At 39.0% G+C, this 288,358-nt stretch overlaps 13 protein-coding genes, 1 long non-coding RNA gene and 1 other non-coding gene across 21 annotated transcripts; 7 read left to right on the top strand and 8 right to left on the bottom strand.

The window, feature by feature from the left end:
- Positions 1-70,750: 70,750 nt before the first annotated feature.
- Positions 70,751-74,952, top strand: ccdc28a (coiled-coil domain containing 28A). The gene is made up of 6 exons (XM_087792055.1): positions 70,751-70,918; positions 71,017-71,196; positions 71,342-71,517; positions 73,314-73,468; positions 73,573-73,595; positions 73,859-74,952. Exons 2-6 carry the CDS (start codon positions 71,033-71,035, stop codon positions 73,911-73,913), a joined length of 573 nt encoding a protein of 190 aa, XP_087648181.1. The 5' UTR covers positions 70,751-70,918; positions 71,017-71,032; the 3' UTR covers positions 73,914-74,952.
- A 515-nt stretch (positions 74,953-75,467) lies between these two features.
- Positions 75,468-93,818, top strand: ect2l (epithelial cell transforming 2 like). Its single transcript, XM_087792054.1, has 22 exons — positions 75,468-75,557; positions 77,027-77,139; positions 77,532-77,694; positions 77,766-78,009; positions 78,255-78,438; positions 78,509-78,638; positions 78,766-78,931; positions 79,484-79,612; positions 80,131-80,223; positions 80,306-80,512; positions 80,580-80,683; positions 80,750-80,884; positions 80,957-81,043; positions 81,372-81,481; positions 81,542-81,689; positions 81,749-81,822; positions 81,884-82,040; positions 82,109-82,174; positions 82,233-82,321; positions 82,936-83,108; positions 83,179-83,303; positions 93,713-93,818. Exons 1-21 carry the CDS (start codon positions 75,501-75,503, stop codon positions 83,301-83,303), a joined length of 2,754 nt encoding a protein of 917 aa, XP_087648180.1. The 5' UTR covers positions 75,468-75,500; the 3' UTR covers positions 93,713-93,818.
- Positions 83,371-137,574, bottom strand: filip1l (filamin A interacting protein 1-like). The gene is made up of 6 exons (XM_087792053.1): positions 137,526-137,574; positions 120,762-121,074; positions 119,414-119,587; positions 119,154-119,332; positions 87,501-90,291; positions 83,371-84,048 (listed from the first exon to the last, which is right to left on the bottom strand). The coding sequence occupies exons 2-6, from the start codon at positions 121,062-121,064 to the stop codon at positions 83,833-83,835; spliced, it is 3,663 nt and encodes a 1,220-aa protein (XP_087648179.1). The 5' UTR covers positions 121,065-121,074; positions 137,526-137,574; the 3' UTR covers positions 83,371-83,832.
- Positions 137,575-169,742: 32,168 nt separating this feature from the next.
- LOC148080371 (uncharacterized) lies at positions 169,743-186,776 on the top strand. Its single transcript, XM_087792052.1, has 4 exons — positions 169,743-169,833; positions 181,416-181,556; positions 183,761-184,034; positions 184,129-186,776. The coding sequence occupies exons 3-4, from the start codon at positions 183,764-183,766 to the stop codon at positions 186,078-186,080; spliced, it is 2,223 nt and encodes a 740-aa protein (XP_087648178.1). The 5' UTR covers positions 169,743-169,833; positions 181,416-181,556; positions 183,761-183,763; the 3' UTR covers positions 186,081-186,776.
- Positions 186,777-187,097: 321 nt separating this feature from the next.
- LOC148080370 (protein jagunal homolog 1-B-like) lies at positions 187,098-189,992 on the top strand. Its single transcript, XM_087792662.1, has 4 exons — positions 187,098-187,150; positions 188,087-188,184; positions 188,384-188,456; positions 189,397-189,992. Exons 2-4 carry the CDS (start codon positions 188,096-188,098, stop codon positions 189,784-189,786), a joined length of 552 nt encoding a protein of 183 aa, XP_087648788.1. The 5' UTR covers positions 187,098-187,150; positions 188,087-188,095; the 3' UTR covers positions 189,787-189,992.
- A 617-nt stretch (positions 189,993-190,609) lies between these two features.
- On the bottom strand, positions 190,610-194,879 carry nfkbiz (nuclear factor of kappa light polypeptide gene enhancer in B-cells inhibitor, zeta). Of its 5 annotated transcripts, none has more exons than XM_087792048.1 (13): positions 194,710-194,879; positions 194,264-194,379; positions 194,092-194,199; positions 193,965-194,000; positions 193,484-193,568; positions 193,130-193,389; positions 192,961-193,066; positions 192,748-192,894; positions 192,617-192,680; positions 192,388-192,557; positions 192,189-192,296; positions 190,946-191,113; positions 190,610-190,883 (listed from the first exon to the last, which is right to left on the bottom strand). In XM_087792048.1, the coding sequence occupies exons 6-13, from the start codon at positions 193,363-193,365 to the stop codon at positions 190,845-190,847; spliced, it is 1,038 nt and encodes a 345-aa protein (XP_087648174.1). In that variant the 5' UTR covers positions 193,366-193,389; positions 193,484-193,568; positions 193,965-194,000; positions 194,092-194,199; positions 194,264-194,379; positions 194,710-194,879; the 3' UTR covers positions 190,610-190,844. The 5 variants fall into 5 exon arrangements, with proteins under 5 accessions (XP_087648174.1, XP_087648173.1, XP_087648172.1 ...); XM_087792047.1 differs by having other exon boundaries at positions 193,484-193,510; XM_087792046.1 differs by lacking the exon at positions 193,484-193,568 and having other exon boundaries at positions 194,710-194,877.
- A 526-nt stretch (positions 194,880-195,405) lies between these two features.
- LOC148080368 (glycerol kinase) lies at positions 195,406-204,111 on the bottom strand. Of its 2 annotated transcripts, XM_087792044.1 has the most exons (21): positions 203,980-204,111; positions 203,535-203,608; positions 203,249-203,355; positions 202,256-202,333; positions 201,269-201,348; positions 200,976-201,113; positions 200,466-200,575; positions 200,335-200,401; positions 200,172-200,189; positions 198,372-198,407; positions 198,228-198,295; positions 198,106-198,148; positions 197,965-198,045; positions 197,799-197,877; positions 197,515-197,611; positions 197,362-197,446; positions 197,180-197,300; positions 196,547-196,690; positions 196,397-196,483; positions 196,249-196,335; positions 195,406-196,183 (listed from the first exon to the last, which is right to left on the bottom strand). In XM_087792044.1, the coding sequence occupies exons 1-21, from the start codon at positions 204,070-204,072 to the stop codon at positions 196,173-196,175; spliced, it is 1,704 nt and encodes a 567-aa protein (XP_087648170.1). In that variant the 5' UTR covers positions 204,073-204,111; the 3' UTR covers positions 195,406-196,172. The 2 variants fall into 2 exon arrangements, with proteins under 2 accessions (XP_087648170.1, XP_087648171.1); XM_087792045.1 differs by lacking the exon at positions 200,172-200,189.
- A 328-nt stretch (positions 204,112-204,439) lies between these two features.
- Positions 204,440-207,735, top strand: wbp4 (WW domain binding protein 4). The gene is made up of 10 exons (XM_087792661.1): positions 204,440-204,542; positions 204,645-204,717; positions 205,268-205,330; positions 205,428-205,548; positions 206,157-206,360; positions 206,429-206,487; positions 206,562-206,637; positions 206,703-206,863; positions 206,985-207,181; positions 207,251-207,735. Coding segments are annotated over exons 1-10 (1,152 nt in total). The 5' UTR covers positions 204,440-204,540; the 3' UTR covers positions 207,447-207,735.
- A 572-nt stretch (positions 207,736-208,307) lies between these two features.
- On the top strand, positions 208,308-210,585 carry LOC148080366 (uncharacterized). 2 transcript variants are annotated; one of them, XM_087792042.1, is made up of 3 exons: positions 208,308-208,369; positions 208,676-208,841; positions 208,936-210,585. In XM_087792042.1, exons 2-3 carry the CDS (start codon positions 208,676-208,678, stop codon positions 209,952-209,954), a joined length of 1,185 nt encoding a protein of 394 aa, XP_087648168.1. In that variant the 5' UTR covers positions 208,308-208,369; the 3' UTR covers positions 209,955-210,585. The 2 variants fall into 2 exon arrangements, with proteins under 2 accessions (XP_087648168.1, XP_087648169.1); XM_087792043.1 differs by lacking the exon at positions 208,308-208,369 and having other exon boundaries at positions 208,414-208,841.
- mtrf1 (mitochondrial translational release factor 1) lies at positions 210,485-214,168 on the bottom strand. Its single transcript, XM_087792041.1, has 9 exons — positions 213,696-214,168; positions 212,757-212,854; positions 212,597-212,678; positions 212,301-212,408; positions 212,024-212,196; positions 211,684-211,801; positions 211,492-211,628; positions 210,939-211,037; positions 210,485-210,881 (listed from the first exon to the last, which is right to left on the bottom strand). Exons 1-9 carry the CDS (start codon positions 214,066-214,068, stop codon positions 210,741-210,743), a joined length of 1,329 nt encoding a protein of 442 aa, XP_087648167.1. The 5' UTR covers positions 214,069-214,168; the 3' UTR covers positions 210,485-210,740.
- Positions 214,169-231,073: 16,905 nt separating this feature from the next.
- LOC148080364 (TSC22 domain family protein 1-like) lies at positions 231,074-250,683 on the bottom strand. The gene is made up of 3 exons (XM_087792040.1): positions 248,068-250,683; positions 233,500-233,551; positions 231,074-232,580 (listed from the first exon to the last, which is right to left on the bottom strand). The coding sequence occupies exons 1-3, from the start codon at positions 250,002-250,004 to the stop codon at positions 232,320-232,322; spliced, it is 2,250 nt and encodes a 749-aa protein (XP_087648166.1). The 5' UTR covers positions 250,005-250,683; the 3' UTR covers positions 231,074-232,319.
- A 2,041-nt stretch (positions 250,684-252,724) lies between these two features.
- trnam-cau (transfer RNA methionine (anticodon CAU)) lies at positions 252,725-252,797 on the bottom strand. The gene has a single exon. It is a non-coding gene; the product is annotated as a tRNA-Met (tRNA).
- Positions 252,798-258,900: 6,103 nt separating this feature from the next.
- LOC148080362 (uncharacterized) lies at positions 258,901-259,917 on the top strand. Its single transcript, XR_015711349.1, has 3 exons — positions 258,901-259,059; positions 259,247-259,366; positions 259,558-259,917. It is a non-coding gene; the product is annotated as an uncharacterized LOC148080362 (long non-coding RNA).
- Positions 259,814-268,419, bottom strand: slain1b (SLAIN family member 1b). The gene is made up of 9 exons (XM_087792039.1): positions 268,096-268,419; positions 266,766-266,899; positions 264,868-265,005; positions 264,678-264,794; positions 263,099-263,248; positions 261,796-262,149; positions 261,086-261,235; positions 260,721-261,009; positions 259,814-260,647 (listed from the first exon to the last, which is right to left on the bottom strand). The coding sequence occupies exons 1-9, from the start codon at positions 268,392-268,394 to the stop codon at positions 260,572-260,574; spliced, it is 1,707 nt and encodes a 568-aa protein (XP_087648165.1). The 5' UTR covers positions 268,395-268,419; the 3' UTR covers positions 259,814-260,571.
- A 1,359-nt stretch (positions 268,420-269,778) lies between these two features.
- On the bottom strand, positions 269,779-274,929 carry mrps9 (mitochondrial ribosomal protein S9). Its single transcript, XM_087792660.1, has 11 exons — positions 274,838-274,929; positions 274,367-274,549; positions 272,503-272,565; positions 272,296-272,326; positions 272,140-272,219; positions 271,205-271,290; positions 270,976-271,051; positions 270,745-270,913; positions 270,561-270,669; positions 270,187-270,356; positions 269,779-270,085 (listed from the first exon to the last, which is right to left on the bottom strand). The coding sequence occupies exons 1-11, from the start codon at positions 274,913-274,915 to the stop codon at positions 269,994-269,996; spliced, it is 1,137 nt and encodes a 378-aa protein (XP_087648786.1). The 5' UTR covers positions 274,916-274,929; the 3' UTR covers positions 269,779-269,993.
- Between the last annotated feature and the right edge of the window lie 13,429 nt (positions 274,930-288,358).

Here is a 288,358-nt window from a genome sequence, read left to right as displayed (position 1 = left end):
CACTTGTGATAATTCATCAAGCTATTTTTCCTATGTATTGCTGAATATATGTTAAATATATAGTACAAACTACAAAGAAAGACACAAGTTCATTTAGTTCTCTTCATGAAAAAGCCTGTTTTCATACACACATGAATGTACAATTTATCAATTGGGCCTGAAACTGAAATTAACCAAAACCAAAACCCAGAAATAACAAATTTTTGGTACCATTCCATTTATTGATTTACTGTGTGGATGCCTGACTAAAATCAAGGCATTTCAATTTAGATGTTGCCAAATCAGTTTTTTTCGTCCATTTTCGGTGATAAAATATTTTTTGTACTGAAAATTTGGTGCATCCCTTGTATCAATGCATAATGAATATGAAGAATTGAATTATACCTTTTCATACCATTCCTTATAGCCAAGCTGCTAAACACAATTAAATCACATTGAAATCTATTAAAAAAAAGGAACTACATTTTGTGGTAAAAGTGTATTTTTTATTCAGACAATATTTTTCTAGTAGCTGGTGTGAATCAGGGTGGAATAATACTCACATTATTTTTCACCAACAAAACTGAGGCCTACTGTCATCAATCCTAATGGAGGTTTGCCGGTTTGATAACAGCATGTTAACCAATCAGGATCTACCGTCTTTATTAAGACCTGGTCAGGACTTCATGAACCCCAAACTATGTATATTGGGGCACAGTGGGGGAAAAATTACCAAAAAAAAACTGTCATCTCAGCAGAGTGGTTAGAGGGGGAGATTTAAATGAACAACAGTGACAGTATACGGTAGGCAATCCTATCGTGATATTTTGAAGATATAACATCTTTATGAAAACCATAAAACACTTATTGAAATCTACATTATCTATTGGAATTTCTTGTGATTTAATTCAATTCAAATTTCCAATTAATGGAGTTCAATGGAAATTTAGTTAAATTGAGAATACTACAGAGGCCTGACAATCATAACTTGTGTGTACTTCTCGTTGGGATTTTATTATTATTTAATTTTTTTCATTTTATTTGTTCTTTTTTTTCTTACCTCATCTTATGGCTCAGCAATAAATACATTTTTCACTTTGAATCTATATTTTCCTTTTCAATGGTTCTTATTAGAATCTTGAAAATATTGTATTATAAAACTTTCATTCACAGCATTGGCGCTTCAAGTCAGCCTCTCCAGTTGCACTCATCCTCTTCTTTTCATCCTTTAGCAGATTTTTCATACATGGTTTAAATTAAGTTTTAAAGTTAATCCTTATGTAGGATTCATTGTTAGGAGAGAATTTCAGTAAAGCAGGTGACCAAGGACAAGATACTGTACATGTCTCGCACATTTGCAAACCTCCACATGGCAACCCAGACCTTTATCATCAGACCAAACAGAATGTTTTGTTTCATTTTCTCTGACACACTTGAATAGAGAAAGAACATGAGTTTATTTTTTGATTGAATGGGGTCCACTTACATTAATGTTTGACAAAGAATGCCATCATCATATCAAAATAAATTACATCAAATGTTAATGTTTCAATCTATTCCTTGAAGTTATTTTCTTTCCCTGCAGTTGATCAAACATCAAATTGAAATGAAACTTTTATTAACGTTATAAAGATTGCACAAACCACATTACGGGGGATAAAGTCATTTAAAAGGAGAGTTTTTATGTCGGAGGATAGACACTTCACTTTGTGTTTCCTTTGCTGTTTACGAGTGTTTGGTCAACCTTGCCAAAGAGTGCTGGAAGTTTTAATGTCGCTCATTCAATTAAAGTTGGAGGGAGATGTGGACCTGGGGGGGCAATAAGTCACGCATTGGTATTATCCTGCCCTGCTAATTACAGAAGCAATGAACTTTAATTAATATCTGAACGTGGCATCTGTGTCACTGTGTGTGCGTCTTCTATACACACTTGTGGCGGCTGCTTCTTTATCTCGAGCCGTAGCTCTCTTTGACACACGTATGAGCCACATGATGACATTTCGTCGAGGGCCTTGGTTCACGTTAGCAATGCTGACATTTTGAACCGCGCGTGGCTAGCAGTGCAGTTAGCATTAGCATAATCGTCCGAGTTATCAGATGGGTCGAACAGTGGCGACAAATGCCGTGGAAGAAAAGCATATTTAAATTTTCATTTGAATTTTAAAGACAACTCAGAAATAGATGTTTAGTCCAGTTAATACATGTATCATCCTGTCATTTTAATGTACTGTAAATCTATTTCTGTTTAATGTGTTACTTTGCTGCCTCTTGGCCAGGACTCTTTTAAAATTCAACGGGATTTTTTCCTGGCTAAAGGAAAACGATATAAATAAAAAATCGGTATTTTAAGGAGGTTTTTCCTTGTTGCATTTCACTGCCTTCAACAATACTGTCTAATTTATATTGATGGATGGCCAAAGTCAGTCTTTAGTTCATGAAGTGAACGAGTATCTCTCAAAAAGATAAATCTTTAGTAAGTCAGTGCAGCATGTGTCGCATAAACAAACTCGCGGGGGCAGCAGCTTCAACAGGGAGTGCCAAAAGCCCTCCTCCCAAGCAACATCTGCCAGCTCGGACTGAGGGTTCCCAAGGCGCTCCGATGCCAGTGAAGAGATATAATCTCTCCACCTGGTCCTGGGTGGACCCCTTGGTCTCCTCCCAGCTGGAAGCTCCTGGAACACCTCAAAAGGGAGGCACCCAGGGGGCATCCTCAAAAGATGCCCGAACCAACTCATTTGACTCCTGAAGCAGAGTCTCTCCAGAGTGACAGAACTTCTCACCCTATCTCTAAGCGAGACACCCGCCACCCGTCGAAGGAAACTCGATGGGTGGCGAGATCCGAGATCTTGTTCTCCCCTTCATGATCCAAAGCTCATGACCATAGGTGAGGGTGGGTACAAAGATTGATAAGTAAATAGAGAGCTTTGCGTTTTGGCTCAGATCTCTTTTACAGACAACAATGGGGTAGAGCAAATGCAATACCGCCCCTGCTGCACCAATTCGCCGACCAATCTCCAATCTCCAATTCCCGAACACCCTCATGCGAGAACAAGACCCCAAGATACTTAAACTTCTCCACTTGAGGCAAGGCTTTAATCCCAACTAGGAGAGAACAATCCATCTTTCTCCTGCTGAGCACCATGGCCTCAGATTTAGAGGTGCTGATCCTCATATCAGCCACTTCACATTCAGATGCAAACCGATCCAGCGAGAGCTGAAGGTCGCAATTGATGAAGCCATTAGAACCAAATCATCCACAAAAAGCAGCAATCAGATCTTCAGGCCACCAAACTGCAAACCTTCCCCGCCGGAGCTGCGCCTCGAAATCCTGTCCAGAAAACCAGAAACAGAATTGGAGACAAAGCACATCCCTGACGGAGACCAACTCTCACCGGGAATACATCTGATCTGCATCCAAGGATCCACACACAACTCCCGCTGCGTGAATACAGTGATTGGAGGGCCCTCAGTAGAGAGCCTCTCACGCCATACTCCCAAAGCACCTCCCACAACTTTTAAATCGTCAGGTACTGACCCAGACGCCCACACAATGTTGAAAAGACGAGTCAGCCAAGACAATGCGTTTCAACACTTGAGAGATCAATGAAGCCCCCCAATGGCCTGCAGCTCTGTCTCCACTAGAGAGGGTGGGACATCCTGGTTGAGGAGTTCCTCAAAGTACTCTTTCCAACGGCCAACAACATCCCCAGTTGAAGTCAGCAACATTCCTTCCTTACTGTAAACAGCTTGGACACTCTGCTGCTTCCCCCTTCATAGTTGCTTAACTGTTTTCCAGAAGCGCTTTGGTACCGAACGAAAGTCTTCCTCCAAACTCTTCCCACACCCGCTGTTTAGCCTTTGCAACAGCAAAAGCAGCAGCCCCCCGAGCCAGGCGGTACTTTGCAACTGCTTCCGGAGTCCGGCAAGACACTAGGTCTTGATAAGACTCCTTCTTCAGTCGGATGGCTTCCTTGACATCTGGTGTCCACCAAGATGTCCTTGGGTTACCACCCCTTGAGGCACCGATGACCTTCAGACCACAGCTTGCAACTGAACTTCAGCCATGGTGGATGATCACTCATGTTCCATGTCCCCAACCTCCACATGGATGTGGGCAAAAGCTTCTCAGATGTGTGAGCTGAAATTACCTCTGACACCGCACTAAACGTTTACCTGGTCGGTCCAGAGGTTTTTTCCTGCCATCGGAGCCAGCTCACAACCAGATGGTGATCAGTTGACTGTTCTGCCCCTCTCTTAACCCGGGTGTCCAGAACATGCCACCTCAAGTCAGATGATACGATTAAAAATCGTCATTGACCTGTGGCTTAGGGAGCTCTGGTACCAAGTACACTTATGAGCTTCGCTATGTTCGAACATGGTGTCTGTGATGGACAAGCCATGACAAGCACAGAAGTCCAAAAACAAACAAGCGTCTGGGTTAAGATCAGGCAAACCGTTCTTCCCAATCACGCCTTTCCAAGACTCTCCATCATTGCCCATGTGTGCGTTGAAGTCTCCCAGAAGGATAATGGCTTCCAGAGGTTGGGCCCCCGTACAGGACCCGCTCCAAGGCCAGATACTCAAATCTGGGTTCCAGAGCCCAAGCTAAGCGTGGAGGTGAGCCCCACCAGATCCAACTGGTAACTCTCAATTTCCCGCCCCAAAGAGGTGACGTTTCACGTCCCCAGTACCGCTCCCTGTTTCCACTACCACCCAGTTGGCAGCGCACCCGACTCCTGAGATGTTTCCCACAGGTGGTGAGCCCATGGGATGCAGATGGAATGGATGGAATGTCCGTACAGTTCCAAATAGCTCCCTGAATCATTGGGATACACAAACTCCCCCACCACAGTACGGTGACGGTCCTTGGAGGAGAACATTGTACATATAATATCAAAATGGCTTTTTATATTAAATAAAAAAGACTTTGACACATGATAAACGTAGAACAATATAATGAGGCTGCATCGCTCAAAATTTTACATGTCGCTATTTTTTCTATTTTCTTCAATTAATTTAAATGAATTGACTGGAAACATGTAGATTTGCACGAATATACCATGATGTGTTTGTCACATCATAAGCTCAACATGAAGGACTTCGAATTCTGTTACTTTGCAAGCAAACCTACAAGTCATAACTTCAACTCTGACTTCAAGCTCGACTTAACTTGTCATCTCATGAATCAGAAGCAGATGAAAGATAAAGGACTGTGCAATTAGTCCAAAAACCTGTGTGTGAGTGCCTCCACTTCCTGGGCTTTGCCTTGAGCTAACACTGTCCTTCACTTCTCTTTGCCCACAGCTTTGTACTAGCGCTGCCTGCTGCGTGGCAGACACGGCGACTCTCACTCGTTAAGTCAAAAGTCTTGATGAAAATGGGAATCTGTGACATCCATTATGACTGCGATTCTTAAGTTTTTGCAGCGGGATCGTTTGGAAGATGAGTCTTCCATCTCCTCGAGAAAAAGAAATTCAAAATATCTTCTCTCAAATCTGCCTGGTGTATATTTCAATAATGATAATGATGAAATAATAATAGTTAAAAGGGATCTGTTTTCCTTATCCAATATCAGTCATTCTGGATTCTATCCCTCGCTCTACCCTTTGCTTTCATCATTTCCTGTGGTGAGGCTCCCTGTAAGCCTTTTTTCCAGCCTCACATCCTTCCATCTTCTCCCCCCACTTTATGATCGTTTCATGATCTCCAGTGTTTGAAGTCTAAAGAGTCACGGCAGGCCATCTCTGATCACATACTTAGAGAGCCACGTTGACCTCAGTCAGAAAGAGGGTTGAATGTATACTTCATATAGAAATCTTGACCTCATCCTCCATCAGCGTGACACAAACGAAGGAACAGATTCTCCTCGTATGGAGATCTTTCATGTGGGTCTTTGTGCCTCTCGTCTACAGATGTCACCAGTTGTTCTTGCCAGCCATGCGCACGCACAAACACACACTCACCTTGCCACAGGCTCTGTCCCGATTTAAGCTGACAATGTCTGAATGGAGTTAGTTCGATCAATGTGTGTCTCAGAGTGTGTGGGGAGTAAAGGAAGCTGTGTGTGTTCTCTGCTTCCCCTGAGTGATTTCAGCGATGGTATGATCACGATAACAAACACTCATCAGAAGTGTTCTTCAACTTCAGACAACAACACACAGACACACACACACACCCATCCTCTCTAGGATACAGCTGCGCTTCGATCCCACACCTGCCCCCCCCAACCTTCTATTCAGGAAGTAGAAGTCATTTCACCGTACGTTTGACCCAGGAAAAAAATGTTCACCAGAGATGACTGTCCTGAGAGAACGATTCATTCATTCTTTTTTTGTAATCCTCAAAGGAAATCCCTCTAATAAAGTCCAAAACAGACTTCAATATCCTGTATGTGTATTCAACAACACATTAATCAAGATAATCAATATTTTATTTCAATTAGTCAAAGGTCAACTAATGTAAAAACTCTACTGACATGATCCAAATGTTGTATTATTCCTCTTCAAGAGGCAGTAAGTCCCTCATCATGATGATGGTTTAAAGTTATTACTTTATAAAGTTATCACCTAAGGTCTAAAAACCCAGCGAATGAGAGGTTATGAGAGTGGAGTCCATTATGACATAATAATGGCTTCACTCCTCCTGCAGCCAGCTGTAATCATTCCATGCTCTGTTTACACAACAAGTCCCTTGGAAATGGAGATTTCCGGGATGATGACACAAGGTGACAAACCTTGATGCTTGACCAATTACAGCAGAGTGTGTGTGTTTTTTATAAAAAAGATTGAATCTCCGGAAAAACAAAGTGTTTCCAGTGGGCAGGGCTAAGCATATTTTACAATGAGAGTTTAGTACAAACAGACACATACTGATGAGTACAATAGAGGTCCAAGATCAATTTAAGAAACACTTAAATCAACTCATTGGTTGCTCTTTCAGTTACAGCCAGTGAGCTACTGACTCCATGTGTTTCATGTGACTCCTTTGCCTGTCTTTTACTGACTTTTTCTTACCTTCTGGCTGACTTAAATAGGTACAGTTCTAATTGTTTGACAACTTTTAGTGAAAAACATTGCAACACCCTTCTTCAAACATCATCTGCACTAAAAAGTAGTAACTCTATGGACTGTACAACTACATCTATTGAAGCACAAGAAAAAAAAGGGACAAAGAGGATTAAGTCAAGTAAGTCATGGAAATAAAAGTCTATTTATTATTCAGCTATTTAAATCTAGTTATATTATTCCCTCCAAATTTTCCGATTGACTTATTTGGTTTTGTTTTTAACTTGTATATAGAAATTACTATTCATTTTAAATGACCAAAAGATGTTACACATGGTTATCAATCTTTAACATTGAGCAGGTTTTAGTATTTTTCATTAATCAAGTTTTTAGTAAAGTTTGTTATAAGATCCTCACCTTTATTTGAACCGTTCGAATCTCACAGTGACAGTGTTGAGAGTGAAAGGTAGTGAGCCCGAGTGCTGACCAGCTTTAGGTGGGCTTAGAGATCAACCTCATGCTTCCTGTGTTGACATTTTAAGGCCCTTCAAAACTCCATGAACACTACGTGACTTTGTCCACTGAAGATCTGGCTGGATGGACCTGATGTGGTTGTAGTTAAACATCAGGAAGCTTCCATCTGTCAGCATCCATTCTGCACATCTCCTGTGAGGATGTGACCTGGCCAACGTGTCTCCAGTCGCTCTTAAGCATCATCCCAACAATGCAGACGTGGACTAGATCTTTCACTATTGAACAATGCAAAGGAGGAGTCTAAGAAGGTTGTGTGGTCATTCAGTCAAAGCAAAGTTTCCTTCTTGTTAAACAGAAAAAAAATCACATATCTGATGATGATGTGAAGTGAACTCCTCTGGCAGCCAAATGGCAGTTTCCTGTCATCAGGCATTGACGCACGGGTAAGAGGAAAAAGCTGAGGTCGGTCAAGTGTGGTCACTCTTGCTTGGTATTTAAACAGACAAATGTCACTTTTCTCATTACTTGGTACATTTTCAATGTATGTAAATTATTTACAGGTACTCCTCCAGTCATTTACTTTGTGGTTGTATTTATATAGATGTCGGGTAAATGTTTGTAATATAAATGACCAGGAACAAAAGAGGAATTAGGCTTTAAGAAAATGTAAAGATTGTGTTATTACATTTAATAAACATTATATAACTTCACTTAACGTCATAACTTAAGAATTAAATTCTACATCTGTATTGTTTTTAATGGTAATATTTTCTGATACTGGTACTAAAAAGAAGAATAAAAGCAAGTTTTCTTTTGACATCTCAGTTCACATGATCACACTGCACTAAACAGAGCAGCCTCTCCTCCTGTCACCTCATCTTTTGTTGATCTGATGTTGAAGAAAACAGCTGGTCCTTTCTCCTTCCCTGACCTCTGACGCCATGCGTTTGTGTGTCCTCTCCGTGCGTATGTCGCCGCCTGAAGACATCCGTTCCCGCACCACAGGCCACGCACACAGGCTGGCACGCAAACGCTACTTTGATAACTGAATCATACTAATACTAGATGTAAAAAATGATTCTTCCCGAGTAGAAAGAGAGAGACAGTGATTTGATCAGAGGCCTAATGTTTGTGTTCAGCACTAAAAAGAAGGCAATGGAGCGGAAAAACACTTAGCTTTTCTTCTGCTGGTCTGATCAACGGGGAGCTGAGGAAACACCTGGACGGACTCCAGAGAAACACACACACACACAAGCACACACACACATTCAGAATCCACCAGTCGCTAATGTGTAATGAAGAAGAAAAGTCACATCTGCAGCTGGCTGAGATTTTCTTGGAAAGAAAGAGATAAAGAGACAGGATGAGGATAAAGATGTACAGATACCATAGGCCGCATGGAATCACATGGCTTGTGTCAAGAATATGAAGAGAACATATTGATAAAATAATCAGGTCAATGGAGTGAAAAAAAACACCACATTAGTTCTCCAGTCTGACCTGGGTCCCTGACAGAATACATTATTTAGAATCATTCAATGTCAAAAGATCAAATGTGTGAATAATTAGCGTTGTTTTATTAATGTTGATGATCTCCATGAATATTGCACTTTTTAGTAAGAAGAACAGAGTCGAAAATGCTCCCATGATTTCAAAAAAACTCCAAACAAAATTAAAAAGGAATGACATCCATTCTTTCAAAAACACAATGCACAATGGTCCAATATTGACTGGAAGTACTTAGGAAACAGACTGAACAAATACACAAAACATAATGTAAGATTATAAAAAAAAACATTTTGGGAGCTCTGGAAATAAAAGACAAGATTACAGAGAAGAGATTACAAAAGTGCGCTGTGAGGAGATGGTGGGTGAGCGGCTGGAAGAGAAAGCGGGGATAATAAAGAAAGACATCTGTAGCGGTGTAAGGACATGGATTTACTGTCTTAATACAGTTACATCTCTCCCAAGGGGACCTCGGGATTAGATATGGTCATTTCATCTGACAGAGAACATGAGGGGGGGGGGGGGGGGGCCTCGTCTGAGGATTAAGAAAAGACTGAAAGAGGGAAGGAGAAAATAGACGATAAGAAATAGGGATTGAGGGAAGCGGGAAATCATTTTGGCTTCTGCTTTTATGCAATTGAACTAAATCTCTATAATCAGAAGCAGTTTAGGCTCCAGAAGCTTCTCTAGTCCCAGGCAACTGTTCATGAAGGAGAAACCATAAAGAAAACCAGTCCGAGGTGACCTGAAGGGATACGGCAGGTAACAGCTGCCCGAAAGCAAAAGTATTGGGCATCACCAGTGGGAAATAAAGTTGTGAACAGCTAGCCTCCTCTGTTAGAGGAAAGTTTTGTGAGGTTGGAGAGAAGTGTCAAATGAAAAGTATTTCAAAATAAAAACTTTATCAATGGCTGGGTTTTATATTCAGTTGTTTTTGACTAATCAAAAGTTATATTTGATACATTTTGTTTTCCTGGAAAGGTTTCTGTGACAACATGGCCACAGAAATTGTCCGGGAGACGTTTTCCTTTCTGTGACGTCTCATTTTTTAAAAAGCTTTTCTATTGCGTATTTAAATACGCTCCTGAAAATCGTACCCAAATGTGGAGCAACACAACATACAGTACATGTATGAGGCTTCAGTCCAGCCGGGGTCACTACCGCACCAGCTGTCCCCACACAGGGGACCTGGATCAACACACACACACGGACACACACAGACACACACACACACCCTAGCTCTCTTACCTGCAGTCATGATTACTGTAGTGCATCTCTGTAAACACCACAAAAGACATTTCAAATACCGTTCTGGACGAGTAGCTGGTTACGTGACGTGTGTGCGATGAGTTTGACGACGTGAATAAAGGGAAGTTGTCCTTGGCTGATGCTGAGAGTGTGAGGTGAAGACAAGAGGAGGGCAGCAAAGGTGATAACGTGGGTAAAGACATAAAGGAGAGTGGAGAGAGTGAGACGGTGGAGGAAGAGAGAAGAGGCCAAGGCTCAGTACTCTCAGGCATATGGCTGTCTCCTTCTTGATTACACTTGAGCAGGCTGGAAGATTACCAACTCTGTGTGTGTCTGTGTGTGTCTGTGTGTGCCGATCCTTCTGCATATGCTCGCCAGTGGGCCAAAAGGCTCACATCCAAGCTCGCTGAAGATTACTAGATACCACTTAAGTTCTGTGTGTGTGTGTGTGTTACAGACACTTGTTTAAGATTAAACAAGGCAAGGCAAGGCAGTGTGTATGGCAGTGTGTACTTGTGTTTGTGTTAAGAAGTGACTGACTATGGATCTAGTCGCGCTGATGATTAAGTGTGAATGTATTCGTCAAGAGCTCTCACTTCTTTAGCTGATCTTTACTGGATTACTGGCATATTGAGCGCCCTGGGTGTGTGTGCATGTCTGCGTGTGTGCGCTTGTGTGTGTGAGGCTGTCTTAGTGCTAAGATTACTCCAAGTCAAGTAGATTCTGCTTCCATGGCACATAGGAAATGAGAATAGATCAGATAGCGTCTGATTTCCTTAATCTCACCCATGTGTTAACACCAAAGTTGTTAAAGATTTGCAACTTTCACTAAAGCCATTCATTCATTGTGTCTTGTTTACTCCTTCCTCATATCCATAGTATATTTCTGTAATAAACGTATAATACCTTTTGTCATTTTTTTTTCAGATCTGAGATTATATTTGGCCTTTTTTTTTTTTTTTGAATGGTCAGTCTTTTTGTGTACATGTGTCCGGATGTGAATGTGTGTATGCATGCTTGTGTGTATGCATGTTGTGTGTCCTCATCTGGCTGTAGTGTTCTTGGAAGGAAACGGCTCCATATGCCACAAGAAGTCTGCCTGTGACCTCACACCAGGGCGGCGCTACAAGAGGGCGAGAGACGAAGCCTGGCATTGGAAGATGGAGAGATAAATAGTGTGATGAGCGGAAAAAGCGAGTGGTGAAAAAAAAGAGAGGGGGGGAGGCAGGATGCCAAGATGGCACATTGTGTTTTGCTGCCAATCCATCTCCTGTCTTTTCTTCAAACCTGTTTTTTTCAAGACGTGTTAAAGAGACAAAGAGTTATGACTACGGTAGAACCTGCTATCAACAATCACCCCACACTAATAAACACACTTTTTACAATTAAAATGTCTTCATTTTACCCTCACAAGGGTTCTTCTCACTTGTTAATGACGCAATATATCATAAAATCTCTACTTAAAAATATGTGAAATATTTCAAAAATATTTAATACAAATTATTATTTTTGACTTTTACTTACAATATTTAAAATATAATTTAAAATGTTTTAAATATCAAAACATATAAAATGAAATTAAGAGATCTAATACCGCTTAATCAAACAACTTTGAGTCATAATGTATTGGTTTTGCTTCAACTTATATATATACGTATATATATATATATATATTATAGTATTATTACAAAATGTTCGTTTTTTATCAAAATTACTTTTAACAAACACTATTAATTAACCATAGTGTTTTTCAATAAGTAGTGCGGCAACACATCATCAGGTGGGTCAAACTAAAAAGACTTTTCACCTTTAATAGTTGACATGCTTGTTACATTACGCAATGATGTGTTGACAAGGTTTCCTGATACACTATTGTGGTTTTCATAGCTCAGTAGGTGTTTTTTTTTTAAAGGTGTTTTATGAAATCTAAGCAATCCATCAAAATTGACATGACTCTTGACACTCTGTGTCAACATCTCTTCTTAATGTGACACCAGGTCAGTGTAATAAATGTCAAATAATGTACATGGACTGTTATCCTCAATTATCTGCTGCAGTAACATGAACTATACTGATTTCTTTGATGAACCTAAATCTCAGAGCATTTAGAATCACATGATGTCAATATATGTTGACCAGAACAGAAGAACATTTCCAGGCCTTTGAAAGCCTGATAATACATATTAATTTGTATCATTAATCAAATCTGAACCTTGATGCTATGGCTTCTATAGCCTCCTGATGTCTACGTTTTAATATTGAGGCCTTGAGAGACACTGGAGCAATTTATTGAGACGGATGTTAATAGGTCAAGGTTTGTTTGTGAACACTGCTTACAGTCATTAAATCTGACATCTGAGGAAACTGAAGTTGTGGATTGCCCGAGGCCACATTGAAAGAATAAAGGAAATAATAATATGGTGTGCGTCTATGCTATTAGTGCATTCTCCTGAAGGAAATGTCTTTAAACACACGTATATTACCATGGATGGCCATCTGTATGTTCTGTCTGAGGAAAGCAGAGCCACGGGCTCTATTAATATATAATATGATAAGGATGTCGCCTTAAATACAAGATCCTCTTTGTATTTCTATTTAATGATTATTTATTAGGCCATTGTTGGTTCCTAACAACATGTGACTTATTATGAGTTTATAAAACCTAGTAGACAAAGTGCAAAATTCAACTTCATAATGTTTTTTAATAAGCTTTGAAAACATCGCTCATTTTTGTTGTTAATCTTTTGTGTTTAAAATAAATCAGCTTCTAGTGATTTAGGTAAGTGCCACTCTTTATTTTAAGAGGAAAGAATACGGAAAACTTGCTACAATCCACATGGTTAGTTACAGTTGCTTTGTGTTCTACAAGAGTATCTCGTACTTGACCCGTCTCTTTGTCAGTTTGTTGAGTGGCTGTTTTGCCACAGTGACAAAATGAGCCTTTTTCTAATTACACAAGCATCCACATCTTCTTCAATTAAAATTGAAAATTCACTAGAGCTCATATAAAAAAGAGCCAATGTTAAAATTCAGCTCTGTCGTCATCTTCTAACGATAATCCATAGTCTTTTCGCAGATTGGATGGATTCAGGAATTGCATCACAATGCTCAAAGGATTTACAAGTGAGATGTGTGTATGTTGTCATTTAGGGCTGAAAATACCTTGTACACTTTTCGTTGACTGTGGTCAGATGTCATGTGATTGGCAGTCACAATAAACACTGTCCCTTAGCTTCACATATCCTTTCCTTTGAATCTGTTAACACACAGTCAATACCAGATATTTCACTCTATTTATTTTAATTCATACACATATGCCCCATTTTTATCTGGTGTTTTAATTTTTCTTTAAATCCTTCTCAGTTTTAAATGTGATGATTTGGAGACAGAGGACTTAGTCACAGACCAGGATTCAGTGAATAAAATAAAGTGTTTAATTAAGTGATCAAGTCTATTGGTGTGGGTCGAGGTTCAGGTGATGGGGGCTGTGCAGCAGTGCGGGTGGTGGAGGACAGGGCCGGAGCGCTGACGCAGGTAGACTAGCTCGAAGAACTAGCCGTGGTTGTATGACGGTCAGGCACAGACTGGATTGCTGGCAGGTGGGTGTGATGAGGAGGGCCAGACTCCCGGGTTCTGAGGAGGAGTCGTGATAGAATGTTTCATTTCTCCGATTTGTTTCATTTCTACATAGCTTTTCTCTTAAATGAGCTTTTCCCAATTTGATCTGTTCTACTTTCTTTTTGCTGAACGTGCATGATTTTCTTTTGACCATCCCTCTGCATTTGTTTGGCTTCAAAATTCTTGCTGCAAAGCATTATGGGCATGGTTTTAGGGAACACTCTTAAAAGTGGGGAATGGAATGGAGGTCAAAATGCACCTTCCTCATGTTGATATTGAACAAGATTTTTTTTTTTTTAAGATTTAAAAACCCATTAATAATGAAAACAAACACTGTCACTTTAAAAAGTGACTTGTAAGTTATGACATGAATTTCTGAATGTTAATATTTTAATTGGCATTTTTATCTCTCTATCCCAAAGTAACCTAAAGCTCCCCATGAGCCATGAAAATAACCGACCTGGCTATGTGATAGTCGACTTTTCTCATGCTAAATTATACAAGATCGAAGCAAAACTATCTTGAAATACAGCATACTTATTGTGGGAATGTCGGTGGAAGTGCTTTTAGTAATGGACCACCAGTGACTGGATGTGAGGATGAAGGGATTGTGGTAAACGGAGGGAACTCTTGGCAGGACACGGTTATAATCCTGCTCCTGTGTGAATGATTAGCATATATGCAAAGCACTTCAATTCTATAAACTAACACTGAGTGGACGAGATAACTAATACAGCATGTGCTCCTCCCTCCACCTCTGTCTTTATCGCTCTAACTGTCTGCCAGTGCTTGTTTGCCCTTTTTCTTGTCTTGTTTTTTCCAAAACCAAATGGTCATTTCCCCTTACACTCCTTCTCATTAGCCTGTGCATCCATGGCAAAGTCAAGAATCATGGATTTAGACAAAATAGTATTAGTAGTAGTCCTGTTTCATGTAGTATTTATTTTAAATTGACATGCACTAAACAAGTGAGCGCACACCTCGACATGTCTACCAAACTTATCCATTTAGCCACACTCAAGGTTGTGGTAGGACTCAAGCCAAGTACCAACATGATCATAACAAAACACTTCTAGTTGCTGACTGTTGTTGCAACACATGCTTTAACACCACCACCACTCTCTCACACACATGTCACACACACACACTCAGCTAGTGTGAAAAGGTGTACATAAAACACTGGCTACGTACGCTCAACACATCGGACCTCTTCAGGTTTCATTCAAATGCAAAACACTGACACCAACACACACACACACATAATTCCAGCGCTCATCTCTGCCTACACACTCAAGTCATTAGCACGTACTTGTGACTCGTGATTGTGTTTTTCACCCTGTGATGAACAAGAGAGAGGGTGCCCGAGGACAGAGAGTAAATATATGATTTAAACAAATTATCTGATATTCAGTGTTGAATGTCTACGACCATAGAAATGCATTTTGAGCTCCGGTCATCTAAGAAATCATCTGTGTAGTGACCCTCTGATGTAATGTAGCCCTAATTCTGGTTCCAACATGTTACTTGTGTGGAAATTGGAAAACAATTTATCGTTCTAAAGGAGGACACACAAACTATGAGCTTCATAAATATATTTAAAACTGTTTTTTAATATCAATACATTATGATTTCCAAGGTGGCGGATATTCACATTAAACTTTAGTCTCTCTGATTAAGTCAAAGTCAGATAAATTAATAACACGTTTGTGTCTTTGTTATGACTATAATGACCATCAGCACTGTCCGTGTTCATATTTCATTCTGTCTCTGCTGCTGAATTTTGATATGTGGCTCTCCATGGACGGGGCTCAGTGTCAAACTTGGTATAAATGATGACACTTTGTCTTCAATGCTGCAGTTAGCATCTGCTTTGTTAAATATTGTTGCAGGAGCCGTCCCAGTGCTGCTGGCCTTCCAGACTGACACATCTCCCCATCTTTAATTCAACTGCTACCCATCCAAAGGGTCCTCCAGACGGGCCGTGCCTTCAGGCAAGCTCCAGGCTTCGACTCCCGACAACTCCTTTTGAGCGAAGTCCTGCACTCCACCTCTGCCCCTGGACGCACACCAAGATGTGTGTTAGCAATTTATAAAAGCAGACAACAGGCCAGCTCACAGATCCAAGGCAAAAGTGTTAACAACTGGAAATTGACAACAGTCATTAAAGGCCACAAAAATGAAGTTGTGGACATCCATGATTGGCAATGTTACTTTCCCTGTCAATATTATGATAAGGTTAACAGAGAAAAAAAAACCCTGCTATTCCCTACATTTAACCGTAGAGTTAAGAATTCTGTTGAATTCCCCGAATCTCTCAAGGACTCTTCCTCGCATGCGATGGTGACAGAGACATCCGAGCCGTCTCAGCATGCAGTGTCTTCGAGCGCAGTGTTGAGAAATACTTCCAGGTTGTAACAAGGTCAGCAAGGCAACCACAGGAAGTGTTAAGCTAACAGCTGCGTCCATCTATTTTGCTGACACGTTCACAAGAAGCCCATGAACACATCGACACGCGCACACACACACGTACACACACACACTTGTGTCTGGGGACAGTAAGGAGCCTCCTGGACAATCGCATGCGTCCTGTTTCCACTATATGGCACAAAAACACAGGCGCGAGGGAGTAGAGGAAGGAAGACACAAACAGGCAAGTGAGAAAAAGAAACGAGAGAAAAAATGTCTCCCAAAAAAATAATTAGTGGAGAGAAAGTGACAAAACTGTGAGATACTGTCCAACACCGGTGATAAAAGATTGTCTGTGACTGTGTTCTTGCCTTCACCTGTATGTGTGTCGTCTTGAGGATAGGCGCAGCGACGCGACAGCCATTGTGTTCAAGTGAGCATATGGTTAGTGACACGTCTCTTTCTAGTGCCATACCGTCTGTCTATACGGCGCAATGGCAGCCAAGACAGCAGTCCTTTTTACTGCGACTGAAGGTCTGATTGAAGGAAAACATGGACCAGCATTAGTGGAAGTTTATTCCCCGGCTCACGGTTTTGGACTCCACGGACGAAGATGGTTTTAAAAAGTGGATGGGCTTTAAAGGAAAAAAAAGTTTGTGTCTCCAACTTACTATTTATACTTGCCGGTACAATGTGATCCTCTGGGATGGTCCCTGGGGGGGTCTGGGGTACAATACCTTCCAAGTAAATTGAAAAGTCGGGAAAAAAATTGGACAAGAGTTTCCTTCTTATTGTTTTAATTGAAAATGTGTATGGAGTTGCTATTCTTTCAGAACTCTGAGGTAAACCTGTGGGGATTGAGGGAACAAGTTTACCGTCTTCCAATACTTTTGCAACCTGGTTTTGTTCATGAAGACAGAAACTTTATTGCTTTGATGCCAAAATTGTCTCAATGTTTTACCAATTACCTCTACAAAACTGGTAAAGCAATCAAATTTATTTGTAGAAAAAGCAGTGCCGATTGTAGACATTTCTTTTTAAATTAACACACAAAATCCCTAAATCTTTAGATAGAAAGAAACTTTAATGAAATCTCTTTAAGCTGCATTAAAGACCCAAATTGTTTGTTTTCTGATTTAGTCACCCAGGCCAATACAATTATCCTTAAAGTCAACAATTGATGCAAAAAATGTACGTACCTTTTAATGGAACTGAATGCTAGTGCACTCAACAATCATCTGTTAATGGGTTAACTATATGGGAGTTATCTTTTGTGTAACTTGAACAACGTCCTTTGGTTGAACCAGTAACTACATTGTGTCACTTCGATTGTCAAGTCATTTCTTCACCTGTTTATATTTCAGCACTAAGAACCTGAGCAAACTCATGACCAATAACAAGAGTTCAGAATCAACTTTGACAGTGGTGGTCATATTCTTTCTCATATTAAATATGTATACACAAATAAAGAACCATTGAAATATCTAATAAAAGATAGAACACTTCCCCTGTTCCATTACTGATTAAAGTAGTACAGTAGCTATTTTGTTAACTTCCGGCTGTGTATGCATTTGACAATTTAGAATAAAAAAAATAAAAAAATAAATACTATTAGGAATACAATAAGTTGTGGTCGTTCCTTTTTTTCAATCTCTCTCTCTCTCTCTGTTATATACTTTCTCTGTGTTTATCACAAGCGTTGTGTACACAAACAAAGTGATGATAGAGAGAAAGGACGGTAAAGGAGACAAGCACACGTCCCAGAGGATGATTCAAGTGAGTAAATAGGTTAATCCTCTGGAAAGAAAGAAAAGAGAGGGATGAGGATAGAAGAAAAGGAGACTATGTTTGATTGCTGTTGTTCTTAACAGCTCACTCTCTTGAAGCGACAAAGACGAGGTGCAAACACTTGCTCAGCCCGGGCCTCGTGGGACACTTCTCTCTCCGACTGACGCTAAGAGTTTCCACAGATCATGAGCAAACAGCAGGAAAAAGGAAGAACAGGAGATCAAGATAGACAGAGGAAGAGGTGAAGAGAGCTCTCAGGATGAAGTGTCTTGGAGATGCTCAGGAAGGATGATTGTTTACAGATGGTCACCAGGGAGACGCTTGAGAGAATATTTAATACCTTAGACTTGTAGTGTCAACTAGCTATGAAAATATAGCGAGTCAACCTAAACGTTAGAGAATGTACCTTCACTATTTGAGAGTTAAAGTTTCGGATTGTGTGGGCTTCTGGATGAGCAGGGAATTATGAGATAATTATTACAACACGGACAACCCATGCAGGATTAACAAATGCTGATTGTTGACTTATTGATAGATTTGCACAAAATAACTTCAAAACACATTTTAATAACCAGTACTTAACTTAAAAAATACCAAGTAACTGCAAAAAGGTTAATTTAAAAGGTAAAGAAAAGAAAAAAGATCAGCTGAAGAAAGCAGATTTTAGCTCCCTAGTGATAATTCAGCACAAATCAAAGCATTTCAGCGAGAATATATTATTGACAACCACAACAGATGCATTACTTGAACAAAAATTAACTACAAGTTATGTCAAGTTGTTCACGCAAAAAAATCCACTTGCTTCCTGAATATTCGATCAGTCTGGTAGGAGTTAACTGGCTTGAATTGACACTATCCTGCAGTTATTATTTCTTCTTGTTTATTTTTTACTTATCAGGAAATTTCAATAAAAGTTCACTATAATTAATTGTGAAATACATTTTAGAGTTCTCTGGATTTGGCACTGAGTGAAAAACATTGGGACAACCAAATTACAATTATAGTATGTTTATTGACTAATCAAAATGTGTTCCTTCAGAAGTGTTATTTCTGAAATCCATGTTGAATGAAATTTTACCGCTCATACAGGGCATCCACATGTCTTTTGCCGGTCGATACAAGGATAAATGTCCATCACATTTACTGAGGACAAAGCTTAAAACAACATCTAACTTCTGAGGTCAAGTGGAAGTCAGCATCTTTGTCTATAAAAGTGAACCCCATGAAAGCACAAGGTAACAGTTCTTGTTTTAGTGACTACCCCAGCTTTCTATCAAGACCCCTTCACAGTTGGAGGTCCGGCCACCTCTTGACCTCATCCTGCGAGGGAAGGAGACGGATGAGGTATGTTTCTCTTTCTCCTGCTGTGAATCATTCTTCATTCATCAGTGGGGGAAAAAGCCACTGTAAGGGATACCCCCTCTACCATTACCTGTCTCATCCTCTGTCTTTGTAAAACTCAAATATCACCCACCTGGTGAGGAGCAACTGTCCCCACACCTGACAACCTCCCCTGGCTTTGTGGCTACGTTGACTCCTGCTGTGTCCTTTTTGACCACTCGCTCAATCACTCCTTCTCTGGCTTCAAATCCTCTTCCATCCATCACATCTTCAACTTATCTCCCACCTGCTTCTTCTCTTTTGTCTGCATCCTTCCATCAATCAGTGGTTGAAGTGGTGGTGCATTGACAAGGGCATGGCATCATTGGTACGCCGCCCTTAGCCTCACTTCAACCAACCGAAGTATAAACCTCCTGAGGCTGGACTGAATATGATTTTGATGTTGGTGCCTTTACTCTAGCTGAGTCAACTGAAAGGTCTCTTAACCATTGGGTTATCTCTGGGTGAAGGTGACTCGGAAACCCGAAAGCAAATGTGTTTGAGGTATCCCTTGTGTTACCTCTGGGTCAAGGTGAACAACCTCCTTGGCTTCCATAAATTAATATGCAGTGTTGGAGGTGATCAATGGGTCACCCAGATATAACACAAGTGTTAAGGAGGCCCTGGTCTTTTGACTCCCAGTGTGGCACTGTCTTCTTTTCACTAAATACAATAAACCTACACTTTGATCCCCTTACATTCCATACTGTTTCCACTGATGATCACGTCTGTCAGGTGTGGGCAGTGGCTGAGTTTAGTAAAATAAGGATGAATGTCATTCATATTAAAAGAATTGTATCTAAATTTGTGATGCTTTTTCCTTGTACATGTAATTGATCCAAATTCATCCAACACACACAAAAGCTTTTTGTCATTTAATTAAATAAAATAAAAACCAAATCACAATGTCCTGGGTAAAGCAGGTGAATTAATCCCTTTACTGTTGCTTTTATGACTAGATTATTACCTAAAATCTGAAATTAAAATGCAATCAAATAACTTATTTAAACTAAAGGTCTGATGAGGAAGATACATGAAGGGTTTGAAGTGTCCGTACGTTTAATACAATCAAGAAAAAACAAAAACAAAGGAGTATGAAGACAAAGAGAGGACCGTCTGACATTATGCATCTACATATTAATCCAAATTCAATTTGTGAAACGACATATTGGCAGGTTAACATGTAACCAACAAGTTTTGCGTTGGACTCTCTAGCACTTTGTCAGGCATTTATTAGATCTTGTGATATCTTTTGAAGTTATTTCTACTTGACAGTCAGAAAAGATGCAGACATTATAAGATAGTGTGTTTATTCTGCTCCTTTTCAATCTTGGTTATGATAGCAGTTGTTAGGTCTGAGTTAACATGCTGTAAAGTGAATTAAAATAAATAAGCTACCGTTCTTTTTCATTCATAGTAACAAATCTCAAAATAACAAAGATAAACAAAAGCATATTGCTCTCCCTAGTATCACTGGCTGCTGAACGATTACGCTTCGCGGCATATTCCTCTTATTGAGACGCCAAGCTGCTGCGACCACCATTCACCCAATTTTTTCCCATTTTTAATCGGCTTTTATCGCAGGTATTTGGAACATAAACGTGATGTGATGAGTGCAGTTGTTTTTAGAAGGTTACGATGACAGTGTTAACCAAGAGTGGCTAATGTCGTGAAACGTTTCCTCTTATTAGAAAATTGATCGAGTGAATCTACAAACATCTGTTTTTGCATCTAAGTGTATGTGTGTTATTGTGTGTGCATTATACGTATAAATGCAGGAAATAGTCGACATAATCAGCTCATTTCTCTTAAATTGGGGCACCTTGAGTAAGCTCTGAAAGATGTTTCGCTTTTATTCAAGAGGTTGGCATAGTTCCGACAGATAATAATACACAATGACATCCAGAAATAAAATAACCCGAGGTTTTCCCACCCGTACAAGATGTCTATTCAGAATGAATAGGGTTTTCATCAGTGTAACAATGTTGTAGTGTACTTAAGGTGCATTTCAATTAGCTTGACACGTCTCATAGCTTTTCAATGACAAGATCATTTAAATTCAGAGAGACGTAAGCCAGCGTTAACCTGCCTTGAGAAAGCGCTCTATAGCATTATAAGGCGATGTATGGAACGTCAGCCTCCTTTCACAACTGTTGTGAGGGTTTCTAAGCTTTTCCAATCTCATTTCAACCTGGATCATCATTGCTGTAATATACATTTAAAGCACTTATATACAAACAAAATTTTTGGTGAGATTTGAAAAGCTTTGCTGAGATTATCTTTGCAATAAGAAAACTGAGGGCATTTAAGTAAACAATGCACATTACGACTATTAACTAGAAAAGCATTGAAACAGTGCACACCCATGCCCAGTCCCTATTTAACCTGACCTTATAAAAAGATAAAAGCGACATTTAATACAATTATTTTTTTTTACATTACATTGCCTTTTTTTTACCTTTTGTTTATTAAACTGACACCTTAAATAGTCTTATTATTTAGATATTAATCAGATATGTAACACCCTCTTTACTTTTTGATGTCCTAACTTAAGTTTAACTCTTACTGTCAGGAATGGTCTGCTGATTTTTTTTTCATGTCCATTAATCAGTATCAACTTGTTGAAAGTGCAAAGAGACGCCAGAGAAGAAACTCAGTAATTACCACCCTCTTCCTCTCAAGAGCCCTTCCTCACTCTCGCCACCCCTCCTTCAAGCCCTCGGTCCACCCTTGCTCTCGCCCTGCTCCTTAGCTCTCATCATCAGGCCCACCCCTCACCTCCCTAATCTCTGTCTCCATCTTTCTGTGTCTACCTCTGTCACCTTGTAGTTTCTCTTCCGACACTCTCACCTTCACATGCATGCTGGGCGGTGGCGAAGGAAACACACAAACACTTGGATAGGTTCGATTTGTAAGGATGCACCCGGACGCATACACACTTGTCAAAATTGGGTAATGTAGAACGATTAAGGCCAAGAGGGGGGGCGGCAGGGAAGACATGACCTCATGACTCAAGTAACCACTCAGCAAGGCGTGTACGTATGCAGTACTCCAACCTTTCCACAAGAGTTTGATTGCTTCCTGAAGGAGATGTTTGGATGTAATGGTGGTGTGTATGTGTGTGTGCGTGTGTGTGTGCATGTGTGCGTGCGTTTGTATAGCCAGGGTTGATAAAGAAAAGTAGAAAGGAGTAGAGAGAGACGTCTCCCTCCTCTGAGCGGACGACAGTACTTAGCTGGAATCCTTGATGGAAGCGATCAGCCAATTTAGCCTTTTTCCTGAAGAGACCACTTGAAGAAAAATGCAGCAATTGATTATAAATTGAATTTTCTGTATTTCTTTTTATTTTTTTACTTTCTTGCAATGTATCAGCATTGCTTGTCCCTGAATGTGGGTTTTTGTAGACCATGAGTTACATTAAAAAAGACAACATGAATGAAAGCTTGGACAAGGTTTTATAACCAAGATTCTTGTACACTCAATATGACAAACTGGAGAGAACAATTTTCTTTGAAAAATACTTTTGTTAGAGAATGCTCACCAAAGTTATGCAATCATTAATACATCTCTTAGCAGAGGTTTAAGTAGGAGTAGGACCTGTGGCTAAGCAAGAATGCACCACAACTTCACACCCTGGACCCTTGAGCAAGTTCTTGTCAAGATAGAAGAGATGAAATCAGAAGATACAAATATATGACAAGCAAGAATAGAGAGTTTGGAAGGAGAGGCAAGGTGAGGAGAAGGGATGAGGATGGCAAGAGAGATAGGAAGAGATGAGAGCAGTGATATGATGATGGACGCCTCAAGGACGTGTGTACTTCGATAACAGATAGCATCGGAGAAGATGGTATCAGGTCTCCTATCTCTCGGCACCACACACTATTAATGGACAGCAAATAGAGCAAAAACTACGTGTGCAGTGCACAAGTGTGCGTCCATCCTTCTTGACTCCAGATCATTCACTTATTTACAAAGTTTTCAAAAAGATTTTTGAACTTGCAGCTTTATCACAAGAAGACTGGAACCAGTGAAAAGAAAAGTGATGTGGGGTTTAAAATCATCTCTCAACGCTAGCCAAGAGGTTCGAGTGTCATTGTTCAGTGACTCACACCGTCTGGCTGTGGGTCACAAAGGGAGATCCAGGCTTATTTTCAATGAAACACACAAGCAATCAGCCAATCATGTGGACAGATGGGTCATCAGACCTCTAATTGTGTGATTGTATAAAATCAGAGGAAACACTGACAAGGTTTTTGTCACATTACTTGACTTTCACTCGAATGTGCATGTGTCTCCCTCAGACTACAAGTCACTTTTTAGTGTTCGAGAGAACAAGCATAAATAGGAAGAAATAAAGCAGGACATAAAGGAGTTGGTAGTAAATATGTTGGCGTGTTCCCTGACTTGTGTGTGTGCTTGTAATTGTGTCTTTAGAAACTTGGCCAAAACACATTAGCGCACATCTGTGCTCTCCAGACCCTCCACACAACCTTCTCATCCAAATTCCAAAGAGCTCTCTGTCCATCCATCATCCATCGTTTTTGTCGATTCAACATTCAGAATGTCAGTAACAGGAATTTTTTATATGAAAGGCGATTAGAGGTCTGGCAGAGCTTTGCCGTCTCTCTCTTAAACAACTCTGTGATTTTCACCTGTTAGCATCATTTCCCTGTAAGAATCAACTGTTCCTGTGTTGTGAATGACAATGTTTGTTTCACTGTGGATGTAAATATAATCCTTGAACCGTCATAGCCATTATTAGGTCCAACATACAATATATTAACTATTCATATTTTAACTTAATTTCCAATCATTTAATTAATAAATCATGCGCTTGACACTTAACAAAGTTGTGACTTCTTCTAAACAATTATTCATACAGAACACATTTACAACCCCATAATGCTACATGTTCTGGATATTCCAAAGACACTGTTTCTTTAGGTGACATCACAAACAGCAGATATCACTCAAATACAGATTTTTTATCCAATTTAAATTGCTGTTGGTAGTTTGGTCGCATTCATAAAGCTTACCCTCACACTTGATATGCGAAAAATATCTGATATCATGAAATCAAGCAGGTCGACATAAAAAATGCACCTGTTTTTCTGCCAACCTTTTTACCTATAATAAACCTCTGGTTTTGAACTGTAGGAGGAAATCGGTGTGCTAGAAATCAACCCACAATACACAGGAAAACATACAAACTCCACCCAGAAAGTTGACTCCTTCCCCACCTGAAAGCGAACCTTCAGTACCATCTTGCTGTGAGGCGTTCGTGCTAAACACTGTGGCACCGTATAGACACATTCAACACAGTGTAATTCATTACTTAACATATTGTAAAACCAGTCAACCACCTCAGTAACTCCTGTTTGCTTTGTGGCATCAGATAGCTCACTTTATAATCAAGTCAATGATCAGTACCTCATTGCATCTACACGCTTAGCAGCACGAGGAACGGTCGAATTTTCAACAAATATGTATATTGTTTGGTCGATGTCACAGTAAATCTGTGAATGAAAAGGCAGACTTAGTTAGTAGACAGATGCCGTTCTATTTCACGATTCCCTGATTGCATATCTTTCAATAGTGTAACAGCCTCACAAATGGTTTGGTGTTACAAACCACTGTCAACTTTGGCTTTTTCATTGCTGAAAGGAAAGTTTGTTCCACTGAAGTTGTTGAGAATCTACAAGTTTTAACAAAAGAATTGAGGAACACTAATCATGGTGGTTCTTTGCCAGCATTTCCCTCATTGTTTTTTTTTTTATTTCAAATGTTTAATTTATGTGCTGTTAAGTCTAATTCTACATGTTTCTGTCTGTCATTCCTCCTCGTGTCGTCTCATAATTAAAGTGCACTGATATATAATTACTGTGCATATTTACCTCAAGTCCCATTCCTGTGAATGGATGGCCTCTCCCCCTCTTTTGTGTGGCAACATTATCAAATGTTATTATTTGCATCCGTTCAGCTTCTCAGCCATCCACTCATTAAGTCCCTGGCTTCGAGAAAATTAACATTCTCATATGCAAATAGAGAAAAATAGACGCTGAAGCACGGCCAGTCCGAAGCCTGTGTTTGTGCTTGTTTAGGAAAGTATTTGATGCACACAATTTCTGTTTGTTTCATGGTTTCAAGGAAACTCAAACTTCATTGGAATATCCAATTGTTGCTTTTAAATATCTTGCAGCTCAGGGATAAACAGAAAGGTTATGACCACCACGTCATCAGATCCCCAGTTCTCTCCAGCACCCCCATGGACTCTCCTACACTCTCCTCTTTTCTCTCATTATATCCTCCCTCACTCCTCTCCTTATCCATCTGTCTACCCCCCCATCCTTCCTCCCAGCCGGTCAAAGTGGCAGGCCGTCAACAATGAGTCTGGTTCCGCTCGAGGTTTCTGTCTTCTAAAAGGAAGTTTTTCCTCGCCATTGCTCACTGTACAGTTCACTGTACAGTGTTTTGTTTCTTGCTCTTTGTTGAATTGCTGGGATCTATTTTTCCTTAACACTAAAGACACTTTAAATAAAATTGAATTGAATTGAATTGACCTTGACGTGGACCTAAACAGACATATGCTCATTTTTTACGGAGGAATAAAAAAAGATAATAATAAAAAATCTTAATAAATGTCAGCCATCGCTGTAGAAAAAACTAATTATTTTTTTTTGTTTCCACCAGTTATTCAATTAAAGGAAGATGTCCAATTTTAAAGAGATGAATACGGAATTATTAACGATATTTCTTTACAAATGTCTTGATTGTGCTTTGAAAGAAAGCTTGTGTTTGGAGGTCATTTTCATTAAACTCTTTTCTCAAACCTGCAGAGGAATGACATGGTTTATTCTGGAGAAAATAAAAGAGAAGGCCTGATAAAAGAAAAAATGTTTTTTTTTATCTTTATTTATTTATGTTGAAACTATTTCTTTTCATAAAGATGACACACGAGTGAACAGCTTTGATAAAATAAGAGAAGCATGACCTCTTCATGTGAATTATTTGATCATGTATTGAGATTTAAATATTTAATTGTCAACCTTTTATGACAAATCTGTAACTTCATTAAAGTTTTCATTGAATTTCAAGCTGGGAAGAAAGCAACAGCTATAATTTCATTAAGCAACTGTAGCCTGGTATCCTAGCATTCTAGATATAGAGGTTTTTTTAGCAGACTTTTAACTGAAAGGACCTACATTTTAGGTTGAGCATTTTATTCCTGAAAAGGTTACCTTAAACTATGTGTCTTGTTTATCACTCGGTAAAACCTTCATGGTGCCGTTTTGCACTATCGTACTATGTGGTAGTGGTGGAATCAACCTATTTAATTTCGAAAGGCTTCTAACTCTGGGACAGCTATATTCAGTAGTGTTTGTGTATTTGCTTAATTTGCAAGTATCACTTTTAAGAAATATACACATTCTAATGTTAACTGTAAACAGAACTTTTAAGTCTCTTGTTACTCCTTCTACTATGAACTGATCGTTTGAGTGGAGGAGATTTTCTAACAAGGAAAATAATGCAAATGCTAAATCACTGTGCTGTTACATTGATATGTTAATATAAATGTGCCAACAAGAAAGACTTGACTGTTGTCCTTCAGATGCAAGTCAATGATGTTAACCGGAATCTAAATCGTTCCGTCCTTGTTCTATTCATCTCAAAAGTAATATTGTGCTTTCTTATTCCAGGCTTACAATTCCACATATTCTATTATCTACAATTCTATTGCAACTTGATGAAAGACCTTTTGACCAAGTTTAGTGTTAAATACTTGATTTCAAACCCAGAGTCTCAGCACTATGGCCTTACAGAGACTCACAAAGCCAATAGAAATAAAGTTTTAATATAAGTACCAAAAAAAATATAACTTTTGAGCTAGAAATGGGAGGGTTAAAAATGACCAGGCCTAATGAACAGCGACTGGTAGATAAAGACAATGAAGAACTAAAAACAGATATATCAAGTTAGCAAAGAAATGATTAAGTTTAGTCTGCTTGGGGAAAACAGACAGCATGCATCTTTATATGTAGCATGGACAAGAGGGCTGACCTCTATCTTTGTGGTGGACTGGTTAGATCTTACAATGGGAAGGAGGATAGAAAGGATCATGGTGGATTTAAAATGAGGATTTTTATGTGTAAGCGAGAACTAAGGGGTAACAGTTTAGTAAAATACCGTTTTAATGGAGAAAAGAAATACAGATCCCAGCAACTCAAGAATGAGTGAATCACGGTGTGGCAGTGCCTTTAGAAGGCAGAAACCTCGAGCAGAACCAGACTTACTGTTGACAGCCTCCTGCTGGACCGGCTGGAAGGGTGGATGGGGATAGTGTTTGGAGGAATGGATGGAAAAAGAGTGAGGGAGGATACACTGAGAGAAAAGAGGAGACTATACAGTAGAAGAGCCCATGGAGGCGCTGGAGAGAACTCTGGATTCGTCAACATGGTGGAGATCCTGGATCCAGCAGCATGTCTGGAGTTGGAGCTCCTTTATAGAAGAAAAGTGCACTTTTAGTTTTTAGCTGCAGGACCGTTTCAGGGCTCAATTTGCACAGCCTGAAGAGGGATCTTGCTGGATGTGATGGATCTGGGCCTACTTTACTCTGGTGCACAAGGCCTGTTCCTCAACTAAATCTCTCAATTGTGCCCTTTAGTCCAGCCAAATGTAGCCATTGGTAGGATTTTATCATAACAGTCACATCAGCTATCTGTTATTGGTACATCCAATGGAGTTATTCCTCCTCCCATTATGGTTCCTCTTGTTCGTCCTCTGTCAGTTTCCAATGTCAGACATTCACTAAGCGATTCATCACTTAATGTCATCTCCCTGAAGTACCCATTGAACTTAGATGCTTCATCTTAGACAGTGTCTCTATGCTAACTTCCATCGGTCTCCTTCTTTGCCCGTCGTGTATAGTCTCTGGATACTGGTCTTGGGGTAGCTGTGGCTGGTAGTCTGGATAAGTGAGTCAATGTCTCACTCACTCTTGATGTACAGCCTGATGTCATCCATGAAGAGATGTTGATCCCATTTCTGGGCTGGTATCAGTATCCAGTCTTGTTGAATATTATAGCGGGTTCAGCCCTAAGTAGAATAGTTATGGGGGGCAGAGTGTCTGATTGATATATGCCATATTTGATGAAGACTTGTGCAATTGGCTCGAAGTTGGCCTCAAGGGTGGTGTTCCTGCTTTCCTCATTGAGTTTGCATTGAGACCCTTAAAGTGTTTTTGACCTTGTTCAGTTTCAGACATTCCCAGGCATTCCAGGCATTGCACAGTTTGGCTGGTGTTGTTCTGTAGTCTTAACTGTGACCAGCCGCTATTTTTTCTACCCTAGTTATTTTACTGATGTCCATTTAGTCACTGCCATCTCCTGTGCCCATGTATCATAGCTATGTCATCATATCATAACAATGCCTGACATGAGTTTCCATGTTGTGCAAAGGCAGGAGATTGGCTGATAGTGGTTTGGAATGTTCCTTTCTTGAGATCATTTTGGATCAGATAATTGGGACGACCCCTCGTCATCCTGGATGGGTCCCTACTCTTAACTATATTGTTTTTAATTTTGTAATTTATTAAACATTATTACATAATTTAGCTAAACATTTACAGCTCCAATGAAATCTCTTAGCAATCCTATTAAAAGAGCAGCCATTCCAACAAAGAAATGCCCTATAGGGTTGTTTTTTTTACTTGTATATGGCACTGTCATTCACAGCCAGACATACACATTGCTTCCCTATTTTTTATTTACATATATCTACAGAAGAAAAGCCGAGGTCAAAGCACAACAAAGGTGCTGAATAATGGCAGGTATTCACATTTAATCATGGTGGGCTGCAATGGCAAGGAAATTGCATATTTCATGCATATATTGTGATGATGTGGAGACGGAGGACTCAGTAGCAGACCAGACTAGAGTGAATAATAAAGTGATTTTAATAAATTGGTAAAGTGTCTTGAGGTAAGTCGGGGTTTGAGTGATGCTGCCGTGCAGCAGTGCAGGTGGTGGAGGACAGGGCCGGAGTGCAGGCAGAGGTGGACCGGGGTAGAGTGCAGGGGCCAGCTGGAGTGCGAGTCGTGCTGGCGGGTGGATTGTCCTGAGGTAGAAGAAGTTGAGGTATTAGCGTCTTGACAGCAGACAACATTTGAACTGATTTCTCAAATAACTATGCCTACAACAAACCATTACTGTTTGACAGTCAGGCGCTTACTGGATCGCAGAGCAGGTTCTTAAGCTCCTCCGGTGATTGCCGACAGGTGGTGGCGATGAGGAGGTCCAGACTCCCGGGATGGGATGAGGAGTCGTGACAGTGATAGACGTGCATCATTTTATATATCCAATTGTGCGGGATCGCTGGACGTCGTCTGTCATTCTCCATCTCTGCCTATGAAATGTATTCCATCTAAGAGAAAAAAAAGTAAAAAATGATTCCGACTTTGTGGTGTCAGATGTCCGTCACTCGAAGGATTTTTCATTCACAAGATTTCTGATCGGATCGTCCTTAATATATACTTGCAGTCTGGAACTGCTTTGTTTTTCGGGATATTCAATCACGTTTACCATAACCACATCCACTGTGCTGTGATTGGTCAAGCATCAAGGTTTGTCACCACGCGTCTTCAACTATAAGGTACTCGTTTTATAAACAGAGCAGGCCTTTATGAACCTCTCTTTCGCTGAGATTTCGGACAGGGAAGAACTTTCTAATGTAATAAGTTCAAATTATGGTCATGAAGAGAGATGTATTGCATCTTGGAGAGGTGCTGTAAGTCTCTGAGATTTAATAAGAAAAAGAGAAGTAAACAGAGAATAAAAGGGGAAAGTAGGCTAAGATTATCAAGGTAGAGAATAACAAAGTTTTGTGGAAAGGATTTGAATAAACCGAAAGGCTAGTTATAATAACTCTTCAAATCAGGGCACAGTCACAGAGTAAATGAATAGTAATTGATTGGTACAAGAACAAGAAATAATACACAGTGTGGCTCCTTCACCACCCACTAATCTCTGGAAGAGGAGATGAGCAGCCTTACGTAGGTGTCTGTTTTTTGTGTCTTAAGTATCAGTCTCCAGTCTGTTAGCTGAGTGAATAGAAGGTGTTTGACAGGCGGATATTAGGCCGTCATGAATAAAAGAGACTGGGATGGCTAGAAAAAAAAAAAACAGTCATTAATTTTCTCCTGTGGAGGGACAAAGACACACACGTGTTCACACTGGCACGCTTGTTGCCCAAGGCACTCACTGTTAAACACACTGACGGAGGCCAGAGGTGACCAGGGCGTCGTTTTCTGCAAAGGGATAATAGCTAGGATGGAAAATATGTAAATGAAATTCTGTGATTGTGTGTCTTGTATTGTCTTCTATTCTAAACACTCTTTTTACTCTATTGGTAATCCAACCAAAATGTGTCTCTTGCAAATGTTGTGTAGTATATTTCTTAAAGTCACGTATTTGATATTCCATTATGCATATGTCCAGATTCTAAGAACGGCCTACCTTATCTTCTTTGTTATTGGACTTTTGTTATTATCAAAGATTGTCCATAATGAACACAACACATGTTCAAGAATAAAGGCGTCCATATGTTTACCAGGAGGCAATAGGCTGCAGTTCACTGATCGACTTTGTAGAGTGTGTCAGGATGCTGGTCTGACCTCTACAGACCTGAATACTTTGAGAAGGTAGGGAATGTCTGATAAAGTCTTTTGACAGAAGGAGCTTCATATCCTGCCTCAGGTAGAGTTTCAATTATGTCTCAGGTAAGGCGAAGGCATGAAAAGCCCATGATTTGTGCCTCAGGTTTTTTTTGGTTCAGATGGTTGATTGGAGCTGTGGTCATAAGGTGGTCACTGCCTGTCGCAGTGGTATTCCCAGGATCTGTTGGTGGACCCCAGTGTGAAAAGATGACATCAAGCAGAAGAAAGAAGCTTATGAGGCCTTTTTGGCTTCTGGGACTCATGGGGCATGGGGATCCTGGCAGTCGTGGGCCTTGCAAGGGCAGAAACCCTGATGTCGGATGAGTTTAGTGCGGCCATGAAGAATGACTGTATGGCTTGGAAAATAATCTGAACTGTCATCCGACAGTCATAGAGAAGAGCAATGCACTGTTAAGACTACGTGGAGATTTTTAATTGTTGGGAGGAATATATTTTTATCCTCAAGTCCACCAACATACCCCCTAAAGATCTCTATGGCTCAGGTTGCTGAGGTAGTTAAAAAACCTACCCTACCCCAACCTACTTGGTCAAAATCCTTGATTCTTTGTGGAACCGACAGGGGCAGAATAAAGTATACCAGTGCACAGTGTCAGTGCTGAAAAATTACAAATAATAAATGGCTTTTGTAATTTCAAAGGAGTACACGAAACCTCGGATTATTGAAAAGTCCATGTTGTAAGACATTATTTTACTGGTTGAGGCAATGTGACAGTACTATTATGTAATGCACCATGTGTATTGTACAAGTACCGTGAACTTGTATCTTTTCTCTACAATATCAGTCGGTTGACACTGACAAGTAAAAAGTAATTTAAAGCCGCTAATCACCAAACTCAGTATTCAGTAGTTTATTTGCACAGATATAAGATTTATTAATTTCTTTCAACATCATCACTATCTGAATAATACATGATGGATTGTTGGTTTTGTTTCTTATTTACTTAATCATAGCATTTAAATGAATTAAAATATCATAGATAAATGTATAGGCATGGGTAACGAATCCTGACATTTTTGTATTGTGACAGAACTGGTACTGAGATTGAAGGTACATATATTAAAATGCAGTAATTCTCTATTTTGCACATCATAGACACATACATAGTACCACAAACCGATGTTAGTGTGATTCTAGGGGTGCCTCTTTTATGTTGAATCTAATTTAATGCATTTCGAGGGATCAAGTCATTCTATATTGTGCTTCTTTCGTTGGTCTCATTATTGTTACTCATTTATATGCCTTCAGGCTTCACATGCCACCAATGGCAGCTGGATTCTCAATGATGCATGCGGGGAACAGCAACCGAGATAAAGGTCCTTATTTACGGAGTTTTTGTAAGATGGGCAAGCCTGTTGGCTTATAAATTATGGACTTTTAAGCTAACATGTAATACATTTTGTGCCATTAGCACTGTTATGTTGTGCATTAAAAGATAAATTGATAGAGAAACATTTTGTTTCATTTATATTAAATTTAATTCAAGAATTTTTTCAGATAGAGTTTTCAAACAAGGCCTTATTATCACGGAACACCGACTCTCTTGTTGATAGATACATAAACATATTTTAAGTCAACAAGTAAGGTACCACATTTGTACAGTAAAGGAAACAAGCACCAGCCCTATTTGGAAATAAGGGTCTATTCAAGGCGACCGTTCTAAGACTGCAGAGGAAGCCCAGCTTCCCCTAAAATGTTAGCGATAATAAACGGTCAAATAGGTAATCTTATGTGTACATTTAACTAACCAGGTATGGGTTAGAACACTTCTATCACAGGTAACTGACAAGACTTCTTTCATATCTGATGCTGAGGCTCTATTCATCATTGGGAGTGCCTTGGCTGACCCGGATGCTTGGCTTCCGCAAGATGATTGGATGATCTGAGGCGGAATTGCTTTTGATTTGACAGCGAAATGAGAAAATCAGCAATTTTGTAAAAGTATCAACATCCACTGGAGCGGTTTTTCATGTTTTTAATAGCAACTTTGTGTTGATTCAAAATGACTATCGACAAATCAAGCATCTATTCCTGTAGTTTTTGGAGGCTGTAGCTGTTTGTGTTAAGTCACAGCAGGAAATGCTGAGCCTCTCCCTGTCACTAAGCACTCACAAGCAGTCAAACTTCACACTAACCTCATGCAGCAGCTTCAACTAATATGTTGTTTACTGAAACCATTTGACAGTCTTCCTTTCGTAGAGAAACTTGAGTTAAAAAGCAAGGGAGATCAACTCCTCAGATTTATTTGGTACAAAAGTTGGGGAAAGGTAACAGTCATGTTCCCTCGGATATTTAAGGAGCCAGGCTCTACTGGCCATTGAGAGGACATTCAAGTCCCTAGAAAAGAAGCCTAGTCAGTACAACTGTCACACAGATAGGAAAAGGAAACTATGCATTTTATGATTTCTCTTTGTTTCATTGCAGCCATTTGCTAAAATCATTTATGTTCATTGTTTTTCCTCATTAATGTACACTCAACACCCCATCTTGACTGAAAAAAAAATGTAGAAATTTTTGCAAATTTATTAAAAAGGGAAAACTGAAACATCACATGGTCATAAGTAAGTAAGTAAGTAATTTGTATTTACATAGCACTTTTCTAGAACAGGGACACAAAGCGCTTAAACAATCAAAACAATATTCAATAAAATATATACTTTAAAAGTCAAGGTAATACTGAGAACAACACAGGAGTTCCAGAAAATCAAGGAAAAGCCTGAACAAATAAAAACGTCTTCAGATGTTTCTTGAAGGAGTCAGTAGATCCATCAAACACAGAGAGAGAGGAAGATCGTTCCAAAGCTTAGGAGCAACAGCCTTGAAGATTTCTCTCCTCTGGTCCTGAACCGTGTGCGAGGAACCATCAGTAGATTCTGATCCACAGACCTCAGAGCCCGAGCTGGGGTGTAAGTCTGGACCAGATCACTGATGTAAGGAGGAGCCTGACCATGAATAGCTCTGAAAGTAAGAACCAGAATTTTAAAATAGATACTGAAAGAAACTGGCAGCCAGTGAAGAGTTTTAAGGATCGGAGAAATGTGAGTTCTTCTAGTGGAGCAGGTCAGACATACTCTGACATGCATTGTGAGCTGTAAGGTCTTATATAGACAGGTATGTGTCTTTCCTATTCAAGTCCAATCAGTTTATTAAACACAGCTGGACTCAATGAAAGAGTAGAACTATCTCAAGGGGTCTGACTACTTTCCATACCCACTGTGTATTGACATCTGTATAAGTGGTATAATTGGTCCATAAAACAGGTATAAGTAACCCTCTGCATGACATTGTATACTTTTTAACCGTAAAGAAAACCAAATAAAGAACAGCTCGCAAAAATAAATTGATTGATTGATTGATCAATCAGCTAATTATATTAAAAATTAAAAACCCAGGAAAACAAGTAAAGCCAAGAAGGTTCAGATGTCTCTTGGTTGGGCTAGAAACTATTTTGTGATAACCACCCCCCCAAAAAGAGAGGAGTCTGTTGGAAATTATTTGGAAGGAGTGTAATGATTAAGAGTTTATTGATTAGTTTACCAAAGTGTTACCAAATTATATTTACTGGTGTTATTGTGATGATGTGATATTTAAAATCCTATTCTTATTACATTTCTGCTACTTCCTGGACAACGGAGATAAAAGAGGTCACTTCTGCAGATGGAGCAAATTAACCTACTTATGGTTTTATTGTTTTAATGTGGAAAAAGAAGAGAGTTTCATGTTTTTAATTCTGATTTGCACATCACTCTGGAGTCACTTGTCCTCAAGGTGCCATTTTGAAAAAAAGATCTCCTTCTTGAGAATTAATAAAAAATATGGAGAGCTCTGGTAGTTAATTTGTGCAAATCAAACCTTTTTTTGGCTGATACTCCATCCCGCAGTGAGTCATAATGCAGGTGCTCTGACTAGCTTTGGCAGCTTACAAACGAACATATAGCCCATCATCCAACTCTGATGCATTTCGGGAAGTGCATTTCCCCCAAATGGAAACAGGTGCTTTAACAAACAGATGATTATGGCAGACAGCCTTTTATTTCATCCTAACATCAAAAGTAAAACTCTACAGATCTGTTGGAATTTATACAAACCTTTAGGGGGAATGCCCATTTACAGATGCTCGTGGTCTCCAGGAGAAACTGGCAGCGATAAATGATATTGTTTATTGTTTTCTGTGTCTGTATCAGTGCAAGCGTGGGACATTATCTTCCACTGAGAGTGAAAACAATCATGTGATTGAAGGAACACTTCAATGTATTAGTCAAGCCTTAATTTACATCGGTATAAAGAATTCCCATGTTACTCATCACAATTTTTCTTTTTTAAATGACCAGCATTGCTTAGATACTGTTCATTAGTTTGAGGGATATATAGACAGATAGAAGGTTAAATGATATATATCAGATAATATATAATATATGATAATATATCAGAATCTGAAACTTTTATTGCCAGTACGATTCAGACTATATACTGTATATAATAAGTGTTTGAAATGTAATGCGATTGCAGATTCTTGATCGAGTGATAACCTGTTTTAACTTGGCCTGAAGCAAATCTGATTTTCACATTAAGTCATTTTAGTGGGGTGCCCTCTAAATCAGTGGCCTCTTCAGCCCACACTCGGACTGCGTATCTGGCCATCGGTGAATAACAACCACTTTGCGGGGGGACTGTGGGGTACTTAAGGCTATCTGCAGCGCATTCAAGATATGTGGAATTGAAGGGAGATATGACATGAGTGGATGGAGGGGTGGGAGAAAGGAAAGGAGATGCAGAGACACAGGAAAGAGGTTAAGAATGAGGAAATCAAGTGGGGAAAGTAAAGGGACATCTTGGAAGAAGCTTTTTAGATTAATTTAGAAGTAAACATGACCACACAAGGACATACATGTGTGTCTGTGAGTGTGTGTGTGGAGAGAGAGACGGTGACTTTGAGGGCAGTCCTTGGCACATGGATGGCCCTCTATTATCTTCCTGTCTTCGCTCAGTCAACCAACCCAGCCTCCAGCAAATCTCCACGTTAAAGAGCTGTACGGCGGATACACAGACACACACATGAATCCTCCTGTGTTTCTGTGGGGCACAACAGTTTGGCATGGATCTAGTTGGCTAACAGCTTGCAAGAGTAAGGTGACATTTGTCTGTATGCAGAGTTGGAGTGTGTGTGTCTAGACCTCTGAAGCTAACGCCTGGTATTTAGCAGCTGCACAAAAATACAAATTCACAATGGTATCAGAAAATCGGTTTTGCTCAAATATGTATGGATAACTTATAGAACTGGACGATACAATGAAAGCGCTTTTAATTAAATAATCACTTTTCTTCAATATAAGACAAAGACACTCAAAAGAGACTACGTTATGTTGCATTATTCCATGTTTTACCAGACCTCCAGACTAATACTTTGAGAACAAATCTGGAGACGGATTTCCGATTAACTGGCTTATCCTGTAAGGGTATAAGTATAAATGTAAATTATATAAAACGAGTGGACATAAGTACGACTGATGATTGAACTACATTAATTCTCACAAATCAACTGCGTAATGGCCATTATGTTGGCAACTTAAGGGATAATATTTTATTTTCACTGTATTTGATCCACAAATTGAATGTCCTCTTTTCTTCTCTCTTAGAATTAGAACAATGCATTGATTAGATTAGATTGACTTTATTAATCCTCTGGGTATCGACTGATACGGAAACTGTTGTGAAACTTGTCTGGTTTGATCTTAGAGAGTAGGTGACTTCATGACAGATATTCTTAAATATCAGGATACTAGGATTGTGTAGAAGTCTATATTCGCTGTTGCGGGGTAATGTTCGAATGATTCATTCAGCCATATCCAAATCATAGCACATCTAAAACATGTTTGCACATTAATCTGTGATGTTATTATCTTCGATAAAGAGATTTCAATTGCATATCCCAGCTTCTCAGGGTAAGAGGTGGGGGACCCCAAGAAGAGTTTAACAGCAGAGGTCACACAGAGGCAAACACAATTCACCCACACACACTCCGACACAATCAATAATAATGATGTGTGCTTGTGTGCGGCTGTATTGACTTGTCAATGGTACACCTTCAAGACACACCTGATAAGAGGGTAGATAGTCTCACCTTGAGATGCTCACTGTATCCAAACACAAAACGCCACGTTAGCAGCCTGCGAGTTGACCTGAAGCTTTTACAAGGGCTTTTAACTTGGATGTGACAAAAAGGCTATTTCTTTGTATTGGCTGATCTGAATAGATTCATTAGATTACAAAGGGAAGTCAACCTCTGGCTCCTATCCAGCTCCTCATCGTTGATAAAAGACGAGCTGGTTGACTTGTACACTGCATCTACTTCAGGTACCTGAGTGCTTCACTTTTGCACATAGTAGGAATGACATGCTAGTTGATAGATATGACCTAGACCTGATAAAGTGTCTGATGGTTGATAATATTGCACGTTTTGGTTTGTTGTTGGTTTATTTTCCACCGACCTTTGAATTAAGGAAGTCGTTTAATACCTGACTCCGTGTATAAGTCATATGCAGTCGTTTGGGTAGTTGTTTCACAGGAACTGAAACCATGAATTAAAAATATTGTCATTCAAAAGTGAATATATAATATAGAGCAATAACTGCCCTAGTATTTTTTGAACCATATAGATTCTATATGGTTAAAAAACTACTACTAGGGTAGCTATATATATATTATGGGTTTAATCCTAGCTCTGGATGAGACTGTGGCGTTGTGTCCTTGAAACATGATGGCTGAGCTGGCTTCTGCGTCGCAGCCTACTCCCATCATTGTGTGATTGTGTGTGTGATTGGACGATCGCGTCATTTGGTGTGAAGACCTTTGGGTGCTAAATAAGCATAGATAAGCGCTATATAAGTAAGAGCCATTTACCATTTACCATTAATAAAAAGCTGGTCCAATTATTCTGAGCCATTCTTTTCAACTATTCGTTGCATAGAGGAAATATTTGCAAGCATTAAAATGGCAGATTAATACCAAATTTAAATTTATTTTTTATATACAAGTGCTAACACACATACTGTGTGTGTGTGTGTGTGTGTGTGTGTGTGTGTGTGTGTGTGTGTGTGTGTGTGTGTGTGTGTGTGTGTGTGTGTGTGTGTGTGTGTGTGTGTGTCTGCCTCTGTGTGTTTCCAATGTAATCATCAGCGATGATGTGAGCAGTTAGTGTCTGGCTCAAAGCCCAGTTGGCTCCCTCTGGAGGAAAGACTCTTACGTCTTAAGACCCAGAGAAGGAGCAACACTCGGCAAATGTTTGCTTTCTCCAAGAGTGTGTTGAGAGGAACATTTTTTTCTTTCTCAGTCATTTCTTACGTGCTCAATAAGAAACTTTTGTATGACATTGTTTTGTCCTCTCAGGCTGACAGGTGTGTGACACAAAAAAAATTCCACACTTTGACTTTTCAACTGCTCACCTTGAAATTAATGAAAATACTTTGAGGATACACAGAGAAACCTCCTATACTCGGACCAAATAGAAAAATATAAATAGTGACAGCGAAAGAATGTTATGAACATGTATGTTCATGGGAGGGTAAAATAAAAATAAAAACGTACTGATATTGAGACAAAATCCATAATGACAGTTCTCAGTTTGTTTTAGAGACACACACACACACACACACACACACACACACACACACACACACACACACACACACACACACACACACACACACACACACACACACACACACACACACACACACACACACACACACACGCACAACAAGGCATTTTTTGGATTCCTGGTAAAATATAAAAAAATTAAATTGTGATCGCAGCCATTTTAACAATGCTCACACAGGACTGTCTCCCCCACTTTATAACTGTTATAAATCACATGACACCCTTCGATTATAAATTCTTGATCACTAAAAGCAGTTCTCTTAATGAAAAGGTGATTGGCAACAATATATCAGGGGTTTTATGCATAATTTGTCGCTGCAATCAATTAAAATAAATCTTAACGTTTTTTGTTTTATGGAATTTTCTCTTTCTTTTTGATTTGAAATTACTTATTTTTTAACACATTTCTAATAACTTTTACTTTGAACTCTTTATTCTATGAGTTGTTAATGGAACAAGAATGAACAGTGCAGGTATACTCCTTTAATAGATTTTCTGCTCACTGTTGTTTTCATTTAAAGTAATTTCATAATAATAATAAAACATTCTGTCTTTAAAAACACTGTGAGAGAAAAAATGTCTACACTCTTTGATCACAGGTACTACACACACATACACCAATGTGCATTATAACCCTCAACAGATCCACATCCCTGCTAAAGGAGAGGACAGAAGTGACCTTGGTCCAGCCTGGGGGGCTTCGGCAGATGGGAAGAGGGGCTGAGGGTTCTGGCACTATAGTCTGCAACACTTTCACACACACACTTTTTTGGACTAGTGCTCAAGCTGGTGAGGTGACATTGTGTGCAAGTCTGCAAACATCCCTTTAAAACGACTTAATTGGAAAGAAAACATTTAGTGTAGGAAGTGATTATGTTGTAAAATGATAACAAAATAGACAATAAGAAACCAGACGCTGTGACTCAACTCGTGTTTGTGCAGCACATGTCATCTCCTTCTTTATTTCCTCAACAGATGAACATCAGAGAGGAAATAAAAGCTGCCATTCGAAATCGAGGCGCTGACAGAAGAATTCATTAAATGCCATTTGGTCGCTCTAATTTGCAGTATTTATGTGGGACGATTTCTTCAGTGCCCTGGAAGGGGGAGGGGAGGCGGCGCTGGGTGTGCGGCTACATATGTCCCTCCAGATTGGGACGGTGCACTGAAAAAACAGCAGCTAACGAGACGAGGAGAGAGGCAGGTTTGGGGGAGGAGTGAGAAGGAAACATTTGTGAGGCTATGACTCTTTGGAAGGGAAGTACTGGCTGCCCACCTGTCTGCCAGCTGCACCACACACATATACACACGCAATAACACACATTACACAATGTGCTATACGTGCAAAACATCAACATGCAGGTGCATAAAATAAAACAGAAAGAAGTTTTTTAAAACAGCTTTGATACGGTTTTATGTGTAAAACTGTAGTGTTTTTTTCCATTTAAAGGTTGTAATACTTCATTTCATTTAATGTCATTTTGTTCACTTTTTTGACAATTATCAGCAGCTCTCTTTGTCATGGTGTGTCTGCACATGGCACTAAAAGTAAGTTTCTTCCTGCTGAATACTTTGTCACATCATCACTTGACATTTTACATCCATTTTACATCCACTTCATTGTTGAGTTTTCAATCTAAGTTATCAGATGTTTTTCTTTTTTTTTCATTTTTTTTTTCAAAGGTCGCATCATCCAAAGAAAGTAAAAGTGCTGAACCACAATGATTTGTTTTCATAAATGTTCTGTTGAAATGGTTATTTATCTCCACTTGTGGAGAAACAGAGTTGATTATAAAGGGGATGCACATTAATCATTAGCTACATTATGTGCAAACCTGTGATAAAAGTATGGGATAGTTTGCACAACTTTGTTGTTTTCGTTATCTTTTTGTCTTTTTGTTGTTGTTGAAAAAGCATAGTAAAATATTCAAATGTTTAAATAAACCTTTTTCCAAGATAAAAGTGAATCAAATTTCCCTTTACTTTCCTTCGTAGAATGGTGACTCAAACTTTTTTTTTTCTTTCTATAATATCTGAGCATATATGTGATCGCAGCGTTTTGACAAATTAATAGCAATAGATAAACAACAATAAATCAGAATTCAAGTGAAATTAAAACTTAATTTCGATAACTATTTTTATTAAGTTAAATGTGAGTTTTGCTTTATTATTATTGGGTTTTTTTTAATGACATGACAGTTTACCAAATTTATAATAGAATTGATCGATACGAGAGTATTAGTTGAAGGAACTAATGGCATGATCTACATTCTTCTGCCCTTGACCCTAATGTATGTTTTTGAAGTGACTAACAAAGGTTAATCTAGTCCTTCATGTTCATTTGCATTTGCAAGCAGCCGGCCTTGATCACCATGGGTTGCTTCGTCCTCAAGAAGCATATTCATTATGCATGAGAAACATTAAAAGACCTGATGGGAATAATCTTGTTCAATGTTTAGCAAAACTCCCGTCATTGTCCAGAGAAGTGATTTCGTTTATCTTCATATTAAAAGGTCTGATAGAAGCGACAGCCTTCAGAGTTAGACTAGGGTTTGTGTCCGTCAGTCGATTGTTAAAGAGCAGGGAAGTAGCATCAATTATGGAACAATTTATCAAATTAGCAATAAAGGGACAACACAGCTACTCACATATATATGGACACACATGGAAACAGGGACATGAATTAGGCAGCCCTGGATCTGTGCAGAGATGTATTCCAGATGAATAGGTAGTAATGAGCGTGTAGTGGAAGTGATTTCCTTCCATCCTCACCTCCTCCTCCTCTTTTTCTCAGGGCTCAGGTGTACAACACATGGCGACATTCCCACTTTCCCTCCCTCGCCCTCTTCATCATCTTTCGTCTCACCCCGTGACAACTTTTTTGAGTTTTTAAGACGGGAATAACAGCCAGAATTGCCGCAGCTAGAATAGCATTGATCGTACAAAAACCTAAAGACTAAGCATTCATTTAAACGTGCAACGATTCCCGCCCATGTCACAAGGATCCATATGCTGCTGCCGTTCAGTGTCACACAGACACACAGTAAGACACACATATTGGCGCATGTGTCCAGGGCAGGTCCTGGGGGACGGAGGCACTTGAAGGAGTGACTGCCTAATGAGGGAGAAAATCTGTTTTAGTGTGGGACAGGAGGCGCAGGAGCGGTGAAAGCAGACTGTATTTACATTACACATGCACTAATTAAAGACACCATTGACATCAACAAGACAACTTAGCAAGACTCTACTTACTTCAACAGGGTCTCGGAGTAGAGGGCCAAAATAACCCAGATCCTGTCTCTCAATTTAGTACACTTGTGCATGTAAGTGGGTCAGTGTTTCTAAGTTTAGGTTCAGTGCCTTGCTTTAGTTGATGTGCTCTATGGGTGGTCAAGGTCTGACTCAGTCTATAAACATAAACATTATCCAAGCACTAACCTTCATCTAATATTTGTAACAATAAATTGTTTAGTTTTATTCTGTACACATGTTTTTTCACACACCTTCTATACAGTAACACACAAAGGGGTTTCTAGATATAGACGTTGTTGTCATTACAAGTACAGTTCCATTCTGTAGTTTCCATCTAGGGAATAAGTCATAGATAATGGATGAATAAAATGCCAATCATCCAAAATTCAAAATCATAATCATTCAACTTTCAGTTGTTAACTTTTCTTGACACTTGACACTTAAGTTACACCTGGGTCACAGTGTTTTTTACTTATGTCCCATATTGGTGTGTTGTTACCAGTGAAAAGACAAATTTCTCCCATGGTTTACCTAACTGGGTTCAAAGGGATGAAAGGGATCCCAGTTGCTTAAAACGAGAGGCATGCCCAGAGAAACCTTCTATACTTCAACAAATTGTTTGCATCCACCCATCAGTGTGACGCTTCATGTCTCCTTCCATTGATGAGAGAACTAATTCTTGAAAATTATTTTAAAACAAAGGTCAAACAAAACCTAGCAAAAAATGGGGAGAGATCTTGCATGATGAAAATAAGGGGGGAGGGCTACACCCTCCCTTTCAAATTATCTTTGACCTGAATCACTTTTGCTATATGGACTAGGACTTATTATACTTTGATGGAATTTTTCCACATTTCTTGGTAAATGAAATAACATAAGCAACAACCAATTCTGGCAACTATTTCATGTCCTCTTCAGAATCTAAGATACAGTGAAAATGATTGGTGCCTAACAAGCACAACAACATGACTATGACATACAAGAAAATTGTAAATGTCTTCATTAGGTAGTAATATATGTTTAAATGTAATAATTGTAGAATCATAATCCTTCTAGTTTAAATCTTACTTTAGTTGGTTCTATTATGCTTGTTGTAAGCAATAATTCAAGAAGACAGTTAAATAACAGTTTCTTTTAAATATGACTGATGATGTGGTGGCAACAAAACACAACACACAGAACAACACAACCAGGTGTAGATATCAGGAGGGATTAAGCGGGAGTGTGTTCTCCGATAAAGTATCAGTGTTTGAGTTTAGGATCTGTGTCAGTTTCACTGTGTGATCAGCCTGCTTCTCTCCAAAGGGTGAGGATTGAGATTCATCAGCTGGTCCTGGTTTCTTATGATGTGATAAAGTGTTTGCTGTCAAAGAAACTAATACCATTTTTGAGGATGTTATTTTCCGCACATGGAATAAAGACGCATACATTTGCAGGGAATGGATGATAGAAGTGTGCGTTTAGGAGTGATAATGCAAGAGATGGACCTGTGTTTGGGTTTGGGATCACAGTGGAGACCAATGTGTGAACAGCACTCTATAAAACACACAGATTATCAAGTCAGCACACACTCAGACAGACATAGTTACTGAACTGAATAAAACGGGTGCCACACACACACACACACACACACACACACACACACACACACACACACACACACACACACACACACACTCACACACACACACACACACACACACCTACACACACCTACACACTCACACACACAAGAATTCACACAGCGACACAAAGACATACGCTGGTCATTTAAAATAAATGGATTATCATCCTCACGATTTTAAACAAAATAATAATTAAATAAAAATAAAAAAAAGATTGCTTATACATATGTGTATATATATATATCTCAGCTGCACTCGAACACAAGTGTAGAGAGCAGCCATAGATCTAAATAGCATCCTCATCTGGCTGTACTAGGTAACTACATCTAACAGTCCTATATAGTGTTTTTCAGGGCTCACCAAGAAAAGGTGATACAATACTTCATGTACAACTGCAGTGTTTGGAAATGTATTCGGAATTACTTAACATAGAATCTACAACATATGCAGTCAGTTCTTCACACGTCATTAAAAATGTCACACTGATAAAAATAGAACTGAGAATGTAATTATGAACAAAATCATAAAATCCCTTATGTTATAAATGATGTCAATATTCACCCTGATTGCTCCTGATGGTGAACTTGGCGCAAGCGTGCATGCCTACTCACATCAGTATGTGTGAATGGTTGAATTCCCCCTCGTGGGACTAATAAGGGATTCTAAAAAAAAAAAATAAAAAAAAATATATATATATACATAGAGTCAAGAGATCTATGATCTCATAAAACCTCAGTATTCATTTGTGTCTTCTATGTAATTTTCTTTCTTTTTTTTTTACAAAAAATTACAGTAAGATAACAAATTAATTTTTATAGGTGGAAAATTATAAATTTAAAGAACTGAATGAATAACAAAACATGAATAACAGGTTAACATTAATACAGAAATGTACTCAAGCATGTACCAGTTTTAATTGTTGCTAATTGTTTGTGTTTTTATTGATCATAACTTGCTTATTGTGTGCAGGATCATGTTTGTCATGGTGTGTAGATGTGTGATGGTTGCATATCTTGTGTGTTTACAGATACCTGTGTGAGTGTCTTCATGTCTACATGTGTACTTGTGTATGAGTATTCGTGTGTGTTTAAGGAGGTGTGTTTTTCCAGATATTTTTTGGGGAAAAAAAAGTTGTTTGAAAAGTTGGTACCGATTATCTTGATGTCACATGACCATCAGAAGAAACCGCGTGATGCTTAATGAGGGTAATTTTTTGGTACTTTTTTTTTTATTGTTTATTCGAATCTTGTACTTTACATTGTTTCAGCATTTATCTATAAACTGTACAGTCATAGAGTTTTCAACTGTAATCATACAATTATCATAAAAACTAAACAATTTGGAACTGAAATCAAACAATTATTACTTCAATAAAAAAGATGATTTATGAGATTTAAAAGAAGCAGAGATTTAGAATTTCATATTTTACACAATTCAGTTGACATCCCAGAACTACACAGTTACACAAAATTGTATGTCTGTCATCGCCAACAGTCAAGTTGTGTGCTTATACTTCTTTTTTTTTATGGGCCGTGAGTTTTAAATAAGTGAAAATGTTTTATATTTGGCTTCTGTAAGATAAATTTCATGTTTTTGTAACACTGTCAATTGTCAACAGAAAGCAAATGGAAAGTGGACCAGACCAGCACTTCACTGACTCCTCGTGTTTAACCGAGAGTGTAAAATCTAGTTTGTGGTCGACAAGGCCATAAATCGTCTCAGGCTTTATCTAGTCCAGCCATGAAGTATCAGTACAGTATCATGTATGTCTAAATTTGCCCAGAATGACAGCAGAACTGTTATAAAAACCAATGAAGTCGTACCTTTCTCTTGATAATATTCGCAGAACACTCGAACATCCATGAATGTGTTTGCGTTTTCATACAAAGTAATCTCACGTTACCACATGTTCCAATGGTCAATTCCACCTCCACTCTGGGAATCTCCAATCTCATCGAATGACTTCATACTCCTGGCTGAGTGTGTGTGAGTGTGTGTAAGTATGTGTCCACCAGATTCACAGGTGATGAAATGTGTTTGGCGGAGGACCTTTGTGGATGCAAATAGTCATAATAACAGCAGTGGAATAATTGGACCAGAGCACTCACCTGTCGTGACCCTCACCCTGCGATTTTATTGTTCAGTACAAACACACACACTAATGGATTTGCATATTTGTCAGGTTGAAAACAAAGAAGTTGTAGCTGCCGAGAGACAAACGTAAATGCTTATATAGCTTCTTAAAGGCACTGCAGTGGTTGATTGTGTGGCAGGAGGATGAGCTGGTGACGAAACAATCTCTCATAAACACTGTGTCTGTGTCCATATGCATGTATGCTCGTGGGCATGTGTGTGATGTTTGAAGGAAATTGCCTATAAAAAAAGAGGTGAATTATGTATTAGTGGATTGGCATTATTCTGTTCAGGTGTTATAACTACACAGGTGTTGAGGTATGTCACAATAAGACCCAAAAATGTGACTTTTTTAAATGTATTTATCGTGTAAATTTTTTTTTCCACTGACGGCAGCTGCAGCCTGTCCCAGCTACTCTGGGTAAGAGGCGGGTAACACTCTGGAGTAGTAGTAGTAGTAGATAAGTAGACATGATCAGTGATGTCTTCATGATTCATCTTTAAGATGGATCAAATGCAAGGTACAGGAGACAAGATCACATCATCAGCCTGTGTGGAAGCAGTAGAAGGCAGAAAGACGACACACTTAGGGAATGAAATCCTCCAAATTTGAGGCCATGATGAGCCTAATCGTGGAACAGTGAGAGAAGGAAGGTCAGCCAGTAGATGATAAATGGAAGACATTTACTGGTTGAACAATGACACACGATCAACACACACACACACACACACACACACACACACACACACACACACACACACACACACACACACACACCCTCAGAAAAACAAAAATACATCTGAGCGAGTGTCTTTGCTGGAATAATTGTACAAGCGAGCACATCTGGTGCACTTTGAGATCCAGTTCTGGCTCGACGCAGCGATAGTAATGAGACGTGTGTGAGTGTGTTCGTTCATGATGTTTGTATGTGTCCACTTTAAATGCCAGCGTGGTGCAACACAGAATCTCAGTTCTGTCGTGGTCACTAACAGTAGATGAAGGCGGGGAAAGAACACAAATGATCAAGAGTAGTTAACAATAATTTGACTTCTCTTACCAACATTAAACCTCTGTCAAGCTCTTGACCTCTGATATTTCATTTTCATCAATAACTATTCAGACAAGCATTTGTAAATGTTATTACATTTTTGAGCTAGAAACATTCATGACAAAAAATATTGGTGAATAAGAAATGCAGAAGGAGGAGATATTTCTATTAAAATATAGATTACAAACAGATATCATCCTCATCATCACCATCTTTATCAATTTTATTTATATCATGTTATAATTAAATTGTTTCCTTTTCTATCCTTACATATTTTATATGATAATTTGGCATTTTGTCAAGTCATTAGACAGTAATCTTTTTTTCAACAAATACATAAAAAAAACGTAATAATTTAAATTTGTTACATGTTAATGTTATCTTTTTGATTAAAAAAATGAAACTATGTTAAATGATTATTACAAATATTCTTGTGGTTAATTTTATTTATTATTTCAATGTATGATATATATTTGGGAAATTCTGCACATGTTGATGATAGAAATAAGCCAAATATATATGACTATCACAAATTTAACAAATTGTTATTATGTTGTTTAAACACATTAATGTGTTTGAATAACATAGTAGGTCTTAATTTAATGGAGCAAGGGTCATCCAACATTATTAAAGAATCTGTGGCATGAAAGAGTAGTAGATGTATAGCAGCATACAGTATAACAATCAAACACCCATACTTTTCCATGGGAGTCAGGATATAATTATATTGTTAAATTAAGTATTGCCATTCTTAATCAAACTAGTGAGGCCGATGATTCTACTTGAAAATAATACAGATACAAATTAATACATTTGCATGCATTATTTTAAAATATGATTGAATAATCAACAGAAATTAGAAAAAACACGATGAACACAAACATACTCATACATATTTTTGCAGCTCTGAATAAATATCTCAATTATATATTGAAAGTTGATTTGACTAAAACTAAAGTTCTGTATAATCTTAATTGATCCATAAAAGTAGCTTTTTATATATGTTATTTTATTCAGTTTTTTGTTTATAGACACCTGCATAAATAATACCCAAAAAAAGAGATTAAAAATACGTAAAAACATAAATTATAAAACATCAATATTTTTTCAGGTTATTATTAAAGTGGGATAGTTTAAATTCCTTTTATTAGAATATATCCATCTAGAGATATCTTGGGTGTGCATTTATTTTTGATGGTTTATGATGCCATTCAGTAATTATATTCATCTGTTGGATCATCCTTTGTTCTCTTCCATATTTAAATATAGAAACACACACCGACAAACACACATCACACGCACACCATCAACTTTTGCAGATACTAAAAGTAAAAACATTTTTTATTTGTGCATCTTCTTGCCTCAACATCTCTTCATTAAAAGCAAAGAGATGCTGTATGGCTGCTCAAATAAAAAAAAAAGTAGTTGTCATAGCAACCAGGACACTCAAGCGGCCTCTTACACTAAAGGGAAGGTCACCATGAACACATCAGAGTCTAAATGGCAGAAACAACTTTAGTTGTCGGTCTGTCTATGCACGGTTCAACTATAAAGTCGTAACCAAGGGTGTCACAGTTGGGAGGCTCCATCACCTACTGAGGGCTTCACTGAGGATCATGTTGGAGCAAACTAAATTACAAACAATTAGTAACTTTAGGATTGTTTTCATTCACGCTTCTTCTTTTGCTGTGATGCTGGCATATCTAGCTGTGTACGAGTGTGTATCGCCACCACTGGCCTGGAGAGGCCTGAAGGCATCTGCAAGTGCAGTGATTATGCAGCCACTTGTGTAGGTGTTCTTGCAAGAAATCTTGTCAGGCAGATACCTGCTGTCTAATTAGGCAGACACACACTTGCTAAAGGGGAGAGGAAAGTGTGTCTGTGAGCGTGCGTGTGTGTGCGTGTTTGCTAATAATGACCTGAGGCTCAACCTGCTGTTGAGAGCAGTAACTTGTGACTTAATGCCTTTGTTCACTCTGTAACATCTGGCTCTGACCGACGGCTGTGTGTCGGAAAGTCACTCAAGTGGACTACACTGCCATCAAAGCAAGTGTGTGTGTGTGTGTTTAGCCATGCGAGCGCAGCAAGGACTAAGGCGCGAGGAGTTGATCATCATCGTGGAAAGCTCTGAGGGAAAAAGGCCTGGAAGCCCCTTCTGTCAGCTGGGCTCCCTAACACTTCCCCTCGACTGCCTTCAGACACGTTCACATACACACTCTTAAAAACACACACACACAGTCCCACCGGAGCACCAGATTAAGGTCTGAGTGAGTGTGAGCAGAACAATACCCCAGTGTGTGTTTGTGGAGCCGTGGCTAATTGTGTTCATTTGCTGCTCAAGTTGAGACACTGGAGGGGTGTGTGTGTTTCCTTGTGTGTGTGTGTGTGTGTGTGGCAGAACGAGAGGGGAAACAAGGATTACAACAAGACGGAGCGACAGAACAGAACGAGGACAGATGAGAGACTGCACAAGTGTTTATGCGAGGAGCGATGTGAGGCCATGCAGGTAATCGTCGTTACGACAGACGATCCTGTGGTCTGTGTGTTTGTGTGTGTGTGTAACATGATATGTGTGAGGTGAGGTGAGAATTTAAGAGACCATTAATTTGTCTCCCTGCATCTGCCCAGCCTTGCTCACATTACACAGTAAGATGCACTCGCTTAGGTTCTTGAAAACACACACACAGGTTTAGAAACACATGCTCGCCAGTGTTTTCGCATGAGTTGAATGAACGCTTACGTCCCACTTAGACACATTTGCCTTGAAGTGAACAACACACACTTATTTCACGAAGGCCAAAATTAGATGTATTCTAAACCCTGCCTTAAATGCACGTACTCAACCTATTTTTCATAGATTCAAAACAAATATTGTGTTAAAAGAGTACAGCTTACGAAGAAGATCAGCACCATGGACAGATCCTTCAGAACTAATACAGCTTGTTTGGCTCAAAGTTATGTGACCAAGATCTTCAAGGTAAAACAAACAGTTCTGTAATGTCCTCAAATATGAAAGTCCACGAGAGCTTTCAGCAGCTACTTATATTAAATCAACTGTAGGTAAATTATTTATTTCAGTGGAGGTTTTTGAATGTGCCGTTAAAACAGACATTTTTTTTTAAGTATACTACTTTAAAAACTCTTTCTTAACTTTTCTTTTGAGTAAAATAGCAAATCACATTTTTCTCACACATTCCCCCTTTTTTCAAATACAGCACTTTAATTAATTTAGTATATATACACATGTCTTAAATGCACAATTCTTCAAATCAGCAAGTTACTGTATATGTTTAATATTTTGATTTGTAATCTTTTTTTTCCTCTTAATTTTTTGGGATTTTGGTTCATTAATAGCATTTCATCTGCACCAAATATTTCCTTTTCAGTGCAGTTTTATTTAACTTGTCTGTTTTTGACTTAACCGCATTTTTGTCACCAATCATTTTTTTTTTTCTTTTTTTACCATTACATTTTATTTATTTAAACAGTTATGTTTACGTATGTATACACATGACTCAAGTGTAGAACACCTGAATTTGCAGTCATGCTTCTAAAAATCCCCTTTGAAACAATATTGTAAAAAAAATAAAAATAAAACAACACTAAATACAATTGGTTGAAAAGTCATCATCTTGGGCTCTGGTTACTATAACTCAACAGTCCTGATATGTAAAGTGAAATAAAGAGATACAATTAACATTTGAAGCTCAATATGTTACTGCTTTATAATTAAAATGCATGACATTTATTTATTTATATTTGGCTCAAAATTGTCTGCCCTTGACCTTAAACCCATGCTTAAATCTAGTTAGTTTTTCAGGAACCAATCAGCTTTTTTTGTGTTAAAACCCCAAACAATAGCAGGCGAATGTTGGTACTACTCGTCCCTGCAAGAGTGAAATGTGCAACAGTGGCAAATCAATAGCAAATATTGTCATAGAAGGTCATTCCTGGACCTTTCGGCTTTGTCAATACACACACCCTGCTTTGAATTACAGCCACATAACAAAAGACACAATAAGATTTTAACAAACACTGACAACATTTCTCATGATAAAATGACACACAACATTTGCAAACTTGCACACACTTGCACTTTGTGTGGATGTGCCTCCCTCACGTGTGAACTCGGCAGGCTACTGAGGAGTATTAAACCTCTCTGCTTGGCCTCGCTGTGGTTTCCATGACGCTAAGTGTCCCTCTCTCCTCCCTGCCCGGGGTGAGCGGAGGAGAAAATAAACAACTAAAGAGACAAACAGCGAGAGCCACTTAGAGCCACTTAAAGCCAAGGCTCCTTCCCACAGCGAAGCACTTCCCCAGGGCTACCGGTGTCTGCTCGCCACTGTGGGAGACGAAGACAGTCGGACAAGAAGCAGGACCCTGCATGTCATGTACAGGAAAAAAGAAAAGAGCATGTTTTATTTCACAGTCCTCAATGCAGGTTAAACTCAGAATGGCCCACAGTGAGGAGACTTTAATCACAGCCACAAGACAGATTCCTTATCCCGCCTCCATGTCTTACAATAAAAACATAAACTCAAGAAGTCAAACAATTCAAAGTCATACTCCAGATTGTGGAGGTTATGGTTACATTAGTAGATTCCTAGATATGATTAATTTTAATTCTAATTGCAATTTGTTCACTCATTTACTATTTTTTTTTTATTTTGTGGATAAGAAGATCTATTTTAACCTAGCTGTTACTGCAATTCCTGCTGTTGTTATTATCTTTATTGAGAAGATTGAGAACTACATGTATAGTAGCACAAACATTCTGAAAACGTTAATTTGGAAGCAGTCGTGTAATGTTGAAAAACAAAAACCATCTTGGGCCAAATAGGTCACAATAATTTCAAAGAATAATAAATGGAGCTGGAAAGTAAAGTCATTCTATGATGATGTGGGTTCTCATCTTTCCACTCTCATCCGCTTATCCAAGGTCATGTTGTGGAGACAGTAACCAAGGACCAAGGTGCTTTTATGAGAAACACAAAAAAACAAACTCAAATTGGAAGTATTAGCCAATCCGTGGAGAATACTGCAGCGTATCTCCACAATCTTGTGTTGAATGTTTTAGTACTAACTACCAGAATGAACAAAGTATACATTCACTAAAATGTCCTTTAAAAGAAGAATGAGTCCTATTATGATATTTTTTAGGCTCGATCTATCTTAACTTATCTCTGTGTTCATCCTCCTTCATCACATATTTCCATAAAACTAATTTCCTTCCAGATTAACTTTAATATCTAAATTCCTTATCTCATTTCAAAGCTCATTTCAACAGATGTGTTGTTCAAGCCTTGTGATGTAGTATCACACAGCTGATGAGGTATTACGATACACGATTTGGTACTCTCCCCATTATAATATTTGACTCGGATCTGCTAACTAACTGAAACCTGGCATCATTTTCAAACTGAGAGTGCCGTCTAGTGGCCTTTGAAAATCAAGACACTGCATCATAATACAGCATCAAATAAATGATGCTGTATTATGAGGCCTCATGACCCATTACTAGCATGCATCTACTTGAATTTAACTTAACCAAATATTTGCTGGTCAGTTTGGCCCTTGAGTTTAACACATTTTTTTTTATGAAGTGAATACTACGCTTCTCTAGCATTGCAAATAACATAAACCCTTTTGGAGTTTATAAAATAATCACTCTGATTCATGAAAAACTAAAATAGGTCAGGGTAAAAGTAAGTGTTAGAAAGACAGGGGTACTTCATTTTGAGTTCTTAATTTCATTCAAACACTTGTGTTTTCAGATGAATACTCTTGTTTCTAATAAATACACCAATCACTCACAGGTAATTAATTACCTGTCTTAGAATTTAACAACAGACTTTCTGTGAATGTTGATCTCGGCCAGATTAAGAATCAAATAGAAATATATTTACTGAGTAAGATTAAGTACAGTGGACGACACACTACTCAATTCAAGTCAGTATGGTTTTGTGTGTGTATATATATATATATATATATATGTTGTTTTTTAACCCTTAATTTATACAAAAAATGGACATATTTTTGGATACTTTAGCTTCTCTCTGCCACCCCTTCCTCCTTCCATCCCCCTGACTGTGAACCCAAAAGGTCACCCCTCCCAGGAGAGCTCTGTTTTCCTAAAATGCTCTCTTCTTTCCGACATCCACCTACTTGGAAATAAAATGGGAAAATAAATAAGAGACAAAGTAGTTCGGCTCTGCTTGGCTCGAAGGTTGTACGCTTACTAAAAACCTTCATGTCAGTTTAAATAGACAAGAGAAAGAGATTTTATTTGTCACACAGTCTTTCAAAATTTGAGCAGAATTCAATCTCAAGTTTCTTCTCTTATCCTGGATATCTTCTATCATGGAGGTCAAGTTTAAGTGACCTCACTCGCTACAATAGCTTTCAAGCTCTCATCCTGACTGGCTTACAAAGAAGATGGAAATGTTAAGAGATGAACCATGAAACTAACCACTCAATCTTCTCTCATTGAGAAAATTGATTAGCTACTTGATTCACATTTAAGATGAACGATGACTTGAATTCAAGATTGATCATTTATTAGCTGATGGGTTTGGTGTTTGAAAAGACCACATCCTGCTTCTTGTGTTTTTCCTGGTTTGTGGGTAGTTTTGGACAGAAGCCTAATTTCCTGAAGGAGATCTCCAGAGGGATTAATAATGTCAAGCTTATCGAATATAATTATTGTTGTTGCTTTAGTTATTATTATTATTATTATCAAAAGCGCCTTAAATGAAATGTATTATTATTATTATTATTATCGTTGTCAGTGTTTTTATTGTCCTTGTAATAGTACTATGGTTGTGTTTGTTGTTATATCATTACAACTATTGTTGTATTATTTTGATTACTATTGTTGTTGTTGTATTATTTGTATTGTTGTTGTTATTGTTATTAATTACTGGTACTCTGGTCATAGTTTATCATCATCGAACAACATTTAGGTGAGCTGGACTCAAGAAGAATATAACATTTAATAATAGCCCATATCATGAAGTAACGTAAAAGTCTGACTCGACCCAGAAACCGTCCCGAAACCTCTTCTGAAGAAGATCAAGGTGACTTCATTTAATGTAAAACATATAAAGTCAAAGGTGTTCCAAGAAAGATTAATCGGTGACACAATGTCCAGGGCGCAGCACACAGGTGAGAGTTGTTCAACTCATTCATGGTAGTTTTGTCGATATTTACAGGAACAAATCGCCCACATTATGAACTACAATGACCCGTCACAAATCTTAACTATGTTGCTCATGTTGCTTTTGTTGTGTAGTGGGTGTTCTCCCTGGTAATGGAAAGTGGCACTGGCAACAAAATACTAGTTAAAGACAATATAAATACCTATCTTTAAACAAACAGATTATATGTGTATGTGGCAAGACGCTGTGTTGTGCAGACAAGCAATGGTGTACTATGTGAAGATGGAGGTCACCCCTGGAGAACCCACCATACTGACACTGTTCAGAATCCAACATTAACTGTGGTCTTACTCTCAGAACATTAAGCTCCAGGAGACAACACCACCACTGACATCGATCCCCTGCAGCTCGTGATTTTATAAGGCAGGTTACGATCACTGATGAATTAAACTACCATGGGATGAATGGAAGGATGAAAGAATGGTGAGAGTTTTCAGTTCATTAGTGAAAGTTTTTGAGATGAACAATAGCTGAACAGAAATTTAAAGATGGTCAAAAGTAAGTGCAAAATCTGCAAATAGTGCTTTTGGTGAAGTTTCAAAAGAATGACATAATGGAAGGATGGATGAGGAGTTGGTTGTCCATCCAGATGGAAGGATAAAGTAACAACTTAATGGACGTTAATGCATGTATTTTAAATGATTGTGTATTTAAACAGAAATATCTGCCTGAACCACTCACTGGGAAGTCTTTACCATCTTTCCCTCTGTGTTCTGGTAGATGTGTTTATGCATGCTGATGGTGACTCGGACCCCCACTGTGGCTCCCCTCTTCAAGCCTCCACTCCTGGGCTCAGGGCAGCAGGATGGGGTCAAAGATCCATGGAGTCCTGCCCAGGGTCATTAGTATCCATTACCAGGGAGAACACACTCTACACGACTGAAGTCGACACTCTGATGTCGTGAAAGAAACTGTACACAACATTAGATATTCAAATCAACACATACGACCAATAATGCTCAAGGACCCTAGACAAGAGTAACGACTCACACAGAGTCAGAGAATCAGACCTCAAGCTGCTCGTGTCAGAGATCTTTACTTCAACGGCTATTCTCAGAGGGAGTGACCTTCTGGGAGACGGTGGGGTGTGTGTTAGACAATGTCTGTGTGAGAATGTGTAAGAGAGATGATTTGAGTGTGAGACTCTGGTGGACTGTGTGTGAGAGACTTCAACCAACACATACTTCACCTAAGTTGTGTCTACTAAAGCAGGTGCATGGATTCTTTACAAATAAGGTAATGGTTTGTTTGTTTGAGCAAAAATAAATAGAGTTCATTCCTCAGTTAGTACCTTCACTTCAATGGATATAATTGAATGTTCCTGGACAACATGTAAAGAGTATTTGCACCCTCAGTTATCATTATCAGTTATCCTGTCTTTTTAGCATTTGTCAAGTTTAACTAGATTGTAATACAAAGAGATGGATGGATGGATGGATGGAAGGAAGGAAGGAAGGAAGGAAGGAAGGAAGGAAGGAAGGAAGGAAGGAAGGAAGGAAGGAAGGAAGGAAGGAAGGAAGGAAGGAAGGAAGGAAGGAAGGAAGGAAGGAAGGAAGGAAGGACGGAAGGATGGATGGATGGATGGATGGAAGGAAGGAAGGAAGGAAGGAAGGAAGGAAGGAAGGAAGGAAGGAAGGAAGGAAGGAAGGAAGGAAGGAAGGAAGGAAGGAAGGAAGGAAGGAAGGAAGGAAGGAAGGAAGGAAGGAAGGAAGGAAGGAAGGAAGGAAGGAAGGAAGGAAGGAAGGAAGGAAGGAAGGATGGATGGATGGATGGATGGATGGATGGATTGATGGAAGGAAGGAAGGAAGGAAGGAAGGAAGGAAGGAAGGAAGGAAGGAAGGAAGGAAGGAAGGAAGGAAGGAAGGAAGGAAGGAAGGATGGATGGATGGATGGATGGATGGATGGATGGATGGATGGATGGATGGATGGATGGATGGATGGATGGATGGATGGATGGATGGATGGATGGATGGATGGATGGATGGATGGATGGATGGATGGATGGATGGATGGATGGATGGATGGATGGATGGATGGATGGATGGATGGATGGATGGATGGATGGATGGATGGATGGATGGATGGATGGATGGAAATACAAAGCCTCAGTTAGTACCTTCACTTCAATGGATATAATTGAATGTTCCTGGACAACATGTAAAGAGTATTTGCACCCTCAGTTATCATCATCAGTTATCCTGTCTTTTTAGCATTTGTCAAGTTTAACTAGATTGTAATACAAAGAGATGGATGGATGGATGGATGGAAGGAAGGAAGGAAGGAAGGAAGGAAGGAAGGAAGGAAGGAAGGAAGGAAGGAAGGAAGGAAGGAAGGAAGGAAGGAAGGAAGGATGGATGGATGGATGGATGGATGGATGGATGGATGGATGGATGGATGGAAGGAAGGAAGGAAGGAAGGAAGGAAGGAAGGAAGGAAGGAAGGAAGGAAGGAAGGAAGGAAGGAAGGAAGGAAGGAAGGAAGGAAGGAAGGAAGGAAGGAAGGAAGGAAGGAAGGAAGGAAGGAAGGAAGGAAGGAAGGAAGGAAGGAAGGAAGGATGGATGGATGGATGGATGGATGGATGGATGGATGGATGGATGGATGGATGGATGGATGGATGGATGGATGGATGGATGGATGGATGGATGGATGGATGGATGGATGGATGGATGGAAATACAAAGCCTCAGTTAGTACCTTCACTTCAATGGATATAATTGAATGTTCCTGGACAACATGTAAAGAGTATTTGCACCCTCAGTTATCATCATCAGTTATCCTGTCTTTTTAGCATTTGTCAAGTTTAACTAGATTGTAATACAAAGAGATTTGTAATACAAAGAGATGGATGGATGAATGTATGGAAGGAAGGAAGGAAGGACGGACGGAAGGTAGGAAGGAAGGAAGGACGGAAGGATGGATGGATGGATGGATGGAAGGAAGGAAGGAAGGAAGGAAGGAAGGAAGGAAGGAAGGAAGGAAGGAAGGAAGGAAGGAAGGAAGGAAGGAAGGAAGGAAGGAAGGAAGGAAGGAAGGAAGGAAGGAAGGAAGGAAGGAAGGAAGGAAGGAAGGAAGGAAGGAAGGAAGGAAGGAAGGAAGGAAGGATGGGTTGATACAACTACTAGATAAACAAACCAAACCATACTTGTAGTGTTAGTGAAGAAGCAAAGCGAGTAGACAACATTTTAAACGTGTCTGTTAGTGCCGACACATGAGTCTTGGCACATCAGTTCCTTAACAAGCTGTACCATTAACAGCCTATTATCTGGAGTGTGGCAGCTTGCCCATATCAGCAAGATGTGTGTGTGCGCTCAGGTGGGTGTGTGTGGGATTCAGAGCATGGCAGCTGTCATACCTGCGAGCGTCTTTAGGATCCAAGTGCGGCAGCGTTATGGGTGAGATGAAGGAGAAGCTCCTCCTTCATATCTCCTTCACATGTATGAGGACAAGAGGCAGCTACAGGTTCTGTCACCTTCTCGGAGGGCTGAGGAGACATGCTGCCAGAGGCCATACACACAAACCTTCAGATGATACCAGCTCCGCTGCACAGAGACGCAAGTTAGAGCTGTCTAAACCCATCACACAATTGCTACAAAAAAGAGGTTGTTTAGGTCTTTTTTTGCCACACTAGTGATATATGATCAACCGATATTTCTGCAGTTAAGTCAGTACAAAACTAACATGAGCAGAAACCAAAGTTAATGAACCACGATTCAATTGAAACCTTCTTAAATTCAGATGAAACTCCAAAACACTGTAAAATGAAAACATAAAATAAACATTTATTGTGCCATTATCTATATTTTCTGTTATTTAAATTCAGATTTTCTAGTCATTTTCTTAACCGAGAGATTTTTCAATTACCTCATTTAAGGTAATAAAAATTGTGACAAAAAACAGAAATATTCTTGTGTCAGAAACATAATGAAGCACTCATAAAAGTTTTTCTTTTTTTAATCTTTTGCTTCTTGTTATATTTTCGATTGTACATCATGCTCATGATAATGAAGGTGAGGATTGATAAGATTTGAGTATTTCTCTCATCGGGCAAACAGTTATTGCAGAGTGACCATGTTTTTCATTTCAATGACTGTTCACACAGGGAACTTCAAACTATATTGAACTTATTTCAGAACAAAACGCTAGTAAAAATATAAACATGAGTTTCAAATGAATTAATCTGTCTCAAATTATTTTCCTTCCACCTCACTCTCACTGTGAGCAGAAGAAGTTCTTCTGCACTGTTGCTTCTCCATCCCTCCTTCCAAGCAGAAAACCTGCACAGACCCCCCCACCGCACAGACAGACCGTCCTTCCACCTACAGCCACACACACCTTCCCCCCACCACATCCAGTCTCACCAGCACAACCACCAGTGCAGGCCTTAGGGCTCAGCCATCTGCTGCCCACCCAGACACTCTCCACCACGCTGTCCAACCCACCTTCTCAACATATGCAGCCCTTGCCCTGGGTGAGGTGACTGGGGCACGGGCCTCGGTCGGGGCCAAGAATGAGGGGCGAGGGGGCACATATGCAGACCCAGACGGTTCGTGTCAGTCCTTTCAAGGGGCTGGTTGGAGATCATTTCCTCATTATTTCTGCCTTTTTTCTTTGCTCACCATCACGGTGTGGCCCCCATGAAGGTCTAGTGGGGCCTGAAGCGAGCGCTTAAGAAGAGGGTCGGGAACAGAAGCCCGGTGGAGAAGAGAGGGGGGAGATGATGGCTCTGCTGGCAGTGTCACCTCCGACTCTGCGTGGCTTCTCTTTCCCTCCCTGCTTCTTCCCTTTCCTGGTTTCTGCCTGGGGGCAAACGGGAGCACAAAGTGCGACAAAAACGAGTGTTGCACTTTCATCTCCCCGTCACCACCTCCATCCATCCACCTTCTGTCTTTTTATGCATAAGATGAGTGTGTGCCGCAACCGAGGTGTGACAGCTTTGGCAGACATTTTTGTTTTATTGCTCACATTAATTACATTCCAAACTCCTCCATATTTCATGAGACTTCTTTTTGAATCAGCGAGCGACGCACCACTTCACTATTCTCTTTAGTCTTTCTGAACCTCTTTACACATTCCAGGAAAGCCACAAACATGTCAATATTGCGTGAGTACAGAACTCAGCTGGGGATTTATGCCAGAAATACCTTGGGAAGTTTAGAAAAAGTGCTTATAGTCGCTGTTGTCCAACTAAGTGGAAGTGGAAATCTGCGTCTATACTACACTGCTGAGTGGTTTTATCATAGCAGCACCATGCTATTTGAAAGATGCTCCACTCTTCACACAATTAACTTTTTAAATCTTTTTTTAACTTGAACTGGATCTTCTGCTGTGGAAGGCAGAAGATTCTTCATGAAGGTCAGTTTAATGAAAGAACATTTACATCTTTATGTTACTGATCGGCTGATGAGGTTCAATGAAGCAGCTGATGGGATTGTAATGATACAATATCAATGGTTTTGGATAAAACCTAAGATCATTCTTGAAATGAGAGCATCAGCTACAGAATTAGAAATATTTAAACAAATTGGGCATCTTCCCCAGATTTGTTAAGAAGCTATTAAGTGTAACAATCTTCTTTGGAGCGCTCCAAAGAAGATTTTCAGAGTTGCTCTTAGCTTAACCCTTATGTTACCTCAGCGTGGCCCGAAAAAAAATGTGTTTCAGATATCCCTTGTGCTGTCTCTGGTTGGTTTTCTGACCTTGAGGTAACATAAGGGTTAAGACAATCGTCTACTAAGAAGGAAATAACATAGAGTTTAACCACTTTTAACAGCCTTCTTAGCGACCAAATGCTTATGGATCAAGCCGCATCAAGGAAATTTAGTTCCTCCACTTTTCCAAATAATAGAAAAGTGCTCAATGAGGAATTACACATTTAAGTTTTCCACACAAAAATCTGTATACATGTGTTCATAGTACTACTAAGAAACTGAAGCAACTTCTTGGATTAGAGGTGAAACATCTCCCTACACCTCTACAAAGTCCAGTTGGACTACTATGACTAAACTGTTACAATAAACTGTCTTTTATACTAATTAATCCATAGCAACAACATTCAACTCTTCCTTTTGCATTTACGCACGGGAATAAATCAACATATATGCATGTGAGACTGGAAGAAACACACCTCAACTTTTGCTGCACTGATCGTCATACTCGAATGACACATTCAAGGGCGTACTGAGGTTATAACAAAATGAGAAAACTAACTATGACTTAACAATTTTCAATCGAATAATACAAGAAATATTTAAAACCTAGGGGCTTCATAACACATGAAAAACCTTAAACAATACTTTGGCATTTCACAGATATCAAGGAATCAGACTCTTGACAGCCTTCTTATCCTCTTAGAAAATCAAATCTGATCATAACGACAATTATCTTCCTCAGTAGCTGTTTCAGGAAACCAAATAAATCCATCCCTGGTTCATTGAGTTGCTCTAAAATATCAACCTGTTCTATCATAGTTATAACAGTTCAAACCCTAGAGCTAAAGAAAAATGGATTCTTGATGCAAACATGAAGAGTTTATTCTTATGGGATCAATGAAGTATCTATCTATCAATTAAATTAAATTAAATTCCTGTCACTAAATCTGCAACATTGAAGTTAGAAGTGTTGCGAGCAGCATGAATCCTAATATAGTGTTATAAAAGAGGGATTTCTGCAAAGAAACTGAAGAAGTTCATTTAATTATAGGTCAAAGGGCCGTTGAAGAAGGACAGTGGAGGAATCATTGGTATTCAGCAGAAATGGAATAAAACAGTTTCAGACGGTTCAGAAACATTAAAATGAAAACAGCATTTCAAAGAGTGAAGTAGACGGGACCATCTTGGCTTTTGTATGTGCACGGTTGTGTTGAATCAGTAATTAAATAAATCATGGTGACCTTTCCTGTAACCTTTCCTCTCTGCCCAGTCCCCGGTCTGACCTTACGAGACCCGCTCACATTAAACACTCGATTTTTCCTTCATCTCTCTTGCCCCTCCGTTTATCTCTCTTATCCTGCCACTTTTTTCCAATCATCTTTCACTTGAATGTGAATCTTGAGCACTTTTTTGGAACAAAGCTCTAATGAAATCAAAGTCCTGCCGCACAGTTAGAAAAGATTAAGGGATTTGATCCAATTCCAGAGGATATTCAAGAAGGCTTTCAATTCACTTACTGGTGCAGCTAAGATGAGTGTATTATCTTTAATATTCCTTTCTTTTTTTCCCACTGGTAGTACAAATAACAGATAACCTTTCATAGAAGGAGAGGAAACATATTTATAAAATAATAACCTAAAGACCGAGACAAAATGTTTTACTTTACAGTTTTTTTCTTTACTGTACAGTTGCTGCCAAATAGAAATTTGAAGTAGACAGTTCCTCTATCTGTATCATTTCCTCAGAACAGTATATATTGTATATTTGTTGTGTCATTTATACTTTGCAAATCTATGTACGAACATTAGTCCTAAACTATCTCAGTCCTTTGGTGTACAATGAATGTACAGTCGGTGTGTTTGTCGCAGTGTGATAGTGTGATCTTTAAGATCTGACGTTCAAAGAGCACGACTCACCACGCCTCGCCACTGAACTCCCCGAGAGGTCATTGAGACACCTCAGTGTACTAAAGTGTGTTTATGTGTGCGCGCACTCATGTGTGTGTGTGTGTGTGTTTACTCCCTGATCTCCTGCTCTAATACCCGGAGGACCTTTTGGTTCCTTAACTGCAGGCGGTCCTGGGTGACACACCCCACACACACACAGCCACACACTCACACACAGATCTTCAGAGGATATCAAAGATTAGACATCAATCACTTTGGCCTCTTGAAGTCTTCAAGAACCAGCTCCTCATTTCAAAGGTCAGAGACCTCCACAGAGTCCCGGCAAATCAATATGCATGTGTTGCAGAGGAAAGAGAATCAAAATGTATTTCAGCAGCTAAAATAAAACAACATTTATTTCATAAACTGTGTATTGTTTATTTCCTCTACAACATCATCATTATGACGTATCAATTACAACATTTATTTTATGACTTTTGGTGATCAAATCTGAATTTAATAATCATCACAAGTAATTCAGAAGTAAATACATGTTGTCTACTGTCTACACTGGAAGCTGTGGCCTTATTTAAGTGTGTTTCATGTTTGTGTAGCATGTTAGCTTCTAAGCTTCCGCTACAAACAAGCTTAAAATGTACGTAAACTTTACGTAACATTTCTTGTTGAGGTGTTACAACAAGATGGACATTACAGACGAGCAGTGTGAAGGCATTTGGATTTTGTTTCGGACGACGATTACTGAGCACCAGTAACTATATTAAAATGGACTTGCATTTTTTTGCCTATAATTAAAAAAAGTACAGATTACAGAACATTACCCCAACCCTTAGTTGACACGAGGGTGAATAGAAAATGAGTAAATTTCAATGTTGGGTGATGTTTGAGTTATATGAAGTACTAATGATTTTATAGCTAAGAAATTGTACATAAAGGCATTTCTGTTTTCCGTGTGCTTTTTAAGGTGGCCATTGTTTTTGAGATCAGAAAATGGCACTCAAGGCAACCCTGCTCTTCTACTGGGACGCTCTTGAATCCGTGAGCATTCACAATCCTGATGAGTAAATAACAGTTATCTGCGTTCAACCATGTTCACATTTTTTAAATGCACAGCACTTATCCTAGACTGAGCCTTGAAAGTGAGCTAATCTTCTGAAAGAAATCTTCACTCCTTCTGATCCACCTCCTCATTAGAAGCTAAACATTCCATCATATTTCAAATACTCCGAAGCACAAGGAACTTGTATGTTCAGAAGAGTTGTTGGAAGCAATCCCCCAATATAATACATTTGTATTATTTTTTTTATAGTCTTGGAAGAGTGTTCAACAATTAAGTGGGTTCAACTTCTAATCAAATGCATCGCAGTAACCGTGGGAGTTAGAAAATCGCATCATAATGAACTGTTCACACAATCTTTATAAAGTGGTTCACAGCAGTCTTTCATCATAGACTAGGTTAGGGTCTATCATTCCGATTTAGTTTGGATGTTGGTTGACCGACACATTTAGAACATTATAACCAATTTTGAGCAGTATCACATGACATGCAGAAGTAGAGATTCTTTTATCGTTTTTTTTTTTTTTATTTTTTTTTTTAGAATCCCTTATTAGTCCCGCAAGGGTAAATTCGGTAGTTTCAGACCTTTCTGAAATTACAACAGAGAATCAGGAGCTTAGGGGGACGATTCCACTGTTGACTTCATAAAAGAATCCCATCAGTTACTAGGACAAGACCATGAGTGCTGAGAAGAGAGTAGATCCATGAAGCAGAAATAAGCCTGGATGTATGTTGACACTATAAGTTTTCTATGACATGACGGCATTCATTGAAGGGCGCCGTTGAAAGTCAATTTACACTGCTGCCATGACAACGTGTGGACCCATAAATCAAAGACAGTGAGGCTTAATCCTGTAGTCTAGAATCGTCAATACTTCAACGATGTTGACAAAATAATTGTGATCCTTGCAATATAGATACCAGGACATGTTTGCCAACTTTACCACATGCAGTTGATTCAAAAGTCCACTTAAAGATGATCGGAACAGTGGATCCAGCCATTTGTTGAATCCAGATTTAAGAGGAATGTGTGAATTTTAAAATCGTAAAACAGAAGATCAAAGTTGCAAATATGCTCAAAACATTAACAATCAAGGTTTTGGAAGGAGGTTTGTAGCTCGACACACACATTGGTGGTTTAGCGGAGCTCTTTCTCACCAGGATTCCTTTTTTGTGGTTCATCCATCCAGCATAAGACAACATGGTGTCTAGATCTTTGGTCAAGAATATTTTCTCTAGGGTCCAAGATCTAACCCTGAAAAGAGTCGGTGCTCAAGATCTCAACAATGCTTGGGTTTTTGTTCTGGTGTTGTCAGTCAGAAACGTGTATTTTGTTGTACAGCACCGCACATTATTTACTCCATATAGAAACTTTGGAGATGTCGATCTAATACTGTTTATTTCTCCTAAACTTTTCATCAATTGCGTGGAGCTGAACTTCTCTTGGCCGGGAAAGACAAGAGATGGAGATAGCGGCAAGGCTTATCTCTCAATGCTTGGTGTTTGGATGGCTATGATGTCAGACCAGTTCTCATAAAGCTTCTGGGCTGGCTGCACAGATAAGCTCAGGGATCTGGAGGAGGTAGAGACATATGCAGGTAGCAAACAAGACACAATTGAAATTGGAGCAAGAGAAAGGGCCGCTCGCGTCTGTTTGTTCAAGTGTGTGTTTGTGCGGCACGTCCTGTGATGTTCTTCACACTGGGCCTACTTTAGCTCACCGCACTCCCCGAGCAGTGACCGGAGCGGCTTGCGCACGTCCAAGCACTTGGAAACTGGGACGAGGCGAGGAGAGGAGAAAGAGAGGATGGATGGGAAAGAAAGAGAGTGAGGCGACGTGGGAGGAAAAGGATGGAGAGCAAAGAAAGGCGGACGGGAGAAGAGCGCAGGCAGCAGCACATGGAACCACACAAAACGGAAAGAACTGACGAACGAATGGAACCAAACGAAAGGAGGAGAAGAGTTGGATTGAAGGATAAGAGGGAAGGCAAGGCCACCTCTCCTTCTCTCTCTCTCTTCCTCTTGTTCCTCCTCTTCCCCCCGTGAGAATGTTGTGTGTGTTTTCTTCCTCTTCAGATCTGTGGCGCTTTCATTCGCACACAAAGACAGGACGTAGACGTACCTGGCACAGGGGGGCGTGAAGGAGCTGGCAGCTCCGTTCGCACGGGAGAGAGTGAGGAACAGATAAAGAGACACTGGCTCACCTGTTTGGCAGACGAGGGCGCCGGAGAGTACGTCGGATTGAGACGTCCTAATCAACAGCAGCATCCTCTCACTCTATTGTCTCCTACAGACTAAAGGTACACTTGAATTGGTTCAATTCCCAAGTTTGCGTCATTAAAACTCATGCTGTAGAGTTTACAACTCTTGTTTTTCCTTTCCTAATTCATGACTTTATTCCAAGAGCTCCTACGTGATGGAAAAGAAAGTCAGCTTTTCACATCTACTGCATAGTTTTACCAAGTTCCGAGTCACTTTAATTTTCTGAAAATAAAGTTTAATATTAGATAATCCCTGATGGATTAAACTAGGGGTAATGTGCAAGAAAAACACATTAAAAAAAAAGTATTTAATATAATTAAGAGACGACCATAAATACATTTAATATAGAAAATGAGGCTCCATTTTCAAAATAAGGTATCGAACAATTTGCCATTTTCTGTAAATGAATTTAACTGTAATTTTACAAATCTAAATCCAGTATATCTGCCATTATACTGGAAGGTTCAAAGTTCATTTAAGTTCAGTTTGACGCCAGTTATTTAGTCATTGATATCTTGTATATCAGTCTAAATTATTCATTTACATTGGAATTTAACTTGTGATGACACATCAATTTAAAACTAGTTGAATGACTCGTATACCATAACTTGAGGTGTTTTGTTTGATTTTTATTATCACTGTAAAAGTTCTTGGGGATGGTATGAACATGCTACATATCACACTGGTTGTGGTGGGGGGAGCAAATTATGGTACAAAAACAAAGCTAAAGTTATCTTATTTACAAAGCCTTCATAACGAATATAATAGTCGCTCGACTTCAAATCGCAAAGAATCGCTTTAAAATCCAAACGCATAAACTTACGTTCAATATAGGATAAATGAAGAATACAGATTGTAGTAAATAACATTTAAAATATAAACATCAAATCATAAAATCATTTTTGTATCTTTAATCTCATTTTAACCTCTGTGTTATCTCTGGGTGAAGGTGACCCGGAGGCCCGGAGACTACCATTATCCAGAGACAACACAAGGGTTAAATAAAATAATACATTGAAGGGGAAAAAGGGGTATGTGAAAATCATGTGTCTTGTCATGTTTAAACTATAACATGAAAAAATATATTTAACTGCACAATGTTGTGTATAGTCTGCAACTTGTGTAATAAAAAAGGTAACATACATTTTATCATAAAAGCACAATTGTTGTGTCATTAATTCATGAATTAATGAATGCAGAATCTAGTGATCATAAAAGTATGTGGAAGTTGTGCAAGAGTTCCAACAGTAGATAATGAGAGTGGATCATGTCTGTATTTGGTCAGTCATGGATGAGCACAAGCTCTCTCCAATTATCCTTTTAATCGTATTGATCAGAACTTGGCCTCATACCAGCACCAAAATAATATGAACAATGAGATAAGGGTCAGAGCTAATGGTCACGACTGTATAGGAAGATGGCCCCCGCCACAATCGACTACCACACTTAAAGACGCCCTGTGTATTGTTTCGCACCAGATGGAGTTTAAAAAGCAACAATTTCGTTGGGTAACAATTATTGCTTTCAGAGCATGTGCAGATAATTTCCAATTTTGTTTAACAGCCGTATTTTTGCTTTGAAATTGGATGGAAACTCAAATTGCCACCCTACAGCTGCGCGAGTTTCGACTGTGGAGCGAGAGTGTGTGCATGCTAAAGAAATTGGAGGGGGTCTGCAATGCGACACAAACAAACAAACAATAAAAAGGGAAAGTAGACGAACCCGTGAACACACATGGAAATTGGTGATGTTGCAATTAACTTGTTTAAAAGAAAACAAATAACAGTAATTTCAGCACAACAGCATCCATAACAATTCACCCCTGGAGGGGGATCAGCTATTTTAACACACACACAGACACCAAGACTCTCACACATGCAGTGACATAGTGTGTGTTCTCCCCTATGCTGAAACACACACACACACATCTCCATTAAGTGTACTTGAGAGCATCAGAAAGGGTCAGCTCAGTTATTACACTACTTTGTTCTGCCTCAGTGAGGAGGACGCCACACACACACTCTCACACACTCTCGCACACACTAACGCACATCCGTAAAAAATAAACACGGACACACACAAAGAATATTATCTGTCAACAGCAAAGGTGCAAATTTAAAAGGGTTAGCCAGATAATGGATTGGAAGAGATAAATAAAAAATGGATGAAATGAAGTGGCCGCTGTGTCTTTGCATGCGAGCAGAAGTTTGCAGCTGTCTCTTTATATCCTCTCTGTCCATCTCCAGTCTGGATGCACAACAATGGCATGAAACATCTGCGGCTACCAGGTAATTATGACCGAGCCAAAACAGTGGGCAGTGCAGCGGCAATGAGCCGTGGCACCCCGCAATTAGACCCACATCTCCATCTCCCCTCCGCCTGTCTGTCTCTTCCCCAGTGACCGGCGTATTATCTCGCTGAAGAGACCCCAGCGGAGCCGAGTGGAGAGGGAAATAGACAGATGAGTGGTCTCGGGGGGGCACGAGTGCTGAGAGACGAGCGCAGTCACGCCACCATAACTGCACATCTGAGCAAGTCGAATTTTACATTCCGTACTGTTGACAGAATGTGTCTCGCAGACTTCATTTACCCACGATGAGTTAAACTGTGTCCATCATTTCATGGTAGCTTTATGAAATATGGTGGATCGTACACCTTCGTCTCATCACTCTTCCTGTCAAGGAAGCTTTTCAAAACTCAACAAAAAATATTCATTAGATCATATGTCATTGGAAAATAGGAATTGAAAACAGAATACTTTTTGGGGGTTAAAAAATGTTAGGAAAAACACAAGAAACAATACAGTGCTTAAACTGATTAAAACATTATTTTTTAAATATGTATGCATTGTTAACGTTTACTAGTTTTTTTTCAACGTGCCACTTTAAGATAAAAGAAGCAAAAGCAGAACAAAAGCCACTTCTAGCTAACAAACACACATGGTGTTAATTTTCCTGAGAAAAAAAGATGTTTCCTGAAAAAACCAGCCGTCAACATTAATTAAAAAAAATTACAACAGTGAATTGCAGAACTGTCACTCACCTTGCAAAACCCCAAATGCACGCTGCAGACAATTTATCCACAAAAGTATACCGACACAACATTACTCACACAACGTGCATTAAAATGGACACACAAAGTTATTTTATTGTTCAACATTTTATAAAATGGGTTTTGGACATGCATTGACTCTTGAAACATCCACACTGTTTATAAAGTACTGATTTGACACTGGTATATGATAACACATACTGTATATGATAGCGTTACACGAAAAATAGACTTCACCAGCAGATCAGAAACAGGAGTGTGAACGTAAATCAGTCACTTACTATCTATCTACTGACACTGTTTAAGAGTAGAATCATTTCTGTTGAATATGGAGGTTTGTCAATATTTAAGCTTATGCACGTCTGAACTGTTTTCCAAACTTTTCCATGCAAGTACCTTCCCTCTTCATCACTTCTATAATGTTTGTTTATACTCACACATACGCACTTGTCCTTTTGTGTCTATGTCAGTTGTGTTGCTCTGTATGCTCGCACAATTCAGTGTGTATTCATGATGCACACTTTTTTTTTCTCTTCCTGGTCCAGGAGTCCCCGTCAGGACCCCTAGGCGTCCCTGTGCCTGCTTGCCAAAAACGTCTGCATCTCCAGGAGCCCCCTGAGGCAAGGGGACATCCAAATGTCACTTGGACCCTCTACAGAGTGGCGAGAGGAGGACAGGGGGAGGCTAATGGGAGGTGAGGGCACAGGGAGGAGAGAGGCGGAGGCGGCAAAGCGGGAGTGACAGGAGAGTTTGAGGAAACCAGTGATCGGAAGTGAGCACCAGTCACAAGTAAAAACATCAAAAACGAGTAAACTATCCTTCCATCAATGCCCAGGAGATCTGCCAATTATAAATTAGGTTTTTTTTTATAAAGTCATACATTTTGGCCTGTTTGTTTAGTGTTACATTTTAACACGTGACTCTCGCAAAATAAAAATGTGGAGTTTGTTTTTTTGCTGCTGTAGATTATGTTTTTTATTTTAACATTGTCTGGGTAGGGGGAGCAGGCTTATTTAATCACACAACACACATTTCCAGTTAAAATTCTTAGTTGTTTTTGTTTGGTTAGATTCCTTGTTACACTTTTAATGCTATAATCTTGTTGTAATTTTTTCGTTTTTTAAGTATTTAATTCATTTTATTACAGGCAATTCATTTCTGAGGTTCACAAGTTTAAATGAATGGTTTATTTGAATTTATTTGAATGAATAAAGACCTGTGTTTGAGCGCCATGTTAACCTCATGAGTGCGTGTTGTGCGTTCCAATAACACATAAAGCACCGTTTCTTAATTAATATGAATCTGCTAATCCTTTATTAACCCAATTTCCCTTCATATCAGCAGACTCCCATTGTCTGGACCAATACAAGTCCTCTGAGCTGAATAAAAACATTCAATGAAGCACTTTTCCACAACATGATAGTCACTTGAACATGGGCTGCTAAAAAAACACACAAAAAAAAACATCATTAGCCTGAACCTATTGGAACAACGACCAAACTGTGAAGGAAGATGGACTAATTATTTTTATGCACATGAAGCAGCATTTCTACTATATTTTAGCGATCAAATTTCCTGCAGCACTAAGCATAGTGTAGTGAATCACATATGTCAACACAAAATGGGGAAAAAATAATAACAATTTCAACGATATAGTATAGTGTAAATGAGTTTAGGGAAAGCTAGACTAAAATAACTGAATACAAATATTGTTATATTTTTTTAAACTTTAATAAACATAAAGTTAGAATATATAATAAAGCTTTTTCATGAATTCTGTGAATCTGTTTAGCTTTATAAACAGATAATTACATAAGATGTTTATTTACTGACATCTAGTGGTCATTATAAGAAGATGCACTAGTCCAACGGATGATTTTTCACCGTTGCACGAGTCTCTGAACTCAACGTTGACCCTTTTTTTTGGAGGGTGATACCATGGTAAACCAGAAGAGAGAGGAACACAAGGTAACATAGAAAAGTGGAGCATTTTTGGAGGTGCACTGCCAAGAAAGTGATCTGAGACCAGTGATCAACAAGCAGAAGACAGATAGATTTGGTATTTTGGCTAACTTGATAGACAGGGAAAACCGTTTTTGGATTCCATTTTGTTTCCTTATTCATTCTTGTATTGCTTCTTTGAACGCCACTGTTTTCATGATAACAAATGTTCCAGGGTGGGACAAATTAAAGTTGTGTGCTGGTTTTCATTCCTTTTTATGCTTTATCTTTCTATTCTTCTAATATTTTTTATTTAGAACATATGTATTATAGGAAATCGATTGGCAACAGAAATCATAAGTGGTTAAGTTAAATAGTAAAATTGTGACATGTTTGAATCCAAATTTAAAAGTAATTAAGCGTTTTAAAAATAACTATAATAATTGTTATAATAAAATATATATATTTTTGTAATCGTTGTTTTTGTAGTGGTTCCATAAACAGTAAAGTTGTGAGATAAGTCATATATTTTCATACTAAATTCTAGTGTGTAGTTTTCGTGTAAAGTCGTGTGTTTTCTAAATACCGTAGTTTCTAATTTATAAACTGAACTAGTCAATCATGTTTTACAATTATATTGCACCTTAAACAAAACGTTTATTTCTCTGTCTTACGACACCACACAGTGTAAACACGCCATGGTTGTGAACACTTCCTGCTTTTCAGAATAATGGCAGGTTTTTTAAACAACCTTGGGAACATGTAAAAATTAACGTGTCTGTGTATTGTTTTGAAACGTCCGAATGATTGCTGCAAAGCACAACCGGAAATGTATAAGTGACAGCGACAGGAACACAGTGTTGGGAGGCTAGCTGTCCAGCTAGCAGGCTAACTAGCTGTCAGTTATGAGTCAGTCTTCTACAGTCTGTGTTGTCGTCTCGTGATTCTCTTCCGGTTTGAAATAACAACGTTCATCTCGAACAGCTGCGACTGTGAGTGTGACGCAACAACTCTTGACATTGAAGCAGGTGTGGTGACGTCTTACAGTGTTTTTACCCTCTGTTCTGCGTCATTTATCGGCCCGCCACAGAGTGGACCATGACAGTATGGAGGAGCGAAAGTTGAAGAGAAAGAGTCCCAGGACTCCCACCGCCGCCCCGGAGGCTCCCCCGAGCGGCTCAACCCGGAAAGTGAGCTCGAACGCGGGAGGAAGACAAGTCGGCTACAGCCATTCTATGGGCACTCACAGCCAGAAGAGTAAAAACAAACGGTAAATATATAGTTCAAAGAAAGTAGAGGACTCACTTACACATACGAGAGGTTTTAAAAAAATAAAAAGTTCTTGCTTTAATACATATACTTCCACTCTGAACTTAGAAATGTCAACCCAGCAAAAGACTGTGTGTGTTGTTCAGGGGGCTGCGAGAGAAATCCAGGGCCCAGCAGGGGGCCTCTGGTCGCAACAGTCAGAACCAGGGGGCTCCCATCATCCAGCACTCCTTCCTCACTGATGTTTCTGATGTCCAGGACATGGAGAAAGGTCTCCTGAGCCTTCTGGATGACTTCCATTCAGGAAAACTCCAAGCATTTGGTAGGTGACACACTACTGTTGAATAAAGACGAAATCACAACCCTATTTTACACCTCTCTTAGTTCATCAACATGCTTTACCTTCATGTGTTACACCCTTGTGTTTTTATTTTTACAAGTTGAGATGTTTCAAAAATGGCATAGAACCTACCTAAATAAAGCTATTGTGATATTGTGTGAGGTCAGTAAGTAATAGTTATTTTTAAAGTGCCTTTCCAGACCAGGGTAGCATTTTGGTTTTTATTTTTCCCTAGGATAATAACTTACTTTGGACAATAATATTGCAAACACCACAAAGAATTGTTTTACCTTATAGTCTAAAGAATATTTTTTTTCCATTACAGGTTAAAAACAGGTTGTTTTAATAAATATTTAAATTGTAGGTAATAGTTTTTTCTACGCAATTGAACACTCTGTCAACCTGATGAAGTCAATTATGGTGTATTTAGACAAAATGTAATCATGTCTTGTCTCATTTAAGTCAACTTAAGTGCAAAATGTCCGAGGTTGTCTGCCGAAAAGTTTTTATACAAATACTTTTTTTCTCACAAGTGGAAAAACGTCATGTAATCACCAACCCCAAAAAACAAGAATTTTATGTAATTAAAATTCATATTTACAGCCTATTTATACAAATGAGTTTGGTTCTTAAAAACAAATGGCACATGATGTTTTTTTCCAACATTTTTCTTTATTTTCCTGTTGATCAGTTTTGTCGCTATTCTAGGCCTCATCATATTTCATCCCACTTGAACTTCGCTTCTTGACCACCTTCAAAACTGAAGTTCAGCAACAGACATGGGACATTTTATTTACAGTTTAAGGCAGGGGGGGGGCAGGACGTAGATCGTGATTTACAGGCTGATCCTGTTGAGAGTAGATACTGTGACATAATAAAAATATGATATAAGAAAATGGAGACAAGAGGCTTCTCTGAATGTCAATCAAATAGTAATGGGCCGATTGTTTGACCTACAGCCCTAAGGAGAGATCTTAGACTGACATTCCTAAAGTCAACCATTCGGCACAATAACCATTTGATTGACATGCAGAGCAGCCAATCTGAACGCACTGTTAATAAAGTATTCGTAAAATAAACCCGTATGTACAATATAAACATTTATACCCAAGCTTTTCTGAACTTTTTCTTAACAATAGTCTGATCATGTAAACAAAACTTAGAAAGTATTAAAACGGTTAATACAGTTTATATTTCGTGTCATGCTCAGATTCCAATTTTTGAATATTTCTGTGCACCATTTTCTGGGTTTTGAGTTTCTTTAGTATGAAATCCCCAAACTTCTTTGTACATGAGGCCCTGAACGTATCTGCAGGCTCATGGACAATTTTGAAATTTACTCACAGGGGAAAAGTATACAAATGTGGTGAAATGTGCTATTTTCTTGACTGAAATAACGACTCTACTTGTTTATACAAGTCAGCCTTTTTCTATAAAGATTTTAAAAACCACACATCCTTCTATCATTGCTTATAATCAGTCCATTCAATGCAGGTCATCTGAATAAAGTATTTACTTATGTTGAGAAAATTTGATGAAGGTAGATCTTTTGAACTTTTTAAAAGTAGCAAGTGAGCAGACATTTTTTTTTCCCCATTTTATTATATATATTTTCATAAAGAATTCTGCACAATCTATTTGACTTTGTTTTATTCTATATCTGTTTTGTATTTTCTATATAATTCTACTTTTAATCTTCAATTGCTTTTCCTTTTATCGTGAAGAAATACTTACGTACCTCTTATTTTCTGATTAAAAAAAACAAACTTTTCTCTCAGGGAACGAGTGCTCCATCGGGCAGATGGAACATGTTCGTGAGATGCAGGAGAAACTTGCACGACTGCACTTTGATTTATACGGCCAGGTAGACGAGATGCCAGAGGACCAAAGGAAAACGGCCTGCGACACGAACATGGATAAGCTACTTCTCAATGTGAGTTTCCACTTGACTCTCTGAGCACTCGGTAGTAGAGTTTAATATGTGTATTATGCATTCATGTGCTGCTCATTTAAGTAACAACATTTTTGATTTTACAGCTGGAGGAGCTCAGTTCTTCTATGTATCCTTTTGTATATCACGATTGCATTTTTACATTTTTCAGAGGCCTGTGTCAAGTGTGTCTAATGTTTTACATGTTATACGAGCACAAATCTGGACTGCAAAAATGTAAGTATAGCTAAATGAAAATATATTAAGATACTAGAAGATATAGAAATACCTAATAAACTATGTTGTTGTGTTGTTGTATTAATGCCACTATTCCCTCTTGAATAGAATTGACTCCATTATGTGTGTTTAACCTCCTTAACATTGAACTATCAGTCAGAAACTGAATCTAGCGGACACCCAGGAGATCCCCAGAACAGCCAGCATGTGATTTTTTTTTCCCTCATCACTCTTTTGCTTTCATCTTCATATCAGAATTCAACAACTCTCATCTAGACAGTGTTTGACCGTCAGTTCATCTGTTTTTCTCCTGTTGATATCGAATGTATGCCAATGAACCAAGATGGTATGTTACAACTGAAAACTACGTATGGGTGTGACTGTCATATCTCTTTCTTTTTTTTTCTTTTTTTTGCTCTGACCTGCTAAATTCTGATCAAAATGAATTGGCATCAGCAGGAATAAAGAAAAAACATTAAAAAACTTGTCAGTTAACATTTCAAACTCAAACATGAGGATATAAATTCATAAAACGGAATCTGTCAGAGAGAAATCTACAATTTTATTTTGATTTATATTTTTAATCAACAGTAAAATACAACTTAACATTACAATAAAAGAAATAGTTTTTTGTATTGATAAAATTGTAAGAAGAATTAAGATTATCAATATCAGAGGCTGTTACTCTTGCTGTGTTAAAAATGTTGCCATGGTAATTGAGGTGGAAATCAGTACTGCTGCTAATTCAAATGAACCTTTTATTCTGTTAGACTTAGTTACCAAATATAAACATGTGGTTAATTACAGCAACATAAACATTTGATTCTGAAGTAACGTAAGTGAAAGACCATTGTAGCAATTTCCACGTTGCACTTTGATCCACAATGCCAACAATCAACAGAAGTTGTTCATATAACTCTGTATTTGTTCTTTTATCGTGCAAGATTCGACACAGACTCACTTGAGTGAATCCTATAATGCCAAACATCTCAGTCGAGGTGAAGCTGTGATTTAAAGCATTTGCACATTATCACTCAGCCAGCTTGTATCTGCTGTGTTGAGCTCCAGGTGGACGAAGATGTCTCACTCCTGCCTTATTTCCTCATTTCTTCCTCTGTAGCTCTAATCAATCATAGTTGTATTGATCTGCCATGAGCAGGATGCTGCACTGATTGTAAACATGTTTTAAAACAAGTGATCATGTTTTAAACTGTTTGTGATGACTTTATTAATAAATGTATTCGACTATCTGTCTTTGTGTTTTTTGGACTTTTTCAATCTTTTAGAGAAGTCAGTGTTTTGATGACATTTGATGACATGTGCTTGTTTTTGTAGAGTTTTTTAAAACCTTTAATTGACTTGAATGCATAACTTGAAACGTTACTTACTGTAATATTTGATTTTCTACATTTGTTTGTTTTCATCCTTTCATAGCTGAATAAACATTACATTTTTGATATATTAACATTGTTCAAAGTAGAATCAAGTCAATTCTCACTTGACCTTCACCTGAAGGTCAAAGCAATTAAAGGTACGTCAAAGGATCTGTGTTAGGAGTGTTAACTGCTCTTTAACTTGAAATATTAATGTGCAGGACTGAAGTCGGCTGTGAAGGAATGTCTGGTCACTTTGTTGACACGTTACTACGGCAACAAGGCGGAGAGCAGTGTTGCAGCTGAAGTGTCACGATAGAGAAAAATCCATTGAAGGAACGGTAACATTGAAGTCCATGGATCAGTCTCTTCCTCACTCTGTGAAGCGTTGGCAGCTCAATGGAACCGACTATGCAGGACGTTCCATGGACACACGCTTCAGTAGTTGGACACCCCTCAACAACAAACGGAACAATCAGCAGGTCAGTAAAGTATCGTGTGTCTGTACTGAAATGAAATTTTAATTAATGATTTGCATCAGGGGTCTCCAAAGTGTTCCTCAAAGGGCCGCAGTGAGTGCAGTGCTGTGTCTCAAATCGCATACTACTCCTAGTATGCTAGAAGTTAGTATGCATCAGTTTAGTGTACGTACTTACTAGTACGCAAATTCTCCACAGATAGTATGTCTCAAATCAAACACTGCTGCTACACACTAACCGGAGATCACATGACAGCTTCTTCTTCTACTTCTATTTAACAATGTTTCAACCAGCTGTTTGAACGCTATCGCCGACACCTGCTGGCAGCACGTATTGCAACTTTGGAAAAATAAATAAAGAAAAAATATGAGAATCTAAATAATCGCGAGATATTTAAGCTGGTATCAGCAGCGAAGACGTGTTTATCCTCCTACTGCTGCGGAAAATGCTCCTGTAAGTATATGAATATATATGCATTTATATATGACGTAACTTCCGTTTAAAACGTCACTAAGATGGCGGCTGTTTAGTATGGTTAGTGTCCATCGAACCATGCTCAGTTTTGTGGGCGTGTTAGTACGCCAATTTAGTGTGCATGGCGCACTAAATTTCGCATACTAAGAATTTAGACGCACTAACGCACTAAAAATACTAACTTTTAGTACGCTAGTATGCGATTTGAGACACAGCACAGGTTTTTATTCCAACCCATCAAGAGGACGCCTTTTAATCCCATCAGGATTTTAGGAGTGTAATCAGTTGATTGTCAGTCTGGTGTTGCTTGTTTCAGCTGAAACCTCATTGGTTAAACTGTACATGCTTGATCGGTTGGAACAAAAACCTACACCACCCCGGCCCTTTAAAGACTGGTCTGGTGACTCCTGAATTACATGAATCCAGTTTAACTTTATGTATATTAGGTAATAATTAATAGTTAAGTTATATACTGTGTGTAAGTTATTGATCTATACTGTAGACGAGGTGAACCGTGTCATCTCCTCAGTGCCTGTGTTTTCTTCTCAATTATTTTTTTAACCCTTGTGTTATGTCTGGGTCAAGGTCACCCAGAGGTCCCCTAAACAAATGTTTCTTAGGTAACCATTGTGTTGTCTCTGGTTTCCCTGAACCCAGAGACAACACAAGGTTTTTTTTTTAGGTTTTTTTAAGTTTATTTTTGCTGCAGGTCAGAAACCTATATTCTAATGTCACATTGTTGAGAAAAGACAGGCAAACATGAACATAATGACTTGATTGTTTGAATTTTGTTAGAAATGTATACAAATAAATATTTAATGAACTGGTCAAGCATTATGAGTATATGACGTCAATATTAAGTAACATCATTACTTGTTTGACCACAGTTTAGAATAAACGTGCAATTGTGTATGTGGTGAAGTGAACGATTGTATATCAGTCGCAGACACACTGACGAATGACGATGTTTGCTGGGTTGTGTTTCTGCCGTCCTGCAGTTGTTTGATGAGAGGATTAATCTGGTGATGCGCTGGTTTGACCTGTGGACGGACAGACAGAGGAAACATCTGCTGCACTCTCTGCTCGGCTGCTGCAACAAGAATCAGCTCAAGTAAAGCTCTGCTTGTACTACTGTCTCTTGTTTCTGGTCAGAATATATATTCAAAGGTTTAGATATACTTTTTAAACAATAACCTGGTTAATTTCCTTTAACCTGCTTTTGCCAAATTGAATTCTTTCACAAAGCAAGTGGTGAAGAAATATTAATTATGCCTTTGATTGTTAACTATGATCTTTTTTAGATTCCTAAGTGTACATGTCTTTACGTAAAGAATAGATACTGTTTGTAAGTTCATGAAATGATGATCACAATCTCAGAAACAGGATTGAAAATGCAGATGTTTAGTTTGGTTTCCATGTCTCTGTTCTGACTCAATAATAATATTTATATGCAGGTAAAGCCTTAAAACACACTTTAGAAACGTCTTATTTTTTCTGGTTTAGGTTCTGTCGCGATATGCTGATAGAAACAGTCCCTGTGACTCATCTGGACTTCACCTCAGTCCTTCCACGCTTCCTGTCCCTGTATGTGATGTCATTCTTGTCCCCTCTTGACCTCAGTGCTGCTGCCCAGGTGAGCTGGCACTGGAGAGTTCTAGCTGAGCAGGTGAGTCAGGATCGACAACCTCTTCATCCACACGGCCGTCTTGACTGTTCCAATCCCTCCTCAAAACACAGGACTGTCTCTGGGCCCCGCGCTCTATCAAGCTGGGCTGGTTCCTAACATACTCCCCTGCTGAAAAAGAGTTTGGAGCCTGGAAGAAGCACTATGTCCACTGCTGTTCCACCCTGGAGTCTGTCTCTCCTCGAGGGGTTAAGCATGAGGAGGTGCAACACCCTCATCAGACGGAGGAAGAGGAGCAAAGAAGAGTGGAGAGGCTGCACAGGCAGATGATTCGAGAGAATCTTCAAGAAAATAAAAGTACAGTTTTTTTCAAATGGCTGCAGAATGATTGAAGCCAGATTAAAAATGTTAATTGAAAGATCATTTCATCTAATTTTTAGAGCATTTAATATCAAATTTGAAGCAATATTCTCAGGAATTGATCTCTTGACCAACTTCCATCTCAATTTACTCTTTAACGTGTTAGAACCAGGAGAACATCAGATTTCAGAGAGGATCATGCAGAGGAATCTGTTTCACACTGAGTGACTTGTCATATGCAGGAACTTCTCTGAGAACCAGAAAAGCGTGGGGCAGCTCAGTCATGGCAGTGGAAGCAGCTGGATTCTTCGTTCACTCCAGCTCGATGTCCACACTCTCCCCGTCAACGTCAAGAACCTCCATGCCAGCGCACTTCAACCAGGATGTAAAGGACTCTGTGACGTCAGAGCAGACCAGTCCCAGCAGGTCTGACTGCAGTGCAGTTTTAATTTGTTCCACGAGGAGTAGCTCTAACATCAGGTCAATGTCCACACAGAGTACAGAAGGTCAGCGAGTCACTCTCCTCTTTCATCTCAAGACCTGCACCTGAACCGTTAACCCCGAGTGTCATCTGTGCTCGTCCTCCTGTGTTGCTGCTTCTCTCCGACATGATCCCTGCTTATGAGGTGATGAAAGAACATTGAACGATCTTCTGCTGCTTCTGGTTTTGATGGAGTCTACTGACTGCTTCTTGGCCTTTTCAGCTCGAACAAATGTCCAATAAAAAGAAACAAACGATATTTCTCCCCACAGATGGTGTTGAGCGGAGTGAGGTCAGGAGTGGTGGTGGTTCTGTACGACCACAGAGGGAGTCTTCCTGCTCTGTTAGGCCAGGTGAAGAGAGCCGTTTCTGGACAGAGAGCGCAGAGACTTGGTCTTTTAGCTCATGGAGGAACCAAGGAAGTGCAACTCTTACACAGTCAGTCACTTTTTTCTTGCTGCTGTTTGACAAGACGTTTAGAGATCATATTAACATAAGCAGAGTTTCATCAGGGGTTAAAGAGAAGTTGGCTATACCATTGTCATATGAAGATAACTGTTGTTCACCAGGTTCAGTTTGCAACTGATGGATTTTAAATATTGGTTAATTATAAATGCCAAATGAATTAAAAGTCTCTCACAGTCGTTCGTCATCGTTCAGTTTTTATATCGGAGAACCTTTTGAGAAACACGTGTGGCACATCCCTCCTTTATTTATTCTTTATTCTTTTTTTTAATTTAAAATGAGACCACCTCTTTATGTGATTATCATATCTGCAATGACATCTTATCTTATTCACACAAGAATATTAATTCTATAAATGGTTAAAAGGGGAAATCGTCCTCATCCACACTTTTCTCTCTATCATCCCAATTTTCCCATCTCTTTTTGGATTTTTAAATGTTGTAGAAACAAATCACCACTAGAGGGCAGTAAATCTTTAAAAACGACCATCAGGGTGTTCCAAGAGTATGTGTTTTCTTCCTTCAGATATTGTTCTTTCTGAGAAGTCCGTACTGACACAGAGCCAAAGAGAATTCTGGTTACAATTATGTGGATTGTTGGCGCCACCTGAGGACTGCGGTGGGATTGACATCTTTTGCCCACTGGCAGCAACAGGTATGTTATTTGTCCACCTTTGACATTATTTTTCTATCTTTTTTCTTTTAAATATTAAGTCCAAAACTTTTATATGAATATTTAATTATGTTTCTACACAAGCCTAGTGCAACAAAATCCTTCAGTATGGCAAAATAAAGGGATATTTATAGATACAATTTAATTATTTAAGTTATATCAATATGATAAACTATTAAATGATTTAAAAACTATATAATTATATAAAATATTTAAAAATCTTTTTGCATAATCTAACTTTTCCAAGAAAAATCAGTTTAAGTAATTTCATTTTATAGCATGAATTTGATAAGTCATGTCATGACTGTCATTTGGATTCTAGAGAAAATGAAAAACTTGAACACCTAGTTTCGGAGATTTTCTAGGGAAGCATGAATTCATATAACCTTTCTGTGAGTTATTTAAAACGTGGGTAAGTGTCCTGTAAATACCTTTGATAAATGTATTTTACTAAACAGAGTCAGAAAGATCAGCTCATGTGAATGTCTCCACTTGTGCAGCTTCAGGACTGGCTCTGATGCAGAATCTCTCGACTCTGACAAGTCTGAAGGTTTGTGCTGCGATGGGACTGGGCACAGGAAGTTTTCAGAACAGTGAGTCATGACTGCGACCAGAAGAGTGCGACATCATGATACACGATAAACACTGAGTTCTGTCTCCTCGCTCTTCTTTAAGTTTTGGGCGAGTGGTCCGATGGAAGTGTGTGTGTGGGGCTCTCACACCAGCAGCCTGGAGGGCCAGCTGTGGAGTATGTGTGTGAGGAGGCTCTGCAAGGCTGGTGCAGCCAGGCCCAGTGGATGGAAGACGCTCTGCAGGAGATGAGGAGGATCCTGGACGACAGATTACAGCGTGTCAGTCATCAGGCCAGAGGGCGGGCTCTGGGTTAGTCCCGTCCCTGTTGACCCATCTCTGTAGCTCATGTTCTTAGAGTCCATTCTTTATTTTTCAGGTCAGTTCCTGTGGAGGGAGATGAGTCTGGAGGGTCTGAGTGTGTCCAAAGATTTGAGTCTGGCCCTAACCGAGGGACTCTCAGCTCTCAGGGGACAAACAATGGTCAGAAACACAACACACATTCTCTGTCCAACACCAGATGGACGGCTCATCCGTGTTTGTCTGCAGGAAAATCCTCTGCAGTTCCTGGTCAACTTCCTGAGCAGATGGACTGAAGAAAAATGTGAAGAAAGCAAGAATGAAGAAGCTTCTTCACAGTCGCTGCTCGACAGTGTTACATGTTTAAAGCCAGAAAATGCTCTGGTGCAGTTTTATACATATGGAAGTGTTTGATCAAAAGAAGATGCTTAAAAACTCTAAAAGCTCTCTCTACAGCCCAGCTTAGACTGGAGAGGTGTTGTCTGCAGAGAGCTGCACCACAGCGAGTGTGTGTACGTCAGCAGACTCAACTGCATCGTGAAGGTGCAGCATTTTACTTGAACACAAGCAGCTCCCTTTGTTTCTGTGTCCTTTTTATTTTTAATGTCCAAAGAATGAGGCATTGGCCAACGTTATACTAAAAAAAATTAAACATATACAACTCTTGATGAGAATACCTAAGAAGACCACAAGCCTCACTAAAAAACATCCATCATCTTTAGAATTATCTTATGTTGAGTTGTGAGAATCTAGGGCCTGACAATGACTGTACATATCTGTGGTTCTGCTGCTTTATTCCCAGCAATGAATGATGACTTCTTTCCAAAGCAGTTTTTCATTCAAAACAAAAAGTTTCTCTTCTGCGTTCCAGGAGTACCGGGATCCTGTGAGAGCAGCTCTCGACTCTAACAGACCCATCCTGAGCTCCACTGACATCCTCGTCATCTTCAGCCCGGTCGCACAACTGCTGGAGCTCCACAGGTAGACACAAACACAAATCCTCAACTCAGGGTGTTGGTGCTGAACTGCTGGTGGTGTCAGGACATTTGTGCAGGAGCTGGAGCGGCGGCTGCTCCAGTGGGGAGCAGGCCAGTGTGTGGGAGATGTGTTTGTGAAGCTCTGCTCCCGACTGAAGGTCTACACCAACTACCTGAACAACTACACAACTGCACTCGGCACCATCGACAAGGTGATTACAATTAACAAGTCGGACAATATAACTGTGTATTCATAATGTGTGTTTGTCAGTGCCTAGAGTTGAAGCCTTTTTTCAGAGCGTTCCTCAAGAGAACCAACCGAACTCTTGCTACACACATGATGAGGTGACAATGATGAAGTCTGAATATGTTGAAGCATGTTCTCATGACATGTGTGTGTTTGTAGCCTGCAGGAGCTGCTGCTGTGTCCTGTGTGGAGAATACATGAATATGTGACTCTACTAGAGTCAATGAACTCACACACACATCACACTCACCCAGACCAGACACAAATCCACTCTGCACTCAACACACTTACAAAATACAGTGAATTCATTGACAAGGTATGACACATTTAACACAATATTTTCTTGTTAAACCTGCTGAAGGTTTCATGATTCTCATCTGTTAGTTGAAGCGGAACTCAGAACGTGTCACCCTAATGGAAGCCACCCAGCAGCTCATCCAAGGATGTCCTGTGAGTCTCATTGTTCTGCAGCAACATCGCAGATGCTCATTCACCTCCTCCTGCTCAGAACCTGAAGGAGGGAAGCAGACAGCTCCTCGTGAGTCAGGATGCTGCGTTGTTCCACAGTCCAGACGAAAACCTCCCTGAGTCACTCAGGTAGAACTCATGTTCCCCGGCAGCTAATTTGAAAATTCCACTTTTTCATTGAAGCAAAACACTAACTCAATGTCAAAAAACGTATCCTCCCATCTACAGCTTCTATATGAAGTGCTGATATAGAATATAATGATGTCTAGGGTCATGATGTAATCATTAGTAAGTGAGATAGTTATTAGTTAAAGTTGTGTCAAATACTAGATTCAAGCTAGATTTAATCTGCTGGTGATAGAGTTTCAACACCAGTGAAGCTTTAGTTAAAGGAGAGGACTGTTATACTAATAAGACTTTTCAAAACATATATTATATAAAAAATATATACTATTCTGTGTGTGGGTAAAATTGTAATTCCTTCACATCTTAATAGGGGAGAAAAAAGAAAAAGCTTACTATATGCAGATGAACAGCCAGTCCTCAGTATAATCTTGAACAGTCAAGTCTACTATTCTAGAAGATCATAGTTAATATACTAACCACTGGATAATAAAAAAAAAGGAAAATATTCATGTGATTCTCTTAAACTGTATATGATTTCTAAGGCATTTGTTAATGATTCAGCGTTTTTTCACTGGTGTAGATTGAAGTTAACATGGTTTGCATCTGTAACATCTCAGGGAGTACGAGCAGATGTCCGATGTCGGCCTCTTTCTCTTCAACGATGCCCTTCTGTTGACACGACGACAAGATCAACACACTCCCTTCACTCTGTCCCACCAGAGCGAACACACTTTCCTGGCATCTGTGGCGCTCAGCTGCCTGACCGTCAGGAGAATTGCTTTCTCCCGCTGTGAGTCCTGACACACACATCTACACACATGTTCAGTACAACCACTTATACCCACTTCACTGCTACTTAGACGTGAGTCACGCCTTCGTCCTGGAAGGTCCTCGTCGCTCCTGGGTCTGTGCCACGGAGAGGGCAGACCAGAGAGACCACTTCCTCACCGTGCTGGAGTCGGCTATAAAGGTCGTCCCATCATAAGTATGAATGACTCTAGGTTCAAGTCCAGTGATATGTTCATGTTGATGAAGGTAGAAAACTTTATTGAGCAGAAATTAATCATTTAAGTGGAAAGAAGTTAGATACAACAACACGTCAAAAATACACTTTTATGTACAATATTACCACAAAATTCATTCTCTTTTAGTCACAAGAAATCATTATATTCATGGAGTTTTGAATCAAAATGTACTTTACATTGAACACTGACTGTTACAACACCTCAATATTTTCTAAACTAATTTAGAGTGATAAATAATTGGATTTTGGATATGAGGACTTTTCACTTTTCATTTTTAATATTTAATGATTGCCCTTTGAGTCTGTCTAATAACCTGAAGTAACACCATGTGATTTGTAGTCAGTGAGGAAAGACACATAATCATTAAAGCAGCAAGCTAGAATGAAAAGATAAAAAATAAAGGATCAAATCATCAAATGTACAAAAAAGCCTTCCCTGACTTGAGCACCCACAGAAAACTCACATTATTAACAATTCTAAATTCTCGTATCACAGTCTGCGGTTGACCAGGTTTGGGTTGTTGTTGTTGTTGCTGTTAGCATCAGGAGTGTGTGCGGTCGAGACCTTCGCTACCAGATTATTCACACTCTTCGGATGAAGTCCAGTGTTTGCTGTTAAACCGTTTGTCGTCCACTTCTGGCCGCTGAAGCCCTTGGGTTTGGGGATTCTTGTGGGTCCCGAGCGTCGGAATGATTCTACAGGTATCTGTGTAAAACAGGTGACAGGTGTCAGATCAGATGAGTGAGCAATGAAGAGAACTACAAAACCTTCTATTTAACTCGGTGAAATACTGATACGATCCACGGGATGGCGCCATTAGTTCGATTTCTTAGTAAGTAAGTAAGTAATTTTTATTTGTATAGCGCTTTTCTTACGCTAAATATTTAATCGCTTTTAAATTCAAAATAAGGCTCTCTGCCATTGTTTGTATATTTGCAAAACTTTCGTTCCCCTACTCCACTCTAGCTTTATCTGACGCACCCAGAGATGTTCCACTGGCAGAGTGATCCTGTAAATAATGCATTAGAATCAATTGACCGAGCCTCGAACAGATCCAGAGAGGCACAGAATAAGATTTGTGGTATATTTAAAGACAGATTTATGAACAGAAAAGATAGTATGGCCTGCATCATCACCTGCTGCACACTAGACAAGTCGGGTTATTTTTATTGTCAGTTATGTTTATTTTCAGACGACACCATCCCTAAGATTAAACCCGAACCAGCGACTTTCATTTCACCACCAGCCACTGAAATGAAGTTGTTATATTGCTAAATTACAATTGAGAATAAAGAGCTGGTCATCTTTTCAAACGCAGTAAAGGTTAAATGCCTTGCTCAAAGACTGAGTCACTACGCTCAACGATCCTAGAATCAAAGCACTGACATTTTTGTGGCAACTTCCTCTTCTTTTTTCACGACGAGAGTTTGCGAATGGACGTGCACGGGACGTCTTGTCAGAACCTTCGACACCTCGCCAGTGAGCGCGTCAGAGAGGCTGGACTGCAGAGTCAGCGCTGCTCGCTGCGGTCTGAGTCGCCAACAGCTGTCGCCATGGAAACCAAACAGCAGGACTGTTATGAAGCCTCTGTTGGAGACGGCGCGTCTGCTCCCAGACCAGAACTTGTGCTCTTGTGCTCAGAGCAGTGACGAAGAGGATGTTGGTGTGATTCCAGGGAAAACTGCGCCCTTGAGCAACACGCTCCTCTCACACTGATCCTAATGTGTAAAACGGTCTCTAGTGGCAGCACCTCATCACTGACTCAAGTCAATGCAGGTTAGATTCTCGACTTTGACTTTGACAGTTGAAGTACCCATGAGCAACACTTCTCTGGCTGAGTTTCAACAGAAGATCTGATTATTTTTTTGTAAAGGCACCTTTGGGTTATAATTCCACAGTCGGCCTCACCTTAGTTTTTATTAGAAAGAAATATTAGTATTTGTTTACTTGAATCATAAAAATCACAGGTTTAATCCCACAATGCACCTGTGCAGCATTAGAACTCCCCTGGAACACTTCTCAGTAGGCAGTAATGCTTCTTTTCACTAAGAACAAAGACAACTCCTCGTCTGTGTTCTAATGTGCATTTAGAGATTGGCATTCATTCAGCTGTCAGCTTCTCACTTTTGCGTCTAAACCTGGACCTCGTGATTCTGGCACTAGCATGAGTCGCCGAAAGAACTGAGCCACTATCAGATGGAAGTGAGTCTGAAGTTAAATGAGGTCACGGTCAGCTGCTGGAAGCTTTTCCCAGTTTGATGAGTATGATATTGTTCTGTCAACTCGCCTTCCTTCATCCGTGCTGGACTCTGCTTCCTCCAGCTGTCCCTCAGCCTCCTTCATTTACTGCCTTAGTTTAACGGCTTGTTGTCTCAACACTTGTGAGTCTGGATCTCTTCCTTATAGGTAATTTTCTTCAGAGCTCAGTCTGCACTGTGAAGATGTTTACTTTGAGCTTTATTAAGGAATTCACCTTTCACTTCAGTCACACAGTACAGCTCTACAACTTAAAGAGTTAGTTTGATTAAAATTCATAATTCACCTCTTTTCTACTCACCCTCATGTCGACTAAGGGTTTTGGATTATTTCTAAAGTAATCTGTTCATTTTTAGTGTTATAGATGAAAATAGGAAGTCCATTTTAACTGGCAACTGGCACTCAGTTGTCTTCATCTTCTTCCAAAATGAAATACTTAAAAACATCCAAATACCTCCGTGGTGTTAATCTGTAACGTCCATCTTGTATTGAGGCCTCGACATTAGAAATTGTGGAGGTATTTGAATGTTTATAAGTGTGTCTTTTTGGGCGAAGATAAAGAAGGCAACAATTGTGTGTCAGCTGCTACATTATAATAGACATACATTTTCCCCTATAACTCAAAAAAGAAACTCATTACTCTTAAAATAATGCCAACCCGTAGTCAACATGAGGGTGAGTAGAAAATGAGTAAATTTGAATTTTGGGTCTATCAATTTAATAATGTATGATCATGTGAATCTTATCTAGCTTTTGACATTATGCTAAATCCTTCAATATAATATTGCTTCTATTTTATCTTAAAATTAAATTGTTTTATTCAAGTAACTTTAATTTGCTTTTGCTGATGTTGTACAACTTCCTCAGAAAATGACTGAGGTAATTGAGAATCAAGGAAGGATATTTTTTTAAATAACACCACAAGGTGCATAAAATATGAATAACATAAGAATAAATACATTTATATTATCAAAAACACTTGTATTGGCTGTCAAGAGAAAAGAAAGAAGGTCTGGTCAAAGATCAACCTTTTTTTTTCTCCTTAGAAAACTCTCATAATATTGTTTATTTTAATGTTTGTGGTCTTCAAAAATAGTGTCCTGTTTACAGTGGGGTATGTAGAAAACATTTTATAACCAAACATGAACATGACTTGTTTAAATAAAGACCACTGTTATGAATAATCTATAGCAATCTAGAGAAAAGGCATCTCTGGCAGATACCGGTGGAGGATTTTGCACATGGTGAATATAAACGGTTCATTAAACATGATTCTAAACCTCATTACTGAAATTACTACGAAGAGCTTTGACTCAGAGGTTTTTCCTCCCTTTGGTGATGAATAAAACGAGCAAAAATCAGTTTGTATGATTTAATAGAGCCCGAAAATAGTTCACAGACTTGAAAACCCATCTCAACATATTGTTACACACATTTAAATATCAATGGGTTAATTGTACTTGCATGCATGATAAAGTTGAACTGAACCATTGTAGCTTTGTTTAGAGTCGTACATTTCCAAAACATGCTGGATTAAAAGAATCCATAACATCAGCAAGCAGGGGCGACACGCTCCCATTTAATGTTGACACTGTAGTCAGGTGCATGAAGATGAAGTATAAAAAGGTTTATAATACAACAGTGCGAGGGAAGGCAGAGTGGAGAGCGTTCCCACTTAGTCCAACAGTCAGTGCACATAAGTTAAAAACTCCTTTTAAGTCCAATTCAAAACACAATTTATCATGCAGTCGTACACACCAAAGAAAAATAAACACAAAAACACAGTTGTCAAGTAAAACAGACATTCAGGATAAACAAGGGTCTATATGTGGATGGGGGGTCTCACAGGTGGTAATGGGATGATGTGCGGGGTTACGGGGTCAGTCATAAGAATTACTTACTGTAATCTGTGACGGTCTTTGGATTTGGCCGGAGGTGGGCTTAATCATGATGCTACTAGTGAGTTTGCTGCTGCTTTTGATGGTAGCTGTGTTACAATTTGTCACAGTCCTCTGCTCCTGAAGTCCAGGACTTAAAGTTTGTGTTGGTGTGGTGATGCTCTGGATGTAGGGACTCCCTAAATGAATGTGGATCTTGTTGTCTTCTGTTGTGATGACATTGGGCCCGCTGCTATTGGACCTCTGGACCTGCCAGCTGTTCTGTCTCTCTGGGCTAACGCGAAAGACGGCCTGTCCTCCAACAACCTCCGGTGGCTCCGTTGACAGGGATCGTTCAGGGGTGCCTGTTGTGACCGAGACAATTTGAATTGGGGACATTGCTCTGTCCGGTGTTAGGGAACCACAGGAATCGGGGGTCATTGCCCTAGAGTATGTCGCCATGGTGACAGGAGACAGGGCTCTGTCCGGTGAGCACAGTTCATCGGAGATTGGTGAACCTTTTCCTTTTGAAAGAGGGGAAATGGATTTCATATTTGGGGAAAGGGAAGCATTCTGGATGATAGTGATTCTTTGTTTGGGGGGACCCCCACTTGTGGGTATCACCGCAGTGCTGGTAAATGACTGGGCATTTTCTGTAGGGGAACTGGTGATCTCCAGTGTTGCTGTGTTGTGGCCATGATCAGGAGTTACTTTAATGTGCAGAGGTTGTCCGGGACTGTGGGTCAGCACAACATCTCCAGACTGGTTGCCATTTTGGAGTGTTGGCACTTTACCATTGACCAGATGGGCGCAATCTTTATTCTTCAGTAGCGGGACTCGTGCTCTCCGGATGTTGTTCAGGTTGTTGTTGATGAGGGCCGGGCTACAGCTGTTGAGCTTGTTGCTGTAGTTGGAATTGTCCTCGGGTTCACTTTCGTCGTACAGCTTTCCATTAACGACAGCACGCTCCAGGGGAACCAGTGCCTTCTGAGGCAACAGGTAAATGGGCTCGGTTTGGACTTCTTTGGTTGATACATGCAAGTCAGAAAACCGCCTTCCATTCATGCCTGGACGTAAGCTTTTGCTGAATCGTCGGTATCTTTCTAGCTCTCGTGTGAGTGTGTCCATTTCCCTTGCAAGCTCTTTGTTTCGGACTTCCTGCTGTGTCAATTTCCGCTGGAGAGTAGAGTGGTCAGTTTTCATACGACAGATTGATTCTTCTGTTCCCATATAATCATGGATTTTCTCCTTCAGAGCCGCCACTTCCCTGGATAAATGACTGGACTTTGCTTCTTCCTCCTTAAGACGTTTAAAGAGAATATGCTCTTGGTTGCTTTCTTTCTTTTCCGCCAGCTGATACCTGGACAACTCTCTCTTTGAGGATTCCAGCTCTTCCGTCAGCGCCTCAGCCTTCTCTTGTTCTTTGGTAAACTTTTTCTCCAGTGATTCCAGATCCTCACTCTTCAACATGTCTCCCTCCACAACCATCATGTCCTTCAACTTCTGTCTCAGGCGCTCCACCTCTTGAGTCAAGTCCTTCACTTTGTTATCCTCCTGCTGGAAGCGGTTTGTGATGGATGTCTTGACGTTGTCCTCTTTGACTTTGTTCCTCAGATACTCTCTCTCAATGGTCTCCAGCGACTGCAACCGTTTCCTCATCATGTTAATTTTGGATTCCAAATCATTGCTCTTTTCTTCCTCAGATTGCAGTTTAGCCTTCAGTTCATCCCTTTCCTTTGTGGCAAAGCACATTTTCTCCTCCAGATCTGCTTTGGACTTCAGTGCCATTTTACTTTCCTCTATGAGCTTCTCTGTTACCGACGTGACCTTGTCCTGCTCAGCTTGAAGCTTCCCTGTACTGTTCTGGACCTTATGTTCCATTTGCTTCAGCTTTTCTGCCATTACCTTTCTTTCATCCACCAGCATGACTGTCAGGGTCTTTAGCTTGCTTAGCTCCTCTTTCAGGGTCCCTTCTGTTCTTGCTAGCTGACTCTCAGCAGACTCCAGCTCTTTCACCCGCATTTTCAAGACCTCCAGCTCACCAGTCAAAACCTTTGACACTGACTTCTCCTTCTCCAGGTTACTTTTAAGTGAAACGCATTCTTGTTTGCTCTTGCTGAATGCGTCTTCTAACTTCTCCAAGTCCATGATTCTGTGGTTGAGTTTCTCAACTTCTGACTTTAATGTAAGACTTTGGTTGGCCTCGTTCTCCAGTTTTCTGTTCAGGTCCCGGCAGTGGTCCTCCATCCGGATCAACTCCTCATCTTTTCCCTCCATTTCTAGGATTCTTTTCCTCAACTCTTCCAGCTCGGACATGAGTCCAGAGTTTCCACACTCCCCACGGCTCATTTTGTCCCGGAGCTCTTGCAGTTCATCCTCTGCTCTACGCAGAGTCTTGTTGGTCTCCCCGAGTTCATCAAGTTGCCGACTGAGTGCCGATAATTTCTGACGCAGCTGCCTGTTCTGGGAATCCTCGTGAGTCAGTTTGGCGGTCATAGCCTCTTGTTCTTGTTGGTACTGGACGACTTGATCTCGGAGCTCAGCCTCCAAGTGAATCACCTTTTGCTCCTCGTCCTGCAAACGGGCATTAGCTGAGATCAGGTCCACCTGGGCCTGAGAGGCACTCGCTGTTAGCTCGTCAACCTTTGCTGACTGTTGATTTAATTGATCGGTGAGACGCTGCTGTTCGTCCACCACCATCAATGCAAAAGACTTAAGTTTGGTCAGCTCCTCCTTTAGATCAGAAACTTTTTTGTTGTTTTCTTCGTCCTTGACTTCCCCATAGGCCTTTTCTTGGTCAATGAGCACCTTCAACCTAAAAGACACAGACACAGCACATGTCAGTCTAGAAAATGAAAAAAAAAACTACTACTTTGTTAAAAAAGCCAAACTGGAACCTAATGGTGTACTTGCTAGCCTAGCTTAATGATAGCAATGCTAGAAATTTTCAAGGTTTTTTCATGCATTCAAATTATGTCTCAAGTGGACGATTTTTCATTATGGTAAAGATGAATCCATCTTCTCTATGGAAAATCCCACATCATAAAATAATATTATTTCTAGGGATGTATGCCTGACGTGAGAAAGCAGTTTTTCAGTTTATATACCGGACGATTTTCTTTATGTGAAGTGGAATTGGCACTGGTTTTGTAGACTAACCTTACTAGCAAAAGTTATTAAAGGTTGACATTAACAAGAATGATTCAGATTTCTTTCGTACATGCCCTACTTGACATTAATTTCATGGAGAATTTCATACTTAATCAAAACATGGCGGTTTCCAACCAAGTAATAGCAGTAGCCTAAGTTACTGTCAGGCTTTTTTTGGTTCCCTAGTTGCCAATTCCATATGAAACTTGAGTTACTGCTGTGAATGCTGTTAACAATCCTAGAAGTTTCCAGCATGTTCCGAGCTACGAGCATATAGCCCTCTGGGAAATTAAGAAAAAGAACTGACATGCACTGCTGGAATGCTACTCATGACCTGTGAATGTGTTTAACAGATTGAACCTCTGAGAAAGAAGGCCCCAAGTAAACTTAATCTGGGACGAAGAGTTTAATGTTATAGTCATCTCCATTTGATAATAAAATGTCTGTCAAAAAAACTCTGTGAGTGCTGTAAAGAAGCTATCCTCTGAGTTTTTGGCAAACGTTTTTGACAAAAACAGGGTCAGTAAATCTGCCACATGAGCACCATGGTCCAGGATGATTCCAACTCCAGCCATTCTTTGAAGACAGCGCTGCTGCCGGCGCTTCCAGATGGCCCACTGGCATGGAACAGTGCTTTAATTAAAGGGGTTCCTTCGCTACCAGCTCTGCCCGCCCTTGCCCTCACCAAAACCACCAGCAGCACCTCCCTGATTCCCTTTTTCCTTCTTTTACATGCTAAAGGAATTCCCCAACTCACAGAGGCAATTAGAGCCCCTCCTTCCCTCACTCACTTACTCACTCAGTGTGCATGAGTGTGTGTGCATGTGTGTGTGTGGAGCACTTCAGTAGCTGCTCAGTGGTGGAGGCAGAAGGACACATGTTCAGTAAGTGCATCCAGGTGTGTGTGCTCTGAGCGCAGCACCTTCAGTAACAACAGTGAAGGATGATGTATAATTATCTGTCCATCATTGCTTCAGACGCATGTGGTCTACATGTACATCTACATGTCAGGCCCCTCTACTCGCATCTTTAGCTATGGATTTGATTTTTCCACAAAAGTGTCTCAGTGCCTCAAGGATAGTTATGCAACAGTTGACCACTTTCACACCCTCACGTCACGTTATTGGCTCATTGGAACGTCTCAGTGCTCTTTTTGTTGAATCACTGTTTGCTCATAACACTTAAATCCAGAGTTTATATAATGTTCACAGTTTCGATGTGACCTTCACTTGAAATGTTGGCTGTGGAAAACTAAACACAATAACCTTTCTATCTTGGATATACAATAGATTCAATTCAACTATAGTCTGGCGTGACATATGTCATACAATGTTTTGTTTTTCAATTCAGCAGAAAGTCAAACGAGAACCAGCAGATTCTCATTTCACACATTCCATGTTCAAAAAAAAAAGAGAGTTTGGATAAATGTCATAAGTTTTGTTTAGGTAGTTCGGCACAAGCCATCTGAACAGCTAAATTATTTTTCTTCGGAACACTTTAGTTCCTTTAACTCAATTTAGGATGCATCAACCTTGGTTCACCACAAGGAACATCCTTTTTATTTATTATTATGTTACTATGGCAATAATCACATCATCATCCAAACATGAAAACTTATCTGGACAGCATCATCAAAAATCTCTTTAGACTTAAACAGCCTGAGTTCCCGTACAACAATCTCACCAAGTGAATCAAAATACTTGATTTCTTATCCACAAACCGTCAGAACCTCTCTTGAGACGATGCTCAGATTTTTCTACTTCACATGTTGAATTAAACAAAGGTCTGGTAGGAAATTGTTTTTATTCATGAATCAGCAGACTGGGACAAGCGGTTTACAATATTAAATACACTATAATAGTGTAAAAGACAAGCTCATCCAGCCTGTATCACCGATCAAAGAGCGTTTCTCTGCCTCCCTGCTCGTGCGGAGACACGACTCACCACCCATGCTGGTGTTCACACGGGTCTCCCCTGCTGAAGCTGGAAACTGTGGCTCACCCTCCGCCTGCGACCACGTTACACGTCCCATATGTGACCACCGCTGTGCCAGTTCCTCACCGCAAGTGTTTAGGTCATCTTGTAAAGAAGATGTATGTCCCGCGCCAGTGCACCTCCGGAACTACACGATGTGTGATGCAGTCTACAGAGGCTGATTGATGCAGTCGGCTGGTAATATTTTAAGTCCACGCTGGTGAAGCGATATGCCCCTGAGAGCAATCAGCATCTGTTAAATACGTCGCTGGGGTATTTATTAACTTCCTGCTCGTGGGTCGGCGGGTAAAAGTGGACCAGGACATTACAAGTACTGTGAAAGTAGACTCCATTTCTTCAAAAAGACAACAAATATAAACCTCTAAAGTTGTTTGTTTTGGAAAAATTAAAGAAAAGACTTTTGAAAAAACATCTCTGCCATGTGACTGAATGACCTTTCATACCTTAACTGGGCGTAAACCACTCAACAAACAAGTGAAAGAATAAAAGTGAAATTAAACTTGTTTTAGAAAATTATTTAAATAAAAGCCTCTCCTAATAAAATTGACAAGGAATCATCTCAACCGAGGATGGACATCGTTTGATTCCATGACATACACCAAATAATGGATCAAGTGAAACATTTTTTTATCATGATTGTCCACGTTTGTTGAACTTGTCAATAAAACCTTTAACTATATACAAGAAAACATACTTGACTATGACATGCGAAAGGAAAAACAATAAAACAATAATTGTATTTTTTTTTTAAAAGAACATATAGTTAAAGTAAAAGTCTATGTATTTAATTCTAAAACTGTCACTGAATAAACATACAAAAGCAGGATTATTTTGAATGCATACACGATTTATCTGTGATTAAAGCTGGCTTCAGAAACCACAATATTAAAGCTTACAAAAGTAAAAGTATTCAAAGTTTTAGAAGTAGAGAGAAGACCAGAAACTAAAGAAACACACCATAATCTTATCTGTTTGTTTGTTTAACATCCATCAATCCACATCATCAACATCAGGCAGTCAAGTTATCCAGTGAAACTTGAGAAGTTGGAGTTTATTTCACACACATTAATACAGTTTTCTCTTCCCATTAGAACTCATCACATGTTCCCGAACTCCTTCTTAACAGAAGCTTCTACTCCTCAACCAAAGTGCTTCAGTACGGAAATACAACATGGACCTGAAGAACATTCCTTCTTCCTCTAAATCAAGAGTGATATTTCGGGATCCTACCTGATCCACAAAGTTCATCCACTTCTCCAACGTGATACGTCTCCGTACAGAGCCTCCACTCTTCTGGTGTCTGAGCTGTTCTGTGGACATTCCTGCTCTCAGACCAAACAATAAGGGATGTGCTCCTGCCTATGGACCATTACATCATCAGCATGTCCTTATAAGGAGCTTTGCATCGCACACGCTCACACGAGGGGGTGTGTTTGCCTGTTGAAGAGTGTGTGTGTGTGTGTGTGTGTGTGTGTGAAGTGCTGGATGAACTTTCAACAGCGAGAGGATGTGGCTGAGTAGGGAAAGGATTTTTTTTGGAGTAATGTGTGAAAAATGTGGCGGCTCTGTCAGCGCTCGGCAGGCACAAGTCTGGGTGAAGAGAGACGAGGAGGTCCAGTTACAGAACCTCCTCCTGGTCCTGTCAACTTAAATCATTACTGCAGGTGAACAGGCAGGAGTGTGTGAGAGGGAAAGATTTGTTCTACCCACAACTGTACATTTAACTCTTCGCGGCTCAGTGTTGGGCTGGGGAATGTTCGGAATGTTGACATCATTTAAGGGCTTGATATGTGACTCTGACCTCGTACTTCTACCTTCTTGGCTGAGAGAAGCCCAGCACTTGGACCCTCTCTTCACCCCTTTACTTCCTTCCTAGGGGGGTCAATGGAGACCGACAAGTACATGATATATTCCATTCAAATGAAGATAACTTGGACATGATATTATTTTAAACAGTTTAAAAAGGGGTAGATTATCAAGGTCTCTCTAGAAGAAGCTTGCATGCAGGAACGAAGCATTTGAAAGTGGGGACACCCATAGTCCTTGTTCTGTTGACGACTGAGGATTTGAAAAATAACAGTATCATTTAATATGAACCATAATTAAAGAAGTATTTTTTATAGTTTGTATTTCTATGATTCCAGATTATAGAGTTGCATACATTCAACATTTAAATTAAATTAAAAAAAGGTTTATAGGGCATAAAAATGTACATAGATATGCAATAATAATGAGATAAATGCTCTTTTTTCTAACATAGCTTGTAATATAGCAGTAAAAAGTAGTATTTTTACGCTTCCGTCTCCAAGATCTTACCATCAATGCCATGTTAACATGCAGCATCGATTTCCTTATTCGACAGCCAGATGGTACACCTTTGATTGAAAAGCTGCATCATGGATGTGTATGATGTGGAAAATAATCTAAATAGGTCTAATTTTCCTAGATGCATTATCATTTTTGCGCTTCCTGCTAGAGCGCCTCCAGAAAAACCAATAGATTAGCAGCATGGATGGGTTCAAAGCATGCAAAAAAGTAGCAGCTTGTACTTCGTAAGATTTACCATAACTCAAGTAGACTTGGGGGGTTGATGGTGTTGCTTTTTCTTACTCTGTGTTGTGATTTGTCTGTCTGTGAAAGCTGTACATGAATAAATAAACTACATTAATAAATGGACTAAATGTGATGTTTTTTAATGTGTCAACAAGGATGATCTCAGAACATTCAACCCTGGACTGAGTTGGACAAAAACATGTGTATGACCTTTTGCGTTTTAAGAATGTAATCACATAATGATCATCTGAATGTAGCAGTTTTATTTCCCTCAGGTCAATACTGGGCTTTAATATCAAATTATCACCTACTTAAAATGCAGGAGTTGTCGGTCTGGTTAAATCCAACCCTGCTGTTGAATATCAGCAGCCAGCAAAGAGAGCAGGAGCTCAGAGGCTGTGGATGAAGCTACGGACAAACATCAAGTTTCCAGGCAGCGACTTAAACATGTTAACAGGGCCACGTATTTGAGGCTCATTGTTTCACTGTCATGACCAATTGTTTCTGTCTCACTGCTGCTCGTGAGGAGGATCTCAGTCCTTCTATTGTCTCAAGACTGTTGTGCCTCTGTGGAGGAGCTGCATGGAGGTCAAGAGGTCACCTGAACTGTTTTCACAGTTTACAACCTCGGGTCAAGGAAATGTTTGCTATCATCTTCAATATACATCAATAATTAATAGCAGGACTGGAAGCATGGACAAGGTTGAATTATATTATATTTGATAATAACACTTGTCATCAATACATTGAACTTTTGTGATAACTTTGTTTTCTTTGAAGACTTTCAAAATAAGACTGTATTATCATCTGCGTTTTGAAATATACCACAGTAGAGGGATTTGAAGGCACGTTTAGACCTGTGAGGCAAAAATAGGTTTGATCTTAACTTGTGTAATGAGGTCCCAGTTTGTTTGTGATCTTTTCCCAGGAGTCTTTTTTCAGTAGGAATGAAAAATAGTCCTTATTTTTTCATTTAGTAAGGAACCTTGTGATGGACTGATCAGGTTTAATGATACAGTGTCATCATTTTGAAAGACCACTTAATGTCACTCTCTTCTTCATACATTTGGCTCACAACATGAAATTACTTAAACTGAGAGCGCCACCTACTGATCTCTGTAAATCATCCAACTTTGGCAATAAAACCAGAACCTTGTATTGCCAGTGTTGTTAACATGATATTGGAAAAAGGCACCATAGTAGTTGCATAATGGTAATTTTTTTTGTGCTTTGTTAATAGCTCGGATAGCTCACATTGTAATGCGCACTATCTTTTTAACTGACCCGTGGTTTTGCCTATTCGGTCCCCTGCTCTTCAATTTTCCTCTTTTTTTTTAATTTATTTGTTATTTGCAGTGTCTATTTGTGATGAGTGTGTAGAAAACATATCTGATTTTCTTTTGCAGGTGACAGGTTGTTAATAGTTTTCCATTCATTTTTAAATAATTTAGTTTATTCTGTATGATGTATATTATAGTATAATTAAAAAGTATTTTTATTTAGGAGCATAATAAACATGTGATATTCATCTTTAGATTTCAAAGTGTTGATTTCCACATGTAAATACTTTTCTCTAACATAAGTCTATTTTGGACAGATTCTTTCAGTGTATATGCGGGGAAATGTACTGGAAAACAGCCCCACCTAGAATATTTTTCAGCAGCCAACACTGCTACATTGTCCTACCTATCCTGATTCAAGCATCTACGTTTGCCCCAGAGATAGCTTGTTGGTGAGTTTGTCACCATTTAAAATCTATACTTAGCACTGTTCCTCCAGGAAAGTCGCTCAATGTAACAGATTCTCTTTGCAGCCAACTCAAAATAGTTTCTCATTACTACTCCTGAGATATTTGCCTTTGTTACAGCCAGTGCTGCACATTACTTGACCTACAGAATCATTTTTTTGAAGGAATCTTTATTTAGAGTCCTATAGTGAGTTCTGGGGGTGACACCAACCTCCGCCATCCACAACTATAGCAACACGTCCTCACACCATAGCTAGCTCCTTCAGCAGGGGAAGCAAAAATCACGTGAGTGTTACTCGTGTTACCCCTGCCTCAATATTCAATCAAATCTGATTATATCAGTTTGATTATATCACATTAATAACTAATAACTAACCTATGCTACGTTGAAGCAGTTGATTTGGGTGCTATTTCTCATTTGTCTCATTGACATCATATAATCATTAATAAAAAATATGACCTCACTTGTTCATCAAAAACATTTGCTATAAGTCAAGTAGAAACTGTGCATATAATGTAATCGACTAGGACATGTAGTGGCTAAAATAGTTATTTTCCTACAATCTCATAGCTATTCATGTCAGAACAAATTATGGTTATTATAAAAAAAACACGAAAAATGTCTATATATCAGCTCTTAAATTATACTCTCATCATTATATTCGTCCTGTAGTTGTACCAAAGAAATTGAAAGAAACTGCTCTCAATATTTTGTAGCATAGATACTTAATTCTCTGTATTAGCCTATAAGAAAAAAACACATTCGGCAAAAGTGTTGAGACACGTTACGTCTGATTCAAGCAGTGTGAGCACACAATAAGAACGATCCCTGCCCCCTAAATAAAATGTGTCACAGCTTCACAATGGCTGACCTCAGTGCTACTAAATGTTATGAGCTCTGGCAGCCGGGCCAAGACAAACAGAGTTTTCTGGTTTGTGTAAAACTCAGTTCATCAGATTTTTATTTGGAAGTATTTCACTGAGTTGACCGACGCTGTGCAAATCAACTGCTGTCACTGAAGAGAACAATAAAACAGGCGCCAAGCTAGTTAAATAACTACCCTGACTCAACACAGCATCAATGAAGATATTCCGTGAAATTACAACTTTTAAGGTCAGGATGGATGAAAAACTATGTTTCATGTTCTGACCTCAGTGGTCTGTCTTTTCAAAGAGCTGTTTAGGAAAGTAATTTAGTCCTTTTGTGATTATGTGTGTTTATGATGTCATTCTACAAAACAATATAACATCATGTTGGTATTCCATTGTTTTCATCGTCTCTCTACTGATCTGAAGACACTTCCCGTCTCTAAAGATTTCCATGTGTCTCATGATACTGGCTCGGCGTTTACGTGATCTTGCGTTTGCTGCACATATTTTTGTTTGTTTGGATACAATATTTGATTGAATGTATTTACAACAGACATGTCCACACATAATTGCATGAACAGAATTAACAAACACTTGAGTCGATGTTAAGAAAAAATAAACCAAATACAATTATCTCTAAATATGAATCATACAACTGCCTTCAAACTGGCACAAAACACAGTCTTTCAATTCAGTTCCCATATTCAGAAGATGCCAGAAATCGATCACTTCTATTACATGTAGCAGTCTGGAGTAATAGAGTGAGTAACCCAAGAGGACATTATTCCTTCAAACTAGTACAAAATAGTCTTGCCTGCACAAGAACTGACGTTGAAAGTAGAGTGTTTGCTGCCTGACAGTTTTTGACGAACGCTAAAGAACACAGCGTCAGAGGGTGAGCAGGTCAATGCTCGAACATGATCTTAGGACTTGAAGGTTTTATACGTCAGGCTCATTCTTGTCCATCCTGAACATTGAGCCATCAATCACTGAGTGTTTTCAAACAGCGAGTCTTTAAAGTGGCTTGGAGCTACTCAGCGTTGTGGCTTCAGGAGTCAGAGACCCCTCGAGTACAGTCGGGTTCAGCAGGATTGATTTCATGCTATTTATACAGAAGAATTTCACAATCCGCAGATTCAGTGTCACCGGGTGCAGCCAGTGCTAACTGGGTTTCAGTTCTCGAGGATGATGTATTTTAGTTCTCCCTCTCTCTCAGTTCTCCTGCTCCTGGAACAAACAGTTTACTCATCTAAATGTAGCTTCTATTTGGAGGAACTGGACATATTGGGGGTTTCAAGCTGCCTGGACTTGAACCAGATGTTTGGCAGGATCCACCAAAGCAGGTCACACAGACATGTTTGCTGTGACAAAACCACAAAAAGTGTGAGGTGAAGATGTATTGTTTACTCTCTGTGGAATAACAATATGCAGAGGAATGTGAAGGTTCTGGCGCCGGTTTTGATGAGCAACGTGTGCGGTTCTACTTGGTTAAGTCCAGAGGAACAGTTGTGCCTTTTCAGTTTCTTGGCAATCCTTTGAATACAACACCAGGTCAGTGGATTAAAGTCCACTGTGATGGTGACGTCTGCGATAAGACACTTTAGAATAGATGAATGTTTGCACAGTTCGAGCATCCAAACTATTTTAACACTGACTTACGCAAGTGACATCTTTTGACCATAGTAGAGAGTCTTGACCTGAATCAGGAGTCAGACGTTAATGTTCTCCAGGTAAATATGCATCAACACTAGCTAGCATGCTATCACGCTGCCTCTGCAGAAATGTATTGTGTTTTATAATCAGTAAAACATTTTTTTATTCTAATCACTTACTGAAACTCATCAGTCCCTCAGATCAGGACGGAAATATCTCTCCAGCCAATATTATATCACCGCATCTAACCTTCTAGAAACTTCAAAGTTCACCGTTGAACATCTCTGGGAACACAAAGCTAGATATCAATACATTGTTTGTTTGTTTTGTTGTACCTCTTTAGACATTTTTGTTTTTTGTGCTGCTACTGACATGTCTTGTCAGTCATTAAACATCAACATTTATTCACATACACTTCTCATTATTAACCAAAAATTGGGCCAAGAACCTCCATGTAAGGATAACTAGTGGCAAATATAAATACATTTAAGGACAAAAATATATAAACTTCATCCTTTTACCTTATCTGAATACCTTCTAAGAAGCTATGCGGATAAGAAATCACAACCAATGAGGGAATATAAGATTCTGGATCACAACAAATGTGAAGGTCAAATTATAACCAGCATAAATAAAGATACAACAAAAACAACGGAAGAGATTTAGTCAGTTCAAGGCTGTAAAACAAACTGTGATGTCCAGTCCAGATGGTCATCGAGGAGGTCATACGCATCTCTCTAACGAATGACTGCAGATGTGTGAATTGTGCTGCTCAGACCACAAACATGAGCTCTGCAGTCGTACATTCTGTACTGTGTGATACACAAGTCCCAGCGGCTGATTACCTGACATCTACGATGACATCATCCACGTCTAATCAAAGCCAAATGTGCTCTTCCCTCCTCCTCCGCTTTGAGTCTATCTCCGGAATTCTTTTAACCCGCCAATGAAATTCCCTTGAAGTTTTCTTTAATCCTTGTTAACCCTACCGTGTGTCTCTCCTGTGATCTCATTGGATCAGCACTGTGATTACACGGCTCAGAAGTTGTTGTGGACGTTGGCCGGCCTTTTGTGGCTTATATCAGTTTTCCTGGTCAGGCTGCCGTGTGGCCAAAATGTAATCAGGCAGTTTTCCTTCGACTCTCTCTGAATTGTAGATCTCTTAAACTTTATGTTCGCCATAGAACCACGGGCAGAACCTTCGTGTTGACTTCACCAACCACCAAAGGGAGGCGTCTCTCCCAAAATTGTTCATTTATGTGTTGTTTTTTTCTCAATTACTCACGCTATGTATTCTTGATAAATGCAGTTTCCAATCCTCCATTCATCCCTTTCTCACATCTAGTGTAACGTATAATAGTGAGTGTGTGTTTGTGTACTGTGTGGCAGGTGTATGTGTCTCTGCATGGACGTGGACATCTGATGACCATTAGTTCCTGAGCATGCAGGATTTCCACTGCAGACAATTAGAGAGAAGACCCTGCAAGCGTTTGTTTGCACAGACACTGTGAACTCTCAGACTGTAGTTGTTCTCTCCAGGCGTTGATCCAGCTACAGTGTCCCAACAAAACCTGGGTCGTGTGTTAGATGGAATGTTAATACAGCCAGAGTAACTTCACCTGCGAAATGGAGTTTCAATTATTGCACCTTTTGCAAAATGATTTATTTCTGAGGCAAAAGCTAATTTTTGCATATGTTAGCCATCAATTATCCCTTGTGTTGTCTCTGGATCAAGATGAACGACTTCCCTGGCTTCCAGAAAGTCAGATACAGTGGTGGAGGTTTTTAATCTGGACCCAAAAGCAACATAAAGGATAAAACAATTACATTTGTTTTGGGGTTTTAGTGTCACCTTGACCCTGAGATAACACAAAGGTTAATAAAAAATGTAGATTTCCCAAATGTATTTTGAAACATGACAAAAAGAATGGAGCTTGACATTAATTTATTTGTCGTTCTCATCTCTCTCTGGCCTATCGACAACATTTTGTTAGAGACTGGAAACGCTTTTACTAAAAGTTTGTTGGCTAAAACCTAGGGTAGTTTTAGAAGATGACATTGGGGTTGCCACGTTGGTGAAATTCCCATTAAGCCACAGGCGAATCCAGGGACCGACTTAAACCTCCCTGATCGTCTCTGACTTCACAGGACAGAAGATCCCATGAATCTCCAGGTGAGCGGATCTGTCTGCTGCCACTAAAAGATGTTGACTTGTAGATAAAGATCACAGTGTGACGTTAGCTCATGTTCTGTTTACAGCTACTGGCAAATAACAGTTCTCCGAGTGGTGGACTAATCTTTTAATATACACCTTCTACTGATCTCTTAATATACGTGCTCCAACAGCCACATCCAGCCATGCCTTTTATCTACAAACAATATTTAAACTGAGCAGTACTTCACAGGTTCAGGAGGAGGACCGTGAAAAAGAAAATCGTTTTACCATTGCCAAGAACAAATGTCGTTGGGATTTTCACGAAATGTTAATAATTCAATAGATAAGGTTATCATGAGGTCAAACAGGTATGACTATAAACAAAACAGATAATGTAGAAAAGTTTCCAAAATCGAAATTACCATTATATTTAGATTATTTTATTGCCCTGGTCGGACTTGTTAATTTATTTTAGGATTTTACTATTTATTCCTCCTTTGGTTCTTGAGTGTTTTTTAAAACTACAGAGCTTTTAGAGTATAGTTTATATAATTAAAATATATATAAATAATATAATACACAACAATAAAAAAGTATTTTCACCATACTAATGGTATATATATGAGTTTAATGTTGAGGAACAATATGTGTAACATACTGCTTTGTTGCTATCGATGACATTTGCTAAAAAAATATAGAAAGACAGGTATAAAATAAATGAGATAACAGTACTCTAGTAAAATGTTACAATTGTTTTCTACTAAGTTGCTTTCTGTTACACAGCAAGTCAGAGAAAATACAAAAGCCAGCGAACTTATAAAGCACAGAGCTGTGAAAGACACACTTCCAAATGTAAAATTGACTTTTTCAAACCAGGTTAAACCCAGAATTAGATTGAAGTATTCATTTATGATGCTTAGTCTCGCTCCCCCTCGGAAATCTCTGTCAGATGTATCTGTAAACGCTGTTCTCCATCTGTAAACACAGGAAATCTGCTCATCAGACTTTGAAAACCTCACAGAAGATGTCAGGGTTGAGTCAAATTAACACTGTGCTGCAATGAAGTATTGTACCAGTTTCGTAAGAAAAACATGTGTCAGTAGTTACTCATTATTCACTTGAAAAGTTAAAACTTATTATTTTAGAATACAACATTGAGGAAATCAATATGTAAAACATATGTTAGGGAATAAAGCTAAATAGTAATTAAAAAAGCTAATAATAAAAGCTGGTTTTAAAGCTAAAAACATTTTTCCTAATATCAGGAGATCTTACCCTTACAAACTAGCAACTGTATAGAAGTTCCAAATGATTTTAACAAGAAGAGGTAGAAAGGTAGAAAGGTAGAAAACTGCAGAAATCCTTGAACATGCATTCAAAACCACCAACATGGTATATATATACAGTATATATATATATTTTTTTATTATTATTATTATTATCATCATCATCTTCCCACTTCTGTGGTAGTTTCCCTTGCCTCGGTCCTTATGTGCCATATACCACTGACTAATGACCTGTCCGGACTTTCCTCTATGTATTTCTCTCCGTTTTTACAGAAAGTACAAGAATAGTTCTTTCCAGACCTTCAGAAATTCTGAAAACCTACTTTTCTGACTGGGCCAGTGGCAATGCATGCTACGTATCTTCTTTAGCTGTACATTGTTAGCTAATATCGCGGTAGACTCGCTTACACTTTGCCACTAAAACTTTAATTCAGTTTCCTATTCATGGTCACCATTAATTGTCAGCATAAATTGGGTGAAGAGCGAGAAGTTAAACCATGTTGTCATCATTGGACCGTCTCCAGCTATGACCTGGTGAAAGATGTTTGATTAACTGCTGAGAGTGAGGAAGACGAAGGCGTATCGCACAACAAGGTTGATGATAGAATCAGAATCTTGACTTTAGATAAACCATCTAATTCATACTTACTTACTTACTTACTTAAAAGAGAAGGTGGTTGTTACTTTAAGAAGAGAACTCGGAGCATCAGGAGGGGACGCTGTCACAAATTAGTCCTGGAGGGCATTATTAACAATTGTGTAAACTGTAGCCATTAGTGCAGCTATTATGCATCACTATTTCCTCTATTATACTAACGTGAACCACACTGTCCTGTTATTGCCTCTGTAAAGGCCTCGTGGTGAAAATATGAGATGGGAGTTCCTAACTTTATTGCTTGGCAAAGTTCGTGTTTTTAGTGACCACAAATGTTCCCGTTCCACGACTCTTGTCCTCTCCGCTCTCCTGCTTTTCACACTCACGCCACAGTTTCAATGATAGTGATCGAGGACGCTGGAATTCACTGAGATCCCGTGTGTGGCAAAATGTGAGAATGACATCACTTCCTTTCCCACAGGGATTCGATTAGACAAGACTATGACATGGAAGAGGAATGTCAGTGATTTTCCTTTTGGAGCGTACAAAATACATTTTCATCAATAAACCTGCGATGATCTCATGAGCTGGATTTTGTTTGTCTTCTTCACATCTGTATTCACATCTCTTGAGTTTTATTGCTGGCATGTTGTCCTACTGTCACATGTGTCGTATTATTTAGTCACTGTGTAATATGTAATAACTGCTACCGAGATGATCGGTCGGCATCATTAAATCTGAACATTCTCCATTTCAAGTCACATAAATAGCGGAATAATTAGATTTGAAGACTTTGTAGTCAGAAGTGAAAGAAGAATCAAGCGTTTCAATATACTTATATAAAGATCCCAGTTTACAGCTTACAAGTTTTATTCAATAACTTGTACCTGTTAATCAATTTGTTCTACCGTTGCCAATAAAATGAAGCTTAAATCTAGCAGATTAAAAAGGTTCTCACGATCAGGTGTCAGACGTGTCGGGATATTTGTGAAGGATGGCACCTGGTCTTGCCACATGGCAGTTGTTGTATCAAACAATGTATTACATCACCACTATGACTGGGAGCGTCTCTGAACCTTCAGGGCCGTCGGATTAATCAGCACCAAGAATGTCTGCGTTCCTCACATGTCGCTGTGATCAACGACCTGGTAATGCTTAACTAGTGGAGGCCGAGCCGAGAGGTTGACGTTCTTCATCTCTAGCTACTGTCAACAATCGGTTAAGCAGAAGAAAAATGTGACAGGAGCATGTGGAGGACACCCCGATGTCTCCAGTCTTTGGTTAGCAGAAAACAGCCATCATCAGAATGAATTTGGCATGATGTCATCGTCTGGATAGACACGACTGGTCTCACCCCACTGAGTGAACACAACAGATGGTTCACATCTGGAGGGGTTCCAGAGGCACACATGAACAAGGGTCGGATTCATCTGACACCTGGGGACGTCTGATTTTACTTTGTTTCAGCTGAATTAACAGCAGCGAGTCTTGTATCTGATTTATGAGACAATGAAAAAGAAAGCCTTCATAAGCACATTGTTTCTGGAGTCATTAAGCATATACGTTTTTTCTCCAACTGATCCAAGACATTTATGTAAAGAAAGATTCATGCACGTAACTTACTGCCATATTTATTTATTTTTCCCATTCCATGTCTATGTAAAGCTCTTATATCACAAGGCTTTAATGTTCCCTCAAGTTCAGATTTATTGACAATAATTCTCATGATATTTGAATAAGTATTTGCACTATTTAATGGTAAATGCGTTCGTTTTTTTTTTACTTCACAGGCACCTTGGGGAGATCTTACTTTAATAACAAAAGGATTTTCTTTATGTGGTGTCATTATCTCATAGACTTTCCAGGACAAATCTTTTTTGCAACCTACCGCGTCTAGTTCAATTGTGAAGTAACCAGTGACAAGCAATGCATTTCTAACGTGGTCCCTGTGTGTAGCTTAAGATACCTGATTGCAGAGTGCATCAATACTACATAAAAAATGCATACTTACACAACACCTTGTGTTGAATTGGCTATTTAACAAGTTAAAAAAAACTATTTGATGCAAGTATTGGAAAAGAAAGTGGAGAGGGACATTCAGAAAGTGTCCCTAAGTTTAGAAGATCAGGAATCAAGACCTGAACACGAAGAACCAAATACTTCAACAGGACAGTAGGCATAATTTAGATAACCTCAGTGAAGACGAGGTAGACATTTGCAAGATAAGAGGTGATGGCAACAGTAAAGAATGTAATGGACATTTCTGAGCCAAAAGCTATAAAAACTAAAATATCACTTGCAATTTTGTTCACTTTCCAAGAGGAACTGATGCAATAAAAGGTGCTCAGAGCAGTTTGGCAGCAAGGGATGTCCAGATGGAAGACAGGACCAGGATCACTCATGATCAGAAGTTAAACATGGATCAGGATGAAAGAAACAAATGGCAAAGAAAGAGTTGTGAGTTCTGTTGCAGTTGAAACATGGAATTAACTGAAATTGGAAAAATGATCAACAACTTTGAAATGAGTATTTGTACTCTCCCACACATCCTTCTATCTCTGAGGAGTTACCTCATCATTGAGGAGAGAGGAGCGGACATGACCTGGTTATTTAACTTATGACGTTATCTCTTCAATCCCAGATACAACAGCAGCTGTTGACTATATTTACAGTACAGTAGACTGAAATAATGTCAAAATTAAAACATGATTTATATATATATAAATATATATATATACATATGTATAGATAATTCTTTATTTCTTAGACCTGCTACACGATATAAGTAGGTTAGAACTGAATAATATGTAATCAAGATTTAACAGCAAACCATTTGATTCAAATATAATTAATCTGTCAGCAATAATAATCATTTAGTTAATGGCATAGTAACTTCCTCTGAAGAAATGTAACGACATGACAACATAAGAGGTTAAATGAATGGACTTAACAATGTGATACTGTTGTCTTAATCCAAAATTTTACTTTGAAAGGCTCAATCCCAGCAGTTGTTAATAGGGGACCAGCACAGACAGTTGGGCTCTGTGGGGCCACACATTAAGACAAAACACTAGATCAGATAATCAAGACAATTTTCTTCAGTCAAGTTAACACGTATTTATGTTTATGCCATGCAAACTCTCTACTAAAACGTTTGATCTTTAAACCCTCTTCATGAAAAGCAACAGTGCTAACCACGGCACTGCTTTCTAAATACACATTTGCTCTAAACAAAGGCTATATGTGTTTCAAGTTGGACCTTTAATTAGTGTTTTTGTCTTCCCTTTATAGACTATGAAACACTTGAAAATGTCTAATCCAAATCTGGCTGCTCTACAGTCTCTCCTAAAACCACGTCAAGGAGGAATTGTAGTTAAATCTGACTTTTATGCATTTTTCAGTGAAAGAAATCCTCTGTAATACACAGCTTCCCGAACCGTGAGCTCATGACTTGATGTAAGAAATGTGTTTTGGAATGAGCTCACACTATACTTACATCAAATTTGAGAGATCCAGGCGGCATTTATTCTCTCTTGCTTTTGCTCTCAGGCCAAACCACAAGTCTCACAGTCACTTCTTGACATGCTAAACTTCACATAAACATTCTGGGCTTTTGAATCATGTGAACTCATGGCATGTGTATAAAGAAAAATAATTTAGGATCAAACCTCTATTGCCACAGTGCACGTTCTGATGATGGTAAAAGAGACTCACTTGACTCTCTCACCATTATTATGTTGTTATACAATACTTTATCATTAAAGGTGCTGATTTGATGTGGCGGACACATATCAGTGATTCTGATCTCTTGTTTCGTGAACATCCTAATGTTCCACTTGAGAATTTATTTGACGCCACAGTGGGGCTGGGAGGCTTGTTTTTCAAAACCTTACTGTGAAATGAATTGTGTCATGTGATGCAGGTCATGGAAGGTCAGTATGTATTCAACAGTGTTTTGTAATATATTTTGTGCAATTTTAAACATTGCGTTAATCCATGGTTATAATCACAAAAAACTACAAGATGAACTTTTTTTTTTCCAATCAGAATTCTTTTTATTTCCATTATCAGTGAAGGGTTACACTAGTTGGGAATTTGCTTTGGTAGAGTTATGCAACATTAAAACACAAATGAAAATACAGTTATTATTTTTTACTGTTAATAATTATTATAAATAGAGCTAAACAATGGTTTGGATTACTCAGCAGTCTTGAAATAACTCAAAAAAGATTTTCAGAGAAAACATGTAAATCTAACACCAGGAACTGTGTACAATTCGCCTTACTCTATTTTTTTTCTTAAATTTGATATGGTTTTCTTATCTGCAGAGGAAATATCAGCAACATTCTTGCTAATGTTTACAGACACTGACTCCCCTAATAGATGACCTACCATCTTGATTCTCACATTCTTGTCTACAAAACTTTTTCTGTAATAGAAACAGAAAGTTCCTCATATTGTTCTCATAAGTTCTTGACATTGGACTTCATGACAACCAAAACATTCGCCTCTAGAGGTATAGAACCGCCGCTCTCTGACACTTCCTCTTACGTCTACTTCAGAGCCACCAGAGGCTCTTGAAAGTTAACCAACCATTTAAAGGATTTTTCCACTCATTCGTCATCCTCCCCTGACCCACTCTGGAGGGTTCAGCTGGCTCAATGTAAGGGCCCAAAGCGTTTGTCAGGTTTTATCAATCTTTTATTGCAGTGTTGATGAACATCTGGGACTTCAGAGAGGTTTAAGAAAGTCCAGTGTACACTCCTTCAAACTGTTGATAAATGACTGACAGATGAGGCCAAATTCATTTATTTCACAATAATCCATGTACAGCCCATCATGCTTTTGCAGATCATTGTCTGCACAGGTGACCTATTTTTTTTTGATGATATTTGCTTCGAATGACAGTAGATGTATAATACTTTCAGGTTGGATCAAATTATTATCATATATCTAAAGATTCTTGTAATTCTTTCCTTTAATCCTCACTGAATAGAGAGGTGCAACTCTAAACTCAGTGGCGACCGTCAGGGCCAGCAAAGGATTCTCTGCGTCCTTGACATACTAGTAGTGGTAATAGTGAATGTATGTTGTATGTTGTCATATTATATCCACTTAGCCAGCACTCTTTCCGTTGTCAAATATATATGTTTCAGAATAGATGGATGGATCAGTATTGAGTAGGGTAACTAGCGGGCCTTACGAAAACTGAGATTTACATGTCCTGTGATTGGAGAAGCACATTGTCAGCAGCACAAATATTTCAAAATATCCTAATTTGTTGGGAGGAGGAAACGTAGAGATTTGGTTGTACATTTAGAAAAAAGTTACTCCTGGACCCTGCAAATTTTATTTTATTTTATTTTATTTTATTTTATTTTATTTTATTTTATTTTATTTTATTTTATTTTATTTTATTTTATTTTATTTTATTTTATTTTATTCATATTACTTTTTTGGGACAAACTTTTTCAAGCTCACATGTACTCCTGGTTGACTTAATAAATTATTTATTTTGACTGATTTACCCGTGATCTTAGTTTCCTACTCTAAATAGTGAATGTGATCTTATCAATTGATTTGCTCTGGAAATAACCTGTTGTACTTGTGATTCACTATTCTCCAGCCGTGGTGTCATACTGATGCTATTATGAGGTTTATTAATTTAGGTTGGACTGAGTATGACATCACTGCTGGCCTGGGGCTGAAATTCACGTCCCGCCACTGTCTATATTGACTGTCTACTCTAATGCCTTAGAGAGAGGCTTTTAAGTTGCCTTCTAAAAATGAACAAATAACATTTGATGTACTGTAAATGAAGTTGGTGAGTCACACAGCTCTTAAAATATATAACTTTTAAGATGTTACTTCCCCTGAGCTCACTCAGAATCTGCACTATCTCAGTCTATTGGAAACTTTATTTTCATCCCAGCAGGAAGTAAGTGTCACATCTAAAGTCTAAATATCAGAGTTTCTCCCTGGAAGTATTTTCAATAATCTCTGTAATCGGCATAAAGGAAATTGAAACCTCCGTTAAATCATGGTTCCTGTCAAAGTCCACGATGCACTGGTACTGTGGGGCCAGTCTCACGGACAGAGTTCTTTCAAGTTTCAGATTTGAGGTTTTCAATATCACAGCAACTCCAGTCAAGCCATGTCATGCTCAAGATTTAGGATGTTCATAAATTCCCTTGCATTGATCTCTTAGTCACCTGCACACATATGATTTACAGCAAGAGAAATGTAACACCTTCACTTGTGAAGAACAAACGCTTCTGTGGATGCAGAGATCTGCAGCGACAAGGAAACAGATCCACAAAAAAACTCATGATGAAAAATAAATTATTTTCTATTCAATTGTTATAGAATTGCTGATTAATTTATTAAAACCGATTCAATGTAGTAAGTGACACAAAGCTGTTTAGAAATTTCTATTTTCAATGTGCTTTAATTTTTTTCATACTTGAAAACATTTTTATAAATGTTTGGTTTAATACTGTTAAATATAATGTTATGTTAAGTTAAATTTTAAGGAAAGTACTTGATATGCGGCAATTTCTCTGTTTATATACTGTGAACTCTGATATAAAGAAATGATCAAAACAACTAAGTCTACATTTTCACTTTGTAAAAGAACCATAGCAGAGCATTACATGATCTGGAGCTTGTAATCCATGCGTTTGTTTCTTCTCGTCTGGACTATTGTAACAGTTTGTTTTCATGTCTTAACAAGAAGGAGCTGTCTCGCCTGCAGTTGATTCTGAACTCTGCAGCGAGAATTCTGACCCGCTCTAGTAGAAGAACTCACATTTCTCCGATCCTTAAAACTCTTCACTGGCTTCCAGTTTCTTTCAGGATCAACTTTAAAATTCTGGTTCTTACTTTCAGATCTATTCATGGTCAGGCTCCTCCTTACATCACTGATCTGATCCAGCCTTACACCCCAGCTCGGGCTCTTAGGTCTGTGGATCAGAATCTACTTGTCGTTCCACGCACACGGTTCAGGACCAGAGGAGAGAAATCTTTTCAGGCTGTTGCTCCTAAGCTTTGGAACGATCTTCCTCTCTCTTTGCGCTTGATGGAGTCTACTGACTCCTTTAAGAAACATCTTAAGACGTTTCTATTTGTTCAGGCTTTTCCTTGATTTTCTGGAACCCCTGTTGTGTTTTCAGTTTTATCTTGACCTTTAAAATATATACTTTATTGAATATTGTTTTGATTGTTTAAGCGCTTTGTGACCCTGGTCTGGAAAAGCGCTATATAAATAAAAATTACTTACTTAATTACTTACTTACTTACATTATCATTCATTTAGAACTAAAAACGAACTTGTGCTTTGGTTTAAGAAACACAATATGAGCCTGCTCATTAACTGTTTCTGGCTACTTAACTTAAGAAGAGAAAGTGATGCTTCAGACATGGTTTCCTGTCTTTCACTAGTTAACTTGTTCACAGAAACCCAGGCGGACAGGAGGGTATGTAGAGCAGCATAGTCAGGAAGGCTGATCAAGCCAATGGAACTGTGGGTGCATATATAACCTCTGGTAAGAATTGAAGACAAAATTTGAGCAACAATAATGTTGTACATGTGTCCTATTCCGTTTTCCAAGAGGCTACAAGAATCATGAAACCTGCATCCATCAATAACAAGATAATCTGGTTTCATATGTGTCACAATGACCTTCTCCTGCACCAACAACAACATTTGAAAAATGTTCGAAAACATTGTGAAAAAACACACTGCTGTGATTAATGACTTTTATCAAGGCGATGACTAATGAAACACCATTTTTAATTCACAAACAACAAAGCGGGGCTGCTGCCACGTCAAGATAGTGCTTTCACCACAATGGCACATGAGTTGGCAGATCCAGGCTCTATGCTGCGAGTTGCACTCACACACTCATTGTTCACAGTCCTGGACTTAATGGACCAGTTTGTGTTCACTTCCTTCTGACTGCACGAGACGCACGCAGGCCGTAACACAAGAAGGCGTCTACTGGGGCCGATGTGAGCAGGCGGTAAATTCTAACTTCAATGTCAGAGGACTTACAGGTCTTTGAACAGCCGCCATCCTTCATGGACCTCAGTGTTGCCGGCGCCTGCTCACGGCTCAATGCAAACACAGAAATGTCACGTAACTCTTTTTAAGCTGCGAGTTTTCCCCTTTGACCCGAATCTCTCCTCCCTAACTCTTATTCCCTTTCACTAACAGAGGATTAGTTCATACATAACTCTGACAGATTCACAGTCTGCATTGTAATTCTCTTCTCACCATGACAGATGTTTGAATTAACAGATTACGTGTCGTGTCACCCTGAAATCACTTCGGCTGTTCTTCATGTCGGTGCAAAACTAACATCGTCTGATTCTTATTGGGGCCAACTCAGTATCGCGGGGAGCATGATGTCACCCTCGCCTCCGCAAGGCAGTTTTTGTTGAAACAAAACCTCACAGTCACCGTGACCGTCTTCACCTTGTGTGGCCTCGAATACGTGAGCTTGGAAGTATTTGCAGTCGCACTTAAGCCCTTGATAGGAGTTGTTTTTTTAAACATTCTCTTGTAAATAAAGATAAAAAGGATGAGATCGTTCATACTTAAAATACAGTTAAAGTTCCCTGAGACCTCACAATTAATGATTCATCTAATGAAAAATGTAGCAGTGTAAAGGTTGTAAAAATACAATGACTACTTGATATCAACCCTTAACCTTTCAAAAAAACAATCATTGTTTACTCTTTTTTTTCTCAACTTTCATTTCTCAAGTAACTATTGACCAATTAGGCTTGTGTGCTATGGTGCTATGTGACGTGGGACTCAGAGGGGTGACTGTGGTATCAATAAAGTTTTGAGACTTTATTGACAGCGACAAATTACAATCTTTATTAAACAATTGTTAAAAGATACAACAAGTAAAATGATTGTATTCATTACACAACAAATTATAAATTAAATATACTGTATAGTACGGTTTCATAGTATTTCTCCACAAGGCGTGTTACTACAGCTACTCACAGTGTGGCTTTGTACTTGTGCTGTTAGATATTTGAGTGCGTTGTACTATTGATCTTGAATCAGTTCAAGGACAGAAAGTAAAACCAGATTTACACTCAAAAGGCTTGTACGGCGCACTGTTGAAAATACGGCTAATGAAGCTCTGTGATATATATGTCATGTTGGCTATAATTTAGTAACTATTTGAAGTAAGTATATCAGAATAACTTGTTTGATAACTACTAGAAGGGCCTTGCTTTAATGGGATTCAGGGTAGGTTGTATAGCGCAACTGCATGTAAACGGTTACACAATGATTTAAAGCATCGGCTAAATTATACTGGAAAAGAGACCTAAGACATTAAAAGGGCTCCAAATGTGTCAAAAATGTCATTGATGGCTGATTTGATTCCTGATATTAATGCGGTTATTATTTAAACATTAACCATACTTTTACTTTAACTACTCTTTTACTCATGAAGGAATACACTTCTCATTAGGAAGATGGGGGAACTGGATAGGTCAACAGGGTGCCCTTACACTGACAAAAACATCAACTTGGAAAGATTAATAAAAGTCCTCATTTACCTTTTTATGTTTTTGGACTGTCATGGAGTGAATCTAGTACATCTGAAGATTGCAGGTTAAGATAGTGATGTAAGGCCCAATTTATATTTGTAATGGCCTAAACCAACACCTGTCTGGTCCTCCTTCCATTAGAAACTGTCGAGATTACAATAAAAATAAAACCTACACTAGATCTCTTCACTTTTTCCTCATGATTGAAGGTCAAATATATTGTCATATTTCCTTAATTTCCAGTGCAGATGGCAAGGGTTTTACCAGTTACATTTGTTACGTGAACAGCTCTAGGAATAGCTGTGTGAATGCTATTTCAGGCATAGTTGTTCCTGCTTTATTAGAACACATGAAAAAAGGTTGGAAAAGGAGAGCAGAGATTGTGCGTCTGTGCGGTTTTGTGCATTCTGTCAGAGAGAGGTAATCACATTACTCCATGCAATGACTACGCTCGGCCTTAATTACCTCCATGTTTACAGATGCAGAGAAGCTTCAGGGTCTCAGATCGACTTATACAGTGAAAAGGAGGCTCGGAAGAAGAAGCTTGTTTGTACATGTTGGTCAGAATACTGGCTTCTGTCCCTGGACACCTCTGGGATGTAAACCGTCACATCTGCATCTTCGTTTGCCAACACTTTTTACTATCTGTGAACTCATTTCAACCAGTAGAGAGAGACTTAATGAGCCTTGAATCAGGAAGTCAACCAGGCACAACAACAAAACAACATTAGCCACTTGACAACCAGCTTTCTCAGCAGACACTAAGTGCCTCCTTTGCTCGAGGAGATTCTAAACAACATCCGATTGTTCCAACGATAGGAAGCTGTGAGGAGCACAATACACGTGGGTAGGTTGTTGGAGAATTTTGCAAAATATAGCTTTTGTCTTTTATGTGCTGGTGAAGACGGTTAGAACACATGGACCTAGATCAGCCTGAAAATATAACAACACCACAATGAACCATCTGGTTATCCATAACTCTGCAATAATGCGCTGTCAATCAAACACTCCACCCTTCCTTACTGTCCAATAACAATCCTAATGAAACACAGGCAATCCAACCATTGCATAAAGGATGGTGAGTCTGTTGTTAAGCATAGTAAAATAAATACAAATATAATTATACTGACATCAAATACTAACCACTTTGGCAAAAGAACAAACAACTAAGCTCGACATAAGAGAGGATTGTATATACTGTACATATTGAGGGAATAACTGACACAAAAAGCATATTCAAGAATACAAATAATATGACATTTTGTATATGTGTGAGTGTTTGTGGTTTTGTGTGTGTGTGTGTGTGCAATTTGCACAAAAATGTATGAATGAATATTACACTTATAGACCACAAACATGGTGCAGATTCTGGAATGATGAAGCATCTGGTGCTGTGGGGATGGTATGGACGAGGGCCCCAAATTAAATTTTGTTTCGGGCCCCATAATGGTTTTGCCAGCTCTGATTGACATGAATATATACAGATATGTCACTCCATTTGGATGTAAGGCGACATCAACTCTAGGAACTGCTAGGTCAAAATAAGATTGACTCTTCACTTCTTTATACCATTGGATTATTTTAATATACCAACAAAAGTAACAAATCCATTCAAGAGTCAACCACGTAACCTATTTTTTGCTAGTGTTTACAAAGTGTTAAAACTAATTAATGTCTTTTTAAGGTTGTTGCCTTGAGTCACTGTGACACGAGTTTGTGCTGCTCAACACAAGTCACACAACAAATATTTTCTCATCATCAACCTCCCAAATAACTTCCATAAAAGGAAGCTGTGCTCAGAGACAAAAAACCTTTACCACCCCGTATCAGCTCCAGGAGTTTATGGCACAAAACCTGCGGGAGAATGTGAAGTATGCAGCTGATGTACAGGTGTGCAAGTCAAGAAAGACGTCACAGTCTTTCTGGAAAACCTTACAGGTCCGTGTCAGCCAAGGTTGATGAATGAGGCGGAACTGTGTGTCTCTGTAGCACCTTCACAAGCGTTGATATCATTTAACAAGGTGTAGGTGAGGAAAGGTCCTGCCCAGGCGTGCAGCAGAATCTGTGTTCGAACACAAGCAGCTGTTTCCTGACTTCCTAAAATGTTTTCTCTCAGCTCAAAGTTCACAACCAGGTGAGACAAGCCATCGTTAACACCAGATACTGCACAATGTGGACATAAAAAGGTGAACAAATGCACACAGTGCTCTGTTGAAAAGAGCTGGGCAGGTCTCGATAATAAGCATCTCAGTGATGGTGAGGGCATCGCTGTGGAATGTTCTAGATCTGATCCACATGAGTGATGTCACCATGGCTGCAATTAAGTCAACCAGATGGCATGAAGATATACAACATGCCCTGCAAACCATTAGAGCAGGAGAATATGTCTTGTGTTTGCAGCGACTGAGGTTCACTAAAATACTTATTGTTGCTTCATCGTCTCCTCCCTCTGCTCATTATTAAACTGTTCTCATCAACATTTTCATTCAAGCATATGAAGAAGCCCACACATCGTGCGACTCAACTAATAAAAAATTAATTAGATTTTTTTTCCACACAATTTGTGACATGGATGGATGTGTTAATAATTCCATGTGTTGCAGCTAAATGAAATTTAAGCTCCGTTTATTTCTGCTAATCTCTATGAAAGGTTGAATTTTTTACTCATTAAACTCATTAATACTAGTGTGTGGTGTGTTGAGCCACTTGGAAAAACTCCATTTAGCTGGCAGTTATTAATTTATTTTCATTTGGAAACAATTCTATAAATAACAGACTTTAGCTAATAAAGGTTTCTTGATGCAGTTTAAGCATTTCTAGCTCATTCACTTTATTAGGATCTGTGAGCAACAAAACAACAGCAACCCTCTGACAGAGCCTGCTGCACTCAATGGGACAACCTTATCTATTTGAAAAGAATACATACGTATTTTAAATATCTGAAGGACATCTGAGCCCACCTATCAGACATAAATCTGCTTGATAACATTATAATCACCTGAAGCTACAGTTTTAGAAAACTATCTTGTGAATTATGGTTAAATTTTAGTTTGATTAGTTATGAAAAGACGCGTAAAATAAAATTCAACTTTTGTGTAATCTCCAGCTCCAAGAAATTACTTGACCACTTGGATCCGCTGGACGAGCCAATGTGAGGGACCAGGTGTTCAAAGTGCGATGATGTATTTTGGACTGCACAGCAGATAAGCAACAAGAAGACACAGGGGTCTGTAATACCAACTCCTATGTCACCTGCAGATAACATAAAGCAGGCCTAGCATGCGTGATGATCTCCACCTCTGTCATCTCAAGTCATGTTCACTGCAACATCTGGTCATTGTTAGGACACCACTTTTGTTCTCACACTCCTGCTGATCTTGATGAGTTGGCCGTCTGTGAGGTCATCTTTCGTGGACAATAAAGGACCAAAGAAGACGGAGTGGACCATCTCTACCCTCGGGTCCATTATTTACTTCTTAGTTCCTACATTGTGAAGGTCAGTGGCAGCCAGGGCTTCCTGCTATTATGAAAGTGATTTCATTCTGCGAGAACAAAAATGTACTCCTATTCCAAGATCTACGGCTCATTACAGAAGAATGAAATCATAGTGTTGAGCAAGAGAAAGAAATCATTGCACTTTGTAAAATGCAGAAAACAAGATTAAAGAGCTAAGTGGAGCCTCATGTGACACTTTCAAGCACACAATCTATCTTTCAAATGCATCCTCTGATAATAATGGTCATTACGATTCTTAGGATCACAGAGTTTTGTCCAAATTAACAACACAGAAAAAGGCTTTTTTAAAGACCCTTAGAAACATTCCATCCTGCCAGAGTATTTCTATAACACTTGCAACTCCATATCTTCGGAATTAGTGGGCCATTTCATGGATGAGATACAGTATATCCTGCATATGTCATAGCTGAACCGAACAAGGACTGTTCCTAAAGATTATGTCAGAGATAACGAGTACCAGCTTGAGAAAAGACAGTAAATAATCTCAACCCTAACTTAAATTTAAATTTGTGTCTAACCTTCTAAGTCCTTGATGTATTTACCTATCATAACCTTTGAGATATAATAACACATAATAACACATAGTGTATACTTTTAGGAGGATTTCAAAAACATATTCAGGTGTATTCAGATCTATGTCCGTCCCTAAAGATGTCAGAGTCTGAATGAACAACAACTTCATTCATTATTTACACACTTCCAAAATCCATTGAGGTAAACTAAATGATAGTTTTTGTTTTTTTCTTACTCATTTGAAAAGAGTGACCATTGCATCCAGCATGGTCACTCTCCCATGGACGTCTGGCTTGTAGTATACACACCATGCTGATCATGCGGCGTGCACCACATTCATTGTAAAGTGAAATATAACTACTACCAGGAACTGTTGTTAAGTACAAAAAATATTGTTGCTAATGTAGCATAACCCCCAAATGTCTTTTCACTCATGTACTTACACTATCATATTACCATCATGTAATGTCTCATGTGAGGATTGCGGACGAACCATTATAACTCCTTAGAAACATAAACAGAAGTGTTCAGCCACCGAAGACAGATGACCTTGGCAGATGTGAGCCCGCACATATTATGCTAACTTTTCTGTACACTACCTAACTTCGTGATTGATTCTACTTATAGCCTCGTTTTCATTTTCCTCCTGGTCACAAAAGTCTCCTAACTCTCTTCTGGTAATTAGCTTGACCCGGGACAGCAGTGTGTTTTGCATGGCAGCCTGTCCTGCCTGTCATTCCCTGTGATGAAATACAGACAATCTTATAACAACTTCTCTCCCAACTCAAATAGTCTGTTTAGGATTAGGACGGATGATGTGACTTCTTCCAGAAAAGTTCAAGGACCAAAACTGATCCCTTGTGCACTATTCATAAAGAATGACGTCCGTCTGTAGGTCCGTAGATATTGAACTACAGCAGGAAATGATTCTGAAATCTCAAAGACAGTCTGTATATACTATAATATAATACTTTGGTGCATGAAGGTGAAAGCAGTGGTTTTATGGTGTTTTAGCTGACTCAGCATCAGTAAGTAATAATATCCTCGCTGACACCAGTAAATGAAGCAAAGAAAACTTCCTGAAACCACCAACAGAGAATCTGTAGACGCTGTCCTCAGCTTTATATTATACCCTTGTTAAGATGGAAAAAAACAAAAAAAAATGCAGTACCACTGTACAACACTACTATATTTAAGAATATTTAAGTAGCAAATGTATTTTAAGGACTCTTGTTGAAGGGTAACTCATAGTTTGAACAATACAGGAAGCAGAAAATGAAGTTTATTTTTCAACTCTGAGCTAGAACATCGTACATAGAAGGTACATGTAATGACTGTACAGCAGATACATCCTCCTTCCTAATGCATAAAAGGCAAATAAGAACAATCCAGGGTATGTTACAATCTTTGCCAGTTCAAATTTCCAATATTCTCCAGATAACATACAAACCATAAACCTGTTGAAAACCCTGTCAGTAAAATGTCAGCACTCGTAACCAATCATTTTCTGTGCTTTGATAAATACGTGTTGTGAATGTCGTCATATTTGCGTGTTTAAGCTGTATTCAGTCACACGCTCTCACACTGGATTGTCTCCAGACTAAACTTCTGGTTCATGTTCTGATGCTCAATGAAAGTTAAGACCAGATCCACAGTTCAAGTACAAAAAAACAGCATAACTCAATGTAGTTCTATTGTCTTGATTCAATGATTTAGTGCAGGATTTAACAAAGATATATTTAAATAGATCAATATCCCAGAATAAGACAAGTGTACTTTACTTTACTTTACACTTTTGACCAAAAATCCTGGAATGCAGGAGCAATAACACAAAACTAAAGAAGGATGACCAGTGATTCTGCATCCACTTTAGGACTGTGTTTAGAATATTTCATCTACTTTTTAAGATTCGGGCAATATTGAGTCATGAAACTGTGTCGTTGGTAAAGAGGACCAGGAATCATTTCAGGCCTGAAATACAAGTCACTTGGAAAGCTATCTAAAGTTGATTTTCCTACATTAAACTTTATTTTCATCACCTTGTAGTCGTGTAACCCAGCTCTGTACTCACCGCTCACGCTCATGCTCCAGAAGATTAGTGAACTCATCACTCTTCTTCATGAACTCCCCGTGGTTCCTCTTCTCGTCTTCCAGCTTGAAGAGAGCCTGTTTGTGCGACTGTTCCACCATCAGCAGCTGCTCCAGCATGCGCCGGTATGTTTCCCGCTGCTTCTCCACCAACTTGTCCAGCTAAGCAAGAGCAAATACAAACATGAATGCTGAGGTAACTCGAGGGGATCTGTTGGTCTGGGATCATGTGTGAGGTCTCACCTCTAACATGGGCCTTTCATAGATGTCCTCCTGGAGACCATCGGCTTTGCCCTGGATGGCATCTCTCTGAAGAGCCTGCAGGACCTTCTCTGGTGTGACCAAACCATATTTAGCCTCCAACAGGGCCATATCAACCTTTTCTGCTTTCAAGACCGTAATCACTTCATCTCTGGCCTGCAGAGAGAAGAGTCGTGTCAAGAAGGAAGCTCGACCACAAACATGGATGTAAGAGGAAGAACCACGGTACATCAAAACGTTTTTTTTTTTTTCAGTTTGATTTAATTTTCATTCACGGTTGGTTGTTAATCGTATTCCACCTCACAAAGGACAGAGCTAAATTGCTTGATGGCAATATTTTGCTGCTTTTTTGCTAACTTTTTTCAATCCTTCTGAATTTATGACATACGTTTAAGTTTAAATTATATTGTGTTCCACGTGTCTTTCCTTTTCTTTCCTTAACATCCCATTAAAGAAGTGGAAAAGGTTTGAGATCCTGATGATACCACTGACTTTACAGTTCATTAAACCAGGCCACAGCAGATTTAATTGGACTATGATCTTCTTATTTGAACTGCTTTTTGAAATTAGACGGATTTAATTAAACTCTCCATTAATTATTCAAAAATCTCAAACAATATGTTCTTCACCACCACACTTGAACATTTTGATTTGGACAGATATGGTAGTGCTGAATCATAATATTTAAGGGTAATAGAATCGTAGTACATTTAAAAAAAAAATCAAATAGTGATTATTTTTTTCCATCATCAGACTGGGGTTGGTGACACAAGTAATATTTATTCCTTATCTTATCCAACTTGAAAAAAAACCCAAAAAGAGTAAAGGTTTTGATTGACGAAGACAGCAGGCGTTTGCATGTCTGATTCTTTAGTCATTCAGTGTAGTCTTACTTGAGAAAATGAATAACATTTTTTTTCTCTGGAGCTTTGAAACCTCCTGAGCTGATAATGGTTTAGATCTTCACCAATCTCTCCAACAACAGCACATGAATGTCTTCAGTTGGAATTGGTGATGTTCCCACAACAGCTCTAGTCTAGGTCTGCCTGCTGTGGTTTCTCGGATCATGTCCTGACAGTGTCTACTTCCTCTGGAGCATAGTTGCCAGAGAATTCCCGAATACTGTCTAGTGATGACGGGAAGTTGCCTCAGCTGTTAAGCGTCTGTTAACATCGGCTGTTGGTCCATTAGGAGTGACCAAGGTTTCGGAGCCAACATGTCAGACTGTATGTCCGACTGGGGTCTGTGCCATGTCTGCAGGGCTGCCAGCTCACTAATGTTCCCATCATGTTATCCAAGTTTCTGTGCCATTCCTGTCACTTTCGATTACCTGCAACTCTCCTTCCAGCAAGCTCAGCAGAAACACCAGGTCATCCCGGGAAAGGTCCCGGCCCTTCTCCCTGCGGCCTCCTTTTGCAGCCATGCTGGGGCTGCTGACGCCGCAGCTGTTCTTGGCCGTCTTGTGGTTCCGCTGGACTGTACCTGTGTCGTCTGGCGGCTCCCGGTGCCGGCTTCGGCGCTCGGCCTTCACCGAGCGCTCGTCCCGCTCTGTGCTTCGTCCACGTGTATCCGTCGGCTCTTTTCCGGTCTTGGTTTCGGTCACATCCTCCAGGCTATTGCTGCGGGATCGCATATTCCTCTATCTATGAGTAGAAGTGAGGGAGAAGAAGACTGTATTTTAATACATTTATAAAGTCCTGAGTATTTTATTCTGTAAATATAAGAACATTTGCAACTTTATTGACACTACTCAGTGCCAGAATACAATGTTTGTTAGCAAGTTAGTCATTTTCTTTGTGATATGCTAAAATATTTAATTGGATCGGCCTGCTGTCAATCAAAACAGTTGATTAGGCGTTTCTAAGATCGCTGGACTAAAGTAATGTTCTGTTTGCACCATCCCAAATGATTCTACTCAGAGCAAGTCATCAGAGTTAACTCAGATAATGACAACATGTACATAGTTATTTATCCTAAAAACACAATGTTTTCTACAGCAGCAAGTGAACATGTTTAAAAAGTGCTTTCCTATAGCATCAACATTTGACACACATATTCCATGTAGGGCTCTTTGTGCCAGAACATTTATCTTCCTGTACCAATAAAAGAAACAATCGAAACACTGCTAATGATGAACAATAATGAATGTTTATTGTGCTCCTTGTTTAGATACAAATGAAAACATATTTTAATTATACTGTGACATCATACAGAATAAGAGAAAGAGACTCTGATCCAGGATACTTTCTACCCACTCATCACAAATACAAATAAAGATACTGCAAATAAAAATAAAAACATTTCGAAAGCCTGTAAAATTAAAATGTCAAGCGTGGGGACCGAATTAGCGAAACTGCGAGCAGTGCACCATTATAAAGTGCGAGTTAAGAAAGTTCAATTTCAAGTTTACTTTTTCCAGCTCCCTAAAATAATCAGAGACTCATGGAGTAACAGAAATCAGTGGTGGATCAAGGATGCTCCAAGAAAGACAGGATACGACGAATGATAACACGAACCAAGATTACAGAGAGAACAAGCTTTAATGCAATTATTGTTTATCAGTGTAAAGACTTCTACAAACACAGAAACATCATTATTTAGAACAAAAGTAAGTTAAAATCAAGCAGCAAAAACACAGCCAGGTCAGCAGGAGGTGCCTGAATAAATATTTGGAATAATTATTACCAATAATTTACTTCCCTCATAGCTTTTTTTAAATATTTTAATATTAATCATTTGAAGATAACACGATAACAATAAACATTTATTTATTTGTTCAAGAAACTCTTATGGATTCCGAGTTAGAAAAGGAGGCAAAATGAGATGGTTAAAAAAAATGATTATTTGGATAACAACTTTCATAAATCCACACAAACAAGCTGAAATATAACAGATCAGCAGAACGTTAAGTCCTGTCGGTCGCTGACATTACGAGAGGCGTTAGAGAAACGTTGTGCTGCTGCACGAGAACCGGCCAAGTTACATTTGCTGTTGCTTCATTTCCTGTATCAAGTAGTCTTTTCAAATAAACGGATGATGGATGTGCTCATGAAGCCGTTACCAAGTCTCGTCACTTCAATATCTCTACAAAGAGTCTTTGTGACTCGAGGCTTTGCCTGGCTGACAGATCTGTGCGCCCGTGATCAAGATGAAGAGACGTGCAGGCAAAGCTCCTGTCTGCTGCCGCGGCAAGTAATTTATGACTTTTCAGAAGAACTCTCCTTGAAAGTAAATACAGTGCAGGGAGAGAGCAGCACTGAAGCAGGACATGCCAGGACAGATCTCCGGGCGTTTGATGCAAGAGTGAATAATCTATCCAGATGCATGACATCACCATCTATCTGGTTTGGCTCGCTGTACAAAGTTTCCGTCCATCTGAGCTGCAGTGTTCCATCTGTTCTGCTGCTCTCGTCGGTTGTGGAGCATCTGTCACGTCATGGTAGAAAGAGATGGTACGACAGATGACAAACAATTTATTGTAACGTACGTCAGATCGGTATTTATGTTCCTCTGATGGCACTTCAGCTATGAAGATGCACTCATGATGAGGGACCTCAGCGGTGAGGTCAGTGCTGATGCTAACAAATGTAGCCTGACCTGAGAGAAGACTTCCATAACAGATATGTCATGTCCCGCTGTACCTTTGCCATCATTATGTTGAGCATTATAGATCAATCCCTCAACATGCAGGTGACAAGAGTAGATCCTTAAATGAAAACCAACATCTTTCCATGTAGAGAAGCCTTTACCTGTTTAACAGACCTAGATGGTTGGACAGAATCTAACACTGTAATAGAATAACGGAATTCATCCCTTTGTTTGCTGGTCAACTCAAAGATGGGGACTTTCAGCTTGTGTTTTTCCTGGGTATCTATACTTGCATATTATTATAATGATGACGATGGCGTCCACATTATTTTAATTAATATTGAAATTCAGACTAACTGAATAAGATCATGTAAGCCAAGATCATAAACTTACTAAACAAGTGATTGAACTCAAAACTAGTGTTCCACAAATCCAAAAGTTGATATTTTAAGCTTTGTAAATAATTGTGTCTGAAAATCTTCAATTGTAAGAATTTAATGGTAATCTAATCAATCCTCACATTGATCCCAAAAACACAGAAGATCTGATGGGATTCGTGTGAGTTCTTGCAATGAAGATGAATGATCGTGTGATTGTTTTTCTTCACTCTGACAGCGAGGCAGCACATGATTCAGAGCTGAGGTAACTCCATCAATTACTCACCGTGTTTGTATGTGTGTGTGTGCGTCTAATTCCAGTGTTACACACTGTTAAATGTCAATGCGTGTTTGCAACTGCTGACATCACTGGAACACCATGGAGCATTTCAAATGAATAGTTATAGAAGTGTGTAATTACACAGTTACAGGCGTACAAACCCACTCAGGAACAAACACACACAGGAAAGAACAGAAATAGGGAAAGAGAGTCGGCTGTGGTAAATTCCTACAGACGCAAACGTCACAAAGATGTGAAATCTCCAAGATGGATCAGAAATGCATCACATAGTTCACAAAACACTTTCACAGAGAGGGCAGGATCCGACGGGAACATTAGAATTCTATGAAAGCAGTTCATGGATCACAGTCGCACAGGAAAGTGAGTGACTTCATGTTTACAGAGGGAAGAAAGGAATTAACAAACTGAAGGATTTTTATCAACCAAATAAATCAGGCTTATATAAGCTCAGAGGTAGTTCATTCAGCCAAAGTAGAAAATAGGATCTATTCATTATAAAACAAATATTGTGAAACATAAATGTGTTAAATAAACAATAGGTTCATGTGAAGCAAGTGTTACAGTTCCTCACTACTAGTTCACAGCAGATTCATAATAACTTCTGTCAACAGTCATGGAGGTAGTTATGTCTTTATTGTTTGTACGAGTATAACAGTATTGACATCATTGCTGCTGGAGGTCTGCCATATGACAAACACCCCTTCTCGAATCATTAACTCATGTTTTGTCCACGTCACAGCATGAAATCACACTTAAGTGGAAGCAATGATCAATTGGAGCAATTACATCTCTTCTCTTCGTCCCGTCAGTGACTCCTGATGAGTCAAAGTCCTGCACAGACGTATTGGATGAGCAGACTAGGAGTGTATGATGACATGAATCCAACTAAGTAGTTTGTCTCTTCGTTGTAGACGTCAGTATTTCCACTCCTGTTTGTATCAGAAGCCCACGGCCATTTCGTGTGAAGCTCTAGCGCAAAGTGAGCCATTGAATTTCCTCAGGGGACGCATTATTTAGTGGAACGTCGTCAGGTCAGTCAAGACATAAGTAAGAGCAAAGAAAAAATCATTAAAAAAAAATTGTAAAGGCCAAGAAAGGAGAAAACTCCTTCAGTCAAAGGGCCGCACTTTGTCCAGGTCTGGTCTTGAGCAGGGTTGTCTAATTCAATCACACAAGGGGCCAAACTCTTTTGTCAACTGAGGTCATGGGCCAAATAAAATGTAAATTTACCAACCTGTAACAGGAATTATTATTTTTTTAATTCTATGAGGCTCAATACATCTTGATTATCTTTGTCCTCCTTCATCATACACTCCAATCTAACTCTTCCATCAGTTGAATTCTTAACTCTTTATCAAATTGTTGACACACAAAGTCTCTGTTCCTTTTCTTATCTTAAACACTGACATCTTTATAAGTCACAATATCAACATGAACATAAATATATATATCGTGATCTAATATTTTGAGTCAACCATCTAGCCGGTCACATACAATGACTTGACGGGCCGGGTTTGGCCCCCGGGCCCTTGAGTTAACACAAACACCCCAGAGCCATTACCTAGTCGGGGTTGCGTCCTGAGTAAACGGCCCCCACAGATGACGGTGTTTTACTAATCCAGCCTGAGACCGTCAGAGTGACTAACCTCGGCAGCAGCGAGTGTTGCAGTGAGTAAGCCGGGGATCAGCATGTGCTGCGTCTTGTGTCGAAAGGTGAAGTCATAGAGGTGAAGTGAGAGTCAACATCAAGATGAGATTAATGAGGCTTTGTATAATCAAATGTTTTTGTGGAGCTCTGACACAAATACACACCTTGATAAAATACACTATTCACACCACAGTGTACCAATGCTACATGTATGCACTTGTGCACACTCCCCTGAAACACACACTTACACATCTATACACAAAAGAATAATATGGTACAATAGTTTTCACTCATAATACACACATACTTTATACATTAATACACAAAGCATGAACATACACACCCTATTTAATGGAAGTAAATGTGTGCCATCGGACTAGACTGAATATTAATTAAGATTGTACAGCAACGATTATCTTGAAACAGATTTCAATGTAAATATATTAGGTGAGAAAAATTCAGTGTCAACATCTAAATCAATGTATTTGCATTTTATTATTTTGCAATTACTTGTTTACATTGAATATTTTTATACACTAAACTTAACAATGAATTTATTCATACATAAAAAATGTGGTTAAAAAATGTCGCTGCTTGAAATTTGATGTTTTTTTCAAATTCAAAGTCTGATTTTAATGCTTTAAAAAATGAGGTGTTAGAAATTCACAAGTCTGATGTTGAACATTTACTTCCATACTATTTTTCTACACTAAACTACACAAATAGGACAATCACAACCATATAAAAATACTTCTTACCTCTCGTTTACTTTTTAAGATTATTGTATGTTGTTAAATATTTTTATTAATATTAATATTTTATTGCAAATTTTTATCAACTAGTAATGGGCTGAGGAGGTCTCATGAGAACATTTTGGAGGTGAAGCCACTGTGTCATGAAACAGTGTCTTCATTTTAAAAGGCCACTAAATGTCACTCTCTGCTGTAAAATCTTTGGCTCTGATCTACTAATTCAATGAAACTTGGCATCATTTTTAAACTTAGACTGCCATCTAGTGGACTTTTAAAGGTAAGACACTGTTTCATTGCACAGTGGCTTCACTATGAAACTGTTTCATGAGGCCTCATTGACCCATCTCTAGTCTCAATGATTTAATCGTAATCTAATGGAATAACTTATAAATGAGTTTACTTATAGAGTGCTTTGTTCAGCACTAAAATAAACTCACGATCAGGTGAAACTTACTCCGAGACACAACGACACAATCGTATCCAGAGATGGGATTGAACCCAAGACTGATTCACTGTGATTCTACATCACCTCACACCGTCAGACACACCAGACAGGGTCAGAGGTGAGGAAGCAGGTGTGTTGCACCTCCACACGTGCATGTGCACAGACACATCACAACGACACACCCACTGCAGCAAAACACACACAGACGTGCACACACACACACTTGAGAAGAGATTCCTGCAGAGTGACATTATGCCGCTGTCAGTTTGATTTAGGAGCAGAGAAAATAGAGAGAGCATCTCCACATGAAACCCCTCACCACAGTCCAGCAGTCTCAGGGGTCTATGGTTCTTCTCCTCACAGTTGTGTCGGTTCATTACGTAAGTGCAGCTCCCTGCACATATTCAATTGAATGAATGTCTGTAAACTGACCTCAGAGCTGTCACAAGTTACAGAGACAAAACAACGAGGTGCAATCACAGGTCATGACTTCTCTTTAATACACTGAAATCTTCCAAACGTCTCTGGCTGGACTCCATCCATCGAAACCTTTTTTGATCTCACGGATGCTGGAGCTAAGAGTTGTCACATTACTGTTGTTTTAATGATCGTTACATGTGATTTAATCAATGTATGCATGTGTTGAATCCGTGAGATAATAATGTGTTGTGTATTGAAGATGTTTCCTACAGTACAATTCATCCTAACACCCGTATTGCAACAAATAGATTTTTTTTATACGTGACAATTTACTAGTTCTTGTGATTTCAGTAATAAGCTGAATTACAGTAAATGTATTAAAATACTGGACTGTATAACAAGTCTGATCAGTTAATCTGTTGAACTCAAAGTTAGTGGTGTTTACAAACAGTGCAGATGGTTGCCTTGGAAACAGGTGTAGATTTAGACCTGGAGCTCGGATGCCATAAAAGCTTTGCAGTTGCTTCCTGCATAAGTACTGGACTGTAAAAAAAAACAAGAGAAGTGGTTTGAGGGAAATTCCTGTGCGCTTACGTCGCGCTCAGCTGAAGGTGTGGACTTTAAACTCATCATGATGGTCAGAGCTGCGTTTTAACACACCAGGGGAAATAATATCAAGCATATCACGTGTTCAGTTACTTATCTTGAGATTTAAGTTGGGTCTTTCACGATTAAAATTCATTTTTGTTATTCTATACTTAGGAGGTTTTGATTTGTGTTAAGTATTAACAGTCACGAGCGGGGTTAAACAAACAATACCGTTAACAACAGTGAGGGCTGAATTCGTGGTCAATAGAGGGCGCTATGGCGCCACAACACTTCTGTAAATGGGCAAGTTTGAATTTTTTTTATAAAACTTTACATTTGAGGAATAAAACATAATATTCGGGTAGTAGGACGCTAGAAGTATTTGAAGTATTAAACATTACATGTCAAGGAGATTCATGGAATAAGTGTGTTTGTCTGCTGTGACATTTATAGACACACATCTGCACAGAGCTGAAAATATATTTGCTTTATTGATTGTATTTATTTCATCTTTATGTGTCCAAGAAAATAAAAATGAAAATGCTGGAGGTTATTCTATCATTTTCATATGTGGAATTTCAGACTTCCAATGACTTTCACTTATTTTTCATAGCATGCTACTGCGCTTTTGAAAGGAAAAACATGGAAAAAATTCCCTCCAAATGTTGTCATCTTCACTCCGTTTCAGTTTCTGAGACGGATTAATGGTAAGAAACATACTTGACAACGACTGCTGCGGGCAAAATATATTAAATAATTCTAATCATTTTGGATTTTTCTATTCTACATCTTGTTGCACCTATAGTATCTACAGCTGCATCCCTCGATGTACACAGCAGTAGGAAAAAAATATGTATATATAGAGAGAGGGGGATGAGTAATCACTTCTTTTCCAACCATACAAGAGAGAGCTCCTGATTGAAATATACAATTGGTATCACTGGAGATGTTTAAAGGTGTGAATATGTGCCTTGTCTGTAATATGTGAGACACCTTTTTTAAATTTTATATTCTTATATAAACATATTTTCTGAAGGCAGTACTGGTTACACAAATAACTATGTAAGTTTAAACAATTTCCCAAAGGAGACCTCCTGAGGGATCAATAAAGTTTTACCTTACCTTAAGTATACAAAGTCATGAATAAGGATGGAAATGTATTTAAATATCTACACATAAGAAGAAATCATTTCCATTTGCAGGAAAGCGAGGTGAAATCTCGCCTCACTTTTCTGTCAGGACAGTTTCAGATAAAAATGAGCTGTATTCACTTATTTCACTGTGTATATTGTAGTTTAAAGTGGATTATGATTGATAGGAGTACCGGCGAGAAAAGAAAGAAAAAGAAAATTGTGGCCACAACTTTTATTTCTGAACCTGAGCTCTAAAGTCTCTGAGCTCTCAGCTCTATGCTGGTGTGTCCGGCCGGAGCAGAGCCAGACAGATCTCAAGTTCTAAGGTGTGAATAGCAGAAGTTACACCACAAGACCCACCAGAGCGCAGGACCACTGCCCACTGGCTGGATACCCGGATCGTCTTCTCTGTCGTCCAAACATGTTATGCACACGCAAAGCCACAGACATAAACAGGAAAACCACCTGGCTATGTTGTCTAAAACCTAATCGTTCTATGATCAACCACAAGGTCAGCAAGTGCATCTAATATTACAGAGAAGTTTAATGTCACCAGTCACAGCCTATTAATGTCATTTCAACAGCTCCATAAAATGATAACACACTCATTAACTCAACTATTTAAAATGCTATATAGAGCCAACAAATGTTGCTTTCGCTTTATCTGTGGACTTTATTTTATACTTAATTCCAAATCTCTAATATTGAAGTCTCATTTTTAAATGCAATGCGCTATCTAGCAGACAGATGGCGCAGATGTTTCTAAATTTTCCCATGAAGGCTGAAGGTCATGAAATCATAACCTTGTCATGACATCATCAAGGTGGGTTCATTGTCATTTGTCAAAAATTGTGTAAAAGAAGTGTATATGCAAGACTGTATAGACTGTAGGTAAACAGGATTAAAACAGTAGTATGTCAAAATGTTACCGTAGTATTAAGAAAAGTACGGATAGAAAGAACAGTTTATGGGTCAGAGATGTGGTAGATTTTGTTGTTGTTGTTCTGTAATTTCAACAAAGTTGTACAATTTTCATTATTATTTTTGAGTATAGAGCAAGTTTTATGGTGTGAAGGAATTTGCTTTAGTGGTAGTTATTTTTGTGTTTTCCGGGGGAACATGGAGTACTAGCAGTTGTAGGTGGATGTAGTCTCCGAAGTAACAGGATAAATGATTCTAGTAAATGTATCTATAGCAACCAGAGTGAACTATTGTTCTATGGTTGCCACATCACAATAATACAAATATGGCTTTTAAAATATTTTTGAAATAGTAAAAAATAAACAAGGATCATGTTATTGTGTTATATAAACACATTTCAATTCCTAAAAAGGCTTGCTTGTTCTTCTTTGTATTACTCATTAATGAACACAGTTTAAATGTATATATGGAAGAACAGTAAAGAAATGGAAGCTTAATATAATGTTAATCCGGAGTTTAATACTGTGTATGTATTTATTTTTATTGTTATTTTTATCCTTTTTTCAACAAACCACCATTTATTTATGACACCCATTTTAACTAGCACAACATCATTCCTGAAGTGTCACTCGAGACTTCACAAGGGCCACATGAATACAGTGAAAAGACAGAAGGTTGCCTGCTGCCTTCACTTTGCTCATGTTATAAACAGTCACACGTGTGTTCAAGAAAATGAACACTTTAAAACATGTAACACAAGATAATCAGCAGAGTGACTTCGACTGGACGTCCATCTGTGCAGAGAATAGGATTGACCCAATGGATTAATGGGTCACTCTCCACACGCACACTGTTGCATGTACAGCATAACAGAGTTTAAAGTTACTTCCTCTAATGAACTGATTCTTAAATATTAGGAATATTTAGTTATATCACATAGGAAAACACAGAAAACAACTACACATGATTAAAAACACTCGAGTGCTTATTTAATAAAGGAATAACTTTTAGGGTTGGTGAAGATCAAAGTGGTAAACAAGATGTGAAGGACTCAATATGAAGAAAAGTATTAATGCATCTTTCCTGTGGTTTAGTTGCTAAGCAACCCGCACTGAGTTGTGCATGATGAGTCAGAGGTTGTTCTGCTGCTGAATTTTTAGTCGCCCTCTTAAATCACTGACACACAAACGCTCAGCGTTCATTCATGAGTTCATTCAGACGTCCTCCCTCTATCACAGCGTCCTTCATCCACCTAATAATGACTGAGCTCATCAATATTGCATCAGTATTCACACCGTCATATCACAACCTAAATTAAGCTCAGCAGTAGCCCACATTGTCTGGAAGGACTTTCAGAGGTTGTTCCTGCCTCAGGTGTATCTAGACACTGCAGCAGCAAATATATCTGATATCAGAGCATTTACCTGATTCTCTCACAAGACTCCCTCCTGTCAACTCTCAGCACCTTGTGTGCACTTTCACTTGGTATAAGCAGTTTGACAGTCTCTGAACCAGAGGAGTCCGGTGTGAAGGAGCAGCTTTGAATGGACCAGTCTGTGTTTGACCCAAGAGCTCTAGAGAAAGTTCTCCCACTCCAGTGGTCTCTGCTGCATCTGTACATGTTTTAATGGATTATTTGATTCAAAGAGCACATTTGTTGACAAGCAGTGGTGAAGTATAATGAGCCACATGCTGAAACTTCATGTTTTGATCAATCACCTAACCACTGTATATAGACTGGAGAGTTTATCATGACTGAACATTATACAGACAGATAAACCCTAGGTGTAGGTGTATATCCATCCACACAAAAACTACACATTTTTGCATCCATAAATATAGGAGAATATATTCTTGAATTGTATCCATAAATCGAATGACCAATATAGCATGTACCTGGATCAATTTCAGTATGAGCTTTTGTATTTCACACATCCAAATTGATTCATAAATATGTATGATTTTTATTTGAAAAACAAAAATAAAATTGGAAGATTGAAAAATCTTTTTGTGAAATCCGTTTCGCATTTGTGAATTAACTAATACACACATTCACCAAATACAACTCTTTTTGAAACATGATTCTCGAAATATCGGCAAATAAAACGGAAACACGAGATATACCCAAGCGATTCACATAGTAGCCACTAGATGGTAGTGTTGTAATAAGCTTTGAAACCGATATTAAAACAAATCTTTATGAGAAAAATTAAGCCCATATTTTTATGCCATAGTTTCAAGTATATATTATTCTATAAATTCTCAGTTTAGTTTCTGCCATATGTTCACATCAGTTTAAAGTTGGATCATTCGGCAACCAAAAATTGGCGGTTTTGTCCGATTTGGTCTTAAGACAGAAATAATTTCCTTTATGCGTTGGACAACACTGATGCCAAAGTTGAATTATCTTGTTGACTTTGAATTGATGGACATTAATGTAATAACCCATTGTGTAATTTGGGAAAATTTGAATCCAAATCAGCTGCAGCAGACAGAAGAACAATAGAGCACCCATTAAAAGTATGAATTAGTAAGTAAGTAATATTTATAAAGTGCTTTTCTAGACCAGGTTCACAAACACTTAAACAATCAAAACAATACCCAATAAAATATATACTTAAAATAACACAGAGACAAACACAGGAGTCTCAGAGAATCAAGGAAAAGCCTGCACGAATAAAAGTGTCTTAAGATGTTTCTTTATAAGAAGTAAAGTCCAGAAATTGTCATTTTTGCCACAAGAATCCCAAACCCAGGGTGCCATGCTGACACTGACCTCAGCTGTTAGGTAAGAGTAGTGTGGGACAATGTTCGAGTGGCTTCAGAAAATAGCCCAGTAATTGACTGTGTTATGCGGTGAATGCAAACACTATGTAAAGTCCATGCTAATCCCTCGTCGTGCCAACTGAGCCTGTAGCTATAACAACAGTAAACACGTAGCAGGGCAACAATAAAGACCAGTCGGGGTTCAGAGATGAAAAGGCCTCTGTTCGAGGGGTTAGATTCTACCTGCAGTGCATATTTAGCACCAGCTGTGTGGCTTCATTTATTCCAGTGACTAATGGTAGGAATTTTACAGCTACATATAAATCCAGAGTCAACAGAGTGCTAAGTGGAAGTGCTTCGGAAAACACTTTTATTGGCGGAGGCCAAATATCTGAGAGGTATTATTTATGAATAAGTTATACATTCAACACATTTTTATTACTCATTATATGTTTCTGATATCACGTAAAATAATACTGCTCCTGACATGATTTCGATTGTAATAATTGTAATTTAGAAATTAAACAATATGGTGATATATATAATTCAATTTAAACATGCCTGCGCCATGTTAATAACCTATCTTAAAAAGCGCCATGTGCACCTATCGAGCGCTTCTATCAGTGGTCCTGTTGTGATGTCAGAGGAACAACTGATCACTGCTGACCTACCGTTATATGCACATGATGAAAGTAGTTAAAAACACTGATGATATAAACATTTGATCAAATTATTTGTTCATAAATGTGATTTCTTTTAACCTTTTTTTCAACCCTTTTGTTAACTCAAGGTGACCCACGGGCCTGTAACCAAATGTGTTTGTGGTATCCCTTGTTCATATCAATGGAAACACTTCCAGGACTTGTTTTTACAATTTGCACATGAAACGGGACAAAAGGTCCATGTCCAGAAAATCTGGTCAGCTGACTGAGTGCGTGACTGGTCCTGCATCATTTGCTGCATCATGGAAAGTTCTATCCAGAGTTCACAGTTGCAGTAAAACAAAAATAGAGTACAAGCTATCTAAAGTGGGGAGGACCCATTCATGTATCTGAGGGACCGGTGATAAGTAATGTTCACCAAAGACCGAGAACTAAGTCTCACAAACATGCCAGAACTGGGATACAATACAATTATATGGAAAGTTGTTCTTATATTCACAAAATATACATATAAAATAAGTAGGATATAGTGAATGTTAGCATACAGTAGCTCCTTTACAGTGTAGGATCATTGTAAGTCACCAACACAAAAGGTTTTAAGTCAGACTATCAGACAACACCCATCCCTTATCTTCTCAAGATGTTCTTTTTTCAGGCTGGAAAATTCTGCTCTATTTATGTTGGAGTAGTACTGGGCCACACACCAAAATTCAGTCTACTTGAAAGGTATACCGAACAGTTTACTTTATGTTTACTATCTCATTTGTCTAGGCTTGGACGTCTAATATAAATAAAGATATCAAGTCTTTTTAGCACTTACAAGGCTATCAGGGGCCAGAATCATTTTGGTTTTGTTAGCCACTAAGTTAAGATTCACTAAGTTTGCCATGAATTACTACATACATTTTTTTACAATGCATTTTGAAGATACTCGCATCAGTCACCTCGAAAGAAAATGCTGTTTCTGTTCCATGAAGAGTAGGCTTCTCTTGGTTGCTGTGTTTATGCTTAAGATTACTCAGTGAATGGAACTACAAGTCGTATGAAGACTTTAGTGTGACCAAGTAAACTCCTGACTCATTTTCATCTTCTTATACTCAATCTTTTTTTGGCTGATGAACTTCACCTAATATGTCCATTGTGCTTTTAATACCCCTCTTCTTTCACCACTTTATCTTTAACGGACGGAGGCAGATCTACAAAAGCTCTGGTCAAGCTGATGGCTCAAGGCAGTACAATCTGAACTCAGCAACTTTTTTGACAGCAGGACCGCATGTCGGGGTTTGTGGAGTGAGGCAGGCAGGCTAATGTAGGACAACACTGACGTTTCTCTCTCTGTATATATAGAAGTCTCTTCCCAGAGGACTGCCTGGATGGTATTCAGTGCGAGAAATTTGAGCTACAGTGACCAGCATGTGTTCTTTTATCCACATCCGTGTACCTGTTGACCCCACTCTGTCCCCTCAGGACTCAATTATCTTTATGATCCTAGAACGTTTTCAATATCGGTACAGACAATGCAGCATAAAGAAACCTATGACATTTACAAATCAAATCATCTTCCAATATCTCTTGTGTTTGTAAATTTTCTTTACATTTTTGTAATGTCATTTTTATGTATCATGCAGTAAAACTCACTATTAACTTATCGATGCTCTTGTCATTTTTTGCAGGGACAACCTGCCTGGAGAGTCATATGACCACTATACGGAGAAATAGTTTTCTAATACTTGTGAAAAGAATGAGATACTTTACTCACCGGGAAGATGAAATGAAAAAAAAAACAGTTTATCTCTTTCAGTTAACAAGTTTACACACAGATAAATTGGTCAAAACCAAACACACTTTATTAAATCCTTTATTTATCGACGGGTTGCTAGTTGATAGCTAGCTAGGTAGATAGATGGGCTAAAATATTGGAGTCAACATTAGCATAGAGATAACTGAATTGTGCTGCCTTATGGTGGTTTAGTATGAATTATATTCATTATATTGTATAAACTTTGTTTAAAAAATTTTTTTTTTGAAAAAACAGTACTTTTCTATTTGTTGGGAAATATGCAAGTTCAGTGTACTAACAGTGTGAAGTGAATCACTTGAGCTTCACGTTTAGTTCTGGTTATATTTAGCACTTTTGTTGTTAAATTATTTACCTGAAATACTGATATCGTTTAGGATTTGTTAAAAACTTTGCATGCTCTCTTGGTGAATATCATTTCTCTTTTTGCACATTTGACTGCCGTACCAGTACTGAAGTAGGACATACATAATGATGGATCACCTATAATCTGATTAACATGAACAACAAATCAATCGACTGGTAAACCAACACAGCAACTGTATAAGAGCAATCTGCTTTCCAGCTGGAGAAGCTCAGACTGCCAACAGGTGGATCTTAATGCTTCAATGGATCAATGATCTCTGTTCCACTACCCTGGATCTGTCAATCAGCCCAGGGTTGAGACGACTCAGAGGATCATCCAGGTGACTTAAGGTTTAGGTTTTACAAAAGTCAGACGAACACAACTTTTGAATTAAGCTGTTTGTTCTTGGTTCTGTTTCTCTATTGTTTATTTTTTGTGCTTTGTTGTTTCTTCTGTAATGCCACCACAACAAAGGTTGTGTTTACAACACTGGCAATAAAATGTTTCTATTAATATTGATATAAAATCTGAGAAAATGCTATGATGTGCATTTCACTTGACAAGTTCTTTGAAGATCCTACATTATCTCTCCACAAACATCACTCTGCACACAGTAATACTCATAGTGCAGTCCTTCAGCAAGGTGATGCAATTCTTGTTCTTGTTAAAAACATCTCATTTAAAGTATCAATTTCTCAAAGACAAAAAGACATGACGAATAATGCATTACAATACAAAAAGTAATTTGGGATAACTTAACTTAAACAAAATGTAAATTCTGATCAGGCGACCCAGAATCGGGCAAATCTTTGCACTGGCTTCTCTTTTAAAGCTAAAGGTCTGGATGGTTGTCTCGGGTGAGTCAACCAAGAGAATCATGAAGTGTGTTAAACCGATTGTCTTCACTCATTTGCACCTGTAAATCACTGTTTGGGGAATTAAATCGTAGTATTGGCGATGTTTTAATGCAGTTTAAATGGAGGGCTACTTACTGGGTGACGTGTGTGCGAGCATGACTGTGTCACGTTAACAGAATCACCTATTAAGAAAAGCTGGCTTTGGAATGTGCACGACAGGTTTAATTAATTCTCTACGTCATCTTTAGAATTTGAAAGTGTTTGTCTGTCATCTCAACCACGTGAAGTTTTTTCTGCGACTAGAAATGTTTGCTGATTTTTGTATTGTTAGATTAAAATTGTTACATACATATACGCCATCTTTAAATTAATGCTAAAAGACAATCAAAATATAAAGTACAATCTACTCGTTTGATCTAAGAGCGGGAAAAACGTTTGCCTACACACATTTACGATCAACATTCCACTCACGACTGATTACTGGTTCAAGACAAGCTTGGATCAGAATTAGAGTACCACCATATCTAAGTGAACACCAAAAACAACAACTTTAAAAATAATTTTGTACAGCGCTTGACCAATTCTACCCTTATATAGAGTTGTTAAATGGTCATTTTCCTGGTTGATAAAAATCAACAATATTCATAACTTTATCTAGGACTTACACTTACAATTTTACCAAAAAAAGACATGTGTTCACAATTAGACAAACATTTATAATCCTGGAAATACAAATCCACTTAAACCTAATATTTCATAACCTTATAGTCCCTGAGAGTACTGGGTCTGTTAACAGGCGAAAACGTTAATTTTAACTTGCAATTATTTCATTCTAGATTTATAAGCATCAACTTGTATCTCATAGAAGATGTAATCATCTGCATCTTAAGGGGCTACAGTTGAGTACCTGCTGTCTGACCTGAGTTTGTTGTTGTTTGACTTTCCTCCAATTATGTTTCCAAACCTCAATGGTGGTAACTTGAGCCGGCGTCCCCGCCCCTCACTGGTCATACATGTAGATGCGGTTTGACAGCCCCTCGTACTCTTTTGGGCATCTGGAAATCTCCCTGGCTCGTGATCAAGATAAAGTATTTATTGATCTATTATCACCTGCTTTGATTTGAAGGTTAGGGAAACATTGTGGAGGCAGACGTTATTAACCTCTCTCTACTGCCATATATTACCATACAAGGTTGATTTTCCCCAACAGCAATGAACATTCTCAATCTTCTTGGATTAGACTGAGATTACAAGACGTACCATCTGACCCTCAGAGACCCCTGGTCTCTAATCTATGTGTAATTAGCTAAAATAAAGATGTGAATCTCACGCTTGTGCTGAAATCTTCTCCTTCCATGAACAGGTTAAATGTGAAGTTCTTGAATGATTCCTGCAGCCCCAGAATATGAGCAGAACCATTGGATGTTACCAGTAATCACGCTTAAAAAAAAACGATGCTGGTCACTTGCAACCTGCCACTGAACACACTCACCTCTTGTTGCAGAGCGTTTGCCCTCAGTGCTGGTGTGCCTCTGCAGAGCTGCCAGCTGTCTTCAGCCACTGATCAGCTGTATCCTCACGCTCAAAGTCTGCTTTTCCTGCCTCCTTGTGTCCTCGGCCGGCCTGTGTACAATCCAGAAGGTGCGATTGCTGCAAAACAAGAGTCCTAGCAGAGCTGTGGCTGGTGTCTGAGCACACCGATGGATTCCGTTTGTGAGGGAGAGAGAAAGAGAGGGAGAGCAGTGGGGGAGACGAGACCTGCCATGCAGATATCAGCCCTGTCGCAGTTAAATTTAAACTCCCTCCCTTCTGACACCTTGAGCCTTGGATGCCCTCCCTACTCTTTCTACAGCCCTTGACACACACACACACACACACACACACACACACACACACACACACACACACACACACACACACACACACACACACACACACACACACACACACAGCTTTAATGGGACCATATGGCCCCAGCCAGGGACCCGGCCCACCTCACGTCTGTTATTCTTAGGTCGAGGGGGCAAAAATGATGTAGATCCTGAAGATTGCGAGTACACGGTGGGAAAATGGAAAGTTATGCAATCACATACTTTAGGAATTGTGGGATCCGATTTGTTTTTATCACCACCAGTGGGGTGTAGGTTTCGCCAAGAATAGGCTTGTGACAGTTTGAGTGGCGACCCCTGCACCGGTTTGAAAAAAAGTGGGTTAGGTTCTGATGCAGACTGAGTGAGGGAGGGTCACAGACTGTTGAGTCACACACTTGCATGAAGCAAGAACCAACTGCATCGTTTGATGGAAGATCATCTGTAATATCCGTTGATTTAAGTACTATAGAAAATGTTTGCTTGTGTTTGACCTACGTTGTTTCAAGGTCCTCAGCTGTCGGAGAGTCTTCCTCACGCACTGCCATAAATCTCACCTTTATTTATACAGGTGTGTGTGTGGCTTCTGTGTGTGGTATCACACCTCGGTATTGTGTAACAATATGTGATAAATATGTTTATTTCTTTACTGATTGAAGTCTTAAAGCAGCAATCATTGATTTTCTATTTTCAGTTTTTTTCATGGTTGGTCACATTTTGAACAGTCATAATTCCAGCTGTTATTCTAACCACGCTTTATCATGAAGCCTGGGTGTCTACTAGCTTCCCTTCCCAGATCACTAATATCTATACCATTAGCTTATACCATAACATTATTATTAATCAGGTAGCCACTAGTTCTGCCTCCTTTTAAACACCTCCTAATCCCATAACGACAAGGTCCTTCCAGTAGTTATCAGACAAACTATTTATTCTTGTAGATCCACTTCATGAGTAAAATTTCTCGACTTCATGAAAGCGGAGACAACTCAGAACTCTTTAGAAACCTCCATATGACCACAACTCCAAACAACAGAAGAAAATAACGAGTAGTGAGTTCATAAGACATGAGCGCCTCGTCTATGGCAGCACATTTAAATGAAAGAACCAGACCCGCGTGTTTTGAGTGCTAGTTACATCCTGATGTACATTAGTATCTTGACGTGTTTGGCTGGGGTGTGTGCGCGCGCACCTGCATGTGTGCGCATATGTGCGTTTATTACCTTATAAAATCACACAATTTAATTTGTATAAATTACACTTATTTTGTATGCAAATAATTATGACAGCTGGAAATGAAAGGCAGACATGACATCGTTTCAATTCTGTTTACTCTGGACTAAAGTTTGTGTGATTCTTATTAATGACTGATAAATATAAATGTTTTCACCACAGGTTTTTATAGTAGTTTTAAAAGTTAAAGTATTGACAAGGCTCCATGTTTTATAGTATGTTTGTTTACTAATGTAATTATAGTAACTAAATAGACCTCCAGTTTATTTCAATGTATGCTTAATTTGCCTTTATCTTAAAAATCGCAAAGAAATGCATTTATTGTAGATCAAATCCATGAATTAATAAGCATATTCAATGTTGGGTAAAATAATCACAATATGATTATTATTATTCTGACCATGACACGTACCTGTTAAGTTTGTAATTGGCCTCCCGGCGTCACCTGAAGTCACCACCAGTGTGAGGTGGCAGCTGTAAGGATGGATAAATCAGAGACATGTTTGCCAGCTGGTGAAGCTCTAGTGCTGCAGGAGGCGGTGGAACGGCTGCAGACCCATCACTCTGGGGTCCTGACAGTACGTGAGCAGGTCAGAGACGTGTTGTAACAGAACACTAGTCACTAATCACTAACATCACAAAATTAACCTCACTGACAGCTCGGCAGAAAGTGCAGTCCAGAAAGTTTCCAGGTGGCCGTCTCTCAACACTCGAGGACGGCGGCGTGGCTGTTTATGATTCTGATGCACGTGCATGTGTACATATCCTCTTACTTGACATTCCATCTCGACATACACTTCCATATTAAGTCATCCTACACAGATTGTTGCGACAGGTCGTTTTTGTATTTGTAAACAGAAGAATAAAGTGCCATTGGAGTAGATTAGACTTGTTTTGAGGATAAAATGCTTGAAAGTGCAGGAACATAAGAATGAATTGTTGTTGTGGGGCAGCTGGCAAAGTAGTCGAGAATTCTATTTGAGCTCGAATCAACTCTGTGTTAGGAGCAACTTGTCAGACTTGTTGTGTTTGTGTGGTTGGGTTGTAAGCACTTTTTCTAACGTAATGGAAAGAGAGTTTTGTACGAATGGACAAATACTGGAGTACAATATAGGTCCAAGATGTAAGACACACTAAATCAACTCCCACATGTTTATTTATTTAACGTGAACTTAAAATGAGCTAATCCTTAGATAACTAAATACAAAGTGGAAAACACACCAGTTTTGTTGAACGAAAAACGTGAAATACCCTTAATCTTTTTTGTGTGCTTTTCCTTTCTGCTATAATTCAATGGTTGATTCACTCAAATGTCAAAAATGTCACCCTCATGTCGACTAAGGGTTGGGATTATTTTCTGTAATCTCTTCCTTTTTTGAGTTGTAGGCAAAAATGTATTCAATGTAGTCAATTTTAATGTAGTGACTGGAGAGTAGAAGTCGTCGTCTTTATGTCTGTCCAAAAAACATCCATATACCTCCTTTATATATATTTTTGTCTATAACTCTAAAAAGGAACAGATTACTCTGAAAATCAACCCAACTCTAAGTAAATATGAGGGTGAGTAGAAAAAGAGGAATTTGAACGTTGGGCGAACTGTAACTTTAAAATAAAAGGGCCAGCTCTGAATGTGGTCTCTACAAGTAGCAGGGAATCATAGCTGCAGATTATCGGCCAACTATCAGCTGCTTTATATAGTTGTAAGTGAGACGGAGCAAATCGCTCGTGCAGCCTCGAGCAAAGATCAATTTATGACTCGATTGATGACAGGATCATGCTTTACGTTTATCTGAAGAGCAGCCACACAACTTCTCTGACCCTCGACATTCTGGTAGCGGGCAGTTTAAAAGCAGAGGTATTTACGACTCAGCGCTATCTCCCTGAAGTTCTTGGAGCTCCACTGAGCATGCGGAACTGGCAGAGTGTCAGCGGCCGTCGAGGGTAAAGATAGAAGCTGGTTGAAGTCAGAGAGAAATATTATCCATGAGGGAACATGTGTCCGTCTGAACACCTGCCTGTTGCTCTGTCTGACTAGACGTGCACACATAAGGGAATCCTCCTACTGTTTTTTGCCCTGTTGTTGCATTACTTCAACTTTTTGACATGAATGTAATTGGGTAGATCCTGATACTTCTTCTTCTACCACATCCACTCGTGTTGTATAACCATCACTACTTTATTTGACTTCAACTCTTTTCACTACTTATCAATGATCAGTATCACCACTGTTGCTTTTACTTCTGTCACTACTGTCTTCGTACTACTACAACTACTGCCATCCCGATACTGCCATCGATGTTCAATAGCACTGTATCAATATATATATATTTTAAGTTGGTTACCTTAAAATAACATTACAATGAAATCCAACGTTATTTTATGGTTTATATTTCAATAGTGTGTGTACAAAAGACAATCATTCAAGGTTTTATTTTACAGTTAACACTCAAATATTCCAAGCTTTCATTTGTGTGGTGCAATTAAACCTCTGGCCACTAGTTGGCAACATTCGTCATTTCCTCTGTGCCAAAGTAACAACAAAACTGGTGAAATTGCATAAATTGGTTAAAAAGAGAGGATACATGCTCCATCAGCAGCTTTTAAAGCTGATGTTTGAACTCATTTTTAGCTTTAAAACAAAGTTTAAATTAAATTAAACACTGACAGATACAGGGTATTGCACGTCGCTCCAGGTTGTTTGAGACCATTAATGCAGTTCATTGTACAATGTTAATTTAAGTTTACATTTTTTGTTAATATTTTGAGAAGCACTTTCACATTTGAGAAATTGGAGTTTGTCTCACTTTAGAAAAAGTATATGTTCATTTCTTTGTCGTAAAAGCAAGAAAATGGGTTGTTTCTTCAAAAGTTCCTAGTACAGTATCCCAATACATCATACCATCACACATGTATTGTGACACGTATCATATTGCCAAATTCTTGCCAATACACAGCTCTACTAGTGACTACTTTGTCTTCTTTTAACACTGCAGTTCCTCTCCTGCAAATACTGATGCAGCTATTCCATTTTAGAAATGCTCCTACGTTGTTATTTGTACCACTACTGCTTGTCTCGTCTCGGCATTACCAGACATGCTGAGAGACAAAGTATTGCCAGCATTACTGGGTCTCCCCTGTGGTCTCCATCTGGTGGGAAGTGCACTGAACACCTCACCAACAAGGCTTCTGGGAGTCGTCTCGCACCACTACCGCTAAGACTACCATAACCATTTCTTCTGTGAAAACTGCTGCCACTGCTACTTCAAATACCCTTTGCTACGCCGGCAAAGTAAACATCCGAGTAGTACCATATGTCTTTAAACCGTGGATGGCATGAAGGATCTCACAGCTAGGTGTGCACTATAATGCATCAGTGACACTAGAGGTCATGGGCCAAAAATCGGGCTCTGGGAGTTTAGAAACATTAGTGATAGACTGATGATGTCTCATGAAAATAAAAGGCCACTAGATGTCACTCTCTGCTTTAAAATCTTTGGCTCTGATCTACTAAGTCATTGAAACTTCTCTCATCATTTTCAAACTTAGACTGCCATCTAGTAGCGTTTTAAAGGTAAGACACTGTTTCATGACACTGTGGCTTCACTATGAAACTGTTTCATGAGGCATCATTGACCCATCTCTAAGAAACATCAAATAAGAGAAATCCATGATAAATGGCTGGCAGCAAGATGGTAGGGGGACGACACACGAGAAGGTTTTCTGATGAATATGAAATAAAATGAATCTGATGCCAATCCTGACCATGGCGTCTTGTGCTACTTCTACTACCACCGTTCATGCTTATGTACCTCTGGTTCAAATGAATAATCTGTTTGTAGTGACTTTTTGGTGTGGAGTATACAGCTATGTTCAGAATAATAGCAGTCCAACATGACTATCCAGATAAATCACTGTTTTTGGTATAAAACATAATAATAAATGGAAGATAATTTACCAGCAGGTGTAGTAAAGTCAGAGGAACCAACAGGCCCAACTTTAATGATATGAATACTCCTGGGTCTGTGTAATTGACTAATTAAGTAAAAGGGGTGTGTTCAAAAAAATAGCAGTGCGGAGTTCAATCAGTGAGATCATTCATTATGTGAAAGCAACAGGTTTCAATCAGGTGGCCCTTATTTAAGGATGAAGCACATGTTGTGCATGCAATTTTTGAAAACTGATGAAAGATGGGTCGTGCCAAACATTGTTCAGAAGAAATGCGTGCTTTGATTAAAAAGTTGATTGGAGAGGGGAAAACGTATAAAAAAGTGCAGGAAATTATCGGCTGCTCAACTAAAACAATGCTTTAAAATGGAAAGACAAACCAGAGAGACGTGGAAGAAAACATAAGACTACCATTCGAATGGAACGAAGGATAGTCAGAATGGCAAAGACTAAGCCAAGGGTCTGCTCCAGGGAGATCAGAGACTATGATTGCTGTGACCATTAGAAGACGCTTATGTGAGGCTAATCTACCAGCAAGAAGCCCCGCAAAGTCCCACTGTTGCAAGAAAGACATTTGCTGAAGAGGATTGCATTTGCCAAACATCATGTCGACTGGCCTCTGAGAAATGGAGAAACATTTTGTGGACTGATCTTGTCATGGATCGAAGGTCATGCTGCCTTATGCCGAATGGGAAATGCCCCTGAAATGGGTGTTTCAACAGGACAATGACCCCAAACCAGTAAGCGAGCCAAATCTTGGTTCCAGACCAACAAAATTGAGGTTATGGAGTGGCCAGCCCAATCCCCAGACCTTAATCCAATTGAGCACTTGTGGTGTGACATAAAATTTTCTGTTTCTGAGGCAAAACCCAAAAATGCAGAGGAATTGTGGAAGGTTGTCCAATCTACCTGTTCAGAGGTGCCAGAGGTTCGTTGACTCCATGCAGCACAGATGTGCAGCAGTTATCAAAAACAGGGGTTATTCAACCAAATATTAGTTAACTAATTGTCAGGATTGCTAAATGTTAATATTTTTTCAGTTTATTTAGTAAATATTTGAGTTTGTAATGAGAAATGCCGACACTGCAATTTTTTTGAACACACCTTTTCCTTCATATTCTGTAAAGTAATTAAATATGGATACTTTTTTCTTTATGATTTGTTGTGCAATACCATGTGCAGCGTTCCTAATGAAAGAAAATAAAAAATATAAGGATTTTGAGCTTTATTCACTTTTTTAAAAACACTGCTATTATTTTGAACATAGCTGTATATACTGTTGTCTAGCACAGTGGTTCCCAAACTTCATTATGGCAAGGCCTCACAAACACCATTAGACTTTGTCCAGAAACTCATTTACAAAACACTAAAAGAAACAACAACTCAGGTGTATTCCCTACTTTAAACACTTTCCAATATTTGTTTATAAATGTGTTTTCAATACTGTCTATTCCCATTGAATACATTTATATGTTTTGGCAGCACCCTCACCCTATAAACCTCAACAATTTCTTGTGGTAGAATGAAAAAAAGAAACATTTTTAATTTTCCTTTAATTTTTTTTAAATGTTTTTCCAAGTCTATTGGATATTAAAGAAAGTGCTGATTGGTTCAACTATATGTGCTTGACTGGTTGGATCCAAAACCTGCACCGTCTCTGCCCTTTCTGGACCAGTTTGACTACTGTGATCTAGGCAGTTTGCGGGTTGTATGTCAGGGCAACTGGTTGGAAGTAGTGATGGCGAGATGAAGCCTCATGAAGAACTGAAGCCTCCCAGCCGAGTAGTTCATCTTTGGAGCGAAGCCTCGTGAGGCTTCATTTGCACGACCATGCCATCATGTGGACAATTGGGAGCATTGTCTATTTTGTGCGCAAATTATTCTGATAATAAAAAATAAAAAAAATTGCGTGACAACCTTGTTTGTGTAAATATTCATTTTTATTAAAAAAAAAAAGCAATTTTGCCACAGTGCTGGGCTTTAGCCCATTTCTTTTTTTGCTTATTATTTCACCGGCTTTGGAGAAAAGTCTTTCACAAGGTACCGATGAAGCCGGGGTACACAAGATTTATCGCTAAATGAAAAATAAATTGGTGGATATTTCTCCCAGTATTGTAAGGGGTCGTCGCTTCTTTTGATATCGTGTTCTGCAAGGTAGGTCTTGACCGCCACCGTAGCATCAACTGTTTCATTCCTCGGCCTGGTCTGCTGTACGCTTGTTTCCTAAAACAGAAACGCTCCATGTAAGTGACTACATAAAATAACACAAGGTGAATGTTTACAATTAACCGATTTTAAAGGGATTACCTTGAGTACCAGGCCGAGAAGGAGGAGGTTGCATTTTCTGAGGAGGAGGAGGAGGATGCCGCTGCTAAAACTAACGGCATCGAGAGCTCCGCATAATAGCTGCAACCTCTGAAATTAATCGTTTCTCTGCCTCCTCAGCTTTGTGCTGACTGAAGAACCCCATTTTTTTTAAACGAGGGTCCAACAGTGTAGCCAGTGAAGACAGGCTCTGGGATTGGTAGATAAACAGTTTTTCTCTTAGGTAACGCCTGAGACTTTCCGCCAAGTCTCGACTCTCCTGAGTCTGTAGGAATCCAAGGTCCTCCTCCTCCAGTGCATGGTGAAGCATGAATAGGAGGGGGATAACCTTGGAAACCCTCTTCTCTGCGGAAAGCTCCACAGTTGCCTCATGGAATGGAGACAAAACCTAGATAGACAGATAGATGTAAGATAGAGTAAATAATAAATTAAAGTAAATTGAGGTACCTTAAGGCAATCTGCTATAATTGGGAAGCTTTCTGAAGTCATTGGCGGGATATCGGTGGGTAATCCCGCCATTGCAGCTCCAACTGGCTCCCTGAGGTCATATCCTCTGGAGCATCTGGTAGGTGCCGTTCCAACGTGTGTCCACCTCTTGCACTAGCTTGAGGTATGGAAGACACATTTGGGTGATCACCGTAACCAGTCTCTCCTAAAAACTAGACAAAACAAAAAAGTAATTGATTCAAGCACAACTCCAGCAACAACTTAAACAAATATTTCACCTGAAATCAGTCGGATAAAGAACTCACCTTTGCAGTTGTGCTGCTCTTGAAATATCCAACAATTCTGCGGGATTGTGCCCTTATTGCAGAAAGCACAGGGTTTTGCTCCAGTGCTTTCCTCACGCAAAGGTTGATGCAATGTGCGACACAATGTGAATGACGCACATTAAGTGCCTTTGCACATGCACCCATGTTAGCTGCACCATCTGTCACAAGGCCTGTAACTTTGCCAGTTATACCCCATTCTGACATCAGTGCTGCTTTTACTGTAGCCAAATTTACCGCTGTACGAGTGTGAGGGTAACGCTGCACCCCGAAAACAACAGTTTGTAGTGAGGTGCTTGCATCTATAAAATGGCATGTCACAGCAAGATACGAGTCAGTGTTCAGGGAGGTCCACATATCTGCAGTCAAGCTCACAGCCGGGGCTTGAGAAAGAGATAATTTGGCCTCTCCATCGACTTCTCGCGTCTGTCCTCCACCATAGCTTTCAAAGCCTGAAGAGGGAACTTTCAGGTTAAATATTGGAATAAAAAAAAAGATGGATATAAGTGGAAAAAATATATACACCCATTATTATATTTTACATATATATATATAGTATATATAATAATGGGTGTGCGTATATGTCTGTGAGTATATATTAATCACAGGCTGTGATTTACAGCCTATATTCCAACATTATTAATAATCATTTATTATACCTTACTAGGAGAGATCTGCTCAACATGCTGCCACACAGGGGGAAACAGCTTTTTCTCGCCGGTTCCATGATACTACTGAGTGAAAACACTTTACAGCTAAATGTGGACAAAACTGAAACTCTGGTGATTGCTCCTGATGATAAGGTTCCAGGGTTGAGTCAGTACTTGGGTGACTTAGGTCAGTCTGTCAAACTGAGCCTGAGAAACCTGGGTGTTGTATTTGATAAAGACATGTCTCTTGTTCGACACTGCAGAAAACTGACCAGGACCACTGTTTCCTTCAACTAAGAAAAATCTCTAAACTTAGGAAAATGTTGTCGGAACATGATCTGGAGCTTGTAATCCATGCGTTTGTTTCTTCTCGTCTGGACTATTGCAACAGTTTGTTTTCATGTCTTAACAAGAAGGAGCTGTCTCGCCTGCAGTTGATTCAGAACTCTGCAGCGAGAATTCTGACCCGCTCAAGTAGAAGAACTCACATCTCTCCAGTCCTTAAAACTCTTCACTGGCTTCCAGTTTCTTTCAGGATCAACTTTAAAATTCTGGTTCTTACTTTCAGATCTATTCATGGTCAGGCTCCTCCTTACATCACTGATCTGATCCAGTCTTACACCCCAGCTCGGGCTCTGAGGTCTGTGGATCAGAATCTACTGATGGTTCCTCGCACACGGTTCAGGACCAGAGGAGAGAAATCTTTTCAGGCTGTTGCTCCTAAGCTTTGGAACAATCTTCCTCTCTCTTTGCGCTTGATGGAGTCTACTGACTCCTTTAAGAAACATCTTAAGACGTTTCTATTTGTTCAGGCTTTTCCTTGAATTTCTCGAACTCCTGTGTTGTTCTCAGTTTTATCTTGATCTTTAAAGTATGATATTTTTTTTTTGAGTATTGTTTTGATTGTTTAAGCGCTTTGTGACCCTGGTCTCGAAAAGCGCTATATAAATAAATATTACTTACTTACTTACTTACTAGTAAACCAAAGTTTGCTATAGTCAACAATCCGCCGATCCAAGAGATGTGGAGGAAGCTCCGTTGCGTTTCGAGACCATTTTTATTTTGAGTTTCGCGGGAAGTTCACGAGCGCTTCCCGAACCGGTCACGTGACGGGCCGGTTCGCGAGGCCTCGAACGTCATCAATACGTCACCACCTACGTCACCAACACACGCCTCGATACACGCTTCATGAACATCTTCCTGGATTTACTCGACACAGTCGGACACATCACTAGTTGGAAGTATTTATATTATATAATGTAAAATTCCGTTCTTCCCTTTCCTCCAATTTTCTGAGGCCCCTTCAGCGCCCACAAGTGGCCCCCACTTTGAAAACCACTGGTCTAGCACTTATGTGGGTTTCTTCAGGACACTCCCTGTTCCTCAGGTTGATGACTCCACATTAACAACAGGTGTGTTTGTGAATGCACGTGTGTGTCTCATACAGGTTCATCATGTCTACTCTCCTCCAATCATCCGTCATCTCAAACTTTTATTCTCCACCTGATCTGTCCATCAGATCTAAATGTTCTGATCTCCTGCACAAGTAAACACTTCAACAGTTATGCCTGCAGATGGGAATTTGAGTCTTTTCTGCCATCTAACGGTCATGGCGAGTAACTACAGCCACAGCTGACCACGGTTAGCTGTTTAATTCTCATCACATCCGTGAACATGTGCCATGCTTTTTTATAACACATACTTACTGTATGTGTTCAAAAATTTGAATCATGGAAAATTGTTATTTTGTTCTTCCACTTAATCTCACTTTTTCTTTTCCACTAACTGAATACTTGTTTCTTAATTGTATGACGATTTTACTGGTGTCTCTTAAATAACATTGACAGTAAGTACAGTTGTTGGTTGATTTGCATCATCTCTCTATCATGTATTTTTAGTTTAAATTGTAGAGACTGTCTTTGCTATACTGTGCGATTATTTATTTTCTTGTTTTAATTTTTACTCTTGATTTATTTTTCCCTTAAATGTTTCATCAAAGGAAGGATCCCTTGTTCCGTTTGGATCTTCCTTCTCTCAGTACGTCTCTGGTTCCACTGATGAGCTGCACCTGGTCGACTCAGAGGAGAACATGAGGCTCAGAGTCTGAAATGATTCCATTTAAAAACTTCCATCATGTCAGCAAGTCACATTCAAAACGTGAGAAACAGCATTTCCTCCCTATATTCCATCCCTTCGGGGCGCCAGCTTCCCAGGACGCCACCTGTTGCGGAAGTGAGGAGATGCTTGGATTTCTCTGAGGATGTGAACACTGACAACGTACAACATGAGGTATGATGTTAAAGTTAAATTTCCTTCCCAACCATTGGTTTTCATGGATGATAAACTGGAACTTCTCTGAAGATGGGCCAAGAAACTCAGCCAGAAGATCCACCTCACACGTTCTGTGTCAGCCCTGAAGACATTAAACCAGGTAAGCTGCAGTTACCGTTAGTATGGTTTTTGGTGGATGTGAATGGATTCATTTAAACTAAAAGTGTCGTACAAAAGCCCCGGAGGCCGGATCTTAAAATCAACGTAGACTAATAATTCATGATGATATGGTGACCTATAAAGCAAAAGCTTAGTTTGTTTCTCAACCACTAAACAAAAACATCCGGTGTCAACATATGTGATGATGAAGGATCATATTTCCCTGGAATTTGTTATAAAGGAGGGCCATGGAAGATGATTAAGACAGCTTTAAGGGTTTGTTTCGGGCCACCACTGGAAGCCTTTTTTTTATTTATTTTTTTTTTAAACCTGAATGCATTAAACACCTAACATGCAACTAAACTTCAAAAATTAACTATATTAATGCATTGTGAAATTGTCACATTGACATATGCAAATCTTTTTTTTATTGTTTTTGGATTAACAAAATATTTATCTTCTAGATATTTTCAGATACAATATTACAAAATAAAGGGTTAAAAACTTATGTGATGTGTGAAAGTTAACCATTCCATTTATTAACATGCATTTGAGATTATTCCTTTTGCTTGGATGTATTGTTTGTTTTATGATTTGAAAAGTTAATACAGTAGTCGAACAGAAAATACTTGGTAATGTATGACCTTGAAATAAACTAGTAAAGGTTTATTCAAAGAAACTTTTGCTGGTACTTCAGAAATGTGAAAGCCCTGTTTTCTCAAGTCATTGCAGAAAATCATGATACATTGCTCAAAGGAATGAAGGGCTATCAGCTGACCTCCAATGACCTTGAGTACATTGAGATGTTGAAACAGGACAAAGCACTGAAGAAGATGCAGGTGATTTAAATAATGCATTAAATGCCTGGAAAGATGCTCAACATGAAAGTTATCATGTATAAACAGATGTTTATTCACCCCAGATGTGTTGGAAATGTGTTAGGATCAACTGGTTGAGCTACAGAGGCTGATGGGAAGTGAAAGCATGGCTCTGGAGTTGTCTCTGGCTTGTAAGGAGAAGACTGATGCTGAACTCAACAAGGTGAGAGAGTATGTTTATGTGCAGTGTTAATAAAAACGAAGAATTGAATGATGATACCCTTATTTTCAATTTATTTAGACAACTAAAGAGAAATTCATAGGTCTTATTAGAAGTCATACATTATCTGGCAGAAAATAAAGCGTTGACTGCAGTTCCGGCGTAATCCAGTTAGAGGCGCTAAGAGGACGGAGTTATACGGTCTGGAACAGTGGTTCAAAATGACATTCTTTTTTATTTATTATAAAATAATAACAAAACTAGATTTAACTTAAAATGTCAGATTGAAGTCAAAGAGTATTTTTAGGAATAACTTTATTCAAAAAATTCAAAAAAATGTATTTGACAGGCCTAAACTTTTTACATTCCCTGTCAGTTACCTTCCAGTGATGAACTCTGTGAATGGCTGAAAGCAACACTGGAGGTCAAGTTACCGTCCATGAACGTGGAAGACCTAAATTCTGCGGCCCTTTTTACCATGGTGACCAAAAGTGATGTGAAAAAAGCAACGGACGCCAAGAGAACTGAAAACAAACTACTCCAGAAGACCTTATCAGAAAAGTATGTTTCTATATCAAATTTAATTATGTCATGTCAATCCTTCATTTTTAGAATTGCACATTGATCTGTAGGCTGTAATAAGAATGCTAATGTTGATAAATGTTTTAGTTTGTACAGTCCTTTTAATTATTTCTATTCCATCCTTGTTTTGCAGAAGAAAGCAGGAAGTGCAAGAGGAGGAACAGCTTGAAAGACAAATGGCCAGTAATAAGGTACGAGACGGTGTTTTGCATAGGAACGACTGAATTATTGTATTTTTTTTTCTCTTGCAGGCAAAACTTCAGCCACTGATGGGTCAACTGACTGAATTAAAATGTCAGCTGGCAGAATTACAAAAGCATCAGAAGCTGAAACAGGAAAGGGATGAACAGCATTCCACTGATCTGGAGCGTCAACGTACAGGGAGGAAAAATGTCGTGGTCTCTGAGAAGAACCCTAAAGTACGGCAGACGAGGTTGAATTCCAAAGAGAAAAGCAGTGAGGGTCAGTCCAGCTTGGAGGGTGCCACGGGCGAGCCCAACAGGGGGGGGAAGAAGGTCAAAGCAAAGTCTAAAGAAATAAAATCGACAAATCATTCAAATACAGCAAGAGATTTCCAAATGGTGCCTGAAGAGTCTAACTTGACAGAATATGTGCAACAATCAGACGGAATAAGAAAGGCTGCTGGTTCCACTAGAAGCAAAGTTCCACAGCCTAACAAGAATCCAGGGAAAATGAAAGATTCCGTTCCTCTGCGCAGCCGACTTGGTGCAGCAGAGTCCAGTACTCCAGAGAAGGAGCAGAACTCGGCTTTGAGGAGGTCAAAGAGGATTGCCAGCAGAAGATGAAAGTTTGACAGAGCTTTTGATGAAACTTTTTTTTAACGGTGATGAATCCATCTTTAGTTTCAACGAAAATAAACACTACTGATAATAGATATTTTTTAAGCAAAACATCCAAAGTGTCATGAGTAATCTTTTTGTATGTATTGAACAAGAAAATGTTGCTGCTTCTCCTCAAGCATTTCACAAGAGACAGGAACACTAACACATTGAAATAACATTGAAAAAATGTAAACTGAACAAAAGTTCCTCCTACATGTCAACCATCTTTCCTCTAAACTTACAATTATCGATTTCACACTCAAGTGTCCATTTTATATATTCCTTTCCGATCGTGTCCTTCCAAATCCCTCTTTTAAAAAATAAATAAATTAAAAAAAACTGAGCATCCTTAACACTTTATTGTCACTGCCTGTGTTACTGTCTGTAAACCACACTACAAGCATGTCACAGTACTTTTCAATTAACCTTCTCTTAGCTTCCATCTTTGGTCCATCCTATCTGCACTTTCTTCTCCATCTTCCTAGTTGATATTCTGTAAAACAAAACAAAACCAGCCCTTATTACATTTGTGTAAAATTGTATCTTGTTTTTATTTCATTTGGAAAAGCAAAAAAAAAAGATTAAGTTCCTTCAAATACCCATAAATCAAAACGATGACTAAATTTTCAGGAGACTGATGGGTGGAACAAAACGAGTCTAACAATGATTCCAAAAAACCTGGGGCCTCATGTACTGAGGGTTCGTACTACAAAAAAAACGCGGGGACCTACTTTTCTACGTCAAAGTCCATATGTGTAAATGAGGAAAAGGGTGTTAAAAACGGCCTCAATAGTCACGTTGAGATGTTCACGTCAAAGATACATTAACGATCAATATTGATCAAACATTAACACACACACAAGTTTGTAGTTACACGATGTATGTTAAATTATTCACAAACATAAATATCGATTTTCTAGATTTGAGTTTCCGACCGTATTTAGTAGAAGATCTAACTTCTATGTACATGAAGCCCCTGATTGCAGTTCACAATAAGGCCAAACTAGGGAGGCAAAGGTCCAAAAATAAAATTGAACAATGCTGCCCAAAAAGAAGTCAGAAAAGGGGCAGGAGAAGGGAAGGCTCTGGAAACAAAACAAGACTTCTACAACAATAACACTCTGGTTTTAACCCTCGTGTCACCTCTGGGTCAACATGAATAACTCTTCTGGCTTCCAGAAATCCGTATGCAGTGCTAGAGGTCATTCACCTTAACCCAAAAGCAACACAAGGGTTAAGAAGCAACGGTAACAAAGCTAAAAGGTCATATTGGCAACCAAAGACAATGTCAATGTCCATGCCTGTGTATAACAGGGAGGAGGGAGAACAGATAATAGCCTGCTGACATGCTTCTAGTCCTAAGACACTGAAAGTCCAGACTGCTGGTCTGAAATTGACAAATCTTTAGCTTACCGTTCAGTTCTGATTCTATGGGTAATGATTTGGTTTTAGATCAAATCAGGATCCCATTTGTATAAGATCATCCGGGATGGATCATATATTTTGATCTGAGACTTTGTCAAAATATTGTTTTTAATTATTAAAAAAGAACTGTATAATACAATTAGTCATAAAGTTGCAAGTTTATTTTAGTGCATCAAATTGCACTACATAGAGTGTCCACTTAAGGCTGGCTGCAGAAAGTACTCATACACTTCAGGACCAGAGGAGAGAAATCCTTCCAGGCTGTTGCTCCTAAACTATGGAACGATCTTCCTCTCCCTCTGTGCCTGATGGATCTACTGACTCCTTTAAGACACACATAAGACATTTTTATTTGTGCAGGCTCTTTTTTAATATCTCGTGGCTGCTGTGTTTGTCTCAATGTGGTCTTGACCTTTTTAAATTTGTAGATATTTTTAACTTTGTATTTTGTTCTTGTTTAAGCGCTTTGTGACCCTGGTCTAGAAATGCGCTTTACAAATATGGTTTGAACTTCAGATTTTCTTCAAAACTGTGGTTTAGTAAAAGACATGTCTCCATATTCTTTACAGTCTATGGTTCTGATGCAAAGTTAGAATGCATGCTGTGTATCACTATCATAACTATACAACTTCTCTTACTTCTTCCAATACAGTGTCCATCCATCTACTGTTTAACTACAGTCTAGTTTTAGAGTGTGTTGGTTGGAGGTGATTGTTGTGCTGCCACTGCTTCTTTTACCTTTAGGTGGGGACGTGCAATCTGTTTAGGGGCATTCAAAGTTTCCAAATTACTTTTAGTTTGGAAACCTTGGAGACTGGATTGAGCCCTATTTCATACTTCCACTAATGGGACGAGCTGATTTTGTCTTGTTGTAATGCTGTGTTAGGAAGACCATGAGAGCATGCCAAGAAACACGGAAAAAAAAGAATACAGTTTAAAGTTTAACAATCTATCTTGACAGTGTTGTTGGAACAAGGGTATGCATTGTAAGTGCTACACTAGCTCCTGAATTAGGGTGTGTCTGAAGGCCTCAGTTTATCTAGAGCTGACACTCAGATTGCAAACAGTCCACATGAATTTACTCCAACAATTGCACTCCCCTGTATCCATCGGCTAATCATTTCAAAGTTTGATCCTTGACATTTCCTGAAATTTGGATGGCTCAGACTGTAATCCCTCAATACTGACAACTGATATGCAATTTCCTTCCAATGAGTACATAAATATACACCTCTGGTGGTCACGCTCCAGCCAACGTAACACTAGTCAGGGAAAGTCATCTCGCAGCAATGTCCTGCTATTGAATCCAACTCTTCTGTCAGTCTCTGCATCCCACCTCTGCTGTGTCCTTCTCCGTTTCTTATTGTTCGTTTCTCTCTGATTCTGCTGCCAGTACTGGAACTCTCAGGCGAATTTTTCTCAAAGTTACCTCAACTATTTCAAACTCCGAAATCAGAAACCAGGCGCTGTCCCTCTGGGGTTGTGGGCAACGGCTTGAATGAAGATTGATCATTTTGTGGCTGTTTGAATTCAACAGTATCTTAGGTCATCATAAACTGACCAGTACTCGTTCTCCTGTTGCTGTTCTCTATATGACTCATTTTTCACAAGTTCACATGAATTTATCAGATAGAAGCCCGAAGGTGTCATCGGGTGTGTTTATTCATTTTGAAGATTTATTTCTTTTTCGAGCCACTTTAATACTGTATCCCTGGCTTGTGATGACAAAAAAAACATTTTCAATGGTAACTCTCGTCAATATAGAGTTGTCACTGATTCAATGATACAAAAACATCTTGGGAACTCTTGTCTATCCTGACTGGAATTAGGAGACGCTGTAAAATCAAATAGAAACAATGAGCACTAAACATCAGCGGCTGCTTTTGTGATATTCTCAGACTGTCTGGAGCCTATCCTGGCCTTTCTTTCCTCCTACTTAACACTTTGCTGCTTGAGTTTGCTGAGGTGATACAGTAGTTCTGACTGCCAAGAGAAACTCTGTGAAGGTGTGTCACTGAGTCCAGAGACCAGAAGTGGTGAGCCAACTGTAGTAGGATGGGATCACGAGTGCACTCAGATGTCAGTATTGAGTCAAAGTGTGAATTGTTCCAGTCATGTCCAGTGTTTTTACGAAGGTTTAGTTGATAAGTAGATGAAGGAATTGAAGATTTAAGTCTTTTACGTTAAAGTTGAGACGGAGAGAAATTTTCACATATTGCTTAGTGAACTTACTTGAGCTTTTGATGGATTACACAAAGTGGCTTCACAGGGTGGAAAGTAAAGTACGCTGTGGAGAGGAACTGCTAGGCTTACAGTGAATTTTACAAGAGACTCAAATGAAAGAGAGGATGACGCATTCAGGAGAGACATTGGAATAAAGGAGGAAGGGGTTCACTCCAAGCTAGTTTGATCATAGACGGTGAAGGTCATTTGCTATCAAGTTGAGAGGACGTAGAAGGACGGAAGTGAGGGATGCTCTGAAGAGGATGAAGGGTTTGGAAGGCGCTTGGTCCTGAGCAGACTCTTCAATAGGATATTGAAGTCTGACAGGACGACTGCTGAGTGGTGGAAAAATCGTTCCGTTGCCAATTTTTGATTCTAACCGGAGATGCTCAAATTTTCAGCAACTGTAGAGGCATTAGGATGATGACTCACACTCTGGGAAAGAGTCGCTGAGGGCAAGCTTAGCAGAGAGGTCACCATTAGCCAGCAGTAGCTTGGCAGCAAGAAAAGCTGAGCGATATAATTGGTAACAACACTTTTTTACCCTTTTTGTTACTTACATGTTCTTTCGTCTGGACAGAAACCTTTTGTTTCTGATCCAATACGAATGAACTTTACTCCATTAGCAAAAGTGACTATGATAGAAATAGTATGATCATAATACAATAATTGTATTCATGATACAATTAAGCAAAGAAAACTTTTGCCATTTTCTTTTGTTTTCATGTAGATACAGTGAGATAACGGTAAATTCATTAAACAGGGTGATTACTGGCAATAAAAGATTCTGATTCTGATCTGCACATTGCAATCCTCAACAAAACTAAACTTGATTTAGAAATTGATCCTACCTTGGACTCTGAGTTAATTTATACTGAGGACTACAACCTCCCTAATCCAGTGAGATACGATCTGATAATTATGTCTGAAACACTAAAAAGTTCAACTATATATCACATAAACATTTGATTTTAATTCCTTTCCCTGGAAGCAGACCTGGTCAGAGCTGGAACTGTCAGTGACATGAGCTGACAGCTGGCAGCAACATTTTGAAACCTGACAGACTTTCTTACAGTTAATGAGAAAAAGGCTGTAAGTACCAGCTGAACGAAAGTTTCTTCCACAGACGCCTCCAGACAATCTCTCCGTCAGCCCACATCTCGTGTAACAGGCCGAATTTCAAAAACACCAGTCAAGCAATTTTCACACAAGCTTGTTCAGCTAGCCTCCAGAAGAAACACGGAACATTCTCTGTGGATATTCACACTTTAAGTGCAGATTTCCCTTGTTCGTCTTCCTCCAGCAGGAATGGTGAGAATGTGTCGGACGGGTCAGTCCAGGTGCGACAGGTCTCCCCTGATAGGTCTACTTTGTTTTTAGGGGTGTAAGCCGGTAACACCACTATGAAAGGGATACTTGGCAGATGCTGAATGTTCTTTAAAATGTGTTAGCAGTGCATAGCTAAGAACATCAGACCAGCTGTCATGAAGTATTATTGGAATATAGTTGTGGCTTAAAGGGTCTGTGACATGATATATAACATGATTATCAAGTAGAAATACTGTTTTTATTCCGTAAAACTCTGTAAAAGTTTCTGTATAATAGCATCATGATGCAGACCATCGTGATGTTCCGTTGTTGTTCACATCTGACTTCTCTCAAACTCTATATTCTGTTTTTGAACGAACCATCATCTACTCTTCTGCTCCATAAATCATCTTAAATTCAGACAAGGCTCTCAGACGCCCTGCCCTGTCCTGTGACTCTCTAGTGCCAACATCATCAACATTTCCTCTGTCCATCAAAGCCGGACAAACACGGTCTAGAGTGAGAGTGAGGGGGGGCATATGGGAGTGCAGACCTGCTGGGAAAGGTCGGCAGTCGTCTGGTAGAACTCATTATTTTACCCTGTTCCAGCTTTCTTTCTTATTATTCTGTCTCTGCTTTGTTAAAGTCAAAGACACATGATGTTGACGTAACTTCTTTGAATTAATTTATATTTCAGAAGCCTCATATAAAAAATATTTAAAAAAAACTTGAAATTGGAATTGAAAATAGAGGGAGAAAAATAGAACATTCTTTCATTCATTACCTCCTTCTCTTGCCATCCCCCTGTCTCTCTTCTCTCTCCCAACCAGCTACAGTAGAAGATTGGCTCCATTTCATCTGGTTATGGTCAAGGTTTCTGCCTTTTAAAAGTATGTTTTTCCTTGTCCCTGTCGCTCATTGTTTTGTTTTGTCATTATTTTACCAAACAAAAATTTCAGATCCTTGCTGTATTTATTATCTGCTAAATAAATAAAGAGGCGGAACTATTTGAAGCTTTCGTAGCACTTTTAAAAAGTGTGACTGAATCAAAGACGCTTGCATGGATTTATTTTGTCTTTACATGGATGCTTAGGCACAAAAGATGAATACAAAAATACCAAATGTATACATTTTGTATAATATGTGTCCTTTAGGGATGTTTACATGTTACATGTTCAATTAACTTGTGTCAACAGTCTCAGAAATCTGTCTAGAGTTTGGCTGCCACAAACTGTTTCCTCCTATTTAAAATAATTATTGTGAACGCTCACAAAGCTTTTCCTTGACTGTCAGGAAATTTATGCATCTGTTTTTTATGGCTTCTAAGTAAAGGCTATGGTGGCTTTGGTGTTACAGATGGAGTCTGTTTGTCTTAATGATGTCTGAAGAACTGTGGATGGAAACGATTCTCTTAAGGTGGGAGTCTTGTTCTCGTTGGCCAGGTGTCAATCACACTGATTTGAGAGATATTACAGGAAATCTTTTTGCCAAATGCAAAAGTGAAGCAGAGCCCTGCAGGCTCACAGACACACATGTAGGAAGGAATTCAGCCGACACATGAAAAAAGTCTTATTCTGTCCAGCATCAAACTACACCTTTGATAGATGTTCTGAATATACTTTCCTGTGGTAGATCACAGCATGCGACTGAAATACCTGTGGTCAGATACTCTTTGTACTTGAGAATGTCCGATAGATGCTGTAAATTACCCTCCAAGATTTTGCTAGATTCTTTTGTTTCCTGAACATAGACCATTTTTTACAACATATATATTGCAGGGCTTTATGGTATACATATAAAAAACACTTTTTTCTCAAACTTTGTCAAATGTTAAATTATCTCCACAATAATTTAAAATTAAAGACATTGACAAAAAGCCTGAATTATATAACTAACTGGAAAAGTAATGTACTCTAACTATATTTAAAGGGTCTTTTAACACCAGTTTAATTCAAAGAGTCACAAAGTGTTATCTTGTGAGTATCTACTTTCTTTTTCTTATTTATGAAAATATTGTTTTCAGTTCCTGAACCACAAGCATGTAATCCGTGTTTATGCTGTAATAGGGGGCATTAGCCACAACATATTTCTAGTATTTGCTGACTTTTTCATGAGGTCACATGATATTAGAGATAATGATGAACGCTGAAGAAAAAGCAATAGACTTAATGAAACTGGAAATTAACATGGACGAGTTCTAAATGATTCTCTTTTCTGAGAGGAATGTGAAGCGTTTGGCGCCAACGCAAACCACATGAACAGACAGTGACTCAGTGGCTTTTCAAGCTGTGAGTGAGCTCTTTGCAAAACCCTCTGAAAATTGATTAATTAACTTCCCACCATGGTACACCGGAGGTTTCCAGGCCACACATATCTGGCTCCACTTCCAAGGTCAGCAGTGGAATGGAGGCCAAACCAAGCTTTTGGCTCCAATGAACGGCCAAATAAATACAACATTTGAGAGCGAGTCTCTGCCAAAGCTGTGGTTTTCTCTCATATACATGCAGTAAGCCCGACAGACGGAGATTCCCTTCGCGTCCAAGGCCAGTTCACTGAGCTCAGTACCTGTCTATTATAGTTGAGAACTAATATGAGACACATGCTACACACATACACTTTTAGCTTTATAAATAGACTCAAATCACTTTTAATATGTTTGCCAGATGAACACTTACACATCTAACACTAATTTTGTACAGCATGAATTTGAGTAAATTGTCCAGCTTACAGGGAATGTTGAATGTAGAGTTTCTGTTGAAGATCTGGAAAAAAAAACATAGTAGCTGTGGATTCCACTGATTTTCAAGTAAAAGTAGCCACTTGGTTATGTTCCCATTAAAGCTGGCACACAGCCAGCTTTAATGGGAACATTATGACTGAATATCACAGAAATTGCCTAAGATATTTTGTTTTACATCACTCCTAACCATACAGCAGTTATGTTCAGTTATGGATGTAGAAAATTTGAAAGATTTTTTTTTTTTTTTTGCTTGTGCTAATAAATCTCAAAAAATCAAGTAATGGTTTTATGTATCAGATATGCACAATAAAACAAGTCATGCCCCCTTTGGTGGTGAGAACACCAAACAGTCGGTTACGGTATTATCATGGCCATCTTATTTGTACAAACATTTCTTACATAGTGACTCAGGATCCCTGCGACTATGAAAACATTGTTTTTCCAACATATACAACACATGACGTCATTTCCCAGACTATTTTAAAACCACAGCGATGGTTCCATACACTTGTGGAATTTAGTCATGATTTGTTGCGACCCATGGAGTTGCTGGCCATGCTGAAGAATGTACCAACCTCGTCTTCAGACGTTCACCTGTCAAACTTCTAGGTGGTTCATCTGTTTCTCACGCAAGTCGGATTCTGAGCTTATTTTGAATGTCTGGTGTTCTATCCAAAGAAAAGACCCCATAGAGTCTTGACACACAAAATAGTTTCTAAATGTGTTTTCAGTAAACCTTTCCTGCCCAATTATTCTTGTTTAACTTGGTTGCGTCATGCTGAGGGAAAACAAAACAAGAGGAGAGGACTTTCACAATGACTACCATCCAAAACGTACTCATACAGATTCAACCAGCTACCGAGAAAGGGGCTCAAATAGTAATTTTCTGTCACCACCACTGACTTAATGACCACAGAAAATGTTGGCGAGCTAGCTAACGATCCATTTCCTGGGATATCAAGTGGAACCGGTGTACCAGCCACAAGATCGTTTGGGAAAAACAAGGCGACAAAGTGTGTAGTGTTGCAGTGTGAGCCCTGCTGTACGTCACATGTTTTCAAATGTAATGGCACTACATGCTTGTGTCTCCTCACTGACTGCACACGGTTCACTCTAATTGACCTACAAGTTGGTTGCAATTATATTATAGAGCTATAAACCCCAACCATAGCTTTTTATTGGCTTCTAAAAGCATGGTGACATAATTGATGCTGAACACCACAGTCTTGAATCATGAGGAAATGCTTACCCGTCTGAAGCCCACCAGTAAGACGGGTGATGGTTCAAATTAATTTAAAGATGACTCTGAGTTTGTTGTGGTACATAGATTGGTACCACAATAATTAAGTGTTTTATTTTCGAATTAAAGTTTACATTTGAAAATAAGGAGAAATAACACTGGAAAGTTTAAAGAACATGAGCAATAGGGATAATGTCAAGGTTCCACGGAAGTTATCGTGCCTTTTCATATGCTGTACTTGAAGACTAATATCTACTGATGGGTTGATCAGGCCTCATGCTACAGTGTCTTATTTTTGAAAGGCCACTAGATGTCATTCTCTGCTTTAGAATATTTGGCTCTAATCTACTAATTCAATGAAACATGGCATCATGTTTTCTGAGAATGACATCTAGTGGCCTTTCAAACTGTATCATGATACAGCATCAGTTGCCTCATGAGGCCTCATCAACCTAATATCATGTTCCATAAAAAAAAACTTGAGCACGTTATTTTATCATCTTGGTCATTTACTTATTTTAAGAAAATGTATTGATTAAAATTAGTTTTTGCATCAATAAAACTGTTTTGGAAGTTCTGGTTTGATCCCTGTACTTGTACTCAATATAAAAAGGCAGTAAACATGTTTAACCCTTCCGTTGCTGCTCATTTTCCACATACAGCCCAATTTCTTTGCATCGGTCAAAAGGGACCACACTGAGAATTGACCCTGAGATAACACAAGCACTACCACTAAAAAAATAAGCTTAACCTTTTTAATCCCATATGTTCTAAAATGTCCACTTTGATTTATTGATGTATTTGTGTTGTAAAAAATGTACAAATATCTAAAAAAAAGTAGTAGTTTTACCTAGTAAGGATATAACAGTCTTTTTGTCGGGATTACTGAACCCATCAGATGCTAAATGTCGTAGTGTTGTGTCAGAAGAAAAAGTTAAATATCAAACCCACATGTCGACAATCATCAGAAACAGATTTTTCTTTGTCTCAGTTTTCATGCTGACAAATTATCTGGATAACATCTGTACTAAAGATCAGCTGCTCAGATAAGTAGAAGTGGATTATGAACCTTTGTTGTAAGAACATTCTTTCAAAGCAACAGTTATTAACAATGGTTACCCCTTTTAACTTCGGACTCACCGCCTGGCCGAGTGGATCCCTCATGAGGCACTCTTCAGCGCATCTGCCTTGAGCAACACTACACAACACTACTCAAAACAACAAGGGTTAAGGAATGATTTGAGAACTAGTCAGCATATATTGAACAAAAGCACAGTCTTGTCCAATTCCATGCACATTGCCGGCAACTTGGGAAACAGGTTTAGCCCTTGACCGTACACGTACCAGTGGGATAGCCAAGGGATGGCACAAAGGTATGACTTTGATAGGTCACCATGGTTGTACAAAAAGGAACATGACCTAACCAGATAACTCACAACAGGTTCCCTTTGTAAGATTGGTGCATCATTTCCAGGGGCTGAGAGAGAAGGTTGGAGGGAAAAAGAAACTGAAGAGTGAACAAAAGTAAAGTCCATCAGTGGAAGTGCATCAGTAAGAAACATATTTTATAATAATAATGTTTGCTCTTGTTTCTCTCTGGTCTGTTATTGTCAGACTACTATAATCCTACAGAGCGATAAAAGTTGAAGAATCTTTGGTATTATGCTAGTTATAAGTTTATAAAGTTCTCTTTCATCCCAGCTGGGTTCTCATACTTGTAAAAAGCCACGGAAAAGAAGGGCCGTGTATCCATGATAAAGTTTTCTCAACAGCGGGCCCAGACAGGAAGAGTGAGACTAGATTGAATAGGTAGAGTCAGCAAGGACAATGACTGGCAGACAGAGAAAGTCAGGATCCTAGATGGAGCTCATTATTTTAAGTGATACCAGAGGCAGGCGAAGGAAGGTTACCAAGCTGGTGTCTGGAGTGAGTAATGAGGGAATATAGGACCATAAACCCGGAGATGTACTGTATGCCAGGGGTTGGAAAGCAAATGAAAGGGTCGCAGAGATTTTATGTGTTGCTCCCTCAATTTACCCTTGATATTAACTCAAGCTTAACATTGTTTGAAAATTGTCTCGAGGTCAAAATGTTTTTGTGTGTTTCTAGTTTAAAATCATATAATGGTAAGTGTATTGTTTACGCAAAACGAAAACTCTGTATGATTGAAGGGTGAAATTGTTGAAAAGTAACTAGACCTGAAAATGTCGGATTGTATATGAAAACGATTAACACAGATGTACATGACTTGAGGTTTATAATTCTTTAAAAATGTATACGATCTACTGAAACTCATGAAATGGACAAGGTGAGAATGAAACAATAATAATAACTTACAGAATTATGGAATGACTTTAAACAGGCGTCCTGGCTTTGTGCTTCTGAGTCAAATGTCAAGAGCTTTGTACAAAATGGTTGACCAAGAATCAGGAAAGCCGAGACTGACGTCCATTAATGTTGAGAAAGTTTTAAGATCTGTTATTGATCATGTTTTAATTTGGAAAAACTTCTCAACCCATTTTACAGCCGATTAACTCTGCCTATGTAAAGAGAAACATTTCTGTAGGGAAATCCATAATTTCTACTTCTACTCATGAATTAGTCCATGGAAATAATTTTTCCATGGACTTTGCCAAATTCTCAAATGGAAAAAAGAACATCACAGGAATAACAAATGGGTGAATATTAAACCAAAGTGTTTTTCAATAAATCCTTTTGGTTCATTAGAAGTTTCAGTTGGATGTGAAGATTGTCACGTACATAAGAGTGCACATGAGTCGGTTACTCTCGGGTTACGATGTATCACAGACCTGAAAAACAAAGCAGAAAAACATTGCACGCCATCATCCAGCATCTGGCAGCAAAAGTCCGGTAGATCAGGCCTACAATCTCAGGCATATTTAGGAAAATTGCTTTTCAGAAAACTGCCTGGTAAAAAGAAAACATGCCAAGGCTGTGAGTGCAGACATTTTGTCTTCCTCACCACATCTCCAAATCACTGACCAAAGATGGAGAGGAATATATTAAGAGTCGGTGGCTGCAGACGAACAGATTAGCAGCCAGACTGAAAAATTCCAAGACGGTGGAGAGTGGGAGAGCGAACATGAGGCGTCTGGCTCCAACAGTAATCACCGGGCTGGTTGTTTTCTCTCCTTCGGAAGACTGTTGACGGTGAACGGAAGCACCGTTTGTTTGTGCGCGAACTGAGCCTGTTTGCATCAAAGGAAAAACTGTCCGGACAGCTGCGACCAGTGTTTAGCTTGCGTCGTCTCGTGCAATGACATCATGTATGTGCAGTAAGGACTCCCATCTGCCGACTGACCAGCTCAACAAAGAACAAAAGACAGATCCAGTGAACTCCACAGACTTCTGCTAGTCATTAAAATCGCTTCATGTTCCTGTGGAAACCTAGACGTTTGGCACACTGACAAATATGACACGATATATGTTCGAATTTTCCATGTTCAATCATAAATCTTCCAAGATGACTCCGGCCGGGTGACGGATGGCTGTGTAAGTGCTTTCAAAACTGCCAGCATGTTCCGCACAGGCATGTAAAATGATCCATCATTGAAAGTGACATAACGGAGTGAATAGAGGCCGGGTCCGATCTCGACATATTGTTACATGCTCAGACAGCCAAGACTGAGCCAGGCTGGAACTGCACACTTGACTGTTTCTTTCAATTGTTGCGGGCTCAGAAGAAGTTTGAGGAAGAGAAGCCTGTGATAATATGAACATCTGAGGTTTGATATTTCATACTGTTGGACCGGTTGTTGTCAGCAGAGGACAACAAAGGGAAGACATAATTGTCAAAGAAGCTAGAAACTATTCCACCGAGTCAGTATCAGACACAGACAGACGGACGTCAGGGACCAGTGAAGCAGTAGATATTTATTTTTACACAAAAAACATGGACAACAAATTGACAAAAGCTTGAAATTGACAAAATAAAAGTCACATGCGCATGTTATGTTTATCCAATACATGTTTTTGACTTTTTAATGAATACTTTTCCTGTTTCATGAATTATAATAAATACATCTTATTGCTGGAAACTGCTTAATTTGGCTCCATCAATGCACTATAAGTTGTTCAAGGTGTATTAAAACACGTGGATCTCTTTTTTGTATTTCCCAAATATGATTAGTAAAAGAAATCACTCGGTGATGCTGTTTTTCAAAATATTTAAGTATTCTGTTCAAACCCTTGAGTGGTGCTAGGAGCAGAATTAAAAGTATTTTTTCATGTGAATATCTTAACCAAAGTTTATGAGCTGCTTTGAGAGAAGCTATTGGCTGACATGACTATTCTCTCAGCTCTTTACAAGTCTGGCAAACCTTCCTCCTAATCCAACTAAACCACTACAATTTAATGAGAATACTTGTCCTCATGTGCCCACTTCATTTACCCCACAAGCTCAATTACTGCAGGGAAAGGAAACCAATGATCAATTATAACTAGTTCCATGTGTGGTACTGAATATTTTTAATCAGAGACTAAATAATTTAGGGATTAATGATTGTTTACCTTTTTGTGCTCAGTTTTCGTGTGCTAGGTTTTGAAAGAAGAATAATTTCTGTAAACTAAAGGTACAAGCATGTTGTTATCATTGTAGTTGTTAAATGTTGTTAATGTATGGACTCAACATGAGACAATTTAACATCAAATGTTATATAGTAATAAAAGATAAATTAAATCTCTTACAATGGAGTGTTAAACATTACTCAGGTCTTTCTAAATATGTAAAAAAAAAATAAACCACATGTCCAGCTGGACCATCCTCTAGTCACAGCTTTGTAGTTCATGTCTTCCTCTATCTTGTCCATGAACCTCATTGGTCATCAAATGATTTTACCGGGTACCTCCAGCTTTTGGCAACCAATTCTCTCTTCTCACCAAGTGACCGTACGAGTCGGGCCCATTTTACTTTCTCTCCAAGGCTCTTTGCTTGAGCTGTTGCTGCGAAATAATTGTTTTGTCCTTTCATCATGACCCAATGAAATGTAAGGATCTTAAACTCTGACTCTTTTAACTGACTGCGAGAGTGAGACTGCCTCTGTCTCTAAACTAAACACCGTGGCAAGTTTAACACGAAAAGCATTTGTAGCTGCTGCTTCTCGTCCACAGATCAAGCCTGCACTTTCCTCTTCACCTGTCTTGGTCCCTAATCATTACTCCGTATAGTTGATACGTGTACTTGTCTGTTTTACTACTACGGATGCACCAATCCGTAGTGTGGTGTTGATAACAATTCTGTGGTCGGCAGATTCGGACTTGGCAATGTAGATCATTGTTTGTGCTGACGTCACTGGACTGTGTTTGTCAAGCAGTGGCAGCTAACAGTAGCGCAGAGGAGTTTCCGTGTGGATGTGTGGGCTTCATCACCAACTTGTTGAGGCTTCTAAAGAAGCATCACGCTGAAGAATGGAAGCAGTTTTCGAAAAACAAGAAGGATCAACAACACAAAGCAGTTAACTTTTCCAGCTATCATACATGAGAGTGGAAGCGTCAACAATAGCATAAAAATATAAATTCCTGCAAGTGGTTCAAAATAAAGGGTTTCATCACCTTGTTGAACAGTTCTGTCTGTCCTCCCATAAATATTCCTACATATTAATAGCGTAAATATGCTTTAGCATAACAGACTGATGAGACAATGATAACGTTTGTGGTTATTTTTCAAATGGATAAACAGGCCACATGTTGTTGTGTCTCACACCACTCCACATCAACACACTTCCTCAACTCAGTCTTATGATGCCTTCTCTGACCTATGGGAACCGCTGAACTTACTGTAATTGTTACAATATATTTCAATTATATATTAATGGCTATTTGATTTAAGCATTTCTGTTCAAATAATGGTATCAGATCTGTATCGGCCGATGATACTCTAAGCCTCAGTATCTTTATCGAGGCAATAATAATTTGGGTCAGTGCATCCCTCTAATTGCTGCACCTTCAGTGGTCCTCCTGTCTCTCTTTCATTTTTCATGTTCCTCATTCTGAAAGTTTTTACCCTCTGTACTTTTTTGTAAACATCCTCAATGCAAACAAGTGCACTTTTGCAGCATTAAAAAAATCGTCTGCTCACTGATGGTGACCTCTCCTCTTGTCCTCAGCAACTCCTACGTTATCTGCTCTATTATTTGAACACTTCTAGACCTCCATTGATCTGATTCCCAACCCTAATCCTCTCCAGAGCTGCCCTCACTTACACGTTGCCAATTCCCTGAACCACCTGATCCAACATTATAAGTTAATCTACATATTTACAAAAATGACAGTGAAACTCGAGAGAAAAAAAAAAGGTAATGAGTAAAACATCTCTTTGTCCTGCATAAGTAAAATAATAGTAAAAGTCATTTATTTTCCAACTGTATTTTTTTTCTTTAGGTATTTATCTATAGTCGTTGTTGTAGCGACCACACATATACAGGCAGAATATTTCCTAAGAGGTCATGGAAAAGCAGATTGGTGTTTCAGGTATAAGGTTAATGTTGTGTTAAAATAATAGGTAGCACATCTGTAATTATTATCCTCAGTGATTCAGTCTGGAAGATTCATTTTTGACATTTTAATAAAGTTCTCCTCCAATGTCTATAAAGTTAGCAGTGATAGAGATAACTTCTTTTTTGTCTGATTGTCCCTCAGAATAATATGCATTTCTGATTCAATTACTATGACACAACAACCACAAAATAAAGCCTTCTGAACAGTGAGCAGTCATCAAACCTCACAACATATTTAATTGTATTTTCTTTCTACAGTTTTCCTCAGTTCAGCAGTATTTTGTCAACCTTTGCCAGCAAATTGACTTTGTTTATTTCTGTCTTTGTGGACTTTTCTCTAAAGATGTTTGCAAAGTCTTTGGAGATGCCGACGAAATGAAAAGCGTTATGAGCAAGAGTGTAAACATGGAGTGGAATCAAGACTCTTCTCAGACATGTCAGCATGGTTCAGAGTCAAACCTGAAGGCTGACATGAAACCTGACAGGCTCATGAGCTGTCGTTAGGGGCTGAAGGGATGTCAATTGTGGGAGAAGAATTACAAAACTATTTGAGTTTTTCTGCTCCAGTGACTTGGAAGGAAGATCTGAGTCGCAGGTTAATGACTAGACAAACAGGAAGAGTGTGCGCTGACAGTCTGAGGTCAGCGTTTCCATAGAAACTTCTTGTTGATGTTAACATGAGGACCGAGTGACATTGTTTCTTTTCAGATTCAAGATTTCATCTGGATTTAGTCAACCATTGCCACGTTTGTTCAGAAAAGCCGGCATTGAGCGTTTTTTCTTCATCCTCATCACATGGTCACGGTCGATCCGTTTTGGCAACTTGAACTTGAACATTTTGTTCAACTTGATTTCCTGCCAGCTTTGTTTCTGTGATTTATTCATGGTTGTTGGATCAACGGCTCATAGTAGTTGTGGATGAACAAAGCCACAAGGTCGAATATGTATTTTCTGAGGTGTTTAGGGAGGATACAATGACCCTGTTGCGATGTAGTGGAACGATCTTCCACCCTCTCTGCGTTCGATGGAGTCCACTGACTCCTTCAAATAGCATCTCATAACCCATTTATTTGTGCAGGCTTTTTCTTAATTATTTCGTTATCCTTGGGCTTTTATGTTTGTTACTGTGTTGTCTTGACCTTTTAAAGTTTTTGAATTTGTATATATTTTTACCTGTGTATTGTTTTGGTGATTAAGCTTTTTAAGCTCACCACACAGTGGGACTAGGAGTATAACAGTTCTAGTCCCCAGACATCAAGATCTGTGGAAGACTTTGTGGTATGACATCGAAACTCAAGTCCCACCACTGTAATGGCCCCTACCGCTGGACCCTCATTGGCGGGTGTTAGACCCTCAGTCTTTTGGGTTGTCATGGAGGCTCATATTCGAAGTCGATTCAAGTCATATAAAACTGATTGTATTAGCTAATACAATTTTACCCCCTCGGAGTGCAGGACCTTGGCATCGAAGCTCAGAGGAACTTCTCATCCTAGGTTTGCATGTCCTCTTCATGCTCTTGTGAGTTTTGCTGTGAACTCCTGTACACCGAAGACATGCCTCCAGATCTAGTGTTCTCTTTTTTGTCACTGAGACCAATAGAACATTTATATATTTTCTGAACAAATTAGTTGGAATGTTAGATGTCTAGCTTTATTCTATTGTTTATTGTTCATTGTTTATGACCCCTGATCCGTGGTTCAGCCCCTCATGAACAACTTTTATCTTTGTTTTTACGTCATCTGATGAAAGGGCAAAATCTGTGTACACAGAACTATGAAATAAATCTGTCAGACAAACAATAGGTTATTTAACAACTGCATATATGGTAAAGGTAGTAAAGATTTTAACTAAATCAACCAACTTTTCTTGGCAGAAAGATGAAGAGAACAACAGGGAACATTAATTGTCTCCCATTTTATGAATTGTTTAAATTTTGTAGTTAGTATAACTCTAACATAGACCCTTTAAAGACATTTCTTAGTGTTTTAATAGTTGGTTGACCCTTTTAATAACATTCATTTCAGGAATTTCAATTGTGAGTGGTCACAGTCCATGAGTTTTTCATGCTCGATCAATTGTGGTCAGAATATTATGGTTTATTACAATGAGCAATAGTATTACCTTGCTTTAAAAAAAAGAAGATGATTGAAAATGTTTTATTCGGTTTGAATAAAGTTGTGAACTTTTAAATGCTCTCAGGTGCATAAAATTCCGATCTAGCACTGTATGTCTTAGGCTGTGTCTTGACAATGGAGATTTAATTTTTTAACTTTTAATTACACATAATCACTTCACCTTCATTTAAAACATGCTGGAGAAAATAACGACACAATTCCTACCTGTAAAACGGTTACCTTGAGGTATATAAATAAGATGGAAGAAAATAAATGAATTACGATGACTGAAAGCTTTGTGCGAAATCTTTCAGCCCTTTTAAAATTGCTCTTCAACTCGCTTTGATTTTTTACTCTTCTGCCTCATACAGCCATGTTTTCTTTTCCCCAGATCTTCTTGATTTAACCCTCCTGGTCTCCTCTGCTCTTGCAGCTCCACCCTCCCGCTGATAAAAGCCAAACCCTCACCAGAGAAGCTGCTCGGCTTCCTTCACACAGTCCGCACACTTTTGTTGATACTTCCACTCTGCAGCCGCAGCAGCACACGCTAAGGTAAGTGATGCATCAGTGCTGGCACATCATGTTTTTCCTTTCTGCTTCCTCTAAGGCTTAAGATCCTTCTGCGTGGAATCTGTCTTCTGTCAGTGAACGACAAATACATTGAAGTTTGAACTGGAATGATACGCAGCTAGATTTCATTCCAAGAAGCAGATTTTTGAAGGAATGTCAGAATGAAGTAGAAAAGCAGACAGAGAAGAGGTTCTCACAGAGAATATCTGCACGTGTGGATCTAGCATCTGTTGGTCGTCACAGTCTGTTGTGTTTACGTTGTAATCCATGTGTGAATCAGATTTATAGCACCAAGCATGCAACACAAAAGTTACAATCTTATTTTAATGATCCCTTTTAAAGGTGAGTCAGATATTTCGAACTCAAGTTCAAGTGCAGCGGTGTGCACCTGCCAGGTCAGACTCAGGGAATCCTTGCTCCGCGCCCAGTCCAGATCCATCACGGTGATAAATGTTCTTTGTTTGAGTCTTCTTGTTTCTCTGAACTCCCCAACTCCCCCTAAAAAAAACTGTTTTCATAGCTGCCGGTTGCATGCGGAGGACGATGACTCCTCTCTCACGCGCTCCAGCTAATGACTGGATGACCAGAGACGATAAGATTTCTTCATAAGATAAGCTGTAGTTGATCCACGCATCTACATCTGGTTCCAACTGAATTGCCATTAAAAGAGGCCTGGAGTCATTACTGTGGAGAAAATCAATTAATGGGAAAGTGGCAAAAGGAATGAACGTGTATAGGAGGAGATTCAGAGGATTTAAGTAAAGACTTTTTGAACTCTTTGTCCACCGTTGAGAAATAATTAAAAGCAGAAGGTGCTTTACAAACTTCTTTTAAGCAGCTGCATATCTGCACTGCTACCTCACCACTTGGTGTTGAACCTGAAACCCTCCCCAACAACAGCACTTGTTATTTCAGGCGGTTTGTCATTAAACATGTGTTATATTATTCACTTTGAACCACGTCAGAACCGTGAAAGGAAAGTCTGTGGTTGCAGTGAGAACCTCTCAGTACCTACAGTGGACTTCAACATAAACACATGATCTAAGATAAGATCTTAAAAGCTCCAATCGTCCAGAAATTTCAGGAGGCGGTTCTGGACCGCGATGCCAGAACAATTTGATCTGCTATTGATTGTGTTGGAAGCATCAGAGACATTTTTTTTGTGTGTTTTTAAGTATTTTATGGCTCATTCATTAGTGAGTAAAGAGAGAAGTGAAGAATAAACAGAATATCATTTAATCTTCAAGTGATAGTTCACCCAAAATGTAAACTGTCAAATAAGGGTTGGGATTATGTTCAGAGTAATATTTTTGTAAAGTAGTAGAAAAAAATGTTTGTTCATTTTAATGTATCAACTGGGCCCAAGTTGACGAACCTCCTCCAAAAAAACATCTATACACATCAATACTGCTCTTCTATAATGTCCATCTTGTATTGAGGCCTCGAAAAGAGGAATTGTTCTGTAAAATTAAATTAGTCTATATTTTACGCTCGTTTGTGGCAGACTTTAAAGAGCAATAGCAATGTAAGCAGGAAGTACTTCCGTATTGTTCTTTAAAACAGGAATAGTAAGAACTCAGAAAATAATCCCAACACTTAGTCGACATGAGGGTGAGTAGAATTTATCAAAGTTTTAGTTGGACTATCAGTTTAATATTTATTATCTTTTACTATAAGTGGTTGGTTTCCTCTTTAGTTAGAACACTGTTTTCTTCCCATTAAATGTGTTAAGACTGACTTCAGTGACACTGTTTCATTGGTTTCTACTCCTTTTCTTCTGATTTGTAAGTGTTCTACAGCCACGTCTACACCAAATCACAACCGTACAACTTCTATGACTATGTTGAAAGCAGTGTAAAAGGAGTTCATTTTTGCTAAAGTATAAAGAATCAAAAGTCTCTTTTATTTTACTGTATTCTGTATTTTTGCAATATTTCGCCATTTTTTCCAAAACCCTCGTAATGGTACAAGCGAGTCCACCATTTTCCTAATATCAGCATTTATTGTTCTCTGGAAAGACTTTATTTGAGAAGAAAAAGAAGGAATTCACTGCTCTAAATCTGTCTGTAAAAGCTGACAGGGAGCGGGGTCATTACAGTTTTGCAGGTCGGGCTCTTGCACTGAAAACGATTTTCTGTAGCTGAAGTGGAGGACTTAATATGCAGGTGGCAGATCTGCAGCTTTGGCACGACTGACAGAGACAACTTTATATTCCTTTTATGTGTTTTATTTAAAAAAGCAGGCAGGTTTGTTAAGAAAGGTCTGTGTTACTTTAAATAAGCAGGAATTATATATTGGGTGGGAAGACGGATAATGCCTCTCTGTGTGTTTGTTGTTCTTGTTCTTCCAGCAAAAGTCTCAGACGAGAAACGGCTGGAAAGTGTGTGCAGCAGGTTTCTGTCATGCGACTGTGACTCGGTGCACTCACGGTGTTGCTAATGTCTCTTGACTGAATTTTTTATTTTTCCATCTCACACTCGCTCCCAGTTCTCACCTACCAGACAGGAAGTGTTTATGCAGCGCAGAGGGAATGTGATTCTTGATCCCACAGCTGCAGCCTGCGCCGTGAGTCGAAACACTACTGTGCAGTGTGACCCCGCAACGCCTCACAGACACTGCACAGTTGTTTTACTGACCCCACACTTGTGTGTTCAGAGGATCTCGAGGAGCATCACAGATTCACTTACGGTGACCCTCAGCTTAGAGGTCACTTCTGCCCAGCAAGATTTATTGTGTATTATAGTTATTCCTAGATAGTTCATTAATGTGGTTCTGTCTGATTCATTATTCAGGTAAATATCGTATTGGATCTCTGACCTTGATATTAAAACCAACCAGTTTATTATAAGCAATATGTTAATGGACTGACATTCAAAGAGAGGCAGATAAAACGTTTTTTCTTCTAGCTCTACAGTTTGTATTTAAGCTCCCAAAAGTTATTTGTTTTTCACTTGTTTACTTTTAATGTATCACCAAGAGAAGGGTCTTGTCAAAAGGCACAGGTGAATGTTACATTGAAGTCTTTCCACTTTTCAAAATAAAAGACCTGAATAATGGAGATGAAAAAGATTATAACACTTGTTTAATCTTTCTATGTGTCCCATTCACAAATATATCATGGACAGATACCAGGCCACAGCCCGGTGCTTGGAGACTCTTATTGGGTCTATTTTTATGAGATTTGTCAATGTCTCAATTATTGTTTACATTCTGTTTCCATATACTTTGAAAAATGACATTACATGGCGTAATAAGCAGAACCACAGATGTAAAGAAACACAGGTGGGTACAGCAGATGTTCATGTTCAATTGGAACCATATCATTCAAGAAGTGATTAAAAGTCTCAAATCATAAGACTTTACAGTTTAAATAACACTATCAGAAACGAGAACCACCTTTGAACAGGCAGAAACCTTAAACAGAACCAGACTCAGTATGAAAAGTCTTCTGCTGTGAATGGCTGAGAGGAAGATGAGAGACGGGGGGGATTTCTTTAATAAAAACCCAAAGTCTTGCAGCTAAATGCGTTAAATAAATATCAACACTACTGCCTTAAAAAAATACTAAAAATATATCAATCATTATTTTCTTGTTTTGAGCTAAACTACCCAAAAGAACACATACAAACTCATTATTGGCAAGTTTTGATACCAGGGCCGGGTCTAGACAGGCATGTATGAGGGGGCAGCCACAAATCTTGAGGGGGCATTGTGCCAGGCCCCCTCTTACCCCTGCCTAGACCCGGCCCTGTTTGATACTATGTTTTGTTTCTGTTATGTTGACATCTTCAAGGATTGAATTTTTAATTGTCGTTTTATTCAATATGAATGAAGTCACAATACTAAACATGAACAACAGGATGGAAGAAGTCCTGACAGTAGTTTATTCTTCTTGAGCTGTTGGTTCTTGTTGTTTGTTGTGAACATTCAAGTAAAAATATTCCAGGGCAGCAGAGACTTCTCAAAACTGTCTTCAGAAGAATGTTCACTATCAACAGTGTTGGTCTACATAATATAATATATAATGCATGAATCCTGCATCCTGTCAACCCTTCAAGTTACAGTATACTAGCACATATTCTGTATTATTGGAACCGTTTCGGTGCTTTTTATATAAGAGCTGTGGTAAATTATGATTTTTTGTGTTGCTAGTCCTCACAAAAAATGTATTGTTGAATGTATTTTTGCAGCTGCAGAGCTGATGAGAAGTGAATATTGGACACGTTTCTATGAGCTATTAAAATAATTGTCAGCAGGTTTAAATAGGAGCCACAGGAAGTTCATAGGGTGTATTGTGAGTGTGAAAGTTGGAGCCGAGCCACACCGTGTTGTATTAGCACCTAGGTACTGAAATGTATAAGTGTGTGTCAAGGTTCATTCTGTGTGTGAACGCTGCTCTTATGGTGTGTGTTAATTCAGAAAAGCATATAAGTTACAATAGTAACCTGGTGTGTGAGAGAGAAAGTAGCATACTTGTGTTTTTGAACAGCAGAAAACAAAAATAAGTTTTGATGTGTTGGTTCTGCAAATACAACTCACAGGCTCATGCTTGTTTTCAAAGTAGGCCTTTTTATTTGTGTTTTCATAATGACATTAAAAACATCAGATGCTTCATAAAAGATTTAGATTGTTAAATACAACAAAACGAACATGAATTTGAATTATATCACAACAAAAACTTTTTACAATGTGTGAGCGTTTTTACATTATATGTGTTTGTGTGATTGTTTGCATATGTGTGTGTGACGATGTGTTGATATATGTGTATGTGTTTAAACATGTATATATCTTGCATGTTAGTGTGCTTTATGTGGTTTTTGTATGTATGTGTTTGCATGGATTTGTATACGTGATAGTGATTCTGACGCTTGAGTGTGTCGGTTGCTTGTATGGTCAAGGCTCAGGTGTGTCACTGATGCTGGAGTGTGTACATGAGTGAACCCTTTGACCAACACTAACTTGGCTGCCTCTGAACCGGCTGGTCATGTGACCCATGTCCAGCACAGATGTTAGTGTTGGACGGCTGCTGACTTCAGCTTGTACTGCAAACACAACAACAAAGTGTTGAGCAGTCGTGGACAAACTTCTGGACCTGCGGGGCGCTAGATAGAAAGAGAAATAACATTAATGTTTTAAACCTGAACATAGCCAAGAATTCATAAAATGAATAAATTATGCGCCAAATTTGAACATAATCTTGTCCACTCACTTTTGTTTAGTCAGTTCATGTCAATGCGAGTTCAAAGGCTTGAAACACGTGAAAGCAAAGGTCAAATGCCATCTAGTGGGAACACACATGTATGGCAGAAAAGTCGAATACCTTTATAGTCTACATTGCTGTGATGTTTTTCTTTAAGTAACATTTATATTTTTCCCATGACAGATCACAGGGTGGAAGATCTCATCAAACTTATCTAGAATGAACACAATGACTGTAAAATAGAGAGTTGAATATTTCTGCAGAAAAGAGACAAAGAAATCACATATTGTGGAAAATAATAACACTATTCATCCACTATTATTATCACAGTTTTTAGAAATGCAACAATTATTTCACATTTTGGTGATTAAATGAAAATCAGAATGTTGTTTTTCAAGGATATTTAGTATTTCATCAAAGGATGCATGTGGTTGAATACTAAATCTTTCTTATTTTCTGAAAATGTCATTTGTATTTTAGTAGAAAACATAAACACATTGCATCTTATCAAGGATCTTATAAGGGTGATACAAAAACACAAAGAGAACCAAAACATGTTAGTTTGAATATTTCACAGTGTTCAGTTTCAATAGCTTCAAGCTCACTCAGTCACACGCACTTTCTGCTGCATTCCCCAGATGTTGTCTTGGCGTGCGAGTTTCCTCTCTCAGCTGAGTGTTGCATTCCTGTGTCTCTTGTTTTCCTGTCAGAAAGTGTGAAGTGACCAATGTCCACAGAGTTCAGTGTCTTTATCAGCCACTGTTTCATATGCTACGGGTTCAGGCACACTGAGTGACTTGAAAATGAGGCAGTAGGTTGATGGTGTTGTGAATTAGTTGTTATTGAAGTGTGAAGTGTGTTTTTATTTAAAATACTGTTGCCACCAAGAGTTTGATGAATATGTGATCATGTTTATCAATCTGTTGGACTCTCTCATCTCTTACCATGAGTCAAGACTGTTTTTTGTTGTTAGATTCCATTTATTTTGCTCTCAAACAAGGTATGGTTTGGAAGATATTAAACATTTAGGGCCTAACATTTTGAGTACAGTGCAAAAGTGTGATTTTTTCTTTATGTGAAGAATCCCTGGAAGGGTTATTTGGTTTTGTGTGGCTTTCTATAAAACAATTCATTTTTAGGCATCCCTGTGATCGAGGTCCTTTTTCTGTTTCAAAATCAGAGAAGGGAAAGGTAATGTCGCCCGCACAGGAAAAAGATTGGGGACCCCTGCTTTGGGATCATTCACAGGTTGAGGCGTCATTGAGTGCCTCTTGAGTTACAATGATTCTTCCTGCCATCACATGTAAGCTGAAGCCTTATAATGGTGTGAGAGAGTCAGGGTCAGAACAGTCGCAGAGATTATGAAAGTAAGACACCAGTCCTTGTTTTTTGTAGGAAGCAGTTGAAGTCATTTTATTATTCATTGTATTGGCCCCTTTATAATAATCATCATCATATTAATATTGTTATTAAATTTTAGAAATATTTTTAATGAACTTTTTCTTGTGTAAACATTTACTTTAAAGAGCCACCATAAGGCATCAACTGTCAAGAGATAAAACAAAATCATCAAGTTTCAGTCTATATGCCAGTAAATAAATGTATTTCTGAATAAAGTAAAAGTGACGTAAGAAAAAAAGGTTATTTATGAATAATTTTGCTGGTCGATTAAAAGAAGAAAAGTGAGTTAACCCTGGTACTTGCTGGAGTTAGGATTTATGGCTGCATGGATGAAAGATGGATGGATGGATTGATGGATGGAAGAAATGAAATTGATTTATGGATATAGGAGTGAGAGGGGTTGCCAACTAGTGACAGCTCCTCCAATACAATCCTTATTCTAGAAAGTGAGACGTGAGACGAGCCAGAGAAGACAAGTTGGAGGAAAACGTCACATGCGAGAGCTTAAGTGCTGTACATGGATCGATTAAGCAGCACACGTCTGTAAGTGAGGACATGCTTTGTTTACGCAGCGGGACACAGTTCCATCTGGAATGGGTCAGGAGAGAAATGGAAATGTGATTATTTGCAAATCCGTGCTGCAGGTGATAACAGACTTGTGGCTCGTCACTAAGCGGAGCCGGCTGTGCTTGTAAGTGTTGGCACGCCGCTTCAGAGGCTCCCTGCGGGGGCCTGGTGCTCGCGCTCGCCTTCTATTGTCTGCAAATGTGTGCGAAGGTGAATGAAAAGTTTCTGAACTTGATAAAAAAAATCATCCCGCTCTTTGTTGTCTAGTCAAGTGGGCTTTAGTTGAAAAGCTTTTGTCTCCACAAAATCACATATTATCTCCAGTGTGGGAAGCACAGCGTGCAGCATCTTGGCCGAGACTCGAAGAGCACGAAGATTAAATCCTTGTCTGTTTCCTCTCTGAGAACTACGACGGCTTACATTGTCAACCCATGGGTTAGTTAGCTGCTGCTGAAACCAGATTAAGCAGAGCTGAGCTACCTTCAGTCCCGAAATAAATGGAGCTCATCATGGTGTGCTAGAGAAGGTTATTTTATTTCAAATTAAAGAAGATTTCAACATTCAATTAATCCATGTTGACCTCAGTTGTAATGTGTAGTTTTCATATTACTGTCACGAGCCAACAAAGCAACTGGATCGAACGGAAGTATAAGGAAGCTAAGAGAGGTAAAATTAAATAGACCGAAATTTAAAAAATATATAACAGAAGATAATATCTGTTTTCAATTCTCACATGAATTATAACTTGCAATCCATTGCCACTTATCAAAATAAAATTCATCACAATAGATTTCTATCTCAGGGGTTAAGAACTTTTGTTTTTGATATTTTGTTTTTCAATAAATAAATGTCACTTTCATTAACTTTATTTAGCCTGTTTGTATGTTACCTGTTTATATAAAGTTAAAGTACGGGACGTCTTGTTTATAGACAATTATTTAAAAGTTCCATCGGTAATTTTAAAAAAAAAGTTGGTTTTTATATTAAAATTTGCTTATTTTTCAAATGATACGTATTTTTAACAGTCACAAACAACAGTTTATGTAATAAAAAATATATGTTTAAGCTAATTAAACCAGCTTCACACCCTGGTGAGAACAAATGGAGCTAAAATAAAATGTATCAGTTGGTCAATGAAACAGACACATGCATATTATACCTTTACTTACTTACTTGTTTACATGTTCACAGACACTTAAAATACTAGACCAACAAAGTTGTTTCAAAGCTGTAAAAATGGGTCAGAAATTAGACATTTAAGTTGACGTATAGTTTAAAAAACAGGGGCGTCAGACATGGGGCCCTCGGGATGTTTGTGACATGATATTCTGCAGCTCTGCATTTGTCTTGTAATTGTTGATGACTGAAAGCAGAGCAAGGGACTCCATTCTTGTTCAACGTCAGAGGATTAAGGAATAAAGATCATCAAATGTTATCATTTGAATAGCTTCGATTATATATAGTAAAAGTTTATAAATTAAGATAACACTTAAAATTTGACAAAAAAAACGTCCCAAATTCACAGTGAAACCACACAAAAAAAATCCATTAAACAAAATATATATATATATATATATATATCAAAATGTATCGAAGACGTTCAGAGAAAAGTGACAAAGAAAACAGCTCAGCGTGCAGCCCAGTCTCAACAAGAACGACCTCTGGTGGCCAGTTGAGTACGAAACCCCTGAGCTAGACCGATAAGAGAACATTGTTTCTTAACTAATTCGGTAAAACATCCAAAGGTTTTCGGAGTTATAAGGTGTTTTAGGTTAGAGAAGAAGAGCATGTTTCTACATCAGCCAAACAGAGTTTCAAGAAAGACTTTCTGTATGAACTCTTCTGTATCTTCTCTGTGGTTCCTCGACCAGTACTGCAGGTTTTCCATGGTTGTTAGCAGGGAACACCATTACACAATAATACTGAACTTTTGTGTTGATTCCTTGTGATGTAAACACGTTTGTTGCAGGATCTTATCCGCTGACATCACAGTCAGATGAAAGACAGATACAGAAGTCTCTACATTTACACATATTTCAACACAAGCGCTTCATTCTACAATGATGTGGTCGACATAAACTCTCGTCTGCTAATGTTGTTTATTTCAACACTTTTCTAGTGCCGTCCTTTCAAACAACAAACTCCACAATGCATGTCCATGGAATCTTGAGGCGTGGCTTCGAACATCGGTCTGAACTGAGCTTGACTTTTGAATTACAAAAGTGGCTGTTTTTCCTAAATCATGCATCCTGTCTAGAAAGCCTATAGTCCACATCTGCACATGCGCTCATCCAGACCACCATCAAAAGGAACGTGCCATTCTTCTGTAGGAACTTTTTAATCAGAGGAAGTGACTCTTAAGAAGATCTTAACAAGCCCTGACAGAGGAAGGTTCATGTTACCACTGTGTGATCACACTTTTCCAACTTGTTCCCCACTTTTCCACGGTTCAATTTATTTCACACAGATTCGATTGGTCTTGGTTCCTATGTCCAGAGTAGGTTTTTTTCAAAACGTAAGTGGGAATTCTTAAGTAAATGGGACAATGTGAGATGCTCTTCCCACACTCTTTCTTTGTTTTCCATCCAAGTGTATCCATTCTATGTGTATTTATGGGGAAGTGTGATGTTGAGAGATACTACGTTACCTCAGTCTTTTCGTTTTTGGTTAGTTTCTCCATTTTCTGAACCTCATCATTCCAACACTAACCTTGTCCTAATGAATGTATTTCTCTTTCCAAGAGCATTCTTGTGAAAACATTTGAGAACAGAATCTGATCTGTACTTCTTTATATAAAAATAAATAGGTCAGTGTTCAACTTATTTAACTTTTAGAAATCTCTCTGTGTTAAAAAGGCTTTAACTAAATCTGTGTTAGTGGAAGGATCTCGTAGACAATGGCTCCACAAATACACGATGAAATGCTGTTAAATATGTTTAAATTCAATATTTCCTCAAGTAAACAGTCTGTGGTTCAATCTTTAATGGTTTCCTGTCTGTGAGGCAGAATATGATGGACGATGTGGACGTTGAGTAATTAAACTCTCTTCACGATGATCACTCACAGCAGTCAGAAGCATATTTACCCTCAGATAGAACCAAGGAGCTGAACTTCTCTGCTGCTTACACAGAAAATACTGGAGTTTGTCTTTGAGGTTGATGTGTATTCTATTCTCTGTTTCTCTGTTTTAATTATAATATTGCAGAGAGTGTCTCTGCAATAGCATTTGAAAAAAAATAAACAATGAATCAGATTGAAAATGAAAAAAGTAAAATGAAACAATTTAGACGATTCTTTACCTCACTGAGGGCTATATAAGCAGTTAATGTTTGTGATTTCACATGTATATACTTAATAAAAAAATAAATAATACAAATAAAAATATTCAAATAAAAGTATCACGAAACAGACTTTAGCTTGATTTATCATATGATGCATGAGTTATTATTAATATTGATGTTTCTGTTCTCTATGATGGCTGCTTTTGCTTCACATGTAAAATAACATGTACAGTGTTTGGAACATATTTTGAAGGTAGAATAGACTGAACTGAACTAAACTGAGCTACTTATTACATCAAAAATATGTATAAACCTATTCATTCATTTATTTTATACCACTTATTCCCTTATGAGGGTCGCATAGGGCTGGAGCCTATCCCAGTTTCTTTGAGCGAGAGGCGGGGGACACTCTGAACATATTTTATGTGAAAAATACATAATTTAAGGTAGTTTAAAGTATGTCCCCCTAGTGTCATAACCATGCAACTGCAATTCCATGAATATAATGTATTTTGCTTTTGCACATGTTCTGTTTTTGGCTCTTGTTGTGTCAGTTCCTGGTTTTATCTTATGATGATTTTTTTTAAAAGGCTCAGTTTCATATGAAATATGGTGTCTGACACAGCGTTGTAAAGCAGTTTGGTGGTCACGTGACACCCACAGACTCTTCGGGAGGGTCGTCCAGACAGAAGTAGTAAAGCACTTATTTCAAGTTACATCAAGATAGCTCTACATGAGTCATGAGTGTTAAAAATCAAACCATCATCACATTAAATATAAAAAAATAAATAAACAGTATAAAAAAGCTACACATTGTTGCTCGACATAACATCCCATGGACACAAGTGAAATAACTCAACATAAATCACAGTACAAAGTACAATGAATGTGTGCTTCAGTAGCAGAAAGATATGATGTTATAATAAGTTTAGTCTTTGGTCAACAAGAAGATAAATATAAATCCAAATCAGATTAAAATATGTTTAGATTTTTTTATTTAATGTACACCATCAATATTGCTGCATCATGATGTCATAGCTGTTGATGATTAAAAATGTGATGCATGAAGTTTCTTCCTTGAGAGCCGACCTAAGCCGACACTGTCTCCTCCACAGAACTCGTGTTGGATCTCATACATGGCTGCTGTCCCGGTCCTGCCCTGGAGAAGATCCCCAGAAGAGACCTAAAGTGACCCACCAAGGGAGGAGATCCATCTGAGGGACGCAGAGGTCACACATTTTGAAGAAAATTCAAAGGTGTGAAAATAACAATTACTGTGTACATACTAGACAAACATTGTGTTACACAGCCAACATCTGACACCACTTCCAATTATAGACAGGACAGAGAGAAGTCATAAATATAAAGCATGAGGTAAGCAAATATCTTTTGGGGAAAACACATATTGGGTCTTCTCAAGTACAGCTTGTGTCTCTAGAAATCCTGTGTGATTACTGTAGATGCATGTTGATGGATTCACCATAGACACTTCCAGGAAGCCAGATTTCAAACCACCTGTCAAATTATGTCATTCTTTCCTGACCACTATGAGAAATATTTCATTTTAGATGTAGATGGTTCATAGGTAATTAAAGCAAACATTGTAATGATGATGACCCTTGACAGTACAAGTGCGCTTAAATATATCCCAAATGCTGGTACGTGGTGGTCAGAGGTGTGAGGTTTTCGAGAGTTCAGTAACCAATATTTAGACCTTCCACATGTGTTTGATCTGTATCAAGGTGAACGACCTCCAACCCTGCACTTGTATTTATGGAAGCCAGGGAGGTCGTTCATCTTGACCCAGAGACAACACAAGGGATCGTCAAACACATCTGTTTTCGGCTCCCGGGTCACCTTGACCAAGAGATAACACAAGGGTTAATTAAAAAATATATACATTTGTTGTTCAATAATTCGACACATGTAGTATGTTGTGGGTGGCTTTGAATTCCATAATACATATGCTCCTTCCAGAGAAAAATAGTACTAATAAATGCACAATGATGTATATTTTTTCCTTCATTGGTAACATCCTTGTCTCTGAAAGGTTTGTCATATATGTAAAACACTTATTCTGATTGTATTATTGTGTTGTTGTGTGCCTGTGTTGCAGCCTACGGCCATCAGTGTGTGATTATTTGTGAATGTGTGAACTGGTGACATAATGTAAAGCACTTTAAGTGCTGAACTTCCTGGCTGTATTAGAAAGAACTATTGAACCCTTGTGTTATCTCTGGGTCAAGGAGACCCAGGGGGGTCGTGATGTTCATCTTGACCCAGAGATGGGATTGAACCAGTGCATTTTGGCCTCAAATCAACAACTCTTAGCTGGGCCTTCCCATTGGTTATACAGGAAATATATATGGTATTTTTGACGACACCTCCCATCTCTTAACATGGACTTGTTCATAAACACAATGTATCACTTATTTGTGTCTCCAGAGGTTAAACAGCTTTTTTATTATTTGTTTTGTTTTAAAGGAACTAAACAATTTCCTGACAATACAGTTTCTGCCTGTGTGATCATTCTGGCGTACACTAAATACAGCAGTAAAGATAATAATCCAGACATTTGCTTTGCTTTGCTTTTTTAAATGATTGACCAAAAAAATGTAAGCAACTTAAACCCCCATTAGTCTAGCTCCCCGAAAACTTTGATCTAAAATACCACAGCAGAGAAAGAGACACAGTCTCGCATGAAGGTTTGTTTTCTCACCGAGTTCCGGACGGCAGATCTATTTCAAAACTGACATGTTTGAAGGATTTGGGCACATATTCAGACCCTTTTCGTTTATGACATGTGTTCGAGCAGCAGGGTCGTGTTTGAATCTTTTCAAGGACGTGAGACACACAGTAAGATACACTGGGTGTGTCAACAATGAAGGGTGAGTCAGATATTAACAACATTCTGTCCATGGAAGGTATTTGTTGCTCTATGGTTTGACCATGGTGGGTTTGATCAGAGCCAAATTTCTAGGGTTTCAGCCAAGTTTGGGTTTAGAGGGATTCATGAAAGCAGGGCCTGCTGGTTACTGGTCCAAACCAACAATGTGTCCTTTTTTCATGAGATCTGATGTTTTGAGCTCACAAAAGACTTTAAAAGATGGTAGATCTTGTTTAAAAAAAAGACCAAGGTTTCTTAGATCAGGAGTGAAAGCTACTCAATAAAAATGAAAGAAGTCAAGCTAACAGTTTTCTCAGGTTTTTAAGACCAGACATATTCACAAGTTAAGACTGAAGAGTCTTAAATTAAGGGTAAAGGATCAGAAGCGAACACTAATATGTCCACTAATATGTTCACAAAGAATAACCACAACCTGAGACTAAAAAGTTACAGGAATTAAAAATATATATATTTTCAAGGAAGTAAAAACCCCTTCTTGTGAAATACAGAGTTTAATCATCCTTAGTCACACTTACATCATATAACCATGTTTCCTTTTCTGGTTTACTGCAGACCATGCCGGGGCCCTCACTTCCAAGGGTCTGCCTGCTGGCGACGTTGTTGCAGTTGGTCCAATCTGGAGCGTACTATGGACATAAGCAGCCCCCACCTCAGCCTCAGCCGCTCCCACAGTACAATGATGGGCCTCCTCAGCAACAATTTTTGGGGAACGACATGCCACATATGCCCCAAAATCAAGAAATGCAATTTCCATCCCAATTTGGGAAGGATCTTCCTCAGCTGCCATTTCAATTAGGAAAAGGAAAACCACGAATGGGAGGAAAGGGTAAGCTGGTGGAACAAAGGTCTTGAAAATAGTTGAGCTGATGTCAAAGATTGTTACATGGTTTTAATCTTTCATGGTCTATTTCTCTCTTAAGGTCAGACTTTCCTAAGGGGACAAAAGGGCCCAATCCCAATTGGCCCAGGTGGCGAGGGTATCAGAGAGGTACCCCAAGGCATTCAGGGTCCACCTGGCTCACAAGGACCTCCAGGGCCACAGGGACCTCCAGGTCTTCCAGGTCAAGGATTGCCGGGTCAACCTGGGAAGCCAGGGCTGCCTGGTCCTCAGGGATACCCAGGAATAGGAAAACCTGGAATGCCAGGATTACCAGGAAAGCCAGGAGGCTTTGGGATACCTGGGCTAAAAGGTGATATTGGGCTTAGTGGTGGTGCTGGACCGAGTGGTCTCACTGGTCCTCCAGGACTTCCAGGACCACCAGGACTACCAGGGATTTCAAAACTAGGAGGCCAGGGGTTGCCAGGACAGCATGGTATCCCTGGGGAGCCTGGACCAAAGGGTTCGCCAGGACCTTCTGGTCTGCTAGGCACAAAAGGAGAAAGGGGGATAGGTATTCCTGGACTTCCGGGTTTAAAGGGACCAAATGGAATACCAGGTTCACCTGGGCAAATTGGAACCCCTGGAATTGGAAAACCTGGTTTAAATGGTTCTCCTGGTCAGCCAGGAATACCGGGAAAACCTGGTTCTCCTGGAGAAATTGGGCCTGTGGGACCACCTGGGGACAGGGGCCAACCAGGTTTACCGGGATTGCCAGGTATTGGAAAACATGGAAAAGATGGCTTAAGTGGGCAACCAGGCCAGCCAGGAGGGAAGGGAGCTCCAGGCCTCTCTGGTCTACCTGGTGGTCCTGGGGCACCGGGTTATGGGAAACCAGGGTTGCCTGGGCCTAAGGGCCATAAGGGTTATGATGGCGTACCAGGACCTTCAGGTCCCAAGGGAGATAAAGGTCAATCAGGTTTGCAAGGGGTTACAGGTGTACCTGGTCGAAGTGGTATTCCTGGTCCACCAGGTCTAATTGGGCCTCCAGGTGGCCCTGGCTTCACTGGCCAAAAGGGAGAGGATGGTTTTATGGGCCACAAAGGCAGTCCTGGAGTAAAGGGTGATTTGGGACCTGCTGGCCTCCCTGGTCCACCAGGTTCATTTGGTGACACTGGAACTCCAGGATTCAGGGGTCCTCAAGGACCAATTGGTCCAAAGGGAGAACCTGGTAGCAGAGGATTTCCAGGTAATTCTGGTGCTGGAGGTTTACCTGGGCCAAGAGGGGAGGGGGGTATGTCTGGAGAGAAGGGTCATCAGGGTCCACATGGGATTCCAGGAATCACTGGACCAGGTGGACCAATTGGACCACCTGGATTTCCTGGTCAAAAAGGTGAGATAGGTCCACCAGGAAAACCTGGATACCCAGGTGAAGGAAAACCAGGACCAACTGGTCCGATTGGTCCCCAAGGTAACCAAGGCTCTAGTGGTCCTCCCGGACATCCTGGACAACCAGGAATACCAGGACCGCCTGGCCCTCCGGGAGCACCGTTAGTTTCTCCTGACCTTGGTCAAATCCTACCAGCAACCGGACATTACACCAATCAGAAATTTCGATACAACAAGCCAAACAATGGAGGTGACTTTGGCGGGAATGCAGAGATGCCGGCATTCACAGCTAAACTCGTCAATCCATTCCCTCTGGTCGGCTCTCCAGTCATTTTTGACAAACTTTTGCACAACGGCAACCAGGACTACAACCAAAATAGTGGTGTTTTTACTTGCAGTGTGCCTGGCGTTTATTACTTTGCATACCACATCTACTGCAAAGGGAGTAACGTGTGGGTGGCTCTCATGAAAAACAATGAACCAGTCATGTACACCTATGATGAGTATACCAAGGGCTTGTTGGACCAGGCGTCAGGGAGCGCAGTGCTCCCACTAAGGTACGGTGACACTGTTCATATAGAGCTGCCATCTGACCAAGCTTCAGGACTTTACGCTGGTCAGTATGTCCACTCAACTTTTTCTGGATTCTTGCTGTACCCCATGTAAACTTCACATCAGGAAATCCTTCGTTCTTTACACCATCAGGCTAGTAATATGTGCTGCCTATCTTGGGATTCATATGACAACTGTACCGCATCGTATGCATCACAACTGTACCAAATATCAACTCTCTATAAAGACATTTATGGATTAACCGGTTTTTTCAACAGGACATTTCTAGCAAACCAACTTTCTAATAAGCCGTTCTAAAGAGGTTGAAAAGAAAATATATTTAAAGCATTCATGACCTGTGCAACAACTTCCATAAAATACGTTTCTGTATTGTTGTCAACAATTAACTTCCTGTTACACATTTATTTACCATACATCTTGAATTTCTTTTGTAGATTTACCACAGCATCAGAAAGGTAGCAACTGTGCATATGAGTATCTGACAATATCATAGTAATAGTTTCTGCATTTAAAACCAGATTTTTTTTCAACTAAGTTTTGTTTCCCTCTTTTGCTTTTAACTTATTTATTTGACTGCTGTTTTAGTCAATTGAAATTACATGATTATATGGCGAAACACATTATTTCATCAATCTCATTGTTGCCACTCAATAAAACTGGTCTGTTTTTCAACAAATCCTTTATAACATCCTGTTGTGTTTTTCTGTTGTTCTGACCATGGTGCATATCTGTACCTTTCCGATCATACATGATGTCAACGATTACAATCCAATAAAAATATAAACGTGACTCACACTTGTGTCTGCTTGACTACAAACTGCCTTGCAAACAATGAAACCAAGTCCGCTGCAGGATCTTAAAACGTTTAAATTGAACCCACATACGTCAAATGTTGTTGTTTTTTAATCAGTCACAATGTGATTGATAACATGTTCTCTCCACGGGGACACTTGCCCAAGTAGCCGGGTCAAATGTAGAGGTCATCTTTGGGAGGAGCGTTCCATGCATTGTTCTACAGCTATTGCACAGTAGGTGGCGGTAATATGGCATGGCTCAACACAACGCTACGATTAAAACAGCGAAGAAGAAGCTCTCACCAATCAGCTTGGAGGACGTCACACTTTCTCCCTGCTAAGCGTTCACTTGCAGCGTCGCCTCGTCTAGTAAGTGTTTTTAACATTTACCTTCTATGGTCGTCATTTTATTAAATGTCTGTCAAGTCGACTGAGTTTTCCTGTTGCTTTAGATGTCGTTTTGTTGATTATTTGACGAGTCCTTTAAGGATAGTTAAGCACTTAGCTCGTATTAGCTTTCTTGCCTCTAGAAAAGCATCAATCTTAATAAAAGAATGGATGTAAACAACGGAATTATAATTATTATCGCATCACATTTTAAAATATTGATTCGATTTTCTGTTCGCTGGATTGTTTACGTTCTAAATTCCGTACTCTGCGTAAAATTAAACGAATAAGGTGACATTAGAACTTTTATTAAAATAATTATTCGCTTCAATTTAGTTCCTGTGATTTATCAGAAAGATGTGATAAAACATTAAATTGAAATCAAATGATGGGATGAAAAGAGCCAAGGACAGGTGAGAAGGGCAGGTGTTACCTCCAGGAAGTCCACCCGTTTAGGTTTTGGTGGTCTGATAGGTTTTATGACATCTTAATCATTTAATTTCTGTGCGTCATCAATTATAAACTACATTTTTGGCCACCGAGTTCTCATAGCATTTTTTTCTACTGATTAATCATTAATGAAACATGCCATAGTGAATTATTCATCTGATGGAATCTTAACATTTGTTTAATAAACTTAAATAATTTATATATTTTATATATTAATATTTAATATATATATATTTCATTTTTTGCAGTGGAGCTATCCATGTTCATGTTGACTGGCAACTGACCAAGCAGTGCTATTGTCTATTTTCATGTATGGATCTTCATAGATTATTACCTCAATCAGAACGTTTAATATCTGACTGAATAAATGTTCAATTAGTTACTTTACATGTAACTATGTGTCTTGGTAGCAAGATGTCATCATGCTATCATTTATACTTACAATTCATGTTGTCCATTTTGTTTTAGATCTTGAGGATGGCATCCAAAGACGGACCTCGAGCAGCAGGCACAGATGGAAGCGACTTTCAGCACAGAGAGCGAGTGGCTTCTCACTACCAGATGAGGTAAGTTGTCGGTGATTCTGGATGGATGAAGACAAGTATGAACCCATTTTTAAGGCTTAACTTTGTTAATACAGTCTGTTGCATGAACATAATAAATATGAATATAACTTGGTAACATTCATCTGTAGAAGGAAAATTCAGATTTAGTGATGTTTATTCTCTTATACTTTGTATTCAAGTTTTGTCTTTCTTTCGACAGTGTTGCTTTGAAACATGAAATCCGTAAACTCAACATTGTCCATCTGGTGGTCTGGTTGTTGGTTGCTGCTCAGGTAACTATTTGTATTATGACTGCAGTTGCCCTCGCATCAGTAATTCCAGCATGTTTGTGTATTAAACATTTTAGAGTTAATTTAATAAATGTCTAATTGTTCTGCAACATCTTGGTCCTGGTTGTTACATGTTTTCTTTTTTAGTAATTGAAAACATAGAGCAATATTGTGTGACTCTACTGTTTAGTAATAGTACCAGATACATTTGAACATTCTGTAAATGCTTTGGTCAACATATTTTAATGATTTGACTACAAATTTGCAGAGGATTTGGGGATTTTTTTAGCGCCCATCATTGCCCTCTGCATTTGAAGGATTCTATTGACTCTTTCAAGAAGCATCTTAGGACCTTTTTATTTGTGCAGGCTTTTTCTTTATTTTGGGGCTGCTGTGTTTGTCTTGTGTTGTCTTGGCCTTTTAAGCATGTATTTTAACTGTGTATTGTTTTTGATTGTTTAAGCACTTTGTGACCCTGGTCCGAGAAAGGTGCTTTACAAATAATAATCACTTACTTAAGGAGACCATTTTTGACTTTAAATGGCTACAATGAGATGAATACAAGTTTTCGACATGGATTCTCTGCCCTTACTGTGTAGGTGTGGTTTGAGGGGGAATATAAATACATTAAAATGAGGTTAACATCATTTTAAACATAATTACTTGAATTATTTTCAAAAAATATGTTGGTTTTTTTTCCCTTTTTTTATTTATAAAGTAAAAAAAGGTGTTTTTTATTTGTGATACATTTTGTACAGCCCTGCCTATTTTATTTTTTTTACAAATAAAACCTACATACTTGCCTACTGCTACATAATGATGAGTGGCCCTGCTCGCAGCAGAGGAAGCACTGCAGGAAGTGCTTCACATGTTAGACTGAATATTTAACTGAGGATGATGACATTCTTGTTGTTTACGTTCTGTCTTATTTTTTTCCCCTCAGGTTGTCGTGAGTCAGCTCAGCCTGGTGTCCCACAAGACCGTGGCATCTCCATACAGATGGGAATACCCCTACCTGATCAGCATTGCACCCACACTCTTCAGCTTCCTGGCCCTGCCCCGCAATAACATCAGCTACCTGGTCATCTCTATGATCAGCGCCGGACTCTTTTGTGTGGCCCCGCTGATATACGGAGCCATCGAGATGATGCCTGTGGCACAGCAGCTCTACAGGCACGGCAAATCTTACCGCTTCATCTTCGGCTTTCCTGCCGTGACCGTGCTGTACCTGGTGATCGTCATCTCAGTCCAGGTGCACGCCTGGCAGATCTACTACAGCAAGAAGCTGTTGGACCAGTGGTTCACCAGCACTCAGGACAAGAAGAAGAAATGAGGAGGTGCTGATGAACTGGGACAATGGATCTCTGTCTCAATAAGTTTCTATATATTTATATTTGGTGTAATTGACAAGCAACACAATGTTAATGGAATCCAGACTGAAGTGTCAATCTGTCCAATGACGACAAAACATTTCACTCTGTCATCAGTGACTAATTTCACAAGCTGCCATTTTTAATCATTAAATTTTCATGTTCTGTTGTTCCGTCTTGATTTCTTGCTCATTGATCATCTACCTACTATGAGATTAAAGTGGCCAATAATTGTCATACTTTTCTAATATTATAATTACAGCATCAAGGTATCAATTCCCTTCTTTGATGCTACAAAGTACATTATTTCAATTAAAGAACTGTAAATCTAAGGTTATTGAATTATAAACGTGACAAACTTACAAGCAACAAACTGTTAATAATGGAAAAATATATAAATCAAAACTACTTGTATTTTAGAAATAGTTGTTGACATTAGTGGGTTGATGATTTATACAATTTCTTAATTTTGAAAGGCCACTAGATGTCACTCTGCTTTATAATCTTTGTCTCTGAGCTAACTAACTCAATGAAACCTGGCATTATTTTTTATAAGGAGAGTGCCATCTAGTGGTCTTCCAAACTGTATTGTGACTCAGCTGCTTCATGAGGCCTCATCGCCCATCACTTCTATAAAATCATTTGTACAGCTTTGAGAAATACTTATATTTTTAGAAATATTATTTTCTTTCTAAATAGTGTGTAAAGGTTGATTCATCTGCTCAGTAAACCACAATAATTGGTGGTTGTTCATTTTTCAAAGGAAAATACACTTCAGAAACCATCTGCAGCAGATTTAGACAAAGCATGCTTTAATCAAGAGCAAACAATCAAATCACAACTATTATTAAACTGTGCTTCTTAGAATGATTACATGATACGATTCAAACAGATAAAGCATTTTTTGTATGTGTGTGTATCATTACTCAGTAATGAACCAGTGTTTCACTGAAACCACCAAGGATCTGCCCGACATGGACAAATCATGACATTAAACTTGACCGTCTGACTGACAGTGTTTCTAAACCTCAGCATATTTCCTCTTCAGGATCTTCCACACCTGGAACCAGAGGAGCACAAGTGAGCCGAGTCAGTCTGTCAGGAGAACTGTGAGGTCCGAACCTTCTCTCTGGCGGGTCCTGCAGACACGAGCTTGGACGCCTGGTCCTTCTCAAAGTTCTTGATACCTGGGTCTGCTCCTTTTCTCAGCAGAAGCTTCACAGTGCGGAGCTGTTCTCTGTTGAGGTACAGGGAGCTGGCTAGGTGCAGCGCAGTGTTGCCACTGAAGGTCTGGAACACAGAAGCACAATGATTCAAGTTTCTGCAACGTATTTAAATGTCTAATATTTTTTAATCTCTTACTTTAATTTTACTGCATCAATATTTGTCATTTGTTTGTTTGTTTGTTTGTTTTACAATATACATAGTTGTGTGTTTTTTTGTCTTTGGCTTTTTTAAAAAAAAAATTTTTTAGGATTTATATTTCATTAAAGCGTGTGTAAAATAAAATGCTTCAATTTTTGAAATTAACAAATAACAAGCATATATTCACAGTGTTTGTTCATTTTTGTGTTGAAATTAAACTTAAAGATGGCTGCCGTCATCACATGATCCCCGCAGCTAAAGGACCAATCCCGCGAGATCCTGGTCATGACTAAGGACGGGAGGATACAGTAAGTAAGTAAGTAAGTAATATTTATTTATATAGCGCTTTTCCAGACCAGGGTCACAAAGCGCTTAAACAAACAAAACAGTACTCAAAAAAGTACATACACTTTAAAGATCAAGATAATACTGAGAACAACACAGGAGTTCCAGAAAATCAAGGAAAAGCCTGAACAAATAGAAACGTCTTACTCTATCAGCTTTTAAAGTGGCATCTAGTGACCTTTCAAAATGCAGTATTGCAATATAACGCAATATGTTGCATTGTTGCCCCCGTATTGTGTTACGATTATTATCGCCAGATTCTTCAATACATTACACCCCTATTTACAAGTAAAACATGAGTTATGTTGTTTACATCGCCTAAGTTAAAAGTTTTGTTCTTTAAAATACACCATTTCGAGAGCTTCTAACATGATAGGTGCTGCTGAATGGCTGCCTTGGTGCTTGGTTTTGTTTTTATATTGCTTATTCTGTGTGTTATCTTATTGTATTCTTTTATTCTGTACTCCATAAATAAACCGTCTGTTGTGTTAACAACAATAAAAGTTTCTTATTCTGATTATGAACAACTTATCCGTAAAAAATGAGCCATACATTGTATCAATTTGTGATGATAAGAATATCACTTGCGGTCCTGGTCTAGACTCTAGAATCGAACATACAGAGATCACTGCGTGAGTGGATGAACGAAGCTGACCTGAGCATTGACCACAGCCACGGTCATGGACGGCAGGAACAAACGCAGCAGCTCCATGTTCGCTGCCTCAGCAGCCATGTGTACACTTGTCCGTCCACTCTTCAACTCCTGCAACAGATATCTAGCTCACCACATGTATTCTCATGGGATCCCAGTCCAGCCACACGTGGTTCAGTTCTGATAGTGGTGGAGGTCCTACCTTCGTCCCACAGGTAGCGCCCATGCTCAAGAGAAGCTGAACACAGCGAGAAAACCTGTTCTTCTTTCTCAGCAGCTTGTTGGTCAATCTTGAGCAAGTATTTCCTTCAGTCCTAAGACGCTTCACCAAGTTGTTGTGAGACAAGACGGCCACGTGAAGCGGAGTCAGACCTTCAGAGATTTTCAAGAGTCATCATCCACTTCACTACATGGAGCTGCCGGTGTTTTACCATCATAGTTCTGCACTTCAGGGTCCAAACGTTGACCGAGTCCTGACACAGTCCTCCAGATGGTCTGTGGAGGTCATGGGAAGGTCAAACACAAAACATTCCAGAGCCAGAGTGACATGAAATGTGTGCACCTGCAGGGAGAGGAAGTGTCCTTTTTCAGCGCACACATGCAGGGGTGATCGTCCCCAGACGTCCTGGGTGTCCAGCTGCGCTCCATGTGCCAGCAGGTCGCTGATGATCAGGTGCTGATCGGCGGCCGCCGCGAACTGCAGCGCCGTCTGTGGCCAGAGAGAAACCACAGGTCAGTGAAGACGCAGAGGGGTTTTGAAGGATCGAGCTCGCACCTGTCCGTTGTGCTCCCTGGTCTCCAGCACGCCTCTCGCTGCCATCTTGAGTCCCAGCACAAACGCCAGCGCTCGCCGAGCCTGAGCCACCGCGATGTGAAGACACCTGCCAAGGAGAACAGGTTCTCTGAAGCTGACGCCCCCCCCCACTTTTGTCATGAACACTCACGTGTCTCCATCCTCGTCCTGCATGCTGAGCAACTCTAGAGGGACTCTGTCCAGTCGCAGGGCCTCCTGGTAGACTTGCCATTGAAACAGAGTCACGACTGGTTCCTGAGGAGGAGGAGGTGGGTGTGGGGGGATGGGAGGAGGCCGAGATTCAGGGAAGGTCAAGTCCGACCAGAGGGAGTCAGACAGATCGAGGCTGATGTCATAGACTTGGTCATCCCATCTGGATATTTTCATCTTCTGGTCTTGCTCGTCCAAACTCTGAAGGAGAGGTTTGAACCAGAATCAACATCAGACTCTAGTATCTTGGCCACATAAACCTATGAGATGATCAAGATGTGATAAGGAACATTACCGTTTGTTGTTAATAGGCCTTTAAAATCTAAAAGATACACACATGACCATTTTTATGAACCGTAGCTGTGCTTTACTCAGCACACCTGTGGTGTCATGTCCAAAGGTTAAAACTGATATGGACTCATTTCAAGTTAGTCTTCAGGAACTTCAGCTTCAACATTACAAAGTTCATCAAGCACAAATAATTCCAAACATCGTGCAGTAGTTAATATAGAAACCGGAATTAAATGAAGGCACTGTGTCATCATACAGTGCCTTGTTTTGACCTTACCAATGCATCACTATTAGTAACAGGCAGAGCTAACATTGTTCAGAGCTTCTGTACAACTACCTGGTAGTACCCAGACTAACAATACAGGAGAATTAGTCTTTTTATTTTCCTGTTTATTTAAATATCAAATCCTTCAACAACCATTAACATTATGTTCTCAACATCTCCAAGCATGTGTAATATACGATAGATTAAGTGTTTCATTCACCTGACAGACATGTGGTCTTTCCATCACTGTTGTCTCCTGGAAGAAAAATCATTTGTACTTGTATTATTAATCATTAACGTCATTATAGTTACTGTATATCAAAATTCTAAAATTGAAAAATCCCAACCATGTCACGATCAAACTGAAAGTTGCACTGTGTGGTCCCCTCCGCCACCTGGAGTATGACTCAGAGTTCAACTCTTGAACTGACCTACTTGTTCATTTTCATGACAACCTGCGATCAGGAAGTGACTAGATCAGTGAACAGTATTGTTTTAAATGTGTATGTAATATCTCACCTGTTCCAAGCTGCTCCACACGCAGAGACTAGTTGTTGTCCTCAATGCTGCCAACTGTCAACTGTGTTGCACCTGAGTCAGAGTAAAGGCATGTTCTCTCTGTCACACCTCCACGGCTGAGTATGGGGAAAAAAATATATAAACTTCCTGGTCGGCAGAGAGGGAGTTGCCCAAAAAAGCTGGGCTCACAAAAATGTGTGTATGGTGCCAATAAGTCTACACGCATGTGAATTATTTGGTATTTCTTTGGACATTTCTTAAAGAATATGACCCTTTTTTTTACTGTTGGTCAGGGATGTTATTTGTTGTAAAAAAGGTGTTACTACTTCTTAAATCAAATATACCCAAATATTGAGTTCACAAACTCCAGTGATTTCATCCTGAAAACACGAACACAACTTGACACAAATGAGTTCAAATAGCAGATGAAAGGGAACCATCCTCACCTGTGATCTGTTTCCTTTCAGTCAGTCTGTGATTAGAAAAAGGTCTGTGAGCTCTTCTGACAGACCCTCACATCTTCCCTCCTGAGCTACAACTATGTTTCTAGTTTCTGAGCTGGGAAAACGAAAGTATTGTCTACAAGAACGGGTCATTGAACCTTAGACAAAAATCTGCAACAACTGCCAGCAAAATTGATCACGATGCACAGAGAAACCCTCAAATAACTTACAGGAGTCCCTTTAAAAAAAAGTGGCCTGGAGTTGTCAGAAGAAAACATTTACTACACAAATGTCATTATGCATCTTGCTAACAATAATTACAAAATCATGTAAGTAAGTAATGTAGCATGAGAAAAAAAAATGTACTTTTTGGCCACAACCATGAAAGTTATGTTTGAAAAATGTGATGCCTGTGATGAAAAGAGAACGATTGCATAACGTGAAATATGGAGGTGGTTTGGCTAATGTTTTGTAGACATGCGAGTTGCCAAAGGGACTATAACCCTGGTCAAAATGCATTCATTTAAGTGTTTGTTTCCTGTATGAGGACGCAGTAGCTAGCATTTCTCAGACTCGTCAGACTCGCACCAGTGCAATGGCAGGTTTGTTTAATATTGCTAGTTTAAGTTCACCTCTTGCATGACTAGAATTTCAGGAATGACAGTCAGGTTGACTTTCAGGATGTTGACTCAACGCTGGTTTTTCCCCATGTAACTTTTATCAAAAATATCTCAACTGATCATGATAACGAACAATAAAATGACAATAAAACAAAGATTTGAGTTTTAATGCTGCTCCTCCCACAGGTCACAGCAACAACGGTCAAACCTACTGTACATTATCTCAGTAGAAATAAAAAAAAAATTACAAGACCTTCACTGGCTCATAAACATAAATAACAGTATCATTCTACATCAGCTCAATAGACATTTTGTGGCAGTAAAAAATATCTTCTGGAACCTTCCCTTAACATTTTGTTTTATTTCATCGTCAACCAATAAAATATTCCTAAAGTGCAAAATAAAGATTTCTCTTATTAACTGAATACAGAGGGAAAACTTCTCTGGATTTTGGGAAACTAAATCACTTTTCTTTCAGAACATTAAATAAAAAGAGAAGTTCTGGTGTTTCAGTGTGTTATTAGTGTTGGTTTAAAAACACTGAGTAGTTTCTGTTTCACTTCACATTATACTAGTTCATCACTCGACCCAGTCACACACTGATGGTGTTTTAAAAGATTCATCAATGGAGTCACATGACGGTGGGAAGACTGTTTCAGTGAGGGAGAATACAACATGCTTGAATGACATCACATAAATAAAATAATTAATCAGACATTGTAACTAAAAAGCACAGCACACGGGCAACAGATGACAAACAACCCCATGAATAGATCTTGTTCTCCGGGAGCGTCCAGCGACTGACGGCACTGAAGACAACAGGTGGTGGTTTGAATCTCTGGTTGGCTATTTAGGACCTTTGATGACACAAAAGTTGACATGAACATGTGACCAATTCAGCATCGTAACACGATGTGACTACCTGCTATGTAGTTTGCACTAATCAACATCAGCATGCTTCCCATGATGTAGAAACCAAAGGGGGCGCTGCTGAAGATGCTGGCTTCTCCTGCATGTAAGGAAGAGATCAGCGAACATCATCTTGAGGCCTTGAAAATGTTGATACTGACCGTTTCCTTTGGATACTGGCTCTGTGGTCTCCCAGTTCATGGACCTTTGCACTGCCTTCTTCCACCGTGCGTAACGCAGCTGGCTCTCTGTGACACAGATGCTTAGACCTGTCCAGGGTGTTTAGGGTTGGCAAGAAAACTGGGCGTTACCTTCAGGGTTAATCTGGGGCTCGAACTTCTCTGATGTGACTTCGCTCAAATCTTCCGTCTCCAGACTCCACACGCTCACACCCTCTGCTGAACCAGCTGCCATGGCTGCCCCGAGCGCTGTGGTCTCAGGCATGGATGGCTTTACTGCACACAAGACGACACAATGACTTACAGGTGAACGACACCTGAGCCACGACATCATCACAGGGATCATAGAACTGCAAACTAGGACTAGATATTCAGCATCCCTTCATATTCTCCCTGCAATGTAGGTCTGGTGAAATCTCCATGGCTGCTAAAAGATACTCACTCAACTAGTACTCATTTAATTGTTAAAGAGACAATTGAAAAACTTGACTTCAAAACTGCCATTCGACAATAAAAAAGGTCTGAGATCCCTCTTCTACAGGAAATGACAAACACTTAGATGTATCACTTATCCAAACAGGAATCCGAAAATAATTTAAAATGATCTCAAATATTGTCAAAGCAATTTGAGCAAGACTCCAACCCATGGTTGTTTAGCGGTACTGTAAGTTCCAAAAGAGCATTTTTTTAGTCTAAAAGTGATGGGTTGATGAGGCCTCACGATACACCATCAAACAACCGATGCCGGTTAATGAAATATCTCACCAACAGGGATGCAGAGAATGTCGGCCTGCAGCTGCATCAGCAACCTGTTTGAAGTCATTCCTCCGTCTACTTGCAGCTGAGTCAGCGGGATCCCACTGTCTTGATTCATGGCGTCCAGGATCTGCAACCAAAAACAGGCTCTTTAGCAACATGCCGTGACAACAGTCCATCGGACATCTCACCTCTCGTGTCTGGAAACAAACTGCCTCAAGAGCAGCAAATGCCACGTGACTTTTGTTGGTGAACTGAGTTAATCCACAAATAATACTAGAAAAAAAAGACAAAATACGTAAACAACAGTGAGAGGATAGTGTAAGAAGAAGTCTGTGGCTCACCCTCTGGCACTGGGCTCCCAGTACGGAGCATAAAGACCGGAAAATGCTGGAACAAAATAGCAACCGTAGGACGTTCCAACTGATGCAGCCAATTTCTCTGTAGAGTCAAGAAAACGAACGGGTAAGAGGACAGAGATCAAGTCGCTTCATTTATTATGAGCATATGAAACTTCTTCAGCTTTCATTGGCCGTTAATATTTCAAGACAACATTTTGGGCAGAGGGTTCTTGAGAATAAACAAGACTGTTCAAAGTAAAACGTGGATCAGTAGAACTCGGACAAACCCAGCTCTTCAGATGACGTGATGATCCCGAGGTTGTCCTGCAGCCATCGAACCACCGCCCCCGCAATGGCCACAGAACCCTGAAAGAAGAACCCATTTGTTGGAATTAAAAAATATTATTCTGGGAGATTATAAGTTTATTTTTATTTTCATCGTATTTAAGGAACCTCCAACGCGTAGCAGGCAGGTTTGTCCCGACCAAGTTTGTATGCCACGGTGGTCAGAAGGCCGTGGTCCGACATCACAGGCTGCAACAGATGCAGTTGTTAGTTCAAAGAGAATCGACACGAGAGTGTCAGCGGACTCACCTTAGATCCAGTGTTTCGTAGCAGGAAGCAGCCGGTTCCATATCTGAAACAGATGTGCCATCAACATTTGATTGAACTGCTCACATCAGTCTTAAAGATCAGACGTTAAATGACCAACGTACGTATTTTTGGCTTGACCGTCCTTGAAGCACATCTGACCCACTAGAGCAGCCGACTGGTCCCCGAGACACTGGAAAAACAAGCAAACTCATCTACCTCATCATGTTCCCGCAATACACTTCAAGTGTGAAGGTAAAAACACTCACCCCTGAAATTGGGATGCCTGACAAAGCTCCGGATTTCTGTCAACAACAAACAGTTTCATCAGTGGGTCATCAGTCCTCCATTATAAGAATAACTACATGTAAGATACTGGTTGTATGTTTTAGTCCAAAGATGAACCATCTACAGTATCTATGCAGTTTGTTTATTATTTGACCAAGTGAGGCCAAATAATCTACTGCAGAGCGTGTCCCAAAAGTATAGGAGCAGTGAGAACACAAGAGAAACGCAATATTAATGTCTTCACTCTGATTAAAGAATGATTTTTTAAATGTTTGTTCCAGAGTGAAGAGATTTGGTCAAAAGATGAAAGGAGCAGCACAGACTAAACAGTAGCAGCAGTGAAGGAGGGCAACCATCATACATGTCCACAGCACAGGGGGTCAGGCATGTGCAAATTCTTCTATTATGGTCTGTTTAAAAGCAACATCAATAGGTCAACATAATCACAGTGCTAAAGGCATCATTCCAAGGATTTAAAATAACACATGTTCCAATTTGACTGGACGGCATCTGCACACATTGATGTGTCCAATGATGCTTTGACATGCATGTAACATGTGAGCAGATGTTGTCTTTTTATGGACAAGCAGTGTTCGTGTGCAATGTGTTGACAAGTGTGTATACATATCTGGATTTTGGTTTATTGTGGACAGGCAATTGTTAGTTAAGCAACTACCAAGCAGAGTGAATAAAGGTAGTGTGTTTGCAACTCAGAATTTTCTTCAACTGTTTTAAAGTGTTACTCCACGTAGTCCAAGTGGAGAGTAAAAGGTGTATCATTCAATTGTCTCATCTGCCAAAACACTTCTTATACTCGTTAATAAAAATGATCCACAGCCACAAAAACACATAGAAAACTGCTTCTTTTGATCAGGCAACTAAAACAAAGCAAATGTTTAAAGAAGTAATATTCATTTCAACAAAAAGATTTTTTAATCTAGAAAATAAGGTATTTAGATCTAGCAGGGGGTATTACATTTATTCTGATCTTCCCTTCTTTCCTCTTTTACTTGAAGTAAAATGATCTTATAGTTGCAGTTATAATATATGTATTATTCTCAAAACTGTTTCTTATATAGTCCATATCAATGCAACTAGAAGTCTTTATGCCTTTTGTCACCAACCACTAGGCCACGGCATAGTTTTGATCTGCAAATGAGGCCGCACAGAAGGAAGAAACACTTATTTGATTCAAGACACGTCCAGTTTACTCAAAAATAAGTGGATAAGACCATGTTGTGGCTCATGAGTCAGCGTTACAGAGGTCTATTTTTCATGCACTACAAGTTTGTTTTTTTGCTTGTTTTTTATTTTTCACGGTTTTTATACAGCATGAGGTTCGGCTGGTCCTTATTATGGTCGATATTATTAAGTGGTCAGAGAAATCAGCATACATCTCAAACATCGCATTGGAGAGTACCAAACTGGATAAAGAATGTAAGATGGTGTCAAGAAATGGTGAGATTTAAACCTCATTTGCCCCGTTTCATTCCTGTTATGAACATTGTGTGTGCGTGCGTGCGTGTGCGTGTGTGCGTGCTGTGCAGCTTCTGTGATGAAGTATGTGAAGATTTAAACGAATAATTATCTCTTCAGTGCAATGTTTTCTACTCATACTTCCTTGTAAGAAAGCATGTAGTGTCATCAACAGTGGATTTAAATCACTCTCCAGTAGATCATGAGGCCCTGGGAGGTTGGAAATGCGCCAGTGGCGGAGCCACAAACAAGAGAAAAGGGTTTGTAATGTGGCTCGATGAGTAATAATGTCAAGTTGTACTTACCCAACTAGAACTTATTTTCTACCAGTGAGAGAAGAGAGACAATGGCACAAAGAAAAATGCCTAAAATAATGTCAAACATCATGCAGTACAGATATTGTTCAAGGAGACACAAACACCATCAACGTTGCATGAACAGAGAATTAAGTCAGGGTCTCGGACTCACCATGAGGCCGTAGATTTCTGAGGAACTCCTTACTCTGGGCAGAATCTCCATGGGTATTCCGAAATATCTGCAGCAAGCACACGGATGATGGCTTGGATGTAAAAGAGAGTGCAGACTTGGTGTTGACGTACGTGCAAAGTTCTGGGTCCCAGTCCAGTGTGTGGATGTTGAAGAGCATAGTTCTGCTGGCATTGGTCACATCTGTGCAGTGGACTCCTCCCGACTTCCCACCCGTGAGACACTGAAAGAACGTACAGTTGGAACATCAACACAACTGGGATGGCAACAGAGAGGGACACATGTTAAGACAAATAATTCAAATATTAAATATGAAAAACTATTAGAAAGCCAGAATCTAAAAGTTGCTAAATGCTATTGAAAACCTTAAACATTTGAATTGTCAGACAATCATGATGATGGAGAATAAATATTATATAATATTATATTATACAAGCATTAGAAACTATTTCATCCAATCCACCATCTTCTTCTCAGTTACAATCTAATGGAAAAATGTTTTATCAAAGGTTAATATCTCAAAATCTTAAACCAAATGTATAATTAGAATCTGCTCAACACAACATTACTTTAGCAACTTCTTGAGTCAGTATCCGATTGTCTGGGCATCTTGCTCAACGTACCCAGATGAGCCAAGAGTCCACGGTGCCAAACATGGCGCGGTGAGAGAGGACTGCCTGGTGCACTTCATCTACATTGTCCATCATCCAGCGCAGCTTCACGGCGCTGAAGTAGGTGCTGATGGGAAGACCAGTTTTATGCTGGAACGACATGGATCAGTGTACAGTCGCTTTCAACAAACATCCTCTAAATGCTAGTTTGTTCAATGACATGAGCAAGTTAGACGAGTTCATCATGTTGTTTTTTGTCTTTTTTGGTAAATATGTTAATGTGGTTTATTTTCTGTTGTTCCTACCTTCAGGTGGTTCTTGTTCCTCCCAGGAGTTTTATTGATCAGACTTTCTACAGTAGATTGTGTCCGCAGATCCAGCCAGACTTGAACATATAAAAAAATATTCTATCAGCTACAATAGGTTGAGTTATGGAGAAAGAAAAGTTAGGAAGCTTCTTCATCCAGATGCATGTACTTGCAGCAGAGCATGCAATACATATATGAAAATAATTTTAATCTTAATCATAAATAATTATGAATCTACAAATTTGAACCTACATTAAAAAGAATTCAGAGATCTCACCACTCTATTGATCAAATATCTATATTTAACGTAAAACTTTGTTCGCTACATGAAATCATATACAATAAGAAGATGCAGTGTTAAACAAATTGCATGAAAGGATGATGTACAGAATTAAAGTTACTTTTACTCTTTAAAAAAAATGTTATCTTGTTTTTTTAACTGAAAATATTCTTTAACAATTATTTCTAATCCTTGTTTTTTTTTATGTCGTCATTTATTTACAGCTACATTATGCCAGAAAAAGAAAGAAGAATATATAGCATTACATATGTATAGCATGAAAAGTCTGAATATTTGTGTGACTGTTAGGGTTACCTTTTACTCTAAAATGTGCGTTTATGAAATCAAAACGTACTGGTTGTGCTGGTTGTATAGAAATGAGTATGTAACTTGTGTGAAATATTTCAGATATAAATCAGAGACAGACATATTTTAAATTGTTGCAGCTTACTCTCACACATAGACAAAGCATTTTATCAATTAATAAATAAAGGTACAAATAATTTTAAATTAAATATTTTTATTTTTCCACAATAAACGATTGGTTAATATAACAAACGCACTCATAGCTCATCCCCTTAAATCAATAATGGACACTAAACATCGCTTTTCTAAACTATATATTTTTTTTCATTCTCATTTGATCCATCCTAGCATTCCAGTCAACAAGATTTCTCATTCAAGAAAAACGTGATAAACTTTACCAATGGCATTGTAGAGGGGCTCCCCCGTCTCTTTGTCCCACACCAACGTGGTCTCTCTTTGGTTGGTCACTCCAATAGCTGGATAGAAATTTACATTTTTATCCCCATTCAGAATTTATATGAATAGTACTTTGTATAAAAAGATATAAACATATTTTAACTTACATGCAATTTTCTCAAATATGTTGCAGATAGTGGAAATCACAAATCATTATCTTAACCTCTATTATTGCATATCACCTCTGCCTCAACAAACGATTCCTTCATTTTGTCTAAAAAATATAATTTCCTTTTTCAGTGGCAAGAGATTCTTAAGGATTATGGTACTCATTTAATACCTTTATCTAATTTCAGCAATTTCTGCTTCTGTATTTAGGATTTTAATTTGGAAGTTTCGTCTGAGATTTTTTTATTTATTTTTTTATTTCCCCCATTCTGATGATTTACGTCATTTAACAGCCTCTCCATGGGAGAGAAGACTTTCAGCAGCGTTCTTCCAAAAGTTGTTTAGCGTCTTCATTTTCAAGACCACTAGATGCACTCCCTGAAGAATCTTTGACATTGATTAAATGCAACCAAGCACTATTATTTTAACACTAAAAGAACCACCTACTGAGCTTTGACCCTTACAACACTCAACCATAAAACCTTAAAAGATGATTCATGACACCCTATCAACCAATCATTACTATATAATCACATAAAACAAAACATTATATAATAGTATCATAATACAACATGTCTTATAAAATGGCTACCTTGATGCCTGGTTCTGTTTTTCTATCGCCTCTTTTGTGTCCCATCTTATTTCATTATTTTATTCTGTACTACCAGCACACAAAAAAAACATGTTTTGTTAACAACAGTGTAACAAAAGTTTCTGATTCTGATATTAAATATGAAAAAAACAAAGTTTTGAACATGGAAAGTTCGTTCGAGTTTGTTTTGATCACGGAGAACTAGTCTTATAAAACCAATGTATTAATCTTAAACCTTTAATGTTGGAGATGTCGATGTTGAGTTGAGTGAGCTTCTCACAGGTCCGCTCCATGCACTCGTACACAGATTGCAGGATTTCTTTGGGGTCCTCTTCTACCCACCTTCGAAAAAGTAGATTTGAAAAGAATACACTTCAATAAGTTGAAAGAAAGTGTAATTCATAAAATGAATGAGGAATAAACACATAAATCTTTATCCATACACAATTCATTCTGACATGCATTAAAAACAAATTGATACAAACCCTTAAATATAGCGGAAATAATATCACAATACATACCCCTCCTTAGGAAAGCTTTGCTTTATTTCCACTTGATGGTGACTGAGAAGCTCTGCTGTCTTAGAGTTAAAAACCTGTGGAAAAACACACTTTGACGCTACATGCAAGAACTTTATATAAAAAAAAAGAAAAAGGATCTATATGATAAAGAGATACAGTAACATCCATATACAGTATATTAACAAACTACGTCTTACAGAGCCGAGAAATAAAATATTTTGCATAAAGATTACAGTGATATCCAAGCCTTAAATGATCTCAAATATTGGATATGACTGTCATATAACAATTCTAAATTGGAGTTACACAGTGATATTTTCTTTGGATGTTTGTGTTCAAAATATCACAAGGGCATTTGCAATAACTCTTAATACAACACACAGATTTGTGTTGCAGATACCAGCAAACACTGACATAAACGACACCATTTTTTTTTTATTGTTACCAGAAACCGTGTCGAGCTGGTCCCTTGGTCGATCGCCGCCACCAGCGACCCCATACTTATCCGGTTGGAGGAGGCGGCCATGTCGCCGTTCATGTGCAGCTCTGTGTAACCTGATTATCAGCCGGTGGAAGCTGCCGGAAGTACATTTGGATGGTCGGCGCGACCTGATGACAATCACATCCGGCCATTAATTAAAAAGATAAAAATCGTCTACAAATATTTTTGTTTATGTCATCATCCAGATAGCCTTTAAATGGGTTAAAATAAATAACAAAAAAATAATAATAATAATTGAGAATAAATATATTTTACCCTTAGTCTAAAATATAGTCTATATATTATGTCTTTGTATAGGTAAAATAAGCCAAAAACTGGAATGTGTAATTTTTTTCAAACAAATGTTTATATAAAAACTTGCGCACAATAGTAGTAAATACATATATTTTCAGCGAGGGATATAACGTGACGTCATCAACAATGGACAGTGTTTATACTTGAAATGTGTAAAGGGGCTTCGTCTCTTCGATTCTGATCTCTTGACGTTGATTTAAAGACAAAATCATGTAAATACTACCGTTAGACGCGTTCAAGTTTAAGTATTGTGCATTATGAACATACATTTAAGTAATAATTTATCTTTTATATTGTGCTTGTTTGTGTTTCAGGGCTGACTACTGGAAGTCGCAGCCGAGGAAGTTCTGCCAGTACTGCAAGTGTTGGATCGCCGACAACAAACCAGTGAGTTAGCTGTTGTTCTTTTACGGCGGATTAAACTGTGATATTCAACATATTCGGGCACAGTGGCTTCATTTAGTGTATTTCGTATTGTGGCCGGAGACACCCTATCTGTTTCCATGTGTATCACCCTCCTAATCTAGCTTCACTTATACTAAAAGCTAAGCGGTTAACATTTGTTTCTTAACACTGAACGATGGACCTCATTACCGCAATATATAAGTATTTATCGTTAAATTAAGCAACTTCTTTTAATGTAACACATCTTTTTAAACCTCTCGTACATAATATAAATTACGCCGTCTTGTTATATTGGCCCATCTTTATACACGCCATATAATTTCAGGAATAATTATTATTCCCCTGTAGTGTACATCTTTATATTGTGATGTTTTTCTAATTGCATTACATCTTTTTATTGTATTTTCTTGAAAATATGTGCCAGTTTATACCTGTTTCACAAAATAGTTTAAAAATCTCCTCCGGCTGGACATGCTGTTTTCCATACCATGTGAAAAGTGCTTAAATGTTTTTTGTTTTTTTTGCCGTGCAGAGCATCGATTTCCATGAAAGGGGAAAGAACCACAAAGAAAATGTTGCTGCCAAGTTTAATGATGTAAGTTTAAGCTGATTTCAGCATGGATATACTTTACATATTTTTTGTGAATTTTAATTGATAACTATCCACTGATCATTACTGCATTTCTCTACAGATCAGGAAGAAGAGTGTTAACAAGGCCAAGCAGGAGGCCAAACAGTCCAAACAGTTGGCAACCATGGAGGAAGCTGCAAAAAGGGCGTATGAGAAAGACTTAAAGAGGCTGGAAATGGAAGGTATTTGTTATTGGCTCATCTGTCCTGTTTTTAATAAGGACATCATGCTAGTAATTCAAGCTAGCTTTAGCTTTAAGACTTTAATTATATATTGACCAGTTTTGAGTTGAAATACCTTCTCATTCGTAATCGAGGTTTTCAGTAGCTATGATGAAAAGAAGTGTGATGCAGTCTGTTAATTCATCCATGTTTTCTCAGAACATGCATCAGTAAAAACTTGATGTGTGGAAGAAATTCACAATTCACCCTTAAACAAAGTTCAGAATGAGTTTCCTCAAAAATATATATATATTCTTAGCATTAAGATTTCCCACACAATTTTGATACATGATAAATCTATCTATTAAGTTTTTTATTTATTACCTTAATTAGATGTTCTGATTGTGGAAAGGAGATAAAGCAACAATGAAAAAGATTAATTCTTGGTGTATTTGCCTCTGAATGTTAACACCTGCTGTAACTAATCACAGGCTTGAGGCAACATTTGCTTGATTTGATATATGAGAGTAAATAAAGCGAAAGCAGAAAATGAGATCCATTAAGGCTAAACCGTTTGATTGAATATTGTTGAGTGACATCACCTGAAAGATTGTTGTTTTTTTTGTCAGCGTCTGGTATATACGTTGAGGAGCCCTCAAACTATCTGCCAGACATGATGCCACCGCCATCAGTGGCTGCAATTAGTAAGAATCAGCTGAAAAAGTTAAAAAAGCAACAGGAGAAATCCGTACCAAGCAATCCTGAAACGCTGGTTTGGATTGAGGCACAGAGCAATTACGGTCAAACCTACTATTACAACAATGTAACTGGAGGTGAGTGTTATCAATTCACTATTTTGATGGAATTTATTTTCTAAGTTGTCTTCATCCTCCTGCCACAGAGTCTCGATGGGAAAAACCTGCTTGTCTCCTACCACCACCAAAGCCTGCAAAAAAGAAGGTATCTTTGGTTACCTTTATATATCTTTATAATGATCTCCTTTTGTCTCATGTGACAACTCATTCTGTCTCCAGCCACCCCCGGCCTGTGTGTGGGTGGAAGCGGCTAGTCCTGATGGGAACGTGTACCACTACAACACTCAGACAGGAGGTATTATTGGTAATGAGTGTCATGTTAGGGATGTTTTAATTTAAATCTTTAATGTCATCTGACAGAGACCAGCTGGGAGAAGCGTCCAGGCTTCCCCTCAGACGCTGCTGAGACCACAGGAGGAGAGGGAGAAAGTGGGACTGAAAAGACGTCAGAACCACAGCCTAGTTCTAGTGAGGCAGCCATAGAACCTGAGAAGGCTGATAGCACACAAGTCAATATCAGGGTGAGGGTGGCCTATTTGAATATTTTGGAGTCATAGATCCTACTTCTCAGTTACACCACTGCATTTAAAGTGAGTGTTGCATTTAATGCTTTTTGTTTTCATTGTGACTGACTTGCTTCAGAAAAGGAAAGCAGACAATGAGCCGTTTGAGAGAGTTGGAGAGGCAGCGGGCAGCTCTGTGTCAGAGGAGACAAAGGTTGAAACCCAAACAGAAGCTGCAGAGAAAACAGAGGAGGTAATGGTCCAGCCCAGACGAAGAGTGAACCCATACGGAGCCTGGGAGCGGGTCAAGGTGGTGGAGAAAAAACCAGAGAAATAGTAAGTGATTATGATGAAGGTTATCGTAGATCTAAGATGGTTGACTTCATGAACCTCTCTGGTCTCCAGTGTGGATCTTCAGCTTCCTAAAGTGCAGAGTGAAGCTGCGCCTCCACCACCGCCAGATGTTCCTCCAGAGCCAAAACCCAAGTTCAGGGAGCGAATCATCACTTCCCTCGGAGTAGAAGGCGGTCCAGTGGCATTCAAGAAGAAGGCACAGAATGGGAAAACCAGAAGTCTGCGGCAAAGAGATGCTGATGATTGAGCTCTAGCTCAAGAATCTCAAGAATCCAATCCGTTTTGCAGGACAAGACTGTCTACTATTGTGTCCCGATGTATTATCACCAGGAAATAGACAAGTAGATCCCTCTTTTTATACATGATCATGCAATTACATCAGATATTGTCAGTAGTTTTTGTTTTTTTATTCACGTCACTGGCGATAAATAAAAATAGCTTATTCAGTCTTTTCTTGTGAAGTAATGTCATGAGACAAAAATGAAAATGATTTAGGCAATCTGTGTGTAAATAAAGCAAGGCCACTGGATTGTGTAGAGTTTTGGTTCCATGTCTGAGTGTTGTCTGTGCTGTGTGATGGACCAATGGCCCATGCTGTTCCCTCTTGTCCAAGTTACTGAAATTAATTTACATCCCCAAATATTTTCTATATGTACAATTGTGTTGCCGTAAGATTACCAAATTCAAAATGACAATGTTGAGCTCATACAAAGTAGCTTTTACTTTCACAATCCTCCACCATTCGTTGTAAGTAATGGTTTGTTTACTGATTTTATTTGAGAAATAAACCACTGGAACACCAGGATTTTAAGAGATATAACATCGCTTTTTATCTGCAGAAAATGAAGAGGTCGGTAGTCACTGGAGCCCATCTCAGCAGCGGGAGCACTGGAAAAAAACTTCACAAGCAAAATGAAGACATAAAAACTGGTCAAGTGCAAATATGTGCGGAAAAAATAATTTTCACATAGAAAGACGCTAGTCTCGCCACAGTTGCTTGTACAGTAACTTGATTCAAACGTGCATCCTTCCATATTATTCTCTCGAGTCTTGCTTTCCAAACAGCTCCCTAAACGCTCAAGGACCTTGGCGTCCTGCCAGAACGGAAATGACGAAGTCTGGTCTATACCGGAAATAAGACGTTTGTTTCACAACAACAGCTGATAAACGGTATTTGGCAACTCTGTGGTTAAGTTAAAACGTTTATATTTTTATTTTCACATACTATTTATGCATTTCTGTTGTACGACATATTTGTTTTTTACTTACTTAGACGTGTGTTAGCAGCTGCTAACGCTAGCCTTGTAGTTGTGTGGTTTTGATAATAAATGTTCGTCTTCAACACAGTATTACCCGGTGTTTTTTGGGAATAGTAATTAATGTACACCTTTAAAGGCTGTTATTCATGGCGTTTTAGCTTAAGTAAAATACTAATGTCCAGTCTGAAGTTCGTTTGTCATTTTTTTCCTTGCATAGATGCATCAATCCATCCTTTTAAGTGGAACAGAAATGGCAGCTGCCCGCTGCACAACATGCTGCAAACTGTTTCACTGTCCCTTGTGTCCAGGTTTTAAACCTACAAAACTTAATAGAATCCAGAGTCATCTAATGGTTCACATCAAAAATGGCATTTCATTTGAAGGTGAGTGTGCATGTGTATATTGCAGTTAAGCCTATATATTTCCATGCAACACTTTTATTAATTATTTTTTTTCTTTTGCTTGTTTTGTTTCCAGATAAAACAATATGCAAGTGCAGTCTGGGATGTCGGATTTCACCACATTTTCACTGCCCCGTTTGCCACAATACAGTTTTAAGAAAAAATGACATGGTTGGACACTTGATGGCTTGCAGAGGGATAGTTTCGCCGTCTACCAAAATAATGGCTTTTAAAGTCCAGCAGGGCCCGTCTACTGCACTGTCCTCCATGCACAGAAAGACTGATGGTTCACCAGTGTTCAGCTCTCCTCCCGTTCAACAAACAAGTGGTATTTCCTCTGTTGCCGCTGCTGCTCAAGAAGAGTATCAGCTTCAAAAGAAAAAAAAGGTGTGTCCCAACTGTGGCATTCTTCTTTACAAGAATAATTTAGCCAAACACATCCAAAGAAAACACGAAAACAAATCAAAATATATCACAATTGAACATAATTTAAAAAGTGTCATTGTGGACCTTACAAATGGAATTTCAGCTGTTCAGAAGTCAAGGCATGGCTTCTCTATCCCAGTTCATGTTCAAAATAAAACATGGGGCCATGTACACAAAGTACAGTGCGAGTTGGAGGAGTGTAGGCAATATCACCGTTTGGCAGTTAGAAGTGGCCAAATAAACAGGCAGTGTGAGCACATCCGCTCATTACAGTACTGCACCGAGACAGCCAAAGAAGAAATGCTTCAAGAAAGTGTTTTGGACGAAATGGTTCAGCTTCAGTTTTTTGGCGAGGCAAACAAGGCAACATGTCTGGAAATGCAAAAATCTGCGCATGTCAATGAAATACCTCTTTGTGTCCCAGTAGCCTTCGAGGAGACCTCAACAAAACTTTGCTTTTCAGTCTATGAGCCAGGTTTGACTCCTTATACCCGCCTTGGAAGGATCATTGTGACATACAATACTTCTCACAACACATGGCACTGTCTTTGTGCAAAAGTCAGACTTTCATGTATTCATAAAAATATCAGCAAATGGCATTTATTTCAAACGAATCGGGGCCTGTTTAAAACACTGACTGGTACTTCTACCACAAGCAAATATAAATGAAGGCTTGAGGCAGCTTTTAAATTATATTTCTGTAAAAAGAAGCTACCAGCCATTCTACCCGATGACCTTTTGAGGAGAAAGGCCTTAACTGACTACATGACAGAATTGCATCCAGAACATTTGCATAGCCAGTTTAGACAAGTCTTCGAGGAACACTGAGAAAGCAGAAATAGTCACCATAAATGGTGTGATCGAAAGTTATTATTGTATAATCTTTCTTTAATTGTTTTTACCAAATTTTTCAACCCATTTTTGGAAATGTCCCAAGTGCCAAATGGTTAACAGATATCAAGAATGGATGGTCTCACCAACTTTGATGATCATCTAGTACTGAGCCTCGAACTTTGTTTGTAACCAAGACAACCTGCAGGTAGACGCAGTGCATTGGTGGCACGGTGGGAGAGATCCTGGAAGAGGCTGAGAACGGTCTACACCTCTGTCGTCCGAGTAATTGGGTCCCAACATTGATGATGAGATGGAACAGATTTGAAACCATTGAAATCATTTTTATACTAAATGACATGCAATAGTTTTGGCTAATAGGGTTTAATTTGCATCTGGGAATGCAATTCAATGAAACAGTTCACATAACCATATTTTAAAATACGAATAAAGTTACTTTGTATATACATTTTTGATGTCTTCTTTGTAGCGGCTGTGGGAAAGATCCATAGTTGTAATTGAGAAAGCAGGTAGCTGTCTGCAAAGTAGGGCCTCAGATAGCAGCTGTGCAACCATAATGTTTATAAATTGCAGAATAAAGTTGCACAATGGAAGTGTCAGAAGTCAATCCACACGTGGTTTGGATGCTCTGTGTTCTGTCCTTCTGCAGTAGGTCTCTGCCAGGTTCAGAACAGCCTCTCGTTCAGCATGTTCCAGTAGGTCGGTGATCAGATCATCAAGGTCCTCGCCTCCTTTCATAAATTCCTGAACAGACATTACAATGACTGACAAGTGATCAGCCACAAATGTGGGCTTATTTACCTTAATATCTCTGGTCATGTAGCCTGACCGATGATCCGTGACTCGATCCTGGCTGAAGTTGTATGTACGGATCCTTTCAGACTGAGACCGTGTTCCCACCTCCAGTGAAAAGAACAACAAGTGTTCATTATTTAAATATTGTGATGCATAGAATTATGCTATGGGTGGTATGATTGACAACTGTAAAACATTGAACATGCTATAAGCTTCAGTAACGGCACTGCTCTGCATTATCGTTGAGCAAACAAAGGAATCTAAACATCTTACAGCTGCATAAATGTGTGTCCTGGTCCTAATTTCTTATTTTATTGATTTTTTTTTTAACAGACTGATTAAAACGACATCATTCTTTTTGTTGTCGAGGTAAAAAAAATGAGATGGCGTGAATTACTTCTGAAAGATTATTGAATTGTGTACAATATTCTTACATCATACTTAGTTCCTACTAGGAGATCAGACAAATATAACAAATCTTTATACTGAACAAATAAAGAGGAGCGCCTCTAAATGGTCAGCAGCAGGTATAGTCAGGTAGTGTTGAAAACGTATTTACCTGCTGCTTCCGTGAAGTAAGCCTCTGCTCAGTCTTCTCCTCCATCATGCTCTGGTAGAGTCGGGCCCTCAGCATGCTCAAGGCGATGTCCCTGTTCTTGAGTTGCGAGCGAGACTGTTGACTTTCTGCCGACACTCCTGCAAGAAGACCAAGAGTGTGACTTCAACTGTGGCAGCTGTACGCTGTACTCACCCGTGGGAAGATGAACGACTCGGACAGCACTGTCTGTGGTGTTGACACTTTGTCCACCAGCACCTGAAGATCTGAACGTGTCAATTCGGAGGTCTTTGGCATCAATGTTGATATCCACCTTTGACACAAAGACAGGACGCAGAGTCAGAGCAGCTAGAGTTGAAGATGCTCATACATTTTTTGGGAGTGACTTAGAGCAGAAATTGGTGCATCAGCTCATGTTGGACTATGAATTATTTGGACGAAGATACCAGGAAAAACAATATTATGGATGAGATGAAGAAGAAAATAAGGCAGCAACTACTGGTAGAAACTAAAGTGAAAGAGGGTCTGTCTGTACCTCAGTGGGCTGCGGCAGGACGATCACAGTCATGGTTCCAGTGTGGATACGTTGCATCCTTGAAGAAAGGCCCACTTCAGGGATCCTCTGAACCCGGTGAGTCCCGCCCTCAAGCTTCAGATGTCTGTAGACATTCTCCCCCGCTATTCTGACTGACGCGTGGTGTAAAGCTCCTGGAGAACATGGTATCACAGGACGTGGGAGTCCAAATGATGTTAGAATCCACAGAAATGACTGATTCACAATTCTTTGATGGATGATCTGTAATTAAACCTACCATAGTCAGCAGGGGAATAGTTCAATGTCTCAAAGTCCCAATTCCTGTAGAAAGCAAAGCCCTGGTACATCTGGAACATTTCTTTGGTGAACTGTTGACATATATCACCTAAAGCAATCCAACAATTAATCAAACATCCATCTATAAACAAACTAGTTTATCTTACATTGTTACAGATATGCTATGAATGGACAGACTTCAGATTGTTTTGAAGAACTATAACTGATGTTTTAGAATCTGGTTTCATGCTAGACGGTGAAATGTGTTCTATACTTCATAACAAAACGTTTAACCACCTCCTGTTGTTCTTCCTGAAACCACCTCCAGGACCACGTCACTTGAATCTAAAGGGTCAATCGGCACAAGAGCCCTCATCAGCTAGAAATTCCATATACATAAATTAGAATGGTATGTTGACAATGTGTCATATTCAGAGACAAAATAAATATCACTCACGTCTTCTCTCAAAGACGATATTTTGTTCAACATGTTTTCTTCTTCTTCCTTCAGCAGTTGGGTGAATTGTTGTTCTTCTTCATTGGAATTGGAGGAAGCTGCAAAATATGAATTATAGAAAATAATATAAATGCATTATTGGTACCCATGACAGGACATGTAGAGAAGAACACTAAAGCAGGAAGCATCCATAGTATTTACTGGTGATGGGTGGATCCATGATACGTGCTGTGTCTCAAATCGCATACTAGCGTACTCAAAGTTAGTATTTTTAGTGCATAAGTGCGTCTCAATTCTGAGTATGCGAAATTTAGTGCGCCATGCACACTAAATTGGCGTACTAAAACGCCCACAAAACTGAGTATGGTTCAATGGACACTAACCACCCTAAACGGCCACCATCTTAGTGACGTTTTAAACAGAAGTTACGTCATATATATGTATATACTTACAGGTGCATTTTCAGCAGCAGTAGAAGGATGACACGTCTTTGGTGCTGATACCAGCTTTAAATATCTCGCGAATATTCCGATTCTCATATTTTTTCTTTATTTCTTTTTCCAAACTTACAAAACGTGCTGCCAACAGGTGTCGACGATAGCGTTCAAACAGCTGGTTGAAATCATGTTAATAGTAGTAGTAGAAGAAGAAGAAGAAGAAGAAGCTGTCGCGTCATGTCCTGTTAGTGGTAGCAGCAGTGCTTGATTTGAGACATACTATCTGTGGAGAATTTGCATACTAGTTAGTATGTACACTATCCTGATGTATACTAACTTCTAGTATACTAAGAGAAGTATGCGATTTGAGACACAGCAACAACAGTGTCCTTATCTGAACCACTGATTCAATGAAACCTGGCTTTTTTAAACTAAGAGCGCCACCTACTGAAACGCCCACACACATGAACCCATCCCTAGCATGAACTCTCCAGAGGCTGACCTTGCAGTAGAGACTTGACCTCCTCCAGCTCTTCCTCGCTTCCTTCAATACTCCCGCAGATGTCGGCCAGTTTCCTCAGCTCCGAGTGTCTGTCAAGAACCATCTTCCTGTCCGAGTCACTCACGCGCGCCTGTTGAAGCGTGTCTCGAACCTCTCTGTACTCGTCCAGCAGGTGCTCGACATATCTCTGGACGCTCGCGTCCTCGTACAAGTCTCGGAACTTCCCATGACACCAACGTCGTGTGGTGGTCGACCAGTGACGTCCAGCATCTACCTGACCCACGGCTGTGTGTCCGGCACATGCTCTCCATGTTCTCTCACAGTCTCTGTGAACCATGAGAGAACACAGGCGTGACGAACGACGCAGAAACATGTGTCAACGAGTAGTTAAAGATGAAAGTAGCATGCGTTCTTTCTTTATCTTACATATAGCATAACATGCTACTCAAAAACATTGCGTCTGACGTGACATTGACCCGGACCCGGATGTAAAACCGAGACACGGGGTCAAGGGGGAGAATGGGATGCCGGGAGTTGTAGTTTTCATTTCGATAATAAACTACATATTCAGTTAACGCGAATGGCCAATTTTACATTGTACATTTTAGGGATGCCACAGACGGAACACAAAAATAATGACATGAAAACTCATTAAACAACGCGTTTTTATTCTACAGATCCATGTATTAGCATCTTTGTAAATAATCGCTAAGTGTTTATTGCAAAATGGTTGATTTCTTTATGTCGATACAAACATTTTTGTTGTTTGTGCAGTAAGTTACATTCTGACAATTTTGCATTTATTATCTTGGTATTTTCTAAAGATGGTTAAATAATGAATATAGGAGGATAAATTGGTGCTCGGTAGTCATTGATTTGTAGCATTAAAACGATGAGGATAAAGACATTTCCTCATTAGCTTCAATAGAACACAAACTCAATCACACTTGTTACAATGTTCAATTTAACAAGCTTTTATTGAAAAGCAAGTCAATATAGAAGAAATACTGCTTCAGGTAAATACAGTTCGCCAAACACTTTTAGCGATATTCATAATGTTGTCATTATTTTAACATTTAATGGCAATCTAATGTCATCTTAAGATGTTAAAAACAATATTGAATATTTAAAAAAGAATCTGTGCCATTTTTAGGCAGAAACATTGAGAGAAATTGTATTTAAGGTGGTACACTTAACACTATATACATATATATATATATAATACTATAATTAACTACCTCTACTCCTAAAAAATGGATTTTAAAAGTGTTATCAAATCATTGTGTTTGCAGTTACAACTTCTTTCACTTGGGGGCGACAGTGCAAATAGAATCATTTCTGTAAAGTAAGTAAGTAAGCTTTATTTTATCATCCTGCAGTAAACAAAAATAATTAATTTTAATTGATTACTATTGTTTTTTGAGACGGCTTAGTTGTGTTTGAAACTAAAGAATCAAATGGGTGTGGAAACGCGGGTTTCACCCTGGCCTGTTGTTGGTCCAAATTGGTCGTTGGTATCCATAATATGTAGAACAAAAGCCAAGTATCTCCTCCAATTGACGAAAACAAAAGTGTTGTTTTGGTACATAATGTTCCTTCTTCCACGTGACTGACTTTATTTGACAGATTTGGGGTGACAGTTGTGCCGGCTGCACACAAGGGCGTGACTGGACACTCAGAATGAGTCGGTCTTAACCAGTTTTGACTTATTAAACCATCCGAATCTTAGTAGTTCATTCAAGATAAGAACTGGAAGTTAAACCAAAACAAAGATACCGTCTTTGTGTCGGCACTTGAGTCGTCCAAGTCAATCTTTGATGTTCCTTTTTTGGGACATTTCACTTTAAATACTTGTGCATCTAGGATTGTATGTGTGGGAGGTCGAGCACAGTATGTGGCAAATTAGCGAAAAAACATGGCTCTCTTCACAAACCTTGCAACTAAGTGGGCAATTTCCTCTCTGTCAGCCAGCCTGGGGTGTAAGCTGCAGCACTGAGTTGACCTTAATAATGTGTTCTGGATCTAACAGGCTGCCGCTCTTCCTGTTGATGCTCCTCGGCATCAAGACAGGCCACTCGCACACATACATCAGAGTCAAAACAGAAATGCAAACCTCCTTTTAAAAACACTGCAGCAATGTCACTTTACCACTTTCTGTCTCCCCTCAAGGAGTCACGTTGTAGTCCAGACACGTGCTGCTACACCCTGACAATGTGACCTTCTCCACTATCATCTCTGCGCGCCACCTCAAGACCCTCGCCGACGCCACACCTGGAAATTAAACGCTACTTTTTCCTGCATCCATTTTCATCCAACACTGCTAAATTATGGCAGAATGACTCACATATAGTAAATCTATATTTCTTATTTTTACCTTTATTAATTTCACAAGACTACAAACAGCATAAAAAGACAAATCTATTTTGTCTTTTGTTCATTATTCAAATGAAAGCGTAATAAGAGAGAACACATGTTTTGAGATGCTTTCATATATTTCTTGTAGGGATTTCATTCCAAAACATAATTAGAGAATGACTTAATTTTTTTATCTGTTATGACAAAAAGAAAATGTTTATTTTTATTACATATGCTATTACATTGTGACCAATTGTAATGTTTATTTGTCATAAGTAGGTCAAGCTGGCACTTCGTCTAAATAGTTTTTTCAATTTATTTATCATTAAAATTCATCAGAAGTCACTAAATTGAAAATATAAGATTATTTCAAACAAAAATAATTATGCAGTAAGTTCCAAAATCAATAATAATACCAACTAAATGCAACACAATACTACAGTAATATGAAAGTCCTTTATAACTTGTTATAGACGCAAAATAATATCCCAGTTTTTGACACTGCACAGTAAAGACTGTTCTGATGTCTGTCACGTGTCTCTTAAACGTGCTAAAACTTTGTGAAATTTGTTCAAATTATTCTGAATGCGGGTCAAGTTTCTGAGCTCTTTGACAATGGAATTTAAAATACCAGGGATACCAGGCCAAATAGTTTCGTGAAATACTCCATAATTGTAGGTGTTACCCCCAGGTGTGCGACACGAGATGTGACACACCCTGTCACGTTTTGGAGGGGCCCTGCTTTCTTTTGGTGGACGGGAACTGGTTCTGGAAGTGGCACAAAGAATCTCTGGTATCGGACTGCAATGTTTTGTTGAAGTGTAATGAAAAACAATAACCTTGATAACCCTAATACTAAGGACACTGATGGTCTCTGAAGCTCTGGTGATAGTGGAACTGCGGTTATTCCTGTATTGAATAACTCAAGTACAAGTATGAGAGTACGAAGCAAAAGTTGTGCAAGGCATTTATATACTTTGAAGTCTGCAGACGAGTAGTATATCTGGAAGCATACTCCTCCAAGCTACTCTGCCAAAAGTGTGGGTTATAAAATAGTTGAGCAGACAGCCGTGACACAGTCATAAATCTGCTATTTACAGCAACAGTGGCAATGACATGAGTGAGTGAAGGTGATGACTGTGTGAGTCCCTTTATCAGCTTAAACATGTTGAAAATTAAATTGTATATTCTAAGCAGCTGAAGCTTGAATTATGTTTACCTGGAGGCCACATCTGAAGCTTAAATGCCTGTCATGGATGAGGCAATACTACATAATTTTATATAAATAAGTAAAAATACAGAAGGAGGAGACACAATTCAAAAAGGCAACACATCATTTGAGTAGATTAATATTATGAAGAAAAGTGGCATAAATAGTCAGAAGTATAGGGCTATGGCTAAGTAAACATGCAGTAATAAAATGTAAAAGTGACCAAAATAGGAATTGATTTCTGGACTGATGTTTTTCAGAAGCCTCGAAACCTAAAACCCCCTATAATAGCAGGACACTAAAGTTTATCATCCATAGCGATGGTAGAGCTTTCACGCATAGAGACAATTCAAGCACATTGCTACACACACCAGAGACAGGCAGTTCACACAGACCAACATAAGAAACTAGTACTGTTGTGTTGATGAAAAGCTCATTTGACATGAGATTGAAAAATGTCCTCTGTCTTCTTTGTCTTTGGCAAATGTTGGGATGTCTCCTGACTGCACTTACTTGCCTTGTCTGCACGATTGTTCATTGTTCCAACATCACTGGTGATTCAAAAAGACATTATCTCTGCCCATCATTTTATTTATATAGCACGTTTCAGACAGTACATAAAATAACTGCGCACTGGTAAAACAATATAACACAAGATACATTTTATTTACATGTGAATTGTGAATATTAAAAACTCAATAAAAAGATGTATAAAAAAAATTCAAATAATAATAATTGGTCCAAGTTTGATGTTAAAATTGTTTCTGTTTACTTTTTAACTGTTCTAATACCTTAACAGGCAAAACAACCTCACCAGTCCAGGGGTTTTTAAAATGATCATGGACCCTCAAATGATCATCACCCTTATTTTTTAAGACCCCCAGCAAGAGCCTTCTTTTTCAAAGGCTAAAACAGTAACTTGATGTGGTGGCCCATTCCAAAATGGCAGATAGCCATACAAAAAACTCAAGTTTGTACGTTCTCCCAATGTTGTATAGGTTTTCTCTGGGCACTCTGGTTTCCTCCCACAGTTCAAAAACACACAGAGGTTGATGGAGAACTTAGGGAAATTGTCTATAAGTATGCGTGTGTGTGAACGTTGGTATGTCTTTGCTGGCCCTGCAATAGACTGGCGTCCTGTTCAGGGTGTCCTTTGCCTTATGCCTGAAGAAACTGGGAAAAAGCGGCGGAAAATGGATGGATTGATGGATGGTTGGTAAACGTACAGTTTCTACTAAGCCGAGAAAGTTCATAATATCAAAGGCATCAAGACTGATTCAGCACAATGGGTCATGTTATGAACTTAATTGAAGACGTGCCCTACCTTTTTGCCATAGGTCTTGTGAAATTGGTTCACGAGATTTCAAAGTAGCTTGGCCATTATAACAGCTATAACTGAGCTCTTAATGAAGGATTTCAACATACATACGTCTAGATCTTTTCTAAAACCATATGCTGGGAATACAGAACAAGGTTCTCTTTCTTCTGTCACTTAGGGTGTTTAGTTGCATTAGGTGAGCTAACACCGTTACTACACCGACATTAAGTTTGTCCCAAGGAATAATGTGCAAGCCACGACCAATATTTCCAGTCAGATTCAAGTGTGCGCACACCTTAACACTAGTCACTCAATAAAGCATATAATGAGACTTCTTAAAGAAGCACTGTGTTTGTGTCTGCTCATAAACAGTGAAGGCTGTAAGAAGGAAAGGTGTCAACATTAGTGTCTGCAACTGTTATCCCCCCGCAGGCAACAGTCAGACCAGGATGTATTAAGCTCCATAGTTTATCTTCCTCCTTGTTCTCGTTCATGAGAATCGTCTCTGGAGTAACTATGAAAAGCAGTAATCCGGTCTCATTAGACACGAGCCCCTGGCTGCGAGTCTAAGTGCTGGTTCTGTGTGCAGAACCAAATTAAAATGATGCGAGGAGGGGATATCCCTCAGGCACACAAACAAACCCTCGTGAGAAAAACGGCCACTGTAGCTGTTTACACTCGTGTTGTTTTGTCATTTTTGCTGACACAATAATTATTTTTAGGATTAACGATTTATCTGATCTGTGACTCATAGGAGACTCATTGAGTCGTCCATTTGCTTAGTCACGCACACGCCGGGGCTTTCATCTGCAGTTTCTGCTGTAGCTCTGCCCATCAACAGAAACCAGGTGATGTTGACAGCAGCAGGGTGTGGGCTTGGCCAGGGATTCGTCTGAGGAATGTTGGGATTTACGCACAAACGACCCACAGTTGAGTGAGACTTTGGGAGTGTGAGCGTCAGGAATGTAGCGTGAGATCATTGGGTGAACTTCAGGAGGTTCTTACCAACACATCGGGCCCTTCTGTGTCCGAGCGACGCTATCAAACATCACACTCATGAATAGGAGATTTTTTTTTACCACAGAACTGCTGAGTACTACATGAATCACATTCTGTTTATTTATAGAAAAGGTTGGGCATGATATGACTAGTTACTATGTGTGAGTCAGTATCATCCACACGCCTCACTCTCAGGTGTCTGCTCCATCACTTCCACTGTGAATGAGACTAAAACGAAACTGTGTTAAGTGATACTGACATCACACACATTATAGTCGGATAAATTAAAACATGTAAAGTTCTCAGTTCTCAAGGTTGAATAATAATAATCATAATATTGTGTAATTTGGATTTTTTTTTTCTTTAACAAATTAAATCTATTTCTTAAATCTTTTGCACCAAATTACACGGTCTACCTACTGTGATTTTAGAAATCACACCTAAGAATAGTTAACTCTAACTAAGCACCCTGAAGTTTATAATTTTCACTTTAAAAAAACTCACTTGATCTCGTTTTGACTTAATATTCTCTCCTCTTTCATTTTATCTGTCAGTTTTAATCTTCATGATATATTTACCTGTTTTTTAACACCATCACATTTATAGTGATATTATTATGATGTTTAACTATGTTTATCCAAACTTTTCCACCATATACATACTTATACTTCTGTGTTCTGTGTGTTTTCATAACACTCACAGTTTTAAATTTAGTTGCCTGGTAAAAAGTATTGCCCTGATTTTAAGGAGAAAGCAAAGTTATTTGGCATACATTTTTCCATCACAGGACTTGAATAAACTGGATGAAGCAAAGTGAACTTTTATTAAGTTCATGAAGTTCAATCGGGGTTATATGCTGCCCAACAACAACAGTTGTGCATGACTCAGTCGATCTCCTGTGTGTTTAATCCCAGCAGATTAAATTAGGGAGGAAAACTATGACCCAGATAGAGAAAACAAAACAGCCTGCCCCAACATCTGACATGACAGAAAGCTAACAGCGTCACCTGTTGTGCTTAAATCTCTGGTTGTAAACAAGAGTATGGAGGACAGAGGGCCAGTGTCTCCCTCCTAATACAGACAATTATCAACAGGATTTGCATGTGCTCCAGTTTCTCCCTGGCAGTGACATGTAGGTTGATTAGACTCTGTGAATCCTGCACGTCTCCTTGTGTGTTCCTGTGATATAAATTCTCACATAATGTCAGCTGGGATTTGGCCTCGGCCCTCCTCAAGCCCAGAATGTAGGACAGCGGATCCCTTACATGCTGCATGCTTGTGAGCAGAATACTGCAGTCTGCCGCGAAAGTGCCGCACAATTGATGAGGAAGCTGACTTTGTCCTTCTGAAGCCAGAAAGTAGGGCAGCTGGAGGGGCGGCACGGAGTCCCTGTTCGCCCGTTACGTCACAGGAGCAAATGCACTTGCATGAGCAAGAGAGCCTCTTTTTCAATCCTGCTGCAGACAGAACAGTGAATTATAGATGGAGGAGTCGAGTCTTTGTGGAGGAAGGATGTCTAGTTTAGTTTCATGGTTTGTTTTAGGGATGCTGGTCAGAAGCAAACATCTCTGCTCTTCTTACAGTAAAAAGAACATTCCATCATTAGATACAAATCATAGTAATCTATTCATTTATTTTTCTTCATGATTGATCCAAAATAATGTAGTATTCGTGTGAAGAATCTGTCTCTGGATGTAACCATGTCTAAAAGTCCGTCCCAGAGATCAACAGTGGGTGACCAGAGACAGGTAATGATGGAATATGTGAGTCATCAGGGCGGGAGAGTAGACAGGATTCAACCGTCAGGGTAGTTGGCAGGCGTGACAACAGAGAGACTCTCTTTAAGAACTGTTATTTTGAGAGTGGACGCAGCATTAACAGATGGAAGGCATTGTAGCCAAGACTATACAACTACGTACGAGAGATGCTGTGTGAATGTTGACTGTGGGACGTATAAAGCATTTTGAATAGATAATAAATAATACATTTTTATATTTTTATTTTACTAGAGCGAGAGAGAATTTGTTAACAGTCAAGTCTGCTGTCTGTAGTTGGAGGATTTGGGGCTCATTCTTTCTCCCATCAGACTTCCTGCCCTCATTAGACAGACAGAAAAGCTTCTTCTCTCATTGTCGTCTGATATGATCACGAAAGCTATCCCATATACAAAACTATTAACTAGCATTCAAATACATAGTCAAAGTCAAACAATAGAGCCTTCTTGATACCGATAACATGATTCTATTTAACCGTTTGTTTCAATCTCTTTACATTCATGTGGTCGTTTCTCTTTTTGGCCCTTTTTTGTTTCAGTTTTATTACATTGAATGACATCGTGTCATCTGACATTTTCTAGTAGAAGGAAACTAAACAAGACTTCTATATCAGAATGCCATATAAACAAAACCTTAAATCACTCTTCAGGACGCTACTTCAGAATCACGACTGAATCCAACCGGTTCCGATCCTTGTTTAATACTAAACATTTGTATTGACTGTCCTCATCTGCACCAATCATGTTTCATCCGGGGTAAGATGACCTCATCCCTGACCAGTGCTGTACTTTTCCACGGATGACATCATGCAAACAAACCTTCTTCAGCCCGTCTGTGAAGAGTCTAGTTGTTTACCACTCAGTCCTCCGCAGCAGGTGTGTGGGTGAACTGGATGCTAATATTTGCCTTTTGCACACTGGTGTGTGTTTTAAGCAGCCGTCTGACCAGCAGACATTTGCCTCAGCCTGAATATTTAACGTGCTTAAATGGTTTTCTGTGGATTGGAAGTCAACATTTTTCTCCATTATAATGAGCGATAAAATATAATTAAATTCCATCGGCTATGAAACCTGTTGGTGCTTCAGTTTTCCAGTAGAATAAAATGGCTTTACGATGAGAAAGTGTGCCAATAACTTACAAATCCTATGACTTTCCTACTCCTTCACCAGCATCTCTCTTTCCCCCACAACATTACAAGTGTCACCACAGTTTTTTATTTAGCCAATAAAAATATGTGTTCATTCGTCAACCAATATGAGATGTAGACATAAAGCACAACAGATATAGTCTTTTTCCTCCCTGCACCGACGCTAGCTTGATGTGATGAGATAGTGTTGCTCCACAGCACTTCAGCAGTGTCAGAAACTAGGAGCTGTGGAGTGTTAGGGATGCATCATGGATCATGTTCACAACTGTCCTGGCAGCAAGTTGCGCTGAGTGATTGACTGCTGTATGCACCTGCCATGTAGAACACACTTTGTACTGTACGGTCCAGTCATGTGTGTGTCCATGCCTCTGCCACTCACAGAGCCGTGTGTGTGTGCGTACAGAAGCGAGCTGGCTTCAGGACTAAATGTGCTCGAACACCCTGTGCTGAGCCATTAAAAGCTTAGGAGCCCCCAATAGCAGAGGGTCGAGGGCTGGCGGTGAGTATAGTATGACGCTCACATGTAGTGGTCAATCCACTCAGCATTAGACAAAATGGACAAAAATGCTGCTCCTGATGATGATCTCAAAAGGGAAAAGTTCCATATTTCTTCACACTTTTTGTGTACGGAAACCTGCACTCCTGCAAGGAATCAGATGGTAGGGACCCTTAAAAATCCCCACCATCCATTGGCTCGCGTTCTGAAACTAGGTCAGTGGAGGTTCAGTAAAATGTTTAACTTTGCCCCTGCCTGGCCTTGAGAAAGTATAATGATAAGCCAACACACTCACAGGCTCCAGGTCAGTTTGAGGTAGAACCAGTGCAATAAATACTTGCCCATTAGAGCAGTGTTTTTCAACCACTGTGTGATGAGAGAGTGTCAGGTGTGTCATGGGAAAATACCTAATTAGTCAAAAAAACATGAATTATCTGCAAAATATTTTCCCATTATCAAGTGTCTGTGCTGTTGTGGTGACTGGTTAAGCCATGTTCCATAGTTTTCAGAGCTCATTAAGAGGTTATTTCAGTTAAAAAATGATGTGTGGTTTCTTTAAAGAAAGATTATAGACCGGAGAGCACAAACTACAGGCCTTTAAACATTAGGAGATAGTAAAATGAAACATGATCATAAAACCTTTTCAAGCCATCTCTAGCATGACCTCATTGAGAGGATGATCTCACTCTCAAAATGGTGGATCCAGCTCCTGGTTGACGCGTCTACAGCAGAGATCATCCAACCTAACCATCTTGAATGAAAATGCTTCTTGCGTCAGTAACCTGGTGTGATTCTTGGTTTGATGCATGATGGCGATGATGTCTGTTTGGATGAAAAAGGATTGAGGTGTGTGTGAGTGTGTGTGTGAGTGGGGTGATGGGGGGTGACGTTGGCTGTGTACAGCGAGAGCTGCCTCACTGTCCTCCTCAGCTACACGTGCCGCCTGCTCTGGAACGTGATGGACGATAACAAGAATAAAACATTTAAGAGACGCCATTTTAGGCAGATTGTCATAATTTGGGATTCATAAGGTGAAACACTTTCATTCTATAGTAAAAAAAGGGATTTAATTTTTATAATGTATGACCTGCCATAACACGCTAATAACAGTAGGAATGTAGATGTGTCCTGAAGGAATGAGATGTTGACAGGTACAATGACCAGATTTGATGAGTGTCCCAATGAAGCCATTGTGGAAAAGAACTTACATAAAAGATCTATTTGTGACATTAGAATATTTAATATTAGTAAATTAGTCTCTGCGTGGATGGAGACCATTTTTCTTGTCACCTTGTAGTCTAAACACTTGCTTTCCTCATTACATCACAGATCTTCTCAAACCTGGACAGTACAATCGAACATTAAGATCATAGTGAAATGTCTTTCAAATAATCAAACCTTCAAATCTGCTGGACTTGAGTTTTATAAAAATAATTGTATTAAATATGTAGTTTTGTAGGCTCTGGTCATGTGACGTCACTAAGTGGATGGAAATATAAGGCCTCGTTGTCAATCTCACCGTGTTGTTTTGATCATGACAGAAAGCTGTTGTCAGTACACACTTCTGCAGCGACCTTGATGAATCGTATGTCCTGGTCAGATCATTAGATCCACTCTGAGAGGTGTCAGCACATCACTCACACACACACACACACACATAAACACACAGTGTGTTTCCGAGTCAGTGTCCCTGAAGATCAAATGTTATTCATCATTCATACTTATTAATAATTATGGACCTATATTTGACAACATTAACCACTTTTCAAATTCATTTTAATTGTTTAATTGGTAATTCATTGGCGATTAAATTGAATGTTTTTCATTTCATTTGTTTATTTTTGTCAATTAAAGATGTTCCTTGTTTTTAAAGAATTAAATCATCTGAAGAAGAAAGAGATTCAAACTGACCAAACTCTTTCTTAGTTAATCAAATTTAGAAATATGTCTCTCTTTCATGAGACTATTATCTCTGTTAGCCAGTTAGTCAGTACGTCTGTCAAACGAACAGATGCGGCTCTGAGTGAGTCTCAGTTGGCGAGAAACTAAATGCCTCTTGAAGTGATAAAAGTTGGCGACCTCTGACCTAGCTCAGAAAAAAACAAACACTGGCCATGAGTCAATCAAGAATACTTTAGTGTTTCAAAGGTGTTGATGTCACATGACCTCTGCTGAAAAAGTGCTACGACCTCTTTTAGACAATCCTAAATATGTTTTACAAACGATTAATGTCATCTAATGAATCAGTGGATACTATATAAACAAACACAGTTATGCAACATTCTAAATATATTCTGGATATAGATTTCATGTGTAGGAGCAGAAGAACCAAGTGTTTCATAACAAGTGAACTTCAGCACCATGTGAGGGACAATAGCAGTGGAATGTTCTGGAATTCTAATTTCTCTTCCTGGTTTAAAAATAGGAAACCAACAAACAGGAAAGCGGGACTGTGAGCAAGGTTACCCACGGTGTTGCAGACTCTGTGTCGAGCTGCAGCTGCTCGGTGAGGGTCAGACGACACGAGGACCGAGGCGACGACCTCACAGTGTTTGCCGAGCTTCTGTGCGGAGCTCGTGGCTGAAGAGTGTCGCTGCACCTGAAGAGTGTCGCTGCACCGCGGCACATGTCCGCCAGATGAAGAGGCCGGTTGTTGGAGGTCACATCAGACGAGGTGGAGACTTTCTCTTTCCGTCTCATCGCGGACGAGAGGAACAGAGGAAGGACGCTGGCGTTGTGACAGAGTCAACTCAGCACTTTCTGTCCTCGCTGTCTGCACACATCTGCTGGTCAAAGAAGTCCTACACCTTTCTAATATTCTTCAGTATTGAGCATCTACACATAAATCCATGATCTCATCCCACATTATCTATATGACACAATATTACACGACATAGTAATAATTATATACAGGTATGTATATATATATATATATATATATTATATATATAATAATATATTTTCATATACTAACCAGATATCCATATAAATAAATAATAAATACAAGTACATAATGCATCTTTGCGCTTGATGGATCTACTGACTCCTTTAAGAAACATCTTAAGACGTTTTTATTTATTCAGGCTTTTCCTTGATTTTCTGGAACTCCTATTATGTTATCAGTTTTATCTTGATATTTAAAGTATATACTTTATTGAGTATTATTTTGATTGTTTAAGCGCTTTGTGACCCTGGTCTGGAAAAGTGCTATACAAATAAAAATTACTTACTTACTTACTTACTTACATTGTTATCCCCATACATATATGTTTATACTTGTTTTCTAGATGCATCTAGAAACCATATATAATCTGTCTGACACATGTGAATTGTAGCCTCAAGAGAGCCTGTAAAGTTTTCCAGCATATTTCCTCTTCACGTTGAAACAAAAGTGTGGCTCAGACATCACTTCCTGTCCGGCAGACACAACATATTCTCTAAACTCGGCCCCTAAACTCTTTCTCATAAAGCCTGTCGTAAACAATGTGATTGCGGTTCCTCCTGCTGTGACGCTGAACAACGAGGGTTGTTTGTGTGAGTGGTTGTGTGTGTGTCAGTGTAGGTGTGTGTGTGTGTGTCTATCTAGGGTTATATTATCAATAAGTAAGTAAAAAACGATATCAAACGGTTCATGAGCTCTTACATATTTAGTGTTTAATGGTGTAGCTTTGTCCAAGCACACACACACACACACACACACACACACACACACACACACACACACACACACACACACACACACACACACACACACACATACGTACATGGCCGTCTTCTCATGATGACTCAGCAAAAACAAAGCGTCGACAATGAAAGAGGAAAAGGTAAAAGATGAGAGAGTCCTGTAATTCCCCATAATCCTCTGCTCTCTCAGCGGGGGCCCTAAGACTGTTGTCGTCGCTCCACTCTCAACTTGTTTTGATGTTTCAAAAGGCTCTGACATTGACCTGCGTGTGCGTGTGTGTCTGTGTGTAGAGTCTCTGCAGGACTGCAATGTGGTGAATATAACTTGTAAGAAGGATTTGAATGTTACGAAGACTTTCATACATGTATATAAATGTATTGTTCCCACAAGATATTTTAGCAACCATGCAACTAAAGTCAGAACCAAGCTCAATTGTTTTTATTAACACTGCTGCAGCACACAGTACCCATCCATCAACGCCTTATATCTTGTGGTCCCTGTGAAAACATCTCACTGCAGAATCCGCTGCGAGACACTTTTCACCTGATGTCAAACAAGTTCGTTCAAATCTTGACATAAGATAAGTCAGAAGGGAGATTATGTTAAAAAGTGTCTGGAGTTGTCATATGAAAGTTTACATAAGATTTACAGAGTTCAAATATAGCTGGGAGGGTCATCACTACATTTAAAAATGTCCTTACCAAGACATGTCAACGAATGAGTTTAAATAAAGGTTTGAAGATTGATAATGAAAACATTTAAAGACATGTATTTTATTATCCTTATATCTGTAACATCCATAATGATTTAAGTTCATATCCAGTTCAGTGAATTAGAAAAGTATGAATAAGTGGCAGAAATAGTGAGAATTGTTCCGTCTGAATGATCTTAATCTCTGAAAACGTCAATCATCTGAAAATTGATTGATTACAGTCAAAGATGTTTGGTTACATTTGAAAATTGTTAAATTGCAGTTTACAATTGTACGATTACACTTGAATATAAGTTGTTACGTTGTAGTTTAGAATTGTTGATTACACCTGATGAATTTCTGTTTGCGGCTTAAATGTTCGATTGTAGTTTAAAGTTCTGCAGTTGTACATGTATGACGTATATAAAACATGTATTACGTCCATAAGGCTTCCTAGAAATGTGAAGGAGCACCCTCAACCTTCTAGATGTGGAGAAGCAGCAGCTCTACTTTGATTGAGTCCTTATCCAGAGTCCAGACTGATATGAGCAGAAGCTTCACTTCTAATGAAAGTTAGGGTTTAAAAAACATCTTCTCACTAGTTTGAAAGTGTATCAGGATCCATAAAATGTGTTTTGGAGTGAGAGGAGGGAACCACACATCAAAACACACATTCCATATTCTTGCTCGAGGGTTCAGCTCAGAGTAAAGTTAGATTTTTAACAGCAGGTGAAAACCCCTCAGGCTCATAGTGTGTTTGAGTTAACTTGCATCTAAAAACCTCAGCGATGTGACTCTGGTTAAGTTGCTTCTCTCGCACGCAGGTCTGACTAATTCCCATCACATGTCTAATCAAGTGACTCCTGATTGGTCGGCAGTCGTCACTGGGATGTGCAGACGTGTCTCAGCTGACTTTAATGTGCGGCACCAGTGCAAGTTCACATGCACGACGTTTACAGCGTCTGGACTCATTTACTCTCCGACAACGAGAGGAAGTAAAGTTTATATGTCTTTTTAATGTTTGTTAGCTTCAGAATTTAACTGCTGTTTGAGTTATTAGCATGAATTCATGGTTGCAAGTACACAAAACCGTTCTAAACAGCTACACCAAAACCCATCATAATGACCTTGTCGTTTATAATCCGAATCAGAAAACCTTTACTGCCAGTGTTTTAAACACAACACTGGATTCCTCATGGCGGCAACATAGAATAACATATAAATAATCAAACAATATATCTACAATAAAAAATACAATTGAAATAAGACAAAATACGGTCAATTTAATTCAACAATATTCTACTGACAGCAGATATTAGGTTTATTAAATATGTATGCAGGGTGTATCAAATGTGTATAAATTAATATGATTTCAATTTAATTTTAATTGTTTCGAAGTATTTCCATAAAAAAACTGGAACCCTTTACAATGTTCATAACTTTTCTCCTGCTCTTTTACTACAGCTAGACAAACAACTATTTAATATAGATGATTATTTTATACATTTAAACGATCATCCTTATGTCTTTACTACTGACTTGCAGTTGTCATTGACGCTAGCGTTATTAAATAAAAATCACATGTATTGCTAAAGTCACATGGGTCATACAGGGTCAATATACAACAAACAAAATATGCTAACCTTATTATTTGAAGAGTGAAGATTGGATTTGTATGATCAAATTAAATGAAAACGTGTTTGCAGTTAACTTCAGCACGTGAGCTTCTGTTAGAGGAAGAAATGTAAAAAATTCAAAAACAGCCATTCCTGGTTATTTTGAACAGCAAAACTCCTAAATCTGTAAGCAACCGAGCAGATCTAGTTCACCAGGAACTCTTGGAGTGATTCTACATCATTGTGAGCCTGAGGCTGGAGCTGTGGAGGTGTGTTGGTAAATCTTCCTCCAGGGTTCCTGCTGTGTTGTCAGATGTTTGTTCCCATAAGCTGAAGTCCAGATCAGCTTTTCAGATCAAATTTTGGGTCTCCCAGCCGTGACCCTGGTAGACAGCTTTACGGCGTGTGTGTGTGACTGTGTGTGTGTGTGTTTGCAAACATTGAGTGTGTTTCCTGGAGCCGGGGGGACAGTAGGCCGGATAATCCCAAGAAGCGTCGCAGGGAGTCAGTCTGGACGACCGGGGTTTAACCAGCAGACGAGCACATCAACATCACACAGGGGGGCCCATCGGATGGGGGGTCAGTTTGCAAGTGTCTGGTGGATGTGCTGTGGGACCAGGTCACTCCATAGCCTTGTGTCGGTCACTTAACTCCATAATATCCATCTATAATTGTGGCCATAAATATAAATATTTTTAAATATAGATCCTCGTGTGATTTCAAGGTTCCGTACATCCTGTCACTGCTGCCCATGCTTGAAGAAAACACCTTTTGTCAATGAAAGAGGATTTTGGAAAGTGCCATCTGGACTTAGGTCCAGTCTGTCCTCTGGATCAGGAGAGACTGACCTGAGGACGGGTCACGTGCTCAAGGAACGACTGTCAATGTGAACGAATTAAACAATTCATTTTTAAAACGGAAGCTGCGGTGTTTCAGAGTGGCTGCCTTTAATAGTTATTAAAACAATAGTGATTTATTTTTAATCGTCTGTCATTCGCTGCGTTCTTTCTACATATGACGTCACCCGCCTACTACGGACGAAGCCCCCTCATGCAGCTGCACGTGAGGGCGCGGTGGGCGGGGCTTGAGGCGGCAGACATCAGATGGAGGCTCGTTCACATGTGACCAACCACAGACCGCAGGAACGTAAATATTGACATGGAGGCCCGCAGTGCGCATGCGCCACTTCGTTAATATGGAAACAATTTACACAGATTAGATAGTAGAAGTAGATACGCTGAACATTTGGCATTGGATTTTATAAAATTGTTTTTTATTTTTAATAGATACACTTTCATTTTGCTGAAAAATGTATTCCATTGAGCTGGAGAAAGGTCTGGCAGAAGAATACTTCATTCATTTATTCATTTTCTACTGCTTTATCCCCTACCCGGGTCGCGGAGAGACTGGAGCCTATCCCAGTATCATAGGGCGAGAGGCAGGAGACACCCTGGACAGGACGCCAGTATGTCGCAGGGCACGGCGGGAGAATACTATTCTATGAAATTATTCAACGGTCTTTACATTTATATTGACTTTTGCGATGTCAAGCCAAAATATAACCTAGTCAAAACAAATTAGATTAGAAAAAAAAGTGAAACAAAAAAAGAAACATAAATATATTGATTGTACGAAACAGACTCCGGTTGCAGGTTTTTCCATGTACGTCAAGCAAGTAGAAGACACAGATCATTCATTTCTTGTGTCATTGCATCTTTCATCTAGTTGGGAGTAGTAGACATAAGATAGGATTAGAGATCACTGACAACTATTTAAGTTAGGAGTTAACATCCCAGCATCCGATCTCTTAGATAATTACTTAAAAATCAATCCATTTCTCTTCAACCAAACAGTCTGAAAGTAAGAACAAAGCCTTCCTTGGCTTTACTAGACCTGACTGTCATTAAAAGCTGAATAAGCAGGTTTAAGCTTGTTACCACAAACCTCGGGATGTCATTCTACGACGGCTCATTCTGACATTTAGTTTCTCAATTTTGCCTTCATTAAATATTAACCAACCTAACACTGAGTACAAGATGAAAACCTCCCCCCACAACCACAAAATGAACAGCCATTTCCTGACAGGTTTTGTCTTCATTTTTATTCGAGGTGCAACTGTCTAGTGCAATTGTAACGTCACATTAGTGATGGGCTGAGGAAACATGCACAAAATATCCACAAGATTCCACTGGGCATTTTTTCCTTTTGTTGCCAAGAGTTACTCCGTAGGTGTTGACACTTGGCTGGACTAAGACCAAAAGAAACAACAACACTGTTGTCATTATATAAAATAAAATGTGACACTCACCCTCAAATGCAAAAAGATCATTTGAGCGAGTGAAACGAGAGCTCCAGTGCGGTACAAGGCCGCATGTTGCCACAATTTAGTGTCGAGGTAAGTTCTCTTTTGTTCCTGCCCTGAGAACCGACAGGTAGCTCACAACCTGGTGGAACCATAGATAGATATATATACAAATATATATATACACACACAATAAAACAGCTAACTTGTTTTATATATGTATCTATGGTCAGAAACCAGGCACTTGGCAGAATCAGGAATTCAATCTGTACAAATAAATCACACTAACTAGAAAACAGTCACGTCCTTTCAAATGTGCGTCCTGGATTTTGACACATTTCTAGGACAAATGATTACATAAACAACAAATACAAACACAATTCCTACACCAGCCCCTCTCCTCCCTAAACACAACATTGATTCCCTGCATAAATGTTTAGCGCTCCATCTGAGGCGAGACAGTGTTCAGATAGGGGACGGCAAAGGGAAAAAAAAAGAAAAAAAGAGTTGTATCAGTGAATGCATGGATTTATCACCCCGTATCCCCAACTCAGAATATCAGCCTGGCTTCGTTTCCCATTTCTGATGGGTATCTTCCGTCAGTCTGTTTCACTGTCCATATAAGATGTGTGCACAAAAACAAGGTGCAATTTAAGATGCGAGTGGAAGGAGGTGTGCTGGGTTGAGTTGGGGGCTGGAGGGTCCACACTTCCACAGTTCAAGGAGGATCGTTAGACGGCACTGACAGGAGCGCTGACCTCCTGACTCCAATCACTTCCTGTCAGCGTACTGTTGTTTCCTGTCAGCGCTGGAACATCCTCACGTCACCATGACGATTGTCTGAAGCACACCAGTGTAGAAGAAGCTGCGCACTGGTGCAACACTGCAGTCTAGGAGTTAAATTAAAATGTGCAAGAACATTAAGATGTTTTCCTCAGTGGCCCTTTGAGGGTGGCGCTGGAACAGTCAGATCACAGTTTAATTACACTTCTTTCTCCTCCTCTTTCTCATCGTAACTCGCCCGCCAGGATTAAGCGGATGTTCCGGAATTCTGTGTGGATGAGAGAACCGGCGTGGGACCACCAGGGAGCGCCGGCTGAGGGGTGCCAGTCGGAGAGCCGGTCTGGACCTGAGCCTGGAACTGAGCCATCTGCTCAGGGCTGGCCAGCGTCTTTAGCAGTTTGTTCTCTTGCTCCAGCTGAGTGTTGCGCTCGATCAGCTCCTTGATCTGCTCCTTCAGCACCTCCACCTCTTCACGCACCGCGTACATCAGGTGACTCTTCACCAGGTCCTGTGAAGGGACACAAGAAGGGTGAGTCCAACGAAGCACACGATCACTGCTCTAGTTAATCATTAACATCACTTAGAGAGGGAAATGCCCAGAAAGTGATCCACACCATTAACATTATTTTTGCTATATATTCGAAAACAAAATGTTTTATGCAAGTCATTTTTATTTGTATAGCGCTTTTCCAGACCAGGGTCACAAAGCGCTTAAACAATCAAAACAATATTCAATAAAGTATATATTATAAAGATCAAGATAAAACTGATAACATAACAGGAGTTCCAGAAAATCAAGGAAAATGTCCAGCCTTTGAATGCACTTAAATCATGTGACGCATAAATCACCGTCTTTTCTTCATCCCGCCAGATAAACTGACTCGTAGCGGTGACAAATTTGCACAATCATTTTAATTCTGCCACATTGCTGTACTTCTTTGTTGTGCATCTTTATGATGACTGCTGTGGGGGTGGACTGCTGAAAAGGGGATTTGCTGTTTAATCACTGGAGCATCCCCCTCCTCTGCTGCTGCCCTGGTACAGAATGTCCCTGCATGGAGTGGGAGGAGCCAATCACAGGCCAAGTTATTTATACTGAGCGGAGGGGAGGCTCTGCTTGCCTAGCAACACCGGGCAGGGGAGGGGGCTGAGCGCGGAGGGGAGGGGGTAGCGTGTGAACCACAGCTCGGTCCACTTCAACTGCTAACGAGCTGCAGGTCATCGGTCCAAACCATGACGGAGCAGCTGCACAGGTGCACCCCAGATCCCTGTCCTTAAACGAATCTATGCTCGAACTACCACCATCTTTAACACTCGCTTCATCTTCGTGACAGAAAACACCATCAATCGATGGACGCGACGTCGCTGACAGTTACATAACAGCAGATGCAGAACATCCATCCAGACGTAAGAAGGTTGAAACTCACCATGGCTTGTTCGATCTTGTTGTCGATGGCAACCACACTGGCACCCGAAGAGCTGCAGGGACGAGAGAAAACATCGAATAAGACTCGATATATCTGATGCAAGATCAGCGCGACATTGCGGCTAGTGAGACAATGATGTGATCAGGAACAGACCCAGGACGGTTGTAACAGTCATGAAAGCAGCGTTTAACAAATGAATTGGTTCCGCCACAGTAAGAGAGCAGCTACCTTTTGTCGAGCCGCAGAGACGCGCTCTCCTTCCCCAGCACAGACGACAGAAACGAAATGGAGAAATTCCTCAGCTGACAAACACCAAGGTCCATCGCCACCGTGTAGCACTGAGAACTCATACTGGCCCGTCCATTAAAGCCTGCGGCAGTACGAGCTGGCAGTGCGGCGCTAGGAAACACTGGAGCATTCTCGAGAGCAGCGGCGACGGTGGCTCTCCTGCTGCCGCCGCAGAGACTCGCAGCCCGGACTGAGCACAAAGACGCGAGCGGCTGACTGCAGCGCTGCTCGCATAATACATGCAGGCAGAGAGGCGCGAGCGGCTCTGTGGTTGGCCGAGCCCAAAATCATTTGCATAATACATGCAAAACGGAGGCACGTGATTGGCTGGGAAGTCCCTCGTCACAATAATGCACACAGCGGCTATCTACCTGCTGCACCGCGTCCATCTTAGCAGCAGCAGCCTTCCTTCATGTAGTCTCCAGTATACACTGGTAGAGACCCCAACCACTGCACCATTCACATGTCATCAAGTGTTCCACCTCAGTCATACCCCAGGAACTGTGTGCTGAGCTCAGCACTATCCATCTGTCACTACAGAAGCCCTTGAGCAATAAAACGTGTCAATAAAAGGGTCGGATGGCGGAGAGGAAGCCTGGAGAGCTAATGTTACCTCCACAAAGGAGACCGTCCTTCTAGGGTCCTATGACCAAGAGCATGCCCTGAAGCACAACAGAAGGTTACAAAAAAAGTGATAATGTCATCAAAGACTGGACCAGATCTTGAGTAGTTGCAGGTTTGAACTTGGTACATGTTTCCTCACCCTTCTATTGAGCATAGTGTAATGACAATAAATGATATTCCTACCGGTTAACAATGCAATCGTTTCAATATGCTCTGTTCAACATTTTGCAGCGAAAGCTAGAGAGATAACCCTGGACATGTTGCCTACAGCAACACATTGAAAATCACACCTACATACTTTCTGACTGCATTTTTCTGGACAATGGTAGGAAACTGTTCAGTGTTTAAGAGGAAGAAGGGGAAAAACAAAGCAACAGCAAGAAAAAAAAACTAAAGAAAGAAAAAAAAACTCATTGTTTTTTTACACACGAGTGCACCAAATTCCATTGTAATTATAAATCCATACACAATTTTTGGAAATTTCAACCACTGATATTTAATTTTTACATATATTTTTTTTCTTTATTACCATTACATGTCTCTTTAAAACTTCAGGTAATGGCATTTCTTATTAAAAGCAAACTCTCTTAAAATTTAAGGTTACTACTGCCAGCATAAGATGGTAAAATATCAGATCATTTGTCAGTGGTGCTTTCAAAATTCCCACAGGAAAGGACTGTCACCCCAGACATAGCTTAAACAGTCAAAATAGGTGACACCATTTACAATAACAATTTTAATTTAACTTATCTAACTTTATTACAGATTTAAAGATTGCTAACGGCATGAGATTAATACTGTAAAGTTATTTGGTCAAGCAGATAAATCTATTAGTTCTTGTGTATTTTAGGAACATTAGTGTAGAATTCATTATGAAAAAATGATTAAAAACTACATATCTTTAGAAAATAGATGAGTTTTAATTCTAGGTTATATATTAAATTGAAATAATTGTGAAGGATTATCATCACACTTTTTAAAAATAATAAAATTCATTCTTTTTCCCTCTCCAATCAGAAACACAATAGTAATTTACAAACTTTGTCATTTTCAAAACAAAGTGTGAATTTATAATGAGAAGAGAAGCAATCATGAAAAAAAAGAGTTAAATGTTAATGATTGATAATGTAGGTTGTGTCGTATGATTGTGTCACATAAAGGAAGAAAATGTGTTTTAACTGACACCTTGCCAAACTTTAACATACTCTCCTTACAAAGGTACATGCTTTGTCAGATTCTTTTTAGTCCAATGGCTGATGTGCTTTCGCAGTGGACAGTGGAGGGGTATTTCATATTTAATGACATTCATCTACGTCACTACAGACCACTGACGACGCCACCTGCCTGCCGGGTGTGTCCGGGACATTTGTATTTCTTCACCAGGGGCATGAAGTGACTTTTTTCTCTGACTTGGACGAAGCGAAATGTTTCAGAATTGTAAACAAAAAGCAGACGCACAAGAGAGCTGTGTTCCTGATAGTTAATGACCTAAATTAACTGGAACAATGGCCATTTTGAGCACTGCCTCACAAAAGTGCTGACAAAAGTATAAAACTCTGCAAAGGATGAATGCTTTGAGATATTGGGATTCTATTGACTTTTTCCTTTATTCACCATGGGGTCACGCTGGTTGTTGATTTTGTATGTGGACGTGTACCCTCTTTTTTGAGGACATTTGTTTCAATGACAACTGCTTTGTTCTGGGAGGAAAAGTCCAAAATGAAAGGAAAATCTGCAATATTAAAGAAAAGAGTGGGTCTTGCAGAGCGAAAGAGGGAAACATATCTACGACCCGCTCATCTAGACCGTGAGCGACATTCATTCGTTGGAGGAGCGAGAGCAGCATGTCACGCATGCTCTCGTGTTCGGGCAAGGGTTTGAGACTCGCAATGATACTTACAACGTAGTGACAATAACAAGGTTTTTTTCTTTAAAAAAACCATCATAATATCAGGTTTAGAAACCTCCTCACACGCCTCGAGATTTCCTGGTAACCCCCCAATTCTTTGTACACTAAAACCGCCCTGAAAGAGTGACAACATACAGTCATTATGGTTACCTCTTAAGATGATTCTCCAACTCCCAGAAGAGCAGCTTGAGGGTCATAGCGTCCCTGCCCCGCAGTCCTCGTGCCCCGGCCAGCCCCTTCTCTCTCATTGATGCGCTCAGCTAAGCAACACGCTCCGACCGAGATGGGGCCCTCCACTCCTAGACCCCAAAACAAACACCACCTCCTCCGTTCACCTGACCTGCGCCCTTTGCCCCCGACCCCTACTCCCTACAGCATCACAGGGGAAGCTGCACCAACTGTAGGGAGCAATGGAGGATGGGGAGTTTGTGCGTGTTTGTGCAACGGAAGCGTCTTAAGCTGCCCCTGTGCTGGAATCATATATAGAGTCCAGAATGATTGGGTGTGCGGAACAGTGAGAGAGGAGGGTGGGCTGTGATGTCACGGAGTAAGTAGTCCTGCCACCTCCCATTCTGTTGTTATATAAACTGTCTTTAGAGATTAGCGACCAATCGGATGAGCTCATATTGACCACATACCTCTTCATACAACAGGCCCCTCCCTTTACGCCGCAAACTTACATGGTTGCCTAAACATCCTTTGTGCTGATCGCCAACGTAAAAAACATGATCATGTCCCCATCTCTGGGAATTTTCTCCATGCAGTGTATGCTAGCGTGCATTAGCCGAGCTGTCGCCCCTCATCAGCGGATGCATCGGTGGACACACACACGTACACTGGTTTCCACTGAACATCGCCTCACGTGTACCGCCATGCTAGATTCAATGTGTGCCACAATGAAGGCAATAAATCGTAACAGACATCACAAAATGGCGGCTGGAAGATTTGTGGGCGGAGATGCATGATTGGGTTTGGTATAAACATTCCGAATGGACTTAGATTTGAGGTCAGATCTGCCTAATTTAGCCAAACTGTGTCGGCCATCGAAAACAGCAAGCTTAGCATTAGGAACCATAAAAACAATACAAGACAGATTCTTCGTAGTTAGCCTTTCCCCCAATGTTACCTACTCTGGAAACTGAACATTATGTACCCTCTCAGTGCGCATGTCCATTTTGAACAAAAGACACTAAATGGAGACCGGGTTACTTTCAGCCAATAACAATCGACACTGAACTCAGCCAATGATAAGACGCGTTGTGACGTCAGGACAGTCCAGATGGGATGCTCCCATTCATTGTACGTCTACAGTCATCCATGTCCGATACAAAGAGATGACCCATATATTACCTAACAATTGTCGTCAAGCCGCTGTAGAGGCTTCTGATACCACGTTAACTAATGAAATAAGTATTCACAAAACAGTTGTTGATCATGTTTTGATTTGGAGGTATGGACAATCCGTTAAATAGACATCAATAAAAATAGCTGCCACGAAGACAGACACTGTATGTCGACCTTTTCTCTTCATGTCAACTGAACATGGTCATTACTGGCTGGCGAAGTGAACTTCATTTTGCAAGTTAACAGAAGCAAAAAATAAAAAGGAGTTTCCTGCGATGTGTGATGTATGAGAAACTTAAGTTTTGTGTGATGCCCAGATAGCATGTCCACACAGCAAGTTGCATAAAAATAGCACCAGCTGGGATGTGATTAAGTGATAATCTCTTACAAAAAGCCATGCAGTAATTATTTCAAACATTACATCAGCAGGAAATGAACAAAACACTGACTACTTGTAAACGCCTGTAATTTCTCAATGCAATCTTACTAATGTTCCCATACATGGCTAGGAGTCCTGTTTTCATGTCCCATGAATGCATGAATTCATGTACGACTAATTACTCTCAATATTCGCCTATCTAAAACTTAATATGCTCAAGCAGACCAAACAAAGATCAGCAACTCCTCCCTCAGAAAGCTCTCACGGCATCGCAGCTCTCTAAGGCGGTGGATCGTCGAAGCGAGAGGAAATCGTCCTCCAACATGCACGCAGTGCCTTACATAACCAGTCTCTCTGCCATATTACAAACATGAGAGAGCAGCATGGGTTGATCTGAACACAGAGCGCCATCTTCCTACCAACGACTAACTTAAAGATTCAACATGGATTTTTCGCCTTACAAAAAAGATCTGGTCATGTTCACGTTTCTTTTTTTAAATATCCACAAATTTATACCTAAAACACTAGTAGTCGCAAACCTGCCCATTTAGTTCAGCCTTAAATTGAATTAGCTAATTATAAGCAAATAATACTCCTCAAAGACAATAACTAAATGTCACATGATGTGCAATGTCGAAGATGCTAATACAATAGCAATGTATGATGTATAATGCAGCAGAAATTCAGAATTCATTTTAAAGTTATTATTTAGTATTGAAGGCCTACAAAATTGATAAAAACAAATAATATTGATAATAATAAATAAAAACGAGTGGTTATTTTAAAATTTCACTGCAAATCTATTTACAGTGCACCACCTACTCTGGCAAATACCTGTAGGTTTCTGTAGTCCAGTAAAAAAATGAAATAAAACCCCATTCAAATTTAAAAGGTCCATTGAAATGCAAATGTGACATTACATTATGTATACATTCAGGATTGCATAAGACAGAGCTAGTGACATCAGAGGACCTCAGAGTGGCTTGGACAAAGACGGAGTCTGGATCCATCCATGTTGTAATGTAAACGTTACCACCAATAGAGCCGCTGCGTTGTTTCGCAGCGCTGGCTTAAGCACTTGGCCCCAGGCTTACATCAACAAGCCAGATTTCACATGACGATCTGAGCTCGGAAAAAAAACACATTTTCATGGGCTGTAAGTGGACTTGTGGTCAGGTATCTCCAAGCCAAAACAATGTGTAACTGAGATGTATGCTAGGACAACAAATAGAGCAAGATGATTCTGGGGCATATTTACTCTGGAACTGCTCTGCTGCAGACTCCCAGTATGTCCATGGGTCATTATATCATAGCTGACTCCTGCGCCCCTACCGTAGTACCCCACAAGATCACATTCCAATATAGTATGTGGCCAATACCCACACTGCGGCAGATTCCGTCACACTGTCGATGATCACAGGGGTTTATTATAATATTCCAACTACATTTTGAACATCAAAACATTAGGACACTATAGAGTATTCAAATAAAAATTAGACTTTTATAAAAGTTAATTAAAAAAATAGATATTTAAAAGTTTCTTAAGACATACCACTACATACAGAGTGATCGACAGCTAGTACAACAAAGTTTAAGGTTCAATGATTTGACAAAGTTTATAATTGATATGTTGCATTTATACCAGTGACAGAAAATGAGCCATCATCTTTTACTAGTGATGGGTCGATGAGGCGTTATGTAGCGTTTCAACAACATAGCAACACTGTATTGATACTGTGTCGATACTGTGCCGATACTGTGCCGATACTGTGCCGATACTGTGCCGATACTGTGTCACTGAATACTGAGACCTGCTTGACCTTAGAAATCCCTACAGGCAACCTAGTTGACCGGCTCAACTGACATTGATTTTATAACATAGTATATACACAAGTCGTTGTATTTTTGTTTTATTTTTGAATATAAAGTGAACTACAAAAATGTATTATTATTTGATATTGTGTTATTCCATGTTTTCATTGAAATTTAAAATATCCAAGATATTTCTTTTTTATGTATCATAATAATGTAAAAAGGTTTTGCAGAGTTTTAAATGAAGTTGGTTTCTCTTTTTTCATATAATTTCTCCTGAAAACATAGAAAATATGCCTCAGCATTGAGGAGGTTGATTTATTAAAATAAGACAATACTGTCGAAGAAATTCGACATTTAATCTGAGGAAAACACTTTCAAAATGAGTTTGAATTAAAATAGATCGAGTGGAAGCTGAGAGAGTAGCGGACGAAATGAAGAAGGAAATTACAGAAAATGCCTCGTTTTCAAATACAAGATCAAAATGGTCCCATGTTTAGTGGGAGGCTGCTCTACAATTCTCGTTTTGAAACACAAATGATCTGCGAGCCTGTTGACGGACGCGCTTCCATTTAAACACAAGTTTTGGCGCTTTAACATCAGTTCGAAACAGTCCCAGTATCGGTCATGTGACTTTCTTAAAACGTTGCGCGCACCGACACATGTGTTGCTGAATGAGCTCGACACATGTGCCGACGCATCGGTGTTGCCGGACCCATCACTTTCTTTTACATTTTGACCCCCTGAGAAGAAGTATTTGCTGTAAGGATTTAGCAGGCTCTGATTTCATACAAGGTAAGCTAAACAGCTTTATAGTGCAGATCATTAAATGTACATTTGCTGCATGTAAATTGTGTAAAACATTAATATTTACTCATCCACCTTATGGGCATATGTTTAACATGTAATGCAGATGTGGGGCGCAAAATGTTGACAACTCATAGCAGTCAAATGTGAGCATGGGTGCATAGAGAGGGTTGCAGAAAAGAGGTACTTTTCTTATCACCAATCATTTCACACATTCAATCATGCTAACAAGTCTCTGGCAGAGATACAGAAACACACACGCCATCCGCTGGCCTTCTACTCAGAGGCTGCATGAAGGCACAAGGCAAGGAAACGTGACTCACTCAGTTGCCCCACCAACAAAATAAAAGAAAAAAAAGAATGCTGCCTGAAAAAAGAAGCTGGATCCAGTTCTATCAGGCTGTATAAAACTGTCCACCCACTGTGACGCTCTTACAAAGTTTACAAACATCCCTGACTGTTTGAGCTGATCTAAAATCTATATCCAAGTTCAATTACATTACAAGTTTATTATTTTATATGTTTGGTTCTTCATGAACGTGTACTTACTCATAGTGATTTAAAGACAATGATAACACATAAACCATTGCCAACTAACAACAGGAGGCTCTGAGAAAGGGATATTGGAAGGGGGCCAAGGGCTGGTCGTCTGATCTTCAGGAAGGAGCACTGGTCAGCAGTGAGTGCTCTGCAGATCAGCAGGACAAGATACTGCCGAGCATGTTGTTGTTCTGACACTCATGTACAGGACCACATCACCAATAAACTGCCCATTTGTATTTTCTGGTGCACTTTACATACAAACCATTAGCCTATGCTTTAACAACACACAAGAGCAAAGGTGTTCTACAGTTGATTATTATTTGAATGATAATGTAAACTTTTCATTATCATCAAAAAAGTTTCAGCCACAAAAAGTTTTAAGTGTGGAGTTTATTTGAATGTGGAAATGGAAAATTTGCATTTGTATCTTTAGTCATGTCAATAAAACAAAGACTGTGTGACTTAAAACTCAGATGAAAGAACATGAAAATGTAGTTTTTACAGTTTGATGTCAACATTTAAAAGAAAAGAGACATTTGGCTCTGGCTTCTAAATATTAGGTTGTCCCATTCTAAATAATGAAATAGATAGACCAGTGATGTATGCAGAATATAAAATATTGTACTGTGATTTTCTTTTAAATGTTTACATGTACAGTAATATGTTTTGTATTTTAAAGGTTAAACATTTGGTATCAAGTCAAACCTCCAACAAGGGAGAAAGATACCAGACTTAAAGAAAGGTAGAAAGGTATTAACGTAGGACTAATTGAAACGTTTTCTAAAATAAAAAAATCAAACCATCATTGTGTTTGAGCAGCTGTAGGTCAGTAATCTTGCAGGATTCTTCAGACAAACAATAACGTTGTAAATAACTCGTGGTGTCGGTCTGCCACCCTGTGGCCAAACCGAAGTGCAGCAGCAGAGAGCACTTCATGTCACATGAAGACGCAGTGCAGCCTTCTGGGAGATGTACAGTTGATATATAACAATCCTCCTCTCTGGAGGAGACTCACTTGAACTCAAATCAACAACAAGCTAGGTTTGCATAGAGAAGACCAAACAAATGGATGTAAAAAAGTTTGATTCAAGCAAAAGAGCAAAAAGGGCAAGAACACAGCCGTCACTTGATTTGAAGTACAACTGGCCTTCTTGTTGAGCTCATTGTACTTTTCAAACAGTGTTCCATTGACATCCCAAATATGGTCCAGAACTTAAAAATAAGCATGTGTGACAGCTACCTCAGAACAAGGTCCAACCAGCGGAGGAGATGTCCTGGATGAAACTGCTTAAAGTCCTGGCTCATCTCAAGTGTGGCTGAGCAGTGAACTAGTGATCCATTTGAAGGACGCCAACAGTCTCAACAAGAGAAGAAGAAACATGGAGTCCTAAAAGAAACTGAGGTGCTGGAGGACAGAGGAGAAATGTAGTAGGATGAATATATAAAAAATGTGGATGCATTTGACAACAAAGAAGCAAGAACAAAGGGAGATTGAGAAGTGTGACACAACAAAGTACTTTTTTCCCTCCCCTGCTTAGCGTCATCAAGGAAAGTGAACATCAAAGCGATAATAAAGGAACAGTGATGCTTCTCAAGAAACCTTTACCTCAATCCTGGAACTCTGATTAACAATACAAATTGGGGTAATCAAAAACAGAAAATCCAGTGTTTTTCTTTTTTGTCAGCTTATTCATTATAATAAAAAGTAAACAAGTCAGACCAACGCCAGCGTGCTTCTCTCCGTCATGATTGAAGGTCAAAAACATGAAAGCAAAAATCAATTTTGCTTTCACCGTTTAAATTCTTTATTGATTTTGTGCTCAGCCTCACACTGACCAGCAATAACACAAAAGACAAGAGACTTCACTAAGGATATAAATCATTCAAGATTTATGTGTATGTTAATCACTGTGTACTAAAGTGCATCTTATATATTAAACCTATTAATTATAGTGGATCTTTTTTGTATGTACGCTATTGACTTTATATCATAGAACAACAATGATATTAACAAAATTGCAATAATTTATTTGTGCTTCTATTGCAAACGTATGTTTATAAGGAGAACAAGACAGAATTTGTTAGTGGACAAATGGATATAACCTTATCGATCACTTGGGAAAGCTTCTTTGGGAAATAAGAAAATGTAAAGACACCCAGATATTGCAGCATCACTGGCATATCCTAATAAAAACTTTGTTCTATTGAAATGCTTTTCCTTTCTGTCTAAGATAGACCTGGGAAAAGTGTGGCCTAGCCTGATGAGTTGAAAGGTCATGTTGAAACTGACATTTATATGTTGTTGTTTTTTACTTCTATGTTAACACGACTTAATCGTTTTGAAAAATACAGTTTTTGCATATTATGCTTGATTCTATTACTTCATTGTATTATTTTTAACACCTTTATTTTTAGTTGATGGCCCCTCACATCAGCCATTGTACAAAATGTGGCTCCTGAGGAAATTGAATAGCCTACTTCTGGGTTAAGGTTAGGCCTGTGTATCTTGGTTTTTTTTACATTTTGCTAACATAGTGAACTATGGAATCATATCTTCTTCTTGACAGGATCTTCAATAAAACATTTTCTAAACTTAAACAAGACAGTTCTCAGTGTGGGAAACCAAAACGACCATGCAATGACAAGTAATCCCTGTAAATACTCTTCATTTTTTGTAATGCATGCCAGAGGAAACAAGAGTCGCACTAAGGCTACATGAACCTGAAAGGTTGGTTTAGTAATCGCCTCATCCAACTTGGCAGCAGCTCAAAGCATTCAACGAAACCGCTGACAACACCCACAACCTCATAAATACTTCCTTTTCGGCACGTTCAACACAAACAGGTGTGTCTAGATAAAGCAAATAATCATGTGTCAGGACCAGCTTATTGGCACAGGAGAAGCTGCATTAGAGTGTCTGCTGATAATAAAGCAGCGTTCGAAATACCTGACTACACTCTGCAATTTGCAGATTGATTTTCAAGATTGCAGAAGAAAAATTAAACAACTTGCAAGTCTAAAAGTCGGACCGGTTACTTTTAACCGGCTTGTAACTTTTAAATCATGTTGATCACTAATGTGATTATCGATTGATTATTGTTTCTTGTATTAAAATTGTGATGACATGATCACAAACAAAAGTCATCCAGACCTATGTGCTCTAAGGTCCTTCCATGCATGCACACCTTTTGTGAATCAGATTCAGACAAGTTTATTTCTTTACATAATTGTGTTATACCATTATACTAAGTGTTCTTCTTTTATTTACATTTATGCTCAAAAAATTATTTATTTTAAAGCACTGGAGACTAAGAATACTTTTATTTGACTTGTTTATTCTAACTGTTATTACAAAAGTGTAATCTTGACCCAGGCAGGGTTGTTTGCACTTTGTCCCACATTGCCACCCTTATTATTTTGTTTCACCAACTTGTCAACTTCACAGACTGTGAATAATGTAATTAATAATAAATAATGTAGTAAATGTAATTTGCAGGTTATAAGGAAACAAAGTTTACAATTGAACTTTAATCTTTGTCATTTTATTTTTGTTCTCAAGATGCTGATAAACATTAAACTATTTATTTGAATAAAGAGAAATTTTGTAATTCTATACGTTATTAATGTGTGTGAAAGGATGATGTATGGCTGTGATGACTAGTACATTAATACATTTGTTGATACTTTTAGTTGTAGTGACACAAGGGATTAAAGACCAGTGGAGGTATCAGGGAACAACAACTTTGCTGCAGAGGAGGAGCTGAACACTGAAATTAAAAGTAGAGTGAGGGAATAAAGAAATACAGTAATGTTATGGGTTACAGAGGTATACATGATGTAAATGTAAGCATAAATAGATTAAAGGTTGTCATATGGAGGTTTTGTATTTACACAAATCATTTTCAAACCATTTTTTGACAGTATTGCAGTTAATTATACAATTGCAGAACACTGAAAAAAAGGATTTCTACCACTGTAAATGCAACAAGGATGAGAAAAGTAAAGGCTAGTAAAGCAGAATCAAAGCAGAAAAAAAGTTTTTTTGCATGACAAAAATAACAAAGACACTAAATATTTGCTTGCCAATTTTAAATAAAAAAAAGAATGTTAGACATTTCTTTGAACTGTAAATCTTTAAATAACTAAGAATAAAAAATATATAATTCAAAGCAAAAAATTAAAAATAAAAAGTCGACAGTGCTGAAGAGTATCCATACAGCATGGTAAAAAGTAAAAGAAATTGCGATGTGGCTAAAATCTTCTAAAATCTCCAGACTGAACACAAAATTGCATTGCTACAACTCTGGACCTTGACATCATGAAATAAAGTCAGAGATACAAACACATCATATAGGTAGAGCTTATACATACAAAGATGTTTTCATCTGTCTTGTATGCCTCTATTTAATACTGTATTCAAAATCAACCAATGGGGTCAGGCATAAAGCTTAATAGCAAATAAATAAGAAATGCAGTTGTAGATATTATAAACAAAACAGATTTTAACTTGACATCATCATCATCAGAACACTGTAAGCTATCAGAAACAGAGCAGATATTGGATTGTAATCAGAAAAAAAGTTCATGATAAATGTTTTGATTTAAAAAAAAAAAAAAAGTTTATAGTAAAACATGTTGCATACTAACATGACTCAGCAAAAAATAACTGACAGGAATACATTTAGGCAAGGAATTAAAATAACGTGGACAGAAAACCTGTATACCTTTTTGTCTGTCTATATAAAATTCAATCATTCTACACATTCACATTACAAAGAGATATAAGTAACTTGGGGTTCAAATGTAAAAATGTAATGTACAAACTCATTTGTTTTGGGCAAGTGACACTTAAGACCATTGGATAAATCTGAGATACTGTATGTTTCTAAATTATTCTTAACCTGAAGGTCCATAATGACTTTTAGAGCTAAATCTCCCAGCATTAAACTCACCTGACTCACTTGCACCTGGTTAGGTGTGAGGACTGGTTATTACTAATCGTTTTCTAAAACAACACTCAAAGGCAAATACACACCCAGGGCACACCCAGTCCTCCTGTTGTTAGATTTAGTGAGCGTCAGCTGACCTGCTTTCCAGATTGAACACCAGACTGTGACAATCAATTCACCCACTGACCAGACCAGAAGCAGCACACCCTTGAGATCTTCAAAAACCATCCAAAACTGCTGCATTCTCAATTGTTGAATTTCCCCAATTAAAGCTCCCAATAAACACTTGTCCATCTTAACCTCTTACTCTGCTTCAGCGACATACCCAAAGTTGCACCAGGTAGCCCACAGACACCAAAGGAGTGGTCCAAAGACAGCATCTACGGTATGTACAGATTTAGATCAGCTGGCTTTTCAGCACCCTTATAATGGCCCTGAAGATGTATCGCCCAAAACCTAGGTAGGTGCAAGATACAACAAAACACAAAGACAAGAAAAGCAGCAACTCAACACTTTTAGTTTTTACATTGACACATTTCAGCATGGGCCACCAGTTAAAAATCCTATCTATAAGACATGCTAACACACATTTTCTATTCAATGTATTGCATTGGAAAGACAACCAAAAACCTGAGAAAAAGTATTATTTAACTAGGTTATAAATCCACTGTGGACAGCCTCATTAAAGCAGTCCCCATAGCATGACATGACTATGAGACAAAACAAAACATTGATTAACACAGTTGTACTTCCTAGGACTGCAGGACAGAAGTCAATTCACAACTTTCAACTTGGACTTGTGATGTAAAGACACAAGCAACATAATTGCTTAGACAATGGGGAACAAAGTAATTACGTAGATGGTGTTAAATGTATGCACCTGCTAATACAAATAAAAGTTACTTAGTTATTTACTCTGCTAGGACAAGCTAGTAAATAAAAAAGAAACACCAGTAAAGTGTACACACCAGATGAATATCCAGGATATAAGACTGGGAAAACTCATCAATGACATAATTCAGCTTTACAGAAAAAGATACTCAAAAAAGCTGTGGGAAATGTAGGCCTTTAAAAGACATTCATTTTCCGGTTATTAGCACACTCACAAAAAAAGTGAACACCAAATGTGTTGTAAACTATGCTCAATTGTAAGATGTCAAATGGGATTTCTTAAGCACCAACTTAACCTTTTGTTTGTTTTTAGAAATATAAGCTGCACATGCTTATAACATGGAAATCAACAAAGGATAGCTAGCATCAATAAGAGATTAAAAAATAAAAGGTCAAAATATGATAATAAGATCAGAAACCTAGATGAATGAGGAAAAAAATAACTGATGAAAATGATTATTCTCTGTGAGGGTAAGTCTTGTAGGAAGAAGAATAATCGACATCAACATGTACAAATATCCACCCAATGGCAGCCAAGTTTGGAACCAAATAACTCTTCGAACTCCAATTCCTTTAATAAAGATTTTGGATAAAACTATTGAAACAAACTTACGTTGAAACAAGAATTGACTTAAATGTAACTGGAGTGACAGATTAGTGGTCACTAATGCACAATAATTGTAGCACTTGGTATGATCTTTGGTCAGTCATATTTTTACAGCGAAAGGTTAACTTCATATTTTGTTAGAATAGTAAACTGCAGGTGGCTAAATGATCTACTATCTACTCAAGTTAAGAAACATTTTTTCAAAAAAAGATGATATAGTGTTCATATTGTTGAATCTTTTATCATTATATGAACACTCTTCTGTGTAGCAAATTCCCTTGTGTTGACCCTGACGAGTTATTTTAATTTGGAGTTTAAATACAATAGTTAATGTGCCCTTTTACATGATTTTACCACTTTGAGTTAAAAGAAAACTTGCCGTGCCACATGAAAATATCATAAACATCTTCCTCACCTGTCATCGTCTCCTTCAGCCTGTTGAGTTCTCAGGCCTGCAGCAGCAGCAACCATGAAAGCGCTGGCCTCTACCGACATCCCAATGTGGGCCAGGCTGGCAGCCGAGCCGATGGCATCCGAGGACCCTTCTGCAAAAGCTCCCATCCCAAGCCTGGGAAGTCCCAAGAAGCCTTGATGCTGAAAGAGGAGCTTCTGAGCATCCTCAAGTTGTGAGGTCTTTATGGGGGACGCCTGGGTGAGATTGGTGCCAGGGGTGAGGAGTGGCTGGAGGTCAGCCTGAAGAGCAGTCAATGGCATGTATTGGGATCCATGGGGCTGAGTTACACCGACTGTGGCAGTGAGGGGAGGCAGGGTCTGTTGGTGTAGAGGTGCCAGAGGTTGTTGCTGGACAGAAGCAAAAATGGTACCAGCAGGTGGGGCCACGTGACTCTGATGTGGTATATGCTGAGCGAGACTGGCCGAGGGCTGCACTGTGACCCCTGAGGATGGCTGAAGGGATGTGTGAAGATGTGGCAGTGGAGGCTGAACCTGGGTCTGGAATGGAGCAGTTGGCTGGATGAAGTCTGGCTGGCGAATACCTCCCATAGCCCCTGAATTGAGCGGAGCAGCAGAATAACTTGCCTGGGCATGTGTTCCTTGATGGGGCATCACTGGGAGGACTGGAACTGTTCCCTCTGCTGTAGACAAAGTCATAGGAACCACTGGTTTCTGGATGTGAGCTGCACCTACACCTTCTTGATGTGAAACATAAGTCACTGTATTCGACTGTGGCAGTCCTTGTGGTGGGCTTTGCATGGCTTGTGGACTTGTAAAGTCTTGGCTAGGCAGGGGATGAGCCTGAAAAGCGTGCTGTGGTGGTAAATTGGGCATTCCTGGACTTAATCGTGGAGTTTGCTCTGCCTCAGGAGCAGCCTCTGCACCTTTAGCTACCTCAGGCACCGTCGCTGGTGGGACCTCTTTCTCGTAGTACTCTGTGCAAGTCCACCTTCCTTTGCGGAATGGCTCAGAATTTGTGTCCAGTTTGACAACCCTAAAACGGGAACCAGTTGCTGTTTGAGTATGGGTGTGTTGCATCGGAGTGCTGGAAGCAACTTGACCACTTCCTGATTCAACCTGCACGGGGGGAGCAGCAGGGCTAACAGCAGGTGCATTCTTGTTACCCTGCAAGATTGCATCATGGGCAGGTCCACCAGCTACTGGAACCGCCGTTTGTGCAATTGCAACTGCAGGTTTGTTGCTGTCCAACACTAGTGTCCTTTGCGAAACGTTAGCTCCAGGTTTTGAGACATTAGCTTGACTGGAGGTAGACACTGGAGCAATCGGAAGAGCCGTTGATGAAGCTTCACCCCCTCCCAAACTGTCACGATGCTGACCCAGGCTGTGCTGATGCGGGTAGTAGTGTTGATGCACAGTCCCGTTGACCAGAGAAGCCTGCTGCTGGGAGCCTTGAGGGATCGAATGAGAATGAATAGGCTCATTTGGTGACGCGAGACCTGGGGTGTCCACACCATGGAGGCTATTCAGGGTCTCATCAGATGAACTTCTTTCCGGCGCACCTACGTCTGATGCTCTTGACATGGGAACATCCAGCATATCAGATGAGGAAAGATCCTCTGTATGGGACTCGTCCATGTCATCATAACTCTCAGTGTCATCAGCCAAGCTGTTGTTTCCACTCACGTTTATCTGGGCTGAGGTGACACTTGTGATTTGAAAGCCACTCTTCTTCTTCACCTGGGCTCCAGATCCTTGGGACTGGGGTTGGTGGTGAAGTCCTGGAGAAGAGGATCCAGCCGGATTGTCATCCGCCGGATTTACTCCACTCGGGCCGACCGCGGAGGCTGCAGTCGCACCGCTGCTGCCCCTCCTGAAGTGGTACGTCGTTTTTCGGCTACCGGGGCCAGGAGGCTCCCCCGGAAAGTCCTGATGGTGCATGCTTGCCGACGAGGAGCTAGCGAACACCAGGAGAGTGGCTAAAAGGTACCTGCTAGCGGATGCTAGCTAGCTGGGTCAGCTGCAGATACCGCGATACTAACGAGCCATCAGTGAGAAGTCAGATGATTTGTGTCCTTTACAATTTAAACATTAAAATGATTGTTTCAGATGAACAATCTTATTTTGTTTCACCAATTTGTACTGGGTCGATGTATAAAGCTTCAGTTTAAATCAATAAAATAATATCTAGATGTATAACAACAAACGTCAGCTAGCTCGTTAGCATTACGCTAAACTGTGCACCGATTAGCCTCACGTCCGCTTCTTATATATTAGTATATATTTGTGTTGTTAGCGCAGTAACAATACCAAGTGAACATCAAACGTGCTGAATAGTTGAAGTAAAGTCGAGTGGACTTCCGTGTGAAGGTGAAAGCTATCTAGCTCTCCGGCGTATGTCGCAGGAAATCAGCCATCACATCCATTTCTCTCCGGCTCGTCGAGCATTCACCGCGAAGAGGATTCCTCGTGAAAGATACGGTTCTATCACTCCGTCCGGCGACAGTAGAGCTCGGTGTCTGGTTAATATCCGTCGTCTTGGGGGTTAGGAAGAGGTGAGTGAGTCCAGCTCGGTGCGTGTTTGCTGTATCATTGCCGGTGATCAGCAGCTAGCGGCCGAACTGTCAGTCTCTCAGGAGGGAGGAGGAATCCAAACACCGGCACTGCGCATGCGCGTCCCTCTCTCTCTCACTCCCTCACACTCCCTGACTGAGGCGTTCACGTGATGCTGCTGAATCACATTATTGTACAATTGCCATTTACAAACGGTTCCCACATTAATAACCTGTTCGATAACATGTCTTCAGGGGCCAGAACAAAGGGAGGGAAACATATAAAAGCAGTTCATAAATTAAGCTAAATAGGTTTAAATCAGTATTTTAATTTGTATCTCGCAAGAGTTGTTTTTTACCCCCCCAAAAAATATGAAATATATTTTGAGGTGCAATAAATACTGAAATAAATGGCAAACGCTGAGGACAAACCTCCCAAAACAAAAGTAGTTTTTAGATACTATAAAATATTTAGAATCAAGATTATCAGTTTCTACACGATCTTTTACTTTATGAGGGCCATGTAAATAGAGTCAATGGGCCGCATTTTACACTTTGCGCAGGTCTGGTACATATGGATGAATAACAAAACCTCAAAGGGCAGACTATAACATGTTTATAGTTATCTCTCAGTCCTGATTTTTCACCAAAGCCTATGCTATTTCTGTCAAGGGATATTCGAATATTTTCATTTTTAATGAATATGTTGTAATTGTGATTGTTTGTCTTTTTACTAAAAATATTTTGAGGTTATAACATCTTGAAATTGAGAAGGGTTTTGTGTGTTTAACAGGTATAATGCAGATATAATGTTGATATAATGTTACATTGTGATGCAAACCTTTGTTTCATTGAATATGTTGTACTTTTTTACTTTTACCAGGGTAGGTTTTGGGGATTTTACTTTTATTCAAACAAGGTTTTACATTGTACTGTGAATAGCACCGGAGGCATGTCGTGTCTTCTCATGTGAGCACTGATGGAAAATGAAAGCAGGTATGGCAGTTGTTAAGGCTTGTTTGACATCCATTTCCATGTTAGCGTCAATATTATTGATACACACATGGCAAGTACTTGTGTGGGTGCCGAAAGTTTATTATGGCAAACACAAAACTGTATGACATTATCTTAGCTAGAGGCCTATGTTGAACATTTTTTGTTAATCCATAAATAAAGCCCTTAAAGTCAAAATATATTTGTCTACACTATGAAAGCCTACTTAAAACGCCTTTATTAGTATATATTATTGAACAAAATCTTCGAGAACAAGTGCACATAAGGTCAGTGTTTAAAATATAGTTTTACTGTTATAGTATAGTTATAGAGCCTGGAACTCCCAAAGTAAAACCTTTTAATTGAGACAGAACCTTCTCCATCAGGCCACCTTGACTTTGAATCCTCAAACTTCTGCTTTTGGCATTACTGTATATTGGAATGTACTGTATGCATGCATATACATGTGGGTGTACAGGCATTTTTTTCTTTGCACGTTGTTGCTCATATGGCCCTGGAACAGTGTAGTGTTGTAGATAGATAGAAAGATAGATAGATAGATGGATGGATGGATGGATGGATGGATACACTTTAGGAGCTATATAGGTTCTTATTATCATTACAAAATAAAGAGAGCATCAAACATGTAAACAGTAGCTACTTTGACACTCACTTAAAACAATAGCTGATGAGTTAACTGCGTCAGTAAAGGTCGGATTATTGGAATTATTGTTCTACCACATAAAAAATACCCTACTGTAGTCTTTTGTTCTGTGTGTGGAATTCAAAGATCAAGAGGTAAAGTGGTTTAAAACTGTTAAGTGTTTAAGTCATGTGCAGATATATGTTTATTAAGTATTAAATTGTCGTTGTTATTGTTGTTGTATTTAACACAGTTTGGAAGATGTTGTGTGGAAACCTGGCCAAGAGATGTCACTGTGGGGTAAATTTTGTGTTTGGTGTGTTGTGTTTCACTAGTATAAATAAAAAGTGAGGGCAATCAACGGGTTTTGTCTGTGACCTCCGGTGTGTCTCGCTGAAGTCTCCGTGGCGCAGGATTGACGCTCCCAAAAACAACATAATTCACTTGTAATCTACAGTAAATGAGAAAAAACATGCCCCGTGTGAGGCTCGAACTCACGACCTTCAGATTATGAGACTGACGCGCTGCCTACTGCGCCAACGAGGCGACGACCACTAACTAATCAGTTATCAAAAATGACATTATATAAAAGAAAATAAGAACACACTTTGCTAATGCTAACTTAAATGTTAGACAGCTTTTTAAAGTAAATTGTGTAGAATTAAGTTATCATTAGCAGGGGATGTTCAATTTACCGTGAATGGTCCATCGGTTAAAAAAGAGACAAAAACAAACAATCATTTGAAGACTTCATTAAAGTTAAAAACTTAAAAAAGAATCTACAACGTGTTGAATCGCAAATCTTACCCCTTTCTGATCACAGTTACGCGTTTCAACCACAATGTTCCGTCGTCTTATAAAATACACCTGCGGTTAAGACGGACACGGATAGTCCTCCAACAGATAAAAAGAAAAAAAAACTGACGTCTTTTGATGTGTCTTAATAACTCCTTAACTAAAAGTTCGATTGCCACCAACAGTGGGTAATCTATGGAGGACCCCCAATACCATGTTACTAAACTTGTTTTTTTTATTTCTCTTAGAAATCAATAATCATGCATTATTTCATAAACATTTTGTAAAAACTTCCTTACTACAACTAGGCGCTTTACAAATAACCATTACTTACTTACTAATATCACTTACTACAAAGGATCTTTATATCACGTTTTTACATAAGTACCTTTTTGAATTTCCCTTTCTTCTTGTTATTTTTGTAAATATGTTGGTGTATATATATAATATAGGGCAGATTTTTATTCTATTCTATTTAGATTTTTTCATTTTATTTTTATTTCTGGGTGTTTTTTATTTTTGTATATTGCTGTTTAAACCGAATTTCCCCTCGCGGGACAAATAAAGGATTCTGATTCTGATGAAAATCTTTATTTCCATGCAACACTTTGTAAAAGCTGCTTCATTACAACTATGATGGTCCCCCAACCCCTGTCACTTATACAATACCTACATATCATGTTACTATTAAAAATTTGGTCAAATTTCCCTCTGTATCATTTTACAGTCTTTAAAAAAAATAAAAAATATTGGACCTATTTATCTTGTACGTTCACACACTTGTATCTTACTACAAACTTGTTTATTTTTCATGCGGTACTTCAACTACGGCAGGACACTGTGAGAGGGCCGATGACATGAAAGGTTGCTTCGTTATCAGGGAACCATGTTCCCTACATCATACTAAAACAAAGATGGAGATAACATGCAATGGCCAGGTTTGTATGCATAATGCAACACATCTTCCACTGAAGTTTTCATTTTTAATTCTGAATGAATGTAAATCTGCAGCCAAGTCTCATTACAAAGAGTTTTACTATATATACTGCTTGTGGTGTAGTACAGTCTTTAGATCAGGTTCATACAGGAGGACTCTTAAGGGAGACAAGATGAATCAGAGGGGTTCACTCTGACCATAGATGGTCCTAACAGCTTGGCGGGGGAAAAGTTTGAGGAAGAACAGACAGAGAATAAGGACAAGGTAACAGCATAAACATCAGGAGTGATCGGAACAACTAGAAAAAAGAAAATTCCTCTGGGGCTTGTGTTGGGTTAATGAGGCTCATGTAGTGTTTAAACACATAACTATATTGATACTGTGTTGAATACTGACACCTAGTATATACAATAATATAGTTGAAGTAATTGTATTTAAGTATTTTATTTATTTATATTTCCATTGAAATTTAAAATACAATATATTTTTGTTACAGTCAATAAATAATGTAAACATGTATCATAATGTTAACATGTAATTGAATGTGTTGTGAAGGAGGATGCTGGTGGACTTGTGTCTTTTTTTCTTTTACAAATTGTTATATTGCATCGGCCGTTGCACTTTTCATCTGCTTGCCAACATCCATACGGATTTGATGCTAAAGGATTCCTAGAAAACGTCAAATATTAATTTTGGTGCATGATTCCCAAACAACAAAAAACAAACAACGCTGAATAAATGCCTGAAGTGGGTGCAGACGGTCCTGGCAGGGGCTCGTTTGCGCGTCCGATAACGGATGCACATTCCGCCTGCAGCCTAATGATTGCATCGATGCATTTTGAGGAACAGAGGAACCTGAGTGGTTTAAATCTGGGGTCAATAAGTGTTGCCAGGGTCAACACACTTGACGACTCCAGATTGGATGCAGAGTCTGTGACGCTTCAGGTGTTCATGTAAGGCTGTGTGTATGGCTGCTTGTGTACCCAAGGTTGAAGCATTACGCTTCACCTTTGACCCTGAGACTCGCCTCACCTCAGACGTCTCTACTGTAGCTGGATGGAACGGAGCAAACACAAGAAGTGCTTCTCCTATCGTGTTATACTGATGAGCTGTAAGTGGAGTCAAATCTGTCTTTAGAGAGGCCACAGGTACCCACACTGCTTCCCTCTCACACCCCTTCTTGGTGCTGCGTCAGTCCCAAGACAATTTACTTTATTAGTTATGGACGAGTCCGCCATGTTGTTCCTTTTGACCTGGGCTAGATTGTCTGCAGCGGGACTTTGTATTGCACTCCCAACACAGATGTACACAACGGCAAATTCTCATTAATGTAGTGACAGCCAAGTAAGCCTCCATGTTAACAGATGTCCACATGTCAGCTGTTAAACTCACCGCCACAGCTTGCTGTACTTCCATTTTCACTTGTTCCAGTTCCTCATGATGAAACTCAGCAGAGCCTCATCCAGCATCTGCTTCCTGGAAGCTTGATGGTTAAAAATGAGGTCAATAATAAAGTCATATAGAATTGTATAGCCAAGTTTATCCTGGGACTTCATTTTCATGCCTGGCCTGATAATGCCTCAGCATTCAGGTGCCAAATTTAGTGGTTTTATTTTATCCGACAGAAGCCCACTCCATAGGTAAGATGCCCAGGTAACTGCTCATGAGAACATCAATGACTTACTATTTATAAGTACTATTTGTTGTGCCTTCTTTGGTCCTCCACATTGCTGTTTTAATTCCGTACAGAACTTCTTAAACATTTTTTTCAAATTGTTATGTTAAGAGTGTCCTGTCAAAAATAGTTTGGGTGTCTTGAATTTTTTGACAAGATGTCCAGACGGACAAAAGTGTCAAAGTGTCCTTAATATTATTTCATGAACTTGACTTGAGTAAGTGTTGGCCATTGAAGTTCTATTTCTGTGCTGTCAGCGATCAGTTCCCCCATGATGTTTTTTTCAATTTTCTAATAATAATAATTTATTATTCCTTTCCCGTTGGTGGTTTTGCAATATTTACTCTTTTTGTTCCAGTTTCATGCCTAATCTTGTCTCTGTTTTCTTATGTCTGATTTTCCCTTGTTGTGTAACTTTTCCTTTAAAAGGCATGTCTGCCTTGGGCTATTTATGGAGCTAAACAAATAAATAATTGGCATTGCAGGATGGAAAAATACAAACTGCTTTAATTTTCAAACATGGACATCTGATTTTTTTTTACTTTTTTTTTTTTTTTAAACGTTATGACTTCTAAAAAGGCCAATGTGCAGCATGTTTCACCCCCTGAATAACTTGTACAGTACTCTGGTCCAACATATCTTTAGCTTGAAGCTTGAGTGAGGCAGAATATTCTTCGTTTTAACACTATGGTGAACATTTTTGCCATTTGTATCTTTCTGTACCTTTCCTGCTTTTCAGTCTTTCCTTCATCTCCTACCTTTTCTAAGTTGTGCTTCTGCAACCCATACTTCATCACTACAGCACTCTATGAAGTCCTTTGCCTCCTTTTCTTTCTTCTTTGTCTGGCTGACGGTACACGTTTTGACATTTTTTATCATCAAGTTGTTCAGTAGCATCAAAATCAGCTACGGGAACTTCCTCTGTAGTTGTTTTTCCTTTTTTTAAGAATTCCTTCTTCAAACCTTGTTGCACAAAGAAAATAAAAACAAAAACAATGCGTGCATTATGTAGGCATAAGAAACAACATATGTACTGTGAACCAATGTTTTAAGACCTTTTGTTACAGATCAAATGATTGCTTTAATCGTATTACAAACAGTAAACAAATTGCCTCCACTGAAAGAAACGAAAAAGACATACAGTTTCATTAAATACAGTACAGGTCAAATTTTAGGACTCACTAAACAGGCAAGTTCAAAGTTTTTGCAATTTTCAAGTCAGGCTAACCTTCATTACTTAAAGTAATGAGGGTCACTTGTTTCTCTTAATTTGACTGATAGATATAATATGAATTCTAAAAGTTGTCGCCTGTGTTTCAACCTGACTTCTGCACAACACAAATGATCGTCTATTAAAAAGTCAAGAAATTCCACAAAGTAACACAGACAAGACACACCTGTGAAGGGAAAACCATGTCAGGTGACGACCTTTTGAATTCATCAAGAAAAAGCTAAAAGTCTGCAAACATGATTGGAATAAAAGGTGTCTACTTGTTTGTTGAGTACATAATTCCACATTCATTCATAGTTTTGATGCCTTCAGTGATAATCTATGATCTTAATAGTCATGAAAAATAAAGAAAAAACATTGAATTAAAGGTTGTGTCCAAACATTTAGCCTGTACTGTATGTGATTTGTGTAAAGGGTTATAAATAAAGTCATTGTCAATTTCATGTTTACAATGGATAACCTGATGAAATATGTCATTACTTTTTAATATAATGTGCCTTTTAATTATATCACAATTCGTTTTCGTTTTAAAACGTACTCAATGTTTTACATGTAGCCTATTCGACTTTGTTAAACCTGATTAAATTAAATATTTCTGACCAGTTGTCCAAGGTTGATTAGTTTTTTGTTCAGTAATAATTTAAGTTAAATTAAAATGTCGCCATCTTGAGTCCAGTGCTGTGTGTCAAATCACATACTTCTCTTAGTATACTAGAAGTTAGTATGCATCAGGATAGTGTACATACTAACTAGTACGCAAATTCTCGACAGATAGTATGTCTCAAATCAGACACTACCGCTACACACTAACCGGAAATGACTTGACAGCGTCTTCTTCTATTTAACGATGGTTTCAACCAACTGTAGGAACGCTATCAACACCTGCTGGCAGCACGTTTTGCAAGTTTGGAAAAAGAAATAAAGAAATAATATGAGAATCTAAATATTCGCGAGATATTTAAGCTGGTATCCGCAGCAAAGACGTCTCATTCTCATACTGCTGCTGAAATTGTACCTGTAAGTATATTCATATATATGCGTATATATATGACGTATCTTCCTTTTAAAACGTCATTTAGATGGCGGCCGTTTAGGGTGGTTAGTGTCCATCGAACCATACTCAGTTTTGTGGGCGTGTTAGTACGCCAATTTAGTGTGCATGGAGCACTACATTTCGCATACTAAGAATTCAGACGCACTTACGCACTAAAAATACTTACTTTGAGTACGCTAGTATGCGATTTGAGACACAGCACATTAGAGGACGTGTTGCACGTGGCCTGTGTGTAGTTAAATTACAATTGCAATTGGTGGATTTAAATAATGCGCACATTAGCTGCTGTAATTTAAAAATGAAACACATGTTTAAAAAACCAAATGCAATACAACAATTTATACAATGAATGATTCAGATTTTCAGTTTCATTGCCCTTTTTCACTAGCTTTGCTTTTGGCAGTTTGTATTTCACTGACACCCAATGTTTTAAAAGAGGTGATTTAGAAAGTAAATTATAGGATTGAAAATATAAAAATCACTTTTGTTAAAAAAAGATTAATGCCATTATTGAGTATCTGTACTATTATATTAATACACATTTTTTTGGTTTTAGCATAAGTATAATCCACGACCCGACCTTGGAAGGCTCTGTCTTGTGGACACACAAAACACCACAAAAAACACAAACATGTCTGATTTGCTTCCACAGTCAACTTATAAGTAAAATTCTAGTTGATAATAAAAGGTTAAGGGTGACACACTCATACAGTCTGAAGAACACAACCAACAAAAGAAGAATCTAAAAATAGGAAAAAGTAAAAGTTTTAAAAGTGAATGAACAAAACCCAAAGATTATTTTTCTGTCTGTTGTGAGCTCAGCTGGTTGTCCATGTTCAAAAGCATGTTGTTAAAATCATTATATTTGTTTTTGCTGGGAAATCTTGTCACAACCTGTACTGACAAACAGTTGCACAACAAAAAAGTTTGTACTTTCCCATGTTGCTCAACCAACACGACAGAAGGCTCTTAAATTCACCCGTGCCACCGCTGGAGCTCAGAAGGTTAAAGAGAGAAATGATCATCTCCAGCTGACTTTCCAAGTTTCACAGAGAAGATTCAAAATGAAAGCCTCACAGCTCGCTGTCATCATCACGATCCTCAGCCTCAGCACTGGTAAGTTGATGAGTCATCCACACTTTTTCCTCCATTTACCTTTATGCGTGGTGTTCATTTTGTCTTTGGCGTAAAAGGTTCCTGCAGTGGCTGCTCAATGTTTAGGTTTATTTGCATCTGGATTCACTAACATAACATGTTAGAGAATTCTCTCGTGGGTCTCAATCTCATGTTTATGTTTCTACAGCAGCTGCTCTGAAGTGCAATCACTGTGTTCCGTCCACTGTTGGAGGTCGATGCACGAACACGGTAGAAAACTGCTCAAGACCAGATGACGTTTGTGCAGCAGTCGTCTGCACTGAGCCCAGTAAGTACATTGAATTAAAAACACTGACATGTAGATTATGAACAATACTCACGACCAACCATCATGATTGAATCCATGTTTTATGATGATATAAATACATACTTAAAATAAGCTCATCCAATTTAACAAAAGTATTTTTTGATGTGGTGGATGTCCAGTTTATCAGGTTATTATTCTTCTCACCATTTTAGGATACAGTCACTTCAAAAGGTGCATGAAGAGAGTAGACGCCTTCTCTATGGATTCCCTGGACTTCTGCAATGCATTCACCTGTACAACTGACAAATGTAACTAAAATTTTAAATGTAGCTCAATAAAATGGAAATGGTTTAGAAGGATTTTTTTGTATAAGATTATTACCCCTCATTTCAACATGTCTTTGATGTAGTACCATGCCCTCTTGCTAATGAAAAACTTTAAGAAACTCATGTTTAGTAAACAATCAGAAAGAATTTAGGCACATCTTTATTAAAATATGTATAACAGTTTGGTCACATGTACAAAGTGGCAGTGGATGTGAAATGTGTCAATAAAATGGAAAAACAAAAGTGTGCATTGTGTATGTGCAAAAGTGACATATTCCCCATTTGTATAAATGTGTAAAACATACGTATAAACTAGCAAGTGGACAAAAAAAAAAGATAACATCTGGTCAAACTTAAATGCATTGTGAGAATCACCTGTGTCCCTGTAGTGAGGCAATATAGTAAACAGACATTTTGGTCGAGATTTACAATCAAACTAACAATATTGCATTCATATAAATACATGTGAAGAGTGATTAAATTAACTTCATACACAAATAACTTTACTAGTAAACATTTTTAGCAGCACTGGAGTGTCAACATACCACTGTTTTAGTTAAAATAAATATATAAATAGACAAGATCATCTTGAAAAACTAGGAGGTGGTTAGTGTACCAGAGACCCGACTAGCCAGCATTTTATTGCACAATAGCAGAAGACAATACCGCCCTCTAGCGCCACAAGCATTTGGTGTGAAGCCAACCAACACACTTGGTGCAAATGTTCACAGAAATAAAAATAAATAACCCGCTTTCTCACGAAACACTGCATAGCGTTACATTAACAAGGATTCAAATTTAAAATATAGCCATGTCAGTTTTAGGTCAAAATGGCAGCCTATTCAGTTTCCTGCAGTGGTTCGTTGGTCCCACAAGCCTGCAGGGGGTGCACTTTGTTCATTAGTAGCAGCCGTCTCTCCAGGAGTTATCCCGAAGTGCACTGAAGGTGGACAAGCTCTTAGGTGGAATCAATAGACTAAAAGACAAAAAAAAGGACAGTTGTAATACACGTCTTCTTGAGCCAGGGACATGACAGACAGAACTAGTACCTTCTTGTTTGGTGGGTCAACTTTCGGCGAGGAGTAGCACTAGTGGTGCTGAAGAAAGAGGCGGGGCGCGACAGGCTGCAGCGAGTGGTGGGGGTAATGAATGTGGGCGCAGCGCCACCTCCAGGAGATTTACCCAGCATGGGGATCCCACTGCTACTTAGCGACTGTAGGCTGGTGGACGTGGTCACGGAGCCCTTGATGGTGGGACTGACGTAGGCGGTGGCTTTGCGAGGCTGCTGTGACAGTGAGCTGAAGTTACCCACACTGTGGACCCTGTGCTGCAGCGGGTCTGAGGCGACACGGGAGGCTAGAATCACTCAGTGTTCTTGGGGAATTCAAAGAACAAAGACAACACTGACACTTACTGGACGGTTGCAGGCGGGCGTAGCTGCTGGACGAGTCGAAGCTCTGGCTGTTACGAAGCAGAATGGGCGAGGAACTGGGAGATGTGAAAACAGGCACACTGGACACACTGGGGGCCCTGAAGAGGTTGGGCATACTTCTCCCCAGCTTATCTGTGGTGAAGGAAATAACATTTTTAAAATGTTAATCTTAAAAGATTGTGCCTGATCCGTGTGCCCACCTGTGTTCGCAAAATAACTCAAAAATCTAAATCAATGAAATTCTTAGAAAATGTTGAATATGGGAGATTAAAAAGACTGTTACACTGGTATGTTCTGAATGACCATCAGAAACATTTTGAGCCCTTTAAAATTCCAAATGCTTCAAAGTGTCATTATTTTCAGAGTCCACTAGATGGCGGCCTCTGCACAATTTTCCTTTGATTTTAACAACCGTTTTAATGGAACATCACATCATTTTTAAACTGCTGATGCCACCTACTGATCTCTAAACGACACGACACTTCTTCATGAAGCTGCATCAGCACATCACTAAAAAGAGCAGCTGGATGTCCTTTAGTGTTTTTATACTCAGACGTGTTTATTCACGCCTGCACAGTTTTACATCGTTCAATAGTTACACTTCGTTGATTCAAAGGCCTGTGTAAACGATCAAAGTTATATTTTAAGGATGTGATAGAAGTGGCCAAGTGTCATGAGCAGAGTGTTCTCACCTGAGCCGGGTCGGAAACTGCGCTGCTCTCCAGCGCCGCTCGGGCCCTGGAGCGGACTTTGGAAGTGTTGTTGAAAGCTGAAGCCACCGAAAGGGTAGGGCGGAGTGGAGGGACTGGACGGGGGAGTGGAAAGAAGACTGGTGCTTCTTTGCCAGTCTCGGATGCTGGAGAAGGTGTGGGAGTGCGGCAGACGGGTGAGGCGCGGCTGTGGTGGGGGCAGGAAGGCGCACTCTTCGTCCTCCTCCTCGTCGTCGTCGTCCTCCTCCTCCAGGCCCAGGCCTGCACTGTGCTGGAAGGAGAAGCTGCGCTGCTTTGACGGGCGGGAGGATGTGCTGGCGTAGTCCTGTCTTAGACCTGAGCAGCCAAAGATGAGCGCCAGCAACACACACGCACACACACACACACGTCACCTTGTAGGATTAATGAAGCTGAAGTAGCGATGAGCTCTGAGATCTAGTGACCAATGTTAATTTGTTAGGAAGGAGGGAAGCAACACGAAGCGAGACATCAAAAATCAGAACCAATCAACCAATATCTCGGGGCAACAATACACATTCTTGTCTAGATTTGTTGGCTCACTATCGATGTGATTTCATAAACAGAGGACAAACCACAAACATTTAATTAAGGGAGCCCTATCCTGCCGAGTTCAAAACTCTGGGTTGACCAACTGCAGGACAGTTTCAATAAACCCTCAATTTCATTGTACATGGAGCTTGTACATGTCTATACGGAAGAAAAACCTTATGGATTGAAAATCATCTGCTCATTTCGGCTACAGGTACGTGCATACGTTATAATGATAGGTTAATGAGGCATCATGATACAGCGACACAGCTGATGCTGTATCATGATACAGCGACACAGCTGATGCTGTATCATGATACAGCGACACAGCTGATGCTGTATCATGATACAGTTTCTTCATTTTAAAAGCCACTAGATGTCACTCTTTTCATTATAATATGTGGCTCTGATCTACTAACTCAATGAAACCTGGCATCATTTTCAAACTGAGTGACATCTGGTGGCCTTTCAAAATTAACACACTGCATCGAACAATTGATGCTGTATCATGAGGCCTCATCAACTACTAGATACACAATTTTGCAATCGTCTAGTGCATATTGGAAGTACAGAGGCTTATTGGCAAATTTGAATGTTCTTTGTACGCTACACTTTTGTATGTCTACTTTTGATAATTACTTTGCATTAAAAGCATTTCCTTGCCATGTTTTCTTCTTACAGTACTGCATGCTCTAGTTGTGTGTACTGTAGACAGCATGTACAAAATCCAACTTACTCTCCTCTTGAAGTCGAGCCATCACCTGCACATCCGTCATGTCCTGCAGTTTGTAGCCTAGATCGACAGAGTCATCGTCCAGCTCAGAGGACCCCAGATCACTGTCAACCGAGGACTCTGGACTGAAGAGTGAGTGTCTGAGACCACACCCTTGAATGACAAGGAGAGTTTAGATGAATCCACTTCTCTCTGTAGCCACACGACAAGAGGATCTGCTTCTGCCTGCAGGCCCAGTCTTTTATAAGGTTTGTCTCACAAACGGATGACAGCATCACTCAACACCTGCTTCCTGACACTTCCATTTTACAGTGGAAATATTTACACACTAAATCATTGACGTTAATGATTCCCCTGCTTTCTTATAGAGCAGTCACTTCCAAGAAAAGTTCATTTAGCCTTTTAAGACATAGTTTTCATTAAAACGATTTCCATGAAGTCAAAAGGAAAATTAAAATAATACTACCAGGGTCACAAATAGTTCATTACATTTATCAATTACATTTAATAATAATAGATTTTTATTTGTATTGCACTTTACATTTGGTCAACATTTGTTACATTTATGAAAAAATAAAATGAATCATATTTGCCGACGACAAAAATTTGTACTTCTCTTGGAGAAACTTGGAAGACCTTCTGCACAATGTTGAGACAAAATGTGGTTTAATGTAAATAAATTATCCCTTAACCCTCGTGTTGCCTGAGGGTCAAGGTGGCCTTGAAAAGGTTTGGGCAACCAAATTTCTGTGGGTGGCAAATTATCATGAACTTATTTGGGGAAAAAAATGTTAATTATGTAAAGGGAAAATCTTAAAACCAATGCAATTTTGTTCAAAGCAAAATACATGTTAAATCACAAAAGTCTAAAACATTCAATTTTAATGATAAAGGACATATTCAACTTACCGTGTGGAATTATGGGGATGCATGTTTAATTGATGAAATTTACAACCCATATAATCAAGTCAGATATTAAGATCATACTGATCTATTATTTATAAAGACTTGGTTTACTATAAACCATGCAAATTATTTTGAAAGCAAAAAAACCCCCACTACCAAACAGTGAGCATATGTTTTTCATAGAGTGTGAGAGTACAGACGAGCTGAGAGATGAAGATGCATTTCATTTAAAAGGGGCTCAGCTCTGGAATACTGCTGATCTAAAAATCAAATGATGATTCATTTGTTAGATTCAAAAACATATGTGTATTTACATTTGGGAGTTTTATCTGAAAATGAAACATGGGAAATGATGTAGTTAGTATACGTGTGTGTGTTTATGCGTGTACATGTTATATAGAGTAGCTCAAGTTGTATAGTAGGTGGACATTAATAGGCTTAGCTTCTGCCCGAGCCATTTTCAGGCAAACTTTGAAGAATATAATATTACTGAATTACCTACAGAGGCATCTTTGTAGAGTATGATCACCTTAACCCAAATTATTCGTTATCGTTAGACACAAAGGTAATTGAAAAAGCAAAGAGGGCTCTTGAAGAACTGAAGCCATTCCGAAAGCTTTACATGGAGATTATTCTAATTTTATAATTGTGAGAAGAATATGTCTCAGGAACTCACGGCGTGTTGGGTGGGGGAGGAAGGTTGGTATCCTCTCGGTGAAGGCGGGTGTGTCCTTTCCTACAGGACTCACAGTCCGACACAAGTTGGTGTGGAGTGGAGAGGAGAAGAATGGAGCTGGCGGAGGAGAAAGCTAGAGTTAACCAAGTACCATGTGTAAAAGCCAGAAGGATCATTCTTAAACTCTGACCATGTCTTTCTGCAGACTGTGGTGTGGAGCAGGTTTTGGTTGTGTGTGAAACACTGACAGGAGAAGCTCCACTCAGTCGACTCAGAGAAAGACCCGGAGACGAGGAGGGATTAGACAGCGAGTCGCGCCACCTGGAGACTAAAGAATGAAAGCCTGTTCAGTCCAGGTGTCAATAATCTACATTAAAAAATAATTGTGCACTGACAGAGTCAAGAGGTGATGGTCAACTGGAATACACTGCACCAATGTCTCAACTTCCAAACTTGTGTCCATCATCACTGTCAACAGTGTGTGTTGTGTGTCATAGTAGTTCAAAATATTGAGTATAATTCTATATTTCTTTATCATCTTTAAATAGAAATGGTGTACTAAACTTAGAAAAGTAAACTTAAGTAAAGTCATCCAAACTGATACCAGTCGTCCATCTGTGTGGCCGACACTGACATCACCTCTGTAAGTGGTATAAAGAAGTAATTCACAACAAAACAACGCAGTACTGTTCATGCGGCTCACCCTGGTACCGTGTCTGGCACCAGCAACCATTTGTAGACACAAAGAAAAGCAACAGAGTTTACACGCTAGTGGGTTTAATTGAGGCCTACTGACAACAGGAATTGAATTTGCCTCACACCTGTCAATGCAGATATTAAAGACACTCTGATGAGGTGTTCAAGTATACTGTTTCTATGGCAACAGAATGTGCGGGGGACGATGAGTGGGCTGGCAGGTCTGTGCGAGGATTCTCAGCAGATGAAGTGATGCTTGGGCAAGACAACTGGATGAATCTGCACACACTGATGCCCCCTGAACGCGTTCCTTCTCGTGCAGACTGTAGATTTTCTTATGCGCCTTCGATTCAGGCCATAGTTTGCCAACCAGCTGTGAGCTACACCGTCACAGTGACGCGTGTAATCATGCAGTGCGGCGCTCATGACCTGCTTAAAGCTAAAATGTGGACAGATTAGAGTCACGGTGACCCCAGTGGGGTTAGAAACCCTGACGCAACTCTGACCCGCTGAGAGTTACCACCGGAGATCTACAGTTAAGCCTTTAACATCAGTAATTTCACTAATGATCTCACGCACATGTTTGACTATATAAGCAAATGATGCGATGAACCCAATTCAAAAGATTTCAATTTCAGCCATAAATAATGAAGCAACAATCAGGCTTGTAGGAAGTTGAAGCTTAAATCTCTACACATGCTGATCAAGATAAAAAATATATATACACACACACACTTGGATCAACTTTAGATCACCAGGAGAAGGTGACACTGTGTTTTTCAACCAGGTGCTGCAGATGACAATACTAGACCTTACTGAAATGTTATTGCAAATATCCATTCATTAGGATGTTACTATATTTAGACAAACTGAAAAAATTACATATTCCAACTGCAGAAAATAATAAGATTCCTTGTAATAAGATTCCTCCTTATTACATAAGGAGTTTAAAAACAGGATCTGAAAAACAAAACCTCTGTGATCATATGAAGGTAAAACAGAATACTGGTTAATGACCGTTAAACGAAGACATCTAAGCTGCTGAAAATAGATGGCTGCCCACTAATCTGCTGTCCTCACTTGCACTTTAGTCCCTGGAGTCAGTCGCAGCTACTGTGAATGAAATAGTATCTACATAGTAAACAAGAAGTTAAGATACTTGAGCCAAGCTCAGACAAATCAACGGTCAGATCATCAATGCAAGCAACTTTTTAAAGTAAAAAAAAGAAAAAAGAAAGTACAAAGAAGTAGTTACATGTATGTTGCAAGTTTGTCTTCTACACAAGTCATTGAAATTATTAGTAAAATTACCTGGGAAAACATTAGTTATATTTGTGGAAATTAACTGTATTAACCTCACTAAACCTATTTTTATGCAGTGCAATTCATTACCTTGTTCAATCCGGAGGGACAGTGAACGCCTCGCAGCCTCCACTTCAGATTTGGGGGAATCTAGAACCTGCCTGCACCACTGCAGTGGTGTGAGGTCATTGGAGCTCCCGCCAAGTTTGGATGGCATGTACAACCTGGGAAGACAGATTTCAACATTTATTGATAGACATCAAACAACAGGGCTTTGCAGTGTAAAATACAATATATCATATGTTCCTCATCAAGTATCTTAATATAATGACTTGTTCAGAGTCAAACACATTCTGAAAAACGATGATTTTAGGTCATCGAGGACAGGACACAAGATAAGTGTCAATAATTTCAATCCTGTCTTACTCAACTCATCTGCACATTAAAGTGATAGTTCCAGTTTTATATTTTTCCAATCACCCTCATGTCGACCTAGGAGTAACTGTTTTTATTGAACATGAGGTTCAGCAGAAAATGAGTGAAATTAGAATATAGGGTGAACTATCATTTTAACCATCGAGAGCTTGTTTTTTTTCTCACATTTGTTATACCAAAAATTATAACTACATTATTTTACAGGTTTGAGTTTTTTTTTTACCCAGAACTAGATTTTTCTGTTCCTTTCATTTTTAACCTACACAAGTTGTAAACTTTCTAAAACACTTTTATATTTTTTGTTTAAACCTCTTTGATCACCCTCTTCTGAGTCGAGTCCCAGAGGTGAAGGTTTCTGTCCGAGCAGATCAAATCATCATGACAACCCTGAACGCACTTCCACTCACCACGACACATGCAGGGAGCTGAATTATAGATCAAGAGCTCCCCTGACTTCAGGTGGATTCATGAGCTGCTAACAAGAGAGTTTGCATTGATATAAGAATATGCTGCTCAAATAATCCACATCCTCTGTAACTAAAGCACAAAGAGGAACCATTGAAATGGTAACAAGAGTAGATCGATTGACTTCAGTGAACATGGGGTTTCAGTTTTCACTATTTAGAATTTCCAAGTGAATCCATTTAAGGATCAGAGCAGAATGATCAAGATTTCACACCCCTGTGTCTCAGGACCATCTTGTAGTATTTATTTTTCAAGAAGTGATGAGAAATCCATCTTCTGATTTTAAAAAGGTGAGTCAAACACAATTTTGCTGGAAGAGACTTAAATAATGAGTGAAATATTTCGACATTTAAACACACAATAGCATCATGGAACTGGGTGATGCTAAACATAAAAATATGGGGTGTTGCTGTGACAACAGGCCTTGGATCATGGAGTGATCTGGTCCAGTCCACACACATACATACATTCACTTCAACACAAGAATTCGAAGCAACAAATGGTTGAAAAGCTCACTGACCACGTTTCATCAGACTCCTCCGACGAGCTGTCCAGGTCCAGGAGCTCCAGGTCGTCCAGCACCGACGCCTCGGACCCGTCCTCCGCTCCATCCTCCCCGGAGAGCGGCGGGGGTCCGCGGCCGAGCAGGGGTGGCAGGAGGCCGGGGAGCTCGTTGGCTCGGCTGCGGAGCTGCTGGTTCTGTCGCTCCAGCTTGAGGACCAGCTGCTGCAGCTTCAGAACCTCCAGCTCGGCGTTCAGGCTGTTGCTGTTGCAGTCCACCCGCGGCATCATAGCGCGGCGCAGGACGGCGGCTTCCATGAGATGGACGCAGACGATAAATCACGATACGGTACCGCAGCTCGCTCCGGTGCAGCCCGCCCGGTACATGGCGCTTTAACCGGCGGGGAGATGGTTCTGAGTGAAGTGTCGCTCCCGCCTCTGACGCGCTGCAGGCCCCGCCCACCGGCACTCATCAGCGCAGGTACTCACCTGCCGCACTTTCTAAGGAATTGACTTTTTTTTACTTTAAGAATAAATGAAACATTTCTGAAATTCAAAAGTAAAATACAAAATTATATATATTTATTAACTCTTTCGAGTTCTTAACTTTAAACACCCACAACGCATTTTGTAGTTTAATTTAAATCGTTTTCATATCTCACTTGACTTTGTTAAAAAAAAGGAAGTTCTCAATTATTTGATAATGATAAACAATATTGTAGCAAGATTTCACATTTCTCTTCTTCCAATAAACTTAAAATCTGACCACTATCGTTTATAAATGAACACGATTATCCCTTAAATGTATGATCAGCATAATTCTATCGTTGGGACACATCACTGACTATAAATCTAACCATACCTATATACAATAGTATTTATTTATTTGTACTTTGTATAATTTGATTTTAAAAAAGTGTTTTATATTTTGCTTCTTATACAAAAGTTTGTATTTATTTTTTTGTAATTGTGCATTAATACATTTTAAAAAGCACGTTTTACATTTTCCGCTTTAACAGAAGTTTTTTTGTTTTGTTTTTATTTTTAACCGTGTATTATATGATTTTTAAAAGCTTGTTTTATACATTGCTTATTATACAGACGTTCTTTGTTAATTTTTAAGCGTGTATAATTTGATTTAAAAAAACTAGTTATTTATTTGGCTGCTTATACGGTGGTTTAAGAATATCTTTGCACATGTAACATAGAAATATTTGACACACATTTACCTGAACACCACATGACAAATAATTGTATAAAAGAGGAAAATTCAATTATTTCACAAATAAAATAACTGTTAATAGTGTGTATAAATTAATCTCAGATATTCTATAAAGGGCCCCATAGGAATATGAGAGAATATTGAGTGAAAGCCTATGGGATGACTGGAAATCTACCAGGACAAAGTGATCTACCTACATGTCCAGGCTGGACAAGAGCTGAACCAGAATCAGCAAACACACCTGGGGCAGCTCTGGAGACGATGCAGAGATCCACAGGTAGAGACTCTGATTAAAGCTACTAGTTGTGTTTTGCACTAATCCGGCACTTATAGAAACATGGCCAGGACTAAAGATGTCCATGTGTTAAGGGAATGACCGAGTCAAAGTCCAGACATTTGAGAGTCTGTGGCTGAACTGAAAACATCTTATCTGACAGAACTTGAGCTGTTTGGCAAAGACTGGGAAGAAAACATTCCTGATTTGTGATCTTATCTGAGACTATCTTTTTTAAACAGACCTAATATGTTGCTTAATGCCGAGAAAAGCTTTTTTTAATTTGGAAAAACAATTAGTTAAATATTCAACACAACATGTATCCAATGGCGCCATCTATTGGTTTACAAGAACAATTGCAGACGGCTTCATCTGAAAGAATCTTGAAAGGACAGCAGCCATTTTGCTCTTCTCCAGATTTTCATCTCTTATTCCAGGTGAACTTTCTTCGTGCTCCTTCTTGACCAGGCTTCTTTCTCTCCCTCACTCTTGGGTCAGGGGTCAGCAGACCAGCTGGAAATTAAACAGATTTCCCATAAACATCTGGATTCACTTGGAAGTTTAGATATTGAAAGAGAAAAAAACATTTCTTGTGACATTGGTGAATCGTCTACCTTGTCTCATATTTTCCATTTCTGATTTGGACAGGAACCCGAGCAAGGCTCTTGAGATGGCGAGCCGCACCGCGCCCGCCTGGCTGGACCTGCCACCTCCGGTCACAGTGCACTCCAGGTCGAAGCGTCCCAGCATGCCAGTGAACTGCAGTGGGAACATTATCTGCTCTCTGGGACACGGAGAAGGAAGAGATTGTGTGAGGTCGTTTGGTGTCTGGGTGAATTATCGCTGACTCATTTAAAACAGGACGAGGTTGTGTGTACTATTGGGAGTACTATTAAACACAAGTTAATGAATAATATTCTGCTCCGGGGGTAGGGGGTTCAGACCCTGCATGTGATTCATACTACAAGAATGCGTCTGATCAACCTACCTATCTTGCAGCACGGAAAAGTATTGCAGGCAGTTCTGACCATTAACCAGAACCCGTCCAGAGCCACAGTCCCTCAAAACCACTGTGGAAGTCGATGTCTTACGTCTGCCTATTAAAAAAAATGTTTATTTTGAGATGACTAAGATCCTCTCAGACATAATATTAATGGAGTGAAAATATCTACCGTTGGCGGTGCTGAAGGCCACACCTCTGTCGTCGCTCTCCAGCGGTGCGATGTCTTGGTCCCTGGACAGGATCTCCAGTTTCTTTCGGTACTTCAAAATAAACTTCTCCTCGGTGGAAGAGTAGGGCATGGATTGCAGGCGCTCCAGAGTTTTGATGAAGACATTGTACTAAAACACAAACCTTGTTGAAGTAAGAAGACTGACTGAGAAGAGCAGAAAGAAGGTCTTACATCATGTGTGGAGATGCTCTCAACCAGCAAACTCTCCAGTTCCTCCTTCGTGATCCACATCCAGGCTCCCGGAGGCCTGGTGGATTTGGAAAGAAATTGATATGATGCATACAAAAATAAAGTAACGCTAAGATTTAGCATGGTTAAATAACTTCAGTTCATGTCCTGCCAGAATAGCACATTGACACTTTACAGTAAACGTGTCATCATCACATGCAGGTCAACTTACATGTCCTTCACTTTACTGGAGAAGAGACCTTTGGCTATTAGAAGATCTTGGTGTTTTTCTACGTCCATGATTTTGCCATATATTTCCTAAAAAAGAAAAAAAGTCTTGTAAGATTTACATGACTCGTTTGAGCCCAAGGTTAATAACATTTGTGGTGGCAAACTGATCCGGAATTATGTTGTCCATTTTATAAACCGCACATCAAGATACAGGGGGAGGAGTTTATCTCTTTAAAGACGGAGATTTCTATTTGTTATTTTTTCAAGACAGTCATTAATTTGAAATTTGTAGCTTTAGGTTCCACCAAGACTTAGTAAAAAAAAAAAAAAAAAAAGTTAAATTAGTTAGCAGTATATAACCACAAAATATTGACATCATTAATGGAATATAAAAAAGACGGATCACTACATTTAAATGGGACACATGTTTCAAAGTAAAGGTTGTAGATCCCCAAGTCTGGCAATTGCTTTTGGTCTAAATAAATATTGGCTTCGGCAGTGGCTAAATTGTACCAGCAAATAAAAAGCATGAAAGAAAACTAAATTTGTGTGAGCACTAATGTTCTCCTGTGGGTCTGGGTATGGAAGTGTAATCTGAATATTGAATTGAAAATGTTATTTTATTTTAAATATTTAATATTTTCAATATTTTTTTGAATACATCATGATTTTTAAAAAATAAATGTACAGCAACAGGCAGCCAACAGCCACCGTTAATCCTGAGGAAAGCGCATCGGCGCCCTCTTCTGGCATAAACCAAAACATGTCGATAAGATAAATACTGAAGAGTTGAAATATTTGCAGGAAACATGGCAAAAATGTTTAAGACTTCTTTGTACAACAGCCGACATCTTTGTATGTTTTCTTAACATTTGACATTCGCTTAACTGGGAATTCCACTAACAGGGAGAATAAATCATCATCTGAGAATCTCACATGCATCAGCGAGAAGTACGACTGCTTGCCGGTGTAGAACAAGAAGTGGAGCGGTCGCCCATTTGTATCCCACTGAACAGCTGTGACGAGAAGAAAGTCATTTTCAACCTGTGACGTTTAACAGCTAGAAGTTCTAAAGGCTAAATCTAGTCATACCTCTCTCTTGTGGAAAGAACTCCTCTGGAGGCTAGAAGGATGAACAAGGTACAAGACTATAGTCAATACAAAACAATATTGAACTAGAGAAAACATTTGGCAAAATTGTGTTAATTATCTTGAATACCTTTTCTGCAAGTGAATTACAATAAAGAAAGAAAAGTTTGGATTCACATGTATATAGAAAGAGGAAAAAATAACCCTTACCTTCATGAGTGGTCTGGCTTTTTTGTCAAACAGGCCGGAGGGAAACAAGTAGGCGATGCTTCTCTGTGAGAAGGAAACAGAATGAAGTTGACAGGTGGTAACAACAGAGGTCACTGTGACAGAAGAGCCACAATCTGTTGTTGGGTTCAAGAAAAGGTCAATTGCCCCCTCTCTGTCTTTTTTTTCCAGAAGATGCCTCTTAGTTCAGTGCAAGTTCAGCATCTGTAGTGTTTGGCTTGACGGTGAACTACAGATGGCAGCGCGGTTGTGTGAAATACATAAAGACAAGTTCAACCCTCATCAGCATAGTGAGCATTTTTCTCTCTCCTCTCTACCACGCTTCAATTAGCAAGGCAGCAGGTGCAGCTAAACCGGAGCAGGTTGCTGGTTTTAAGCTTGTCAAAACTGCAGTGAAGTACGTGCAAGTGTGTGCTAGCGGCTGAAGACAACTGTGAGAATGTAAGCAAGTAAAGCACAGAGAAATGGAGGCAGATAAATTAAAAGTTTGGTTATAGAGAAGATTAAGACTGTTAAATACCATTTTCCTTTCTCTTATTCACGTTTTATGGTTTTATTATCAAAGAGTTTGTACAGAGCTGAATTAGCCAATGCAACTAATAACAAATAAATTGTGTGCATTTTAATATGAATGTTGAAGACTAGATCAAATTAATTAAATCAATTATTCGCAGTTGTTAGTGTGTGCACTAATGGTTGCTCTTCTCTGCAGGCCCTGCGATAGGAGGGTGACCAGTTTCTGGTGTCCCCCAGTTCTCGCCCAAAGAAGCCAAGACTACATAATGGAATAAACAAACTGAATAAAAGGAATTCAATTTGGTTGACAGCAGGTAAGTAAAAATAAATAATGTGATGAAAAACAGAAAACATTTTAAAGACATGTTAGATTCAAGACAAAACATATCTAACACAATATCTTTTCAAAAATGAGAAAAATTGTTTAAATTCGATTTTTAAGTAATTACAAATTGTGAATTAAACTTAAGGTTAATGAACGATTTCCAATATACAGTATGTAAGAGAATAATGTTGTTATATATATATATATAGACAATAGCTAGTTACCAGACTGATATTATGAAAATAAAAAGTATTTTACATCCAACTACATTAGCTCCATGAAAAAATAATTCAGGTTGAATTGTTTTATAAATGGCCTGCTTCCTTAATTTGCTTTAAACGTTTACCATTTCTAAATCTATTTCTGAATCTTTTGAACTTGAAATATGGGTCAAGTGGGGCTGGATTTTTTTTTCACTCTACCCTCATTGTTGACAACAGGCTAATTGTATGTAGAAGCTCATATGTCTGGATGATGGCTCCTTAATAAAATACAATAAAGTTGGGCTTGTAAGAGTGGCAAGTTTTAAGCATCACCCTATGACAGAGGTCGTAGAATGGCTGCCTTGTCACTTATTCATGTTTTTATTGCTTATTTTGTGTGTCATCTTGTATAATTATTTTGTTCTGTACCGACACTAGAAAAATTCTACTCGTGTCAGATTAATGGTCCTGAGCTCAGAAAATAAACATTAAAACCAGCAAGAAATAAGTGTTTGAATGTGTGCAAACCACCATTAGTATGGTGGTAACAAAAAACACTCAGCATGACAAACAATGAAAACAGCATTAAAACAGTGGCAAAATCGCAACATAGAACACAACATTGTTTTGCGAGAAGGTAAATCGTTTGCAGAAAAAGAAAGGAATAGAAATGTGCAGAAAGACATGGTTCTTCAATCTGTAGAGCACCAGAACACCGTGCACAGTTGTATGACACATGAAAGCAGGAGTCAACAGACAAGATGTTTAAAATATATAATCTTTAATAAAATAGTTGACTTACGTCGATATCTTCTTGAGTAAAGTTCTCCGGGTCCTCGCCCATAATGTTGGCCAAGTGTCGTTTGCCGATGTTAAATTCCTCCTTCTGCTTCTCGACGTACTCTTTACTGAACTTCTCTGGACCTAAAGCAGCCAAGTTCTTCACCAGCAGGGCTGAGCTCACACTCAGCCTTCTGTGCAGGATCTGTAGAGAAGTTCAGCCATCAGTGACCTGAAGGCAGACGCACCTCACCCGATATATACTGTAGACATCACCGAGTCATGTATGACACACTAATAAACAAAACAGTTTCATTCAACAAACCATGTTGCAGCATCTTAAACTCAACGTGTTCTAGGTGTAGTTCTGTGGCAGGCTAACATGCTAGCTCAAGGACATCACTGCTTGACACCTGCAGCGTGCCCATCGGACTAGTTGGTCTCAGAAAGCTCAGATACGTTGTTTATTATGACACGGACTGACGCTTCTCACCATTTGTCGGGCAGTTGAGCTACAAGCTCCACATTTTCGGAGAAGAGAACCCACGGTTCGCAGACAGGGAGCCGCCATCTTGTCCTGCAAGAATGACGTCAGACGTAAATAACGTAAACTGCAATCGTTCGTCGTAAAACATTCTTTTTTTTTTCTGTCACACTGGCTGAGGTGTGTCAAACTGGAGGTTTTCATCTTTGTTCTGATCACCAATATTATTAAATTAAATGTATTTTATTCATTATTAATTCTATATGGCGCTTTAATGTAATTTCTCTATTTCATCGTATCTCATTTTATTTCATTTATATTTATTCCATTCTTTTTACACGAAATCAAAACATGACATGTGACTTTATCACTTTAGGGGCTGTATATTAGATGTAACTTATATAAATAAAGGTTAATAAAAAAAAAAAAAAAAAATAGTAAGGTACTGTAATCACTATAAAAAAAACACAATTGAAATAAAAAAAACAATAAACGTGTTGTGGATCTGAATCTTAACGTTGCTGCACAATCACATTAGTGACTGACACTTCTTTAACAAATTGAAACCAGAATCAATGTAAAAGCTGGTCAGTTTTAATCAATCACATTCACAGTCTGCACATAAGCAAGACAGTACCCCATGGAGAATAAAGCATATAGTTGAGTTGACTGAAAACCTTATGTCACGGCATCTAGACAACCAAAAGACCAAAAATTTATATTTGAACCAGATGCTTTCCAGATCTGCAATAATACACTTAATATTTTTCAGCATCCGATTCATGTGGAATGTATTATATCTCCTTTTTCCACCTCAGTTGAGACGCTCAACTTCTGAGTAGTGTGTGTGTGTGTGTAACGTGGGCTGCTATTGTCTACAGATCAATGAAGTGTGTCTACACTTAGATTACTTTGATAGAGTTGGACCAGAACCATCGGAAGATTAATCACAGTGAAGGGCCACTGACTCCTGCTTGTGCCAGTCGATATGGTTGTGTGGTTCATTTGCCTGGAGGGGGTCCTGTCGTCACCCGGATGATAAACAGTGTTGGCCCTGTTTTTTAGCCACAAGCGTGCTCCTGCGCACCAAGAAAAATAGTTTCGACCCATGCTCTCTAATTCACAGTGGGGGGTGAAAGGTGCGACATTAATCATCCGTCTGGCGTGGCCCGTCTCTGACAGCCGAGCCACCGTGGGTGGATCGTGCAGGGATATTCATTAGGTGAGATGGAGATGTTAACGATGAAAATCGTCAACTGCTGGAAAACATTGCCAGGGTGGAAAACTAACTGTCGTACTTCGAGGGGAGGTTGATGCTCAATACTTTCTTCTAAACTTGATATGAGTTGTATTTAAAACCACTATATTTACATTTGAACACTTGTTAGAACATGATCTCTGGGTTTTCTCTTCCACCTGCAGTTCCGTTAAGAGATACTGATGTTGAGTCTTTAGCACACACGGGATGGAAAGCATATAAAACATGTTAATCTAATCTAATAGTTCATCCTCTTCTTGTCAGTTGACATCAGTTTATTTCTGTGATTGACATACAGTTGTACATGACTTTTTACAAAAACCATGCAAGATTATGAAGATTGAAAAACAACAGAGATCCATAACTTTTATTAGTGATGTGTTGATGAGGCTTCATGAAGCAGCTGATGGTGTATCATTCGTTTTATGATTTCTTCTCTCTTCTAAAAACTTGGGCCAATTCTGCTCTTGTTCTTCCCAGAGACCTATTAATTCAACAGCAATAATCAATCATTTAGAATTATTACTAAGTATGTGCTTTTTACTTGTGACCTATTCATCTATAACTAAGGCCTAACATTTTAATCTTTGAAACCTGATCATGTTTATTTATAATAATTGATTTCTTTTAAATCTATTTTCAATTTCAATTTATGTTCATTTATTTTTTCAACATTCCAGGATATTTCCCTTAAATCCAATTGTGATATTTCCCAATCCGTCTCCTCAATTGTGTTTTGCTCTATTCTATTCAATGATTAAAAGAAATCGCAAATAACACATTTCGATTCTTTTTTTTTGGTCAGCTGACATCAATAGCTTATTTATTTCCAAATATTTATTTAATCTTTGTAGCAAAAGTTTTTTCTAACCCTCAAGAGATTTGAGGAAGGAGAGAAATTGTTTTAGAATGGTTTATTTCCTATTTAGGGGGATGCTACCTTCATTCTGACAGAAATTGACACTTCAAATGTATAATAATTTAATCTATTAATCTGAGTTGGTGGTCGTTATTCTTGTTGGTTTTTTTAGCAGTGTTCACTGCTCTCTGCTGTACATTGTGTCCAGTTTCTTTTTATGCTTGAGCTATGTTGAAACATGTGCATGATATAAAGGTTTTATAGTCCTTTATGAATTTGATCATGTGATACATATATCCGTTACAGTCTGTATATTTCATCCTGGAGTTCTTGATACAGTACCAACCTTTACCATTGTAATTTTTTTTTCTCACATATTTGATTCTTGTCCATGAATATGGCCACTCTTCTATTGTTGTTGTACAGTTCATAACCACCCAAATTAATAGGATGAAGTATTAGGTCACCTATGGGAATCGATCCCACATCTTGCTGCATCATTTGAAAGCGGAATCTGTCTGTTTAATTGTTTCTACTATGCTGCCAGATATCTAATATTTTATTATTTTATTACTTCTGCTTCAACAATGTCTTGTTATGGGTGACTGTTCTTTCTGTTACAACTTTCTCATGGCCATTTTAGTAGATCAATTCGTTCTTGAGTTGTTTTGATGATCGTATTTAACATAAAAGCACTTTGTGACTCGTGTCTAAAGTGGCGACATTAATGAACTTCAGTAATTATACAATTATCAAAAAATATGATATTGCAATTCTCATTCAGTTTTTGCATATAATATAGAAAAATACATAAAGAAAAGTAAAATAAATGAATAATTACATAAAAAAAAATATATATACATTTTTAAAAATGTTATACATTTGTGAACAAATCCTGTTGGTTGGGGGCCATTCAAGATCATTTAAGAAACAGCACAAAGTTGAATGAGACAATACCCTCGATTCGAATAATTATGACATTGAGATTATTTTGGAGCTTGAAATGAAAAATGTTACTTTGGTATTTAAGAATTTAGTAGAATTGATATTTAGGAACATAATCATTAGGTTGACAAGACAGTGATGACAACTACTTACTTTTTAATGATCGTTTAGTATGTTAACTTGTACCAAACTGGAAGTCTTCACTGGAGTTTGCAACATAGAGGTCATATTATGGATGACTCTTAAGTCCAAGGAAACAAGCCACACCTGCTTCTCCACATCTTCTAAGAAAACAATGTATCTCAATAGGATTTGAATCAGAAATTGACATCTTCACTACCTTTGTCCAAGTCATAGATTGAGCTGCATATTCGTGACCGTAAACAGCGTGGCAGCAAGAAATAATGAAGAATATGACACGGTTGTGCAGTGTCATAGTCTTCATTATCAACTGGCGTTGCCAAGTTGGCTTCTTCCATCTCACTCTCAGCACTGGAGAATTGAAGGCTTATAATACAGGCGAGCTGAGCTGAGCTCCAGTCATCATTTCCATGCTGCTTTACGCTGATTCCCTAATATCCTTAGCGCCGTGCGTAGGGATAAGCCCGTCGTGCTGAAACATGGCTGTCATGCCTATAAACTGTTCACGGCTCTAAAGAATCCATTATGATTCCTCCACAAACACGCAGGCTCAAAGGGCCACTTTGCTCAAGCTCATTTATTCCAGCGAAGCACATTTTTATTTACTCTTAGTGCTGCCTTTTCAGAGGATCTAGAAGACTAGATATGTGGATGGAGGCAGGACACTATGCTATATGCTAGTGTTGTTTTCTAAAGCTGTTGCCGAACAAATACAACTGTTAGAGAATATTCGCCAGGAAGAGAGGGACACAAACAGCTCTTTTATTTTGTACTCATGTATAGACAGTTACTGCTTTAGACACGTCCCCCTTTTTTTTAGAAGAATGGCTTCAATCTTGAATGTCTTAAAACATACGATGAACAGGAAACATAAAAAAGGAGGGACAATGTACAGACAGACATTGTAGTGCATTATAAAGTTAAGAACATTTCTTGTGTTTTACTTTTGACGAGTGTATTATTGATTTCTTTTAATCCTGGTTTTCAAGAGCACATTTATACAATGATCCCAGTTATTGCTGTTGAATTAATAGGTCTCTGAGAAGAACACAAGAACAATGAGAGCAGAAAAATAACAGCAACTCGTTTATTAATCACACGTTCAAGGGCTTGTGCAGCAGAGGTGTTTCCAGGTGAGTCCACACACCTGTGTGAGGACGGCGATGGAGCAGACAGTTATGTGATAGGTTTGATGGACGGATGCTGACGCTTGATCAGAGATGGATGATTGACACTCTTGTGCTTCTGGTTACGAACAGGTTCTGAAAATAATACACTAAACCAAACACAAGGGGACAGCAAAAGACAAGAGATCGTTGTAGAATCTCATTTTCAGTTTAACGACCATCCAGTCAGTCGCATAAAACATAGACTAACGTCCCCATTTCATAGCAGTACATTTAGATAGAAATAACATATAAACATGTAGAATAAAATCGATTTATTTTTAATCCATATGTAACAAAGGTTATAAAGGTGTTTTCAATTATTGATAATCTGTTTGTTTATTGAGTTAAGGGCTTATTAACTTATCAACTGATATAAATTCCATTCAGAAGTTGACATAAAATCAATAGATAGCTATTGTATATTACAATAAAAGTTGTTCTTTAACGCTGCTGATAAAAAACTTCTGGGAGAACAGACCTCCAACAAGAAGCTTATTTATATAACTATTATGATTTTTAGCCAATGCAATTGTTCCACATTCAAGCTCTTTTTTTGATTGGATGTTGGTCTCCATTAAATTCAATATTTGCAGCATACAGTACAACACTGCTGCATTCAAGTGGCGTCAGAACATCAGAAATACTGAGTTGGCAAACCTCTTGTGATGTTCTTTAGCCACCATTATTAAAGTTGAATAATTAAATGAATCAAACAAGTGTGATTTATCCCCCAAATATTTACTCTGGGTGGTTTAAAAAAAAAAAAAAAAAGTTATTATAATAATAATAAAGGAGAAGAAGCTACAGATGTTGGTAAAACAAAGGAGCTGAGAACATCCTGAGGTATGGCCAGATGTGCCAGATTATAGGGCATCAACAACTGTAACACTTACCTCAAATACAGACTGTTCTCCATCCCATTCAGCTCCAGCAAGGCTTCTTGGCGGTCAACAAAGGCCCCGAGTTCTGCTGCTGCCTGGCTCATAAGAGAGTCACTAAACAAGGGGAAGAGCAGGTGCAGCCGATAAACACACACACGCAGACACACACACTTGTGATGCACCCAAACAAGCTCCTTATCAACAACCATGGTCATCGAGTGGAAATTAATTTGCCAGCCTTAATAGATAGAGACATTTTGCTGAGGTGCGTGAAAACAGCTGAAGTGCCAGCGATTATCTGCAGAAATCAGCCTTCATCAATATAAGGGTAATTACAAAGCTCTTCCGGCAAGGCGTGAAATAAACAGTGCATGCAACAGATTGGGCGTACGCCATAGATGTCTGCTGGTATTAGGAAACCCACTCACAGGGGCTCTGTGGGGGAACGGTGTACCTTCAAAGAATGGTGCTCAAACTGTAACATTTCGGAAATTAAAGGGAACACAGAGTGAGGAATTAAAAAAAATCTATCACAAAATCTAAAGGAATGGGAATTGTTATAATAATGTTATTATTAATATGATCTATGTAACACCAATATATATTTATAATATTTAAATATTTTAAATAAGGCAACCAGATGAAAGTTCTACTTTCAAAATGTTTTGATTTATTTCCAATAGGCTTTGTCATATCTATTGAGATTGTGGTTTGTATACTTCAGATGAGCTGGGCAAGGATGGCAACAGATGTTTAGTAAAAATACATGTTGTCATTTGACAGGTTTGTGATACAACATACTTTAGGAACATGATGGACCCTGTGTAAGAGTATTTCCAAACAAGTATACATTAAACAAGCTAGCTTACTTTGGAGTTTATAAAAAGTTTTGCCAACCGCTACAGATATTTAACTTGTATCAAAACTATATATTCAGGTTTTTTCTGTGTTTATTCAAGAGATTTCAAATCTCAATGTAAATTTAGTCACATAAACATATATCTTTTGCTTAAGTTCATTTAATAAACTGTCCAACTCCATCATTTAAGGCTGGATCCATCATGATTAAAAAAAGCCAACACTTTGGAGTCTATATAATTTTTAGTAAATAAAAGTTCTTGATGCGCTAGTGCTACTTTATGTGGGTTCTACATATTCAGACGTGATTGCACCCATGTGACCACTTCACAAAATTCCGAAAACACAATAGGAAATTGAGAAATATCTATTTTGATGAAATTACTTTTCTAATATTCCAGGCAACGTCTTTAGTTTTCACTGTTCTTTTCGGGCATTTGGTTATTCTGGAGATTAAATATTTCTTACCATAACCATGTCAGAATGGGCTTCACTCTTCTCACCTCTCGTGCCAACATTTCAGAAGGGGGAGAACTTTATAAAGTAATACCTACAAAACTGCATGTGAGAATGTCAGGATGTTCGGTTTTCAAATTTGTTACCCTTTAAATAGACACAACAAACCCCAACCATTTTACAAAATACAGCCAAATAAGCATTATATATAACAACTTACTACTAAATATAAGGACATGTTTAACATTCTCAGCAAAAGTGTTGCAAAAATCCTAAGAGAACTTAGACAACAACAAACAGACAACTACCTACTGATCTAATGGTGTCTTGATCCCCACTGTGTTTTCTATGTGAAAGTGTCTCTTCTGGTATTTCTCAGACAAGACTTCCATGTCTCACATGGAACCACTTTAGGTCCCCCCTTTACCCTCCACTTTCTGTCTCCTAGGAGTATGAGCTGGACCAAGTATTGGGTTTCTCCTCCGGCTGAAAGGCCACTTCATTGCGTCTTCAGGGATGTAAAGATGAATTTCTCCCCAAGACTTCTACTACCAACCTTTTTTTTTTCCAAAGTTGAGGCAGGGGAGAAAGGAAACTATTAGGAGTGAGGTGAGCAGGGAAGACACAGCTGCTCAGACTGACCGAGGGGTTAGGGGATCCTAGACTAGACGGAAAGAAACCTGAGAACCTTGGAAATGCCTGAGAACTTCCGACGCCCCTCAACCATCCCTATCCCTTCCTGTCCTGAAGTGTTTCCCATGATGGTTTGCAAAGAGCGCAGCAGTCGGAATCAGTTTGTGGATATATATATATATATATATATATATATATATATATATATATATATATATTTATATATAGATAAATAGATAGGAGATTTATGTATATATACACAAATTAAAACATTTTGTTTTTATTGTTGTTCATGCTGTTTGTATTGTTTTTGATTGTTAATGTTGGAAATGATGTCACAGAAGCAAAAAGAAAAAAAAACAAAGATTGCATACAAACACGCTATCTTTAGACATGCTGTATAATATAATAATAAATAGAAAACAAATAAATAAATGATATATAAATACAAAAAAATGGAGTAATAACACAATAAGCCACCCAAAAAAAACATAAAATGAATGATAATAAAATCATAGTAAATAAAAACTATAAAAATTGCACAATAATTAATAAAGTAATGATAAATATAATTAAAGAACAATTAATCAATAGAACATGTACACATAAACAAGAGAAATTACATTACATACAATTTAAACAAGGTAAAAATGGGTTTTTGTGTTGAGGATTATGAAAAAGATGTATATTTTAAAAGAAGTAAGTGTTTTGTTTTGCATCTCAGGAGTGAACGAGTATTGTATATATATATATATATATATATATATATATATACTCTACAAGGATGATGACGAAGTGTTGGATGTCCTTAAGAATTCCTTCTCATGTAAATGAGGTTCATATTTCCCTCCTTGTCCATTTGGAAGATGAGAGCAGTTGAAGTGTTACAAGTGTTGCACCTCAGCTGACAAATTGCTCTGGTGATGGAGCTAAAGGAGTGATTGCTCGCTTAATATCTCCCATCGATCCGTCCATTGATCATGCGTGCACGGCTAACGACGGCGACTGGACTGATTTGATATAATACGTCTTGTTTGTAAGCCGTCATCAGAGTGTTTCCAGGAGAGGGAAATCGCGGTGAGAAATCAGCTTAAAAGGCCTGAGGAAACTGAGCTGAAATTAAAATGAAAAGATTTAATCTGCAAGCATTTTTTTTTGCGTATGTTTCCCGCTGATCAGAGGGGCTCCGCACTACCACTGGGTTCCCTGACATCTGGTTGGATAATTTAGCTCCCTCTGACAACTGGAAAGGGTAAACCTCTAAAATCTCATATTTGCCCGGAGGGGGTCAAGCCACAGCAATTACAAGCTACAATCGTCCAGCTAATCAGCTAGCAGCACCACGGACCCCTCAAACCAGCCCGGATCAGAAGCTGCTCTCTACCTCGGCTGCTTAAACCTTGTTCTGGTGTTCAAGGGCCTCACCGCCGCCTCAAGACCAGCACACCCCGAGGCACCGAGAGGTAAATTTAGCTCCTGACACTTTTCTCACAACTGGTCAGCAACACTCGGCGACTGTGTTAATCAGTATCTGTGGCCTTTGTTGCCAAATGATCTCAAATTACTTTCCTCCAATCTGGCACGCATTAACACCTCGGTGAGAGGCGGCATTGCGATGTGTACCCCGAGGAGGAAAAGACGCGAGACAGATGTGAGAGGACACTGATGAAGGTTTGAGACATGCGTGTGTGGGGTTGGGATTCCCGATGCTGTTTACATGGTCGCTCTTTGACACACATTTCCTAATTGACTGAGTATCAAGTGCAGGATTAGAGTATAATAATATATCAGAGCTGTCTGCCGCTGCAGCACTTTTGAACAAGGCTGGGGAACAATTACTGGTAATTAAATATGTGCCAGTTATGAGAAAAGATAATTATGTCCTCGGTGTATAACACCAATTAATTACTTTTATTTTATCGAGCAAAGCTTTGAAACGACACACCGATTCATTTACAGTGAGTGCAACGTTGATGTTTAGCATTATGCCATTTCTATAGATCAGCATCACACTTATGGGTTAGTGAGGAGATGTGGGAACATTCTTGAGAAGCATTCATTCCAGATAAAAGCACACTAAAACATTGTAATACAAAAATTGTAAATAACTATATTGACAAATATTCTAATACTTTAGATTAGATTAGATTGGTTTTAAGTGCAAGTTCAAGATCAGTAATGTACGGTGGCCGTAAAGGACAAACAACAATTATAAATATATAAACACAAAAACTTAAGCACAACTCCAAAAGTAGAAGCACATTCACAAAATAAAAGCAAAATCAAAAAATCAAAAAGAACATTCACCAAATTAGAAACATATTTGTAAAAAATGTAAATAAATTCAATAAGCTCATTCACTAAATAAAAGCACATTTAATGCACATTCACGGAAACAAAGGAACATTCACAAAATCAAAAGCAAATTCACAAGAATATAAGCACACCCACAGTAACACAAGCCAAATCACAAAAACAAAAGCACATTCATTAAAATAAAAGCCCATTGAAAAAAAATAAGCACATTAAAGGGAAAAAAAGCTCGGTGATCACATGAATAAAAGTACAGTTAGAAAAATAAAATCAGGCATACAAGAAAAAAAGAAATAATAAAATAAAATTACATTTACAAAAATAGTGTACCTCAATGTACATCTTCTTCTATCTCTGTCAATTACAAACACAAAGCATGACTTGCAGCAGTAGCCCATTACCACTCCAGTGTTGTCATCACCTTCCACTGTGAACTAACTGCTAAGAGTCAGTGAGACATCTCAGGCAGGCGTTTAAAACATTTATAATATTAGCTTAAGTCTCATTCAAGCAGCATCTGTCTTATCTTTATCGGTGCATATGGTGTAGTATGAAAACAAACACAGACTGCAATAGGCATCAATATAGTGTGTCAGTAACAGCAACACCTGAATGAGTGCGTTTCTCGGGTAAGTTGCTTTCTGTTGACGTGCTGCACTGTCAGTGTAAATAAAGACTTCAGAGCGTGTTCTTAACAGTGCATGGTCTTTAATCGACACTACTCTGTGTATAACATGTGGAGTTTTAGGGACAGATTTACTGAATGAAAATAAATGAATAAAATCTTTCTTTTCTCGCATCTCCTTAAAAACTGTTTTCCATTTTTTTTTATTTGATTTGACATATAAATCATGGAATGTTTTCATTGTTTTCATCCTCATCATTATTATTATTATTTTGTAATAATAAAATGTGTTACGCCTGCTTCGCCATGTCTCCTGTGGAAAGTTTTGGGATGCTTAAACAGGTGGAGTTCATAAAGCATGGAGAACATTTCCCCTTTTCCTTTCACACACTGTGAACCCTGCCTCTATTATAAATAGTCACACCATGGACACATGCATAGCAAATGATCTTATTTTGGGCTGTAATGTCTAACTCTGAAGCACCTGTGTCTCACTGCTCATGAGTAACCTATTACATTTAACTGGAAATGGTTAGACTGCACTTCTGAGAGGGCAGTGTGGCCACGGCTGCTCACTCCTGGTGTGAGTTAATGAAACATGGAATCTTTCTCTGCTCCTTCAATCCGCTGTTGATTATTGTGAGACCACCTAAATATAGTTCAGGTTCATACACTGTAGCTGTTCACAACTGTGATGATATGTAACATTTGAACTCATTTCCACATGACAGACACATTAAAGGTATTCTTTTCACTTTCAATTTGTATATTGTTTATACACTGAGGATGACAACAGCTAAACTATATTACTATCTAACTAAAGCTTCACAGAGCTATTTTTTATATGCATACATATCTACAGAGCTGAGAGTATAGTGAAAAAAATAAAACTATTTGATGGTGTAAATTCAAAGCAGGAGATCAATATTGAAACATATGATATTTAAAGAATTTACTAAACTCTTTAAAAATAAACAAGGCAAAGTAAGTAAGTAAGTAATTTATATTTAAAGAGCGTTTTTCCAGACCAGGGTCACAAAGCGCTTGAACAATCAAAAACAAAACTCAATAAAATATATTTAAAAGATCAAGATAGCACTGAGAACAACACAGGAGTTCCAGTATACACAAGAAAAGTAAACTAGCAAAGCTTTTAAATGCTATGTTATATTTCTTTCTTTCAGTCCTTGAATCTTTCTAATGAATGCTTGACAATACACAAACCCCTTTTTTCTATTGCGGACTGGGCCAATATTTCACTCAATGGGATAAAAGAATAAAACAAAGTCAATGTACAAACAACAGTGTTCACCTTTCACTCATTCAAATCTGTCACATCGATCACACGTCTTGTTTCAGTGTTTAATTGAGAGAAATGAGGAGACAATTTGGATTTATTAGTAAAGGTTGTTCCATTTGTTTAGTTGACTTTTTAAATTTACATTGTAGAGATAGTCGTTATGCAAGGGAGTGTGTGTTTGTGTGTGTATGTGTGTGTGAGTGTGAGTGTGTGTGTGTGTCAAGTCTCGCCTGACTCCCCAGCATCTAAACAGTATTGACATACCCATCAGGGCCTGTGATGCATCAGCCTCCTTGCTTGAAGCTCGCCCTCAGTGACTCCTCCCGGTGGTGCTGACATACTGTCACCTTGGCAACCACTGCCAGAGTGACCACGGTGGTCAACCTGGTGTTGACGTCTGGCTGTTGAGCGGTAGCTGGAGATGTCACTGAGGTCATCACGACAGACTGACCCCCATCTAAGTCCCTGAACCATCGATCCGTCTCTGGCTGAGCTCCCCCCTCACCTGACACGCACACGTGCACACGTGAAGACATGAACTTGATGTTCAGTCAGCTTTAATATAAATCTAAAGGACGGGCTGCGGATAATGACCACACAAGGATACGACAAAGGGATTGCTGCTGTGTTGTGATGATTTGATTACAGCTTTCATTAACTTGCCAAATACAATAATTAATTGTTAATGATTCTGGTTGACGGTTTAAAAAAAGGTTTCATTGTTTACCATCATTAACCAGGTATGCTTCTTATTTTCCTTTTTAAATCACAGAGGTCATAGTCATTAAGCATTTTTTTATGGATGTCAAGGTCACTCTAAACAACATGCACCAATAGTTCCTGGGATAATTGTCTTCAACAGATTACGCCTGGATATTTGGATATTTAATACAGGACATATTTACCAACCTGCAACATATATGTGTATTTTACAATTCTGCAAACGGGGAAGGGACTGAATCATGGATTGCTGCTGATTTACTAAGATTGTGCATGCTATTTAAAATCATGTCCATTAACATCATACAGGAGATTGTGCTTTTCATGGTTAGAAGGATGGCGAGCTACAGCATGAAATAACATTTTTATAGTGGAATTTCTTTATTAGAAAACAATTAATTTGAACAGACAGAAACCTCGTGCAAAACCAGACTCAGCGTGAACGGTTGTCACCGTCAGGGAGAAGAGAAACAGGGGGATGGTGAGAGAAGGAGAGGGGGAGGAGAGGGAGGGAGAGAAGAGAGATCAATGTGAAGCAGGGCAGCAGAGTCCCGACAGGACCATGGAGATGATCTTGGATCCGTTGACACAGTCATGGCAAGATGAGATCCTAGATACAAGTTTTGTCAGAGTTCAGTAAATTAATGTTTTGCATCATCCAGGATTTCGATATCTGTACTACAAGTTAGTAGTTGGCTTCATTGATAAATACAACTGGATGTCATCAGTATAACAAGTGAAAAGATTTTCTTTTGATCAAGTCCCCTAGTGGAAGCATATAGATTGTGAATAGAATTGGTCCAAGGACAGAACTTTGTGGTACACCCTAGCTGACCGTCCTGTGTGTCGATGAGAAGAGTTTAAAGCAGTTTCAAGTATGCCTTTATGGTTTTCTAGTCTAATAATCTAGTGGCCAACGGTGTCAAATACAGCCCTGAAGTCCAGAAGAACAAGAACTGAAACACAGAGGCCATTAGCAGGTCTTTGCTTACTATGGCGGTCTCTGTGCTGTGGTGTTCCATTAAACTGATAAAAGTTCATCGTTGTCATGGAGGAAATCACACACCTGACTAAGAACCCCTTCCTCCAGAATCTTTGAAATGAAGACAACATTAGAGATAGGCTTATAGTTTGTAAGAACCTCTGGATCAAGAGTTTGAAATACAGCAACTGTAATCATCAGTGGAACTTGATGTCAGTGAAAGGGTTAATAATGTCAGGAGGACATGCATCTAAGAGACTTATTTGGAGGAAAAGGAAAGATGATAGAAGCTTCCAGGTATTCTGCAGGAACCGTTGGTTTAGTCACTCTATGTGACACACTAAATGTTGGACACAAGATTAGAGAAAGTATAAAAAAAAGGTATCAACA

The sequence above is a fragment of the Callionymus lyra genome, chromosome 5 (genome assembly GCF_982586985.1).
Source record: "Callionymus lyra chromosome 5, fCalLyr1.hap1.1, whole genome shotgun sequence".
In the NCBI taxonomy this organism is placed as follows: domain Eukaryota; kingdom Metazoa; phylum Chordata; class Actinopteri; order Syngnathiformes; family Callionymidae; genus Callionymus; species Callionymus lyra.
The sequence above is the reverse complement of the archived record's forward strand: the minus strand, read 5'-3'. Positions and strand labels throughout refer to the sequence as shown.

What these genes read in the sequence shown, in the direction of transcription:
- mtrf1 (XM_087792041.1), bottom strand. Translation starts at nt 214,068, where the DNA reads ATGTTTCTGCGTCGTTCGTCACGCCTGTGTTCTCTCATGGTTCACAGA. An exon ending in GGTCAAGTCTCTACTGCAAG is followed by an intron (nt 212,855 to 213,695) that starts GTCAGCCTCTGG and finishes CATATTTTGCAG; the next exon opens with CTTCCTCCAATTCCAATGAA. An exon ending in TTACTTCACGGAAGCAGCAG is followed by an intron (nt 211,038 to 211,491) that starts GTAAATACGTTT and finishes TTTTCACTGGAG; the next exon opens with GTGGGAACACGGTCTCAGTC.
- ect2l (XM_087792054.1), top strand. Translation starts at nt 75,501, where the DNA reads ATGGACACACGCTTCAGTAGTTGGACACCCCTCAACAACAAACGGAAC. An exon ending in GAATCTTCAAGAAAATAAAA is followed by an intron (nt 78,010 to 78,254) that starts GTACAGTTTTTT and finishes TGTCATATGCAG; the next exon opens with GAACTTCTCTGAGAACCAGA. An exon ending in GAGCAGACCAGTCCCAGCAG is followed by an intron (nt 78,439 to 78,508) that starts GTCTGACTGCAG and finishes ATGTCCACACAG; the next exon opens with AGTACAGAAGGTCAGCGAGT.
- LOC148080368 (XM_087792044.1), bottom strand. Translation starts at nt 204,072, where the DNA reads ATGAACGGCGACATGGCCGCCTCCTCCAACCGGATAAGTATGGGGTCG. An exon ending in GGAACAAGAACCACCTGAAG is followed by an intron (nt 201,114 to 201,268) that starts GTAGGAACAACA and finishes ATGTCGTTCCAG; the next exon opens with CATAAAACTGGTCTTCCCAT. An exon ending in GACGGTCAAGCCAAAAATAC is followed by an intron (nt 198,149 to 198,227) that starts GTACGTTGGTCA and finishes CATCTGTTTCAG; the next exon opens with ATATGGAACCGGCTGCTTCC.
- LOC148080370 (XM_087792662.1), top strand. Translation starts at nt 188,096, where the DNA reads ATGGCATCCAAAGACGGACCTCGAGCAGCAGGCACAGATGGAAGCGAC. An exon ending in GCTTCTCACTACCAGATGAG is followed by an intron (nt 188,185 to 188,383) that starts GTAAGTTGTCGG and finishes TTCTTTCGACAG; the next exon opens with TGTTGCTTTGAAACATGAAA. An exon ending in GGTTGTTGGTTGCTGCTCAG is followed by an intron (nt 188,457 to 189,396) that starts GTAACTATTTGT and finishes TTTTCCCCTCAG; the next exon opens with GTTGTCGTGAGTCAGCTCAG.
- LOC148080371 (XM_087792052.1), top strand. Translation starts at nt 183,764, where the DNA reads ATGCCGGGGCCCTCACTTCCAAGGGTCTGCCTGCTGGCGACGTTGTTG. An exon ending in ACCACGAATGGGAGGAAAGG is followed by an intron (nt 184,035 to 184,128) that starts GTAAGCTGGTGG and finishes TTCTCTCTTAAG; the next exon opens with GTCAGACTTTCCTAAGGGGA.
- ccdc28a (XM_087792055.1), top strand. Translation starts at nt 71,033, where the DNA reads ATGGAGGAGCGAAAGTTGAAGAGAAAGAGTCCCAGGACTCCCACCGCC. An exon ending in TGGATAAGCTACTTCTCAAT is followed by an intron (nt 73,469 to 73,572) that starts GTGAGTTTCCAC and finishes TTGATTTTACAG; the next exon opens with CTGGAGGAGCTCAGTTCTTC. An exon ending in GAGGAGCTCAGTTCTTCTAT is followed by an intron (nt 73,596 to 73,858) that starts GTATCCTTTTGT and finishes TTGAACTATCAG; the next exon opens with TCAGAAACTGAATCTAGCGG.
- slain1b (XM_087792039.1), bottom strand. Translation starts at nt 268,394, where the DNA reads ATGGAAGCCGCCGTCCTGCGCCGCGCTATGATGCCGCGGGTGGACTGC. An exon ending in CCTCCCCCACCCAACACGCC is followed by an intron (nt 263,249 to 264,677) that starts GTGAGTTCCTGA and finishes TTGTCATTCAAG; the next exon opens with GGTGTGGTCTCAGACACTCA. An exon ending in TTGACCCACCAAACAAGAAG is followed by an intron (nt 260,648 to 260,720) that starts GTACTAGTTCTG and finishes TTTGTCTTTTAG; the next exon opens with TCTATTGATTCCACCTAAGA.
- LOC148080364 (XM_087792040.1), bottom strand. Translation starts at nt 250,004, where the DNA reads ATGCACCATCAGGACTTTCCGGGGGAGCCTCCTGGCCCCGGTAGCCGA. An exon ending in GCTGAAGGAGACGATGACAG is followed by an intron (nt 233,552 to 248,067) that starts GTGAGGAAGATG and finishes TCGTCCCTGCAG; the next exon opens with CTCTTCGGGTGCCAGTGTGG. An exon ending in ACAAGATCGAACAAGCCATG is followed by an intron (nt 232,581 to 233,499) that starts GTGAGTTTCAAC and finishes GTCCCTTCACAG; the next exon opens with GACCTGGTGAAGAGTCACCT.
- LOC148080366 (XM_087792042.1), top strand. Translation starts at nt 208,676, where the DNA reads ATGCATCAATCCATCCTTTTAAGTGGAACAGAAATGGCAGCTGCCCGC. An exon ending in AAATGGCATTTCATTTGAAG is followed by an intron (nt 208,842 to 208,935) that starts GTGAGTGTGCAT and finishes TTTTGTTTCCAG; the next exon opens with ATAAAACAATATGCAAGTGC.
- wbp4 (XM_087792661.1), top strand. An exon ending in TTGCTGCCAAGTTTAATGAT is followed by an intron (nt 205,331 to 205,427) that starts GTAAGTTTAAGC and finishes ATTTCTCTACAG; the next exon opens with ATCAGGAAGAAGAGTGTTAA. An exon ending in CAAAGCCTGCAAAAAAGAAG is followed by an intron (nt 206,488 to 206,561) that starts GTATCTTTGGTT and finishes TTCTGTCTCCAG; the next exon opens with CCACCCCCGGCCTGTGTGTG.
- mrps9 (XM_087792660.1), bottom strand. Translation starts at nt 274,915, where the DNA reads ATGGCGGCTCCCTGTCTGCGAACCGTGGGTTCTCTTCTCCGAAAATGT. An exon ending in TTACTCAAGAAGATATCGAC is followed by an intron (nt 272,566 to 274,366) that starts GTAAGTCAACTA and finishes TCCTTCTCACAG; the next exon opens with AGAAGCATCGCCTACTTGTT. An exon ending in AATGGAAAATATGAGACAAG is followed by an intron (nt 270,086 to 270,186) that starts GTAGACGATTCA and finishes TTTAATTTCCAG; the next exon opens with CTGGTCTGCTGACCCCTGAC.
- filip1l (XM_087792053.1), bottom strand. Translation starts at nt 121,064, where the DNA reads ATGCGATCCCGCAGCAATAGCCTGGAGGATGTGACCGAAACCAAGACC. An exon ending in ATGAAAGGCCCATGTTAGAG is followed by an intron (nt 119,333 to 119,413) that starts GTGAGACCTCAC and finishes GCTCTTGCTTAG; the next exon opens with CTGGACAAGTTGGTGGAGAA. An exon ending in CTGGAGCATGAGCGTGAGCG is followed by an intron (nt 90,292 to 119,153) that starts GTGAGTACAGAG and finishes TGTGTCTTTTAG; the next exon opens with GTTGAAGGTGCTCATTGACC.
- nfkbiz (XM_087792046.1), bottom strand. An exon ending in TGGCTGTGGTCAATGCTCAG is followed by an intron (nt 191,114 to 192,188) that starts GTCAGCTTCGTT and finishes TCTGTGTTCCAG; the next exon opens with ACCTTCAGTGGCAACACTGC. An exon ending in CAGGACCCGCCAGAGAGAAG is followed by an intron (nt 190,884 to 190,945) that starts GTTCGGACCTCA and finishes CTCTGGTTCCAG; the next exon opens with GTGTGGAAGATCCTGAAGAG.